Source organism: Phoxinus phoxinus (assembly GCF_949152265.1).
Source record: "Phoxinus phoxinus genome assembly, chromosome: 3".
Lineage (NCBI taxonomy): Eukaryota > Metazoa > Chordata > Actinopteri > Cypriniformes > Leuciscidae > Phoxinus > Phoxinus phoxinus.
In genome coordinates, this window is record NC_136878.1 from 33,418,690 (window position 1) to 33,707,047 (window position 288,358).

A 288,358-nucleotide genomic window follows, 5' to 3' on the forward strand; every position below is an offset into this window, starting at 1 on the left:
GTAATCCGTATGAAATGTGCATTTCTCTCCGGCACGTTCACTACTGTGAATATCACGAGTCAGCATCGTCAACTTCATCTTTGCAGCCGACACAGAAAACACTTTATAATTAATAAACAATTAAAATGTCTCCTTGCTATATTTGACATTTTCATAATCATTACTTTTGCCGGTTCTTTGTGACAGCTTTTACGTGCTTTATTGGCAGCACCGCCCTTACATGTTACATGAGCGTGTCACCACTGCATCAGCACCGAAAACATGGAGATTAATATATTTTTTTTATCCAAAAAAAAATCGTGAGATGAACCGAATCGTGGGTCAAAAATCGTGATACGAACCGAATCGTGGGTTTGGTGTATCTGTCAGATCTGCTTCTGTGTCTTGTGCTCTGTGGCACTTTTATGTTGTAGTTTCTTTGTGTCTAGTTTCTGTATTCTTTCCTGTGTCCTGTTTCCTGTGGCCAGGTTGTAGTTTTGTAGTCTTTTACATTTTCATTAGTCTGCTCCAGGTGTGTCATTTTCCCTCGTTAAGCTCGTTTACCCCTTTTGTTTAAATAGCCCTTGTTTTCTCTGGTTCTCTGTCGGTTGTTGTTTCATGTTATGCAGGTGTCTCCAGTTCCCCGTGGTTTCTTTGTTTTTCTCAGTGTTATTTAGTTCTTCAAGTAAGTTATGTTTGTTTATTTTCATTAAAATCTCCCTGCATTTGGATCCTTCAACTCTGCCTGCCGTCTTTGATTCCCCCGTCCCGTGACAGAACGACCGACCATAATGGATCCAGCAAGGAGAATTACGCGTCTCCGTCAAGGAGATCGCTGTGTTGAGGATTATGCTCTGGATTTTATTGAGTTGGCTAATTTGAGCAACATGAGCAAGGAATGCCTGATGATATTCTTTCGGGGAGGGCTGTCTGAACCGCTCAGCTCACTCATGCCATTTTGGGATCTTAACTGGACACTGGAGTATTACATCTATCTTGCACTGCAGTTGAGCGGCTCTGAACTCACTGTGGGAGTCACGAAGGAGGAACCCGACATTCCCACAGTAGCCCTCACCCCAGAATCTGTCATGGCAGCCAGGCCAGAGCTTCCAGCTGTCATGGCCACCAAGTCAGAGTTCCCAGTAGCCATAATTATGGATGACGAGGACATTAGGGTGGTCCATGGGTATTTGAGACTGGCGTCGAGCCTGGAAGACACGCCACTTTGTTCGGTGCGAGCAGCTGGCATCTCTGCGGTGGGGTCCAGTCTGAGGGTTTCAGACAGGGTGCCCGCCGCCGTTCCAGAGTCTGAGACCGTTCACGTCGTCACGGCTGCCGATCCAGAGCCCGTTCACGTCACGGCTGCCGATCCAGAGCCCGTTCACGTCACGTCTTCCGAGCCAGAGCCTTTGCCGTCACGTCTGCCGATCCAGAGCCCAGCTGATCCAGATCCAGAGACTGTGCCCGTCACGTCTGCCAATCCAGAGCCTGTGCACGTCACGTCTGCTGAGCCTGAGCTTCACTTCACGTCTGCTCCAGTTCCTGAGCCGGTGGTGTCTGTTCCAGTTCCTGAGCCGGTGGTGTCTGTTCCAGTTCCTGAGCCGGTGGAGTCTGTTCCAGTTCCTGAGCCGGTGGTGTCTGTTCCAGTTCCTGAGCCGGTGGAGTCTGTTCCAGTTCCTGAGCCGGTGGAGTCTGTTCCAGTTCCTGAGCCGGTGGAGTCTGTTCCAGTTCCTGAGCCGGTGGAGTCTGTTCCAGTTCCTGAGCCGGTGGAGTCTGTTCCAGTTCCTGAGCCGGTGGAGTCTGTTCCAGTTCCTGAGCCGGTGGTGTCTGCTGCTGTTCCTGAGCCGGTGTCTGCTGCTGTTCCTGAGCCGGTGTCTGCTGCTGTTCCTGAGCCGGTGTCTGCTGCTGTTCCTGAGCCGGTGTCTGCTGCTGTTCCTGAGCCGGTGTCTGCTGCTGTTCCTGAGCCGGTGTCTGCTGCTGTTCCTGAGCCGGTGTCTGCTGCTGTTCCTGAGCCGGTGTCTGCTGCTGTTCCTGAGCCGGTGTCTGCTGCTGTTCCTGAGCCGGTGTCTGCTGCTGTTCCTGAGCCGGTGTCTGCTGCTGTTCCTGAGCCGGTGTCTGCTGCTGTTCCTGAGCCGTGGTCGCCCGAGTGGTCGTCTTCGCCCTGGTCGTCTCCGCCATGGCCGCCCGAAGGACCTGCCCCGTCCCGGTCGCCTGCACAGCCGGATCTGCCCTGGCCACCTGAGGGAGGATCTCCGCCGTGGACGCTTGAGTGGTCATCTCTGCCGTGGTCGCCCGACTGGCCGCCCGAGGGGTCTTCACCGCCCTGGCCGCCCGAGGGAGAGTCTCCGCCCTGGCCGCCCGAGGGAAAGTCTCCGCCCTGGCCGCCCGAGGGAAAGTCTCCGCCCTGGCCGCCCGAGGGAAAGTCTCCGCCCTGGCCGCCCGAGGGAAAGTCTCCGCCCTGGCCGCCCGAGGGAAAGTCTCCGCCCTGGCCGCCCGAGAGAAAGTCTCCGCCCTGGCCGACCGAAGGGCTGTCTCCATCCTGCTTCCACTCTGCGTTCCTGACCCGCCATCCCTCCCCCGGTTCCTCCTCCACTTCACCTCCCTCCAAGACTGGTTGTGGAGCGTCTGGAAGCCACTCCTTTGAGGGGGGATAATGTCAGATCTGCTTCTGTGTCTTGTGCTCTGTGGGACTTTTATGTTGTAGTTTCTTTGTGTCTAGTTTCTGTATTCTTTCATGTGTCCTGTTTCCTGTGGCCAGGTTGTAGTTTTGTAGTCTTTTACATTTTCATTAGTCTGCTCCAGGTGTGTCATTTTCCCTCGTTAAGCTCGTTTACCCCTTTTGTTTAAATAGCCCTTGTTTTCTCTGGTTCTCTGTCGGTCGTTGTTTCATGTCATGCAGGTGTCTCCAGTTCCCCGTGGTTTCTTTGTTTTTCTCAGTGTTATTTAGTTCTTCAAGTAAGTTATGTTTGTTTATTTTCATTAAAATCTCCCTGCATTTGGATCCTTCAACTCTGCCTGCCGTCTTTGATTCCCCCGTCCCGTGACAGTATCGTTACAGCCCTACTAGCAGTGTTGGGGAAGTTACTTTTAAAAAGTAGTGTTTGCTAGTTACTCGTTACTTCTTAAAAAAGTAATCCGTTACTTTACTTAGTTACCCCCTTTGGAAAGTAACTTTTTACTTTACTCGTTACTTTTATGTTACATTTATGTTGCTTGAGTTTGGGCAGAATCCAATATCTGTTCCTAAATGTGTAGGCCTACATAAAGTTCTACTATGAACTCTACCTATTGATAAACTAGAAGAATAGAAAAAAAGAGAGATTTTAAAATAGAAAAATAAATATTTTTATTTAAAAAAAACATTTGAAAAACCTGTATAAAGTGAACACCAAAGAATAATATTAACTATTGAGCGGTGGTGACGCGTTCATGAAAAATGTCATAAAGAACCGGCAAAAGTAATGATTATGAATATGTCAAATATAGCAAGGAGACATTTCAATTGTTTATTAATAAACAAGTGTTTTCTGTCGGTGTCGGCTGCAAAGATGGAGTTGGCGATGCTGACTCGCGATCTTCGCAGTAGTGAACGTGCCAGAGAGAAATGCACATTTCATACGGATTACATAAACAGAGAGTCTGTTTTCTTTCGTTTTTAATAGTTTTGTTTAAAGGTACACATTTCAAGCTTTCAATACATTTCTCAGGTATTTGAGGCAAAGTTTATACGCTGAGTTTGGGTTCATTTATTTTTCTCCCCTATTCACTTGAACATTTTTTTTTCTTGCACGCTTTTGGCCTGCTCACTTGGGACATTAAACTTGACTTGAATTGACATACTTATTATACTTATATTTAATTATATAACTTCTGTTGTGGGGCCTTGGGAATCTGTGATAGCAGCTCCTGTGGATAGAATATTTTATAAAGTACTCCAAATCCTTGTTGACACATCATAACATGTCAAAGTGAACTGCTGAACTCATGAGTTGATGTTCAGAGTGAGTACTGTGAGTTGTCCAGTTTATTTTGATCTATATGAAAGTGAACAGGCAGGGCTGGACTGCAGGCTGAGTCACAAGAGTTCAGTCATAGACTCGTCCTGCAGCAGTCATTGTATTAAGAGTCAGAATCTACTGTCTTGGGCTTCATCTTTGTGGCAGTAACCAGCTTTTTCCTGAGAAGTGTATCTTGTACAATCCGCTTTATAATTCATCTTTAGGCTGAAGTTTGAAAAAGTTTGATTTATGATTCAGTTCTGAATTAGCAATGAAATGATACCATCATGCCAACAATGTTGCCTGATTTGAGAACAAATAATGCATAAGCTCAGTTGAATTCCTGCCACAGCCTAATATGAGACCATCAAGCTTAAATGAAATTACAGTAATCGGATAGTCTTTGAAAATCATATATTCTTCTCATGCAGGCACATTTCTAAAGAGGATTACTGCTTAATGTCACTATGAGCCCATCACACACCTGATGAATAGCTGCAAGTGGTAAACAGTGAATCTCTCCTCACCACCTGAAAGACATGAGTTATAACAGAAGGCTTGTCTTTTGGATCATCAGAGTGAGATGAAAATGTCATGTTTTTGTGTTCTCAGGATTTTTCTAATATTGCTGGACTGATGCCTCAGCTGTCTTTGTGCCAGCACAGCATGAAGGATTCAGAATCCTGCATTGCATGCTTGTCACTCACTTTTTTGCAGTCCTAAATAACAACAGACTCATGCAGAGCTATTATGAGCAATTATGTGTACCCCAGAGCTAAGCCAGAAGCTACTGTTCCTCATCTGCAGAGTTAATCTCTGCACTTCTGGATCATGCCAAACAGAGTAGGAGTGAAGACTTAGACCTTGTCAGTTTCCAATCATACTTTCTTTCTGCTTCATCTTTGTGCTGCATGAAAGAAATAGTATTTTATTACAAAAGCGCTCCACTAAGATCTTACTAAAGATTTAGTGTTTGCTTTGAATTATGGTTTATTTTTCACTTTTGTTTTTAAATAATATAAGAATATAATTGACATGAAAACTCTATAAAATAATATTTCCATTCTATGTAACATTCATTGAAAATGGAGGATTCAAAATCTATTGTAAACCTGGAAATGAACATACGGTTGTTTTTTAATTTTTGTTAAAAGAAACATGACAAAATAAATACATTTAAACTACATTTCCTGGATCACTAATCAAATGATCAAATTTGTGATGGTAACTCATCCAACACTGTTTGTGCTATGTACACGAATGATAGATCAAATAGTATGGCTTGTTAAGGAAAGATTTACTTTAACTTTTACAAGTAATTAAATGATCGTTTTTTGACTAGTGGACAGTAAAACTGGCAAAAACGACAACAAAAATGACAAAAACCATTAACAACACCATTTGCATGGGCAAATAACTCTCTTTCTGTACGCTTAATCTTTGTGCTGCAGGCAGGAAAGCAATCCTGCTGATAACAGACGGATGGTGCTAGCTTTTGATGCGACCAACCCGAGTTTGAATCTGCCTTCTTCCAAAATCATTATTCTCCCTTTTCCCATCACATTATTAGCTTTGAGAGGCATTATTATAATACAATTTAAGAAAATAGTACCTGCCATTATTTGCACTAAGTATAGCATCTGTCACTATTTCTACTTAGTCTATCACTTATTTCTACAGCTACTGCCATACTGTATAATTAACATTAAAAAAAACAACTCTATAAAATACTATTTCCATTCTAAGCAACATATTTACAGCAGGGTCCAACTGTCTGAGACCACCGTAAACATCTGAGATTCAAGATCTATTTTAAGCCTGGAAATTAAGAAATCAGAAATGCTATGACCACTCAGAACTAAAAAAAAATGACTCTTTAAAATAACTTAATTCAATTATGGACAGTGGTTCCACACAAGTAAATTATTTTATATTAACATTAATGGATTTTTTAAAATCTATGTAAGCTCCTTGTGTTGTGACAACACAACTGAATGAGAAAGAATCTACATGAAATAGTAATGTCCAACCAAATCAATGGAATTGCTTCCCTGTAACTTAAACTGGTTAAGTTTAGTGAACATGCTCTAGTTTATTGGATACAGTTGGATTTACATTATCAATTTAACTTATAGATTATAGCTAGCTATTAACTAATAATAGCACTTATTAACATTTTTAAATGCTAAGATTTATATGCTCCTTCAGCCACTGGAGTTCAACTTAATTGAATCAGTCTACAGCCTAACCAAATACTCCACTCTTCTCCACAATGGTAACCCACTGTAATTTAAATGGTTTTAATAATTCCAATGTAATTGTACATTAAACACCATTACACACTATCAAGTCTTCCTCTTTTCTCATTTTCTCAAAAACACATAAAATAACACTTAATTTCAACATTTATTCTATCTTCATTCAGCTATTTGCAAAGCATGCTGGGAACTAACAAGCACCGCCCAGCTTCAGTTAATGCAACACAAATCATTCATGTAATCCAACACAAATGGATTAAGTAAACTTAAATTGTACATATATTTAAGCAGATTGAACACAATCAAATTAAGTTTGGACAAAATGTGTAGCAATTGTGTTGCTTAAGCTCGTTTGAATGAAGCAATTTGAACAAGCAGCCAAAATATTTTTTTTCTGTGCAATATATTAAAAGCTTCCCAGAACAGACTTTCAGAAATACTAACAGAAATGAAAGACTTTGCCTTTAGATTAACTTTATTTTTTCTATGGCTGATATTTCTAGCTCTGCCATGCACCTTTCGCACGCCGTCTTCATCCAATATGTTGGAAATCACCACATCAGGTTGTTTTTTTAATCGCAAAATTAAACCCTTTACATTAGTTTAACGATTGATAATTAAGTATCGTGGAAAATTATACAGGTTAAGTTAATTAAACGCAATATAATAGTGTCTTGGAGGTACAATAAATATATCTGTGTTACTTTAACAAAAAATAATTGGGTAAAAACAACAGTGCCACAAAACCATTTTTTTTAGCACAACCTTGCAATGCCCTGGAAACCACCTAAGAAACTGTAGCAATACAACAACACCCTGGTAACAAGAACTGTGGCAGGGAATTTCGCACAGGCAAATAACACTCATGTTTTCTTTAGAACATGTAAAAATCTTGTTTTACTATGTGATTGTGGTTTGGAAAAAGAGTAAATATAAAATGTGAATACATCTCCTTTAAGAGTAATGTGTAAATTAATGTGAATATTTATGTCATCCTTACCACTTCCCTAATTAGACCCGCTACACATCACACATGCCAGACACCTCTACTCTCTTGATCACGACAGCCAGCGTCATGAAGAGAAACTCTATTAAGAGAAGGAAGAGTGGCAGACGAAGAGAGAGAGACTTCTAACGTTAATGTCTGTATAGAGTATGAAAGTGTTCCAGGTCACCATCTAATCACTTCTGAAACTGATTGGACCCTTCAAAGCACAGCAAGCGCTTTTGATTTGCGTCTGTGTTTGTTCCAAAACCCACCCACTCCTTCATTAAACATCCCTTCTCGAGTGAGGATTTGCTTCTTAAATTTTCATTAAATGGAATATGGCCTGAAGACTCAGACACACTAATACCACACACATAAGAGCATCGAGACTGACTCTTCTGTCACAGTGAGAAACTGGGCGTGAAAGTGTTTATCTGGGGCTTTGGGATTATCATTGAGCAAATTACCACTGATCCAGCAGAGGGTCTCAGGCAGACTGTGTGTGTGCTTCTGGCAGGGACTGAAGACTCTCTCTCTCTAGGGTTTAAGAAGGATGGGAGAAGCGAGGGGCAAATGACTGTACTTCATTTCGATGTAACATATGTAGTCTATTCTTAATGGCTCATTATTGATTCTTCCTTTTTGATATTACACCCCTCCCCTTTTCCTGTGGAGTATCTTTTGTGTTTTGTTTGAGAGTGGTGGCTCATGCTGAAAGAGGCAGAGAGCATTACTCCCAGGAGGATTCATCTCACTTCCAGCCCTGAGTGACTTCTCCTCCAGCTGCACCAATGACTCTCCATACACGCCTGCTGCACGGATATGGACTGTATTATTTCTTGGCATTGCTGACACTTTTCATGTCACAAGGTAGGTGTGTGTGTATGTTTGTGTCAGTCACATTGAAAACAACAAAACTATATATATATATATATATATATATATATATATATATATATATATATATATATATATATATATATATATATATATGTATATATATATAGTTTTGTATATAGTTTTGTTGAATATATATATAAAATATACATACATATGCCATTATATATGTATATACTTAATGTTCTTTATTTATTCTTTATTTTTCTTTGTTAAATTGTTTTGTCAATCATTTAAAAAAAAGAGGTTTGTGATTAAAACAAGGGGAAAAAACTATTGGATCCTGTTTTCGGCATATTTCGATATTTTTATTGGAAAACATGGCAATTTTTTTAGTCTTTGAACAGTATTTGTCTTTTCTCTACGTGTTTATTTAAGCTCAAATTGCGTGTATACTAAGTTGTTGTGTTATAGCAAAAATGTGGATGCCCTTGTTCTTTGAACAATCCACCTGACCAATGAACTTGATTGGTGACCTCTTTGCAACATGAAAAATGTCCTTTGTGTTCATTGTAACATAAAAATCAATCAAACACACATTTTGTATTTCACACGTATTACACTTATAATAGCCTACACTAGAATTCTGACTCAAATGTATCTAAACTATATTCTGATGCCAAATGTATCTGAGCTATATAGCAGTAATTAATTCAGATATCTTTGTTTGCTTGCAGTGTTGCATCCTAAAGCTCACTAGGTCTAATCTTACATGCAAATACAACATTTCTGTCTAAACGGATTCCAGTGAGGGGGTTATATAAAGTGAGCCACCGCCACCAGATGAACTTTGCCTTTTGAAAAGGACATGGAGATCACATTACCAGAAATCATAAATTACCATACACGAGAAAAGCCAATAACCTGTCAGAAACTGCACACATTATGCAGATTTCTACTGGATAGTCTCAAAGCACTATGTCAGACAGATCGCTGCAAATCATTCAAAGATTAGTGGGACTCAATTGCATCAATAATGCATGAAAGCGAATGCTTTTCCTTTTTGGTGTAAATGATTTACTTTTTTCGAAACATTTCATTAATAACATGTAATGTACTGCCTTTCCCACATAACATTATCAAAGTGGAACAGTACATTAGCCTAACAACCACCTGTCATAGTGTAGCCAGAGGCACCATGCAGCTAAACCCATGTGTATCACGAACAGGGTTCTGAGCACATGGCTGAGTGACTTAAAACCTCGGGGCTAAATTCAATCTCAGTCGCTATAACCTCATCCATGTTTGATCTGAAGCCACAGTGGAGGCGAAATCATTGAGAAACTCATGGTGAACGAAGATATTGCTGTACATTTACTTTGAATTCGGCTCAATTTGGAATACAGCAGGCTGCTTTTTTTTATTTTTTTTTTATTAGTATTCTCCACAGCTCTGATAAAAACAAATATCTGCTTTCTGCTTTATAGTTGATGGGCTGCAGTGTTATGCCTGTAACATTGTGCATAACCAGAGGTATGTGGATGTAGGCTGCTCCAGCCCCGAAGTCATCACCTGCTCCCACTCTCACAAGGGCTTTAAGCATCGCTTCTGCATCAGGACAGAAAGTGGTAAGAATATCGCCCTTGACTACAACCACCCACCAGCAACAATCAGAAATGGCTGCCTGGTTTTCTATGGCTGAGGCAGTCATTTCATGAGCATCATTTGCTTTGGAGAATAATGCATCATGATTTGGAATCACGTTTTTGGTGACAATTTGGTTCGTCAAATTCATGGTGAGGATTTCTGAAATCCTTTGAGCAACAGAACTCCAGCAGAGACACCTTAATCCTCCTTGTGAGACTCTCTGCGTGTAATTGTCATCACACTTTGGCAGCGTAAGGAGCATTAGAGGCGGATGATCACTCCTCAGAAAAGATTAACTGAAGTTAGTGATCACAGTGTTCCCTGCCCCCCGTCTAATTAACCTGCTTTAACCCGTACAACACCCTCATCTCAAAATCAAACATAAAAACCTTCATTTGTTTTGAATGTATGTAATGCATAGACTGTCTGTGAATTATTACACTCTTGAAAATAAAGGTTCCTTATTTGGCATATAACCTTTAGCATCCTTGGCACCCTTCCATAATTCAAAAGGTTCTTTGTAGTGAAAAAAAGCTTCTTAAGATCATTAAAATATTCTTCACACTGAGGAAAAAAAGGGTTATTTTTAAGAACTGAAAGGTTAATTCTTTGGGGAACCAAAAATAGTTATTATAGTACCGCAGCGAAAACCGCATTTTGGAGCCTCTATTTTTAAGAGTGATGCTTGGGGCTTCCAGCACAACTTTCAGATATCATTGCTTGAGCGGAATTCTTTGTAACATGAAAACCCGGCCGCATTTATGACCCAAATGGCATTGACAGAACACAGCCAGACTCTCATACAGTCCTCCAGATAGGTGACAGACCTGCACAGTCGAATTGATAAGGCTGATAAGAGCATTTAGACAGCGATCATCAGGGATTTCTCTCTCTCTCGTGTTGGATCATCAGCCAGCCGTAATCCTCCAGAGTTATCCACTTTCACAAGTTGAGCCAGCTCTGCCTCCCTCCACGGCTCAGCATGCCTCACAGACTTGTCACATGACAGCACTGAGCAAGTGCTCATGGCACTTGTTTTACTGTAGTGTAGGGCCAGATATTTTTATTTTAGTTAAAGGTATGCTCTAGCTTCAAAATAAGATAGACTCTAACAACAGTGTCTGTGTCATGTAGTTGATTATAATTACGACTCCTCAGTGGTAAAAAAATACACTTACAATGGAAGTCTTTGTAGAGTCTGCTTGTATTTTTTGTTGTAACAAATAGGCTACTAATTCCTGACTATGAAGCTCTCTTAATGATCATCTTAGCAGTGAGACTACTGTAGGTGGATGAACCTATTGTTATGCATTACTGACATAACTCCTGTGGGTAGATTTGTTTCTATGTAAACTGTCCCAGAGAGAGAGAGAGAGAGAGAGAGAGAGATGTTTTCTTATGTCTCATTAGAACTACAGAAACGCGACCCGATCTGGCAATCTTACATAGTGTGGTTATAACAGATAAAGGACCGCAAAGCGGAGGTGCCTTTCACCCTGTTACGACTTGATGAACCACTGAAACGATTTTGGAAACATTATTTTAAGGTAAAAAAATCTTCCTTAGTGTTGCTTTAATATAAGTAACTTACATTTGAGACATTTCGTTTCTGACGACAATGAATCAGTCCTTTTGAACGAAACAGCTGACTTAAAGATTCAATGACTCAAGTAAGACAGTCACCCTCAAGCACCCCCGTAGAACCGGGATAGAGGAACCGAAACATTTAATATTGTGGACAAATTTTCTTTAACCATATTCAAAAAATAAACAACCCCAGGGCATTCCCAGATCATGTGATAAAAAGTATAAATTTCCCCTGTATGGCACAGCATACAATTAGGGTCAGGTTTAAGCTTCATACTTCATACATCAGGCATCAATTTTATTGTCAAAGGGGGATATATGACTACAATTTAGAGACAAATCCTCTTGTTCCATGAATCTCACAGTAAATAATTATTTTTAAGGGAACCATTCTAAGGAACCCAGGCTTTCTTGGCTGCCCTCAACTATAAGTAAAAAAAAAAAAGAAGAAGAAAAAAGGTGGAGCTTTGCAGGTTAAACTGAATGGAAAGTTCTTCAAAAGATATAAAGACCCTTTATACCCCCATTCCAGACAAATTTGGTAATTATGCTCTGTAACCTACAATATCCCAAAAGGGAGACAGGGGAGGCAAGAGCAGCATAGAGCTCATGAAGTAATAATACGGGGGAGCACATTTATTTTGATTATGGAAACATAAGTAAGAGAAGTAAGTATTTGTGAGTGATGTCCAGTTATCCAGGTTACACAACATTTTGGTCAAGATGCCCTCGTAGTTAGGTCTAATTATTCAAAAGCACCAATCATAATACCCAGACATTTCAATTGTTTAACCACTGGTATACCTGTGGGTAGTACTGTGTTTCTCATTGTGTCATTAAGCGGAAGGAGTGCCCAGTTTATTCTATATCCCGAAATCTTGCCAAAGCTGGCAAAAATGGTTAAAATATCAGGTATGGACTGCAACGCGTTACCTAAATAAAGGGGACATCATCTGCATTCAACGGAATATGATGACTGGTCCCACATAGTGTGATCAGAGTGATGCCCTTATCTATGCGTATTGTCTATGCCAACGGTATAGAAAGTGCAAAGAGAAAGAGCTTATGGGGCATCCCTGTTGAGAGCCTCTATATCAAGCAGGGAAGAACAAGTCCTACTGTACCTGTCAGAACCATGGTTGTGGGGTTCGCATAAAGCACCATGATTATTCGAATGTAAGAGGACCCCGGAGCAATGATCTTCACTACAGACCACAAATATGGGCATTCTAAATGATCAAAAGAAAAAGCCTTCATAGCATCTAGGGAAAGGACAGCAACAGGAAGAGTCGAAGAAGATACCGTCTATTACATCAAGCAATCTTCTTACATTATCTGATGCCAGCCTAGTTCTAATGAAGCCTGTCTGGTCACAGTTAATAAGCTTCTGCATAACAGTCTGAAGCCTCTGCGCAAGTAATTTAGCATATATTTTCAGTTCGGCATTTAAAAGAGAAAAAGGCATATAGTTGGCACAATCATTAGGGTCCTTGTTCTTTTAGAGCAAAAGTGAAATAAAGGCAATATTAATATCCCTGTAAAAAGACCCTCTCTCAACAGCGTTTTGAGTTATATAAAAAAATAAAGGTCCCAAAAAGTTTTGTAAAATTCTGGGGGATCCCATTCAACCCACAGGGGATTTACCGCTACACATTTCCAAAGCGGCCTCCTTAAGCTCGTTCAAAGTAATGGGAGTATCTAATCTTAGAGACTCCTCCTGAGAAAGCTTGGGAAGTGGTATGTTATTTAGAAAATTGTCACAAGCCTCTTGGTTATGCAATTCATCTGAACAGAAATGTTCATTGAACCTCAATCCAAGGGCAAGTAGACGGCTGGGTCTAGCTCCATTTAAATAATACAATTGACACGTTCTATAAAATAAAAATTCAGCATGCCGTTTCATAATGGCATTTATAATGGCTTTTTTCACAAGGTCGAATTAAAGCATGACATCCTCATCAAAACTTTGTTGTAATAAACCATTTAATACCGAAAGTTTAGACTCTAAATCATGTAATCTAGATGGAAGCATAGCATACAGCAAAATTTATAAAAACAGCATCCCAGTGTATCCTTGGATCATCAACTGAAACCTTATTTATTTCAACAAAGTTAGTTGACTTGAGAACATAGTTTTAAATTCTTCGTCGCAAAGAAGCGTTGTGTTAAAATGCCATCTAGGGCCCCGAGGTGGTTTAGAATGTATCAAAGCAAGAGCAATCACCTTATGGTCTGAAAGCCCCATTGGTAATAAGCTGACATCTATGATAACATGGAACAAGCCTCTGGAAGCAAAAATAAAGTCAATTTGGGAAAAAAGATTTGTGTCTAGATGATAAGTGAGTGAAGTCTTTAGCATTAGGATTTAATATACAGTACACCACAGATCCACCACTCCCCATATCATTCATCCAGGAAGGTAAAGCCTCAGAAGCATTTATTTTTATCTAAGTGTTCTGTGTGTCCTGACCCATCATCTGAATACTCGACAACATCATTAATTTCAGCACCTATGATATATTTAAAACCAGAAAGCTCCAAAAGTACCTTAGTGACCTGTTAAAAACATTAGGAGCGTAAATTGAAACCAGGGTGATATCTCTATTTTCTATGTGAACTTTCGCATAGGTTTTCTGCATTTGCTATTTGCCCAAGAATACAACAACTTAAAGCGCAAGCTACGCCTGCATACAATCGCCACCGCTTTAGATTTCTTTGAAGCTAAGGAGAAAGCAACAACATGGAAAAAATTATTAGACATGCAATTTGTATCCCGCTTGAACAAATGAGTCTCTTGTAAGAAGGCTATATTTATTCTTTGTTTCCGCAAGAAGTTCAAAATAGCAACTCGTTTCACTGGATTATTCTGGCCCCTCACATTGAGACTGAGAATTTTCAACTAACATTAGCCTATCAGCCAATTATAAAATGAAAACGTTTGTATGGTAAAGTTAAAGCATCTTGAAAAAAAAAAAAAAAAAAAAACTTTACAGAGGAGGTTAAAACATGGGATGGGGAAGGGGACTTTAAACTCCAGTACAAGCTAAAGTGAACCAGTTTTGACAAAAACAAACAAGGAAAAAATTGGGTACACCAATGACTACTGTGTCAGGGATCAATCAGGTTCTTTCACACCCACTGCACAGAGATCACAATCACCTGAGTATTAACCACCTGCACCTGTCATCTAATCCAGCACCACTGAGCACTACAAAAGAGCACACTTCTCATCCAGTCTTCGTCGAACCTTGAACTAGGAACCGACCTACTAACATTCTCTCTGTGATTCCCAGATTCTGATACTCATCTGTTCCAGTGTGATTCCACAGTATTCCAGCATAAAGACTTACCTACTGCTTCTCTCCCAAGACCCTGTGTTTCCTCCTGGATACTCCCCGATTCTCCTGTGATCCTTCCCTGTGTTTCCCGGTTTGCACATCCAAGCATATCTCTGCAAGATATCATCACACTATCATTCCTCTGCATATTATATCCTGCATCTGCCCATTTCATCTGACGCTCACCTGCCATTCTCATATTAAAGGGGGGGGTAAAATACTTAGTTTCAGTCAATCTCATGTTAATCTTGAGTACCTATAGAGTAATAGTGCGTCCTTCATATCTCCAAAAAGTCTTTAGTTTCATCATATTTATAAAATAAAAATACAGCTTTCCGATTCTATCCGGAAAAAGCCGAGGTCCTTGATTCTGGGCGTGGGCGGAGCTATAGAGTCAAGCGGGAGCATCCACAACATACAAACAAACTGCATCCACTGTTCCAGTAACACTGGGTTCTTTGGGAAGCTGAACAAGGTAAACTTTCCCTCACATCCCAAAACACACTTTTTTGGAGACATTCTTGACATCAACCATTCCTATTTAGCGCTGCTGATGATGATTTCCGGTAGTAGCGCGTCGATGAGCGCGGTCTTTCTCTCCTCTGGTCGACGTGTGTGTGAACGCGCTTTTCCGAGAGCAATGCTCATATAAGGAGTTCCACTCTGGTCTACGTCATTAGATCTACGATAGAAAAAAACCAGCCGAAACGTGTTGCAATCCGGAAGTATGATTTTCAGCACAGAAATTATCTGTTATTCGTTCAAAATAACTTTTCAAACTTTGGCCATTATTAGCATGAGAATCCATCTCTTTAACACTGTAAACAACTCTGAATATATGAAACACCATTGTAGCCCCCCTTTAAAGCTTTCTGAATCCAACTTACCTTGTTGTACTCGTGTATATCCTGACAGAAGGTTCGACCAAAACCGCCATGGATTCAGAAAATCCCGCTCCAGAGAGAAATCCAGCCGAAATTCCTCTGCCTGTGTTCGACGAGCGTGGAGCGGCAGCCAATCCCGCTTCCGCATCTGCTGCTTCGTTTCCGTGGTGTGTGGCAAGCCCCATGGTAAAACCAACGCCCTTCTCAGGCAAGGAGGAGGATTGCAACGGGTTTCTCCTTCAATGTTCCCTAGCGCTAGAGGTACAGCCATATCATTTTCCTACTGAACGCTCAAAAATCTCCTTTGTTATTTCATTACTCACTGGCAGAGCACTGCAATGGGCCGAAACCATCTGGAATCAGGCCGGTCCAGCCACCAATACCCTCCAGACTTTCATATCCCATTTCAAAGAGGTGTTTGGCTGTCCTCTAGGCGATTCATCCACCTGTGAACAGCTCTATCATCTGCGACAAGGTACAAGTTCAATCACTGAATATTCCTTGAAATTTAGAACCTTGGTTGCAGCAAGCGGATGGAATGAGAAAGCACTCATCACTACCTACCGGCAAGGTTTAAATCCCGCTCTTCGATTACACCTTGCAGTATATGATGATATTGTTGGTTTAGAGAAATTCATCCAGTTATCCATCCGAGTGGCCCGACGTGTTCAGAACTGTTATCCTGAGAATCGACAACCAGTACATCCTGTTTCTGTTCAATCATTGGAAAGTCCTGTGGCAAATGATACAGAACCCATGCAGATTGACAATACCCGTTTGACTGTCTCTGAAAGAGCCCGACGGATGTCAAATCATCTCTGCCTGTATTGTGGAGACAACACCCATTATATCAGCGTCTGTCCTGTCCGACCACTGCGTCTCCTGGTGAGTTTGTTATCCACCAGTACCCTTAGTGTTGCTCCATTATCTGCTACAGTGTCATTGATTACTGCTGACACAAGTATTTCAGTTACAGCCCTCATCGACTCTGGGTCAGCGGGTAATTTCATCTCGAGCGACCTCTGCAGGCAACTTCAACTCTCGAAGACCCACTCTCCAACCCCGTTCACCGCAAAATCAGTGACTGGAAAAGCCCTGAATCCCGGGTATGTTAAATATCAAATCAAACCCATCACATTACAAGTCGGGTGTTTGCACGAAGAATCATTCACTCCTCTGATACTTGAAAACTCCACGGCAGCAATAATTCTGGGCAGACCCTGGCTCATACAACACAATCCCGTAGTTTGTTGGAGGAAGGGATAAATTCTGCAATGGGGGTCAACATGTTTTCCTGAACTTCCCAAGCCGGTTTCCCCCTCTCCAGTGAATATTCCCATCGCTGTGACATCCATTAAAAAAGCCCTCTGGAAAAACAGTCTACAGACATTCCTTTCTGTTACTCCACGTTCGCCGATGTCTTCAGTCCCGAAAAAGCCTCTCATCTTCCACCACATCAACCCTGGGATTGTGCGATTGACTTGGAGCCAGGTGAATCGGTACCCCGAGGTCACATTTACTCACTTTCCATCCCTGAACAGCGAGCCATGGAGGAGTACATACAGGAAGCCTTGAAACAGGGATACATTCGCCCATCCACCTCTCCAGCAGCCTCCAGTTTCTTCTTTGTCTCCAAGAAAGACGGAGGATTGAGGCCCTGTATCGATTACCGCGCACTGAACAAAATAACCATCAAGTTCCAATATCCCCTTCCTCTGGTTCCCACCTCTCTTGAACAACTGAGAGGCGCACGCATCTTTACCAAGTTAGATCTCAGAAGTGCATATAACCTTATTCAAATCCGCGAAGGGGACGAATGGAAAACTGCGTTCATTACCCCATCTGGCCACTATGAGTACCTCGTTATGCCATATGGATTGGTCAACGCCCCTTCCGTGTTTCAAGATTTCATGAATGAGGTACTCCGTGACTTCCTGAACAAATTTGTGATTGTCTACATTGACGACATACTCATCTTTTCTCCCAACGAAACTGTCCATCGACACCATGTCTTTAAAGTACTCCAACGTTTACGAGATCATTCCCTTTTTCTCAAGGCAGAAAAGTGTACATTCCACCAAGAGGCTGTCCCGTTCCTCGGATATGTCGTCAGCAAACATGGAGTGAAGATGGATGATGGTAAAGTCACAGCAGTCACCTCATGGCCAACACCTCAATCCATAAAAGAACTTCAACGATTCCTGGGCTTCGCAAATTTTTATCGACGTTTCATCAATAACTACAGTACCATAACCTCTTCACTCACCTCTCTCTTAAAGGGAAAACCCAAGTCCTTAACCTGGACTCCCGAGGCAGACACAGCATTCAACATCTTGAAACAGGAATTCACCTCTGCACCCCTTCTGCGTCATCCTGATCCAAACCTCGCCTTCATTGTGGAAGTCGATGCCTCCACGACCGGAGTCGGTGCTATCCTGTCTCAACAGCAGGAAGATACCATCAAACCTCTCCCTTGTGCATTTTTCTCCATGAAGTTATCTCCAGCAGAACAAAACTATGATGTGGGAAACCGTGAGCTTCTCGCCATCAAGCTGGCTTTGGAGTGGAGACATTGGCTCGAGGGTGCTCAACATCCATTCACAGTCCTTACTGACCATAAAAATCTGCAGTACCTCAAAGAAGCCAAGAGGCTGAACCCGAGACAAGCCCGTTGGGCCCTTTTCTTCACCTGTTTCCATTTCCACATAACCAACCGCCCAGGATCCAAGAACATCCGTGCCGACGCTCTCTCTAGACTCCATGCTCCCCCAGATCTCATTGAAGAACCTGAATCGATCTTACCAACATCGGTATTCATCAGCCCGATCCTTTGGGATATTGACGACCAGATCCAAAGAGGTACACGACGAGAACCACCTCCACCTGAGTGCCCAGCCAACCTTACCTATGTCCCACAGGAGTTTCGTCTACCTCTTATTGAGTCTGCGCATTCCTCCGTAGGTACAGGACATCCCGGAGCCACGTAAACGTTTAATCTCCTTCAACCACGGTACTGGTGGCAAGAGATGAGGGGAGATGTAAAACGCTTCGTCCAAGGATGCCAAATCTGTGCTAAATCCAAGGTTCCACGCCACTTACCATCTGGGAAACTCTTACCACTCCCTGTCCCTCAGCGACCCTGGTCACATTTGGGGGTAGATTTCATCACCGATCTACCATCATCTGAAGGTAACACGTGCATCATTATCATCGTGGACAGATTCTCTAAGGCTTGTAAATTGATTTCATTACCAGGACTTAGGGCTGGGCGATAAAACGATAACGATAATTATCGCGATATAATTTTTCTCGATAAAACGATATCAAGAGTTCGATAAATGTTCGATAATGTTTTTGCGCCAAAAGCGGAACAAATCTCATTTGAACCGTGCGCGCCACACGGACCGTTTATCCGCTCGGCTCAAAGTCCAAACGGCAGCGCGAGCGCGAGTTCACTAGAGCAGACGCGTTTACTCTGATCGGCCTCGGTCACGAGATCCAGTGAGAAGCGCTTGAATTCAGCGAGGAACACTAATGTCTCAGTGATTTAAACCAGTTTAAAGGCAGATGAAACAGCGCTGACGAACATGAGAAACACTGTGCGCAACGATACAGTCAAAAGCTTTTCCGTCTACACATTCCCATCATTTACCACGGATTTACTGTAAAATTAGCCTATTAATATTAACTGCACCATGAAATGTGGGATATATATATTGAATTGTATAATATTATTAATGTAGACAATGTATTAAAGGACTAATGGAATATAACTAATTTTATGAAATAATACAGTTTTTAATAATGTATTTTAGGCTACTGGTTTTCATAAATACCATAAAGTTACATTTTATCTGTGATTATCATGATCTAAATGCATGATCTGGAATAATTTTAATAAAACTAAAGAATATTACATTTTACCAAATAAAAATAATGTTGTTACTTTTTTTTAACAGATGTTACTGTTTTTGTTAATGAACATAAATTGTATATAGTTAAATCTGCATCCTAACTCAAGCTAATACTATTGAAATAAATATATTTATTTTGTGAAGGAAAAATGTCAAATGTTTGAATGTTCTACCTCGGATTTGTGAATGTTCACCTGTTTGGCAAGTGTTTGTCATGATGTGTTCTGATAAAGAGTAGTTTAAAAACACAACACTCTGGTTTCTACAGCTTTCACTTAGAAGTAAAAATCTGTCTTTAAACTTGAAATAAATAAAGATTTGACATTTATCGATAATTATCGATATCGACTGATATAAAAAAAAATATCGTGATATTTTTTTTTGCCCATATCGCCCAGCCCTACCAGGACTCCCCACGGCCCTCGAAACCGCAGAGAATCTTTTCAATCAGGTGTTCCGTCATTTTGGCATCTCAGAGGATATTGTATCCGATCGTGGTCCCCAGTTTATATCTCGTGTCTGGAAGGCTTTCTTCTCTCTCCTTGGGGTCACGATCAGTCTAACATCTGGGTACCATCCTCAGGCGAATGGGCAAACGGAAAGAAAAGTGCAAGAAATAAACTGTTTCCTCCGCACTTTTTGTCAGAACCACCACGAGACATGGAGCCAGTTCCTCGCATGGGCCGAATACGCCCAGAATTCTTTACGTCAAGGTACTACTGGACTAACACCTTTTCAATGTTTCCTGGGTTTCCAGCCACCTTTGTTCCCATGGTCCGGTGAACCGTCCGAGGTTCTCTCAGTTAATTACTGGTTCCGAGAAAGTGAAAGGGTTTGGAACGAAGCACATTGTCATCTCCAACGGGCGGTCAACAGACATAAGATCTTCGCAGATGCCCGAAGAGGTGAAACGCCTACATATGAGCCTGGTCAACTTGTCTGGCTTTCCACACGGGACATTCGTCTACGCCAACCATGTCGAAAGTTAAGCCCACGATACATCGGACCTTTCAAAATTCGCCACCAAGTCAACCCGGTCACATACAAGCTTCAACTCCCTCCTCGCTTCAGAATTCACCCTGTGTTCCATGTATCACTGTTAAAACCTCACTATCCTGCTGTTCTCCCTCCTTCCACAGAACCTGATCCTGACATGCCCCCCATTGAAGAAGATCCCATCTATACTGTTCGTGACATCCTGGACTCCCGACTAGAGCCCTGCATTTCAGCCCGAGCCCGACGGGCCCCGACTTATTTACGCCCCTAGGGCCGGGCTTCGGGCCAATTTTCACGTCATAGTTCACACGCGGGCCGGGCCTCGGGCCTGTTTTAGGCGTATCCTTCTTTTTATAGCCTATTTCAGACATGTATTAAAATTAAATATGAGAAGTTGACGATGGAAAAACAAACATAGAAAGACGTTTTAAACCTATCACACTGACATATGACTGACACATGACAGTCTGCTCGCGCTCGCGCACACACACACGCACGCACACAGGTTTCCCGGCGGCACGACCCAAGATTTGCGCGACCGGCTCACTGTTTGTAGTGTCCCCGCCAGCAGCAGAAGTATAGCGAGCGTTACTTCAGCGCAGCTGGAATAGTTCAAGAAAAAAGTACGACTGGATTAAAACCTTCCACTGTGGATGCTCGATGCTGTGATTTTTCTTCACGATGCTCTGTAAGAGACTGTTCTTAGCCATGTTAGGGGGCTGTCTTGTTGGTTTTCGTTTGAAAACGACTTTATTTTCATCAGTCTGTTGGAAACAAACTATTGGATATAAGAATGGCCATGTTCTGTAGTGAAGACTTGATTTTTGAGGTAAGATAATCTGCATGTTTGTTTTTAATTTAATCATGCCATTTATTTGATTTGTTTATATTGAAGGCTATAGCTCATTTTCGTTTGCGAGCGCTGTTGCGACTGTGAGCAGCAGAGCAGTTTGCCTCAGCTTTTAAAAAATGATAATAAACGTTTAAACTTAAACTATAACTGTCTATGTGTGATATGCTTAAGGTGTTTTATGGATTTTATTGTAGCCAAGTAAAGTGTTGATTTGAGAGGCTAAATGGATCAAACATGTTTAACTCGCTGTCGGCTGCTTGGTCGTCAATAAAAAAACAAAAAGAAACCGAACATGTCTAAATTAACTTAATAAAGAAATGAAAATAAACATAACTAACAAAACGGACCTATTTTAATGGCTGCAAATAGCTAGTTTGCCCTAGGCCAGGCTAAAGCTGTGTATATTAAAAAAAAAAAAAAAACGGACTCGGGCTGATAATTATGATGAGCTGTCGGACACGGGCCGGGCTAGGGCCTGAGCGTCTCGGGCCAGGGCCGGGCTAGGGCCTAGATTTGAGGCCCGTGCAGGGCTCTACTCCCGACGTCGGGGTGGTCGCCTAGAATACCTGGTCGACTGGGAAGGATATGGACCAGAGGAAAGATCTTGGATTCCACGAGACGATATCCTTGACCCAACACTTCTCACTGAGTTCCACCAGCAGCATCCACAGCGACCGGCTCCACGACCTCGAGGCAGACCACCACGACTGCTGGCGCAGACCCTGGAGGAGGGGGTAATGTCAGGGATCAATCAGGTTCATTCACACCCACTGCACAGAGATCACAATCACCTGAGTATTAACCACCTGCACCTGTCATCTAATCCAGCACCACTGAGCACTACAAAAGAGCACACTTCTCATCCAGTCTTCGTCGAACCTTGAACTAGGAACCGACCTACTAACATTCTCTCTGTGATTCCCAGATTCTGATACTCATCCGTTCCAGTGTGATTCCACAGTATTCCAGCATAAAGACTTACCTACTGCTTCTCTCCCAAGACCCTGCGTTTCCTCCTGGATACTCCCCGATTCTCCTGTGATCCTTCCCTGTGTTTCCCGGTTTGCACATCCAAGCATATCTCTGCAAGATATCATCACACTATCATTCCTCTGCATATTATATCCTGCATCTGCCCGTTTCATCTGACGCTCACCTGCCATTCTCATATTAAAGCTTTCTGAATCCAACTTACCTTGTTGTCCTCGTGTATATCCTGACATACTGTCAGTCAAGTCAAGTCATCTTCATTTATATAGCGCTTTTAACAATGTAGATTGTTTCAAAGCTGCTTTACAGAGATAAACGTATAATTTAAGGTAACAGATTGTTTTGGCTTCATAGCAGTTCTTGAATAATGTTATTTTCCAGCTAAAGTTTGTTTTGATTAATTCACTTCCGTCGAAAGGATAATTTGTTATTAAATTAGGGGCCGCTAAGACAACACCTTTCTCTCTACACAGACTTTAAACACGAACCTGTGATAAACACTGATGGCGCTCCCGTGCGTATCAAGAATTAATTCTATAGTTATGTGCGTTTGAATATATGTGTGCATGTTTCTAATTCTCTACAAACCAAGCCTAAACAAACTAATTGTCCTGCCTATACATTTGATACAGAATTTTATTTTATCACTACGGGGTAGATACTGTGGAGCAAAAAAAGAAAAGCTAGGAAGTGTTATAAACAAACACGCACCAGCTCCCTATCCTGGCAAACATTAAAACGAACGGCTTCACAGCAAACAAAAGTCACATGAGAAAACTCTCCTAATTCTCTTCAATACCAAACTCCAAACGTTAAGTTAAACATAAATGAGTTCACATTCATAAAATGAAATGTCTTTGAGAAAGATACAAAACACTCATCGTTAAGCTCCCACTCCCACTTTCCTCCCTCACCTGCTCAGCCCCACACCACGGAACTCTCCAATCCAATCCCTACGACTTCTACTCCGCATTAACCACTCAAACATTGTCTTTTCCTCCCTCTATTTCTAATCCTCTTCTCTTTCCTTGGCTGTCTGCAACAGGGGTAGACCCTGGCTTGTGGTGTCCTTACCAATGGAATCAGTGTCCTTACTGGGGTGATTTGGACACCGACAGGGTTTTCCTGGGTTTCAGTAACATTTCTTGCATCGTCTGTAGATCAGTCAATCACTCGACCACATCCTGTCCGTAAATTAACCATCTAATCCTCTCATGCCTGAAACCAAATCAGGTCAAATCCACAAGGTATGTTCTGCACGTGCAGCTACCTGTTCGAAAGCTTCCATACATTTTGAGGCTAGTGTCAGAGTTGTTGGGTTTTTTTCATCCCGGACTAAGGTCTGCAACAATTTCAATAATGTGAAATATATTTTCACATTATTTCAGCATTGCCATTTATTACATGATCTGACTGTGATAATCTTCCATCCACTCTCATCCCACCTGACATAGTCAACAGTATGATTAAAAAAGAAGTTGAATCAGGCTTCATGACTGTGCTTACGAAAAATATGTTTACTCAAGTGTTCTATTATTATACTTCTTTTAAACTAAAAATAAGAAAGTATACTTTCAGTCTACTTGATATACTTCTCAGAAAGTATAGTCAAGTCACCTTCATTTATAGAGTGCTTTTAACAATATACTGTAGATTGTTTCAAAGCAGCTTTACAGTGAAAATAGGAAATTAAAGTAACAAAGACTGTGTTGGCTTTACAACAGCTCTAGAATAAAGTTATTGTCCAGCTGAAGTTGGTTTTGATTGATTCACTTCCATTCCAACGGTCATTAGTTATTAACTTAGGGGCCGCTAACAAGACACCATTCTAACAGAAAACCCTTAATGTGATCTGGTCTCTCATTTGCACAAAACAGTGCCTGGTGGCTCGCGAACGCAAACCATGAAATAGGTTCCAAGGTACAAGCCTTAAAAAATATAATACAGAATGTTTTATCGCTTCCACATAGCCACGTGAACTGGAATTATCCCGACAACGTTTTATCTGAACCGAGGTAAAGGGAAGGAAGGAGGCCTTCACAGGGGAGAGACTAGTTGACACTTCAGGACTGCGTTGCCGTCATGTCCAGGCACAGGTCCTTCATCAGATCTGTATACGGCCTGGATCCGGCGGACTGCAGTAAACCTCGGGGTAAACAGAAAGACTAATATTAGCGCAGACACTATCCTTCTCATGATGTAACAAGTACATCAGGATTTATGGGAAGGGTTTCCGGTTTCGGCTGACCTAATCTATGCAGCCTAACATTGAATTATAGAAGTCTATAATGTGTTATGTGTATGCTAGGTCAAAGAGATATGTTTTTATATCTCTTTGATTGATTTGAACTGACAGAGTGTGTCTGCTTCCCAGTCACAATGTTAGGAAGACCGTTCCAAAGTTTTGGTGCTAAATAGGAAAAGGATCTACCGCCAGCTAGTATTTTGATATTCTAGGTATTATCAACTGGCCGGAATTTTGAGATTGCAATAGACGTGACGGACTATAATGCGTTAAGAAGAGCTTGCTCAAGTACTGGGGAGCTAAACCATTTAGTGCTTTGTAAGTAATCAGCAATATTTAAAAATGTATACGATGTTTAATAGGGAGCCAATGCAGTGTTGACAGAACTGGGCTAATATGGTCATACTTCCTGGTTCTAGTAAGAACTCGAGCTGCTGCGTTATGGACCAGCTGCAGTTTGTTTATTAAGCGTGCAGGGCAACCACCCATAAGAGCATTACAATAATCTAGCCTTGATGTCATGAACGCATGAACTAACTGTTCCGCATTTTTCATTGAGAGCATATGACGTAATGTAGATATATTTTTAAGATGGAAAAATGCGGTTTTACAGATACTAGACTTTGAAATGAAAGATTGGTATCAAAGAGGACACCCAGGTTCCTAACCGACGACGAAGACTTGACAGAGTAGCCATCAAGTGTTAGACAGTATTCTAGGTTAGTACGTGAGGAAGTTTTTTGTCCAATAATAACAATCTCATTTTTTTCAGAAATAAGTAGTAGGAAATTACTAGTCATCCAGTTTTTTATATAAGCTATGCATTCCGTTACTTTTGTGAATTTGTAAGTTTCATTAGGGCGTAAAGAAATATAGAGCTAAGTATCATAATAAGCATAACAGTGAAAACTAATGCCATGCTTCCTAATGATATCTCCTAAGGTAAGGCTGGGCGATAAAATGATAACGATAATTTTTTCTCTTTAAAACGATATTAAGGCCCTGTCCCAAAAGGCACCCTAAGCACTCGCTCTCTTCCTCTGAGTCCGCACTTTCGTGACGTAACGCCGCTTTGTCTGTTGGAAAGAAGTATGCTGCGTATCCCGCATCAGTGCGCATCGAGGGCACACATCGACCACAGAGAGCACCTTTCTGAGACCTAAAATGACAAATGGGACACTCTACGGTCTCACGGACTTAACGGATACGCGCACGCGGCAGCCATTGTAAGTCCACAAGACCGAAAGTGCATGAAGTGTGCCATTTGGGACAGGGCCTAAGAGTTTGAAAAAAGGTTCGATAATGTTTATGCGGCAAAAGCGGAACGAAACTCATTTGAAACGCACACCACACGGACCATTTACGGCAGCGCAGTGCGAGCTCGCTAGAGCAGATCGTGCAGTTTACTGTGATTGGTCTCGGCCACGAGAAGCGCTTGAATTCAGCGAATAACACAAATGTCTCAGTGATTTAAACCAGTGTAAATGCAGATGAAACAGCGCTAACAAACAGGAGAAACACTGTGCGCAACGATACACAGTCAGAAGGCTTTTCTGTCTACAAATTCCCATCATTTACCATGGATTTACTGTAACGTTAGCCTAGTAATATTAACTGCACCATGACATGTGGGACAATGTATTAAAGTACTAATGGAATATAATTACAGTATTTAATAATGTATTTAGGCTTCTGTTTTTCATACAAATACCATAGAAACCCTAAAGTTACATTTTGCCATGATAGTGAGGTGCTATAGGCTATGCCTGGTTTTATCTGTGGTTATCATGATCTAAATGCATGATACTGGATGACCAATGGTTAATTTTAATAAAACGCAAACAGTCAGAATATTACATTTTACCAAATAAAAATTAGGTTGTTAATTTTTAACAAATGTTACTGTTTTTGTTAATGAACATAAATTTAACATAGTAAATCTGCATCCTAACTCAAGCTAACTACTACTGTCAACTCACTGTCAGATATGCATTTCGAGACAAAACATGTAATATTAATATTGCAGCCTGCACTGCAAACTGTGCTGAAGATACGTGCCATCAAAGCATGCTTTTTTTAAGACTTAAAACAATATCCCCCATTAGCACATGAAGTTGAAGTTGAAGTATCTTTAATGTCCCCAAGGGGCAATTTGTTTCACAACCAGTAGCCAACACAAAACATTCACACAAAACACATAAAACAATAAGATAATAAATAGATAAAAACATAGTACACGCGTACCTATAGTTTGTTGAGAAACCCAACACCTAATGGTACAAATGATCTCAGATATCTGTTGGACCTGGCACGTTTTCGATAAGTATACCTCCTTCCTGACGGTAGGAGGCAAAATTCTGAGTGTAATGGGTGAGTGATATTAGCCAAAATGGCCATTGCCCTCTGTATAGCTCTGGCCTCGTACATATGCTCAATGCTGTTGAGATCAGTGCCAATTATTTTCCGACACATGCTTACATTTTTTCCCAATCTGTTTTTGTTAATTACACTCAAATTGCCAAACCAACAGATCATAGCAAAGGTTAAAATTGATTCAACAAAGGATGAATAAAAAGCTTTCAGAAGTGATCTATCAACATTAAAGCCATTCAACTTTCTTAAGAAAAAAAGTTTCTGATTAACTTTTTTGCATATATAGTCTGTGTTGGAGTCAAAGTTCATTTTGTCATCTAAAATGACGCCCAAATACTTGTATTGGCTTACCACATCTACCGCTATGCCATTAATCAAAGATGAAGTTGTGGTTGATGGATTACGGCGAAAGTCAATACACATATCTTTGGTTTTAGAGACATTAAGATGGAGATATGAGTCCTTGCACCATGAAATAAAATTGTCCAAAACTGGTCCATGGCCCTCCTCGTGATCCTGCAGAAGACTAATTATCACAGTATCATCAGCATACTTAATGATATGCCTTGATTCAAACATACTCTGACAGTCATTGGTGTAGAGCACAAATAAAAGTGGTGACAAAACACATCCTTGAGGTGACCCATTTGAACACATGAGGACCTTCGATAAAGTATTATTTACCCGGGTCCTCTGTGGCCTCATAATTAAAAAATCAACCAGCCAGCATATTGTACCAAAATCAATATCAGGAAATTGCAAAAGTCTGTGAGCAAGAATATGAGGCTGCATACAGTTGAACGCTGATGAAAAATCAACAAAACACAAACGTGCATGTGTCTTCTTGCCCTCTAAATGTCCAGTAACAAAATCCAGCAGTGTTGCTGTGGCATCCTCAACCCCCTTACTCGGTAAATATGCGAATTGTAATGGGTCAATCATGCTCTGAGTCATGCAAAGTAACCTCCTCCTTACAATACGCTCAAAACCTTTCATCACTAGAGATGTCAGGGCCACAGGACGATAGTCATTCAATACCTTTGGAGAGGGAACTTTTGCCACTGGAACAACTACTGACTCTTTCCATATCCCTGGGACTTTTCCTTGTAATAGTGAGAGTTGGAAAATAAATGCAAAAATAATGTTCAGAAACAGTGCACAATTTTTAAGCAATCGGCCGTTGATGCGGTCAGGACCCTGGCTCTTCCTTATGCTCGTCTGCTCAAGAGTCTTCCAGACATCTATCTCATCAATCAAAATCTTACTTCCCTCAGACTCAATTCTGAATTCAGCCAGATCATCATTAAATTCATGGGTGTCAAATCTTAAATAAAACTGATTCAGCTCCTCCACCAAATCGGAGTCAGGTTTGTCAGATATAGCTACCCCTTTTTTCTTATCACTCATTCCCACCATTGTCTTAATCCCTTTCCAAGCACAGTAAGCATTGCCATTCTTCAGCTGATCTTCCACCTTGTCCTTAAACTGACTTTTGGCCGACTTTATTTCGTTCTTTACCAACCTTTGAGTCTCTTTTTTTTTGTGTATATCATTCTGTTGAAAAGCTATTTTTTTCTTATTAAGAAGTTGCTTAAGTGATCTGCTCACCCAGGGTTTATTATTGGGGTATAATGTAATCGTCTTTTTTGGAATAATCATTTGCTCACAAAATCTGACATAGCTTGTCACAGTGAGAGTTAATTCGTCTAGATCAATACATGAGTCCTTAAAAATGTCCCAATTAGTACTATGAAAGCAGCCATTCAATTCTTTAATTGCACCATCGGTCCATACAGAGACCTCTTTACGCTTAACTTTGCCTCTCTTAAGGGCTGATTGATAGATCGGAGCCAGAAAGACACAGCTATGGTCAGAAGACCCCAGGGGTGACATTGCATAAGATTTATAGGCATCTTTGACTGTACCATAGCACATATCTAGAATTTGACCATGTCTAGTAGGACATTTTACATATTGATAAAAGTGCCCAAGATGTTTCTTAAGACTACACGAATTAAAATCACCAAGTATGAAATGCGGAGCATCGGGGGAAATATTTTGTAAACATTGAACAAGTTTCAGCTACTGCATCTGTCAAATTAGCTCTTGGTGGATATAGACCAGTGTAAAGAAAATTTGAGGAATTTCTCGTGGCAGATAAAACGGACGCAGTGAGATAGATAAAAGTTCGATATGTGGGCTACAGATAGATTCCCTTACTATGATAGTTTTGCACCAGCGGGGGTTGACGTATAGACACACGCCCCCTCCTTGTGTTTTGCCCGTCAGCTGTGCGTCTCTATCTAACCGAATAGGCTGGCCAAAGCCATCAATTTCAAGATCCTGGTCCAAATCATGTTCTTTTAACCAAGTCTCAGTCAAAGCTATAACACAAGCATTCTTAAATTCCGGTATGAATTTAACATTTGCCTGCAGTTCGTCCACTTTGCTCCTTAATGATTGCACGTTTCCAAGGATGACCGAGGGAAGTGGCAGGCGGCGCAATCCAGCTCTGCGTAGCCTCCGTCGCACTCCTCCCCTCCGGCCACGCTTTCTCACCCGACCCGCTGCTATCACCCGCAATCTGGCGACAGGCCCACGCCATCTTCCGCATGCTCCACTGCCTCGTCCGCGGATCCTCACCCCCAGCTCCGTTTGTCGATCGAGGCAAGCAGATCCACATCTGCGAATCTCTGGTGGAATTTCATTGCAAAAAGTCCGTGGGGCTGAACCATTGCACTGGATTAGGAAATCCCGACTATACGGCAGTCTATGAGACGAGTTGGTTTGATGATGGTTCACAACAGTCCCAAGAGTAAGCAAGCTCATAAGCAATGTGTTGAACAAGTCCATGTTAATTACTAAATATTGGGATACTTTATATTCCCACAGCTATAACAGACGAGATACAAAAACAAACACGACAGATGCGGACACGCGGCTACTGCTGTATGTCGCCACCGAAGGGCAGCGCCAAGAAACTAAGAAATGCAGAAGAAATGCTCACATGCAGAAACTAAGAAATACATTTTCCAATAAAGATATTTATTTTGTTAAGGACAAATTACAAATGTTTGAATGTGCTACCTCAGATTTGTGAAATGTTCACCTGTTCGGCAAGAGATTGTCATTATATTTCTGACAATAAAGACTTGTTTAAAGGTGAACTATGCAGTTTTTTTTAGCTTAATTTTATGGAGACAGATCAGACTCATTAATAATTCACGCAGAAAACCTGATTCACACATGCGTAGACAATTTCACATGCATGAAACCTAATTCACATACACACAAAAAAAAAATCACGTGCGTGGAAAAATTTTTTTTCACAAAAAACAATTCACATGCGCAAAATACAATGATATATTCACAAATGCAAAACACAATTCGTAGATATACAACTGTGTGCAAAAACCTTTGAGTGTTTAAAATGTACGAGTTGATCCCTGAATGTGGATGTGCAATCGTCATTCACGTGTGAATCGCCTCGGATGTGTGTGTGTGTGTGTTTTTGAGACTTTCCTGGCAGAGCAGTTGACCCACGCAGGTCTGTCGCACTCTTTAGCCAATCAGATGCGAGCTTACCATTCAACCAATCATATATGGAATCCCCTGAGAGTGCATTCGATGAGCACGGTTCTGCGCACCATTTGCACAATACGGATTAATTAGAACGGAAATGAAGCCTCAATGAAGCTTTCAATCCAGCATGGCGAACAAAGAACGGGTACGAGTTTAGTTTATTTAATAAAAGTCTGAGTATACACGGTTTATCGTTTACAGGGCCTCTGGTCCACGGATCGATCTTTAGAAATTAATATGAAAATCGATTCAGAATTGGTGAATCGATTTTTTTCAACACAGCCCTATTGCTTTTAGTCTTTACACGTCTTTCTTTTTACTATCTTTATTGCAGTTTAATTTATAATTAGCGTTACTGTAACTGTCTTGTTGCAACCGTCTAGTTTTTTTTTTACTTTTAACTTAGGTTTTCTGACTAGAAAACTATAACATTCTTGATTGAATGTGTAAACCAGGGGTGCCCAATCCTGCTCCTGGCGATCGACTGTCCTGTAGGGATGGTTGACAGCTAGATTAATAGATACAGATAGATTATAGCCTACATATATAAATACATAGATAGATTATAGATACATATCTAGGTACATGGATAGATTATAGATACATATCTAGGTACATGGATAGATTATAGATACATATCTAGATACATAGATTCATAGATAGATACATAGATAGATAGATTTGGATAGATAGATGCGCAGAACTCATGATCCACTAACTTACTGGAAAGAGAGAGCAGTAATCTTTCCTCATTTGTATGTCCTAGCTAAAAAATGTCTTTGCATGCCAGCAACAAGTGTCCCTTGTGAGAGGATTTTTTCAAAGGCTGGAGAAATTATCTGTAAAAAAAAGAAGTAAGCTAAGTCCTTCCACAGCAGAGAAATTAATATTTTTGAATACAAATCTCTACAAAAGTGAGACATTGTGGCTTGATTTCTTTTATTAATATTCATTTTGCAGGACCAAAATAACATTATGCACAGTGATGAGCCTATAGGTTACAAGCGTCACATATTAGAAAAATACAATAATAAAAAAACAACAATTTTTTTTAATGGCTCGTCAAGGTTGTTTCAGATCAACACCTGCAAGTGACCACTAGGTGTCACCGTTGAGACGGGTGTCGGATTGATTCGAAGCCTCGACACAATATGGCACATTTGGTTCAACTGTTTCATTGCTTCACGAAGCCTCGATCTGCCCACCACTACTGTCCTGCACAGTTCATCTCCAACCCTAATCAAACACACCTGCCTTTAATTTACAAGTGATCCTGACGTGCTCTGAAGACCTTAATTGGTTGCTTCAGGTGTGTTTGATTAGGGTTGGAGATGAACTGTGCAGGACAGTCGATCGCCAGGAGCAGGATTGGGCACCCCTGGTGTAAACGATAAACCGTGTATACTCAGACTTTTATTAAATAAACTAAACTCGTACCCGTTCTTCATTCGCCATGCTGGATTGAAAGCTTCATTGAGGCTTCATTTCCGTTCTAATTAATCCGTATTACGCAAATGGTGCGCAGAACCGTGCTCATCGAATGCACTCTCAGGGGATTCCATATATGATTGGTTGAATGGTAAGCTCGCATCTGATTGGCTAAAGAGTACGACAGACCCGCGTGGGTCAAGAGCTCTGCCAGGAAAGTCTCAAACACACACACATCCGAGGCGATTCACACGTGAATGACGATTGCACATCCACATTCAGGGATCAACTCGTACATTTTAAACACTCAAAGGTTTTTGCACACAGTTGTATATCTACGAATTGTGTTTTGCATTTGTGAAATGTATTTTATGAATATATCATTGTATTTTGCGTATGTGAATTGTTTTTTGTGAAAAACATATTTTTCCACGCACGTGAATTTTTTTTGTGTGTATGTGAATTAGGTTTCATGCATGTGAAATTGTCTACACATGTGTGAATCAGGTTTTCTGCGTGAATTATTAATGAGTCTGATCTGTCTGTCTCCATATAATTTACCTTAACTGAACAGCTTCGGAGTCATTGGAATGGTTATATTACTTTTTTCGGGTTGAATGGTGGTTGTCTCGCTTCCCCCTGGTGCCTGTGAGCGGAAAAAACACCCTTGTAACTTTGAGCCGGCGGGCCGACATATCGCGTGATATCAGGTCTTGCGATGTAACGAATTGCTTTATGGCAAAAATAAATCTGCTAAAATTCTATCATTATTGCGCTTCCTCACGCTGTTCGAACCCGGATTAAGAAAACGTTTTAAAGAATGTACCATCTGCTTTGATGTCGTTGATCTACTAGCCTCTGGTATCTGAGAGTCGACAACGAGTCTTTACGACAGTGTTGTCAAATATATATTCTGAAGCTGTAGGGGGAGCTCTATAGAGAAACCTGTGAGCAAAAAGCGAGAATACAGCCAAGAAATTCCCGAAAATGCATAGCTCTGCTTTAAAACAACAATTAACGCTCTGGTTTCTACAACTTTCACTTAGGAGCAAAAATCTGCCTTTAAACTTGAAAGAAATAATGATTTGACATTTATCGTGATAATTATCGATATCGACTGATATAAAACAATTATCGTGATAATTGTTTTTGGATATATCGCCCAGCCCTATCCTAAGGGCAGCATGTACAGAGTGAACAGCAACGGTCCTAGTACTGAGCCTTGTGGTAAGCCATACTGCACTTTTAATCGATAAGACATCTCTTAATTTACTGCTACAAACTGATAACGGTCAGATAAGTATGATTTAAATCATGCTAATGCAATTCCACTAATGGAGAGAAAACAACTGTTTAGCTTTGGGGGTGTTGGACTCGATCTAAAATGAGTGTGAAGCTTTGGGGGTGTTGGACTCGATCTACTCCATCGGTGTTTTGATCATCGCTCTGAATCTGATAACTTTTTTGTTTAAAATGTTGCATTTCTTTATGAAACTTGCCGACATTCAAGTGTTGATAAAAAAGGATGCATAAAAGGTGTTTTTCAAGTAAAAAAATTATATCTAAATTTGAATATAGTAGTATACTGCAAGTGCAAAAATAATATATAAATAGTAAACCATAAGTATAATGTTATGTTCACTTAAAGAAAACTTACAAATATACTTGCAGTATAAACTACTAATCAAGTAGTTTACGGAGAGTACACTTCAGTGTGTACTTTCATAAACCAAGAAATGTACTTGTATTAAAATAGTAAACTACTAGTATACTTATAAGTTCACTTGTAGTACAGATGCATTACAAATGAGAAACATAGTTGTGTACTTAAAGTTTACTACTGTTACACTTATAGTACACTTAAACGTATACTTTTATATACTAAAATTGGGCCAATTTAGTCCCAAGCAGTATTGAAATAGTAGTACACATACTGTACAAGATTACTACAAGTACACATTGATATTAGTATACTTACTACATAAAGTATACTTAAAAATATACTATTACTTAAAGGGACACTAAGTATCTTTTTAGGTATTTTATTATCTAAAATCAATATTTTTATTCATAAATATGTCCTCAATGGGGTACAAATACCTTGGCCAATTATCTGACTTATCCTTATAAATGAAGAATTTATTATCTTTATATACATGGGACGGGTAGGTCCACGGAGGCTTCCATGTAGTTCCGCCATCTTGCAAAACTATAATAGCAGAGAGGGACAAAAAGTACTAAGCCAACGCGTTTCCACAACACTTTTTCGTTCAGAGCCAGCCGAAACCAGCAGAAACGCAGGTGCAGAGCAGTGAGAGGCGCTTGAAACTGCACCGGCAAGTTTAAAAGTCTGGATTGCATTGTTATTATGGACCATACATATGCCAAGCCACAGGAGAAGAAAACATCATCGCCAAAAAAGTCAAAAATAGAACGTAAAATGCGTGGGATTTCCCCCTTTCTGGTCAATGTATTTGCTTCAATTACAATTGCCTCTGCTTAATTAGGGCCCAAGCCTTGAAAAGGCGAATGCCCTATTGTTTTCCAAAGGATTATTAGGGCCCGAGCACCGATGGTGTGAGGACCCTCTTGGAATTGCTCTGTTTATTAGGGCCCAAGCCCTGAAAGGGCGCAGAGCCCTATTGTTCTTCTAAAGATTTTTTGTTATTATTCTTTATAATAATTTTTTTTTCAAGGTTTTTGCCACTTTTGGGGGCCTTAACGTGCTCAAAAACTCTTGAAACTTTGCACACGGGTCAGAAAGTGTGCAACTTTCTCCCATTAGAGCCGGACTGAAGCTGGTACCCGGGCGTGGCAGGGGGGCTCGGCAGCGCCCCCTGGAACGGGGTCCGAAAACTTGGTCCATAAATCAAACACGCTTGCATGAAATAATATGAAACTCGGTACACTTATAGATCTCACCGGTTCATATATCCTTCATGCTTTGACTTTTTACCCCAGCCCAACAGGAAGTCGGCTATTTGGGGAAGTTAGAAAAACGCATTCAATGGAATTTAAAATACTCCTCCTAGACGATTCAACCAATCGCCACGAAACTCGGTGTACATGAAGTCAAGACATTGAGGATGAAAAATTGCCAGGGGATTTTTGATATCTCGAACGGTTTGGCCGTGGCGAGGAAACGAATTTATGGCGAATATTGGAAACAGGAAGTGTGTTATAACATCTGCATACATTAATTGATCTTGATGAAACTTCAGCAGTGTGTTTGCTGTAAGAGGCCAATCACATGGATGTGACTATTGTGAGTCAAAGTTATAGCGCCACCAACTGGCAGCAGGAAGTGTGTCACTTTCAAAATGCTTTGAATTCACCCTCTTATTTTTACCCGATTTGCTTCAAACTTCATCTGTATAATGTAAACACACGACAGATGTAGACCTGTGAAAGGATTATTGATATCTTTAATACTGTCGCCATGGCAACGCTTTAAACTTTTATATTCTTTTTGGATGCATTTGAGGCTCTTAACATGCTTCAAATTGCATGAAACTCAACATGGATATCACATTTATTGTCTAGTACACTTGTGCGAAGTTTCAGAAACGGGCGTGGTAAGGGGCTCAGTAGCGCCACCTTTAGCCAAAAATGGGGTATTAGTTTTACCTACAGTAACCAAACTCTGTACGTATATTCTTCTCTTCGATCCGGACAACTTTCTAATTTACACTCATTAGCTCCGACCAACAGGAAGTCAAATATTTTGGTTTGAATGGAGAAAATCTCAGAAATTTGCCAGTCTCTCTCAGTGTCTGTGAGTGTGTGTGAGGAGGGGGGCTTTATTTTAACCCTTTCTCTGCTGTGTGCGACTTCTCAGGCACTTTTGGGGCCCTTAACGTGCTTGAAAACTCTTGAAACTTTGCACACAGGTCAGAACCCACGGCCATCAGGGCCGGGCTAAAGCTGGTACCCGGGCGTGGCGGGGGGGCTCAACAGTGCCCCCTTTAACGGAGTCCGAAAACTTGGTCCATATATCAAACACGCTTGCATGAATTAGTATGAAACTCGGTACACATATAGATCTCATCGGGCCGAACAACTTTCGTGCTCTAAGTTTTACGCCAGTCCAACAGGAAGTCGGCTATTATGGGTTGCCCCTGGAATTTTATATACTCCTCCTAGAAAAATTATCCTATCGCCACCAAACTCGGTCAACATGAAGTCAAGACATTGAGGATACTAAATTGCGGACGGATTTTTGATATCTCAAACGGTTTGGCCGTGGCGAGGAAACGAAATGATGGCGAGAAAAGAGAAACACGATGTGTTATAACGTCTTCATACATTAATTGATCTTGATGAAACTTCAGTAGCATGTTTGTTGTAAGAGGGCGATCACATGGATGTAACTAATGTGAGTCAAAGTTATAGCGCCACCAACTGGCAGCAGGAAGTGTGTTACTTTTGACAAAAGTGGGGGGGTTAGTTTTACCTACAGTCACAAAACTTGGTATGTATATTGTGCACATCGAGCCGGACAACTTTCTAATTTACAGTCATTAGCTCCGACCAACAGGAAGTCAGATATTTTGGTTTGAATGTGGTTTTGTCTCTCTCTGCCTCTCTCTGACAGCGTTCCCACTGCCAGTGTGTGTGTGTGTGTGTGTGTGTGTGTGTGTCTGTGTGTCTGTCTGTGTGGAGAGGGGAGGGAGGGCACACACACAGACAGCCCCCCCTGTCTGTGTGTGTGGGGAGGGGGGCAGAAAGACTCTATTAAAAATAGGTATATTGTGCCATCTAGTGTTTTATACTATGTATACATGTGTTTTTTCTTTTAAACAAGTGTTTTAAAGTACAGTAATTTCAATGAATATATATACCACACTTCATAGGAATTTCCGGTGTTGTGTACTTACAATGGCTGCTGATATCATGTGTCCGTTAAGTCCATGTCTAATTTTTCATTTTAGGTTTCAGAAGGGTGGTCACGCATACTTTGTGGTTGATATGTGCCCTCGATGCGCACTTTTGCAGAACCCACACTGATGCAAGCTCTAAAGCAGACTTCTTCTGGACAGTCAAAGCGGAGTTACGTTATTGCCCGTCGTGCACAGGAACCCTAAAGGCACCGGGGTGGTGGTTTATATATATATATATATATATATATATATATATATATATATATATATATATATATATATATAAATATAGCTGCAAGCAGCGATGGAGGGCCCAAGCCGGTGGCACCGCCACCTTGGTGCCTTTAGTGCAGCTATATTTATTTTTATATAAATTTATAAAAATTTATCCTCCCCTCAAAGTGATCATGCTACTAGCCTACATAGTGGCGAGATGGATCACAAAACTTATCACGGATCCGTGGTGATGATTACTCACTCTCTCTTGAGCGTCTGGCGCGAGTGATTTCAATGTAAAGACGCGTTTATGCGCATCTAGAGGTCCTGCGGCTCGGTGTTTAGCGCGGCGCGGTAGACACGAGCCTCATTCTACTCCAGTTTGCGCAAATGAGGCGAATTGCTATCACAGATAATGTATTTTCTATCATTTCACTGTAGCTCAGCATCGCGATGTAAAGTTAACGTTATTGCATGATCACAGTTCATATGTGTGGGGAAAGATAAGCTATTAGAGTAAAAATATTGCGTTAGGCTACTTCAGTTAATAAGAAAAAAGATTTTACAATTCCTGCAAATGCAGTGATGAAGTTCATGTTCTCATGATTTATTTTTATGAATAACAATGTTTCAAAACATCCCCCCCTCCCCTCTGTTTTTTTCACAAATCGCACCCTGGGCATAACTACAATATTTCATGTTTTTCACAGTCAGTAATTCATACTGTAACATTCGTTTGTTTGTTGTCATGTTGCAGTTTGTTTGAAATAACACACCTGTTCACCTGAAGAAAAACTCGACGAAGTGCTATTAGAAGGCATCCTGTCAAAGCTTTTTGGTACATATCGCCTACCGTAGATGCAATGCGCATTTGAAAAAGCGAGGCGCTGGAGAGCAAAATTAGTTTGAATGCAAAATACTAATTCACCACTAGATGGGAGTAATTCCTACTTAGTGTCCCTTTAAGTACACTTCATAAAATTAACTTGAAGTATACTTTTTTTCCGTAAGGGTGGCCCCTTTGGAAACACCCCATTTGAGTATTTCTGTGTCAGCCCTATTGGAGTGGCTACTAGGGTACTGTTCATTGGCATGATAGATTTTATTTCACCGTTCTTTAACTGGGGCTGCAAAAGCAGTCCCGCAATTTGACATGCTGACTGAAGCAATACTGAATTACCACTTGCATATTATCCAATACCTCCCATATCCACTTGCTCTACGATTTCTTAATCATTTTTCCACATGATGCTACTCCAGCCGCCTATCTTCTCACAGGTCAAAAAGTTTTTGCAGTCCTCCAGATTCCAATTGCCCAGGACAAAACAGCGGGTCCAGCCACATCCATTTCTGGCATTAACATAGACTTGGTTCATTTTCAAGGGTCATTGCCTCAGGAAAACATTGACAGAGTTATTTAATCGTGTTAAATCCTTAGACAGCCCAAATTGTTCTAAGCGCGGACAAATTCATCAGCAACTCTCAGACCTCCCTCCTCATAGGTACTATGTATCTCTATTCTCCACTTTCTGTCTATGTTACCACTCCATCAACACTGCCTGTACACTCAACACAATTTTCAGTTTAGCTTTCTTTGGTTTTCTCTTCTGCTCTGAACACACAATCACCTATTTCCAACCCAAAAGTTCATCATACAATTTCAGATTTGCTGGTATTAGACAATGAAACCATTTCCTTTTTCAAAGCAAGGCATACAAAGCAAGGCATACAAGGCCAAAAAAAGGCCACTTCATTTACATTTCTCTCCCAACCCAAATCGTTCAGCATCGGCCAACCCAGTTTTTGTGGTGTATCCAAATCAACCGTATCATTCCCTCTTATCTTACCTGCAATTCAAACACTCAGGTTAAATCAACCTTTGACTGGCTATTTGTGGATAACAGCAACAATCCAGCATCGATATTCTGGTTTCAAAAACATCTTAAAGAGGTGCATTTAACTGCATTATTTTATAATGTTTCCTGGGGTGCACTTATAATAATGTGAGTATGATTTTTACATAATTCAGAAATAAAAGGCATTTTTCCTTCCCTGTGTCTTCTGTAAGACTTAAAGGCTCACTGCTGTGATTGGCTAACATCGTTGCATGAAATAAGTATTACATGTGGAACTCTCTCGATTACAGCTCTAGTTAAAAGCTCTAGACAAGATACTAATCGTGAAAAGTGTTGATTATAGCATTATATTTAGATCTTTAAACATGATATTTATATTCTAAATATTTTATTATATTATATTTAAATTTGCCTAAAGCACATTGTTTGCATACCCTAGCATATAGATAGATCTATTGATTCCTGTAATGTGTCACAAAGCTGTTCAGTCATTACATCAATTTGTACACCATGCCAGAAAGCTAATTCGCTCACTGATTAAAATAATGTCTGTGGTTAACTTCCATGATTGTTCTGTAATATAATCTACACACAGTCATACATCAAACTAGCAAGATTTTATATATATATATATATATGTATGTTTTTTTGTATATAAGTCACTAATAAATTGCTACATACATACAGTTGTCAAACAGTTTTCAAGAATGTATATAGTTGTATAGTACCAGCAACATCTTAGTTACTAACAGTTAGGCCTACTTCATAATTAATGTCTGACTGTAGGTATTTTATGTTGCAGACGAAAACACAAATCACTTCTTGCAATGATAACCACAGCCACAGGCATTAATTCTACTCATAAATCCAAAACATGCCATTCTAAAAACACACTGGAAATTCTTAACCTATGAACCCATGGCTCAAAAATGCTGAATCTAGCAACTAGCAACTCGATTGTTCTATTGCGACCTGCATTACAATCATGTCTTTCAAATTAAATCCCTCTGAAGTTGATTCTGCATAAGCCAGCATGTGGTTTCTCAAAAACACTGTTTTGTTTATGTGTCTGCAGTTGCATTGGGAGTCATGCTGACCAGTGGCTGTGCAACAGCCCGACACTGCCACACGGAGGAGCTGCCGGGAGTCAACATACACTGCTGCGCCTCTAATCTGTGCAACAGCGCCACCCGCTGGCGAACAACCACACTGATGCCTATGTGCTCATTGACGTTTGCTCTGTTGCTTCAAAGTGGCATACTGTCTACAAAATAACTTTGAACGTAACGGAAAAATCACGGCAGCTACACTTGGATTCAAGACATGAAGGAGATAACCTGTGAACACAGACCCAGGAGTAATTGTATGTGTGGATACATCTCAAAATCTCAAAACAAGTGGGCACTGGGCAATGAAAATCATGCTGAACTTTTCTTGTTTATTTTATTTTTTGCCAGTGGGCTCAATGTGAATTTTAGTGGACGTATGACGTCAGTTCTCCTCACGTTCCCACGGGTTTTGTTCATTACATTAAAGGAGCTGTATTAACCTTTTCACTAAAGCATAAAAATAACATAATATGTTTGCATTTGAGGAAACATGCTAAGTTCACATACTCGTTTTTCGGAAAAACACTTCTACAGCTATTTTACTTTGAAATGTACGTTTCCAGGCTGGAATGTTTGTTTTTGTTTTGGTCTGTGATACTGCATGTTGCCAATATTCATTATCCATTGCCCTCGTTCCTGTTGCGTGTGCTCAAACTGGCAACCTGTGTGAGCGCCATCCAGTCTGAAGAGCAGGTGGCGGGAGAAACCACGATCTCTGATATTTTGAATTGGACTGCAGTACTTATTTTGACCACTTGTTGTCATTCTTACAGACTGCACCTTTACCATTACATGATGCACAAACGTTTGACAATCAAGTAAGTGCTGAATTTTGCAAAGTCTTAATTTTGAATATTTATAAGACATTGATTGCACTGCACTGCAAATTATTTTTGTTTAAAAATGTAAACAGCATTCCATAACTGAGCAGATACATTAAAAATGTTGTTGTCTTACCTTGATTCACGCCTGTAATATTAAGTCAATGTTTTTTTGTTTTTTTTTACGTCATGACTTCGTAATGACATCATATTCGTAAACAGAAATGAAAGTCTGGCCATATACATATGACAGCACGTATACTTCCTGAACCATATGAATTATTGGCAGAGAAGTGAACATCTATATCTAAAGGATGTCTTAAGAGGGCTCAAATCTACAGGAGATGGCAGTGTTTCACAATCTCTTGACACAGGCATAAATCTTCAACCTGACTAAATCTGACACAGCAGATATGTTGTGGTGCTCAGTCCACTGTGCTCATCGTAATTAGAGCCATGAAACATGCCTGACTAGAGCAATATTTTACTGGGATTCATTCTTTTCTAGAAATCATGTTTGTAATATGCACTGTGATTCATCATATTGGTCCTTTGAAGAGGCGACAGATTCAGAGAACAGTTTAAGAGCAATGGCCTGTCTTATGGAGAAAGCTCTTATGAAAATAAACGGGAAGAGATCCACAGAGGCTCATGGCTCTGTTTTGATTTGTTTAATCCAGCCTTTGAGAAAACACAGGCACTGAGAACCATCTCTCACGGAGTGGAGGAAGAAGTGTTTCATCTTTTAACTCTCCTCATGATTCATCCAGAAATTAGCAGAGAGAGAGAATACAGAGACAGGTTTGAGAGCTGGTGTATGAAATAAGGCAGTCTAGTATATGCTCCTCTCCTTCTAGATTCTCAAAGCTGTGCACTGCCTTTGAGTAACAGGGCTAATGAGAGCTGAAGCACATGCTGTAGCAGCACCCTCAACTCTCTCCTGTCTTTAACTTCTGCTGTCACATATCCCTGACACTGAAATGGCTTCTTTCACAATTGGTTGCACTGAATTTGGTGAAATTCTATAAATCGTGTGGTGCTTCTGAGTGATTTGTTTCAGTTTATTAGTTAATGTCAGACCACAAATGAGCCAAAGCAAGAATCAAGTTATGGAAAATGACAACTGAACTGAACTGAAATATAACTGAAATATATGTATCCAATTTAATATGCAAAATGCTTTACCAATCAGCATACTTCATTGATGCAGTGATCCATGTACAGTACAAACCCCACTGCTTTGATGGTACTGTGTTCTGGGCGGTTGGCAGGCCATTATTGTTTGGTTGCTAAGATGTTCTGAGTGGTTGAAAGGCAGAGGTATACCTGAAAACATACTTGAGTAAAAGTACAGATATCTTATAGTGAAACTGACATTACAAGTTACAAGTCACCAATTCCAATACGGCTTAAATTACAAACAAAAGTCTTGATGTTTTGAGGAGAATGTGAGGCTGTCAGTCACCGCACCGGTGTGGATACTGTCATTCGGAATCACAGATTCTACTTTTTGGAAGTATGACCAAAATAATACTTTTTTACCGAAAAATATCATCTAAACAAGTAAGTAACATCCACTTTTGTTCTGACCAACTAAGGGGGAAAAAAAGCATTGCAATAAATCGCGCTGATTAAATCTAACGATTACTTAACATATCACATCATCAAACCATGCAACTTATACTTTGTTCTCAAATTGTTCATGTTAACAACATCATTGTGTGACTACATTTAATGCCCTTCCAATATTTATCCTTGTTTTCGCATGAGCCCGGTTGCAGTCTCTTTTTTTCTGTAGCTACTCCAAAGTCTGAAGTCTTTCGCATTCTACAACAGGTGAATCTCCAGTTGTAACCTTTCTGAAGTGATAAAATTCCGATAAACTACCCCGAAGTGATAAAATTCTGTTTCAAAATTTTAAGGCCAGACAATTAGTTTAAGGCTTGGTTTGTTGGGAATTACAAACCTGCGCACATATTCAAATGCGCATAACTATAGAATTAATTATTAATGCACACGTGAGTGCCATCAGTGTTTCTCACAGGTTCGCATTTAAAGTCTGTGTAGAGAGAAAAAATTCGTTTTAGCGGCCTCTAATTTAATAACTAATAATCCTTGCGACGGAAGTGAATCAATCAAAACTAACTTTAGCTGGAAAATATATTTATTCAAGAACCTCTATAAAGACAAATCAATATGTTACCTTAAATTATCCGTTTACTGTAAATCCGCTTTGAAACAATCTGCATTGTTAAAAGCGCTATATAAATGAAGATGACTTGACTTGACTGTGAGAAAAGGCTATAAATCTCCATCTCCAACAAGCTCACACGCCATATACCCTACTAGCCGAGACACCTTCTTTATGTGTAGATGTGACGTAATGACACAAAGACATGCTTAAATTTCCAGTGGAAATCCACCAGTACCACTGGAATTAAAAACATTATTACAAGCTTACCAATTTAAATTGAGCTAAGGCAACCAGATCCTTTTGAACACTGGCTGGTTATGTACTTGCTCAAAAAATTATTTTGGATCATTTTTAACCCAAAAAAGTTACGCAAGTATTTTACTTAAAGGTGCTCTAAGCGATGTCACGCATTTTTTAGGCCAATTTTTTTTTTGTCACAAACAGCAAATATCTCCTCACTATATCCGCTAGCTGTCTGTCTCCTGAACACACTCTAAAAAAACGCGGTCTCTGTAGACACCCCAGGCTCCACAAACAGCAACAAAAACAAACTGAGCTAACCCGCACCACGAAACATAACAAACAGTATTCCAGCCAATAACCGACAAGAAGGATTTGGGGGTGGGGTTTGGGGGGTTAGTGCGCGGATGAGGAGGAGGGAGGGTCTAGCTAGACTCCGTTTTGTTTGACAATAGTTCGAACGTCAACAAGAAGTGACGTCACCCAGGATCCCTTAGAGAACCTTTAAGATTTGAAGTAGAGAAATCACTTTATCAATTTAAAACTGAACACCTCAAATTTGCAATAAATCAAGGTCAACATAACAGCCTCTTAATAGAGGCCCTTTCATATCATGCCCTTTTTTCATATTATTTTGTTTTTGAACGTTTTCATGCTTGATTGGTCAAAAAACACATTGTTTTTTACATATTTTACATCCTCTGTCTCGAACAGGTTGTCTTTAATGAAACCCGTACTTCCAAAATTTCTACGAAATGTGCTGTGGTTTGTTAGCTGGCCCAGTGTGTTGTAATTGACCCTTCGCAGGGAGCTTGATTGACAGGGGATCTGACCAATCATACTTCGCCATCCGCCATTTTGTCCGACAAAGCAGTCAGGAGAGTTAGTAGATTTACATAGGAGGATTTGAACTTGAAATACGGAGTGTAGCCTACTGACGCCTTTCCGCGGATAAAACTATTTGATGCTATAAATTAACTAGAAGGAAGAGATGATCGGTTCACGTGCAGCTTTAACTGATGCTAAGCAATCTGTCAGACACGTTAAAGAGCCACAAAACGGTATTTATTGTTTACATTTCTTAAAAAAAATTACCACATTTGAAAAGTAACCCGAAAAGTAACCGAAAAGTAACCTGGTCTGTCCTGTCTGTCAGCGCGTTGTCAGTGTCCTCTCTGCTCCGCGATGTATGTTTCACTGCGTGTGTGAGAGCAGCGTAGCTTGTCGGACATAGCGACAGTAACTAAGGGGGGCGGGTCTTTGCGAACGATCAGTTGGCAGTGCTACCCATAGACAGTATATAAACTGGACACAGCGACCCCATTGGTTTCAACGGAGAAAAGTGAAGTAAATTAGAAGCACTCACTTCCTGATGGCTGGGCGAACTGCGCAGGCCCAAACTGAGCTTGGCGACATAGATGTGACGTGAGCAACCTGTAGGTCTTCTAGTAGCTGTGCCGAGATAAATCTGAATAATTCCCTTCCGAATCTCGCAGAGACGGAGAGCGTGAGCATTAGCTGTCCATGAGCTAGCAGAGCAACTTTATCACTCTCTATGGGCTTCTCCCTTGACTTTATGCCTCCACGTCCACGTTGCTTGCGAGCTTCTCTGCATGACTACACCATGATGTCTATGGTCTACACGGTAATTTTCTCGACAGAGTCGCGTGGTTATGACGCAATCGTTAGCCTATTTTTACAAAAACGGCTTCTACGGGGCCATAACGTAAGATACAAGGTAATGGAGCCTTTTATACATTTTCGTGTTTCTTTAGAAATAAATAATGGACAAATGGAGTCTTTAAATGCCTCAGATGTAAAGTTATTCGCTGTCAAAGTGACGCCAAAATGAATGGGAGTCAATGGAATGCTAACAGCAGGCCGCTAATCAATGGTGGTGTCCGGGGAAGCTTCAGTTTCCGGGGGATGGATTATCCCCTTGGTGCTACCTCATCAAGGAGTACAGGCCATTGCACACTGAGTCCGACATTTTCGTATGCATTTTTTCGTGTTCGTGATTCGGTGGTTCTGAATTGTCAAAGCACCATTCGAACACCATTCAAACTGCTTGTTACGGATGTGAAAAACGCAGAATATCAAACCAGTTTCGATTTTTTTTATGACGGACAAAAGTTTTTGAGGCAGTGTGCAAGCGTGATTGACATAACGTGAGGTTGAATTTATTTTTTTAACATGCGAAAATTTCGGATGTGAATTTCGGACTCAGTGTGCAATGGCCTTACTTCTATACTCTTTGACCTTATGCGCCAGAGAAATGAGGGTGCCGCCATCTTTAGAATATGGTCTTTGAACTTCCGTTTTTGTGTTGCTCTGTAGCATCGCTGTCCAGGAGTAATTAGCTTTTGAAGTGGATTTAGGCTACTTAATGTAAAGTTAACGAAAATTATCTTGAGGATTGTAATGTGTAAGCTAGACCAGGAAAATTTTAAAACGGGCTGTTCATTCATAAATAAATACGCAAGATCGCTGTGAAAATACAGACCAAAAGACAACGAGCACAACGCTGAAAAGGGGCGAGGCTACATATGGTCTGTAGAGCGTGTTCGGGAAATATCACGCCCCTTTCATAACCGCGAGCTCTAGATGTAAATATTGACGATGGCGTCAATTTTAAACCAATTCGTGCAAGATTTGCATAAAGAAGTAGCCTACGGACTTTGCAAATGGATTTCACAGGACGTTTCAGAGTGGTATGTTGTTTTTGTAATTTTCTTATAGATAGCCTATAGCCTATATTATTCACAATTCAATCATATTTGTCGGAAAACTATGGTAGGCTACAAACAGTAGTCAATCACAAAATTATGGATAAGTGGCGGTGAACAGTCTCAGCCTACAAAAGCTACACACACTCACACTCAAGTCTCAGTTAAAGGGTTAGTTCACCCAAAAATGTCAGTAATTACTCACCCTCATGTTGTTCCAACACCGTAAGACTTTCGTCCATCTTTGGAATACAAATAATATTTTTGATGAAATCGAGAGTTGGTTCACTCCTTCATAGGCTGCTAGGCAATCAACTGCCCAGAAAAGTTATTATACATCGTTAAAATAGTCCAAGTAACTACAGTGGCTCAACCTTAAGTTTATCAATACTTTTTGTGCATAAAAAAAAAAAAATCAACTATTAATTTTCGTCCGTGTGGGCCTCTGATGCGAGTTCACGAGAGCACCACGACGCATGCGCGAGAATACGCCACTGGTGAAAGGTGATTTCTTACTGGCCTAAAGCTTAAGTTCACACTTGACTTTGAGCATGCAACATTTATATGGACAATGATGGCTTTTTAAAAAAACATAATTAAACATAACAAATAAAATAAATCTAAATGTACATATTTAGTTCACCTAAAATAAACATTATGTTTTTAATTACTGTGATATCAAAACCATAACACTTTCATTCATCTGTAAAACAAAAACAAAGATATTTTTTTATGAAACCTGAGAGATTTCTGTTCCTCCAAAAAAAGTCTATTCAACTACAATTATGAAGCTTCAAAATATTCATAAAAATTGTAAAAAAAAATATATGAATCGACGTTTAATCGAAGTCTTCTAAAACATTATCACTTTAAATTAACAGATTTATTTTAGTAATGTATATTTTAGTACATTTTATTTACATATAAGCACTGATCAATGCACATACATAAACATCATAAAATATGATAAACGGAAGCTAAATGTACAAAACAATTATGTCTCTTCAGAAGACTTAGCCTACATTATAACTTCTTCACATGAGCATGTGTTTCTGCCTGGTCTCCTGCATTTGTGTGTGTATGCATAGAAGTCTATGAAACAAAAAGTATTATGTCACCACCCCTTAAGTCACAACAGTCCATCGCCCTAGAGTCCAGTCCATATATGCTGTTGTTGTGTATGAATGTTTTAGAATCAGTTTATGATGAACAGCAAGTATTTATGCTGTAAATAATTATCCTGTTAGTCCTAATGCATTGAGCTTTACCTCATTTGTTACTGAGCATGAATCTCAGAACTATCACACGGGGGCTGTCAGAAAATAGACACTGCCGATTAATGGCAAATTAGGGCTGATTGAAAATGTCCCACAACCTAGAGGAGACAAGACCATGATGACTTATAAAATATATTTTCATTGATTTATTTTTTCCCAGAATGCCTTTTTTAAGCTGACAAGGCAAACCAATGTATAGAGCAGCCAAGAGTATACAGGTTTAATCCAATTGATAGGTGAACTATTGGCAGTTCTGAGAGATATCCCAGCTTTTAATGTGAAGTAGGAGAACACTTATCTTGTCGTTTGTTTTTATGTGAATAATACCGTAGCCTACAACACAGTCCACCTCACACAAACTCATATAATGTTGATTTAGTGTCTACCCTCACTATGACCACAATGTGTGACTAACCCAAGCTGCTTAATGTCCTGATGAAACTGGTATTTAAAAAAGATATTTTCTTCTGCATTATGACATACAGTACATCCAAGTGTAACAGATTATTGAAGAAGAAAAAATGAAGGGCAGAACCGGGGACTTAGTTTAATGCAATGGTTGTTGACTGGATTTTGAGATTTGGGCATTGCACTAAAAAATGTAGGCAGATAAACATTGGCTTGCATGTGTGGGGTTTAAGTAGACATAATGATTGGATAAGTCCTGCATACGTCACCAGAGAGAGGTCAGTCTTTTTCAGTGGAAGGGCCAGCAACCATGCAGAAAAATCCAGCATTGCTGGTCACCAGCATAAGGTATGTTTTGCAAGCTTGGACCAGCTTGAGATGCTGGTTGCTGGTTTGCTGGTTCCCAACATGGGATGCTGGTGTCCACAAATGAGTTACTAGGAGTGCTACTTGGGTGTTGAGAGGTGTGTTCCTTTGGTGTTCTTCAGCTTGGAGATCCAAAATGTTTCTCAAATAAACAGTAATTCTGAGGCACTCAAAAAGAATATAAGTTTAAAAAGCCTTTATTTAAACTTGGCTATCCATTAAAAAAACTTTTTAGCATAGCAAAGATTGGAAATAGGTATTATGGCAGGATGCACCATCTCACCTCTCGCCTTTACCATGGCTATGGAAGTTATCATCTGAGCCTCTCGGTGGGTAGTGGGAGGAGAGAAGATCAAGCCCGGGTTGCAGCTCCCTCCCATCATGGCATACATGGATGATATGACCACACTTACCACAACCATGGCCTGTACAGGCGGCTGTTGGAAAACTTGCAGGAAAACATTGAGTGGGCCCGGATGAAGATAAAGCCAAGTAAATCTAGGAGCATATCAATAATCAAGGGACGACAAACATAATTGATTCTTTATTGGGGAAGAACCCATACCAATGGTGATGGAGAAACCAGTCAAAAGCCTAGGGCGCTGGTATGATGTGACTCTCAAGGACACAGAACAAGTGGAGTACACTCTCCTCCGATGTCCTCTTCCGGTGTCCAGTCTTGCTGAAGTGTACAAATGCTGCAAAGTAAGGCTGGAAATGACACTGATGGAATCACGCAATCCATGCATAGCCCAAATAGTTACTGCCCTCAACTCTTCAGAGCTGTACAGCAGGTGAAGCCAGCCCTTAAGCACCGAGCAGCAAGGAAGAGGGGGCCTTGGTCTTGGAGACCATCCTGGCACATGGCAACTCCATCTCAGCATCAACAACTTGTGGTTAAAGAGGTGCACCGGCAAGAACAAGCAACTAGATGTTCAACGGTTATCTCCCAAGCAAGACAAGGGCTGATGGGAGGGAGTTGTGATGTGAAAGTTCTCTTTGAAGGAGCTGTGGGGCATGGAAGCATCTCAAATTAGCTTCCTGTTACGAGCCCCCAAGACGTCCTGCCATCTCCAATGAACTTGCATTTAATGAACATCCAATAGTACAGAGAAGATCGTATACGTGTCCCCTCTACTCATCTCCGGTGAACCTGAAGCACATATTTGTTGGCTGCAAGGTAAGCTTGACAGTAAATTAAAAGTTCCGTTCCAGTAAATTAAAAGTTCCAGTAAAGTAAAAGCTCCAGTAAAGGAGTTTGTCATGGAAGGGGCAAGGGAGGTCAATATAAAGACCCCAGGTGGAGCTCGCGAATGAAAGCTTTCAGCTGACCTGAATCAGAGGCATTGCTTCCCATCCGAAATTGTAGCTACCAATCTCAGACCAGACCTTGTGCTTTGGTCCTCCTCACATCACACTTTGTGTACACACACACACACACACACACACACACACACACACACACACACACACACACACACACACACACACACACACACACACACACACACACACACACACACACACACACACACACACACACACACACACACACACACACACACACACACACACACACAAACAAACACACACACACACACAGAGACGCAGTATTCCTAACACCAGGCATATTTAGTAAGCATTTGCAGCATTTCTCTATCCTTTTTTTTTTTTTTTTTTTTGCTCAGAATTCAGCTCAGGACATTAATGTGTTTAAGTATCAAGATGTTTCTTGTAAAATGTCGTAGAGGAAATGGGGGTGGATTCTACATACAGTAACATTAAAACAATAAAACAGACAGTAGGGATATAGAGCTATAAAGTTAATGTGGATAACATAACTCTGATAAGGATTTGATGAGAAAAGTTCTATAGAAAATCAGTTCATTGAAAACTTCAATATGAAAGTATGACTCTTCAGTACCTTGGCAAATATGATAGATTGAGCTAGTGACATTTATGTGATTTGATATGACAATCTAGAGGAGGAGGATAGCCTATGTGAGATGAACAGTTTTTCTCTGGAAAAGCAGGAGGTTTTTGTAAAACTCATAATTTGCTCTTTGTTTCTTCTTATTCCTGTCTGAGGGAAACAACTGATATATTAATGAACTCTCACAAATTTTTCACGTATTAAAAGATATTTCATACCTTCCCCATGTGTCCATTTCTATCTCTTATATTGATTTTCCACTCTGTTGTTTTTTAATTTCAAAGTCAGTATGCATTATTGATGAGACATTAATAACATTTAAAGTGCTGGATGAACTAAATTAATTGAATTTGGACAACATCATTAAATGACAAGAGGACAGTAATGCTTTACACGATAACTTATTCTCTTTTCTCTCTTTCTTCCCGCTTAAATTATTGTTATCACATAGCTTTTTTGATGGTCCACTACAAGCACTTTAAAAACACTGCGTTCTTCTTGAAAATGGTCCGTGCAAATTCAGTAAACAAGGCTTTCAGTAGAATAAATGGCATGGTTTATCACAAGTGAAATAGGAGTTATTGTAATGATTGAATGTTGAGCACAAGAAAGTATTGGTTAGCTTTCAATAGAGGCGTTTGGTTTTCTGTGCAAACGTGCAGTACAATTTTGAAATCTTTCTCTCAATAAACAAACACAAGAAAGTTAGACTTCCTCACCCCTACTGTTAACAATTACGCTGTATTTTTGAAACATATGCTGGATACAACAGTTGTTTTATTGTACATCATACTTGGCCCAATCAAACGTAGTCAGAGCAGCAGGGTTTTTTTTTAACCATAATGGGTAATTTTCTCCACTCTTCCCCTCCTACTTGTCCACCACATATCTCACAGTGCTTTACTGTTCTCAACCGCTAATTGCTGCATATGGTTTTATAGAATGTGGAACAGTGGAGCATTCAGCTTTACATGAGAGCACAACATGGCCATCAACTGATTGCGTTCCTTTTTTTAGTGCGCAAAGATCCAAACAGCAGGCCGTGTTTACACTGAGGCTGTTTATCATTGTCATTACTACATGAGTGCTCTGTTGTATGGTTAAGAGGCTATAGAAAACATGATTGTTTGATGTTGTAAGATTGGAGAAGTGTGGGAATAGTTATAGAAGTGTTTCTGTATGTCTGACACATTGTATGACAATTGTCTCCAGGGCATGATGCTGGATAATACCACACAACTGCAAAGTACACCAGTGTAGAGTTTCTGTTACATTATAGAGACTGTTAACGTGAAGGATCATGACGAAGTCAGGCATCTGTTCTCTGAGGTAATTTCTGTAGGGTTCATAATAGGTTCACTGAGCATTATGCAATTCTGTAGGCTGAGAGGGTCCGGCACACCACAGTCATATTACAGCTCTAGCACGACTGTGTATTGAAAAGTACAGTAACCAGTATGGCAATAATGTGATACTGTCACATACGTATGCATAATGAATGGTATAGCTATTTATTATCATATCATTATGTCATTTATAGATTAGTTTAATCTGTGCAGTCTTATTTCGAATTACATTTATCCATCCAACCATCCATCTATCCATCCAAAAGTGAACATGTGCTTTTGTTGCTTTAAGGATGTATTTCTACCTGATTGTACAGATAAAATAATTTTGTTGTTGTAACCTAATTCAATCATGTTTATGTAACATAAAACAATGGAATGCTGTTTTAACTTAATTGAGTTACATTGACAAATTCCAATGAAGCTCAGGATAGACACATTCCACACATTTGCACTAGGCTGCACCACACCTATAGAGGGCAGTATAGTCGTGGCTCGTGTCAGCTACAGGACATCTGCTCTGAATGAGAAAGAAAAAGAAAAATTTTGTGTTTGGCCGCTCCTTCTTGATCGGTGAATTTTGCGTCAATGAGAAATTGTGATTTGTGGTTTTACACATTTATGTTGCATCAAAGTGAAAATCACAATTGACATCATAAAACAAATATACACTCAAAAAAGTTTCTGCCTCTCTTTCAGTTTAATAAAATACAATTTAATTCAATTGAAATAAATAATATATTTTTTTATTTAATTATTATTATTTATAAAAAAAAATCATCAATTCAATAATTTTTGTTGACATAACTAATGGGCTGCGTTTCCCAAAAGCACCGCCTAAGTAGATCGTTGAGCCATTGCCACCAATGGTATTCAACTTAGCTCACAATGCTTTTGAGAAATGCAGCCCTGGGCAGTCTTGTTCCCAGCATACTTTAGGGACTGCATTGTGAGAGTAAAATTAGTGATTAAGTGTTATTTTATGTGTTTTTCAGTAAAGGGAAATGTGTTAGTGGTTTATTTTAATGTTTATGTTCAGTTATGTTGGACATTTTCTATGCTCAGTACTGACACCTATCTTAGTAGTTCCTTTCATTGTGTATTAATGATGTGTATAATGGCATTGCTTGATTGAAAATTAATTTTAAAAATAGGTTGTACCAACATAAATGAACTGAATTGTGTCAACCTAACTAAACTGATTCATTTTGAATTCACTAAATTAAAATATGTGCACAAATGTAAAACAGAGGCTGTTGACACAGGAAGAAATTATGAGGAACTTAATAATGAAATCGTCGTTAATGTCTGGTCTCTGTAATGTACACTTCTATGAGAGAGAAACCCACTCTGTGATGTTCAGAAATTCTGAATCAGAATGATAAAGAATTATATTTTAAAAGGGCTGAACACACTGAGTCTTGACAATTATGGCTTCAGTTCAAACAAGGAGACTATCTGTTTTTAACTTCACTAAAAGACAGCTTAGAAAACAGACTTAATGGCCAATTCTCAGTCCAAGAATACGCTTTAAGTAAACAATGTTTCTTTAATACGTTCTCTAATCAGTAAAATTGAAGTTGTAAGTATATCTGATCTGATTGTTTTAAATAGCTTGTGGCTGTACAGATGAAAAATTTGGAATGTAAGAATTTACAGTATATAATTCCTTATCTTAATCTTTATCTATGTTTTGTATAATCATGTACTCATTTATAACACATCCAGTTTTCAGTCCCTCTTTTCGTTTGTCCTCTATCGAGACTGTTCAGATGTCCACTTTGGGTCAGTAACATGAGCTGTGAAAATAAACCTTGAGGCTTTCCGTGCCAGAAATGGGAGAGGGGATTGGGAGGTTGTAGGTGCTGGCTAATGGCTTGTGTCATTGTAATTTAGTGGATTGTGTGGCAGGGTAGAATTAAGATCAGATGACAATGTCCTGTCAGCACTTCACAGCGACACTTTCAAAAGGCAGTTTTTCTTTTTTGTTTAAGCTTGAGGCAGAATTGTATGATCTATAATACTACCTGATGTTAGTTTAGTACGAATCACTTGAGAAGGCTGGATTTGTTGAGAAATTCAAGGGCAGCCGCAGAACACAAAGGGATAGAAAGAGATAGAAACCAACACATCCATAACCAATAAGTCCACTAACACTAACACACTGATTTAAAGGAATATTTTCCTTAAGTGAAAATTATTTTTTTATGTTTTTATAGAATAAATAATTATTTTTATTTTTATAAAAATCACTTACGTTTACTTGTGTTTAGAGCTGTAAAATTTTAATAATTACACAAAGGTTAGTAAACAATTTTGTATACTAAAATCCTGTTAACACACATATTGTTTACTCCTTATGGCTTTGAAAGTGAGTATTTTAACATTTACAAATTGTAAATGTATAATATAATTATTCACATATTTTATTTAAATGATTTTTGTGGTAATCAACCTTATGGCACAAATGCTGTTGACTGAGTGTATGTAATGAGCCTAGAATATTTCTGTTAGCTCAGAAATTACTAATGATCTGACAAATTTGTAACTGGCGCTGGTAAATAGATTACAGCCAATGCGATATGTTTTTGCTGATGGTTTCGAAGCCTGTGTACTGCTTCACGTAGATCATAGAGTTACTTATGACATGTGATTCTTCTCATCACGTTTAATTTTTCCAAGACATTTGAATCACACATATCAGACAGACACAAAAGGCATGTGATCAGAGTGCATGCCATCATATTTTTTGTTATTCCGAGCTGCTTTGACGTCTCTAGCCATACACAGTGATGTTTATGGGGGATAAAAGGGAAGCAGAAATGTCACCCTTAAGCAACACCAGCATGACATCTGAGTCTCCCACATAAAGGATGATCACAATGTTGCAAAGCTTAATTTGTACAGAGACACTTCCTTACACTCTCGAACATGGTCACAAGGAGCCAATTTTGACTCAGTCAGTTTCACTGAGCCTTTGTGCACTTCCTAAATTTCAAAAAGTGTGAAAGATCTACTCTATTTGACTGTTGTGCCATGATTAATGCAATGACTGGCCTCTATTCATATTATTTGTAAAGAATTAGATCAGTAATATTCCAGACAATACATGCGGTGATCCTTTAAACAAACAAACAACATTTCATTTGAGAAGTAAAACTGTGTAAGGTATATACAGTATATATACAGGCTACAATTTTGCTTCTCAAATAAAATTTTGTTTTAATGATCACAAAACATGTAGCGCACACACACACACACACACACACACATACACACACACACACACACACACACACACACACACACACACACACTGCATAAAATTGATCTATTAATGAACTAACTTTTATAAATGTGTGTTGATTTTCATTTTGCAAGAGCCTTTAAGCTTGATTGAGAAACAAGAACAAGAGCGATTTCTGCTCTCATTGTACAGTTTTTTGGATAGAGAGCGAAATTTCTTTAAAAACAACAACACACAAAAAAAGTAAAACATTTATATTCAAAAGAATAATTGTTGTTTCTATGTATTTACATTTACATTTAGGAGGGTTATAAGCATAAATAAAGCCCAAAGGCCAGGGGTGTTAATCATTTATCAGTGCTCCAACACAATTTTACACAAAACTCAAAACACAAAAGTCCTGCATCCTTCACCATAAAGCGTGCGTATCATCCACAAGTCATCAAACCACATCATATTTTTTTTTCTTGCTTTCCTTTTATTTTTGGCTTGAGGAGTCTCAACACTCTTGTTACATTTCACTCACAGCAGACAGCATGTAGTGAATATTACTATGTACAATACAATAGATTTAAAGCTAAGTAATACTGAAAAAAATCAGGGAGACAAAAGAGATATTTCAACAGCTCAGAAAAGTCACAAATTTTAAAGGAGCAAATTAATGAAAACCAATAGTATCTTGCAAATGACTAAATTTAAATATGATGTAACGAATTGCAATTCACATTCAGGTTTAGTTCATCCAGACAATTTAAAAAAATGTTCGGCCTCAGAAGAAACAGTTGCCCTTCTGTCTATAAAAGAAAGAGAAAAATAGTTTCATAAACCAAAAATACACCCATCCCATTTGAACATTTATTTTAATGTTTAAATTACAGTTGTTCTTCTCATTGTACTTGGGGTAACACCATCACTTAAGCAGCAGACAGCACCAATAGCCCACTGTTAGGGTCCAAATGGCTCCAATTTACTCTAAAGAGCATGTTGTTTGGAGGGGGCATGTGAGGGTGAGGGGTTACGCCAGACTATTGGCCTGATGATGGTAGAGAGCCTGTGAGTTGACCTGACTCTGACCCACTCTCTAGTGAAGTTCGCTTGACTGTGGCCTCACCACACCATTACAAAATGGCAGAATCTTAGTGTGAGGGGCCGCTTAGGGGAGACTGTGATGGCCAACATGTACAGTAAGCACAGTAAGCAACTGTAAATCAACAGTGAGTTTGGGAGCGCTTCAAATTATGAATATGAGATGATGGTAAACGAGGACAAAAAAGAAAAAGAAAAGCTTTCAAACGATGTTCCAATTTAAAATTAAGAAAAAATAAATAAAAATAAAATAATATATATATATATATATATATATATATATATATATATGTATATGAGAAAGTCAATATATATGAAGCAAAAAAAAAAACATATTTGGACACTTGTGGAACCTTAACCTTATAAAGCATACTGAATTGTGTTTGATTTGCAAAATTCAAAGGCCTCAAAATTATTAACATGATTAACTTTTCTGAAGAAGTTTTGATTAATGGTTCTGCGCTCTGATTAATAGTTCATACTTCTTTTAGCAAGTAAAAGGCCTTTTATTTGATTAAAAAAACATCCCCCTTCCAGCCATAGAACACACGTCTTTTTGCAGTGATATCTTTGATATAGAGTGACAATTGATACACAAGCATATGCATTTCAATTAGTCTGCAGTTATGTTATTAAGACCTCATTGAACAGAATTTCACATACATTTTTGCCACCAAATCACAGATTTGTTCTCAGATTGGTCCTCTGAATAAAACTGAGATGTTTTTCCTCCTCGAGTGTGAGCTCCAAATTCTCCTATATTTTACTATATGAGCCATGAAAGCCAGGATTATCAAATATGATACTCAAGTTTATAACCATTACTATTTTTTATGTTTTGAAAGAAATCTCTTACGCTCATCAAGCCTGCATTTGTTTGATCAAAATGTAAAAAAAACAAAAAAAACAGTAATATTATGAACTATTATTAAAATAATGGTTTTCTATTTTAATATACACACATATATATATAGATGACTATTATTTCATTTGTAAGGCTTTACAGGTTAAGAATAAGATACACATAAATTTCACTTTAATATAAAATATCAAAACTGTTTTTGCAATTACACTTTAAACCAACAGGTCCCATGGTTTTAAGTGGAATCAAAGTTAGATGTCCTCAAGTTCACACAGGTGTTATTCATCACATTAACTCTGAACGTGATCTACTAATGTTTGACAATTAGAAGCGTCACAATACATTTTATCTTATTTTTTTTTACAGAAATTTGATTGTATCCTTTTACTAATTGATCCTAATTGAAAAAAGATTGATCCTTTTAAACCTAACCAGCTAACATTTTGTTTTATAATACTTACACATCAAAATTCATGCATTTGTAAATACTTTTAAGAGCCCACTTTTTGCCCACTATTGTGTTTAGCACTTTTTTTATATTTATTATTTTTGTAGGCTCTTTACATTTAGTTAAGAGAGTTTAGGGTAAATTCCGCCCACTGGTCGCATCTGTACTTTAAGTATTTAAGGACAGGTCATTCACGTTACAGACTTGGCACTCATATTGTAAGAGCCAGGTGGTTTTCTAAGCACCCTCTCCATATGGTGCCCTTTTGTTTGCCTCTCTCCCTCTGTCTCTCTCCCTCCGACTGGCTCTCTCTGCCTTTTACGTCTTGAGAAAGTCCTAACTGTTGACAGCTCTTTGAGCAACAGCAGTCTGTTGTTGTGAATGTATATAGAGCGAGCGAGTGAGCGAGACACAGAGAGGGAGCGTGTGTGTGCTGGATGCTAATGAAAAGCAGATGTTGGGTCAGTGTCAGAGCCTGCGGTTGTGTGTGCGTGTGTGTGTGTGTGTGTGTGTGTGTGTGTGTGTGTGTGTGTGTGTGTGTGTGTGTGTGTGTGTGTGTGTGTGTGTGTGTGTGTGTGTGTGTGTGTGTGTGTGTGTGTGTGTGTGTGTGTGTGTGTGTGTGTGTGTGTGTGTGTGTGCACGTGTTTACATGTTTGCCCCCCTACTGTCTCCTAACCGCTGAGTGCTCTTGGTGTTCCAGCACCTGATAGGACGGCAGTTATTGATAAATAATATGCAGGCTGCATGGTGCAACTAACCCAGGGAGTTCATAGTGAGTTGACCATCTGGATACACTGGTGGAGATGCAAACAGGGAGAGAGTGTGCCAAGTATCTAGGGCGATGGAGAAGTCAGCCACACTTCACTTACTAATTATTCACAGCAGTAAATCCTTCCACTCATACTGAAGCTCATACAGCGGAACTGGGCCTCACGGCTTTGAACAATGTATTTCAGTATATGTATTTTTGTTTCATTTTTTGTTGTGCTCTGCTGGCAAATACTCACCGCTTGTAAATTTTGTACGTGCATTTTGCATAAAACATGAATCTTATAACATTGCAAGAAGAAAGAAAAAGACCTGATAATAATCTGATGCAGAGATGGTTAACCATAACTTTAAAGTCCAAAGCTTTTGAAATATAATGTAAAATGACATTTAAAATGTTATACATAATGTAATTATAATATTACATTGTAATATTTACCGTTCAAAGGGGGGTTGTGATACAATTTTTTTTTAGTTTTATTCAGTAATGATGCATTAAATCGATCAAAAATGACAGTAAAGACATTATAATGTTACTTAATGCTGTTCTTTTGAACGTTCAATTTTATGAAAGAATCCTGAAATCCTTTTCTTCCACAAAAATAGTTTTTTTACAAACTGTTTTTAACATTGATAATATTAATACATGTTTTATTTATTTATTTGTTTGTTTACTTATTTACATGACTGGAGTAAAATTCAGCTTTGCCATCAAAGGAATGAATCACATTGGAATACATAGTTATTTTACACTTATTTTAAATTATAAAAAATATTTCGCAATATTACTTTTTAAACATAAAAAACATATTACTTATTAAACATAAAAAAACATACATATTTTGAATGGTAGAGTGTGTTTTACATATATTATGTATGTTTGCATTCCATGGAAAAACTAACAGCATATGGGTTTGAAACAACATAAGAGTAAATACATAATTATGTTTCATTTTCCATGAGCCATTCCTTTAATTGCAGGCGTGTCTATAATTGTTCTATACATTCACCAGTCCAAACATTTAGTTCATGACACTTTTTTTTCCAGAACTCTCATGATGGATGCATTTAACAGACTTGAAATGACTGATTACTTGATGCTGTGTGTGTGTGTGTGTGTGTGTGTGTGTGTGTGTGTGTGTGTGTGTGTGTGTGTGTGTGTGTGTGTGTGTGTGTGTGTGTGTGTGTGTGTGTGTGTGTCCGGGGGCAAACAGGTTTAATGGGCTGTGTATGAGGGGGTTTGGGGGGGTATTTCTCTTGAACTGGTGATGGTGGGAGGAAGTGTAGAGATTTATGACGAGGCTGATTGCCCCTCTCTTTCCTCCACAGTGGCTGACCAGCAGAGAGAGTGAGACGCACTAAATCACTCCTGCCACTGAGCCCCTGCACTTGGCGTTGATCCTTAAGGGATCAGTCAGTGAGACACATCTCAATTTGTCTCCCTGAGAAAGTCACACGGCACAAGGATTCTGGTTCCCTATCACTAACCCCTGGTAATACCACAGTTTGATGGAGTTGCTCCTGTTCTGAGGGTTGTGGTGTTCTCATTTCAGTTGTGCACCATCACTGTTAGTAAATCTCTATAGGAAAACAGTTCCTGAGAGTATAGACGTATTCTGACAGAGTCATTACAAAACCTGTAACAGCCAAGTGATAAAGAGGCTAGCTAACTATTGTATTGATATATATTGGTATGGCTGTATATAAATAAATTCCGTAACAACAGTTCTGAATTAGGATATACACTGCAGTTCAAAAGTTTGGGGATCGGTAAGACTTTTAATGTTTTTAAAATAAGTCTCTTCTGCTCACCAAGACTGCATTTATTTGATAAAACAAAAAGCATATATTGTGAAATAGTATTACAATTTAAAATAACTGTTTCTGTTTGTTTAAATATATTTGAAAGTGTAATTTATTCCTGTGATCAAAGCTGAATTTTCAGCAAAATCAGTCTCACATGATCATTCAGAAATCATTCTAATATGCTAATATTTGCTGCTCAAGAAACATTTATTATTATTATCCATGTTGAAAACAGTTGTGTATTTTTTTTCAAGATTCTTTGACGAATAGAAAGTTCAAAAGAACAGCATTTATCTGAAATAGAAAGCGTTTGTAACATTATACACTATACCGTTGAAAGACATTAATGAAATGTATACTTTTATTCAGCAACGATGCATTGATCATACAATGTATCTGTAAATTTGAATTGAATTGTAAATTGCTCAAAAGTGACAGTAAAGACATTTATAATGTTGCTAAAGATTATATTTCAAATAAATGCTATTCTTTTTAACTTTCTATTCATCAAAGAATCCTGGAAAAATATTTACACGACTGTTTTCAACATTGATAATTATCAGAAATGTTTCTAATGGCTTGGATTGATGACCTCCAAATGGACGTTACAGAAAATGAATGGGAAAGAACTTGTGTCCAAGCACAAGCATTATCGTTCAACACTCGTTTTAAATTGATTCATTATAATTGGATAATGAGAACATACATAACACCTGAAAAGTTGAATAAATTCAATCCAAATATTCCAGATATCTGTGGGAAATGTACTACTCATAACATAAGGGAGCATTATTTCATTGCATCTGGCAATGTGAGCACTTACAGTACTTTTGGAAAGAAGTAATCGGTGTATTATCTAAAATTATTGCTAAACAAATCCCTGTTTGCCCCACAATCTGTATTCTTGGTCTACTTCCACCTGCCTTATCTTTGAAAATACATGAGCAGAAGCTTGTAAACCTGTGTCTGTTGCAAGCGCCTGATTGCCATACACTGGAAAAGCATTTATGGTCCATCTTTATCACTCTGGATCAAATAATTGTCTTCTTGTATAGCAATGGAAAGACTTACTTACTCAATCAAACAAACCAAAAAAAAAGCACATATTTTACAAGATCTGGCACTCCTTCCTTTGTTTTCTAGAACAGAATGGACTGACTCTTGAGTAATGTGATCTTGGGATTTTTTTTTTTTTTTTAAAGGTGAACTATGCAGGTTTTTTACCTTAACTGAACAGCTTCGGAGTCATTGGAATGGTTATATTACTTGTTTCAGGTTGAATGGTGGTCGTCTCGCACCCCCCTATCGCCTCTGAGCGGAAAAAAACACTCTTGCAACTTTGGGCCGCCGGCCGCAGCGTCGGGAAGTATCGCGTGATATCAGGTCTCGCGATGTAACGAATTGCTTTACGGCAAAAAAAATCTGCTAAAATTCTATCATTATTGCGCTCCCTCACGCTGTTCGAACCTGAATGAAGAAGACTTTGTAAAGAATGTCCCATCTGCTTTGATGTCGTTGATCTACTAGCCTCTGGTATCTGAGAGTCGAAAAACAAGGTTTTCGAACAGTGCTGTCAAATATCTATTCCGAAGCTGTAGGGGGAGCTCTATAGAGAAACCTGTGAGCAAAAAGCGAGAATACAGCGAAGAAATTCCCGAAACTGCATAGCCCTGCTTTAAATGGGTGTTAATATTCCTTTATGGCTCTCTTGTTGGGATAGGGAGTGTGTGTGGTTTTTTGTTGTTGTTAGTTTTTCTTTTCTTTTTTTAATGAAAATCCTGCATTGTACATAATAAAATGATATGTTCATAATAAATAATATAGAATTATAAAATAATAAAAAAGATGCTCACAAAAAAAAGAAGAAATGTTTCTTGAGCAGCAAATCAGCATGAATGATTTCTGAAGACTAATGCTGAAAATTCAGCACCACATCACAAGAAGAAATACAATTTTAAAACATATACAAATTAAAAAACACTTATTTCAAATTGTGATAATATTTCATTACTGTTTGTTTTGTATTTTTAATCAAATAAATGCAGACTTGGTAAGCAGAAGAGACTACTTTTAAAAACGTTAAAACACTTACAGATCCCAAACTTTTGAATGCCAGTGTGTGGATATATATATATATATATATATATATATATATATATATATATATATATATATATATATATATATATATATATATATATATATATATATATATATATATATATATATATATATATATATAATCACGATGTTGAAGTTTACAGGACAGTCCTCAGGGTTTGTTCAAACTCACTTCTACCGTCTGTCATCCACACAAGAATAAGAAAACACTGTGCTTTCATCCTGACTCAGGTTGACATTTCCTATCAATGTTTAAAGCACAACAATATATGGCATAAAGCAATATTTAAAATTCATGCAGTAAAATAATGTTTACTTTAGGTGTAAAAGAGCGGATTACAATTGTTAAAGTCAATTAGCCTATTTAAATACGTATTCAATCTAAATTATACATTAAAAATGAATTTGCTTGGACTGCATTCTAAAACGGCACTGATCCTTATATTACATTTTATTGGTGAAATAGATATCAGTGAAAAAGGTACATCATATTCTAAATGAATCGCATTTGGATGACTGGATGATACATTCTCTCTATAGAACTACGGAATAATTGCAATCTTTCTTGGAAAGCCTTTGGTCTCCTCAGAGAATGATACTATTTGAAAAGTGAGTATGCTCTCCCAATCTCACCAGCTGTTATTGTAACCTGTGACTCTCTCCTCATCCGTTTTTACAGCTATGAGTTGCAGTATAGAACTCAGATGTTGAACTGTGCCATTTGCTTTGAAAGGCTATTTGACCTCTAAACTTACCATTTAATTAGATCTGAGGCAGCATTTTCTTTGCTCAGACAAGCATTATTGGAGAGGTGTCAAGTTTGCACTGAATTAGTACAGTATAATGCAGACCAATAGGACAGAAAATTCAAGGCTGTAAATAGCCATTTAAACAAACATCTAATCAGATGACACAGCTAATAACAAATGAACCTCAAACTATCAAAACCCACATGATGCGCAATATTTTGTTCTCAGTTAAGACTTGTGCGAAAGCTCACTTACATCTTCTCCACAAAGGAAAGCTCATGACATTGACCTTCTTGAAGAGATTACATGAGTATTAGCAACATTTCAAAGATCCCAGTTACTCAGATTAAGCCAGAATTAGGCCTTAGTTCAATTAGGGCATTTAAATAGCTTTTATTAACAAGCATAAAAAAAATGCATTACTGGTGTGCATCTTGTGACAAAACAATGGCACTGACATATTTAAGATATGTCAGTGCACATTCGGTTAAAACAGCTTAAACATGCAGTCTGGGTCGGGACTAGCTTAAGCCTTGTTTGTGAAACCAGGGGAAAGAGTTGAACAAAGATAATACAATTATGTGATTGTACATAGACAGTCGTTTATATACATGTGGATGCATTTAGTTTTTATTGCAGAACTTGCTGTTATAAAATACTGTCTCTCTACTGCAATAAGTCTCTCATTTTGCAACCATTATATTTCTCTTTAAAGGCTTTTTATGTCAGGTTTTAATATACCATGCCCTAATATTTATATTAAACTGATAAAACTATTAGAATGCATCTCCACCTCAAATAATTAATTCCCCTTGGCATTGAGTAAAGCCATTCATTTAAATACACGTTTCATAATTCTGATGATGGTTTTGATCTTTAATATGCCATGTAGCCTACATTAATTAATGGTGAATTCCCTGGAGGATACAACACCAGTGTGATGTATCTACACAGTAACACATTTAGTTGTTCTATAGATAGACAACCCTGAAGTTGAAAGAGAAGAAAAAAATATTAGGAGGGGGGGGGGGGTAATTATTGTTAGCTCTTCAATGATAAACCAATTCAATGTTTGTTTGTTTTTTCATTTAGCTACATAACAAAAACAATTGTCATCCACGTATAAATATCACATAAATATACTAAATACACATATTTATTGTTTTATTTCCATTTATTTTATAGTCCGAAGGGGGATTTGGCATTGGCAACAGTACCACATTGTAAAAAGTAGAATTGACTTGTCGCTGCAAAAGTGCTGCTGATCAGAGTCCCCCCTGATAGGGTTCCTATAGTGAGGCAGTGCTTGATCGCTGAAGGAATACTGGGAGTGAGTGAGCGAGCGCTCTCGCGGAGTTACAAACTGGATGGAGCCGATTGAAGTAGATACTTTAGTTATATTAAGTGGATTTTGACAGCGGATCTCTGGCTTTGGTCTGACGGCGTTTCCCACTGGATCTTATAGCTTGCCCACAGGGGAAAATAAATCACTATCTTCAAGAAAGAAAGCTGGCATGCGCTAATATGGAAACCAAACCATTCTTGTCTCTAGGTGAGTTTGACTCAAGGGAAATATGGTCTCTATTATCTTAACGCTAATGTCATGCAGAGGTGCAGACATCTACCAGTTTCTGCACTGAAGTGCTGAACAAAACGAAACTATGCTGCATGTTTACGTTCATGTCTGAGTGACTTAAACCCGTTTTTTCTTAAAATAATAGCATTTCTTCATTTTTCGCGGGCAGGTAATGGGAATGAAATGGAATGAGCAAGCAAGCTACTAGAGTTCTTATAATGTTGATGAGCAAGATTGTCATCTTTATTATTAGTTTATATCTATGATGTTATCATCTTAATAAAATAATCAGTGTTACTAGAGCAATTAAGGTGTGTGACTGACTAATAATTCATGAAGTGCATACGCGATCACTCAAACAGTGAATGTTAGCCTAATAGTTTATTAAAGCGCGTTAGTATTCTGTTGTGCGCTGTCACATTTATTAAATGCTCATGGCAAGCCGTTTAAACAAATATTATTGTGAACTAAATGGTATCTATTTTATATCTCTTGTAGCCTACTTTTCTTATGAGTTTAATAATTTATTTGATTGTAGTTATTGTTATAGTCAGAACTAGTAGCCTAACTACTAACAACAAATATATATATATATATATATATATATATATATATATATATATATATATATATATATTGCCATAATAGGCTAGGCTAATTTAGTAGGAATCTGTGGTTCAGATTTCAACTACTTCAGACTGTGATTTCCAGTTGTTAGCTATTATTCCAGTTTTACTAGTTGATCTAGGCTACTATTCAAATAGCCTAATTGTTATCAATTCCAAATTTCTTACTAAGTTAATAGACACATATATTTATTAACTGTAGTTTGTATTCCTGTTGTATATTTCAGTCTCACTATAAACCCCCTCGACTAAAGTATCAATTCTGACTAGTCGTCGCAGCTTATAACAAGTAAAAAAGCAACCAGTGATAACAAATGTTATTGTAGCAAATGGTATATAAATTCCATTAAGTCTCATTAATAAGTTCTATTATCTGATAAAGAATTACTAAAGTTCTGTAAATACATGGGACTACAAGTCAGAAGTGAATAGTTGATATCTGAACCACAGATCCCATTACAATTCAATGGCAAAATGCCAATAGAATTGTTACTTGGCACTAGAGTAAAGGAAGAAGTATCATTGGGTTATGCTTTATTTTACAGTGTTACACATGTAGTTACTATAGTATCAACTTTAAATTATGCATGATTACAAGCAGCTAACCCTAAAACAAATCCTAACCCTAATTTTATAGTAAGTACCTGTTGTTAATTAATATTACTCAGTAGGCCTTATTTGTGTAATTACACTTTGACAAGGGCACCTCAAGATAAAGAGTAACCTACTATTGGATATAGCACTATTTGATTCATGACTATAGTAATTACAAAAGATGTAGTATAAAAGCCTGTTTAAATGAATAAATGTTCAAACGGCCTGCCATAAAAGCTTAACAAATCGATGTCAGCACACTTCATTCGTTATCTCAACCACTTCAAAGGGCGGTACACCGAGCCCTGAGGCCGCTGAGATTCGAAGACTTTATTAGATCTGTCGGAATTATCGAGATCTTTATTTTTTCTTTGGTTCGCTTGGTAATTATGTGCTGCGATCATTGCGAATGATAGAGTGTAAGAGTCTGTTCTTACCTGAGCTTCTCTTAAACCACATCAGCCTCTGCGTGTCTCTCAAATGAGAAAACGTGTGCTTGGTTGATAAATCATAGTTTGGCAGTAGTCATTGAGATTTAGAATGTAATCACTCATGACACATGTGATGGTACAGAGCTTGTTGTGTAAACTTGCACTGAAACCGTTTTGCAACAATATTCATTTTCCAAGCCACCTATTTATACATTTTTCCTGCATGTTGGAATTCCAGTGTAAACAGCAAGTTTTGCGGCTTAATGTGCCCAACTTTATTGGCATTTTTAGAGTTTGCTCTATATAGGTCTCTGGGGGCCACAACCTTTCCCTGGAGCGTCCCAAGTCCATGAGCGTTAATAAGAAATAGAGGGTCCCATTGTAAGAAGGCCCGTCTGTGGTAGTGAGGGGGGTGTATACGGGATGCCGGACCACCCCAATAAAAGACAACCAGTTTGGTTTACGGCAGCGCAGTTTTGTGTTTCTGAAGAGGTGATTGGTCCTTTGTGAATGTCTGCAGCTGTCAGTTTTATAAGAGCGGCTTTAAAGGGAAAGTTAATTGCTTAAAGTCACAGCGTCTCTCAGACACCCTCCAGCCACTGTCTGTCTCCAAATCAAAAGCGACTCGGGCTGTTTCCAGACAGGACTACACAGAGGGCCAAACTGCACTTGAGAAAGTTTGTCTGAAGTGTCAGGTGATACACACACATTGGAGGGGGAGTGTGTGTTTAGATCTCTTGTTTCACTGTTGTACAAACTGTTGCAATTTAAGCATCTGCTCTTCAGCTTTGAAAGTGATGAGTGATGTCAAATGGGGTATATTTGATCGGCTCAAAAAGCTGCCCTGTTAATCATTTGCTCTATGCAGTGTATGCATGACTCCTTGATAAAGGCAACTCTGCACCTTGTACTGTGGTCCTTGTTTGGTTGCATACATTTAGAGGAAGCTTTAGCATAAAGCAATGTCTGAAGGAAACGTTATGAAGTTGAATGAATATTTCAATTTCTAGGTCACTAATTTACCGGTAAGTGTATGTGAGATCTTGGTGTACTTCATGCAGCCTATGCAGCTGTCATTAAATCAAAAGAAAGATAAAACAAGTACTAAAAGGAATATTTTACATTTTCACATTCAGTTTTCAATGTTATGGTTTGATTATAAAATACAATATTGTCAGTATAGACTTTTGGACTCCACTGTTAACATGAATTCACCAAGTGGAAAATGTTCATATACATCACATCGTTGTTGATCCTGGAACAACATTTTCAATCAACCAATCAGATTTGAGGGATAGATTTTTTTTTGTTAATGTCTAGTTTAAGGTTAGGGGCTTCTACACCATTCTTATTCACCTATCAATTCCCTCTGATTTATCATGGGTAGGGTTAGGTTTAGGGCTAGGGTTAGGACTGTGTTTTTGGACAGGAATGTTGTTCCAGGATCAACAATAGATGTTGATACAGGCCGGACCATGTCTTACTTGGCAAAATCACAGCGACCACACTGTATGTGTGTGTATTTGTAAAAGGTGTATCCATGAAGGTGTTTGATGCCATCAACACCAAATTTTAGTAAAATTTAAAATAGCAGGCATTAACAACTTCTTTAACAGAGTGTTTTAGACCCTTTTTCTCTGGTGCAGTGTTAATGGGATTACACTTGACCTTATTTATGGTAATTCAGTTTAAGTTAATGGATTAGGAGAATCTAAAGAATGAACAATACCTTTCCCATCCCCACTTTCCATCTTTATGGCAGCGTAAGTACCATGTCATTTAGTGTGTGTGTGTTTGTGTGTGTGTGTGTGTGTGTGTGTGTGTGTGTGTGTGTGTGTGTGTGTGTGTGTGTGTGTGTGTGTGTGTGTGTGTGTGTGTGCGTGCGTGCGTGTGTGCGTGCTTGCGTGCGTGCGTGTGTGTGTGTGACTCCTCTGACTTTAATGTTGCACATTGTCTGGAGGCAAGTCACCGCCAGTGTAATTATCTAATATGTTTAGTTCTGTCTATCTTTGTTTTTGCATGCTGCAACAGACAAGTTAATGAGAGGTCCAGCTGTCTAATTACCAGTTGCAAATTTTTACGGTCAACTTCTTCACTGCACATGATGGACACTGATATTTGCAAACTGACCCCTGTCTGTGGCACCAGATTATAGTGTATGTAATGCCTTTTTCAGGCCACACAAGTGTAAGTAAAGCAGCTGTGGGACTGCAAAAGCAGGCACATGCCAAGCTTTCATACTATCCCAAAATTAAATAATAATAATAATTCATTACATTTGTATAGCGCTTTTCTCTGCACTCAAAGTGCTTTACATGGAAGGGGGGGATCTTCCATGATCTGTAATGAAATTAAATTATATGTATTCCGACTCTAGTATTATACACACTACCAATGAGAAGTTTGGTGTCAGTCTTTTTTTTAGGCCTAAGGAAATTAATACTTTTATTCAGCAAGGATGCATTACACTGATCAAAAGTGACATTATAAAATACTTTTACATGGTAACAAAATATTTCATAAATGCTGTTCTTTTGAACATTCTTATAAAAGAATTTTGAAACTAAAGTATCTTGTTTCCACAAAAAATATTAAGCTGTACCATTTTCAACTTTAGTAATAATAAGAAATGTTTCTTGAGCACAAATGGCGAAAAGTGCATTTCTATGTTTAATACAAATTTTCCCCAACTCTCAAAGTGTTAAGCAATACTTTTTGTTTAGATTATCTTTGTGTACATGATTCTTGAAGTCTGGAGGACTATATGTTTTAATGTTTTCATCTGTTTTATGTATTTTGTTCCAGACAGCACATTCTTCAAAGGTCAGAACATATTGTAACTTAAACCTCTACTGACTGTAAATATGGTCCATAAAAGCTACCATGTCTGATTGTGGTATCCTTTCCTCCCTTTTTTCCTTTCACTGCTCTTTTCGTCTCCTCATCATGTTCACACTCTAGCTCTTTTGAAGGATATGTTACAGGGTGAATGCAGAACAGTCAGCAATTTAGATAAGATCTGATGGAGATATGAATCTTGCATTTTTTCTCCCATGAGAGCATGCAGCACATTATACACACCAAAAAATTCCATTAAACTGTAACGTGGCCCCCAAACTACTGTTCATGTGATACTCAGACAGGTGTTATTTGCTGCACTTACACCCTACAGAACAGACGGATCCAATTTGCACCCTGGAGAAGACGGCAATTTGAAAGAAAGTTTAGTTCCTCTGAGTCACTGGCTTGTTTTAGAATGGCCCCCAGCGCGTTTATGTTATTTATTTGAGATATTTGATAATTAATTGATTCAGTGCTAATTTAGTGAAGATATGACCATCATGATAGCTTAACATAATGTAAAATGCTTTAATTTAAAGGGACAGTTCACCCAAAAATGACATTTCTGTCATGATTTACTCAAGTCAAGTCAAGTCACCTTCATTTATATAGCGCTTTTAACAATATAGATCGTTTCAAATCAGCTTTACAGAGATAATAGGAAATTAAAGTAACAGATTGTTTTGGCTTTACAGCAGCTCTAGAGTAAAGTTATTGTCCAGTTAAAGTTAGTTGTGATTGATTCACTTCCGTCGCAACGATCATTAGTTATTAACTTAGTTGCCAACACGACACCATTAACAGAAAACCCCTAATGCGATCCAGTGTTTTGCACACTGATTTTTTAAAGTAAATTTCACATGTGGAATTAAGTTATCTCTACTTAACTAAGTTAAGTAATACTAACAAATAAAATAAGTAACTTTAACTTTAACCAGTAAAAGGTTGTTGAGTAATTTCTATTTAGTTGAAGGCTACTTTGCAATACCTTTTACTCAAACAATATAACACTGAAATAAACCACGCTTTTAAAGTCTATCATGTACTTAGAAACATCTAAGCAAATAATACAGTAGATTTAGACACCACATCTACCTAACAAAGAGACCTCAATACTTGGTACACAATGAAGGTAACATTCGATGGATCGTTTTTGAGTATGAATGTGTCATTTGCACATACATTCCTACATATATTCTGAAAAATGTTTCAATAGTTGATGACAGAATAAAAATGTTTGGACGAACTGTCCCAATTGTGAACTGTGTTTAAATTTAAGCAAAAGTGCTTAGAGACTAAAGGTATAAAGAATGAAAAGCAGATTAGTTATGGTGACTCAGGTGTCACACAGATTATCGTTCCTGTTGGGCATGTTGGGGGAGTGTTATTGTGCATGCGGATTGTCCACGCAAGCGTGAGTCTCTGTCCCCTTTCATGCTCCGTGCATGAGCTCTGACACACTTGCGCCTTGTGTCTTTAGCTCTATTACAGTCACAGTAATGAGCTAAATCACTTTTCCTGACATTAAAGAATGTTGAAGGCTGTTCAAACCACTTTGGAAGCTCAGTACCGATGCGACTCATGTTTTTGAACATTTTGGTTGCCTTCCCTACATGTCCATACCTCACATAGACCAATTTCATGTTTAAAGCTTTTATGTGAGGTAGAACACAAAAGGGTACATTTTGAATAATACTGGACACTTTTAAATTACATTAAATTAAGACCGGAGCTTTCATGCTTAAAAAAGGACACATCATAAAAGTTGTCCATACTACTTCACTATATTCACCTTCTCAAGCCATAGCAGCGTTATTTTAGTATTTATATTTTCATATTAATTTTAGTTTATATTTTTATAATTTTTAGTATTTTTTTGGTCACGGATTGCCATGTAGTGTAATCCACAAAGATGCATGATGCAGTATGAACAATAACAATTTAATATTTAATGAACACAAAGATAACTCTAGGCACTACACTTGAAATAACATCACATAATATTAACAAGAGACAACGAACAGAGAAAAACGGAGAGCTTAAATACACTGATGATAGTAATCAAAGGAATGGGGAACAGATGTGTAACAATCAGAAATAGCAACTATTGAACAACTAGACCTGAAATGGTGACAATGAAAATTTTGGGTGTTTACGTGACCACATTGTACTAAAAACAGTTGACAAGTTGTCCAAAAGATCCACGTTCACGGATCTCAAAAATGACTAAAAAGGCTGTCATTTGCATGCCAGGCCAGTAGTTGGCGATGTCTCTTTGTCAAGAAACACCCCGCTCAACACATAATATTAATGCGCATTCACGTTTTTGTTGTTTACATGAATGTATGAATGAATGAATGAATGAGGCATTTATAGCGCTTCCATGTACTTCTATACACCCAAAGCACTTTACAATCATGCCAGGGTCTCTCCTCAACCACCACCAGTTTGCAGCATCCACTTGGATGATGCGACGGCAGCCACAGAGTGATAGCCAATTCAGGGGATGGGGATTATTAGGAGGCCATGATCGGTAAGGGCCAATGGGTGGAATGTGGCCAGGACACCGGGGTTATACTCTTTACGAGAAGTGCCATGGGATTTTTAATGACCACAGAGAGTCAGGACCTCTGTTTAACGTCTCATCCGAAGGTCGGAGACGGGAAAGGCATTGTTTTCAAAACCTTGCACTTTGAAACCGTTTTCAAAAACGTACATTTTCAGGCAACCAAAGCTCCAGTGTCGTGCAGCTGAACAGCCAAAACGCATAAAAAGTTGTCAGTTGAAAACGGTGTTGTGTAAACATAGGTCTACCCTAACTTTACTGTCAGTCCAAATCCGATTATTTGTTTTTCCGATTGGAATTTGATCTAGAATTATTGATTGTCCACATTGTGTTTCGCAACTGTTCAGATCTGATTTGTAAGTCCCATCATGCCCTCTTTCGTTTTCTGCAACATCTGCTTTGGTTTCTGACGTTGCATTGGTTGGTATAGACCAACAACAACAACAACAATATGGAAGGGTTAGCAAAAAAGATGTCTTATTTTCAACATGACAATATGTAGCCACTGTGCTGGTCTACTGAATCTTATGAGGCAGTGGCAGAAACATAGGAGGCTGGTATGCGTAGCTTTATTCAGTGCTGTCGTCTCCACCGGTTTTAAAATATGTCTCTGTTATATTGTCATTTTCAACACTGTTTCTGCAGGGACTTTCAGCATGTTTCCTATAACGACGTCTGACGTTTACATTTTGCGTGGCGTGAAAAAGTCGTATAAACCACGAGAAATCCGATGAGAGCGGTCAGACTGAAATGTATATCCAGAAATGCTTTTTTAGTTTTAATAATTTTAGTACTTAGTCAGGTTAAGCTTGTTTTATTTCATTTACTTGCAGAGGCAACATTAAAAAAAAACACATAAGTTTAAGTTTTTAATTTAATATTTCTATTTTATTTTAGCTATTATTTTTAATAGTTTTAGTTTAATAACACTCAGCCTTTATGTGATGACTGCTACAATAATTATACATTTAAGTGAGTAATATTAATTAAAGTAACACCAGGTTACTTTTAACTTTTAAGCTATCGGGGTCCCCCTAGAGTTGGGAAACAGTATTGTCCTCTACTACTGTCGTAAACCCTGTCATACATGCACGTGCATTTGTTGACAACCATGATAGCCCTGAACACTGTAGGAGGAGTTCACATGCAGGTGTTCTGCTTGCGTCGCGTGTGAAATGTCTTCATCCAGGTACAGTGGCATATATTTCAGCATGTCATGATATGAATATAATTTCATGGGTTTTATTTTTTTTTCAAACGACAAATGATCGCGATGCTCACGTTTACAAGCCAGCGTCATTATAGTAGCCTAGTCTATTGGTTACCGTTTTACTGAATCTATATGATACTTCAATGCAATGTTTGAGTGGTAGATAATAACCATATATCGTCAATATTATAATATCAAGCTACCATAGATGAATCTGCAAATTTTACAAATCGATTTGCATTATAGCTTGAGGCAAGACAAATAAACAAATATCACAGACATGTTAGGTATCCTAAAATATGATTTTGTACATCTTATATTTACTTGCAAGAATGTCTCTCCCCCCATTTCACACAATAGATGTAAATAGACAGTTTTTAAAAAGCTAGCTAGCAACTAAACTCACACTGTATCATCTTGGATGTGTGTTGATGCGCGCGCGCGACCGACCGACCGACCGACAGCTCAGGCAGTTGCTAGGCGATAAGTTGAGCTTCCAAACAAATAAAAGTAAACGCCTGGCATTGGCCAATCCACTGTTTTACCCGTTTTTACCATGGTTTTTACCCGTTTACGGACACAGGATTGAATGTACTGTACACAACTATGAAGAAAACACAGTAACAGTAGACGGAAACGGTTTAATTTGAAACCAGGAAATTCTTCTTTAGAAGTAGGCTACATTTTCACAAAAAAACGGGACAATTCGTGTCCCGGGAAAGAATATAAATTTTCCGGGACTGTCGCTCAAAAAAGAACAATTCCTGGAGAACCGGGACGGGTGGCATCGGGCACCCCTCCTCCCTCCTCCCTCCTCCTCCTTCAGCTCACGCCAGCGAGAAAACGCTAGCCCAATGTTGATCCTCGTTCTGCCTTTAATGCGATCACTTTCTCGTTTCCTCCGACAAAACCTTTGCTTTCTTGCTTTTCTGTGCTGCTTCGGCCATGACTATAACATTTGGCAAACAAACGCTAGTTTGGCTCGCACGTCAAGTCAAGTCAAGTCATCTTTATTTATATAGCGCTTTTTACAATACAGATTGTATCAAAGCAGCTTCACAGTGATAACATGAAAATAATACAAAAAAAAAAAAAAACACATTTTCATCATCATCCACCTTTAAGGCAGATCTATAATATTGTTGAATATTAAATGTCCCCAACTAAGCAAGCCAGAAGGTAAGGCAACAGCGGCAAGGAACCAAAACTCCATCAGGTGACAGAATGGAGAAAAAAACCTTGGGAGAACCCAGGCTCAGTCGGGGGCCAGTTCTCCTCTGGCCAATTAGTGAACAGTGTATGAAGTTCAGAATGAATCAGAGTATTTGTCCGATTTTAAGGAAGTGGGGGTGGTGGTGGAAGTGGCGTATATGCCGTAAAGCAGTCAAATTTTGTAGTTCTCTTTGTTCGCCGGTTACTACCCGAAACCCGAAGTTTAAAAGTACGATTAAAAACGCTACAGACCCCGTCAGGCTTTGGCAGACGTGTCATTCAACCTATTGTAAGTCGATGTACCATCACAAGAGACTTGGAAATATATTATTAAGGTTGAAAAGTAACCTAGTGCTGCTTTAACAACATGTACTTAATACAGGATTAATGTTTGGTTTAGGGTTAGTTGCATGTCTTACTATAGTAAGTAAATGTAACACGTGTAATAAGGACACTGTAAAATAGAGCTAACAAATATTGACATCTGCTCTAGCTCTCTTTGGTGTAAGAGACATAATGAGGTCTTATTCATGAAATAATTATTATTTTCATTTGTACTTTCTTATATTTATTCCAAAGAAAGTACTTTCTTATATTTGTTACATTTACACCGGTAGCTAAGTGCTAAGTTAAATAAATGCAATATCTTTTTGATGATTATTTTCCTTCTGAAACTGAGGTGTGGATTTATACTCGCTTATAAAGCGCATATTGTTATTATATACAGTATGCAACATTGTGTCAGGATTATGTTCTGTTCTGTTCGGTTTAGTTCTGTTTTTTTATTACCTAGCTTCCCAGTCTTTGTATGTTTTATTCTGTTCACCTGGTGTTTGTCAATTTTCTCATTAGTTCCCTCGTTTAGTCTGAGACTCCCTGTTTTCAGTTTTCAGTTCTTTGTCCTGTCTCGTCAGTGTTTTACGTGGTTGTAGTATTCTGTTACCCGAGTTTTCATTGCCTGTTGGATTTATTGGATTAACGACAGTTTTTGCTGATCTCCTTTTGTGCGCCTTTGTGCGCTTTGTACAGCCACAAGTGCGGGTAAGACTTTTTTGTCCTTTTTAACATTCCCAGATGCAACATGCTTTCATACATTTTCATTAAACTATATACTGTCAAAGCCCAGAGGAGACGGAGTCATTACAACAGCCCTGAACTTGTGTCAGCTGTACTATTTCTAGCCACGGCTGTGCTGCACTAGTAATTGCACCAAATGTTGACTGTGTAAATTTGCCAGCTCCATTTTGTACCTAATAACTTAATTGAGTCATGACTCATGTGACTATATTGTTCCAATGGCTTTTGCATAACCACTTAAAAAGAGAAAAACAATGTGTTTTTCCTCCATATGACTATAAGCACATAAAAAAATGCTGGATATTCTAAAATCTTGTGTATTTTTTTTTTCAATTAGCATGACAGTATTAAGTAAAGCACTTCCACGGCACTGTATACAATGGCTGCTGTAGCTGTCACTTCCCTTTAAAATGATGTGTGGCTTTGACATATGACACCTTGTCATGTACGTGTAATGGGTGTGTACTGTACGTGTTCATTTGTATGTACTGTTCTCCCTAAGGCTGACACTCTTTGGGTGATAGGGTGATAACTGACCGGGGACCAGTTACATTAACATTGTCTTTATGTTAAAGGGCACCTATTATGACATTTAAAATGTTCCTAATGTTGTTGTGGGAGTCCCCAACAACAGTTTTACATGAATGCAATGACAAAAAACACTTTTGTTTTCGTATAATATGCATTTATTTTTACCTGATTTGCTCACCGACTCCCAAATGATTCGTTCAACGACTCGTTTTTCAAACCCCTCCTTTGCGCCACACTAATCTGCGTTGATTGGTCAGATGACCCAGCAGTGTTTACAGAGATAATACTTATTTTTAACACGGAGTACAATGATGCTTTTATAAATTAAATTGTATTATAATAATGATTATAGTCCACTGCTTTATAGTTTGTAGTAAAAAACGAAAAATAAGATAAATAATTTAATGTGTTAGCGAGCATAGCCCAGAGTTCATATTGTAAAAGCACAATCAGTCTTTGTTTGCGTTAGCCCGATGCATAAACATAACGTTTTTACACACAAAAAAATGCAGTTACGTTACTACGAGGTATTAATCTATTCTTTAGACAACTCCGAAAACAACGACAAACACTTCACTTATCTCAATACAATTGACATTGAAGACCTAGCTAAACGGTGCTTACACAACAAACAAAATAATTATTAAGCATGCTACATAAAACATAAAAGCAAAAATGATTAATAACACTTACGGGTTGTGAATGATACGGAGGAGGAAGCTGATGCAAATACATTTAGAAATGAACCTTCCTTCAATATAGCTCGCGAATCCAAGTTTGATTGCATTTAAAAAGCAATCGTCTTCAAAATGGCGCGAACAAAGCAGAAGGCTCGGACTATACTTCTGTGGTATAGTGAATTGTAACCACTTAGTCTTCAAATGCTCCTCCTTGGGCAGATGAAAAAAGTTTGCTTTTGAGCCGCACTTCAGAACACAGCGTCTCGTCGCCATGATATTTTCCCTGCTGGCCTTGGAGCGCAATAAGTGGGCGTATCGTATTCAAATAACTTGACAAGTTGACGTCATCTAGTCAGAGAAAAAGCTTCGGTCTTCTAACGATTCATAAAAATGACTCAGAGTCGACTCTCACTTTTGAAAGACAATAACTTTATATACGGTGCACTTTCATATTTCAAACTTTGCAGGATGTTTTTGTTCACCTAGATCTATGTTACACACTACATGAAAGGTAAATTTCAAAATTCCATAATAGGTGCCCTTTAAGACTGTGTCTTAAGAACTAGTCAGATCAAGAACTAGTTCAATCAAAACAGTTTCTGGTTTGCCTAATTAATTAGCCAGCTCAAGTAAACTCATTAAAACAGATCCTGAAGGGCACTGCGAGCTGTCCATCTTTTCTCCAGTTGGTCATTAAAAACATTTTTACATTATGCATTCAGTACAATCTGTTTTTAGAGTGTGGTTAGGACGTGTGATTCCCAACATGGTTGTCCCTACAGCATTGTGTCTTTCATATGAAGTCATGTCATCTTTTTTTATTTAATTGTGTATAAAGCATGAGAGACGCTTTATCGTCCTTGTCCTTGCCCTTAAATGACAACTTATATCTGGTTGGTGTATGACTTCATTGTAGATTGCATACAGGTTTTTCTTTTTCCTTGGGCGTGAAAGATAAGACTGAATTGTGCTATGCATTTTGTTCAGCTCCTTTATGCGCGTATGTTTCCTTCCAGACTGATTTAGATGTCTCTGGGGCGAAGTTGCACTAGAGTTGCACTTTAAAGAATGTTTAGGAACGAATGAACCTTTCACCCTTTGCCCTCATCCAGTCAGATGATTTTGCAAGCCATCAGACACGTCTTATTTAATTGTTTTGTAACATGATACAGTATCATGACATAATGTTGATGGAATGATATGATATTCCATCGTTCTTGTTAACGCTTTCCGAGTGATGTAACTACAGGACAGGACATGAAGTGTTTACTGTCGCACACTTTTTTCCCCCGCCGTTCGCTGTTATTTTCTCTGAGGGTTGTTTACATTGGTGAGTGTGTGATTTGGTTCAGCAGGAAGTCATAAGAGAACAATGAGGAGACTAGGAACAGGATGCCAGAGCAATGCGTGTGTGTGTGTGTGTGTGTGTCTGTCTGGAAGGGGGGCTATTTACCTGCTTGAGACACATCTTGTCTCCTGAGATGAGATCACACGTAAATGCACGTTAATTAATAGCCATTTGCTATAGAGTAAATAGGGCTCTTGTGATTATGAAGGACTGTTTTACAGGAGATTAGAGGTAATTGTAAGAACAAAATTGAAACCTCCATTCACGGATTCACCTGCACATCCAGTCTTAATTGTTAATGTTAAACGAACTTGGCTCGCTGTCCTCGAAGGAGGCTTAAACCCGAGGCTCGGCTCGAGCTCCAAGCTCAACTACCCCCATTACAGTACTAGGAAGAATGAGAGAAACAGAGGAGGAGACGGGGAGGTGGAGGAATGCCGGAAGAATACTGCTACTTATATACGCTCATAATGTTGATTGACCGGACTGAATGAGGTTCCTCCCGAGCCTATGATTGGAATTTAAAGTCGACATGAAAAAGAAGTGGCGACTGATCTTTTTTTCTGTAATTGTTAAATGGACTGCATTTATATAGCGCTTTAACAGACCCATGGCCACCAAAGCGCTTTACATACTGACTCACATTCACCCATTCATACACCGACGGCGGTGTCAGCCATGCAAGGCGCCATCCAGCTCGTCAGGAGCAGCTGGGGTTAGGTGTCTTGCATATGGACACCTCGACACTTGGTCAGGTGGAACTGGGGATAGAACCACCACAGCCTACATGAACCACTGAGCCACTGCCGCCCCTGTATTGTGATGTACATCCAAATTCTATGTTCTATACATTTTTTGTTGATTGAATTTTGAGATGTGGTCATTGCACTCAAAAATTAATGCTAGCTTGTGGACAATTGACCCTTTGCAGGGAGCTTGATTGACAGGTGATCTGACCAATCATACTTCGCCATCCGCCATTTTGTCCGACAAAGCAGTCAGGAGAGTTAGTAGATTAACATGGAAGAATTTGAGTATACTGACACCTTTCCGCCTTTAAAACAACATACCTTCTTATGTTCATTCATGTTTATTTTATGCTTTAAATTAACTAGAAGGAAGAGATTATCGGTTCACGAGCAGCTTTAACTAAGGCTCTACAGCGATCTGACAGACACATTAAAGAGCCACAAAACGGTATTTATTGTTTAAATTTCTTTTAAAAAAATTACCAAATTTGAAAGGTGAGACTTTGTTTAATATGTTTAATATCAAAAGTAACCGAAAAGTAACCTGGTCTGTCCTGTCTGTCAGCGCGGTGTCAGTGTCCTCTCTGCTCCGCGATGTATTTTTCACTGCGTGAGAACATGGTGTGGCGTGAGAGCGGCGTAGCTTGTCGGACATAGCGACAGTAACTAAGGGGGGGCGGGTCTTTGCGAACTGTCATTTGTGGAGGGGCGGGTTTAAGTGGATAAATGATTGGACAAGGCCTGAATACGTCAACAGAGGGAATTCTGACTTTTCGAATGAATCATTTACATTAGATTACACTTACATTACCATGCCAAATGTAAAGTCTCCTGAGCTTTGAAAGAGCATTATCTGAGCAATTAAATTTGGTATGATTGAACGGGCAGAGTTGAATATCTTCAAGTCAATTCAAGTCACCTTTATTTATATAGAGCTTTTTACAATATTGTTTCAAAGCAGCTTTACAGTGATAACTGGACAATAACAAAGTTTGTTTCGGCTGTACAGCAGATCTAGAAGAAAATAGCGTCATAGTCCAGCTTAAGTAGGTTCAGTGATGGTTCACTTTCCTTTATTCTCACAGTCAGATCTGCTCTCATCTACAGTGGGGAGAACAAGTATTTGATACACTGCCGATTTTGCAGGTTTTCCTACTTACAAAGCATGTAGAGGTCTGTAATTTTTATCATAGGTACACTTCAACTGTGAGAGATGGATTTTTTTTTCCAAAAATCCAGAAAATCACATTGTATGATTTTTAAATAATTAATTTGCATTTTATTGCATGACATAAGTATTTGATCACCTACCAACCAGTAAGAATTCCGGCTCTCACAGACCTGTTAGTTTTTCTTTAACCTTTTTGCACATACGATCACACCGGTGTGATTAGAACGGTCAGTGCATCACGTGATCAACTGCTAAATTCAAACGTGCTTTGGCGCGTTGGCTGGCGCTGAGCCAGAGACGGACGCTCTCAGTGCTTGTCATATATCACAACTATTCAGTGTTTTCAACCCCATAATGTTTATTTTAGGTTTCAGACATTTAAAAATCACATAATTACTAAAAAACAATACATTTTGAGTTTGTAAAATACACACTAATGTCTATGAAAGCGGCAATAATAATCCTTTATGTTATAAAAGACGACACGTTTTATTCATATCAGATACACATTGTGTAATTAGCTTTACATTTTACCCTATTCTTCTCCCAGTTCACCAGCCAGTTTCATGTATTTCGGGAGAAGTGAAGGAAATTGATGTGTTGTAAATCCTACAGATCCGATTCTCTGAACTGTGACACAAACTAACTAAAAAAAAAATTTCAGACTTCAGTCTGACAATAAAGTATAAAGTAAAAGTAAAGTAAAAGTAACTTGGTGCCGCCCATCGCTCACACAGCTCAACTAATGCGATCGTTATAAAGGTGTTTATACAACAAAACACATCCACGCAGGCCCGGATTGGCTAATCGGGAGCACCGGGAGAATTCCCGGTGGGCCGGTCTGTTCTATTGGCCAGGAGGGCCGGTGTTGTCATGGCACTAGGGTTGAATGCTTGCTCCAGTCACGGCGCAGCCCCACTATTTATTTATTATTATTTTCTCGCAGCCCCACAAAAATAAGAGATACAAAACAAGGATAATAGGCGCAAAGGCGGCGCTGAAAAGGCCAGAATAATAAAAAATCTCTAGAAACTCAAGCGGCCAAAAAGCCTACGAGTCAGAGCCGTACCCACCATTGAGGTCTCCGAGGTCCGGACCTCGGTAATTTGTCTGAGTGTATAACGTTGTGAAATAATTGCCTGTTAACTCAAATTTGGTGCTGCAATGACTCGCATATCGCGACAATAACCGACCTCATCATCTGAGCTGCTTCAGCGCTCAAACACCGCTCGTCGGCAATGGCAAAATGTTTGAGATGACCGATCAAAGCAAGCGGGATTTATGTTCACAGAAGCGCGAGCCGCGGCCGCGCGCGAATCCCAACACGACGCTTCACGAGATAAGATGCAAGTGGTTAAACTAAACAGCTGTTTTACGATAGAAGTTTTAAACAACCGACATAAATAATCAGTTTGCAAAGACTGTGTCAATCAAAGCTCAGCTTCGGGAAGGGGAGATTTACAGGTAGCCTAAAGATAAAGAGACTGAGAGAAGAAGAATGAGAGAAGGAGATGAGAGAGGAGAGCAGAATAGCCTATTGCATAGGCTACTGTGCTCAGAATGAGAATAATTTTATTACAATGGATTCCTATGTAACACAGATATACAATGACAGTGGAAAAATAATATGCCCCCTAGCCAGATCACTTTTGGGACCTTTGTACAGTATTTATAAATCCCTGTATGGCTATTGCACTGAATAGAAAATAATATTAATTACAAGGCTATTATTATTAAATAATATTAAATAATTACAAGGCACAGAACAGTGCACTATTGCAGACTTATATACTGAGGGTTTAATTACATTATTTTAATATAGTCAGTCGGGAACTAAAGTGGGCCGGTCTAAGGCATGAAACTCCAGGGCTGAAAATGAGTCCCACTCCGGCCCTGCATCCACGTGCACATATTTGACAATCGTAATATCAGTGTTTCATACTACAGCTAATAAATGTGTCAATATTTTGAATAAAAAAGGAAAAATTACATAAAAGCAGCTTATCATTCATTCAGCGCTGTGTTGTGGTTGCGGTGTGTCAAGTTACAAGCAATGATGCTTCACCATGGAAACAATAAAGTGACAGATTCTAAATAACGGTCGCCTTGAAAAACTCATGCTGGGGGGTCAGTTACAATATTTTAAACTTTTAAACTCTTTTTGGTTCAAAATATTCAAAAATATGTTAGATGTAGCATGAAACACAGATATTCCGATTGTCAAATATGTGCATGTGGATGTGTTTGGTTGTTTAAACACTTTTATAACGATCGCGTTAGTTGAGCTGTATGCGCGATGGGCGGCGCCATGTTAGTTTGTGCCACAGGTCTGTTGGATTAACAACACGTCAATTCATCCACTTCTCACGAAATACATGAAAGTAAGTGGCAGGTTAACTGGGAGAAGAATAGGGTGACATGTAAAGCTACTTACACATTGTGTATCTGATATGAATAAAACGTGTCGTCTTATTATAATGGAAAGGATTATTATTGCCGCTTCCATAGACATCTGTGTGTATTTTATAAACTCAAATTCATTGGTTTGCTAGTACTTATGTGATTTTAAATGCCTGAAACCTAAAATAAACATTATGTGGTTGAAAACACTGAATAGTTGTGATATATGACAAGCGCGAGCACGTCCATCTCTGGCTCAGCGCCAGCCAACGCGCGAAAGCACATTTGAATTTAGCAGTTGATCACGTGATGCGCTGACTGTTCTAATCACACCGGTGTGATCGTACGCTCCAGGGACCAGCCAAGACTGATCACACCGGTGTGATCGTACGTGCGAAAGGGTTAACTGCCCATGTTTGAACTCGTTAAGTTTATAAAAGACACCTGTCCACACACTCAATCAAACAGACTCCAACCTCTCCACAATGGCCAAGACCAGAGAGCTGTGTAAGGACATCAGGGATCAAATTGTAGACCTGCACAAGGCTGGGATGGGATACAAGACAATAGCCAAGCAGCTTGGTGAGAAGGCAACAACTGTTGGCACAATTATTAGAAAATGGAAGGAGTTGACGGTCAATCTCCCTTGGTCTGGGGCACCATGCAAGATCTCACCTCGTGGGTCATCAATGATCATGAGGAAGGTGAGGGATCAGCCCAGAACTACACGGCAGGACCTGGTCAATGACCTGAAGAGAGCTGGGACAACAGTCTCAAAGAAAACCATTTGTAACACACTACGCCGTCATGGATTAAAATCCTGCAACGCACGCAAGGTCCCCTTGCTCAAGCTAGCGAATGTCCAGGCCCGTCTGAAGTTTCCCAATGAGCATCTGGATGATCCAGAGGAGGAATGGGAGAAGGTCATGTGGTCTGATGAGACAAAAATAGAGCTTTTTGGTCTAAACTCCACTTGCTGTGTTCAGGAAGAAGAAGGATGAGTACAACCCCAAGAACACCATCCTAACCGTGAAGCATGGAGGTGGAAACATCATTCTTTGGGGATGCTTTTCTGCAAGGGGGACAGGACGACGGCACCATATTAAGGGGAGGATGGATGGGGCCATGTATCGCGAGATCTTGGCCAACAACCTCCTTCCCTCAGTAAGAGCATTGAAGATGGGTCGTGGCTGGGTCTTCCAGCATGACAACGACCCGAAACACACAGCCAGGGCAACTAAGGAGTGGCTCCGTAATAAGCATCTCAAGGTCCTGGAGTGGCCTAGCCAGTCTCCAGACCTAAATCCAATAGAAAATCTTTGGAGGGAGCTGAAAGTTGTATTGCTGAGCGTCAGCCCCGAAACCTGAAGGATCTGGAGAAGGTCTGTATGGAGGAGTGGGCCAAAATTCTTGTGTGCAAACCTGGTCAAGAACTACAGGAAACGTATGATCTCTGTAATTGCAAACAAAGGTTTCTGTACCAAATATGAAGTTCTGCTTTTCTGATGTATCAAATACTTATGTCATGCAATAAAATGCAAATGAATTACTTAAAAATTATACAATGTGATTTTCTGGATTTTAGTTTTAGATTCCGTCACTCACAGTTGAAGAGTACATATGATAAAAATTACAGACTTCTACATGCTTTGTAAGTGGGAAAACCTGCAAAATTGGCAGTGTATCAAATACTTGTTCTCCCCGCTGTATATGAAAATATACCTCTATTTCTTATAAATAATTATAACATCTACTCAACCGATTATTTCCAAACTGTGATGTAATTTCCAAAACCTTAAGCGCTTCTCCCTCTCAATCCTGTGGATGCTTCCAGTATTCCAAATTGCCTTAAATAATTCTTCCCCACAACATAATTAATATTATAGTTGCAAGTGAGCCAAATATTTTCTAAAATTTATTCTTGGTATAGCAAACATTCTTTCCAGATGAACTCAACTTGTAGGCCCTCATGTGTCATACACCAGGGATATATGGACCTCATATTTTACACATCACTGTGAAGGAGACATACTGAAAAAAAAAACAAGAGGATGGCACATCCTGTAGCCGGCCCATCACATATCTAAAAGAAAAACAACACATTTAACATTAATGTGTGCAAGTGTGTGTTTACGCATGTGCATGCTTTTTTTGCAGGCGGTCCGATGTTCTAATCTAAGAGACTGAATGTTTTGTTCTGTATTGATGACGTCAATCATTAAAAGCCTCTCCGTAGGATTTTTCCTCATACTTTCATTGAACCACTGTTGTTGAGAAGCAGATTGGTGTATCTACAGAGAGATTAATGGACAGGACACTCCAACAACCACAAACACTCAATGCTGTTCCTTCCATAGGAAATAGAAGAAGAAAAAAAGGGCTGATGAAATATTGAAGTAGATTTCAAAAAGCTAGATGTTTTTGCCATTGCTCTGAATGTTTGTCTCTCATTAACCTCCTTATACGTTTTCTCCCTTCTTTTCCAGTTCCTCGCTGATAATTGTATTTGAGTGATCGAGTTTTTAGGGAATTTCTTTTGACCAATAAATTGGAAAGGTTTAAAAACAATATTTCCAGACTTCCCATAAGCCTTCCCATGAATTCACTTTACTGGCACATATCGAAGGACTTGTCCCTTATTTTAATTGCCAATAGCCATTAGATACATCACAATCTTAAACCATGATTTGCTACTTGCTAATCTATTGCAGGTGGTATTAGATACATTATTCTAGAGAGCATTTGATTGCACTAAGGTCTGTGTTGTGTAACATGATGTCATTAATATTTTTGCTACGGTTTCACAAATTCCGTGTCGTGCCTAACAACACCCCTTAGCTGTTCTAAATTCACTGTAAAACACGGCATCGCGGGGCTTATTGCTTTATTAACATATATATTCACATAGTAAGCAGCTGATTTACATTACAATTTAAAACAGCTGTTTTCTATGTGAATATATAAAGTGAAATTCATTTCTGTGATCAAAGCTGAATTTTCAGCATCATTACTCCAGTCTTCAGTGTCACATGATCCTTCAGAAATCATTATAGTATGATGATTTGATGCTCAAGAAATATTTATGATTATTATCAATGTTGAAAACAGTTATTTACATTTTTATTTCAGGATTCTTTGATGAATAGAAAGTTCAAAAGAACAGCATTTATCTGAAATAGAAATAGTAACATTAAACACTATACCATTCAAAAGTTTGGGGTCAGTAAGAATTGTTTAAATAAAATAAATCAATACGAATTCATCAAGGAAGAATTCAATTGATCCAGTTGTATAAAGACATGTTTAATGTTACAAAAGATTATATTTCAGAATATGCTGTTATTTTGAACTTTCTATTCATCAAAGAATCCTGAAAAAAAATAATGTTTTTTGAGCATCAAATCCGCATATTAGAATGATTTCTGAAGGATCATGTGACACTGAAGACTGGAGTAATGATGCTGAAAATCCAGCTTTAATCACATGAATAAATTACATTTTAAAATATATTAAAATAGAAAAGTTATTTTAAATTGTAATAATATTTCACAATATTACTGTTTTTACTGTATTCAAATAACAAATAATCAAATAAATGCAACCTTGGTGAGCAGAAGAGATTCATTTAAAAAAAGATTGATCCAAAACTTTTGACTGGTAGTCTATATGTATAATCAGGGCTTGACATTAACTTTTTGCTCACCAGCCACTGTTGCTAGTGGTTTTACAAAGTTACCACTAAGCATTTTCACTGGCCAAAATTTTTAAATCGATGCCATGGGGAAAAACTTCCATATATATATTTGTAATATCATCTCATAATTTGGCAGCAGGCATACTAGGCTCCTGTCACTTTAAGACCTGACGCACAGATCCATCATACTGTTATACACCACAACATAACTGACTGGCACAAATACTTGCCAAGACCAGCATTTTGTCATTATTTCGTGTGTGTTCAAGCACAATGTATAAGCACCGACAAACTCAATTTAGTACGAGGCGGCTTATTTGCGTGCACTTTGGGTGTAAGCACAAAAAGTAATTCCACGCTGAAATTCAAGCCCTGTAACACCAACAATATTAATCCGGAGCAGATGAAACGAGTGAGGGAGTGAGTGAGTGGAGGCGGGTTTGTGTGTCAAATCACTGTCGAAGAGATGAGAGAGTGAGAAAGTGCAGCTGGTATCATCATGTATCTATTCTGTGGAAAATGAGTATTGAAAGTGATATTTCAGTTTCAATATGTATTGAAACATTTATATTTTTGACAACACTATTGCACTTAGTTTATTATTTCAGATGCCTTTTTAAAAAATGTATAGCCTATATTATGTTTAAAATTCAACCCACTAAAGTGGCTAGTAGTAGTGACTGTTACACGCCACTGCTGAAATCCGCTGGCGTGTGTTAATGTCAAGCCCTGTGTATAATGATCAAAATGTACACTCAAATGTATTCAATGTGTAAGGAAAAGTATGTTATTAGGTTTTACCTGATGGTCACAACACATGACGTTTCATTCAGTCATTAAATTTAAACTTTTCAAAGCCAACATAAATACATTTGTTGGCACGTGTGTTTCGTGGACACCAGTGCCCACGTGTGTCATTGACCCATTTTCTTATGGGTCTGCTTTTCCTGACTGTCTCGTAAAGATTGCGTCTATGTTTATGTGTGCAGCTATAAGGAGAAAGGCTGGAATTTGGCAGCTATTTTAAAAGCCTTTCTTAGTTTAGACTGCTTCTCTCTCCATCCATCCTAACATCTACGGTACATGTCTCTTCCTGGCAGCGTCTCATGAAAGGTTATGGATCAGACCTTTTGTTCCTGCACACTATCTTGACTATTTCAACTTAGCATTGCCAAAGCAGTTATTATTGTTCCCATCTACTAACAGGAAATGACACAGCAAACCTACTGTAAAAACAGGCTCAGGCAGTCATTACTACATCTTATCCTGGTGTTAGTCTACATTTTTGGTTGCCTCAATGTGAATATCAGTATAAGTGGCAGATCTTCATTATCCTGACAGTCAAATCCATTGATCTTTAGCATGACTTATTAGTATCCAGAACACATTGTAAAGGCTGTCATCAAATCACACACTCTAATCAATCACAAAGACGATAAAGAGGTATTAAACTGAAACCCCTCAATCTCTATACATCACTAATGCAACTGTCAAGGCTACTAAAAAAGGATTTGAAGGATCTCTAATGATCGCATGGTCAAGGCAACAACTTCTGCCAGTACTGTGGTCCATCCTTCAAGCCCGTTTCTAAAGAGCTAATCAAGAACCCTTGAAAGAGAAATTTTTATGACGTTCATGATGAATTGAATTGCAGGTTTGATCTTTGACCTTGAGCTTGATTGTCTTAGTGATGAGATGGAAACCTTGAAAAAAGGAATCTGCTCTGCGTGGCACGACCTCTCATCAAGGTCTCGTAAATGAGGGCTTTGAAAGGAGCAAATATCCCGGGTCTCATAAAGTGAGCCTGCAAATTTTGCCTTTAGTCTGTGTTTGTGTGTGTGTGGCTAGGTGTCCTTTGTTGCTCAAGGTAATAGGGAGTCAGAATATTGGGTGGTCTGAAAGTTCATATTCAGAGACAGATGAAAATGAGGCACTTGCAATTTTACTAGCGAACAAATAAAACATCTGGAGGTCAAGTTATTTCCATATCAATCAGAGATATGTTGCATGGGCCACACACATTCAGTCACAAACATTCTCACATGGGTCTTTCTCATAAAAATGACTTACGGTTTTACATGCTACACAACTGACACTACACAACTGTTGAAATGTTTGTAACATGTACAAAAGGACACTCATTAATTACAAATGTTTTAATTAATTATGTACAAGTATGGAAGCCCATTTTATGCCTTAAAGGGATAGTTCACCCACAAATGAACAATTTTTTTCAAAATTCACAATTTACTCACCCTCATTTTGTTAGTTGTTACAAACCCATAAAACATATTTTTGAAATACAAATGAAGATATTTCTGAAAATATGAGAGATTTCTGTGCCACCCATCAAAAGTCCATTTAACCATAACTTTGACACTTCAAAAAGTTAATAAAAAGTTAAAGTAATTCATATAAATCATTAAGCATGTGTCACGGAACACACACAGGGGAGAGAGGATCCAAGTGCAGTATTTATTATTAAGGGGTAATCCGTACTCACAATCCAGTCCAGGCAGAGGTCAAAACCATGTAAGCAATCCACAGACACAAGACAGGGACAAGAAACGGGTAGTAACAGGAACGGAAGTGTGGGGACATTAAACAAGGACTCCGTGACAAACACTGAAACTGACAGGGTATATATACACAAGGGCTAATTAAGGTGACAAGAAACAGCTGAACATAATGAACACTAAGTGACAGACAGGATCATGGGAAATGTAGTGAGAATGTGGATGACACCGTGGGGAAGAGGACATCTAGTGGACACCAGGAATACACAAACCAGACACTGTGACATAATCCCCCCTCTACGGAGCGGCTACCAGACGCTCCAAGACCCACAAAAAAACAAAAACAAAACAAGAGTCCAGGCGGGAGGTAGAATGGTGGAGGATCAGGGGGAGGGATGGAGGGCCAGGACCATGAAGGGGAACAGGAACAGGGGATGACAATCTAACCGGCGGCCGTGACGAAGCAGACAGTCCATCGGGCGGCCAGGGCGGAGACGACAGTCCATCTGGCGGCCAGGGCGGAGACGACAGTCCATCTGGCGGCCAGGGCGGAGACGACAGTCCATCTGGCGGCCAGGGCGGAGACGACAGTCCATCTGGCGGCCAGGGCGGAGACGACAGTCCATCTGGCGGCCAGGGCGGAGACGACAGTCCATCTGGCGGCCAGGGCGGAGACGACAGTCCATCTGGCGGCCAGGGCGGAGACGACAGTCCATCTGGCGGCCAGGGCGGAGACGACAGTCCATCTGGCGGCCAGGGCGGAGACGACAGTCCATCTGGCGGCCAGGGCGGAGAAGACCCCTCGGGCGGCCAGGGCGGTGAAGACCCCTCGGGCGGCCACGGCAGTGAAGACCCCTCGGGCGGCCAGGGCGGTGAAGACCCCTCGGGCGGCCAGGGCGGTGAAGACCCCTCGGGCGGCCACGGCGGAGACGACCACTCGGGCGGCCACGGCGGTGAAGACCAAGGCGGAACAGAGACAGACCCTGGCTCAGGAACTGGAACAGGCACCACCGGCTCAGGAACTGCAACAGACACCACCGGCTCAGGAACTGCAACAGACACCACCGGCTCAGGAACTGCAACAGACACCACCGGCTCAGGAACTGCAACAGACACCACCGGCTCAGGAACTGCAACAGACACCGGCTCCACCGGCTCAGGAACCAGGGCGAGCAGCTCGGGCGGGGCCGGCAGGGCGAGCAGCCCGGGCGGGGCCGGCAGGGCGAGCAGCTCGGGCGGGGCGGCAGGGATGGCAGTTACCTCCGGGCTGGTCTCTGGGTTAGCACCCACCAGACGACCCGATGAAGAGGCTCCTCTCCTTCTCCTCCTCCGTCTCCGGACCACCGAAATCCGAACAGCAGACACTGGCTCCGACTCAGGAACAGCAGACACTGGCTCCGACTCAGGAACAGCAGACACTGGCTCCGACTCAGGAACAGCAGACACTGGCTCCGACTCAGGAACAGCAGACACTGGCTCCGACTCAGGAACAGCAGACACTGGCTCCGACTCAGGAACAGCAGACACTGGCTCCGACTCAGGAACAGCAGACACTGGCTCCGACTCAGGAACAGCAGACACTGGCTCCGACTCAGGAACAGCAGACACTGGCTCCGACTCAGGAACAGCAGACACTGGCTCCGACTCAGGAACAGCAGACACTGGCTCCGACTCAGGAACAGCAGACACTGGCTCCGACTCAGGAACAGCAGACACTGGCTCCGACTCAGGAACAGCAGACACTGGCTCCGACTCAGGAACAGCAGACACTGGCTCCGACTCAGGAACAGCAGACACTGGCTCCGACTCAGGAACAGCAGACACTGGCTCCGACTCAGGAACAGCAGACACTGGCTCCGACTCAGGAACAGCAGACACTGGCTCCGACTCAGGAACAGCAGACACTGGCTCCGACTCAGGAACAGCAGACACTGGCTCCGACTCAGGAACAGCAGACACTGGCTCCGACTCAGGAACAGCAGACACTGGCTCCGACTCAGGAACAGCAGACACTGGCTCCGACTCAGGAACAGCAGACACTGGCTCCGACTCAGGAACAGCAGACACTGGCTCCGACTCAGGAACAGCAGACACTGGCTCCGACTCAGGAACAGCAGACACTGGCTCCGACTCAGGAACAGCAGACACTGGCTCCGACTCAGGAACAGCAGACACTGGCTCCGACTCAGGAACAGCAGACACTGGCTCCGACTCAGGAACAGCAGACACTGGCTCCGACTCAGGAACAGCAGACACTGGCTCCGACTCAGGAACAGCAGACACTGGCTCCGACTCAGGAACAGCAGACACTGGCTCCGACTCAGGAACAGCAGACACTGGCTCCGACTCAGGAACAGCAGACACTGGCTCCGACTCAGGAACAGCAGACACTGGCTCCGACTCAGGAACAGCAGACACTGGCATGTCCAGGATCCGAGCCAGACGCTCCAAATAGTCCAACATACCCTTGGCGGCCCCACAAATGGGCATCTCTAGACCAGTCTCAAACTGGGCAGACGGGACGTGAACAGTCTCCGACTGGGCAGTCGTGACGTGAACAGTCTCTGACTGGGCAGACGTGACGTGAACAAACTCTGGCTGGGCAGACGGGACGTGAACAAACTCTGGCTGGGCAGACGTGCGTTTTCCCCTTCTCCGCCCGCGATGGCGAGATGGTGGCTCTAATCCGTCCCTCACCAGTCCAGGGACGAAGGGGGGCCAAGGTGGAGGGTGGTGTTGGCCTTGATCTCGACCACCTCCTCCTCTGTGACCTCCCCGGGTCCCACGAAAAATGGCTAGGCGGGTCCCCTCAAAACAATCCCTCCTCTCCCGCTCGATGGCTGGGGAAGAGAAGTCGGAACACATACCGCTGGATCCTTGCATTGTGACGGAGTCCTTCTGTCACGGAACACACACAGGGGAGAGAGGATCCAAGTGCAGTATTTATTATTAAGGGGTAATCCGTACTCACAATCCAGTCCAGGCAGAGGTCAAAACCATGTAAGCAATCCACAGACACAAGACAGGGACAAGAAACGGGTAGTAACAGGAACGGAAGTGTGGGGACATTAAACAAGGACTCCGTGACAAACACTGAAACTGACAGGGTATATATACACAAGGGCTAATTAAGGTGACAAGAAACAGCTGAACATAATGAACACTAAGTGACAGACAGGATCATGGGAAATGTAGTGAGAATGTGGATGACACCGTGGGGAAGAGGACATCTAGTGGACACCAGGAATACACAAACCAGACACTGTGACAGCATGTTTCTAACATTAGAAACTTATGCGCGAGAAACTTTCTTACTTGATGCGCGAGACAAACCTTACTGGTTCTCGTGAGTCAAGCAAGCATGGTTTAGCTTGCATTTAACATAATATTTGATTAGCTCTATGTACGTGCTTTGATTAATGTTTATATGTGAATAAAAGCCTATGTAATCATAAATTAAATTTGATTAATATGGATTACTTTTACAATGTCTTCATGAGCATTTTTAAGCATCAAAGTTTTGGGGGAAATGACTTTATCCTTAAGGTTTAATTTAAGGTTTTATCTTAAGGTTTAAGAGTAATCTTTAAGGTTTCATTAAAAATATCTTAAGTTGTGTTTCAAAGATGAACGAAAGTCTTAAAGGGGTGGCTGAGTATGATTTCACTTTTCTAACTTTAGTTAGTGTGAAATGTTGCTGTTTGAGCATAAACAACATCTGCAAAGTTACGACGCTCAAAGTTCAAAGCAAAGAAAGATATTTGTTTTTAAAGAAAATGACTACAACAAACTGCTGGTAGGGACTACACGACATTCCTCTCGGGTTAGTGACATCACCAACCCTAAAATGTAAATAAATCCCACCCCCGGGAACCATGTTGAGAAGAGGAAAAGTTGTTGTATACATTTGTTAGTCAGCTCAAACTTTAGCATCCGTTTTTTCACATGCAATAGAAAGTTCTATCTCACAACAGTTCCTATACGAGCGATTTATAGATTATCATGACAGAATATGATAATTGAAGATAGTTAACTCCACATCAGCAACATAAAATTCATCAACTAACCATTCAGAAACGTCCTGTTGCATTCTACATGTTGTCACTTCTTCTTGAGTCTCTCCACCTTTGTCTGACTCCGTTTTAACAATAAAGGCAGAACAGTTTCTGTCATTTTAGTGTGTCTGCATGAGGTAATCGCAGCTGCTTAACACACATGAGCTCTTGAAACCCCGCCTTCTGCAGCAGCTCATTTGCATTTAAAGGGCCAGACACAAAACGGTGCGTTTTTGCAAACCCTCAAAAAGTGACAACTTTAACATGCTATATAAAAATATCTGTGGCGTATTTTGTGCTAAAACTTCACACAAACACTCTGGGGACATCAGAGATTTATTTTACATCTTGTGAAAAAGGCATTTTACCACCCCTTTAAAGATTTGTAACGCATGAGGGACATTAGTACGAGTATGATTTTTGACCTTTAGGTCTTCATCAGGCACATGTGCAGAAGACCACCACAGCAGGACTGACAACCCCCATGGAGGAGCAGAAGACCACCACAGCAGAGCAGACGAGACTGAAGATCCCCATGGCGGACAAGGACCAAGGCAGATCAAGGCGGACCAATAGGGAAGGCCGAGCCCGACGGAGCCGAAGGGGTGGAGGGATAAAGTGCAGCTGGTGTCCCGGAAGTTTGTGGCGCAGGCAGGATGAGGTCTAACAAAAGTTGAGCCGGAGGGACAAGGGAGTCCAGTGAAGCCAGTGAAGCTGGTGAGCAGAAGATTCGTGGCAGATTCAACTCGAAGGGTTGAACCACTAAAGGAGGAGACGAGAGACTGGAGGGAGCCAGTGGAGGTGGACCGAAGGACTGACTGGCTTTGGCAGAGGAGGTGGGAGGGGAAGGCTGGGTGGGCGTATCATCAGTGGCGATGCAGACTTTGAGCTGGATGTCAAAACAGATTTGGGGATGCATGGGATAAGCGGAGTCAGATTGTACTCTACTAGCTCCACTGAAAGTCCTTCTTGTTCGGAAGTTACAGCCGGCTCACACACCTAGTCAGACTGGATGGCGGGCTTCCATTCCGGCATGGACAGGGTCAGGGTCAGGATCCGTAGCGAGCATCGGCTCTGACTCTTTGTCCATGGCACACGGTCTGCATTGGGCTCGGGTTCTGTCTCCATGGTGGCAGTGGGCTTTGAGATATGCGCCCTGCAGACACCTGGGGATGGCTTCTCTTCATGTTCCACTTCCCAAATCAGGTAAATTAAGAGGGCTGTAATAGTTCACTCCAATCCAGTTGAGCGATTTCAGCATCTCGTCATCAAAGTGATAGCATTGGGCGAGCTGGCAAAAGCGAGCAGAATAATCCAATATCGAGAGCCCTTTACAGGCTAGTGCGATGAGTTCTGCTACATAATCCATCTTTCTTTGGTCTGGTGTTCTGTAATGGTTTAGGTCTGATGACTGGTCTGTCTATGATGATCAAGAATGTAATACAAACGCAGGCAATCCACGGGACAGAAGGCAACGTAACAGTGTGTAACATACGACAAAACCAGACAGCGAACTGAGGGAAATTAGGAACTTAAATACACAATGATGATTAAATCAAAGACTATCGGGTGTGATTGTTAAATGGGTGCTCATGGAAATTAATGACTGGCCAGAACAAAGAAACACAGGAAATGGGAGAAAGTCCAATCTGAAAACGAAACCAAAACAATGGCAAATGTGACATCCTGCTATTTCCTGCATGTTACCTTTTTGAAATTTTTATAAAAGACTGTTTTTGTTTCTTTACTCCTTCATGCGTTACAACCTATGTTCAGATTTGCAAATAAAAATCAATGTGAACTCAAGCTTTCTCATCAGTTTCTTCTGAAACCAAATCATCTGAGTCATCAACATCCATTGTGTATACCTGTGTACTTTTATTGAATGTCAACTTTTGTTTTATTGGTTTCTAAATTAATTTATCTTAAAGACTTTTACAGGAGACATATTGAGACTGACTGATGCCTACATAAACTATCATTACGTTTCAAGAGAGCAACATTTCCCCCTATACTGTCATATAAGCTTATATAAATAGTTTATTGAAGACTGTGAGATCCATCCATAACATTTGAGTAAAGTGTAATGTGTACTTTCACATATTGGTCTGAAATCCTCACCTGATTAAATAGTAAGTGAGTGACTCTCACCCACTTCTCTTGTGTCACACACACAGGGCTCCTGAAAAACCCCTGCACAGTAGCGCGGAGCTGGTCGGGCGACGCTGGCAGTTCGCCCAATGGCTGCTCTGGCTTCACGGGTGCGTACCCGCTACAACAGCGCAGGACATCCACAGGTATAAAACACATTCACATGCACATCAGAGCACCTGCGCTTGCCACAAACACATCAGATCAGAATTTTAATTCTGAAAGCCATCTGGTCTGTGTTAGCACAGTTGCGTTGAACTGATATTGCCCTACAGTGCTGGATCATCCATGCATATCGTCAGCGATTCAACGCTGTAGGGCAAAATCAGTCTTTATTCCAAGTGTAGGATGTCTTGTCCTGTCATTCCCGAGTAGAACTCAAGATACAGTTTCACTCATGAGAAATAGTTTCTGCTTCAAACATGTTACAACAAAGCCCATATAGTGAGTGTCTCCCCTGGCCCCTACAGTAATGGACATGTTTCACCGGTCTTATTCCCAGTATTCACATGTTGTAGATCTCTTTGTTCTCAGTTGGTTTTCAGCTAGTGTACAGCATGTTTGTTTTTCCCCAGGCTTGTTGCTTATTTAAAGTCAATTATCACTTCCAAGGAATATATTTTTCAAGTGTCAAGATAATTGATTAACTAACAATGAGCATTACATTTGTTACAGTGTTTATCAATCTGTGTTAATGTTCAGTTCCATTCAATAATCTCAGATATGAATTTATTAGTATCTATTATTATAATAAAATAAAATAAAATAGGTTTAATAAAAGATGCAAGTTTTGATTTTAATAATGTATTAGTAAATGTTGAAATTAACCTCAGCTAAGATGAACAATGCTTTAGATGCATATATTTTTCATGTCATCTGATGTAGTAAACTAATATCAACAAATTGACATTTATTATAAAGTGTTACCAGTTAGTATGTAGCACATTAAAGCTAGTCTTTAGCGCGATCACTCAACAGTATGTTTTGACGAGGATGTGTATCTCAGGCGTTTAACATGAGGACTTATGTAAATATTGTGATTCAGAATGCATGAGATATGTGGGTTGCATCAAAACGACCATTCCAGAAGTTCACAGCAGCTGTCATTCCACAGCTGGCATAAATCAAAACGGGTTCCTGTAACTTCTAGCGAGCATGCATATTTGAAGTGTGAGAGAATGCTATAATATCGCTCTTTCTCTCTGGTTTGTGCCCACCATAATTACAGCCTTTTGTTGGAAGTTCAGAGAGAGCGAGCAGAACAAAGAATGGGATGCTGGGAAAAGTGGGCGAAGCTCCAGAAGCAAACATAGCTCAGCTACTCTCCAGAAGCTTTGTGATGTGGTGATGGCCCTAATTCAGAGGCTTCATATTACTAGCTTGCTATATAAAATAACTTACTGGAAGGTGCAGGGAAAGCTTGGAACGAAGGCAGATATGTATTTCAGCTCCACACGGTTCACTTAAAACACACTGACTGAGTGAGAAAGAAGAGGCAACACAAAGCCAGCCTTGTGCTGAAGTTGCTCTTTGAGGAAAACAGACTGAGTGTGTGAGAGAGAGAGAAAGACAAGAGAGTGGAGGGATGGAAAAGATTATCCATTGGAATGTCTGGGCTGACCTCAAATGGAGCGGACGGGCCCGGCAGCCAATAAGATTGAGTTGCTTAGTGCTCCGCTAATTTCTTCCTGATGATCGAGGCAGTTGTCTCCATAAAGCAGACTGAGGTGCCACAGCAGGCTGAGCTACATCACATGTGTAATGTGTTGGGTGAATAAAGTGACTAAATATGCCTGTGAGAGAAAACTTAATATTTTGCTGGCATTTGGATTTGGATTTACTTTCTTTTTTTTTTAAGAAGAAAAAAACCTGATTGTTGAGCTGACATTAAATTGAAAATGTAAAAAGTTTAACACAGCGATGATAATTTATAATTGGGTGTTTCTTCAGCTTTGGGCACTTTTGTCCTTGTAACGTTTTGGGTCTGACTGAGATGGTCAAGATGCAAAAAGACTCAAAAACAAAAGTATTAATGTAAAACAAACTCAGGTAATCCACAAGAAAGCAACATAACAGCGTGTAGTCAAAGACTAACAGGTGTGATCTTTAAATGAGTATCCATGGCAACTAATGACTTGTGGGAACAAAGGGACACAGGAAACAGTTACTTTTGAACTTTGGAAACAAAGAAAACAAAACTTCTTGAAGCACAAGTCATGGTCATTTCCACCACTTTCATTTCCTATGTGTTTCAATTATGTTTAATAACATGTTTTTTTTTTGTTTTTTTTTCAAATAACATGTCTCCCTTGTCTTGCTAATGGTCATTTAATAGCTAGCATTTTGTGTATGCTAAATACACATAACATTTTCACATGTTTTAGCATAATTTGACAAAAATTACAGCTTTATTGGAAACAATACACAATACAAATATTATTCTGAATGATATTAACCTTGTTCATGTGGCGCTTCATTGACACTGTTGTTATTTTTGTAAACGAAGTATCAACTTTTGATAAAACTAAATTTCCCCTAAAAGAATAGGGGTTATGCAGAGCGCCCAGCGTTCGAACCGGAAAACAGGTATAAGCATTTCCGCTTTTCACTTCCGCAGCGGTATTTGATCTCTGAGGTAATTGTTAATTTTCTGTTAATTTTTGCTTATTATAATAACATTCTTATTTCTGATCAAACTTTAGAGTAAAAAAAAAAAAAAAAAAAAAAAAAGCCGCACAACTTAAATCCTTTGTCTAATAGAGTACTCGGGGCTCTGGTCGTCCGTTTGGCAATACGGTGTACATCGGAAATTGTTAGTATGGGTAGCTCCTAAACACAGGCTATAAAAGGTCGCTATTACTACGCTGTGTTTACCTCAGTATCTGACAGCCGGAAGTAGTTATACCCGTTTTGTAGAATGTTGCGCATAACCCGTATTGTTGATACTGATGGAAATGAAGCCTCGTCTGAGGGCAGCGTTATTTTAGCATCATTGATGTACTATTCTAGTTTTTGTTAATATTTATAATCAGATTTTATTTTTGCATTTTAATGTTGATTTTATTTAGTTTTAGTAATTTTGTTGTGTTATTTGTTTGTTATTTTCATTATTTTTTATATCAAGTTTTAGTCTTCGCTATTTTAGTACTGCAACTAAAACTAAACAAAAATGATAAATGTTGCCTTGCACACAATCCATTGTATAGCTGAAATAAATTGTAAGTTTTTGGATTTAGTTAATGATAATAGCCCTGCCTGACTGACAAAATTTCTCACAGTACATCATTTTCACAAAATAAATATTTAAACATTTTATGTTAATTTCACTCTAAATTTAGATCATGATGATTTTAAATATCGGAAGCCTTGTATCTCCAAAACGCTACTTTTCAGGAAATGGAAAAAACACTATTTTTAAAATGATTAAACAAAGTTGATACTGTGGCTTTATATATGGTCAGACACTTGCACGAGTCATTACATTATTAATATTTTACCAAAACCAAGCTCAAATGGAGTTACAAGGTATTTGACAAGCGCATTTCTGAGAATTTAATACATAGGCCTATGTTTCGTCCACCATTAGAACGGCCGCATCTGAGGTGTATGTGCATTGTGTTCAATTTTTATCAACTTATGGGTTATTAAGATTACTGTGGCTATGTGGGCGCTCAGTTTTTTCTGTCATTTGGAGAAAATATCACGTCATTAAAGATAAAGTTCTACGCACAGGCTATTTAAGGCAGTATTGGCAATGACTCGTCAACAAATGCAACACTAAGACATAAAAAATTTCCGCTCCTTAAATACATAACACATTATATATATAGTTTCCTGAGTAAAGAAAAGAAAAAAAAACGCTGTAGGCTACTTAGGCCTATTCAAAGAACCAGTTCTTTATTTACCTTTGCACTGCACACAAGCAGAGATGGTCCAAACTGCGTGCGTCACATCATTCACGATAGAGGCGGGGTGGATTTATCAGATTTTCCCGACAGATTAAGGATCCAATGGAGATGCAAGGTTTTAGTCATAAGCTCTTTTTAATACTTTTCATTGGTTAAATATTTGTAAAACCCATGATAGACGTAAAGGGTAACCAACAGTAATGATCTCTGAAAAAAAAAATGTAATAAGAGGTTTCCTCTTGACAATGACGATATGTAATAATTCATATTTCTATAGGCTAGTGGATTCTCTATTTAACGATTGAAAGTGATTGAAAGACGAGAATAAAACAAAATCCAAACATAAAATGCAATTTTTATTTAAAAAAATTCAAGGCAACAAATGACAAATGAACAAATTCTGTTTCTATGAAAAATAAAGTATTTAGTTTGTTAAAACCAACAACAACAACAACAACATGAACCTGCTCAAAAGCAGCAATTTAGTGCAAATCTAAGTATCCAATCTATTCCATAATTTTGACTCTCTGGATATGGTGCACACACACACACACACACACACACACACACACATGGCATTGAGAGGAGCGGCTAACAACACAGAAGCTGGAGGGAAGCTATCAGTCCTGGAGCTGTATCAGCTTTAATCAGCTCCTGAGGTCTCGCTGAGCTCTTTATCTCTCTGGCACAGTCACAATGAAATATTATCTCATTTCTGACGTCCCACTGTTAAACTGCACATATCAGTTTTTTAACTTCAGTCAAAAGGAAGAGATAGAGGAAAATGAACACACATCACTCATCTGTATCAAAAACAGTATCATTTTTCATTTTGAATTCTTGCTCTTTTTGCTTTGAGAATCTGGGAATAGTTCCTCTCCTCTTGATCTTTTAACAAGAGCAATGTGACAAAGGCTTTTTCAGAAGGCTCTTTAGTGACTGAGGTTTATATTGGCCTTTTTGCAGGACATTGATGGTCTGTGAGAATGAAATTAAATGCACATGCCTCCCCCCCAAAAACAGCTTGTTGGGCTCAGATTGGCAGACGCACAGTATAAGCTCCAGTTCTCAGGGCACCAGGCCAGCCATCCAGTCCCACCGGTGATTGTGCAAGAATGTGTGTGTGCATCTTTGTGTTTTTGCAACCTAAAAAGTGGGGCATCCTGCAATCTTACTGCAGGGATAGACTGAGAGAGAATGACAGGATATCTACTGTCCCGATTTAAAGCAGAAAGAGGGAATAAAGGGGGCTGAAGAGATGATGGTTTATTGCCAGGCAGTGCAGGGAGAAGCTTGTAATGTACAGCACACATCAAAACAGCAGACATCAATCTTTGGTTTGTTGCTGATGGAAGTGATTCTTCGTTATACTCAAACCATAGGCTGTGTTTCTATTATTCATTTGTTCATCTGACGTTTGATATACGCCAAGCATCACTATTATTATTGCAAATACTTAGAGTTATTTACATTTCAGGCTTCTAGAGATAAATAAAATGTAATGTAAAATGTAATCATTTAATTTAATGTCATTTAATTCAATTTTGCACACATCAGTGTTATTTTATTATCATTGATATAATTTTTTTTAGATGTTTAGATGTTATTCTTTAATTTTAACTTTAATAGTTTTAGTTCTTCCACTTAAACTAAACGAAAAGGAGAAATGTTTTTCTAATATTTTATTTATTTCATTTTATTTCAAGTAATGACAACCCTTAGACATGTATAACGTTTTCTTTATATGAAAATAAACTGAAAAAAAAAACATTAGTCATGATTAGTCATTTTAATATTTTTCTATTTTCTGTAACAAAGCCAAATCTAAAATCTTTCCAGATACCCCTAGAAGACATACCAAAGTTTAGGAATTTCTCTTTAAGACTTATCTGAGTCTTATCTTATTAAAAGGTTCACTCAATCATACTAGACCATATTTAAAAACTTTCATTCATTAGTCAATCAATCAATTCTTTAAGATTCAAAGCATGTCAGGTCTGTGATCTTTTCAGACATGTTGCCACTGTATGTTCACTGTGTCATTTAGACTAATGCATGTGCTCTTTCCCTGGCCCCTGGACGCTGGGCAGTTCTCTCCGTACCAGCAGTTCATATCTGTCCATCTCTGTGCAAACACGTGTAGCCGAGTGTGTCAGATAGCACTGGCTTAATCTCACAGGTGGCTTATAGAAAGCTCGCTTTCTCTCTGCGCTATAGAGACGCTTATCTGATTGTCTCATTCACTCTAGTCTTGTAGTGGAAACTGATAACATTTTGGTTTTAGGGACCAGCTTCCCATGCCCTGAAATCAGACAGACACTGTGCCTTTAGCCTTTACATTAGCATGGTTAGTAGCATGGTTCTGACAAATAAAGCAAATAATATAAGCAAATGTTTACTTTAACATGCCAATGACATAAGGAGAGCAGATGCTTGGCCTAATATCTGACACGGTCAGCAAGACCTTTAAACAGGTGCATCACCTTGAGCTCTGATGCTTTTATTAGCTCAGCTTAAACAATCTGCTCCGCGGAAATGTTCAGCGACTTCTTGGATCAACATCCTTTTGCTACTGGTTTCCACTTTTCAATCAGATTTTAGGGTTTGGTGTTGGCGTTTAAACCCGTCCTACACAGTTTGTACTATGGACGTGAATTGTGTGGCTTGTTGAGATGAGGTGCGATATTACCAGCGCTATATTTCTATAGGTCAATTCTGTAATTTCTAGGCATTTTCTTGATAAATAAACTTATAGTTGAGAATTATATGAGAATAGGCTTTCTATCAGACTAACATGAGAATCCTATCATCATTTGCAACCTGTATGACTTACTTTCTTCTGTTGAACATAAAATATATTTTTTTGAAGAAGAAGATTGGGTACCAAACACTTTTGGTGACCCTTGACTTCCATTATATGGACAAAAACACTCAGACAATTCTAAACATATCTTATTTTATGTTTGACAGAAAAGGAAGTCATAGGTGGAACGGCAGGACATTATGACAGAATATTTTGGGTGAATTATCCCTTTAAGTCATCTAAAAGAAAGTTTCAGATTTTTTTACTTAAATCAATAGATCATCTTTACGGCCATGCACATCAAAATAGTCAATTTATCTACAAAAAAAGACGAATGGCACTGAACTAATATAACATTAAAATTTATAATTTGATACAATTCACTTACCGCCGGTATTATGTACACAGTACATATATGTTTTACATTGTACTTATAATATTATAATTACCTGTATGGAATTACATCTGTAATTAATTTATCTAAATACAGCTATAATTACTTGATTACCCTTCCCTTACATTTTAACCCACCCTTAAACCTACCCATACCCCTAAACCTGTCCCTAACCTTACCCGTATTCCACCTCAGTACTAACATCAACACAATAAGTACATTGTACTTTTTTTTTTATGCAAGTACATAATAGTTAAGACACCTTAAAGGAGAACTCTGGTCAATTTTAACATTGAGCTCAATTTTTAGTAAATTTGGAGTGCTGTCAATACAGAGAACAACGACAAAAATCGGTGTTGCCTACACCGTGTTATCCTATTTTTAAAATTTGCACCCTATTGACTTGAATGGGGTCTAATTTTAAACCTGCTTTTATTTGTCTTATCACCCTTGATGTGTCATACAAGTGCCCAGCCATGTTGAGTGATTCCTTCAGAGTGAACACGAGTGAATCTGACTGCAGTAGATGTGAAAGATATTAATAAAAATGATGTTATATCAGCCAGCGCACATACCTGTATTTAGTTCCTGTTTTCGGTCGAAGTCCAAAGTAGTCGATTGTCGAGTTCACGGACGTGATCATAGGTAACTAAACCTATGCGCGTGAACTCGACAATCGACTACTTTGGACTTCGACCGAAATAGAGCTTGACTAATTGAGCTCAATGTTAAAATTGACCAGAGTTCTCCTTTAATACAAAGTATGAGATTTACTCAATACGAAAATATTTCTCTTTGTAAACCTATGCTTTTTTCACATCCAGAAGTTTTTAATTTGAGGTCCAGTTGAAGGCTCATGTCAATTGTTTATGAGTTTAAGTCAAGCTTACAATCATTCTATTCTTACTTGAGCGTGTCTCAAACTGTGCCTCAGACTCAAGTCACCATCTCTGCCAGCAAAAGTCGGGAATCACCGTGGGAACATGCTGACTGCTATGGTTATTCTCATATGAAATTTCTCAGTGATACTAAATCAGATGAAAGCAGTAAGATTTATATCATGCGTCCAGTTGAACTTGTTCAGAACACTTTTTACGCTGACCACTTTGTCATACGTGATGTACAGTCTCTGTCTGTCGGTTTGAGATAAAAGGTTGTTTAAAATAAAATCTCTTTGGAACTGCGATTGAAATATTATGGCCGTCATTTCAAAAGAAAACCCAGAGGGGGTATAGGAATCATGAATATTTCAGATATCTCAGTGGCGGCTGCCTGTTTTTTTTTTTTTTTGTACCACTAGACAAAAAATGCTAATGCATTGAGATCATCAGATCATTTTTTTTATATTCTTCTCTGAACAGGATGAGAATTGTTGTAAAATGTACGTCCTGTTTATCTGTTTTTAATTTCAAAACAAGTCATCGCATTGTTGTAATTTGTCATGAAATAATTTGCGAAGATTTTGTGTCTAAACTGGGATTAATCCTGTAAAGGAAATCCCGGACATCCAGTTTCAAAATATTTATCCTGTCTTTGTTCAAAGTTTTCATTAAAAGTGACAGCCGGAGATGAATCATATATAGATTAGTCATTGTGCTTTCCATTATTCACCCAACTGCTTATTTTGCATTATTCACCATGACTAACTGTTTAAACAACTGCATATTTTCTATAGTGCTGATTATCTGAAATAGCCGGATGTGTGAAACTGTAGTGGGCTCAAACCCTGAATGATTCTTTAGTCCAAACTGCTATGTGACCAAATTGGCAGTGTAATTAAATCTCAGCGGGCTGGATAGTCTTGAGTTTTGTCTGCAGCATATGTATGTGTATGTGCGCACGAATATATGAGTGTTTGAGAGTGTTTATGTGTGTGTGAGAGTGAGAAATGAAGAGAGACGGTGAGTGAGAGAGCATGTAATGCGTATTATGTCGACTAAATGTCCTTCCTGGACCCGATGGCCACACGCACTGCGTGATACAAACCCGTGTTTGTGTAGATCTGCAAAGATCAGACCAGTGTTGAAGAAAAGTAGGATGAAACAGAGAGGAGAAATAAGGTGCTCAGGAAGTGTCAGACTAAACACATTAGCGAAGGTTTGATTTAAACACTCTGTGCTGATTGAATGTAGGAAGCCGCGAAACCACTCTCTTCCTCTATATTCAAATGACTCTGCAGCACTGCTGAGCTAGAGCGAATTGAAAACAGACTCATCTGTGTTGTTTATGACTGATTCACCCCTCTTTTAGCTCAAGTGTCTTGTTTTGTACCCGTTTAAAGAGTTCAGTTCGTAATAATCTTGGGAGTCATCGAGTGCTAACCTCATCAATAATACTGAGGTAATGATTACTCAATGATGACCATGCTTTTTTTTTTTTATATATGAATGGTGCTAAGGTAAGCATCCTTATTAATAGGTCTCATATGTAGGGATTTAAATGAATGCATAAGCCTAGTATTACACTGACAGACGCAGAGAAAATGATAAAACCAGTGGATAAATACTATAATATCATAGAGAAAATGACTTTTTTGACTTAGGCCAACAGAGACTAAGCAACCGTATATAGGACAACCATCCATAACACCCTACCACATAGCAACACATTAAAACCCACTCAAAATGCATAGCAAAAACGGCAGAGCAACAACCTGGCGGTGAAAAACACAACAAAGAAAATATTTTAAATGTTATCACTCTTACTCTTTGCAGCATATGTGGTCAAAATGAAATACTACAGTAAAATAATCGTAGAGATATTATGCAATATATTAATTATTATTCATACTTATTTATTTAACTTTATTTAATAATCAGTTCATTAGCATTAAGTAAATTCAAAGTGCTTTACATAAAACTGACTACAAATAATAATAAAAGGTCCATGAGAAATAAAAAATAACAATAAAGAGTAAGTAATAATAGATTTAATGTATTAACACGAGCAAAGAAAAGAAAATGGAAATATAATTAAAGTGCTCAGTCAGTACATACTGTACACATTTATACGTGTTTTTATTCTGGATTAAAATAAAATAAAATAATTACAAATGAATAAATAAATAAAAAATACATTTGAATGTTTCCACTCTTTCTTTGGATCAAACTCAGTAGCATTGCGAGTTCTGATCTTGTCATGTGTGTGTCCATGCGGTTCAGCAGTGTGTTGTGTTGTGATGAAGTCAACCCTCTGCTCTGCCTTCCCATCATCCCTCATCCTCCGACTAATCAGGCCTCTGCTCTGCTTCTCGCTGCCTCATTAGCGAACTGTAACGATGTTTTGCTCAAATACATTTTGCTGAGGCTTGGCGGTATATCCTTATCCCCTAGTCTGTTTATCTCCCACCCTTGATTTACATTTCAGTGAGTAGGTGTTTGTGGCAATTGAGTAAACACTTTGTGTGGCAGTGTTTATATAGCGGTCGAGTCAAGATTGTTGTGTTTACGCGATAAGGCCAAATCATATTCTTAATTGACACAGAGACTCTACTGGTTGTCTATATTAAAATAAAACCGAGCCAAAACTCACAGTGTTGAGATATTAATGACATTGTTTTTGTATTCCAGGGGTTTAGCTTTGAAACTGGACATAAACTTGTATGTGAACCAGGAGACTTCTGTGAGCTTGACTGTAGACTATAACAAATTATTTTTCAAAGTTGTGAAGATAACTGGAGTACGTTTTACAATTTTTCATGTTTAATTCAGTGTGTTACTTGCCATTTCTTTGTGGCTATTTGTGAAATTCACTTGTAATTTCGGAGTTGTTTCAAAGTCAATCCAACCCGACATATTCTTCAGTGTAGGCCAGTTTTATGCTTAGTTATGCTGTAGTTCTCAGAGGAATGATTTGAGCTGCAAATCTTGCTGTCAGCATGTGGGCATCTTTGGGAGAAAACCACAATTTTCTTTTGCCTAGAATAGCCCTGATTCATTCAAATTAGTTGTGTGGTGTATAAATGTGTGTGTGTGTGTGTGTGTGTGTGTGTGTGTGTGTGTGTGTGTGTGTGTGTGTGTGTGTGTGTGTGTGTGTGTGTGTGTGTGTGTGTGTGTGTGTGTGTGTGTGTGTGTGTGTGTGTGTGTGTGTGTGTGTGTGTGTGTGTGTGTGTGTGTGTGTGTGTGTGTGTGTGTGTGTGTGTGTGTGTGTGTGTGTGTGTGTGTGTGTGTGTGTGTGTGTGTGTGTGTGTGTGTGTGTGAGAGTGTGTGAGTGGGGGGTGAAAAGTCACTTTGAGCCTTCTAATGATCTTCCTACACACCTTGTTTATGATCTGAAATGTTCGTTCAGTGCTCTGGTAATGTGTGTATAGGTGTGTATTGATGTTTATAGTCTGTTTATGAATGTACATGCCTATATGTACCTGTGCCCAAAAAAAGTTGTGCAATATGTTGGCAGGGGAGAAGGTGTGTGTGGTGTGTCAGAGACACATATCGCCGACCGTCATTTGTTGCCGACTCATAATCTGTTATGCAGATAGGATGAGAAACCAGATCACAATCAATTTAAACTGTACAGCTAGGGCTTTCAGACATATTTTTAAAAGAAAACACGAGTGTGCATGAGCTTTCCGCTTTTTTAAGATACTTTTTGGAGAAATGCTAGTGACATTGTACAGGGCTGGTTTGGGTTGGCGGAAAGAATCCCTGGCGTAAATCCAACCTTACAAATCTTAAACTTACATAGCTCCTCATAATCTTCAGTGGTTTGGTTTCACATTGGTATTTGCATTAAAGGGGTAGTTCACCCCAAAATGAAAATTCATAATTTAAATGTAAATAGCATGTAAATAACTGCCCACTGATAACACCACATGTATTTACTATGGTATAACCCAGTCTAATAGTGTCTTACTATACCAGCAATACTCAGTCATAATATGCATATTCTATAAACTTAAACTCACTGTACAATTGTTTTGCCATCTAAAAAGAATACATTATGTGGTAACATCTAAATGGACTGCTTCAAGTCAAACAAATTATTTAATATTTTTCAACAAACTTGACAATATTGGGATAAACCAATGAAAGTGATTTTTATTTATCAAATCAAGTAGAAATATCTCTTAAAGTAACTGCTGATGTCACGACTGTTTAGGTTTTGTTCATGTTTTCATGGTCTCAGTTTATATTTTCATGTCTTTTATTTTGAAGTTCATGTTGACTGAGTCACCTGTTCATGTCATGTGATTCCATGTCATGTGGCATGTTCTGATTTGTTCCTTAGACTTGTTTTCATTGGTTACTTTGTTCCATGTGTCGTGTTTAGGGATGTCCCGATCAGGTTTTTTTGCCCTCGAGTCCGAGTCCGAGTCATTTGATTTTGAGTATCTACCGATACCGAGTCCCGATCCGATACTTCTATAATACGTACATAAAAAAAGAATAAAGAAGAGCGAAAAAACAGATCCAGGATGTTCCTTATTTTTTATTTAATTCACCTTATTTTAACATTCAACAACTCTGTTAACAAACAGAGCACTTCTGTGAGGTAGCTTGAACAATCAAGTAATAAATAACATAAATTCTTCACTTTTGGTGATGTCAACAAAGTGATGTCATGCCGCACGCGTTGCTGTTTCTGTGTGGAGTCAAAAGGGTCTAACTCTGTGCCATCGCATAACTATAGATGTGTTAAAATATAATGAGAATATATATACATTACATATATATCCGAGTCCTGATCGGGAGGTAACGTCCGATTCCAATCGAGTCTGAAACCACGTAATCGGGCCCGATTTCCGATCATGTGATCGGATCTGGACATCCCTAGTCGTGTTCTCATTGGTTCTTGTTTCATTAGTTATGTCTGTTCATGTTTGCCATGTTACTTTGTCATGTATTGAAGAATAGAATGCTGTTCCATGTTCCATGTCATTGTTTATTGTTAAATTCATAGTTTATGATTTGTTTCAAGTCAAGATTGAGTTTTTTTTTTTTTCACAGTTTTGGATCTTCACTATTGTGAATAAACTGTTCTCATCACCATCATTTTCGTCTTCTCCATGTAAGCTAGCATTAGAGGTGACATGATAAAATCATAGAAACGACATAATTTTTTTGTTTTTGTCCCAATTAACAGTGCAGCCCATGATGAGTAACAGGGCATTTTGTCAGTTACCATGTAGCTCCGCCCACAGTGAAAAATCCCTATTTTGTATATTAAACATAATTTTCTAATAAGCAGTGATTTTGTTTTGTCACTCAGTAGTTTTCATTTCAGTGGAAATATGTTACTTGTCCCTGGACGTAAGACATGTGATATAAAAGAACCTTGCTGATTTTAATAGAATAACATGCTTTTCAATAGACAGAAATAAAAAATATATTACAAACTTTCTTTTCCCAGAGAAACACACTGAATGACTAATGGCCTTCGGAATGTTTCACAATAGTCAGAGTGGGAAAATAAGCCGAAGCTGAAGCTGGTGTTTCAATACAATATTTGCTATGACACTTGAACTGTTACCTTTTCCTGAGATGTGTTGCTGCATGTATAGGAAGATTAATATTGTTTTCATTTCAGTCAAGGTCTTGTAGCTGTGGGGGGGAAACAAGGATGAGTAATTAAGCCCTCTGTGTTTTCTCAGCATGTGTTTACTCTCTCTGTAAAGAGAAGGCAAGTTGTGGCTGAAGTCCACTGTGTTATCAGAGTAGACAATGTCAACAAATCAACTGACAGTACGGTAAATATGTAGGATACGTATAGAAGAGCAAACACAACACACACTCACACATTTTCATGTTTTATGGGGACTTTCCATAGACATAATGATTTTTATACTGTACAAATGTATATTCAATCCCTATAACCCTAAACACAATCGTCACAGAAAACATTCTGCATTTTTATATTTTCAAAATGCTAAAATTTTTCAAGCTGTTTTCCTCATGGGGACCAAAAATGTCCCCACAAGGACAAGGATGTCTGATATTGCAATAATTTTATCGCCATAACGTAAGGTTTACTAGGACCACACACACAAACAAATGTCAAACACAGTGTGTATGTACACAGTGTCTGTGCAAGGACACACATATAATTAGCATGATTTGCAGGATACATTAGTGTTTGGGTCAGTAAAAAATCGTCTTGTGCTCGTCAAATCTGTATTAACTTAATCAAAAATACAGTAAAAACATTAATATTGTAAATAATATATATATATATATATATATATATATATATATATATATATATATATATATATATATATTTTAGAATAGATAACTGTTGTATGTATATATATATATATATATATATATATATATATATTAAAATGCAAGTTATTCCTGTGATGGCAAAGCTGAATTTTCAGCATAATTACTTCTACATATATACTATATACAGTCTTCAGTATCACACAATCCTTAAGAAATCATTCTGATATGCTGATTTTATGCTCAAGAATAATTTCTTATTATTATCAATGTTGAAAATTTTGTTTTGCTCAATAGTTTTGTTAGCCTGGGAAAACCCAGACCACTCTCAGTTGTAGCTGAGTTAGGGTCTGGCAAAGCTCCATAGACAATTCATTTCCACAGGGGCGTCACCAACGGACGTCGGATAGATCTAAAACCAATCAGAGCGATGAATGACATGACGTATGCAGAGCGACGGAGAAACATCTCGAGACTCTCAGCAATTCTCTGTAACGAAAATGACCATTTTAAATCGCTTGAAACAGACGCGATAGCTGATTCAAACGAGTGATGTTGTGATGTTCCACGGCGGCATCCATCTTTGTAATGTACAAAATCTGCGTCACCGTCTCTGTTCTGTCGTCATCGTGTAAAGCCCGCCCCAACGTTTCTGATTGGTGCCGCGATTTCGACGGATTGGAAATGGGTTTCAATGGGCTCTTTGCCAGACCCACTTGCAGAGCAAATCTAAATTTGCCGGAAGTGGTCTGGGTTTTCCCAGGCTATAGTTTTGTGGGAACCATGATAAAAAAATCCTGGATTGTGCATGTGCGTGCGTGAGTGTGTTTTTGATGACATCATCCACTTATAATGTCTTATTATGTACCGAAATCGACTGTTAATGTATTTATTATATCAGTATATTTAATTTATTTGTTATACTAATTATTTTAATAATTAAAGTTATCCGGTATGTTATTTGTCATAGTTGTTATGATAGTTTAGCACTTTCTCTGTGACTTCTTGAATTAGAAAGTTTTTGTTGCTGGACATTTTTTTTTGTGTGTAAATGTTTACATTGTGCATTAAACACTTTAATTTTAAAAGTTTAAGGAAAACCTTAAAATATTGGTCATTAGTAAAAAAAAAATGAATTGAATGGATATTTGCACTCTATTTTCACATTCTTAAACACAACAGCAGCTGTGTAAGATATCATAACGTAGACACAATGGCATTATTTACCCCACAATGCAAAATATTCCTGAAATTTTCTTTGTGTGTAACTCTTTTTCCCTCTGGCCGTCCTGCAGACTCCTCCGGTCAGCTCTCGTCGCCTCCTTTGAGCTCCTCCATGGGTCACCGAGGCATCAGTAACCATCCTCTGCACCAGCCCCTGCTCAGCCCGTCTGCCATGAGCTCCAGCCCGGGTCAGCTGCACTCGCCCATCAACGGCCTGTCCTCGCCGTTCCCCGTCATCAGCTCGCCCATGGGCCATCACTCCATGAGCGGCCCGTCCTCCACCAGCATGACCTTCAGACCCAGTCTAAGCCCACAGGTAAGACATCACTGCATTTACTGTGGACTTATTTAACAGCTTCAGCATAAATTGCTGTGAATTGCCTAGTGCTATTGCAGATTCTTTCAGAGGTATGCAGCCAATCAATATTTTTTTTCAACATGTTCTCAGGCTCAGCTTGAACTGAATTGTCCTGCTCAATTGGCTAATCTGGACCTGAACTCTGCTTGAAATTAAAGATCTATTTTAAAGAGTCTGATTGCTCAAGTGGGTTTGATTGCATGATAAGATGGAGCATAAAAATCACACACAGGGTCACAAACATTTATTCGAATCTTTACCTCGTGTATTGAGCCAATCAGCCAATTTAGTAAGGTTTTGAAAAATTGCTTTACTTGCTACAATGAGACATGGTCATCTGCTTGTTCAAAGCATATGTGTTTAATTGATTTGGCAATAGTGGCGAAGGCTGTCTAAATAACTCATGAAAATGCTAGTAATTATACAGTTTGGACATTCAAGGTATTTATTAGAACTACGTAAATAGTTTCATTGTATTTTCCATATGGCATACATGCATAGACACTTGCATTTTATACACAGTGTAGCTCATTCATTTGATCAATCAGAGTTTAGTGACCTCAACTGCGCTTTTCTTTTGTAGTGCAGTCTTCTGCTTACTCACAGAAAATCTAATAAATTCGGCATCAGTGCTATCAGCTTTATGATTGGGTTTTATTTAATAACACATAGCTTAAAAAGTTCTGCTGAAGCAGCGTTTTATTGGTGGAAAATGCAGCTTCTTGTAAAAATGTTGTGGTGTTATTGGATTTCTGTTTAATCCCTCTGACTATGAGCGGGGTTTTATGAGACATCAAGTGATGTAATTCCACTTTTGTATTATAATTGTCTATGTTTGTTTTCCAGGAAAGTAGCTTGGATTAATATTTTATATTTAAGCATACATGCAGGTTGTTTACTTGAGCCTTTTTTTAAAGGTACCTAGATAAGAAATAAACCGATAAACAATTAAAATCGGCATTTGTGCTCAGGCATTTAGAGCAGAACATGTTGTTCACCGTGTATGTAGTAAATGAAAAAAAAAAAAAAAAGATTAGAGTGAATGCAGGTGGAACTTTTTCTGTTTTTTTTTAATCTGATTGCCTGTATCAGTGTTATTAATCAATGCTAGTTTTAAGTAATTGAAGAATATACACATAGACATAAATATGATTAAACTTAAATGTTCACGTTATCAGTATCGGCATATTCAGGGCTGTTGTCAGGGCTTCATAACATTCATAAGATAAAATAAAATGACATTAAATCATATGATGGGACTGAATTTTGAATACACAGAAAAGTAAATTAGTGACATAGGTTGTATTTAATATAAGAAACATTAAATAAAACCAACATTTACATTTGATTAAAACTACTGTCTTTTTCAGCATGAAACGGGTATCATTAAAGGTGTTAGTTATTTAAGAAATAAAAATATATAGAATAAAGATAAAGTAAATGGATGAGAACAATAAAGCAAAAGCTATATTCAAAGTGCAAGTGGCTATATATTTCAGTGATTGTGTCACCATTAGTCAGAATATGGTTTAATTATAATTTTGTAAATTTGTTAGAATTAATAAATCATTATGAGACACGACATTGTCACAGTTATCTGGACTCATTAATATTTAGTTTCACTTTTCTTTCAGTTTTGTTTAAACATGTGTTCCATTGTTTGAGTTTTCCCCCAATCATCAGTTCCCATGGACACTCATCAGTTTCTCACCTTCATTCTGTGTTTGTCGGTTGTTGTTTGTGCGTGCGTTGCACATGCTGTTACGTTGCCTTCCTCTTCATGGATTACCTGAGTTTGTTTTCATTAAAATACCCTTTCATTCAGTGAAAAACCTTTCATCATCTTCATCTTGTGACAGAACAACCGACCAAATGGAACTTGCAGTATGATTTTCTGTTTTGGCTCGTGAGAGCCAGGATTTTTTTAACCTTCAATGGACAATTCTGCCTTCTTGCCGTCACCAGCCCCTTTGACGACGAGACCCTGCAGTCACAGTTCTGGATCGGGGTGAATTACAATCACCCTGTAGACCTGCCAGACACCTCTGGATTCTGGAGACTGTTTATCCCCTGTCCAGAACACAGCCGGACCCAGAGTCCGTTCCACCACCATCAACCACGGATGAAACGTGTGAGCCCCCGCAGGCGGAGAGCTGCCATTCGCTGCGATGCGTCAGCCAGTTCCTAAAGATTAAAGGTCAGCGTGGACCTTCATCCCGGAAGAGGAGCCCTCCAGTGAGCCTGACCAGGGGTGTGAGCCCACGACATCAGTGGCCGAGGGTATTTTGGTGGATTTTGAGATTGAGGACTGGCTGATTGTCTTAAGCGCGGAGGTATCGTCTCCCACCCTATCCCACCCCATTTCAGAATTTTCAACACTGTTCCTAGACGGTCCCACTGACTGTATGAACTTTCTTCCTGTTTCCTCTGAACCTTCATCGCTGTTTCTGGACAGCACAGACACCTTCATGGACAATGTATTGTTACCTTCGACCCTGTATAGCCTTCATCTGCCTCCGTCACCGCTCTGCCAGTCCCCCAGCCCGGCTCTGCTGGAGGTTGTCAGCCCTTCTACATCTCCTGCAATGCCAAGCAGTTATGTCAAGCCTCAGGTCCTGCAACTATCATCAGTACCTGAGCAGATAGAACCAGTGGCTCCGCCTCCGGCTTCAGATCGTCTCGCTCCGTCTCTGCCCATCGACCTATAAGCTCCTTGCGACTCCATCCTTTCTCCCCCTTGGTCATGTTCCTCCACCCCTACGGCTGCAGAAGGCTCCTCTTTCCCTTCGGGTACGCCTCGGTCCTCCATCACACCTGCATCTCCTCAGCCCTTGGGCAGTCCTCCTCAGACGATCGTCGCAGCGGCATCGCCTAGGCTCCTCTCTGCCTGAGCCCTGGGATCCATCGGCTCCGCCTCCATCGGTCGTCCCCCAGTTGGCGTTAGTCTCCACGTCACATTGGCTCCTCCCTCCCTCGACTCCACCGTGGGCTCACGTTACTGGGCAGACGCCCTTCATCATCACCACCGGGATCTTGTCGTCTGAATAACACCATCATCTGTCTCCTTCGCTGTCATCGCATCGGCCACCTCCTAAGCCCTCTCCATATCTCCCTCACTTCTGCTACTGCGGTACGAGGTTGTGCCTACTGGGAGGGGGCGTTCTGTCACGGTTATCTGGACTCATTCATCTTTAGTTTCACTTTCATGGACTTTCAGTTTTGTTTTCAATCACATGTTCCTTTGTTTGAGTTTTCCCGCCATTCATCAGTTCCCATGGACACTCATCAGATCATTACACCTGTTTGTCATCTCCTCATTATCACTGTCTATTTAAATTTCTCACTTTCATTCTGTGTTCGTCAGTTGTTGTTTGTGTGCGTGTTACACATGTTGTTATGTTGCCTTCCTCTTCACGGATTATCTGAGTTTGTTTTCATTAAAATACCCTTTTGTTCATTGAAACCTTTTTGAACTCTCCCTCATCATGTGACATCTATAGTGTTAGTGTGTCTGTTTTGTTGTCTGATAAACTATTTACAGCACTAAACTAATACTGATGTGTATAGGTTTGATTTATAATGTCGAAAATTATTTCTGTTTTTCTTTTAAGTAGAATACAGGATATAGAATGTTGAATATATTAGAATACAGAATGTCACATCTTATTGCTTTTATTGTTGCTTGTCTTATTAAATTAAATGCTTTTCATAGTAGCCAATTGTCATTTGATTTAAAATATTGTGTCCGTGTAAAGTGAAGAACGTAAGCGCATGTTGTAGACTAGAGCAACATAATATAATTGACTGAACAAATGTTTTGATCCCAGCTGAATTTTTTTCATTGCACTGGAGTTTGTGGAACCGCTCTGTATGAGTGTTTGGATTACAAATGAAATCATTAATGTATAACTTTAAATCTGTAGAGATAAGTAAGATGGAGTTAAGTCAGACTTTGGCTTAGTGAGATCATTGAGTGCCTGCCAGAGTCATTTGAGAATCAGTAAAGCCATTTAGTGTAACTAGTCATATCAAATAACAGCCTTTTATAAACTCAATTGAAGACCGTGGGGTGTTATCAGACACCAGATGGTATATGAGAACTGGAATCCCTGCAATACAGTTTAAGATAAACCACACACTCGTTGGGGACGAGTTATTTTAAAGGGTTTCGTCTGATCGTTTATTTCCCCCTTATATCACCTCCCTTCCACTACCAGAAGTAAAGTGTTCAGTCATTACTGTTGTACCCCAAAATGGAAACAAGTTCCTATTAAAAACAAGTTTGGGTTGGCATAGAAATCATAATTATTTTTTTCTTCTTTCCACCACCTCATGTCAGACAGCTTTAATTTGGCTGCTAAATGGAGTGGGGGCGTTTCACATTAACGGTGTTGCCTTAAGTAATGGCGGTTGGGCTTAAGGAGAGGCGTCTTGGAGGTGCCCTGGCCCCCATTCATCCTCATTAGCCCCGTCAGAGTGCTTGATCTCTGACCGCATGGTGTCAAACACGGCCTTAGTGTGCCACATGGGCTTTCTACTTTTTATTGGCACGCTAAATGGGTTCAGAAGAGGCCCGGTTGGGGCCTGGTCAGGGCCCAATCGCACGGGAAATGAGCTGGCTTGTTAAAATCTGCAGTTTAGCCATGTGGTGTGTGTCAGAAAGAAACTCTTTTAACACCCTGCCAATTCAATCTCCATATACACACAGACAGATACACATTTATACATTTGTACATGTAACACTACTGTTCAAAAGTTTGGGATCAGTAAGATTTTTAAATGTTCACCAAAGCTGCATTTATTGGTATATAGTCAAAAATGGTAGTATTGTATTGTTTTTTATGGTAATATTCACTACCATACTAATGCTCAGTAATATTGTGAAATATTATCATAATCGTATGATTATCAAATATATATATATAATATATTATATAATATTGTTATATATTGTATACATAATATTTTTTGTTTTAATGTTTTTTTTATGTAATTTATTTTTCAAATAAAACTATTTTGTAACATTATTAAAGTCTTTACTGTGGTGGACCATGGATTTAAATGACATTTAAAGAAGCAGTCTGTAAGAATGACAGCTTGTGGTCGAATAGGTACTGCAGTCCAAATTCAAAATATCGGAGATCGTTTCCCCCGCACCCTCCTCCTCAGATTCGACGCTCACCCGGGTTGTCAGTTTGAGGACAGGCAACAGGAACGAGCGCAATTGACAATGAAAGCCGAGGAGACTTACTTGAGACAAGTAAGTTGATGACTTGAGTTATCCACGTTTTAATATGCTCTCGTTCATACAGAATTTTATTTGGATGTTAAGGCTTTTTAGGTTGCGTGGAATCTGCAATCTCTGACCCAGTTTGTTTTCTGTCTTCAATACACTGTATTTCCTGCTAACTGGCTAGCCTGGTAATACCAAACTCTGCTACTTCGCTTTGGTTCATAGACAGAGTCTGGCATGGCATCATTGAAAAGTGTTTTCTTTATCGCGGGGGGGCGCTCGTCTGAAGTATAAAATCATTGGTTACCCGTAAGCCAATAACATAACGTTTGGTTATTCAAAATGTTTACCAAACACTCTTCTTGTTCGTCCTTCAGTTTGGAAATACCGGGAATATTCTCCACAACAGAGCGAATTTCATCCCTTGTCTCCATATCCGCGGTCGTTTTCGATTTCCCCAATCTCAAACTCGGCGCTTAGCGTCTACGTCACGGCTCTCAGCCCGCCCTCTGTTCGTTGATTGGCCGGCTGTTTTCAGGCCGGAGGAAAACTGAGAGACATGTCGATGTCTCAGACTAAGTACAGAAGCGAAATTAAATTGAGCGGAAGTACGAAGTCTGACGTAGTCAGGCTACTAACTGGCATCCCGGGGTGTCGAAATACAATTGGATGAACTGGCAGTGGGCGAGATCACACAGACCTAAACAAAAACTGACAGACAACAGGGAACGTGTAAAATAATAAGTAAAATAACTGGCGGTAGAAGTGTTTTTCAGAGAAACGAGTATGTGAACTTGGCATGTTTCCTAAATATTTGCAAACATATTATGGTATTTTTATGCTTTAGTAGTGAAACATTTACTACAGCACCTTTAAGTACATTTTGTTTTGTGAAATTTCTATCACTCGTATAAGGTTAAGGGTTTAATAAAGGGACTTCAGTCAATATCATAGGGCTCTTTTGTCTTGGGCCAGTAAGAACAAAATAGCAACCACCCAGAACACCCTCGCAAGCACATAGCAATTGCCCTTGCAACTACGCACATAGCATCATGACGGCTAGTTCCCTTTCGTAGGGAACTCGCACTGCGTCGTTGAAAACGACTCTTTGGGGACGCTCCCTAAGCGTGCGCCTCTGAAGTATGAATGAAACTAATCCAATCCTGATTGGTGTTGCGTCGTGACGTAACATGTGACGGCATAACCGGATGCATAAAAGTGTCGCCGGCGCACACACACATTAGCTTTCGCTCTTCAGCAAGCGCTCTCTGTTTTTGTCTGTCTTATTTGGTGTTGTCTGTCTGATCCAGTCACTGTATTATGGCGAGTGAGCAATTCATTAGATGTGTGCACCCCTGCCCAAAGTATATTACGAGTGGGGACACGCATCAGTTGTGTGTGAATTGTTTTGGAGTGTAACACACTCACGGGCAGCTCTCGAGGGGGCTGTCTGTGATCTCTGTGAAACACTCCCTATCAGTACTGCGCTCGCGTTCCCCGTGGTTCAGGTCCCGCGTCCGTTGAGGCGGCGCGGTGACTCAGATCGCGGGGTTCGCAAAGGGATCTTGCAGATGAGGATGAGACTGCTGCGGCACTTTCTCATTCTTCATCTGAAGGTTCTAAGGCTCTCGTTCATGGTGCAGAAGCCCGCGCTGCGGCTTCTTCTGCCCGTGACGAGACCTCGATGTTTGAACTATCTGCTTCCGAGGGAGTGGATGTGTTCAGCATCGAGGCGGCCGGAGGAGCGTGAGTTAAATTCACCAGCTCGCGTTCCCCGCGGTTCGGGTCCCGCGTCCGTTGAGGCGGCGCGTCGACTCAGATCGCGGGGTTCACGGGGATCTTGCAGATGAGAATGAGACTGCTGCGGCACATTCTCATTCCCTATTTGAAGGTTCTGTGGCTCCCTTTCATGGTGCAGAAGCCCGCGCTGCGGCTTCTTCTGCCCGTGATGAGAACATGATGTTTGAACTATACACTTCTGAGGGAGTGGATGTGTTCAGCATTAAGGCGGGTGAGCGTGAGTTAAATTCACACAGCTCGCGCGCGGCGAATCAGATCGCGGGGTTCGCGATAGGATCTTGCAGATGAGAATGAGACTGCTGCGGCACTTTCTCATTCCCTATTTAAAGGTTCTGGGGCTCCCGTTCATGGTGCAGAAGCCCGCGCTGCGGCTTCTTCTGCCCGTGATGAGAACCTGATGTTTGAACTATCTGCTTCTGAGGGAGTGGGTGTGTTCAGCATCGAGGCGGATGAACGTGAATTAGACTCGCCAGCTCACGTTCTCCGTTGTTCAGGTCCGCGACTCAGATCGTGGGGTTCGTAAATAAAATAAATAATAAAATATGAATTTTGCTGATGAGAGTGAGACTGCTGCGGCACTTTCTCATTCGAATGGTTCTAAGCCCGCGATGCGGCTTCTTCTGCCCATGACAAGCACCCGATGTTAAAATAAAAAATCTTCAACATCGAGGCTTAATAGCGTGTTGTGATCCGTGCTGTGGCCAGATGAAAATTAACTGGCCACATGTTAGACAGGAAGCGCTTAATAAATAACTAAGAAAGGAAATAAGTGAACACTTCCTGCTGCAACAATCACAACATCAGCGCCGGAGCTTACCATTTTTATTGATTTATTTATTTTTCCTGACTTGTATAATGAGTTATCTAAGTCATGGGATAAACCCCACTCCTTCCTCTAGAGCCCCTCCCTCTGGAGTTTGGCAACAGATAAATTTATCTCGCTCTTTTGATCAGAAGGATGACCTGAGGGCCGTCCTTCAGGCAAGAGGGCTTCAGGAAAGAGGTTCTACCTGAAATAAAAATTAGACCCTTTCCCTCCCCCCCGTTGTAGAGCAACTGAGGTTGTTCTTACAGCGGAGCCCTCAGGAAAACTATGTGGTTGCCCGCCGTCCAAGACGCTTCGGGCCACATCAGTTTCCAGCGAACGCATACTGTTGTGTTCGCTCCAAAAAGCTTGAAAAAGGGCATTGACTATGGTTACAAAATCGGTCTCGACTAATCCCTGCCGGTCATCTGCTTCAGGGGGTCGAGAACAATGCTCAAAGAATACCCGAAACCAGCCTCAAGGGGCTGGTTCCCGTAATAGATTTTGTTGAAGCGTGTCAAACGCTTACCCAACATATCTGCATGGGTCCTGCGTATAAGCAGGATTGGGTGATGGAACAAAAAGTATACTCTTTACTGGTCAGAGAGGCCATATGATGGGTTCCTCCTCCAGACAGGGAGTCCGGATTTCTCAGCCGGTACTTTATAGTTCCAAAGAAGGATGGAGGGTTCCTGCCGATTTTAGATCTGAGTCACTTAAATCGTTCTCTGAGGAGCTTCAGGTTCAAGATGCTCATCGTGAATCAAATCAGGTCCGAGGACTGGTTTATCACGATAGGTCTAAAAGACGCATACTTCCGTGCTCCATCCTTCCAATATACAGGAGGTTCCTGAGGTTCGCTTTCGGGGGCGAAGCGTACCAAATTCGGGTTCTTCCGTTTGGCCTAGCACTCTCCCCTCACAAAAGCTCCAAGTGTATGGATGCAGCTCTGGTCCTACTGAGACTTCAGGACATCCTCACACTTAATTGAATCGACGACTGGCCCATTCTGGCTCAGTCTCGAGCAATGGCAGTTCGGCATTGAGATGTCGTCCTTGGCCGTATTCCCGAGCTTGGGGGTGAGACTCAACACGAAGAAAAGCGTGTTGGTACCAGCTCAGAAAACTACGTTTCTGGGCACATATGTCTTCCGCGTGTATCGAGTCCATCAGGGCCATGGCATCCGGGATAAAGCTAGGCCAGGCCATCACTGTAAAGCAATTTCTAAGACTGCTGGGCCTCATGGCAGCTGTGTCCAACATAATACCTTTTGGACCTTCTACACATGAGGCTCCTTCAGTGGTGGCTGATAGCCAAGGGGATTTCCCCAAGGGGGAATCCGTTCCGAACAATCAGGGTTACGCGCCGATGCCTTCGTTTCCCTAATTAATATGGAAGAAACCTTGGTTCCTGTCCCAAGGGCCAGTGTTAGCAGCGTCATGTCGCCGGAAAACCGTTTCGACAGGCGCCTCCTTCACTGGCGTGGGCGCGGTCATGGATGGCCGCTTTGCCAGGGGTCTGTGGCAGAACCATCAACATGTTTGGCATATATTTTGCCTAGAGATGTTGGCTGTGTTCAGGGCTCCGAGGAGCTCCCTCCCAGACATCAATTTATCTGAACCGACAAGGGGGACTCAGATCGCGCCCTCTATCCAGACTGGCGCATCAGATTAATCTATGGTCCCAGGGGAAATTATTATCTATTAGAGCAATATATGTCCCGAGGGTTCAGAATCAGGGAGCAGACATCCTGTCGAGGCAGGGGCTGAGGCCCGGGGAATGGAGACTTCACCCAGAGGTGGTGAAGTTGATATGGCAGAGGTTGGACCAATGGAAGTGGATCTGTTTGCGTCTCGAGAGACGTCCCACTGTCCACTTTGGTTTTCCCTCACTCATCCAGCCCCACTGGGGTTGGATGCCATGGTACAGGCTTGGCTGAGGCTTCGCCTGTATGCTTTTCCCCCGATCGCTCTGCTCCCGGGAGTCCTGGAGAGGGTCCGTCAGGAGGGCATCAGTCTTCTTCTGATAGCCCCGTTGTGGCCGGCCCAAGTATGGTTTTCAGACATATTTTCACTTCTGATAGCTCCGCCGTGGCAGATTCCTCTGAGGAGGGATCTGTTGTCTCAGGCGGAGGGCACAATATTCCACCCTCGCCCGGAGCTGTAGAAATTGTGGGTCTGGCCCCTGAGGGGGTCCAGTACCTAGATGCCGGTCTATCAGCTGGGATGGTCAAAACCATACTTTGCTCTAGGGCTCCGTCTACTATGAGATTATATGGCCTCAAGTGGTAGGTTTTTCCACTTGGAGTAGAGAACATGAGTTAGATCCAGTTAACTGCCCAGTGGCTTCAGTTCTGGAGTTTCTTCAAGATCGTTTCTCTGCGGGTCTCTCCCCGTCCACACTTAAGGTGTACGTGGCTGCCAGTTCGGCGGTCCATGCACCACTGAGTGATGGGCCTTTGGGGAGGCACCAACGGGTCATACTATTTCTCCATGGTACATGGAGGTCAGGTCCTTCCTGGGACCTGGTGGTGGTTCTCGAAGGGCTATCCCTGGCTCCCTTCGAATCCCTCCAGTCAGCTTCGCCTAGGACCTCACGTTCAAGATAGCCTTTCTCTTAGCTGTTTCTTAAAATTATTAAGAGAGTGGGAGATCTCCAAGCCCTGGCACTAACGCCAGCTTGCTTGGGGTTTTGCCCCCGGCAGAGTTAAGGCCATCTTGCACCCGAGACCCGGCTATGTGCCTTAAGTGCATTCTAACATGGCTAGGTCCATGGTCCTGCGAGCATTTCATCCTCCACCTCATGTGTCGGCAGAAGAAGAGAGGTTCCTTTGCTCTGCCAGTCAGGGTTCCGAGTATTTACCTTGAGGGGTCCTCTTCTTCGAGGAGGTCGGACCTACTGTTAGTGTGTTTTGGGTCACCTAATAAGGGGCTCCCGGCATCCAAACAAACCATAAGTAGGCCTACAAGGTGCGCAATTTGCCTTCACCTTTGGCCGTAAGGGCTCATTTTAACAGAGGCATGGCGTCCTCTAGGGCCCTCCGTTCGGGAGTGCCCCTCCAGGAGATCTGTGAGGCAGCCGGTTGGGCTACCCTGCACACTTTCATCAGGTTTTATTGTCTTCACCTCCTTAGTGCGTCTGGCGCACGAGTGCTCTCGTCCTAGCTTAAGTGCCTGAGATCAACTTCACTCTAGGACAGGCTTTTTCGGTGCGTGGCCTAGTGGGTATTCGTTCCCCAAAGAGTCGTTTTCAACGACGCAGTGCGAGTTCCCTACGAAAGGGAACGTCTCGGGTTACGACTGTAACCCTTGTTCCCTGAGGAGGGAACGAGACACTGCGTCGTCTTGCCACGCCCCTTAACGCCTGGGAGCGGCTTGCTTCATCGCGAGGCTAATGTGTGTGTGCGCCGGCGACACTTTTATGCATCCGGTTATGCCGTCACATGTTACGTCACGACGCAACACCAATCAGGATTGGATTAGTTTCATTCATACTTCAGAGGCGCACGCTTAGGGAGCGTCCCCAAAGAGTCGTTTTCAACGACGCAGTGTCTCGTTCCCTCCTCAGGGAACAAGGGTTACAGTCGTAACCCGAGACGTTTTCACCAAGCAAGCACCACTCACATTTTCTTTCAGAAATATAAAATCCTTTGTTTAAAATTCCAATCTTGAATGCAAATATAAAGGGAGTAGAACCTTAGAACCTTAGAACCTTCAATGCATTTGTGGTAAATCCCCCATTGCTCAATATAAATGTTTATGCATTATACAAAAAAAGGTTTATAGCATAATTCAGAGCACAGATGATATTTTGGGCATGTTTATGGTCAGTGACTGATGTGCGCAGCATCTCATGACTGTGCAATGCAGCAACACAAGTTTGTGGACAGATTTAACCATTCTAAAAGCTCTACACACAAAGAGCAGCATGAGATGGTCACATGGCACACGTGATCTGTCTTCTAATAGCTGCTGTGGGCTCTACAGTGTAAGATGCGATAATAAAATGTATTTTCTCCCTGTTCATTATGTCTTGTCTCCATTTCTCTGGACATGATACTTAATTTGGTTGTCATAGACGGTTCTCAGGGTTATGAAAATGCCAGTCATTCACTCTTTCCACAGGACTATAAGAGTGTTTTTTTGCTTCATGGAAAGTCTTGATCTTACCAATTATTTCTATCAGAAGCTTCATGCCCACATTTTTTACATAACTCATAAAGGAGTTATCAAGATGTCAAAGTTGCTCTTTTCCGTGTATTCTTTTCCATGAAGTTCAGTTGTCTGAAAAATAAAATAGAATATTAACCTAAACCTAATCTTTTCTTTTCTCGTTTCTTTTCTTGTTTCTGTTCTCTTCTTTTCTTGTTTCTGTTCTCTTCTTTTCTTGTTTCTGTTCTCTTCTTTTCTTGTTTCTGTTCTCTTCTTTTCTTTTCTTGTTTCTGTTCTCTTCTTTTCTTTTCTTGTTTCTGTTCTCTTCTTTTCTTGTTTCTGTTCTCTTCTTTTCTTGTTTCTGTTCTCTTCTTTTCTTTTCTTGTTTCTGTTCTCTTCTTTTCTTTTCTTGTTTCTGTTCTCTTCTTTTCTTGTTTCTGTTCTCTTCTTTTCTTGTTTCTGTTCTCTTCTTTTCTTTTCTTGTTTCTGTTCTCTTCTTTTCTTGTTTCTGTTCTCTTCTTTTCTTTTCTTGTTTCTGTTCTCTTCTTTTCATTTCTTGTTTCTGTCCTCTTCTTTTCTCTTTTCTCGCTTCTTTTCTCGTTTAGTTTCTTTTCTTTTCTCGTTTCCTTTCTTTTCTCGTTTCCTTTCTTTTCTTGTTTCGTTTAATTGCTTTTTGTCGTGTTTCGTTTCTCATTTCGTTTAGTTTCTCGTTTCATTTCTCGTTTCTCTTCTCGTTTTTCGCTTCTTTTCTCGTTTTTCTTCTCATTTCTCGCTTATTTTCTCATTTGTTCTGTTTACCGTGTGAGCCAGGACCATCACTGGTGCCACCTCAAATTAAACATGGTTGTGTGACGCAGACTCAGATTCCTACATTTCCACATTTGACAGATGCTTTTATCCAAACTTACAGTGCATCCAATCTCTACCTTGGTGTTGCTAGCACCGTGTTCTATTTTTTTAGGATGCTTTCACATTTGGTTCAATTGCCTGGTCCAAACTCGATTACTAGTAGATTAGTACAATTTAGCAGCGAACTGTACAGGAGTTCACATGAACTTTACCACTGATCACCCTTTTTATGCAGTATGGTTCACAGGTGCGCAACGGAAAACAGCGTTCACATCATCCAACTCTGACATCAATTGAACCCCGGTGCTCACCAACAGTAGTGTGAAAGGTTTTTCATGTTTATCTGGCTGTTAGATTTTTGTGCATTTTTAGGGATTGCTGTTGATTACCGATCCTAGAGTGCATGAATGTGGGGATCTGATACTTTAAGGGCTTAAAGTTAAGACTGTTAGTCTGTCTCCTGGTCTAAATCTAGAGGCTACCAGTCCCATGGCACTGAACATATTGAATTACAGTTTGTGTGTGTGTGTGTGTTTGACTGTCAAAACTGCCATGCCTGCATCCGAATAGAAGCAGGCAGCAGGTAGATATTTTGTGTGTGTGTGTGTGTGTGTGTGTGTGTGTGTGTGTGTGTGTGTGTGTGTGTGTGTGTGTGTGTGTGTGTGTGTGTGTGTGTGTGTGTGTGTGTGTGTGTGTGTGTGTGTGTGTGTGTGTGTGTGTGTGTGTGTGTGTGTGTGTGTGTGTGTGTGTGTGTGTGTGTGTGTGTGTAAACGTAAGTGCAGGTGTGTGCTTAGTGGTATATATCTGGGTTCCTGCCACTCTTTTTTATTTTATTTTTTTACTATCACAATCATGTTGCAAGTTCTTTTGTTTTCAGTATGTATGCACATGGCGCAGTTTTACATGTACATTGGGCTGCATTTGCATTTAGATTTGTTGTATTTCTTTACTCAAGAGGTAAGCTGTTTGGATCTTATTTAACCAATTTAGGTCACATTTATGTTTTCCCTACCTGTAGAAGTAATAATTCAGGATTAAAGCTTCATGCTTAAAGGAGCTTCATGTTAAAGCATCCCATTGTGTAATGCTAACCATGATCGTCAGTAACCCCTTTAAAGCTGGACGACTGTCAAAAACTGCCTGACGGCTGACCGTCGGCTTGGTGTCCCGGGCTTAAGAGTCTGTATGCAGGACTATTACGTCATATCTACATTGTAGTCCTGACCTCAGGTGTGGGGATGTCGTAAACCAGAAACATTTGTCATGAGTCAGACTGTCTTTGATTGGGCAAACAAAATAATGCTGACACAATTTAAGGTGTGGAAATGCCAGGAGAGGGTTTTTGTTAAATGAACACAATAGTCTGCTGTCTGCCTCAAAATATTTTGACATTACAACACTATTGTGGATTTAAATACTTGACTCATATATATTAGACTTTGCTTCTTTTTTTGTTAGAAAGAGTTTAGCACTTTCATTGGTGAATGACTTTAATGTTTTCCTCTCTTCATGAAGCTGTATAGTTTCATGTATCAGTCCCTCACGAATTACCGAAGAAAAACATAGTGAACATTCTTTCGTCGTAATGTTTCCTGTAGGTGTGTCTGTTGTGTCTTTCACAGGTCGGCTCATCAATCATCACATTTTGCGTGACTTTAGTTCTGGGTAGTTAAGAACAAACTCCACGTGTAATTGATTCCGTTCCAACAGACACTTTTTTTTATGTGGAATTTTGCTCTACCATTCATAAGTTAGTGGTTAGTAAGGTTTATTTTTAATTTTGAATGAAATAAATACTTTTATTCAGCAAAGATGCATTAAATTGATCAACAAAGGAGGGTAAATACATTTATAATGTATATTTCAACTAAATTCTGGTACTTTCTATTTATCAGAATAATCCTGAAATGTATCATGGTTTCCACAAAAATATTAGACATAAAAATATGAAAATTAACAATATTACCGTTTTTACTGTATTTTTGATCAGTGGATTCAATGTGTTGATTCAGTTATTATCAGCTTGTAATGGTTTGATATCTAATATATTTTTTATATATATATTTTTTTATTTAGCTCAGTTCGCCCATGAATGCAGTCAGTAGTTTGGAGGACATTAAACCCCCTCTGGGTCTGAACGGGATGATGAAGGTCCCGGCACAGCCCACAGGCACATCCCTCTCCCTCACAAAACACATCTGTGCCATTTGCGGAGACCGTTCATCAGGTGACACACACACACACACACACACACACACACACACACACACACACACACACACACACACACACACACACACACACACACACACACACACACTCCTAGATGATTTAAAAAAATTATTCATGCACTGTGTAATTTGTCTCTGTTAGAATGGAACGAAATAGCTAAACCGGCATAATAATCTATGAACAATACATTTATTAGATAAATTATTTTTAAAAAATGATTTCACGGCTACTTACTGAAATAATAAATAATGCACGTAAAAAAAATTTTTTATTGAAAATAGTGATTGTTTTATTATGTAAGACAAAAGAGCCCACAGACGTATAAGAGAGACTGGCATTTCTAGTTGCCATAATAACATATACAGTTCAATAGTCATTATCCACCTTTTTCCTACATCCCATAATTCTTTGTGTGAATTATGGGAGTAACTTCCGTTAAACTGTAAACAATCAGCGAAAGGTTCGGTCTATGAACGCAAAAATAAGCATTTTCAAAATCTGGTTACTATAAGATGACATTATTCTATACTCACCCTTCAATCATCGAAAATTAAAAGGACATTTAAAAGTGTAAAATCATTAACAAATTACCACCACAGACTATGAATAACCCTGATTATTTCCGCAGCAATATTACGGACATGTTAAATATCTCTGTAGTAATATTCTTAGTGCATTCCAGTGAATTATTAATGGGATATATCGTCAATTAATTTGGGAGAACAGGCTACAAACCCACAGTATATGTTGTCCTTTTTCATATTTACAGTAGAACACAATAAAAAAAGAAGATCATCAGGAGGAAAAGAATGCAGTGGCGGAAAAAAGCTTTAATAATGTGCTTTATTGTGCTTGTTAAACTGCAGTCATGATATTGGTCACTCAATATATTCTGTCTTTCAGAGTAATGTGTGACAACACAGATGCGTGGCTGTTGAATTATTGAAATCAAATGCCAATTAAAGATAACCCTGCTGGGAAGAATACTAAAGCATATGTCTGCCGGCAGGTAAACACTACGGGGTGTACAGCTGTGAGGGCTGTAAGGGCTTCTTCAAGAGAACGGTGAGAAAGGATTTGACGTACACCTGCCGAGACAACAAGGACTGTTTAATCGACAAACGCCAACGCAACCGCTGTCAGTACTGCCGCTATCAGAAGTGCTTAGCCATGGGAATGAAGAGAGAAGGTGCGTTGCTTCTTTCTTCTAACACATGACAATTCTGAATAATATCAGAATTTAGTCATATTCTGACTATGGATGGCTCATATAATCATTAAAGGAATGGTTCACCCAAAAATTACTCACCCTCAACACATCCTAGGTGTATATAACTTTCTTCTTTCAGCCGAACACAGTCGGAGTTATATGAAATAATATCTTGGCTCTTCCCAGCTTAGTAATGGCATTGAATAGTGCCCGAGTTTTGAAGCTCCAAAATGCGCATCCATCATAAAAGTAACCCATACGACTCCAGTGAGTTGGTTGTAGTGAATCGATGGGTTTTTGTGAGAAAAATATCCATATTTAAAACTTTATGAACAAAATTATACGAACGAGACTTGACGAACACGAAAGCGCAGAGGATAGGGCAAAACAAAATGACGGTCACGAATCTAAAACAAGAACTTTTAAAGAAAAATGTCAGAGGATTTCGATATAGTTTAAATATGGGTTTACAAAAACCCATCGCTTTGCTTCAGAAAGCCTGAAACCCACTGGAGTCGAATGGATTACTTTTTATGATGGATGGATGCGCTTTTTGGAGCTTGAAAAACACAGGCTCTACTCACTCCCCTCCGATTGTGTTCGGCTGAAAGAAGAAAGTCAGACACACCTAGGATGGCTTGAGGGTGAGTAAATTATAGGATAATTATTCCTTTAACCCGGTCAAACAGAGCAAATATTCCAGAAATCACCTTATTCTGAAGTTCTAATGTTCATTTTTTATGTCCACGGTCAGTTTGAAACTTTTGTTGGAGGAGATATTTTTACAGACTTAAACAATCAACATGGTGGTTGAAAGCACCGATGACCAACAATTTGCAGTTCATTGAACTGCTATGCTGTTGTCAAGGATATGAATGAGATTCATTAATGTGTTGATTAAATTATGCATTTTAAGTCTAGAATCATTAAAAGGAATTGAATTAAATGGCAAGAGATTGTATGCAGCATTTCCACTAGAGGATAGTGGGAAAATAATATAGGCTTACATTTAATTTATTCAGAGTGTATTCAGAATGTTATTGTAAATGTATGAGAACATTCCAATAGCTGAGAAGCATGTCATTTATTTATTTTTCATATAAGCACTATCCCTTATGTTCTTTTTTTTTTTTTTTTTTAAGGTTGGGGTCCTAATCAATGATGCGTGTATGAAAATAGAAATAATACATTTAAAAATAATGATTTTAAAATGAACCTTTTATTGTTCCTTCTAACGCTTTTTAACATGTTTTTCTGATCTAGTTAAAGGCCAGTAGCCAGATATTATTGAAGCTTTATCCTTTTGTTTTTTTTGCCACCGAGTGGGGATGCATTTTTCAGAAATATGACTAATATACATTCTAGTAACGTTCCTTCTGTCACAGCGAAGAAAAGTACAATAAAAGAAGTCACAGTAAACAACCAGCAGTGTCATACAAAGTAAAACCGGTTTAGCATGTGAAAACTGATTGAATTTATCCATTGCCAAGTTGCATTGTGACATTTTTTCATGGAAGACAGTTGAAGTATGTTATAAAGCCCGTCATGTTGTGCTATCAATTTTGTTTACAATCTGCTCTCAAAAGAGCAGGAAAAGTCATAAAGAATAAATCTGACACTAAAACGTTAGGTAATGGTATTGGACGTGAGGCCTGGACCCCCTATACTGAGGCCTCTGAGAGAGAGGTAACCTGACACACTTCTCCCCCACAAGCCACTCTCTCCACAAGTCTTTCTGTTTCTGAGGACAATAAAGCTAAAATAATTTCCTTGTGCCTCTCTCCTCACCTCTCAGTGACTCCTGGAGTAAAGCTTTATCCTTCAGCTGACCTCCACGGCTCTCTGCTGCTCCTACTCAAGAATTCCCCTCATGATCTGCTAGCGGTTTCTCAAACAGAGAGAAAGAGAGAGAGAGAGAGTCATAAAACAGGGCTTTTACAGACAGAAGGGAAAGCTGAAATGTTCCACAGCCTGACGGCGAGGCAGACGGGGCTCATTTCCACCAGGTCCAGACCACAGTAGACCGACTGTGTGGTTTAGACCTGGCTCCCCCTCTAAACCAGGCCAAACAAACGTGTGGGCTGTGTACACAACACGCAGATGCTCGCCCAAATGTGGCACACACACACCAATACATTGTCAACCTGCATAACTAATCGTTTGACCGAAAGTTTTAGAAGGACGGTTTTATGGCCCATGACTTTGTCCATAGACTGAATAGGAGCACAGAATCATGTTTGCACTGGATCGTACCCAAATAAAATATACATATTTTAAAAAGCAGAATATATAAAGTCCCTCCATACGTAGAATGACCTCCTCAACTTTTAGCCTCTGAAGTTGATGGATAATGGGCTGGATGCATTTGCAGCTCGATGAAAAACAGCCTGGGCTGTTTTTGTGGAAATGTGTAGATTACGAGCAAACCAAAAGCAGCTGCGTGTTATTGTGCACAAGGTCACGGTTTTGTTTGTGTATGTAACCGTACATGTCGCGCATGCAAGCCGTTCTAATTTTGTATGTGCACGTGTGCAGCCGTTCAGGAGGAGCGGCAGCGGGCGAAGGAGCGGAGCGAGGCTGAATTCGGCAGCTGTGCCAACGAGGACATGCCCGTGGAGAAGATTCTGGATGCCGAACTGGCAGTGGAACCAAAGACGGAGACCTACGTGGAGGCCAACCTGAGTCCGCCTGCCAACTCTGTAAGCCAATCTCTCCCTCTAAATCACACTCAGTGACATTCAACTTATGGAGAACATTTGGCTCGTCTGAAATGTGCCATTTCAGAGTTACACTTCACAATTGCTCCTCAGTGAACCGGCCGGGCTCCATCATTTTCTGAATGCCAAGACTAAGGAAAGGTTCCAGCCTGCCTGCAGGTATACGAAAAGACAGTTTTAAGAGTTTTGCAGATGTCCAAGAAAGAGTCAGATGCAGATGCATTTCTGTTTGTGAATAGGAAGGGCTATTTTTACGATCCCACTCCCAGCGGATGGATTCGGCTACATAGCAATGCTCTTTGGCTTTGAAGGCCTCTGCACAGACCCCTCGAGAGGGGACATACTGCAGAAGAAGCACATTGTCATGTCACTAGATAAGAGCTTCAGCCATTAACCATGTCAGTTTGACACACCGAGGCTAGAGCTGTGTATATTTATGCCGTGTGCGCATTTGTCCTCTGTTTTGTGCAGCTGTAAGCTCTAAATCAGGTAGAGGTCAGGCAAAAAGAGGCATATGCTTTGTCTTCCCTACTTTGTATTTTCAGATTGTTTGTTTCCCCCACGGTCGTTTTTTTTTTTTTTTTAAATGGCTGTTTGTGTGTTTGTCCTTGAGCCCTGGGGAAGGTCCTCTCACATGAATAGGGCTCTAATGAATTTGGGTTGATTGGAAAACTGTTAAGACGTGATGATCTCAAATGAAAGCCGCATAGAATAGGAGACTTGTAAGCAAGATGTATATCTTATTGTTGTTATGATATTTGACTATGGTGGTGATATGAACTGAGCAATCATGAATACACTTATGAAAAAGAAGTGAGCGGGATGTGCACTTGTAGTGTACTTCAAATCTTAAAAGTATAATTTAAAAAAAACTATACTTGCAGATATAATATTAGTTCAAGTTCAAGGAGTCTTTATTATCCCGGGGGGTAATTCATTGTGCAGCAGCATGAGACATAAGTAACACACAAATTATACAAAACAACAACCATACAATCAGTAAAAAAAACTAAATAAATACTACACAGAAGTCCACAACTCACATTGACTTATTAAAACAACCTATAGCAGCAGGGACAAAATCGTTTTTGTGTCTGGTCCTGCATTTAGGCAGACTAAATCTGCGGCCCGACGGCAACAAAATGAAGCAGCTGTTCAGGGGGTGACTTGGGTCAGCCAAGACTGATTGTGCCTTCTTGAGGGTCCTTGTCTCATATACAGAATTTAAGAATGTATTAATTCAATAAAAGGCCACTTAAGTGAGAGTACACTTTCACAATTTTCATAATTTGAAAGGGGTGGTTGATCATGATTTCACTTTTCTTACTTTAGTTAGTGTGTAATGTTGCTGTTTGAGCATAAACAACATCTGCAAAGTTACAACGCTCAAATTTCGAAGCAAAGGAAGATATTTTCTTTTACAGAAATCCCTTTTTAAGGACTACAACAAACGGCTGGTAAGGACTACACGACATTCCTCCAGGGTTAGTGACATCACTAACCCTGAAATTTACATAAACCACTCCTCCGGGAACGCAATTTATAGATTATCATGACAGGATATGCTAATCAATAACTAGACGATAACTACACATAAACTACTACATAAATTCATCAACTAACCATTTAGAAATGTCCTGTTGCTTCTACATGTTGTCACTTCTTCTTGAGTCTGTCCATCATTGTCCGACTCCAGTTTGAACATAAAAAACTATTTTTTTTTGTTGAAATTTTCAGTGCATGTCTGTGTGAGGTAAAAAGACATGAGCTCTTGAAGCTCCGCCCCCTGTGCCGGGAGCCGCTCATTTGCATTTAAAGGGACAGACACAAAAACTGCGTTTTTGTTCACCCTCAAAAAGTGTCAACTTTAACATGCTATATAAAAAATATCTGTGAAGTATTTTGAGCTAAATCTTCACATACACACTCTGGGGACATCAGTGACTTATTTTACATCTTGTGAAAAGGGCATTATACCACCCCTTTAAAAAGAGAACAGTAATATATTTTTTTTTTTTTTAAAGTACATTGTCATGCTTTAAATAATTTATTTTGATGACTAACATACTAAAGCACATGTAAAGTACTTGATTACAATTTCCACTGTAGTGTGTTTTTCAATATTAAGTAAAAAAAAAAACATATATAGATGTACTAAAGTCCTACTTACAGTAAGTGGGTAAAAACTTTGTTGAAGTTTCAGCTATTGCATTTAATATAGATTTATATTATAATACATTTTCATTTAATTGCAGGTAACAAGTTAAGTGTCTAAATTAAAACACAATATTTTCAAACTAGTTGGCTATATTTTAAAGTAAATTATTTTCAGTACTCTTTGTAAAAGAATGCTAAAGAGTTGTTCTTTTTCTCAAGGGTATGTTACCACTAAAATGGAAGAGCATTTCGCTCTGGGTAGATGATGATGATGCTTCAGTGATAATGTGATTTGGTGATCCTATAGGGACAGAATTTGCTCCATGACAACAGCAGAACATGCACAGAGTGCTCGGACATGCCAGGCTGTTGGTTCATGAGTGCTTATTCTGATTGATTCTGGGCTGGAGAGCTTGGGTTATTCAAGCAGAAGGAAAGGCTTTTAGAGAGCAAAAGTTAAACAGGGAATAAAAATATTCCATCTGGGAAAATGATAGGAATGATTTCCACAAGACTTCCCACAAGATATCTGCTCATTTTCCACTCGCATCACCGAGTTTGATAGTTGAGTTTCTCTTGGTGATATCTTTGCAGAATGCAGATAAGGCAAGTAACATGTCACACAGTGAAGTCAATAACACTCGAAAGCTATTTCAGAGTTTGCAAAAAAAAAAATGTCCTTATTCCTGCATTGTTTATTGCATTCTCGTTAAAAGTCTGATATGTCCAAAAGCACATTTGTGTAGAAATACTCTATGCGTTCAAAAGTTCGTGGTCTTTTAAAAATGTTTAAGCTTTCATGCTCACCATGTCAGGTTTGGGTGAAGGGATGAGGCGAGGACTCAAAGATGCAGAGAAATAGGCTTTTGCTGTTATAAAGAATGACACTGAAGCTTCAAAGTGTGTATCGAGTTCACAGCGCAAGTTCTCATGAAGCTTCGTGCCGGAACGCGAATTGTTTTCAGAGAAACACGTGATCAACGAAAAACGAAGCCTCACTTTCTTTCAAGTTACATCGTGTCGGAATGTTTGAACCCAGACCACTTCTAAACCACTACTAACCACTACTGCGTTTTTGGACGTTTAAGTCCATTTACTAACTTTTTTTAACCATAAAATAATTAGACCATCTAATGCAATGATGCATTGATGCAATGATGCATTCTTTGAATCAAGCAAATATTATTGGTATTTGTATAATTAGTATTAATATAGCCTAATTGTTACATTTAATTTATTGCCACACTTTATGTGTGTGTGTGTGTGTGTGTGTGTGTGTGTGTGTGTGTGTGTGTACATTTTAATGAAAAATTCTTCAAAAAAAGAAAAATCCTTCAGATTATTGTATAATAAAATACATATCACCTTTGTCTCTGATGTTTCTCCTAAAATTCCATAGGACAAATTAAAATAGAAACAAAGAAGACATGTATAGAGCTATATAATTGATGTGGATAACATCTCTGAAATAATTTGGTCTAATTTAGTGTGATTTGTTAAGAAATGTTTGTTCCTCGGTTTATATTGAGACTGACTGTCATTTCCTGGAATCTTGGCATTGTCTTTTCTGAAGCTAGGAGTTCACTAGGGTATTTTCCCCAGAGAGTCAGAACACCAAAGTAAAAGTTTCCTCTCAATTGCTGTCAGTAGGAGCAATGTAGCAATGTAGAAGAAACAACTGAGAACTCATTTAGATTTTTCTTTGTGTTGCAAGGAAAGCTACTGACATCGAGTTATCTCTCTCTCTCTCTCTCTCACTCTCACTCTCTCTCTCTCTCTTTCCCTCTCTAGCCTAACGACCCTGTAACAAACATCTGCCAAGCAGCTGACAAGCAACTCTTTACCTTAGTGGAGTGGGCCAAGCGGATACCTCACTTTTCTGATCTCCCGTTGGACGATCAAGTCATCCTCCTTCGAGCAGGTGCGTCAGTAAATAAACACAGACCGAGTCATGCAGACATCGACCTAAAATTACCCATTTGCTGTACTTCTATTCATCCAGATATGAAGTTACCGCTGAAAAACAAAAACATGTTTTCCTTTTTTTGAAATTATAGTCTATTCTAGAAGCATTTATATAGATTTGCAAATACATTTGATCCAGCCTTGGGCCATAGCATCGATTAAAGAAGGAATTCCATCTCATTATCTCGGAGTTAGAGTCCTTATTCAGTAAAGGATGATGGCTTTTACACAGAGCGAGGGAGAATAAGAGGCTGGATTGTTCTCGCCATTCACATGTTGCATTTATTTTATTAGGCTGTAGGTTGCCTGAGGACAACTAAACTCTCAGTGTATTTCTGTCCAGTGTGTTTTTTTTAGAGCCTCAGAAATAGGATTGTAGCATATGAAACAGTGACATTGTATTAAACATGTATAGAAATGTCCACATTGAAACGAAACAATTTTGGTTTAGAACATACAACTTAAGTTGATATTGAGCTATATGAGGAAACAAATAGAGCAGAAAAATCCACCACACACACACACACACACACACACATACAGATACAAAGTAGATGTTTTGCACCCTTTCTTGCTACCTTTGTTTGTTTTTTCGCTTATCAATGTGTTTTTGTGCTCCTGTCCTCTGTTGCTAGGGTGGAATGAACTCCTGATTGCCTCTTTTTCGCATCGTTCCATAGCTGTGAAAGATGGGATATTATTAGCCACAGGCCTTCACGTCCATAGAAACAGCGCACATACTGCCGGTGTGGGAGCCATCTTTGACAGGTTAGTCCAAGCTTTCAGAGACGAAAAAAAAAAAGCCTGAGCTTGTATGATTTTCTATCTTCAGTGGAACACAAAAGGTGAATTTCTGAAGAATATTTTAGATGTTCTTTTAAATGTAACGAAAGTGAATGGGGATTGGGGATGTAAAGCTTACAAAATACAAAAATGTATTTAATGTAACTCCAATAAAAGTATACGGCTAATTTAATATAGAGTGCAATAGTCCGGTTCCGGAAGTAAACAATCCCAATTCATTTTCTCCATATGAGAATTGATTTTTAACAATAACTTATAAAACATAAAGTCAGATCTACAGTAGTGGCCAAAAGTGATTTCCGGCCTAGGAAAATTGAAATCCTTACCCTTTATTCAAATATTATTAAAAATGTATTAACGATTTTGTTAGCATATTGCGTAGTTGTGATTGGAGTCAATTGTTTTATTTGTGATAACACAATGAAACATGCCAAATTGCTGTCATACAAAGGAATTATGAACACATGCAAAAGACGAGAGAGAACTTACAAAATATGAATTATACTAATAGTCAATGTATGCTTTTTTTACTGTGAGCTTTTTGTTTTTAAAATAAAAAGTAAAATAAAAAAAATATGTAGCAATTTTTGCTAAATATTTTTGTCAGATAAAATTTACCTTTACGAAGTTTAATGTTTTATCCTTTACTCATATTTAAAATAAATATAAAACAAATATTGTCCTCATGTTTCGATGGTTTAATCAAACTTTTAGTGTCATTATGAACAAATATCCTCTCCGGAAATCACTTTTAGCCACTGCTATACTGTGAGCTTCAAGGTTGTTAGTCAATGGTATATGCTTTTGTTCAAGCCATCAACCTGCATTATTTCAACTTATTTTTAAATTATCATGTTTAACTGCAGAATACCTGATGTAAGCCTACATTCCCTATCTGTCAGTCACTTCGAAGTCATGTCGAATGATGACACTAAGCCAAGGGTTTCACTTGGGAGCCACAAACACCTCTGATCCATCAGAAAAGAAGAATAGAAGAATCATCCTATTCTATTCTATTCTATTCTACGTCAGAAAAGGCCAATGACAATTGGCAAGTGAAAGTCGCTTGCCATTCCCCCGCATACGTGTATATAAGGAGCAGCGTGCATTCACTTATTCCGATTTGTCCCGGCCATTTCAGCGGTCAGTTCATTGTTGTGGCAGGAGGGACAGAACGTCTTGTTCCCTCCGTCAGGGAATGATTCTCATGATTCCGCAGAGAAATCTGATCTCCACCAATCAAAGAATCGAAACAAGCAAATCACACCAAAAGAAGCCACTGATTTCCATGAAGCACTATGAATGGCGTAAAAGTCAGTTTGCGAGTGAATGCAAAGTTTCTCTGTGTAACGCGATACGTTTGCAAGAAAAAAAAAGCATTGAAATACAATTTTTCCTCCCATCTCATATTTTCCCGTCCCCTTAGGGGCTCCTATATATGCATATTTTCAGTGTCGGCGCCACAAGCGGGCCCTGGGGGGCGTGGACCGGACACTTGAGTCACTTCAATTCCATTTCATCCGTTTCTTCGAATCAAAGTTTGTAATGTTGTCATTCTCTTCATAGCTGTGGTTGGTTTAGTTCATGCATTTGAACTCTTTAACAATTTTTTTTTTTTTAAATCCCCATAGGAAAAATAAATAGGAAATATACTTTCAGAACCAAGGCCACTGAAAAAGTGGATGGACACCGTTGCACTGTACCAAATCGCCTGAAGCCTTATGATAGTTTCGTGAAGGACAGACCAAAGTTGTTATTCACTGAAACCTCAAATCTCAAATCACATTTTCCACACACAAAACTATCATAGAGCCTTTTAAGTCGTGGAACATAGTTGTATTCAATGTGTGCTACTTTTATGATACTTTCGGGTTAATCCAGTCCCCATTGACTTTATTCATTGAATTCATTGATTAATTTTTTCATTGAAATTACATGGAAAAGAGCAGCTACAAAATTATCCTAAATATTTTGTGTTCCACAAAAAAGAGAAAGTAACACATGTTGTTAGCAATGTGAGGGTGAGTTAATATCCTATATACCCGGTGCAACAGCCAGTTATGATGACCGAATTTCCATTTTGGGTGAACTATCGTTTTAAATTCAGTGTCAGTGTTCAGTTTATAGAGAGTAGGGTCTTGCTCTTGCGATCTACTAAGAAACCTTTCTGCGTCCTGATAGTACACCCTGTGGAAGATTTGTGACAGCCGTAGGTCATGCACACATGAATTTTTGAAAATAACCCCTATAATGATATTAGACGCTGCATCATGAAAGTGTCCTGCACATCTTACTCTTGATTGATGCCGTTTTTACATTAAGCCGTATGGCAGTTTTATGTAGCGCTGTGATAATGTTTCACTGGCTGCGTGAGATATGCCCGTGTCCTCACTAATGAAATATATGCTGCCCGGTCTGTCTGCAGTCGAGATGAATGTGTCTTATAAGACATAATGACTTTGATTTTCAAGGCAATATGAAAACTAAATATAAAGCGGAGCGATGACTCACTGAGCCTGTTTAATATGTTACAGAACATTTACCGGCATTTTTAAGGGTATGATGGAGAAAAATGAACTTGCTATAATTTAGATTGGCTGAGTTGCCTGTGAGCGTAAAGATTTGTTCACTGTTTTTTTTTTTTTCAGAGTGCTGACAGAGCTTGTGTCAAAGATGAGAGACATGCAAATGGACAAGACTGAACTTGGATGCCTGCGGGCCATTGTTCTGTTCAATCCAGGTACAGTAATGTATACTTCAACTGAAGAGGCATTTTAAATGCACTTGAATAAGAGTGCTGTGTGTTTGTCTGAGCTAACTTGCTATTTGTTTTGGTCCATTTAACATTAAAAATTGGTTGAAATAAAGCCAGAAAGGGTAAATGAGATTCGTAACCCTCAGTAAAGCAGGCTTATAGCTAGCAGTATATACTGTGTACTGCAACATTGTTCTCACGTGTCCTCTGTTTTCTTTGTTTCCTCATCTTCAAACAATAAAAATTGTCATTTTGGTGTGTAAAAATGTCTTAAATATTGACAGTCCAGTCAAATAATGAGTCAAGAAAGAGATCACTTTTGACCATTTGTCATAGTGGCTCCTGCAGCTGTATGGATGTACGCACTTTGTGTACCGTGAGCACTCCGAATGATTAGGCTATTACTCTGACAGTTATTACGCGTGTCCTGTATTTCTGTCGACAATCTATGACAACCGTTTTGTTCTCAGCATTGGATGAAATGGATATTCCCCTAAACAACAACTCAAACAAAAGCTACTTTTCGAAAGAAATCAGTGTGTCATGTGAATAAGCGGACATCTACACCGAAACGTGTTTCTATGGAAGCTTGTTTCTGCCAATAGAAAAAATCATTTAAGATAATTGCGAAATGGAATTGTGAGATATAAACTAAACAAAAAAAAAAACTATGCGTTATGTCAAAATGATATATGCTGGGGATAATCAGGAACTAAATAAGATAAAGCTGATTAGAATTAATCACAGGAATAAACTGGGACATAACCGAAACTAAACAGAGCAGTAATCCATGAACTAAAGTCACCTTTATTTATACAGCGTTTTTTTTACAATACAGATTGTTTCAAAGCAGCTTTACAGTGATAACAAATAATGCAGCAAAGAAGTTTTTGCTATACAGCAGATCTAGAAGAAAGTCATTGTCCAGTTTAAGTAAGTTCAGTATAAACGGTAAGTTAAGTATAAACAATACCGTTTTCAACTCTGTGTAAACTTCAAAAACGTGAATCTGTGAAAACGGTGGCGGCGTACATGTGCGTATTACGTGTTTGGTCTATAGGTATGCGCGTTGGAATGCGTATGTGCGCAGGCGCGTAGTTTTTCCTCTACAAAGTGACACTGCCATCTACTTGTCTGGCAAGCATAATACATACAATGTTGTCAAAACAGCCAGATCAAAAATATTAAGAATAATAAGTGTCCCCAACAAAGTGAGCAAGAGGTGACAGTGGCAAGGAACCCAAACTCCATCAGGTGACAGAATGGAGGGGAAAAAAACAGAATAGAATGGAAATTTCAAAACCGTGACAATATCTCGCAATTCTGACTTCAATTCTCAGAATTGTGAGATATAAAGTCCGATTCTGAGGGGAAAAAAGACTGACTTTATTTCTCAGAATTGCGAGTTTATATCTCACAATTCTGACTTTATAACTCACAATTTCGACTTTATATCACTCAATTCTGACTTTCTAACTTACAATTACGACTTTATATCACTCAATTCTGACTTTCTAACTTACAATTACGACTTTATATCACTCAATTCTGACTTTATTACTCCCAAGCCCACAGTGTAAAATGAAACCATGTCCGTACTGAGCCGGATCGGCACAGAATGGAACGCTTAAGCAACGAGAATGGTTTGGCCCAACAGTGGAAAAGTGCCTATACTCAAGAAAATTTAAACTTCTCTCAGAGTTGAATTTTTAACATCAGCATATATTGAACTTTTTAGTGTTGGTGTTTGCAAAAATAAATAGATACATAAATAAATCTCCTCTGAAATCCTGCATGCGCCCCTAACAAAAGGTCAATTCAAGCACATTGCATTGTGGGGTATGGTATCCGACGCTGAGGGCTTTGGCAAAAATAGTATGCTCAGCATCCTCTCTTTATATGTACAGTATGTGAAGAACGTTCTTAGAAGGCGATGCAGTTTGTTTCAAATGTTGTGACTATTAAGGACTGTAAAATCATATGTGGAAAGAGGATTGCTCCTTCTGAAATAGCTGAAATCTACAGCCTAAAGTTATTTGATTAAACTAGCATTACCCATCACCCACAACAAGACAAGATACACACAAATATACACCACCATTCAAAATGTTGGGGTTGGTAAGATTTTGTAATATTTTTGAAAGAATTTTCAGCATCATTACCCCAGTCTTTACTCTTCAGTGTCACAGGGATCTTCAGAAATCATTCTAATATGCTGATTTGCTGCTCAAGAAACATTTCTTATTATTATCAATTTTGAAAACAGTCGTGCTGCTTACTATTTTTGTAAAAACCATGAAACATATTTTTTTCAGGATTCTTTGATGAATAGGAAGTTCAAAAGAACAGCATTTATTTGAAATGGAAATCTGTTGTTACACTATAAATGTCTTTACTGTAATTGTTAATCAATTTGACACATCCTTGCTCAAAAAAAGTATTTCTTTTTTTTTTTAACAAAAATTCACTGCCCCACACTTTTGAACAGTAGTGAAGCTTCTAATAAAATGACACCTTAAAGGAATAGTTTACTTAAAAATGAAAATAATCTCATCATTTATTCACCCTCAAGTTGTTTCAAACCTGTGTTCATTTCTTTCTTCTGCTGAACGCAAAAGTAGATATTTTGAAAAAACATACTGTTGAATGGACCCCATTGACTTCCATAATAGGAAAAATATATGGAAGTCAATGGGGTCCATCAACTGTTTGGTTTCCGACATTCTTCAATATCTTCTTTTGTGAACAGCAGAAGAAAGAAATTCATACAGGTTTGAAACAACTTGAGGGTGAATAAATTATGACAGAATTTTCATTTTTAAGTGAACTATTCCTTTAACATGCTTTATTTGTTTTGCTGTGTATCAGGCGAGGTTTATCCCTACATGCCATTTCTTATGAAAGCAGTGTGTAAATATGACTTTATCTTAGGCACTTCACAATAAATTGTGGATTTTGTGTTTTTATCAACTCTTAGATTCAAAAGGACTGTCTAATCCATCAGAGGTGGAGGCATTAAGGGAAAGAGTGTATGCATCTCTAGAGGCCTACTGTAAACACAAATACCCTGATCAGCCTGGGAGGTACACACACATGCACACATGCACACACACACACACACACACACACACACACACACACACACACACACACACACACACACACACACACACGCGCACACACACACACACACACACACACACACACACACACACACACACACACGCACACAGGGGACTCTCCACAGACATAATGGTTTTTATACTGTACAAACTGTATATTATATCCCCTTATACTAACATAAAAATAGAAAAACATGTACACACACACACACACACACATCTTTCATCTCACGTGTTTATGTACGCTTTATTATTTCACTTGTATATAAAAATGACAGTAATAGCACAAAACAAAAAGAGTGCTATAGAGATTTAGCAAAGGTCTAATCGGAGTGCATGTGCATGTTCATTTCATTTTCGCAACCAATTTTACTTAAAAGTCCATTTTGCATATTTTATATTTAAAACATATATTTTACAATACTGTTAAGAAGTTTTTGAGTGGTAAGATTTTGTCATGTTTAAAAAAACTGTTATGCTAATTAAGGCTGCATTTATTTAAATACAATAAAAACATTCATATTGCAAAATAGTATTACATTATTTAAAATAACGGTTTACCATTATTTATCATAAATGGATTCTAATATTTGAAGATTCGTGGTTACATCTGAAATTGGTTGTTTGTCATGTATTTTAATGCATACTTTCTAAAGGCAGTAGTTACAATTAGTCATGAGATCATAAAAATGCAGGTACATTACAAAGCATAATTATAGATAAAGGATTTAGGTGAAGTGTTACCAATCATTCTATTAAGTGGGTCATGACATGGGTTTTTTTATTTTATTATTATGTTCCCTTAGGTGCAATTATAGTATTACTATAGTTTTTTTTTTACAAAAAACTTTTAAAATGTAGTGATTTATGACCTTTTCCCACCCTGTTTCTCATCCTCTGATTCAAACAGTCTGTTTTGGGGGTGTTTCCCCTTTAAGAGTTCAGTGTTAACGCCCACTGTTATGATTGGCTAACGTCAGTGCCTATGCATCAATTATTAACGCCCCCAGCCAGAACATTTGCGGATTCGGCGTATTTAAAAGTTTAAAGTTTTAAATACATTACTTACAGTTTGCGTCGTCGTTGTTGAGCCCAGAATAGTCGGCACGGACTTATCTTTGAGCAACAGTTTTCTGGCAAAGGCAGCATCATTTTGGGATTTCTTAAACTAACACTGCCGTGACTGAGACGTCCGCAAAAAATAAAGTGCATCCATTTTTCCCTGACGAATGGATCTTGCAGCGTATTCAAAGATGTTGTTTGTCCACAGCCAGGAACAGCACATCTGCGTGGCATCGTAATTTCCCTGTACACAGACCCACTCGCTGTCCGTTGACCGAACACTTGTGAGGCGCGCGGGCGCGACAATGATACGAAATGAGCGTAGCTGTCTTGCGCTTAAAGCGTAGTTGTCTTGTGCTGGAGGCGGTCTATATGCAAACGCTGGTACGTCACTTCGTACCGTGACGTCACTTCTTACCATGGATCCAGAACGAGCTGTATTTAGAGCTTGATTAAATAAATGATTCGTTTATAATGGGGAGGAAGTCTTAAGCTGTGAAACTTGCAGGACGTTTTAATGGTACAAAGACCTCTTATATACCAAAAGATCAAGGCAAATTTGGTTTCTCATGTCATGACCCCTTTAACATTTCTTATTATTATCAGCATTGAAAACAGTTGTGCTGCTTCATTTTTGGGGGTAAACATGATACATTCAGGATTTTTTGATGAATAGAAATTGTTTAAAAGAATAGCATTTATGTTTTGTTACATTGTAAATGTCTTTACAGTCACATTTGATAAATTTAATGTGTCCTTGATGAATAAAAAATTAAATAAAAACACTGACCCTGAACTTTTGAACGATAGTTTCTTTAATTTACAAAAAACATTTTTTTTAATGATTTACCTTAACTTACCTTTTTAAGAAAACAGCTTAAAGGTTCACCCCAAAATGAAAATTCTGTCATCAATTACTCACCCTCGTGTCATTCCAAACCCATAAGACTTTCATTCCTCTTCGGGAACACAAATGAAGATCTTTTTGATGAAATCTGAGAGCTTACTTATCCCTCCATTTATAGTTAAGTCAAGTTTTATTTAAAGAGCACAAGTTTAACACAACCGTAGTTGATCCAAAGTGCTTTACAATACAATATAAATATAAATCAGGATTTCAGAGAGAAAAGGAACAGAAAAAAAAGTCAGAAATGGAGATAAAAATCCAAATCAATCAAAATGTACATACATGACAGCATCACTCGAACGCTAGAGAGTAAAAAATAAGACTTTAAACTTTAGAGGCCCTAATGTTCAAAGGTAGACTGTTACAGAGCTTTGGGGCGACTACAGAGAAAGCTCGATCACCTTCTGTTTTACAACAAGAACTTGGGACCGGTAAAAGGAACTGATTAGTGACCTAGAGGCTGTGTATGGCCTAATACGGTCGCAAAAATAATCTGGGGCCGAATTGTGAAGTGCCTTGTATGCGAAAAGAAGGATCTTAAAGTCGACTCTAAATTTGATTGGTATAGCCAATGCAATGAGGCAAGTACAGGGGAGGCATGATCCCTTTTCTTAGTTCCTGTTAACAACCTGGCTGCTGAATTTTGAACCATCTGTGCTACGCAACCACCACTGACGTTTCAAAAAGTTGATCGTAAAACGAATCCATGTGAGTTGAGTGGTTTAGTCCACATTTTCTAAAAAAGACTTTCGCTTTATGTGATGAACAGATTTAATTTAGGCTTTTATTCACATCATATCAAGCGAACATTGATCAGCGAACATAAACAGAAGCTCAACTGAACCTGCTTGACGTACGAGAACAAACCTAATTGGTTCTTGCAGAAGCTCAAATGTGCTGCGTAACACAAAAAAGGTACGAAAGCTGTCACTGGGGCTGTACCTTTTCAAAAGGTACACTTTTGTCTCTTTTAGGTACTAATATGTACCATTAAGGTAATAATAATAATAATAATAATTTGTTACATTTATATAGCGCTTTTTCTGAGACCTCAAAGTGCTTTACATAGAAGGATCTCCTCAACCACCACCAATGTGCAGCATCCACTTGGATGATGCGACGGCAGCCATATTGCGCCAGAACGCTCACCACACACCAGCTTATTGGTGGAGAGGAGACAGGGTGATGAAGCCAATCAGTATATGGGGATGATTAGGAGGCCATGATGGACAGAGCCCACTGGGCATATTTTTGGCCAGGATGCCAGGCTTACACCCCTACTCTTTTTCGAAGGACATCCTGGGATTTTTTAATGACCACAGAGAGTCAGGACCTCGGTTTAACGTCTCATCCGAAGGACGGCGCTCTTTGGCAGTATAGTGTCCCCGTCACTATACTGGGGTGTTAGGACCCACACAGACCACAGGGTGAGCGCCCCCTGCTGGCCTCACTAACACCTCTACCAGCAGCAACCTGGATTTCTCAGGAGTCTCCCATCCAGGTACTAACCAGGCTCAGCCCTGCTTAGCTTCAGTGGGCAACCGGTCTTGGGCTAAAGGGTGATATGGCTGCTGGCTTTAAGGTATCAATATGCACCCCAAAAGTATCTTTTGAAAAGGTACAGCCCTAGTGACAGCTTTCGTACCTTTTTTTCTGAGTGAATAAACGTCAAGCGAACAAGCTTGAGCTTCCGTTTACCACAGCTGATGTGTGAGTTGATGGATGTTTATATGTGAATAAAAGCTTTAATTCAATCTGTTCATCATATAGAGCGATCGTGTCTCTTCAGAAAATGTGGACTAAACAACTTAATTCAATCTTTGCATCATATAGAGCGATCGTGTCTATAGAAAATATAGACTAAACCGCTTAATTCATATGGATAAGTTTTACGATCTCTTTATGAACTTTTTGAAGCATCAAAGTGGCAGTTGACTAGCTGTCAATGGAGGGACAGAAAGCTCTCAGATTTCATCAAAAAGATCTTCATTGGTGTTTAGAAGGTAAACAAAAGTCTTACAGGTTTGGAACGACATGAGAGTGAGCAATTAATGGCAGAATTTTCATTTTTGGGTGAACTAATCCTTTAAGTATTACACTGTGCTAATCCAAACATTGACATCCATTGTTTCGTGAACAGATTTGCCAAGCTGTTACTGCGTCTGCCTGCCCTGCGCTCCATCGGCCTGAAGTGTCTTGAACATCTCTTCTTTTTCAAGTTAATCGGGGACACCCCCATCGACACTTTTCTAATGGAAATGCTCGAGGCGCCACACCAAATGACATGAGGCAAAGATTTCTTTTCATCTCCGCCCCTCTGACAGAGGGTGCAGCTTATGTATAGAACACTACAGGAGGCCGGACAGGACACATCTCTGATCTCACAGGAGAGGAACCAAGAGTAATTCTACCTTGGCGTTTCTTCAGAAAACATTGCGCAATCCACAAAATACTGAGTAACTGTTCATTGCGGCATACCATACAGGATGGATTAAGTGAGTTTTTCCTGGTTTGCATGCACGTTTGGGAAGTCTCGCAAAGTTCTGGAGTTTTTATTTTATTTTTATGGTTTCTCATTTCTTCTGCCTTACGGAGGTCTACCTCTGCTTTCCATTGAGTACACAGCCAAACCGCCTCATCTATGAACTCACGATCATTTTGCTGTGAATTTTCAGATTTCACGAGAGGATTAAAAAAAATACCTCGGATGCACTTCTTCATGCAGCTGTCCTTAAGGAACACATCACTGTATCTGCCATTAGAAGCTCTTGCTCGAACTGTAGCACGGAGTTCAGTGTTAACAGTGTTAAAAGGACCACATTTGTTTGTTTGTTTGTTTTTCAGGCACTTATAAATTGCTTCTTTCAAGTGGTATTGTCATACGTCAGGAGGCTGAAAGTCCATCTTCATGAGGAAGAAACTGCACGCAATTTGGCTTTAAGTACTTTTCTTTTTTGGGAGATATATGGGCCTATGAATAACAGAATGGTCTAAAAAAGAATGAAAAGCAGGTGTACTCCTGGCTGAACTCACGCTGGATGAAAATGCAATGATTCATTGTTAGAATTGTGTAAAAAAAAGAAACAAGTCTTTTTTCATGATGTTTTGCCTCTATAATTCAGCATAAATACGTATTAAGTATTTCCAAAGATTTTCAATAATGTTTATATATCATCTGATAATTCCCAGCAAGTGGGTGTTTGTGATTTGAAAATATGCAACGAGTTAAAGGAATCCAGATGATAGTCTGGGCCTCAGGGAATCACAAGGTTTTAGAAGTGCTACGTCTGTCCCCTATTGGATGAGTTGTGACATTGCAGCTGCACTCATTTGCCATTACAGTTTAAGAGTTGGGTTTTCATAAAATGCTTGGCAAACATTGCAAAATAACCATTTCTGTGCCTCAGGTTGATGCAAAATCACACATTGTCTTGTGTTTTGGGTTCTGTTGTGCAGTGTCTTATCTGTATCAAACTGTAATTGTTGATAATCACAGATTCATACCATTTGTACAGAGTCTGACCCATCAAACCTCAGTTGCGGATTGAGCCAATCTGAACCAGTGTTTTCATGATGACGATGAATTTAAAATACAGTAGTCAACATTTGAGGTGGATCAAAACCTTTCGTCAAAGTTATACATGAATTTTGAACAAAAACGTTCTTGTCTTAGGACAACTTTGATTCACTTTTTTGATCGACTACTATAATTATTATTGGAATTCGGGAAGTATGTGAGCGGTGTAGCAGCAATTTAAGGATTTCCATTAGCAGACATATGCAGAAGACCTGCTGATTTAGACTACACATTCTGCCAAAAGTCTATTACGCCAGGCCTCACAGCAAAATGACCACAGAGTATTCAGTCTAATATGCATACAAACAGCATAGATTGTCTATGATTGCTATACAAAACCTAAAATTATAGCCGTCATGTTTTTTTTTTCATGCTTTTTATCAGCCGTCAGGGAAGATCAGTGAACTTTTGTTTGTTCTGTCATTGGTCTCTGGCCTTTCATTTCTCCAAAACCAGCATATTTCGAATGTGCAAACAAGAACTAAAAGCCCCCTTGCTGTGGTAAATACATGTAAAGCGCTTGGGTTTACACTGTGTTGGACTAGTCGTCAAACAGGGTTTGTTAGATCATCAGGAGCCAGCCACATCTGATCTGATATCAGCTGCAATCTGACATCTTTCTCTGAATCTGTTCCCTGTGACTGATCGAGACACCAGTCCATCACAGGACAAGTTAGCAAAACACAAAAGAGATGCATTTTAAGAGAATTATCTATTTTTGTACAAAGTGTAATTTTGTTCTCTGTATTATTCTATCAGTTCCATGTTGTACACATTGTTGGTGTAAATATTCGTTTTTAATTGGAGCCATGCCCTTAAACCTGGACTGAGGGAAAGGTTTATGTGCAAAGGCTTCTGTTCTGTTGTTTTCGTGGTACCCTCACCTGAGAGCTGAGGATGGCTCCCTCGTTCTTTTTTACAAGACAAATTGAGGTTGTGTTGTGTATTGACCTGTTATATAATGTCTGCTCAAAGGACTATTAAATTTCAGATTGTAAAAAAAGGCTGATGTCATCTTCAGAAAACAGAATTATTTGATAGTTATGAATAAATCATGATATACAAGATAAGATATTTGTAGACAAGGTATTTCGGTAACACTTTACAATATAGGTTTATTAGTTAATGTATAAACTAACATGAAGTAACCCTGAGCAATACATTTGTTACTGTATTTGTTAATCTTTGTTAACATTAGTTAATAAAAATAAAGCTGTTCATTGTTTGTTCATGTTAGTTCACAGTGAATTAACTAATGTTTTAGTTAAGATTTGTATAATGTATTCGTACATGTTGAAATTAACATTAACAAAGAATAATAAATGCTGTATGTGCAGTTCATTATTAGTTCATGTTAACTAATGTAGTTAACTAATGAACCTTATTGTAAAGTGTTGTCTCCGATATTTCTATATAATCCTATAGCAAAGCGTGCAGAAGATTATACACTTTATGGAGATTAACCTACTGCTCAAATGAGAATGAGAATAAAACTGAGACTAAGACAAATGAATACCTTCAAATTCAAAGCTAAAATGTTGGAAAATTATATTTAGAAACAATTGAAGGTTCCAACAGACATTGCTAATTCACAATTAAAAAAAAGGCAAACACGTGAAGGCAAAAATTTACATCGAGACATTTTCTAATTTAACAAAACCGTTTATATATACATTTTTGGTATGTCTACCAGAAGTACATCTTTACCCAAATAGAACCATAAAACAATAGAATTCATGATCTGATAGAAAACATTTGCTCTTCTGTAATAAATTAAAATGAACTGAGAACATTACAGTAGATTATACAGTGTATTAAGGGGAGAAAATCTTACTGATAAGTGAGATGTCACTATTCTAAGCAGATAGGACCTGCCCATCTCTCAGATAAGCCTGAACCCTGTGCTATCAAACCATTGTAAAAGACAGATCCTATTTAAAGTCATCGGTCTGAATCTTTCTACTAAAGCCATCTGAAGTATTTGCTTTAACTTAACAATCACTCTTCCACAGTTTGATGGTCTTGTCGTTCTCCAGGGATGCTGATGCAATGATGTTTTCTGTAGGGTGACAAGCTGTCGAGATCACCACATCTAAGGACAAAAATACATCATTATTTACAACCTCATAGGTTAACAAAATGAAAGAGACTGCAGTGTCTGGGAGGTCAATCAAATGTCATATACCCGTGTGCCCTTGTAATTTCTGCACGATTTCTTTGGTCTGCAAGTTCCAGATATACACCATATTGTCTTCAGAGCCTGAGACGATCCACTGAACGGAACCCAGACAGATTCAGGTTATTCAAAAAACTTGCTCTTAACAGGAACTGGCCTAAAATAACTATATAAATATGTATTAAAACAAATACTTTGGCAAAGTTAAACAGAACCAACCTTTCCTCCAGTCACAGAAAAATTGGCAAACACGCAATACTTTTCATTCTTATGTCCAGCATATGTCTTGAGACACTAAAAAAATATTAAAAGATACAATAGATCATTTAAAAGCATGAAACATTACCCACACAAATTTACGGAGCTAAATGTGGACATTCTATTGTTTTTATATAGGCCTACAGCTAATTAGAAATACTATAACTTAACAGAAAACATTCTGCATTTCTATAAAATAAAAAAGCAATTTACTTTTTACTTATTTTTAGTTTTTTACAAATGAGGATGTCCCCAAAAGGAGGTTTTGCCAGATTTAATACTTTTTGGGGGATCAATGTATACCCAGAAATTATATAAGTAGGCATAAACACATCTGTTTGACTATATTAGCGAGGACATCTCATGGACATCCACTGTTTATATATATATATATATATATATATATATATATATATATATATAAGGTTAATGGTATTTGTTATCACCTAACCCGACCTACACCTAAACATAACCGTCACAGAAACCTCTGCAAAACACTAGATTTATATATAAATTGGACCTCACAAGTATAGTCAACCCTGTACACATGAATACAAATTAGCATTATCAAATGATAAGTATGCAAGTAAAATTAATAGTATGTATCTATATACACTATTATTTGAATGCAATAAAAATCAGTAGTAGTACAAATTCATTAGTTAAATTACATACCTTTCCTTTGCTGTAGTCCCAGAGCTTTAAGGTACTGTTAGGAAAATGAAAGAATATTGTATATATTTACCCTTAGTAAATGCACTGTGACTAACATGAACATGAGCACATTTATTAACTAACATTAACAAAGGTTAATAAATGCTGTAAAAATATACATACATTTTATATATATATATATATAATATATATATATATATATATATAAAACACTTGTTGTATGCAAGTTAATGCACTGACTAATGTTAAAGTGCACCTATTGTGCTATTTTAAAGTTTTCTAATTTTTTCAGAGGTCTCCTACAACAGGTTTACATGCATCAAAGGTAAAAAAAAAACTTAATTTTCTCATTTACATTGCACATCACCACATTTTCAATGAACATCAAACGACTCGTCAGATTATTCAGTCTCTCCTTTACGAGAGCCTACTCTGCTCTGATTGTCCAGATGGCCCAGTCTGTTGAGATTGGTCAACCACGTACAGCGTGTCAGAAATGAAACGCTCATTACCATAACTGAACTTCAGATCCAGAGGCTTCCTTAGTCCTCAGCTTTGTGCACATAGTAAACCGTAACGATGGCGTCGATTTTATCATATCAAACCGAGCACGAGTCCAATGATGAGACATTGGAAGAACTAGTTATTCAACCCGAACCTCCATCGCAAGAGCGACTTAAGGACGTTTCTCAGTGACAAGATACTCAGTTTGAGGTACATTATGAGATGTTGCAACTGTAATTCCTCACCATCAGCATTAACAAGTGTGTGTCCATCAACAAACCGTTGTGCATATTTCTAATTTATTAAACTGCATCATTAACTGCGTCAATATCCGTGCATTTGTTAGCCGAGCACTAACGTGAATGACTTATGTAACATTAAAGTTTGTAAAACAAATGTTGTTCAATTCTTCATCATTACTCAAAGTACTAACGACAGACAATCTGCATTAATAGACACAGCTGATTACCTATTTCAGTAAGACAGTTATAACGTGAGTTAGCCAGAGACCGACATGATATAAAACACAAAACTACGTATTTTGAACACCCAGTAGAAAATATATACATTAATAATTAATCATACATACTAGGGGTGTAACGGTACATGTATTCGTACCGGACCGTTTCGGTACAGGACTTTCGGTACGGTTCACATGTGCACCGAATGCAATCTTAGGCTAGTTTTGTGTGCGGAACATGCGTCAATTCCGAGTTTCCACACGAACATATTAAGTGTCGGAAGTCTCCGCGTTGCACTGATTAAATCTGATTAATCGTTTTTTTTTTTGTGATTCAAATACATGTAAAATATTACCATAACATCGGTCTTCCTGTGTGCGGAAATTTGTTTATGTTGCTGTGACAACGAAACGCGTGCATGCGCGCCTGTGTTAAGAGCGCTTGTTGCTCCATGCGCGCTGATGTGCTCATCTGTTGACATTTCCTAATAAAAGCGGGCTTTCCACACAAACAAACGTACATGTGTCATTAGTATGAGAAAAAAAATGGGATTTTAACTCTCGGGTCGGGCTCGGACATAAATATCTTTATGCCTGTCGGGCTTGGGTCGGGTTTGGTTACTGCTGTCTAAAATCTACTGCCTAAAATTCGGCCCGATCACCACATATACGGCACGCTCGCTTTAGCCCAGCCTCTCGCTAGCTAGCGTCATGGCCAATATTGGTTTAAGAGTATTTTATTTAGTGGAGAACTTTGCAGCAGCATTTTATTTCTTATTCTTTTTTTTTTTATATATATATTTTTTTTTATTAATTATATTTTATTAAAAAGTGTGTTTAAAAAAAGTGTAAACTAATTGTTAAAAAAAGTTTATAGTAAACAACCAGCAGTTTAATGTTTTGCATTTCTTTCCCTTACTGTACCGAAAATGAACCGAACCGTGACTTTAAAACTGAGGTACGTACCGAACCGTGATTTTTGCGTACCGTTACACCCCTAATACATACAGGTTGTGATTCTGAGGAGCAAGCTGATCCAAATAAACTGGGTACTGACCCATCTTTCAAGAGCAAGCGGTTTGCGAATCCCGAGGATCAAGTTGTTTGTGAACGGACAACGTAGAACATAGGCGGGCATTATGCAAATGTGTTGACTAGTGACGTGTAGCCGTAACTGATTGGGATTCGAATTCCTGACTTCTCATTTACGCGGTTCAGAGTCGATTATTTCTTTTGGGAGACAAATTTATTTATCATACAATTTCGACTACAACTTTGCAGACAGCTATATTACACACTGCATAATAATCAAAAAACCATTAGGGGCACTATAACAAATGAGACCTTATTGTATAGTGTTACCGGCATTATAATATTTATATTTTACATTTGTTACAACTGTTTGAAATTGACAGTTTTTACTTTAGTCTCAGACACTGCATTGAATGGAATAAATAAAGAGTCACTAGGGGGATGAGTTCACTTACTTGTCCAGTGTTGCAGCTAGAATGTATTTTCCATTTGGAGAAAACTTTACAAAGGAGACAGGAGGGTTGTCATCATCTTGAAATAAAAAAAGGATCAGTTCTCGATCAACAGACTCTCCTTATTTGCATTTAGAGAGGCCCCATTTATCCAAATTATGCACCACACAAAATCCTGCCATCTGGCACCACAACAACAGTCAACATCTAAAATAAAGTCCAACTATAAATGGAAAACTTGATAACATGCTCACCAGCTTCATCAGAACATATGGTACATACTTCAAAGAAAACGGTCACATACCTATAAGAGTTCTCAGACATTGTCCTGAAGCAGTGTCCCACAATCGACTGAAATACAGTAAGTAAAATGAATGGATAAATATTGACATCACATTGGGCTTAAAGAATCAAATGCAAGGATAGTGGCTTACTTGGAGGTGCTGCAAGTAAATGTTTATAATGTCTGCTCTACATGACAGAGAATGTGCTATGCCACTCTGCCTTTTACGTGTTTGGATTTGTTGACATGCCTTTGGAGGGCAGGGTTTTGGACAGAGGGTGTGTGGTTGAACACATGGGGGTGGTCTTGAGTAAGTTACCAAAAACACTCAATTGACTTTCAGCACTTTAAAAGTGCCTCTGTTATACTATTTTAAAGGTTCCTTCCTAATTGTGTTGACTCATACAATTATGGTTTGCCATAACACAGTTTAATCATAATATACATTGCATATCACCTAATTTTACAAAGAGTCTGAAAACAGTTTGTTTGAAGATTCAGTCTCTCTAAACCTCTCATTACTGCCAGCCTACTCTGTTCTGATTGGTTAGAAGGCCCAGTCTGTTGGTCTACAGCTTGCAGTGCATGTCAGAAAATGAAACGCCTATTACCATATATGAATTTCAGCTCTGGAGGCTTGATGATGGCATCATTTTTTTCATATCAATTCCAGCGCAAGTTCTTATCCTTTTGAAGAGCAAGCAAAGTTGATTCGCAGTCCTAAAACAGCATCATCTCGACATGTCACCAACACGAACCAAACTCTTCCAGGCCTCAGCTACAACTACATTGACCTGCCCTGTGCCCTCAAACAAAGTAGACGTAGTTTACGGGCAGCCAATGACGACCATAGGCTGGAATTTTGCTAGTTTGTTACATTGTTACGTAGTTATGTAACATGAAGAGAGACTCGAATAGATGATGACACGTTTTGGCAGTTCAGAATCTATTCTTTCTTTTAGGAGACAATATATTTTTTGTTGTGCACTTTGATCTTTAAAACCTTGCAGACATGTTACATTCACAAACAGCTATGTAAAACACTGCATTTGAATAATGATCAAAATAGTATAATAGAGGCACTTTAATAGAAGGCGCTGCTCAACTTACCATAAACCATCATAGCTACTGGATACTATCAGAGATCCGTCTCTGTTGAAGTGAACCTGGAAACATTAGATAAAAACGACTTCATCAAAATCTGCATGAAAGCTAACAAAACGATTTTTTAGGAATTTATTTTTTACCGCTGAGACCGGGTCCGAGTGAGCCGGCAGGGTCTTCAGACACTTCCCAGTTTTGACATCCCAAATCCGTACACTCTCATCAAACTGTCAACATGAACCACACCACTCGATCACTAAATGACATATCATTGTAATCGTTTCTGCATTTAAAAAACAATCCATCTTTCTGTTTACTTACAGATCCAGAAACAACAAGATTCGACTGTGGGTTGAAGTTACAACAGAATACGTAGTTGCTGTGGCCTTTTAGTGTCTTTAGACATTTTCCCTTTAAAAACATGAACGAGAATTTGGGGACAAAACTCAGAAACTGATATGGGTGACACCTACAGCATCAGAAAAAATAAATAAAAATAATTATATATATATAAATATATGTATGAAAAGATTTACCGAACTCATATCCCAGATCTTCAGTGTCTTGTCATCCGATGCAGACACCAAAAGATTTGAGTCTGAAGACCAGGCCACATCTGATATTCCCTGCCAAATACAACACAGGGTTGTAAAACACATCACAATATGATCTCTAAGGCTACGTTTACACGTGGACGGCTATTTTCATAAACGGACATTTCACCCCTCTCCGTTTTCAAAAACAACATCGTGCACACCTGTCAGTTTTCAGAAAAGTGTTAGTTTACACAAACCCGTGTATATGCCGTCAAGAGCATGCTAAACCTGTAGGTGGCAGTGTAACGAGAAGCTCAAGCCCACGTTAGCCAATCAGAATGCCGAAAATAGTCACATACTGTGACGTCGGCTGCCTAAAACTCAGTTTTTCTCAGTTTACATGCAAAAATGCAAACAAAGTTTTCCAAAATCTCCACTCTGGCTGGAGTTTTTAGAAATAATCGTTTTCAGAGGTGAATTCTCCGTTTGCGTGTAAACGAAAGGCACAAACAAAGGGAAATGTCTCCGTTTCTCAAAATAACCATATACATGTAAACGGGGCCTAAATGTTGGAACAGGAATATTCTTAAAGGGATAGTTCACCCAAAAATGTTAATTACCCCATGATTTACTTACCCTCAAGCCATCCTAGGTGTGTATGACATTCTTCTTTCAGACGAATACAATCGGAGTTATATAAAAAAAATGTCCTGGCTCTTCCAAGCTTTATAATGGCAGTGAATGGGCATTTCTGTTTTGAAGTCCATCAAAGTGCATCCATCCATCATACAAGTGCTCAACCGGCTATGGGGGGTTAATAAAGACCTTATGAAGCGAAGTGATGCGTTCGTGTAAGAAAAATATCCATATTTAAAACTTTATTGACTAAAATAACTAGCTTCCGGCAGACGGCCGGAACACTTGACCTGACGCACAACGTAATGACGAACGTGGAAGCGCAGAGGATAGAGCAAAACAAAACACCAGTCACAATGTCAGAGGACCTTAAGTTTGTTGCCCAGCCCTGTTTGTTTGAACTGCGAGGCGTTTAAGCTTACGCTACTCCTACATCCTATGTCATACATCATCAAGTGTTACTCTTTTGGCGTAAGTCGACTTGCGTAGGCCATCTGTCGGAAGCTAGTTATTTTAGTCTATAAAGTTTTAAATATGGATATTTTTCTTACACGAGCACATCGCTTCACTTCAGAAGGCCTTTATCAACCCCCCAGAGCACTTTTATCATGGATGCACTTTGATGGACTTCAAAACAGAAACGGCCATTCACTGTCATTATAAAGCTTGGAAGAACTAGAATTTTTTATTTTATTTTTATAACTCCGATTGTATTCGTCTGAAAGAAGAATTTCATATACACCTAGGATGGCCTGAGGGTGAGTAAATCATGGGGTAATTTTCATTTTTGGGTGAACTATACCTTTAAAGTCTCCCAAGACACACAATTGCTTTATATGATGAACAGATACACATTGATCAAAGGACATACATAGAGCTCCTGAAATACGGTCAACGACAGCTCAACCGTACTTGTGATGACTCTAAGCACTTTTTGAGGAGTGAAAGTCTTAGTGGAATGGACTTTCAATGAAGGGAAGAAATTTATCAGGTTTCATTAAAAATATATTGTGTTTTGAAGACGATCGAAAGTCTAAGGGGTTTGAAACATGAGGGACACGAGTAAATGATGACAGAATTTTCCTTTTGGGTGAACTATCATTTTAACTTTCATTAAACTCACAAGTTTATGTCCGGCAAGACTCTTCTCAAATTTCCCGTCAAAAGTGCACCATATTTTGATGAGCTTGTCTGCCGCTGAAAAAGAGAATGTCATTTTTAAAATCTTCAGACAATGGTTTGCTGTTTTATAGATTACAATTGAATGTTACAACAAAAAAAAAGCACTGCTTACATGAACTGGCCAACCATTCACCACTAGGGCTAAATTTCACTGATGATATAGCTTTTGTGTGGCCTGCGAGGGTGAACTTCAATGAGTAGTTTGGCTTCACAGGGGCAGACTTGAGGAAAAAAAGTATACAGATTACCGGTACATCAACAGAGAAACACCTTCAATTCTGGCTGAAACTGCATTTAAAGTTGGCATGAAACGGAAGTTGCAAAAATGTCGGACGGGACTTTATTTGTCCATTGGGAAATGTTTGGATTGTTGTGGTTTGCTATTTCTGTGAGTGACAGGTTGTCCCGCCCTCACGGCAGTTATCAAAGAAGAGAAGAGATTTCATTGCAAGAGGGAGGGGAAATTAATTTGAATAAGATTACAAGGACACATGCTTTTTTTACATGATGTGCACAGATAAATAACTTATAATAAATACTGCAATATTCCATACAAAAATAAGAACGGTTAAATTTGATTTCACAGTGACTTTAAAAAAAGCAAAGCAACCAAAAGGCAACTTCTCCTTTTTTTACCTTCGAGGATGATGATGCTGCATGTGTCTTATGTGTCTCTGTGTCCAGCTTCTTCTCTGATGCCATCACTGCATCTCATGTGGTCAAATAGTTACTCTAAATAACAGAGAAAGAGATCATCAAGTAATTAAAGAGACTAGGAAGGTGTACAAGATTCAAATGCCATTTGTATATCAACAAAGACAACTTGACAGCGTTGAGCTGCTTCAAAATACACATGGCCTAAAAGGAAAGTCTCGCTACAATAGCATGGCAGCCAAGCCAGTTACTTCCTCTGACTAATTCATATGTTTATTTACTATATGATGCGGCGTATATTTTGACAGTCAGACACACATGAATCAGTTAGAACAGTAAACAACTATGTAGTTAACGCCCTATCACGCACACACTGCCCACTCACACACCTAGCACGGCTAACAACCGAACCAGAGTACTTGCATTCAGCTCAGGTTTCCAAATCATATAAGCGACGAAACACGAACAAAAAAACTAATAACTTACTAGAAGGTTCTCAGCCAAAGTTTCGGCTTCAAACGAGCCACTCTAAACGACAATAGTCGTTTACAAACCAACTAGTAGAAAAGACACGTCGGGACACTTGCTGAGCCAAATAGAAATTACACGCGCGCCACCGCGCATGTGCAATGTGTAATGACTACTTGAGTTTCTTATGAAGGCTGTCTTCTTTACTTTATGCGACCAATACAAATTTTTACAAAGCTTTAGTGTCTGAATAAATTGTGAACGAAATCATGTATTTTTATTTAAGTAGGCTACTTTGCGAGCTTTCCCCTAATAGAAGGAAAAAGTGGTAATTTCGCTCCATACAGATCTAGGATCAGTCTTCCTGTTTTGTGTTTTATATTGTTTTAGTGCTGATTGTTTGGTGACATCATTAGATGTGGATCAAAGGGAACTGTTTATTTATATATATTTTTTATTTACTGGACATTTATAAATATTATATTATTTTGATATATTTGCAGGATAAAACAAGTGCGGCACACTTGTTTCACAGCATCAAATGTTTGGCTCTAGAAGTAATCTAATAAAAGTTAATTTCAACTAATCAATATTTCACGTCCACGCATTTATTTATTTTGTAAGTAACGTTAACGTTAGCTGTGTTGTTAATCACAACCCATTCACGCTACGGACAAATCAGCGTTTCGTGGTCCTGATCAAGAAGACCTAACGTTACTGACTTTTCACTGTAAATATTCCACTTTTATATTTATAATAAAGAAAACAAAAGAATACTGGACGTTTGTAACGAAAATGTTGAAGGCTGATCGGCGCCGAGAGCGTTCATTTACACAACAACAACAACCACAATACCGTGCGATGCAGCGCGCATGCGCACAACACTACCCAACCAGTGTCGACCCCAGCCATCTATTATGCTTCTTCGCAATAAAAGCTACCCGAAAATCTGCAAGGAAAACGCTACCGGAGCTGCTTGGAGTGAAAGTAATAAAGTATAACATATATATTTACGATTAGTGCATTCCGATCGAAGTTTATATTCAGTTTAGGTGATGTATATTGGTGTTTTGGGGGGAAAACACAGCTGAATGTGGCTAGCAGGATCTCCTCTGACAGAGTGAAGCTGATGAGCGGCGCTTTGCAACAATGTAACAAAACCCTCTTTCACGCGCAGCCGTTTCGATCTGTAAACGTAGAGCTCGCTGTAATTGTTTGCGCTGTTTTTTTTTGTTGTATCAAGTGTATAAATAGGACTGGTGGATGAATTGTGGAATGATTTCAAATTAGCCCGCTGAGTAGCTAGCTGGCTGAACGGCATGCACACACAATGGTTGTGTTAAAGACATGGTGGGGCTCGATCCTCGGCATTCCTCACTCGATGCCCTGTCTCTCCCGTGCCCGCCATCTTTTCAAGAACTTATACACACACGCCTGATGCAGTTACTTTAACGCGCGATTGCAAAATGTATTTCCAGTCAAGTTTACAGCTCGAGCTCCGTTTAAGGGCGCGCAGGGGCGCAATTTGCTAGCTGATGTTTTGGTTTAATTCTGACTAAACCTGCGATTTTTCATGGCCTCTCATGGGCACGCGAAATTTTGATAATTTTGTTGGTGTTTAAAACTATTTAAGTGGTTCAAATGAAATGCACAAGTTCACAAAAAAATCAGCTTTTTCCTGGTTTTCTAGTCATTCATTCATGTGAAACCCCCGATACTGAAATTCAGACTTTTAACTAATTTACTGGTGAAGATGCATACATCAAATAACCTGAAAATGATTAGTATAAAATCAATGTGGTGTACATGAATTATTATATTAATCCAGCTATAGAAAATTACTGTTATTAAAAATACTGTTTGTTTACAACATGCATGTCCACATCCACCATGATGTTGGTCTTTATAAAGTTAAATTGGATTATTTGTTTATTTATTTTTGGCTCTGTGCTACACATTGAAATACATATGTGCAAATATCATAGTGAAAAAAATCATAGTGTAAACTGGTATGATTTCTGCACTTATATTTATAATGGTACTATACACACACCATATAGATAAACAGGTAATTTATTTTCATAGCTGTATTTTATTCAATTAGTTATTTCTCTACGTTTACTGGCAGCGTGCTGACACTCAGGTCCTGAGATGGGATGTGTGTGTGGAGGTGGGACTAAGGAGCAGCAAGAGGATCATTGAAGCTGAATTAAGAGACGTACAGACGTCATTCAAGCAACTTCTTTCCCTTAACTGACCAGTATGTCGGTAGTCACATCCCCTGCCCAGGTGCCTCCAGCCATTGTAAACCCTCCCCCACCTGAGGTCACGAACCCTGGGAAGCCTGGCCGAAAAACCAACCAGCTACAGTATATGCAGAATGTGGTTGTGAAGACTCTGTGGAAGCATCAGTTTGCATGGCCCTTTTACACACCTGTGGATGCTATCAAGTTGAATCTGCCAGTGAGTAATTTTGTTGCTTTTTTATTTTATATATATATATATATATATATATATATATATATATATATGTAATTTACACACATACACATTAGTGCTGTCAAATGGAATAATCGATTCTAAAATAAAAGTTTGTTTATATAATATATATATATGTGTGTGTGTGTGTGTGTGTTTTTATATTTATTTGTATATTTATATATATATATATATGTGTGTGTGTGTGTGTGTGTGTGTGTGTGTGTGTGTGTGCTATGTCTGTGTATATATATATATATATATATATACAAACTTTTATTTTAGTGTGTGTATATATATATATATATATAATTACTAATTAATAATTGTTCTTATTTTCAGTGTTGAAAATGTTTTTGTGGAAACAGATCTTTTTCTCAGATTTTTTTTTTCAGAATGCTTTGAAGAATAGAATGTTCTATGAACACACTTTATTTGACAAATAAATCACAGAAATGTATTTCATTTTAAAATATATTAAAATGGAAAAGTTGTTTTTTTTATATTTGACAATGTTTTAGTTTTTCCCCAAAAAATAACTGCAGCCATGGTGATACTTCTTTTAAAAACAAATATTATAATAAATCATATTTTAATAATAAACATTAATAATAATAATGTTTATTATTCCAAACTTTTGACCTGTAGTGTAGTGTGTTATAAGTTTAATTAGAGGTGACCAGTGTAATTTTTGCACCTCTAGTGTTACCAAACGGCATTGCAAAAATAGTGACAATCTGCTATTGGTCAAGCAAGCAGAGAGTCTCAAACTCATGCAGTTGATTGAGTCAGCATTTTTGTGTTGGGATTATCAAACAATGTGTAGAGTGGGAAATAAACTATAAATGACTTGCTTATGGCTATAGACAGTGTTTTAAAATCCATTTTCACCTTTAAATGTTTTTTTTTTCTCTACCTAGTGCATTAAACCTTGTCTAATTTATTATTTCGGTCAAATAGGACTACCATAAAGTTATTAAGAATCCAATGGACATGGGAACCATAAAGAAGCGACTTGAGAATAATTACTATTGGACTGCTGGCGAATGCATGCAGGACTTTAACACTATGTTCACAAACTGTTACATCTATAACAAGGTAGATCCAAGTCCTTAATATTTATTTATATTTTATAATATAAAAAAAATATATATTATTATATATTTTATAATAATATACTTTATACCAATACCAATGTGTGATTTAAATGAATGTCCCTTGAATTATTGTCCCAGCCCACAGATGACATTGTTCTCATGGCTCAAGCCTTGGAAAAGATTTTCCTCCAAAAGGTAGCTCAGATGCCCCAGGAGGAGGTGGAACTTTTACCCCCACCACCGAAGGGTAAAGCACGGAAACCTGGAGCACCCCCTGGTTCAGGTAACCGACTGGGTGCCACAAATGATGAACCTTTGAAGTTACCAATGACACATGGCTTGGAGGAGGTTTTTCAGCTGACCTTGTCATTATTACATCCAAACAGAAAACCAACCATCAATAGCACTGACTACTGGTTCTCCATCCTCGTCATGTCCGAGCTCCCCTCCCCAGCTGGCTCAAACTCCTGTAATAGCTGCGACTCCAGTCTCGACCATCACCTCCAATGTTCAAGCTGTGCCCCCTGCGACGCCCCCTCCCATGATTCCAACCGCACAGCCTGTTCTCAAAGTAAGACCATCTAAAATTATGTTCTTTTCATTGTCATTTCTGCCCAGGGAAAAAAAAATTAATAGCTTTTGTTGTAGGGATGGATCAGTATAGTTGACTAACTAAGCCAACTAACTACTGCCATTTATCTATCCATCTACATCTATCCATCTATCATCTATCTATCTATCTGTCAGTGTCTATTTATCTGAATTTTTTCTTTATTATATTTTGTTCAGATGTTTTTTTTTTAGCTTTCCATATTTTTAGCAGCAGGGCTTTAAAGGGGATGAATTTAGAGATGCAACTTCTCTGAGAGGTCTTTAGTTTTTTTGACAGCATGCATGCTATGCTTTAGTTTGTTAACAGTCTAAAAGTAGCTGGAAGATTGTCAACACACTAAAACGTTTTCTGAGATTCATCTCCTAAAGCACCACTGTTTCAGCCATCAAAACCGCTTTTGTAACAGATTTACTGCTTTCAGCAATACATTTCAAATCACCTGCTGTGAGTAATGTTCCCATTATGCATAATCGGTTGTTTGTGAGGGCTATAATTGTTGGCGCAATAAAATGATTTGTAGTCTATTTATTTGTTATCTCTCATTTATCCTATTGAAGGATTCATTTAGTGTCTGTATATCTCTAAAAAAAAACTAGCCTGATTGTTGTCTGATGAACTTGAGCTTAAACAAGCTTAATTATTAAAGGCTTCCTTAAGAATAGTCCGTTACACACGCCACTGATCAGTCATTTTGCACATTAGGGATGTAGCCAAATACGTTATTTGGAAAGGCACGGAAAATTAATTACCCATTCTACGGAGTCTCTAAAGGGACATTGTTAGGTTTGCTTGGGTTAGTCGGTGTTACACCGTGTTCGTATATCGTACATATGACAAATATCTTAACCGCCATTTGGCTGTGAAACGATTAATTGCATCCAAAATAAAAGTTTATGTTTACATAATATATGTGTGTGTACTGTGTATAATTATTTTGTATAAATATTTGCATTTATATACTGTATACCGGTACATATATTTATATATCATTTATATTAGGCTATATATAAATACAAATATTTTATATATAACTAAATTTCTTAAATATATACATGCATGTTTGTGTATTTATATATTCAAAATAATTGTACACCGTACACACACATATTATGTAAACACAAACTTTTATTTTAGATGCGATTTATCGTTTGACATCCCTTCCGCCATTCCCTATACACGGAGTACGCATGATTGCGAATTTTAAAGTGAGAAGTGAGCACCCATTCAAAAGCGGTTTCAATACCCTTCACATTGATAGCAGCTTCCTGATTCCTGCAAATTATATACAATATAATTACCCAACTGTATAATTGCAAGAGAACGCAAAAGATATATTGGAGATATATTTTTTCCTTCCATCTCATATTTGTTCCAACACCATGTCCCTATTAGGGGCTTCATATAATGTGTCTTTTTCTTTCTGAATAAGGTATTTGGCATCGGGCATATTCGTGTTTTAGTAGTGTTCTAACACACATGCTGATCTAATTTTCCTCAGAAGAAAGGGGTGAAGCGGAAAGCGGACACGACCACACCCACAACCTGCGCGATCACTGCCAGCAGAAGTGAGTCGCCCACTGCAATGTTAGAGTCCAAACTCAGTAAAGTCATTTCCAGACGAGAGAGCACGGGTCGACCCATCAAACCTCCCAAAAAAGACCTGGAGGATGGGGACATCCAACAGCAAGGCAACAAGAAAAGCAAACTCAACGATCATCTCAAATACTGTGACACTATTCTTAAAGAGATGCTTTCCAAGAAACATGCGGCCTACGCCTGGCCCTTCTACAAGCCTGTAGATGCAGAGGCCCTGGAGCTGCATGACTATCATGAAATCATCAAGCAACCAATGGACCTCAGCTCTGTCAAAGTATGGCCTAAAATTACACCTTGCAAAGTTATTAAAGGATAGCACAGTAAATATTCAAAAGAAATAGATTTTTTTATATATAAATCGTTCAAATAAGCGTGGGTGTGTGGGTGTGTATATACAGACATACAGGACTGTGCAAAAGTCTTAGACACGCTTGTATTTTTGCCCCAAAGAAATGGTTTTAAGCCAGTTATTTATATATTTTGCTGTAGTGTTTCTGGAAATGTACATTTACATCAGTTTACATTTCCAAACATAAATTTTTCCATTAATTGTAATAATCCAGTGAGATTTTTGTACGCACAAGGAGTCTGACAACAGCCGGTGCTCCACACGGAGATCTGATCTCACCATCATCAAGAAACAGAAAAAACTGAGACAGACTAAATCCAGAAGAACTGTGGCAACGTATCCACATCCCTGTTAACATTTATGCAATAGAAATGCAATAGGTGTGCATTTCTTCTTCTTTTCAAGAAACCGACCTGCAAAGCTACCTGAAAAACTATGTGTAAATGTACAGACAAAAGCTGTTTTAAAATGCAACGGGTGGTCACACCAAATATTTATTTATTTTAGTAAATAGAAGTTAATTGATAAATAACATCTATTTATGACATTATTTTGGAAAGCATCCTCACTTTACAGCAGTTTTACACAAGTGCCTAAAACTTTTGACAGTACTGTAGTTTTGGATGTAGGTTTCTGTAAGCGTCTTCGAGATGTCACAGTTCTTCTGGATTTAGTCTGTCTCATTTTTTTCTGTTTCTTCATGTAATCCCAGACAGACTCGATGATGGTGAGATCAGATCTCCTTGTGGCTGTTGTCAGACTCCTTAAGCATACAAAAATGTCATTGGATTATTACAATTAATGGCAAAATGAATGCTTGGAAATGTAAACTGACATTTCCCACTGACACACTACAGTAAAAGACACAAATACATGGCTTAAACCCATTTTTTGGGGGTGAAAATTCTAGTGTGCCTAAGACTTTAGCACAGTACTGTATAAAACTTCAGTTTTTATTCCCTTTTTTTACATTTTTAAAGCCAAACTTTATCTCATGCAACGTGTCTTTTCCAGAAAAAGATGGACAGTCGAGAATACCAAGACGCCCAAAGTTTTGCAGCAGATATTCGGTTAATGTTCTCAAATTGTTACAAATACAACCCGCCTGACCACGAGGTCGTTGCCATGGCAAGAAAACTCCAGGTGCGGCGGTAAAACAAAAAAGAGCCATTGTAACTGATATTGTGCTTTCGGATCTCACCAATCATATTTGTTCATGACCTACAGGATGTGTTTGAGATGAAATTCGCCAAGATGCCCGATGAACCGGCAGAGCCGTCCTCGCCCAGTGCGGTGTCGGCCACGGCAGTGGTGAGCAAGAGCACCGGCAGCAGCGAGAGCAGCGCAGACTCTTCCAGCTCCAGCTCCGACTCGGAGGAGGAACGGGCCACTCGGCTGGCTGAGCTGCAGGAACAGGTGAGTGGCAAACAGGTGGGTGTCACCACTTGAGGACCAAGATCCAAACCAAGGGTGGAGAGACAGGCAGAGGCCACAGCCACTCCCCCTCACATTCACCACCTCCTCCTCCTCCTCAGTCTGACTGCTTGTGTTAGTCATTTGGATTTTTTTCATTGTTTTTTTTTTTTTCCTTAATGTCTCTTGTTTTCATAATGTTTTGGAAACGAGTGCCCATTCTCACCCTGGACTGAACGTTTAACCCTCTACCGCCTCTGCAGTTTGTGTTGGCATCTTGGTATACATTGGCTTGCATGCAGTAAAACTTCAGATGACAGTTTTTAATTTGGCTGTCTCTCAGTGTTAAACATATTGGTGTCGATTATAGTTACTCTGCTCTCATCATGACACAGTCTGTTGTTAAAATACATTTTTGAGAATGACTATTTTGTCCCTTGATTTCACTTTGGCTTTTTTACCAGCGATTCACTGTGGAGCACCCCAATGGTAACAGGTCGGGGACAAAAAACGGGTGTGCCAAACGTTTTCAGGTGAATGATATTTTTACTTCCCGGTCCCCCACCCCACTAACTCCTCCATTTTTCGTAGCTTCTTCTTATGTGAGCGGTAGAGGGTTAAGGTGGTGCTTTATGGGGTGTATTTGAGCTGGGCATCTTTAAGTGAGCTTGCTTTGACACTCTCAGCTAGTCTTTTGGCTCTGTTTCCCTCTCTGCTCTGCGAATAACATTGATTGGCATGTTTATCAGTGAGAATCCAAATTCTTTGCTGGGATGTGGTCTCCGGTGCTTCCAAATCATCGTGGTAAAGTCTTTTTGATTCTTTAATTGTGGTTTAAAGTCATGATGAAACTGTAGAGAGAGAGAGATTGAAGAAAAATGTAGGACGGGTACTTGATTCTATCACTCAGTTGTTTATTGGATGGAGGCAGACCTGAATGCGAGCTTGCAGTCGGTTGTAAGAAAGGGGCGGGGATTAAATGTTTGGTGAAGTCCGGCATATGCGTCAGAGACATTCACAAGCCTGTCGTTTCACCGGAAAATCGAGTTCTAATATTTGAATTAAGAATTATGAGATTAAGAAATTAAACCTATAAACAGATGAATAACATCAATAACAGGCAATTAGAAAATGGGTTGAAATTTCATTTCATACCTATTTAAAACTGGACAACTAAATGATGATGGGTAGTGTCTTTTGTAAAAATGTTCGATTAGTGTGCTGTAGCATTTGGAATATAAAGTAGTTAAAAGTGTTTATGTCCATTTTGTTTGCAAAGAATTCCGAAGTAAATGGGCATGGCATTTGTTTCAAAATAAGAGTCCTCCGCAAACAAGCTATTTTCTGGGGAGAGCGTTTCCATGAAAATGGGAGATATGTAGGTGACAAATGTCATTCATTATCCTTCAAACTCTTCCCTTCATCACCAGTCCCATCATCTGTCCCGCACAGCTAAGATCCTAGTTAGCGTCGATGCAGCATGCCCCATCCCCCTGCTTGCTAACCATTCCCTCCACCTTCCTCCTCAGCTGAAGGCTGTTCATGAACAGCTAGCCGCTCTGTCACAGGGTCCTGTGAGCAAACCAAAGAAAAAGAAAGAGAAGAAGGAAAAAGAGAAGAAGAAGAAAGACAAAGAGAAGGATAAAGAGAAAAACAAGGTCAAGGTGGAAGATGACAAAAAGGCCAAGTCCACACAACCGAATAAGCAAACTCAGCAGAAAAAGACCTCTGCACGGAAACCCAACAGCACATCCACTACAAGGTTAGCTGGTTTTGTTGGGATCTTTGGATTTGATCAAAATGTATGACCTTATGTTAATATTTGGTCCTAGTTATGGATTTTGTGCGATAACTAGAAAGAATGCCGACAAATGGTTAAATATAATGCCTATGTTATAATAGCAAATAATTAGCCATATAATTGTAGTACATTACAGGGAAATGTAATACAACACACTATATTTTATTATACATGTTTTATTTCAATTTGCAAATGGACAAATGCATTTTATTTTACATAATATCCCTTTTAAAATATCTAAAAACTATGGAAACCTGTTCCACCTTAGATTTTTTTTTTTTTTAATGGTGACTTTATTTTTCATAAGGGGGACAATATTTTTTCTCATGCTCATCTGGGCTGCATTTATTTATTAACAATACAGTAAAAACTATAATATTGTGAAATACTACTACAATTTTAAATAGCCGTTTTCAGCATCATTACACCAGTCTTCAGTGTCACGTGATCCTTCAGAAATCATTCTAATAGGATTGTTTGGTGCTCAAGAAACATTTCTTGGCACATAAATGTGGAAAAAAAGTTACTTAATACTTTTGTGGAAACTTTGATAACTTTTTTCACTATTCTTTAATGAATAGAAAGTGTGACTTTAGTGTGACTTTATTTCTTCTTTAAAGTTCCTCTCACGCTTACATTTATTGTGTTGAGGCAGAAACAGGGTTCCATAAAAAAACTGAAGATCCACAATACCTTTGGCAAACACTTGTTAATAGGCTAAGCAAGCAGTCATGATTATCAATATCAACTGATGATATCGGCTGATTATTTGGCCTGCATTTATATGTGGATAAATACCCATTTTAAATTGTTTAAAGTTATATTACGATAATACTTCAGTGTAAATCAACACAATGTGCCATTTATTGGTCGTAGTGGTAAAGTGAGCTAACTTTCATGTAATTTGTTAAATCTCAATATGCCAGTTCAGTCTTGTGCATTCGTGCAAACTACACCTCCAATCCACAGGCAACCGAAAAAGGGGGGCAAACCTGGTGCGGCAAACTACGAGTCTGACGAGGAGGAGTCTCTTCCCATGTCTTATGACGAGAAGCGACAACTTAGCCTGGATATCAACCGGTTGCCGGGTGAGAAACTGGGCCGCGTGGTCCACATCATCCAGTCACGTGAGCCGTCACTGCGAGACTCCAACCCAGACGAGATCGAGATCGACTTCGAAACGCTCAAGCCTTCCACGTTGCGTGAGCTCGAACGATACGTCAAGTCCTGTTTACAGAAAAAGCAGCGCAAACCTTTACGTAAGTGCAGCCTCTTTTCTTCCTCGGCAGATTTGTTGCTACGTATAGGCTTACTTGACTGTTTTATAGACAAGCAGCTCTCTTTTCTTGCCTGGTCCGTCTGCTCTAAAAGCTGAAATGGGCTGTGCTATTTCCTCCTTTGAGCTGGGAGCACTCACCTTCTCCAATGTGTTGCATGACTTTTGGTGGATTACCTTACATGTGCTTTCCCTGGTATTAATACCTTCAAGTGAAGCTTCAAGGGTTTAAATAGTACATCAGTGTACAGTAGAGAACATTTGATCAGACCATGAATTTCCTAATTGTACACAGTGTACATGTAATTATTGTGCACACTGCAGCACTCATACTTCACAATGGAATATTCTGGGTTTGTTACAAGTTAAGCTCAATCCTCAGCATTTGTGGCGTAACATTGATTACCATAATAAGTCACTTCCACTTTTCCCTTTTTTTCCTTTAAAAAAAAGGCACATACAATGGAAGTGAATTGGGTCAATCCATAACCTTTAAAATACTCACTGTTTCAATGGAGTGCAACAGTACCTGCTCACATTTTTAGCGCTCTTGGTTCCGGAAGTATTTTTTTCTATTTATATTTCATATAGGGTCTTTTGTTAAAGACTTACCGGTAAGCCAAACCAACCAGCTATGAGGTGAACTGCAACGTTACAAACTTTGATTTGAACCAAAAAAGTATTTGAAAATCAGACAAGAAGTTTCAGGTAAAAACTACAATAAAAAATTCTAAATACCATTGCTAAAACCACGTTAATCGGCCACACTTATTACACTTATTGCAAAACTTGTACGTAGTTTTGATGCATGTACGTATATAAAATAAAAAGTACCGTAGTTGGAAAGTGAAAAAATATTTTAGCGTGATTTTCTTATTGTGGTTCTCTGATTGGTGGTGATTTCTTTTGCTGTTAGACTATTATTTAAAAAGTACGTTGAAATAATGCTTTAAAATGCAACTAAGGTGTATAATATCGTGATATACCAGTAGACATGATTAGTAGATCAGTGAACAACCAGTTGAAATTTGTTAACGGTATATGCGCACGCTGTCTGAGATGTGCGCACATTAAGCCGCTGCTCATAGAGCATGTGAGTACTTTCTTTTGTACTTGTGTCAAAATGCCTGTCATTTATGTCTTAAGTGAAATGTAAACAGTTAAGAAACAGTTTTTGCATGTGTAGTACAGGTGAAACTCGAAACATTTGAATATCGTTCAAAAGTTCATTTATTTCAGTAATTCAACTTAAAAGGTGAAACTAATATATTATATAGACTCATTACATGCAAAATGAGATATTTCAAGCCTTTTTTGTTATATTTTTATATTTTTTTATAAGCTTATGAAAATTCAAATTCAAAATCTCAGAAAATTTGAAAATTACATGAAATCAATAAAAAAAAAAAGGATTTTAAATACAGAAATGTCGGCCCTTTGAAAAGTGTAATCATGCATATGTTCTCAGTACTTGGTTCGGGCCCCTTTTGCATGAATTACTGCCTCAATGCGACGTGGCATGGATGCTATCAGCCTGTGGCACTGCTGAGGTGTTATGGAAGACCAGGATGCTTCAATAGCGGCATTCAGCTCTTCTGCATTTGTCGGCCTCATCATGTCTCTCATCTCTCTCTTGGCAATGTCCAATAGATTCTCTATGGGGTTCAGGTCAGGCGAGTTTGCTGTCCTATCAAGCACAGTAATCCCATGGTCATTGAACCCGGTTTTGGTTATTTTGGCAGTGTGGGCAGGTGCCAAGTCCTGCTGGAAAATGAAGTCAGCATCTCCATAAAGCTTGTCTGCTGAAGGAAGCATGAAGTGCTCTAAAATGTCCTGGTAGGCGGCAGCGTTGACTAAAGTGGACCAAAGTCCTTTTTTCTGATGAGATCAAATTTTGAATCTCATTTGGAAACCAAGGTCCCAGAGTCTGCAGAAAGAATGGAGAGGCACACAATCCAAGATGCTTGAAGTCCTGTGTGAAGTTTCCACAGTCTGTGTTGGTTTGGGGAGCCATGTGATCTGCTGGTGTTGGTCCACTGTGCTTTATTAAGTCCAGTCAACGCAGCCGTCTACCAGGACATTTTAGAGCACTTCATGCTTCCTTCAGCAGACAAGCTTTATGGAGATGCTGACTTCATTTTCCAGCAGGACTTGGCACCTGCCCACACGGTTCAATGACCATGGGATTGCTGTGCTTGATTGGCCAGCAAACTCGCCTGACCTGAACCCCATAGAGAATCTATTGGGCATTGCCAAGAGAGAGATGAGAGACATGAGGCCGAAAAATGCAGAAGAGCTGAATGCCGCTATTGAAGCATCCTGGTCTTCCATAACACCTCAGCAGTGCCACAGGCTGATAGCATCCATGCCACGCCGCATTGAGGCAGTAATTCATGCAAAAGGGGCCCGAACCAAGTACTGAGAACATATGCATGATTATACTTTTCAAAGGGCCGACATTTCTGTATTTAAAATCTTTTTTTAATTATTTGAATTGATGTAATATTCAAACTTTATGAGATTTTGAATTTGGGGTTTTCATAAGCTGTAAGCCATAATCATCAAAATTATAACAAATAAAGGCTTGAAATATCTCACTTTGCATGTAGTGAGTCTGTATAATATATTAGTTTCACCTTTTAAGTTGAATTACTGAAATAAATGAACTTTTCAATTCAAATTTATTTGTATAGCGCTTTTCACAATACATATTGTATCAAAGCAGCTTTACAGAAAATGCATTTCAGAAATGTACATACAAAAATACAGTTAGTTAATCATGTATAAATTTAGAGCATAACATATCGCCGGCGTTGGGTCGTCTCTTCATAGGCGTCGAGTCGTCTCTCCACAGGCATTGGGGCATCTGAAGTCTGACGTACTCTATTTGAGTTATTTCGGGACAGGCGTCCCGAGATAACAACAAAAAAGGCGGATGGGAAATAATTAGCGTAGCTGCTGTTCATAATATGAATGCATTTGATCTGATTTAACTGTAGTATAAAAGGTATGAGATGCATTATGTGAATGCTTGGCTAAAGAGATGCGTCTTTAATCTAGTTTTAAACTAGGAGAGCGAGTCTGAGCCTCGGACAATATCAGGAAGGCTATTCCAGAGTTTAGGAGCTAGATGTGAAAATGCCCTCCCTCCTTTAGTGGACTTAGTTATCCTAGGTACGACCAGAAGCCTTTTGAACGATATTCAAATGTTTCGAGTTTCACCTGTACTACACATGCGTCACCTGTAGTATATTAGATCCGTGCATATACTCTTAAAGTGACAGTAGCATAATAAACCTGTCTTCTGTCATTAATGTTAATCAAACAACAAAAAAGAGAATCTTAATGCTCTTGACTGAATCACTTTTGTCTCACTTTAATAAGATAAATGTATATTTCATTTACACACAGTGAAGATATGCAGTGTTTTTTTATACATTTGATTACGTTATACAATTGAAATAGGCTAGTATTTCTTATTTCTTGTGCTTGAAGTTTTTCAGGTATGTCTATTTATTTGTTCTATTGTAGTTTGTTGTCCTATTGCTTGTAATTATTTTCTTTGTTCTTATTTTATCACTGACTCTTTACTTGTCTTCAGTAAGCTTTTTTTTAAGTAGGCTAGTATTAGTTTTGAGTGAGTGAGTAAGAGAGATTGAAATTGGTAAGAAGAATTATGAAATTATGAAAGTGTTGCACTCTAGGCTATATTACATCCACAAGACATAAATTGCGCGTGTTAGCATGATTTTAATGTTTTTAAAAAAGTGCTTACTAACCTTTTCTGTGTAAAGTTGCATTAAATTTTACAACTCTGTTACCATGATACAAATAAAATAAACAAAAAATTACGAGAACAACTTTTCTTTTAAATCCACTAAAAATTGTCCCTATTCACTTCTGTTGTTTCTGTTGTGTTTCAACATAACCTTGATTTTTGTTTATTTTAAATTCCCCCTGTGGTGAAAATCTAGCAATTGCGTGAACCAAAGACAGTTTCAAAAACGCGGTTTGAAATAGCTGGCGTTTCTGACGTCACAAACTACCTTGTAACCAATCATGTCAACGTGTGATCGTCAACGAGTGGATCTCTGAGCTGGTGTGAATGAGTGCAGGCAGGGCTAATTTGCATATTCATTGAACCGCATATATCCTAAATGAGGCAAGGGTGTAGAGTTACATTCAAGCTATTTTAAGGCATGAAGATGTAAATATGTCATTTTGGTGATCAAAGATAGGTTTTAAGGGATAAAATGATTGACCACGGGGGGACTTTAAGGAAAATGAGGGATGAGTCTAAGTCATTTTTATGGTAGTAACCAAATGCTGCTGTTTGGTCTTAACTTGAACCTGATAAGATTCCTTGAACACAAATCTGACATCATGGAGTTTAAAACCAGTGTAGCAGAGTGCTTTTTGCTGCTTGTTGCCACGGCGGTGGGCTACGAGGGCAACCCGTTACTCACCGGTCACCGCTGTGTGTCTCCTGCAGCGGGCACTGGGAAAAAGAGTGCCAAGTCTAAAGAGGAACTGGTTCAGGAAAAGAAGAAAGAGTTAGAAAAGAGGCTACAGGACGTGAGCGGACAACTGAACAACAACAAGAAACCACCCAAAAAAGGTACCTGTGTGGTAGTGTGCAGATGTGAGCAGACAGGTGACCAAACTGGGTTAGCTGGATTAAGGATGGTAGGATAAGAAAACGGAGATAAGGATAGGCTTTTTGCTTCACTAATTTGACTAACTTGATCGAAGGGCTTCTGTCAGACCTTCATATGTAATGCTATTCACACACTGAAAAGGGTTCGCAGGGCTCAACAACAAGGATTGACTGCTGGCCCGTTTTGAACCAATTGACGGGACTGTCTATTGCCCTACTGGGCCGGTGCTATCTTTCTATTTCTTTTGTGAAATTTGCTAGCGAATTCTGCTGGTAACTAACGTAAATGTAACGTTATGGAACATATTGTATACAAGCTGTTTTATTGATGTCTTTCCGCAGTTGAAACACTGATTGAGAGATGACATTATACATTTCAGTCGTACTGTATCTTTCAACATACCTTCTGATGTTCATTCATGTTTATTTAGTGCTGTAACTAGTGATAAAGAAAGAGGAAGAGATTATCAGTTCATTTGCGCTTGATCCGTCCTGCTTCAAAAACTGATGTGGCTACAGTGAGTGATCTGTCCTTTATTCTTTGAATTTCATGATAAAATCAACAAAATGTAAAAGTTGAGACTTCGTTTCATATTAAAAGTAATGAAACGCAAAGCTTATTTTGTGATTATTGGATGGCAGGTGCGCTACAAATCTATGGTGGAGTTTTGTTCATCAACAGAAAGAAGATTAATCGAGTCCTCATAGCTGACATGTTTAACTTTTGTAGTTTATCCACATTTTGTGCATGAAATAGACGCTTAACAGTCAAAATGCACCATTGGAAAAGCACTAATTAAACATCACTTTGTCTTTGTTTACAGCCCTTCAAAACCATTTTTGGTAGCCAAAATTTTGGTGCATCTATAGTTTTTGACTTAATATTCTTGGTAGATTCAGTTACATTGTGTTTTAGTCTTTTTGACCCACAAATGCCATCATTTTCCTTTCTTGGAACTCATGTCTGGTTATAACTGTTTATACATTACCGTTCGAAATTTTGAGGTCAGAAAGTTTTGAGCTAAGAAGTTTTGTTCAGCAAAGGTGGATTAAATTGATCAACAGTGACAAAGACTTTTTTTTTATGTTCATTTGAACTTTCTATTCATAAAAAAATATATTGAGGTTTCCAAAAAATATTAACTGTTTTCAACATTGATAATAAGTCTTGGGCAAATCAGCATATTAGAATGATTTCTTAAAGATCATGTGACACTAAAGAATGGAGTAATGATGCTGAAAATTCAGCTTTGCCATCACAGGAATATATTACATTTTAAAATAGAGTAGTTAACATTTGGAGTGGATCAAAACCTTTTCCTTTGTCTTAGGACAACTTTGATGAAAAGTTTTTGATCCATTTCAAATGTTGACTACTGTATATTAAAATAGAAAACTCTTCTTCTTTTTTTAAGTATAGCTAAATTTCACTTTTACTGTTTTACTGTGTTTTTGATTAATGCAGCCTTGGTGTACATAAAAGACTTTCAAAAACATTAAAAAAAAAACCCACCCGAAAAACACTCACTATCTGTCTATATATTAGTTTTAAGATAGTTTTTGTACTTTATTACATCTTTATTAAAAATACAGCAATAAATATAAAGTTATAAATGAATGTGTAAGTGCCAGTCAACGTCTTGACAGGGCAATTAGAAATGTTGATCTTCTGACAGAAAAAAAAAATCCTTGCTGTTGAGCCCTGATATGGACAAAGAGCAAAACATGGTTACATCTGCTTAGAGAATCTAATAACTGATGAATATGGTTGTGTATGTGCTGCAACTAACTGACTTCACTTGATATCAGCTGCTTTGGTGGGCACGCAATATATTCTGTCCTTTCGAAATCAGATCTTTGCTTTCTTTGTGCATGTCTCTGCTTTATCGTAATACACAGCTGCAGGTGTGGGTAAGGGCGTGCAAGAAAACAATATAGGGTCTTAAAGGGATAGTTCACCCAAAAATGAAAATTAGCCCATGTTTTACTCGCCCTTAAGCCGTCATAGATGTATATGACATTTTTCTTTCAGACGAATACAATCAGTTATATAAAAAACTGTTCTGGCTCTTCCAAGCTTTATAATGGGAGTATAATGGCCGTTTCTGTTTTGAAGTCCATCAAAGTGCATCCAACCATCATAAAAGTGCTCCACACAGCTCTGGTGGGTTAATAAAGGCATTATGAAGCAAAGCGATGGATTCGTGTAAGAAAAATATACATATTTACAACATTATTGACTAAAATAACTAGCTTCAGGCAGACGGCCGTACGCATCGATTTACCAGTTTGTTGCCCAGCCATGTTTGTTTGAACTGCGAGAGGCGTTAAAGCTTACGCTACTCCTACATCCTACGTCATACATCATCAATGGTACTCTTTTGGTCTAACTCGACTTGCGTAGGCCGTCTGCCGGAAGCTAGATATTTTAGTCGATACAATTTTAAATATGGATATTTTTCTTACACGAGCACATCGCTTTGCTTCATAAGGCCTTTGTTAACCCCCCAGAGCAGTGTGGTGCAGTTTTATGATGGATGGATGCACTTTCCCGGCCATTCACTGCCATTATAAAGTTTGGAAGAGCCAGGACATTTTTTTATATAACTCCGATTGTATTCGTCTGAAAGAAGAATGTCATACACACCTAGGATGGCTTGGCTATGGTGTAATTGGGGTAATCATGGGGTAATTTTCATTTTTGGGTGAACTATCCCTTTAACCGAAATGATTTGTTTTCATTCAGTGTTTGTTTTTCTCACGCATATTGAACATGCAATCACTTTTCTTCCCTGTTCCCAGCAGAGAAGGCGGGGTCAGCGCAGGGGGGCGGGCCATCTCGGCTGAGTGGCAGCAGCAGTTCTTCGGATTCGGGAAGCAGCAGCTCCAGCGGCTCCAGCTCCGAGAGCAGTGACTCAGACTGAACTCCAATTCGACACGTCGCATACTTCAACCTCCTCTATTTTCTAATGAGTAGTGTGTGTTGTCATGATAGTATCTCTCTGAAGGCCCATTTTATAAAGAGCTAGATGCTTTGCAGATGGCAGAGGATATTTTAAAAATAGTTTGTAGGATGCTCTTGGCTCAGACAAAGAGGAGAGTTGGAATAGTTCAAGCAGTTTTAAGGTTCTCGCTGGCCCTCAAAGGGAAATGCCTGGTATCACCAGAGGAAAAAAAAGACAAAAAAAAAAAAGATATTTTTTTGAAAATATGTCAGTTGTGGAGGTGAAACGGTTGTGCGTGTCCGTTGTTTTTTTTTAGGTTGCTGCTCATTAGATCCATACTGAAAACGTGCGTTAGTGGAAAAACTGACAAATGCCTGGCTGCATTTTACTGATCGAGTAGCTACACAATGTCTCAAAATCTGAAGGAAAAATTAATTTTATCTGCTCTCTCACTCTGGTGTGGTTCTGTCATGTTGGCGTGACATTTCAACTCATTCCGCATTTATTTTACTGACTATGATAATGCTCTTCATTGTTAACATTTTTAAGAGACTATTTATTTTTTTTATCCAAAAAGGCACAAAGTTATGCGTGTTTTCGACATTCGGTCTTCACAGAAATGTTTCCAGTTGACCAGAATTTGGCTCAACATAACTCACTAGAACTCTAGACAGCATCCCGCAACTCTGGTGTCAGTATCGTTATTAAACCTTCATTTTCAGAGGCTTCGCAGTCACTTTGGCTATTTCAACACTGTACATTTTCTCTTCGGGTGCTCTCAGCTCAATATTTGATGTAGAATTATGTGTCTGAATTTTTTGTTTGTTTGTTTTTAATCTATATCATACGCTCATTTGTTTGTTTGTTTTATATTTGGATTGTCTTCTGTACCTTTTTTTATACTATTGATATGTAGGTGCTCTGAGTATCTCTTATCCTACTTTCTATCTGATATGCCTCATCTTTACCAAGTCCACTCATAGGACAATCAAAGTTGTGATGAAGTTCAGTATATTTGAAATTGAGGTAATGGCAAAATGCATTCAGATGTTAAAAAAACACCCACCCGCAAGGCTGCAGATTGGAATGAGTCAGCCTCTATGAAACCAAGTGAGTTCTAGCTCTCTTGGACAAGTAGACACTTAGAGACTTAGACTTGTAAAGAAAAACAGGAAAGCATTTAAAGACAAAGTTGGACGGTTATCTTTGAGAAGACTTCAAGCAGCAGTGCTAGGTTTAATTTCAGAAGGATGTGTGTTTGACATAGTTATTATTAGTTGAAAGTATTACAACTAATGTATGTTCTAAATTTTAATAACTTTATTATTTTACCTTTTGTTTTCTCAAATGGTGTATTGAATGCTTTCAATGGTACCTAGACACTTGTTGCCATGTATCTAGGATCGTTTGGAAATGGACCATGACTGATAATCTTTATAAAAGAAAATATGAATGTATTTAGAGGTTATTTTCTCGTTTTCTTTTTGTGGCTGCAGTGATGCCACTCATTCACTGGGTGTGTGGCATTGACAATGATTCATTTCATTTAACAGCCTTGAATTGAACTCTGAACCCCTTAAAATCATTGGATGTGCTCTTTTTGCCTTAAGTTTAGTTGGCACACTAAAATAAAGTAAAATGGGTCCGATATAACCGATTAAGTTGAAGCCAATGTGTATAGTGTTTTTTTTTTTCTTTTTCTTTTTAAATCATCAGCATCAAAAAATTGTGATGTAAAGTGACTTCCTGGGTTTCCTTCTTATATGTAGGATGCTTTTAATTATGTTTTGATTTTATTCATTATACCACTGTAATGCATTACATGTTCCTTGTGACTATAACCTACCTTGTCTCTAAAATAATTTCTGTTACAGCTCCTCTTTCTCAATTCCTCCAGCAGAGCCCAGTAAATACAACTGGGGTTCATGTTACTGAAAATGATGCAGACAGAGATATAAAGATACATAGGATATATAATTACAGATATAAATGTATATTCACTACTTATTCGTCAACTCTGTCTTGGGTCTAAGTATTTTAGTTCTTTTTTTATGAGAGAAAGAGAGAGAACATTTGTGTATTGCATGCCAATTTACAGTATATTTCTTAAATTTTTTGAGCAGTTTATAACATGTAAATGTCATTCTTTCGAGTGAAATTTTAAAATTGGTAGCGCTGCATATGTTAAGTTCAGCAAGTGAAAGCAAGTTGACAAGTATGTTTTGGCACAGACTTACCATGGTAATATCTGATGTATAAGCTAATCGGAGATTTGGACACTGAGCCCCTCGTTTTTTGTAAATAAATCACAAAAACCCATAGGAGTGTCTTTTTACTATATAGATATATTTATTTGAGCACACTTAATGTTTTTTTTTTTTTTAAGACATTAAAATGCAATAAGATTAGAGTAAGATACTGTTTAGCATCGTAATGAGGTTAAGTTGTCAAAAATGTACCAGCAAATCTTTTTTGGGAGACATCAAAGCTTCATAAAAAGCATATAATGCAGGTAAAGCTAGAATATTTGGTAAATATAGGCCTGGTTACACAGACAGGGTTTATATTAAGTCAGGATTTGGCATGAGTTTAATTAGGACATAGTACCCAGATTCACAAAGCTTAAACGCAGACTTAAAATGCATGTATGAGCTGTTTTAACTGAAAGCAACTTGCACTGACACGTCTTAAAATGTCGTGCCATTGTTTTTTCTCAACATGCACACCAGTAATGTTTATAAAAGTTACTTACATGTCCTAATTGAACTAAGAACTAATTCTGGCTTAATCTAAGCACTGCCTGAAACCAGGCCAAAGTATATTTTGTAAACATTCCTTAGAAAAAACATTACTGGTGTGCAAAACAATAGACATATTTTAAGAAATGCCAGTGCAAGTTGCTTTCAGTTAAAACAGTTCAAACATGCTTTTTAGTCTGGGACTAGCTTAAGCCTTGTCTGTGAAACCAGGAGTAAATCCTTAGTCTATTATTAGTGTGCTGTTAAGATTCCTCTGTCACATATAAATCTTAATACATGTACCAATATAGGTAATCAAGAAAATAGTTGCTAGTAACAAGTCACATTTCTTCAATGAATGAAACCAAGTAAAGGTACAGTAGTCAACATTTGAAGTGGATCAAAAAGGTTAATCAAAGACAAGAATGGGTATTGTTAAAAATTAATGTAGCCTATAACTTTGATGAAAGAGTTTGATGCAGTTCAAGTGCTGACTAACGTTACTGTATAATCTAGTTGGGTCTTGAGGAACAGCAATTTCTGAATTGCTGATTTTCCCACAGAATATCACTGCTACCATAAAACGTATAACAGTTAATTTTAAAAAAATAAAGGCATGCGCACTTTAAATTAGGATATCCCAAGAGATAAAATACATGTGGTCCCTTTTCTGAGAATAACATGGTATTAAATTGAGATTTGGTACTCGTTCGTCTGTAACTAAGCAGGAAATGTTCCTCAAGCTATACTGCTGTTGAACTTTAAAAATACTGATGCTTTGTTCATGAAGCACGCGGTGTAGACTTGCCCACCAGACTGTCTGAATAATGACATATACGGACAAATTACAGTATTTTTGACTGGACAGAAACACTCAAATGTGTGTTGTAGTCACAACAAGAATAACACCATCACATAACAGCACAAATCCGGGACTGTCCAGTGCTGTCAGAGTCTTTCAGTCTTGTTTTGTCTTGGACCACAACTGCCTGGTTGCCATACTGGCTGTACCACGAGCTCTGACTGCGGCTCAGGTAACTGGTCGGAGGCGCTTTCTCCAGATCCAGCTGTTGCTGTTGCCAAATCAGCAGAGACGTGTCCCTGAACCGGAGCCGAGCGTAGCCCTCCGACATCGCCTTCTCGGCTAAAGGATAGCGCTCCGTCATTGCGAGGAACGATGAGGTGCGGGAAGACGTCTTGTTAAATCTCGCACGAAGAAGGTGATCATCTCAAGTGTCGTCTTAGTTTTGATCACGCCGTTAAAAAAATGCTCCAAAGTTCCGTAGCGAAAAGTTTGATGTAGGGAGAAAAGCCACTTGTTTTCACCAGTTGCGCATGATCAAAATGACACTTAAACGGTGCTAATCCCCTCTGCATTTTGTTGACTTATGCAGTTAGCAGTGATAATAGGTGAATTATATTACAAATTAGCTTCATGAGTGGTCTTCAGTAGTAACGTTATTATTCATATTTGTTCAACATTTCACAGCTTCCTTGTAGAGCAATTCGAGAGAGAGAGGGAGAAAAATAGCAGACAACGCCAGCGGCTGCTTGTGGCAACAACGTCCGCTTGAATGCGAGTCCGACTTGCAACCATGAGATGTTTCATGGTTCCGTGTGCTGGTTCATTGAGGCTGCTCACTGCAGAGCCATGGGTGGAGCGTAAGGTCCAGCTCCCCCTCTAGATGTAATTTGGGCGTGATGAGTGGAGCTAGAAGGTCCAACCCATAGCACTATCCCACCTCCACCCATTAGATCCACAGAGGTGGAGCTGGATTAGGTCAAGCTCAACCCAAAACATCTACAGAGGTGGAGATGGACTAGGTCAAGCTCAACCCAAGACGTCCAGAGAGGTGGAGCTGGACGTCATTTGGCTAATGAGTTATGAGTAATGAATTTGGGTTAATTTACAAAGTACAAGCTATTTTTTATATTATAAACAACCAAGTATTAAACTGGCCATTTTAACAAATCAAATTCCCAATACTCTAAAAATAATAAGTTTCATGAATTCCATCACCTGAAAAAAAGAATGCAGCATCAGTTAGAAGACAACTTAGTCAGACATAGAAATATGTTTTTATTTCAAAGCAGTGAGCAAGCTAAAAATAAAATAAAAATAAAATCAAAGTCTTCATCATCTGACATAAAACGTTAGATAATAAGCCTTTTGTGTAGCCGTCAATATGAGCATGTATAGTCCACCAATTGAATTGAGAAAATATGAAGTGATGCAGCAATTAATAAAGACCGGCTGAAAAGATCATATAACTACTGGGATGTTTCAGTAGATGGTGGATCTTTCGAGGATTTTGTACTCATTTCTTCTTAGGGCCGGCATCAAGAGGCAGCCCAATTTCTCTTCCACGCAACTTAAGACCTAAAAGTGAAAGAGTGAATGTGTTAAAAATGAGGAAAACAATCGACAAAAGAGTTGAACAATGTTTGTTCTCTTTTAAATGATTGCAACTTAAAATTAAATGCTGTAATTACTTTGTTTTGCACCAAAATTATTGCTAGTCATTTTGGCAAATGTTAAAAATGATCTACAGTACTGTATAAAGTTTGGGGTCAGTACGTTTTTATTTATTTTTTGAGGAGGAGGAGTAGTTTCTTGAACACCAAATCAGCGTTTTAAAATGATTTCTGAAGTATCATGTGACACTGAAGTCTGGAATAAAGGCTACTGGAAATTCAGCTTTGCCATCAAATGAATAAATTACATCTTTGCATATATTAAAATGTAAAACAGTTGTAATATTTCACAATATAACGGCTTTTACTGTATTTTTTTAAATCAAATAAATGCAGCCTTTGTGAGCATAAGATACTTATTTTAAAAACCTTTGACAAAAACCATTTAACAAAATAGGGCTGCCCCGACTAAAGATTTTTCTAATCGACTAGTCGTCACTCATTTAAGCCAACAGTCGACTAATCGCACGTTTATTATATGAATTTAATTACTTAAATATATACTGGGTGATGGCATCAAAAAAATGTTTGAGTTTCAGTGCTGAGAAATAATATTACCTGTATATTTATAATATTACATGTAATAATGCTAACATTGTTCTACATTACAAAGAAATACCCAATCATAATATTGAGTTTTTTTAAATAGGCCTATAAACTAAGCACTCAAGCGCACACATAAAGCTTTTAATAATTTATCAATAAACTAGTGTTTTCTGAGTCAGTGTCAGCTGCAAAGATGTTTTTGGCGGTCCTGACTCTCCATCTCTATGGTATACAGAGAAATGGATGTTTTATACAAATGATTAAATAAGATTTTTTTTTTTTTTTTTTTGAATTGGTTCATTTAAAAGTCACTTAAATATATCTATATAGACATATTTCTCATGTTTGTGAGGCAAGAATACGCTGAGTTTCGGTCCATTTTTGTGATGCGCTCCGAGACAGATGGCAGAAAGCGTATTTTGTATGAAAGCGATGGCAGAAAGCGCAGCCTGTTTGTATTCTTTATTTTACAAAATTACAAAGTTGAACACAAATAAAAGACATTTTACAGTTTTGAATGTTGTCTTTTATCTGCATGAACAAAAATTGAGTATTTTAAGTTATGTCCTCTGTTATTAGGAAAATAAAATGCAAGTCATAGTTAGGTCGACGAATTGATAAGGTGAACATTTGGATTTCCGCCCTGACATACTGTAATTACCACATGGACCAGCCGTGTTATGTTCTGTCCATCACTGACTGTGTGACTTCACCACTTCCTCTGGGTTTTTTTCTTCTGCAACTAACCGACTAGTTAAAATTTGGTCGACTAAACCTCTTCTCGTAGACTATTGAGGAGTAGGCCTATTTAAAAAAAAAAGAAAAAACGACATCTAATCGATTGGTTTTCCCATTGTCAGACACTTTAAGTTGCAGAATATATTACAAATCACAAATACGGCACCTACAGTGTCACTGGTATTTAAAAAAATATGCATGATACAGTATATATATATATATACACAATTTGCACGATGCTGCACCCACATGATAGGCCAGTATAAAGTCAAGAGTCTATGAGACCATGATGCAAGCAGTTTTTTTATTTTGCTGAATTATACAAGCACAAATAAATGTCATATTTGAATGCATAAACACAGCCAGGAAGCAAATAAGCTATTGTGTAATAATGAATGATAAAATGACAAAATCCTACCAATGGCTCGCTCAATCTTCCCCATGACTTGGTTATTGGGGATGGCCTTTCCACATTCATACTCCGCGATGATCTGTGGCTTCTCATTTATTTTCTGCAAGAAACACAATTATAAGTTTAAGTCGCATGAAACCAAATGGAAGTGTTTCTTCCATATTGTGACACAGCTTCTGGAACAAGAAAAAAGTGAGGCGGGACTTGGTTTTGTCCATCTGGAATTGATTGGGACATTAGATCAAGGTTGTCCTGCTCTCCCATCAGTAAACACATCATCAGAAGAGTTGCCGTTGCAAGTGGGGATCTTTCATTAAAGATTACAAAGGCACATGAATTCTTAAAAAAATTATGTACACAGACAAATCGTTTTTTCTATAAAAATTCTATTTTGAATTCATGGTGACTTTAAAAGATGAATCATACAGTAAGTTTGGTTATAGGCCGGACTTTAAAGGGTCATGAAAGAAATGTTTTGAGATGTGAACATATGTACAGGCTGCACATCGCTGAAAACACTAAACGTACTCAAAAACTTTTTTGCATTTTTTTTTTATCAATTTCATACTTTCAGTTTTAAAAGCAATGATCCGGAGTGGTGATTGGCTGCCAGGGCTCCAGTACGAACAAAGTGACGTAATCCGCTTCTGAGCATTTTCTCTGCATTTATTCATGACAAAGAGCTCATTCAATCCAATTACTGCACTGTAGTGCAGAAATATAATATTAGGCCTATATAAGATAATTGAGACAGCAGCACTTCTGTCGCATTTGTCTTTCCTCATTGATTAGAAACATGGGTCATAAATGCTGGTTTCCAATGCATTTTCCCCGAGATGCGTTAAGACCTGGAGTTTGACTACAAACACATGGACAACATGACTGTAACAATATTTAATATGTAATAACTGCGCATGAGAGCTGTTTCAGCACGGAATGATGCGATGAGTTTAACACTCGCCACGTCTGTTTTTTGTTTTGTTTTTGTAGCTGTCTCCTCTCCCCCTTACACACAGTTTTCCACACCTTTACGCATTTCTTGAGACTTTTTCAGCTCTGAAGTGAGTCTCTCACGACAGCAAATACTCACAGTAGCCAGATCTTTCTGGGTGAGGCCCTTATTCTGGCGGCCCAGCTGGATCACTTTCCCCACTTCAAGAGGTACTCTCTGGTGGCTCAGCTCCTCTGTCTCTCTGTCCAGCTTGGCTGTGTTCTTGGTTATAACATGCTGTTTATTTTGCCCAGCAGCCCCTTGAAAAAAATAGATTATTCATTGAATCCCATTGGGAATATAAATTGATTATATACAAAAGGTTTATAAGCTCTTACATTTCTTAGAAGTTTCGACTTCCTCTCCCTTCCTCTGAGCAGTAATTATAGCCTGAAACAAAAGCACTATTAGTGTTATGTAAACCAAAACTACATTGTACAGCTTTGAGCTGCTGTTGTTTTTATGACAAGTAGCCTATTATTATAGCGTCCATCACGTTTCGTACACTGGCTAATCCAACAAGAAATAGCACGATAGTATTTCTGTTGCGTTTGTTGTCAGACCGATATTTTAAGCTTTGGGACATATTTTGCGCATTATTTGAAACGAAATATTTACAAATAACGTTAGGCCACAGCAACAATGTGTTGGTCAAACGTGAACTAATAACGTCAGCAAACTAACGTTATAACGTTACCGTTATTATAACAGACGTATATGAGATAACGTTAACGTTACCTGCTTAGACTTTGACTGCGCAGCCGATCCCTTCTTCCTCAAAACGGTCACTGTATCCCAATCACTCTCTGCCATGTTGTCGATAATTATTTGCAGAAATATTTGATGATAGACAACAACAGCACGTCGAGCACGTCTCTGCAGGTCTTTATCGGTCTTTATGCTAGCTAGTGAACTAAACCGGATATACGTCACTATGAGATATGTCAACAAGTCCCTTTAACATGTATGTATTAACGTGTATCGTTTTTTTTTTTTACAGTCTATGGTATTAACTTGTATCATTTTGCTAGCAAGTGTATTATAAAAAGGTTTGGAGAGTAAGCATTCAATTGTATATTAATCTATGTCTTATATTTCACAAACCGAGTGTATTATGGATGATCAAAGCTTTTAATTTGCCCTGCATGCCATCTGACGCAACAACAATGGAATAGCAAGTTTTTTTCGCCTTCGTTACAAATTATATTAGCAGCATAACAATTTCGAATGAAATATGTACTTACTCATTTACTTAAATAGCACATTCTGCTTCAATGGAACCAAGAATCTTTTTTTTTTTTTGGATGGATCTTTTTTTCTTTTCTTTTTTTTTTACAAAAGATCCATGATCAAAAAACTCATGTTACCAATTTATTTTTTCTATAAAGTTTTTTTTTTTTTTACTTTTAAAACTCGCTGTTTTCACTAATATGTATATGCTTAGTCAATGCTTTTGTCTTTTTATATTTTAATCTAAAGATAAATTGATTCAATTATTATAAGTGATTGTAAATGTTGTTCCAGAGAAATTTTACATTCTGATAAAGGTCTAATACATTTTTATGATAATTATATTTATACTTGTCAATTCATTGGCTACTCAAAGTTTACACCAAGTGGGAGGGTTTAATTATGGCCATTGCCCTCTCTGTAAATACTAAGTGACAACAAAATGTCTAAATGTCTAATAATACAATAAATATAAGCATTTCTGCTATATGCCTATTAATTGAGTTGTTGAATCTCTTTCAATTAATTAATAAATACATTTATTTATTCATTTATTTTATTTACACACAAACACACACTCACACACACACACACTCACACACACACACACACACACACACACACACACACACACACACACACACACACACACACACACACACACACACACACACACACACACACACAATGGCACTGGCAAATCTGTAGGGGAACCTGAAAATGCTTATGAAATACAATAAATGTTTTCTGTTCCCTTTGGTTCCTGTGTTCCTTCTCTGTTTAGTTCCTGTATCTTCGTTTCCAATTATGTCATTTGTTTCTATGGTTACTGATTACATTACTCACCTGTGTCTTGTTTATTTGTCAGTTTGGTCAGCCTTCTAGTTCATTTATGTTTTGTCTGTTCTTGCGGCATTATAGGGTGCTTCTCAGTACTCAAATACATGCTTCCTTGTTTTCTCACTCCTCTTTCCTCCAGCCCACGGGAACTGATAAAAGAAAGCCATCTTGAAGGAAATCTCAATCCTCTAATTGCACCGTTAGGAGGCGAGGAACGAGGAGTGAGGAAGCTTCCAGGGGAGCTATGAGCGAGAATGCACAGGTTTCTTGTCAAAAAACCTGACGCAAGTAGCCTATTAATTATCCTCCCCCTTCACATCTGTCACAATAATTTTAATTTACGCCTTACCTTGCAGTTTAAATAAACCATACATCTCACATATTTCAACAGGGCATCTTGTTGTATTATTATTATTATTTAATTTAATAAATAACCAAACTTCAACAACGTAAGGGCAGATCCTTGATGCTCAAGTGAGCAAGAATATTCCAAAAAGCTTTCCTTCGATTTCTCCGTCCTCATTTACTTTCCTTGCAGCCTTCCCTCGCATCCTAAGGGGGGTGAAGCCGAGACTCGAAAACAAGAATGCTCTAATTAGAAATGAGAAGCATTGTAAGTGTGGTTTTCTCTTCCCTACTGTGATTTACCGGTGCTTATAAGAGTTTTGTTTCATTTTCTTTTATTAAAAGTATTGCTGCAACTACCCTCTCTTCGCCTCCTTAACCACGCTACCACGACAGATAGACTCCTGTCCAAACAAACGGAGTGCTGTAATAATATCAAAGGGTGCTAAGGTGTTTGAGCCGTTTTGTGTAACTGTTTTTGTAATCTTAAAGAACAATAGTATGTTTGACAGAATTAAACTTTAATACCTTTAAACCATACAAAGAATTTTGCCTAATCTGCAATGGAATTTTGCTAAAAAAAAAAAAAAAAAAAAAAATGTAGACAAACGAGTCGTTTCATCTTCCACTATAGCTATACTTTTATTACACTTCATGTGATTTTTCAATAGTGAATGAAATGTAATATAAAATCAACTCTGTCAGTAGTGAGCAGTATTTACACGTGTGTAGGTCACAGGAGCAGTGGGGTTCTAATAGTCAGTAGCAAGAACATGGACTCAGAGACTGACCCCTGCTGGTATTTATAGACTGCTGAGTCAGGGTCATGCACTGGCAGATCACTGCTATAAGGAAAAAGTGGGTGGGGAGACTGACAAAAACAGCTGCAGAGATATCAAGCAACCATTTCAATATACATTGTATATCTTTGATCTCTTTTGTCGAACATTAACGCAAAACAAGCAGTCCAAACATAGGCGGTGTTTTATGTTTCTGCCAGTGAAATACATCCAAATACATCCATAGCTACATTACCAACATAGTCCCCTGGCCGCGGACTTGAGACTGCTGGTCTAGGATCAGTTTTCTGCATAATAATAGCAAGTGACCAAAAAGGCCAAGCACCCATGGAATTGTGTGTATTTACGACCCGATGTGAGATCCACCAATCAGAGAGGTCCCCGAACTCTCAATTGGTTTTCTGATTGGATAAAATGAATGGAGAACATCTCGTGTTTTTCCCTGGGTGCTTGGCTATTTCCATTTGTCTGCAGATGTTTACTTGTCATAACAGCTTTTAAGATAATCTTGAGATTTTATAGGCCTAATCTTATTTTACAAAGTGATTCGAGACATGAGGTAATTTAACACCGTCTTGTAACGCTGAATCTGCTCTGGCTGTGCACGTTCATGTGTTTTGAAGGAGGCGTGGCTTTGGAGATGCTCTGAAGGGAGGGTGGGATCCAATGCTTTCAAAGCCAGCTTGCGAGTGGGAGCTGCTCCGAAATTGCCTACCCTACCTTAAGCATCATGACTTCTTTTTTTTATTTTTTATTCTTCATGCCAAAAAATGCAGAGATGAATATCTAAAACTGCTGGGCTACCTATAATGATATGATAACAAATGTATGATTTTATTTGGGCAAAATAAGAAAATGACTGTCCCTTTAAATATGGAACATGATGCCATTTTGTTTTCTTATTTTGCCCAAATAAAATCATGCATTTGTTACTACTTCTATTATTGATTGATATTAGGATGCGAAAAGAGCTTCAATCAGAATAACATAAAACAAATTGCCTACCCTACCTTTAAAAGGGTGGTTGCTTATAATTTCACTTTTCTAACTTTCATTAGTGTGTAATGTTCCCTGTTTGAGCCAAAACAACATCTGCAAAGTTACGACGCTCAAAGTTCAAAGCAAAGGGAGCTATTTTCTTTCACAGAAATTGCTTTTTAAGGACTGCAACAAACGGCTGGTAGGGACTACACAACATTCTATCTGGGTTAGTGACATCACTAACCCTAAGATTTACATAAACCCACCCCCGGGAACACGCAAGCAGTGTTAAGAAGAGGAAAGGCTTGTTCGACTTGAACCGGAGCTGCACAGACCGATCGGTTTATGACATCAAAGTACCGCTGGACTGTTTCAAAAGCATAAGGAGCCGTCTGCTCTCTAATCACTCTCGCGGTACTTTGATGTCATAAACCGATCGGTCTGTGCAGCGCCGGTTCAAGTCGAACAAGCCTAAAGAGTTGCTGTAGTAGAGCACATTTGGGAGTCTGCTCAAGCTGTCACATCCATATTGCAATACAGTGCATTACACAAATGCAATAGCATGTCACTCTGTAGGCATCTTACAACAGTTCCCACAATAGCGATTTATAGAGTATCATGACAGAATATGCTAATCAATGACTTGAAGATAGTTAACTCCACATCAGCTACATAAATTCATTAACTAACCATTCAGAAACGTACTGTTCCATTCTACATGTTGTCACTTCTTCTCGAGTCTCTCCATCATTGTCCGACTTCGGTTTGAACAAAAGTCAGAACAGTTTCTGACATTTTAGTGTGTGTCTGCGAGCTGATAACAGTAACACACAAGCTCTTAAAACTCCGCCCTTTTTGCTGGGAGCAGCAGCTCATTTGCATTTAAAGGGACACACACAAAACCATGCGTTTGTGCTTACCCTCAAAAAGGGGCAATTTTAACATGCTATACAAAATTATCTGTGGGGTATTTTGAGTTAAAACTTCACATACACACTCTGGGGACATCAGAGACTTATTTTACATCATGTAAAAAGGGGCATTATACCACCCCTTTAATGAAATCACACTTGCATTTACACACAGTAACCTATACTCATGACCAATAAATACTGTTGATAAAGGAAGATGATAAAAGAAGTACAACTTGTTTGATTTATGTATCATTTATATTTTTAATCAATCTGTACAGCAATAAAAGACTTTTGATTTACAACAATCAGGTATCAAATTCATTGAAGGGATTCTTTTATTTATGGTAGGCCCACACACCTATAACACTGCGGTGAAAATCATATAAAATGGCACATCTGGGGCTTGCAACGATTGAAAACATACATGAAAACATAAATTTCATATAAACAACATTGCGAGTTTTGGTAAAAGTGAAAAAATGTGCTTGAAAGGTTCAGTAATTTCATTCATATAAATGTGATGCATTCAGAGTATCGTGAAATGTCAGGACAACCGAATTTAAACTCTTGACAACCAAAACAGTCCAAAAAGTCCATGATATAATGTAAAACAGTCCATGGTGGTTTCATTTACAACATTTCTCAAATACATTGTCAATATTCAGAAAATCACATACAATTCCAAGAAAATAGAAATCTGAAATGACTCATTATGCTGCTTGATAAAGTCCCTGAGCAAATGTTTCGCTCACTTACTGTGATCAATAAAATCCATTAGCCAATTGATATAAATCACACATAGTGATTTGGCCTTTAATCAACGTTGACAGTAAAAAAAAAAAATACTTGCATCAACATCCTTTCTCTTAAAACGAAAGGGAACTGTGCACCTGATGCGTTTCTCCAAACTTTATATTGCTTTGGCAGAAATGGTACAAGAAATGGTCAAATCAAGCTAATAGATGTGTGCTACTTATAGGGTACGTTTTTTTAGTACATGTTTCAGTCATGCACTTTTCAGTATAGGCGGAAGTCACTTAACCTGAAAAAAGAAGAAAAGAAAAAACATGCAGCGGCTTTTGAAATCCCGCAATGATCAGTAGAGGGGGCTCCAGTTGAACGTTCCTATGGATATTAGAGTCTGGCAAGTGTTGGAAGACAGCCACACCATCTCCACTAAACTGTAATGAAGGAATCCCAAGGCAAAGCCACATCCGACATCTGTCAGATGGTGGTGACCCAGAAACACACGGGATGTGCCAGCTAGGAAGGCCCATAACACAAGCAAAATACGCAGAGGAACTGCAAGCACCAAGTGTGCTAACAGGAATTTAGATACCATGGCTGCTCGGCTTGCATGTGCTGCTGGGAAAGAATAAATATCCATGGCCAGGTAGTCGAGGAAACCGTGTGCCATTTCCCAAGGCCCTTTACGCTTCACCAACTTCTGCATGCCTGCTACAGTCATCACATCCAGAAAGAGAGCTGTAAAACAATGATGTTAAATGAACGTTATTAAAGCATTATCAGACTCGCAAGAATGTTTTTGGCTATATATTAGCATGGGTGTTATTTGGCCTCAGAAATCAAAGCCCCTCTTGTGTGTGGAACTACTTTCTTACACCTCAGATTCAAATCTCTTAGTTCAAAAGATGTTTCCAATGTGTCTCCATTACTAATTCGAAAACATCATGTTAGAACTAGCAAAGGAGGCTTAAGCCAAGTAGCTTTCTGTTGGCCCACGCAGCAAATCTGAGAAATCTTGAACCTGTTGGAGTGTGTGCGTGGATAAATATTTCACACTCCGGCTAAATTCCAGATCACATGGATTCCTATTGAAATTACGTGATTTCACCCATTTGCTGAACATCGTACAGATGTGCACATCTTAACACTGTGGTACACTGGGGAGGAGATAGAGGATGTCAATGGAGGAGAGGCTTACATGTGATGAATAAACTGGAGGCAGAGCCATGGAGGCTGGTATCTCCACATAATAATAATAACATCTCAGGCAAAATTGATCATTAAAGCTGTATTAGCCTATGCTAACCAAGTTTAAAATCAGGAATTCGCCAAGAAGACTGCAATAAAGATTTACAGTGAACTGACTCAATTCACTTCAGAGACAGATTAAACCAGTCGTTCGGATTAACTTTACAATATTCATGAGTTTCTTGGAGCTTTACAGTTTTGGTCATTGTTTACTTGCATTGTATGAACTTATACAGTCCTGAAATATTTTACTTCAAATCTTCATATGTGTTCCGCAGAAGAAATAATGTCATTCACATCTGTGATGGCATGAGGGTGAAATAAATGATGACAGAATATTAATTTTGGGGTTTTGGAACCCAACGTAAAATAAAAGGAGTATAGCCTATAGTAAAAATAACTAGAACGTACATTTCCAGAAGAAAATGTGAATGGTGCTTGCAGTGGCAAAACTCGACACTCGGATGCTAGAGTGTGGTACATGATTGCATACGAGCCAACAACCATATCTGTACGATGTTCTGCTGCTGAGATATGGCTTATTCATGTTGTTCAGGTGGTTGCTAGGGTGTTCTAGGTGGTTGCTAGGGTGTTCTGGGTGGTTGCAAGGCAGTTGCTAGGGTGTTCTGGGTGGTTGCTAGGGTGTTGCTAGGCGGTTGCTAGGGTGTTCTGGGTGGTTGCTAGGCGGTTGCTAGGTGGTTGCTAGGGTTTTCTGGGTGGTTTCTAGGCTGTTGCTAGGGTGTTCTGGGTGATTGCTAGGCGGTTGCTAGGGTGTTCTGGGTGGTTGCTAGGTGGTTGCTAGGGTGTTCTGGGTGGTTGCTAGGCGGTTGCTAGGGTGTTCTGGGTGGTTGCTAGGCGGTTGCTAGGCGGTTGCTAGGGTGTTCTGGTTGGTTGCTAGGCAGTTGCTAGGGTGTTCTGGGTGGTTGCTAGGTGGTTGCTATGCGGTTGCTAGGGTGTTCTGGGTGGTTGCTAGGCGGTTGCTAGGGTGTTCTGGGTGGTTGCTAGGCAGTTGCTAGGGTATTCTGGGTAGTTGCTATGGTGTTACTAGGTGGTTGGTAGTTGTCACAGATGGTTATTATGGTGTTTGTAGCATTTTATTGGCGTGATTTAGCACTTAGCTAATCAATATTAGCATGTAGCTATTAACTGCTAGCATGTGTAGCATGTAGCAAGTCCTGTTTGCTAGCATGAGTCAAAAGAGCCAAACCCCATCTCTATACGATGTTCTGATGCAGAGATATACGCCTTGCAAAACGGTTGCTAGGGTAATCTGTTTGGTTGCTAGGGAGTGTCTTGGCATTTGCCAATCATGAAGCTCCAAAGTCAGTGTGAATGTATAAACTAACCCCCATCTCTATACGATGTTTTAATGCAGAGATATAGGTCTTGCAAAATGGTTGCTAGGGTACTCTCTTTTGTTGCTAGGGAGTGGCTTGGCAGCTGCCAATCATGAAACTCCAAAGGCTGCTTGTCAGTATGAATGATATAAACCAACTCCCACGTCTCTGTGACATTCAGAATGGAATATATCCCTGTCTGGATTTTGGTTGCTAAGGTCCTCGACAATGGTTGCTAGGGAGGGGCTAGGAAGTGTTGAGGTGATTCGGGATTGGCTGTTTGCTGCCCCGATTCAAACGAGCCCACCCTCATGTTTCTATGACACTTATATCCTGAGATATCCCTTTGATGTCTTTCAATGGAAGTCTATGGAGCTTGTTGCTAAGGAGCTCTAAATGGTTGCTAGGGCGTGGCTTGAAAGCTTCATAATGATCCTGAGAGACTGATTGGTCGTCTGAGTAAAATGAGCCCGCCCCCTTGTCTCTATGACACTGTGATCCAGAGTTATGTTCAATACAAATGCGGTTTCTATGGTGTAGGACAGCCCATTTCATGGGCTGTCCTGCACCATAGTACGTGAATGGGGCAGCTTTGGGCCGGTCCTGCCCCCCAGGGGTGCAACTTTTACCCCATTGTGTGGTATGTTGTTACAGAGCCTACCAGCCTCATCAAATGTGATCCTGAGTTATGTTCAATAGAATATCGCTTACTATGGTGTAGGACAGCCCATTTCATGGGCTGTCCTACACCATAGTACTTCATTGGGGCAACTTTGGGCCCCTCCTGCCCCCCAGGGGTGCAACTTTTACCCCATTGTGTGGTATGTTGTTACAGAGCCTACCAGCCTCATCAAATGTGATCCTGAGTTATGTTCAATAGAATATCGCTTACTATGGTGTAGGACAGCCCATTTCATGGGCTGTCCTACACCATAGTACTTAATTGGGGCAACTTTGGGCCCCTCCTGCCCCCCAGGGGTGCAACTTTTACCCCATTGTGTGGTATGTTCTTACAGAGCCTGCCAGTCTCTTTAAATGTGCCAAATTACACATTTCTGCGACATCCTTGCTCTGAGCTATGAGTCTGTGAATTTTGGTTGCTAAGGGGCTCGACAATGGTTGCTAGGGAGGGGCTAGGAAGTGTTGATGTGATTCATGATTGGCTGTTTGCTGCCCTGAGTCAAACGAGACCACCCTCATGTTTCTATGACTCTTCTATCCAGAGATATCCATTTGATCTCTTTCAATGGAAGTCTATGGAACTTGTTGCTAAGGTGCTCTAAATGGTTGCTAGGGGCGTGGCCTGATAGCTTCACAATGATCCTGAGAGACTGATTGGTCGTCTGAGTAAAATGAGCCCGCCCCCTTGTCTCTATGACACTGTGATCCAGAGTTGTGTTCAATACAAAATCGCTTACTATGGTGTAGGACGGCCCATTTCATGGGCCGTCCTATGCCATAGACAATGAATGGGAAAACTTTGGGCCGCTCCTGCCCCCCAGGGGTGCAACTTTTACCCCATTGTGAGGTATATTCTTAAAGAGCCTGCCAGCCTCTTCAAATGTCGTAAATTTCACATTTCTACGAAATCCTCGCTCTGAGCTATGAGGCGTTTTACGTTTTTTTCAATGTAAGTCTATGCGTTTTTTTTCGCCGCTATTTCGCCCGTGGGGCGAACACCGCACCCCCGATCGCTTGTAAACGTCATAGCACACCATTCCCAAATAGGCCGCACGTTTTGACACCTCATTCATGGGTCTGTGACAAAAACTGCGGGAGGAGTAGCGAGACGAAAAAAAAGTGGAAGAAGAAGAAGAAGAAGAATAATAATAAGTATGAGCAATAACACTAATGTTGCTTTGCCTATAGGCAAGCACCATTAATAAATTATAGCATTGAAATGAAAAGCTTTTCTTTATGCCAGCGTGCAATGAACTGTCACATCAGTCAGAACACATTTCCTTGTATTCCCTTATCCACTGACCTACAAACCCAACAGCATCCCCACAAGTCGCTAAAAACCCTCCGTGTGAGCACAATGTGGTTTCAAATTCACTCCAAAAACAAATGCTCTTCACAGGATTCTCAATTATACATAATTATTTTGAATGTCATTTTAATCCCAGAAATCGTTTACATCACATTTAAATATCTTTCAGACAGAGCTTCAAAAATACAAATACATTTAACATTACATACACTGGAATTATCCAAAAATGTATTTATTTAAATTGTCCTAAATTAGTAGACAATAAATTATCCTTAGCCTAAGTAATTGTAAGGATTTAACAATAATATCAACTGTTTTACTAGACATTCGACAAGAAGGTCTGCGGTTGGTTTACTTTAGAGGAAGACATTTTTCAATCCAAGTAGCATGTGTTTGACCAAAATAGTAGCCTAATGTTTATATAGCCGCCCACATTTTTAGACTGTGACACATCCGGACGTTCTTCAAGAGCTTCAGTATATTACTCCTTATCAGAAAAGCGTTACAACTCACCTAGCAGCAAATTGACCAATACCTCTTGACCTGCCAACGTGTTGCTTCTTGTAAGACACAAAATTGTACCGAAGATCCACGGGATGCCATGGCCAGTGAGCGCGAGCAGCTTGACCATAGAGCGCACGCTTCCCCACGACGATGTGGGGTACGCGCACACACCGAGCCGCTTAGACAAACAAATATCAATGGCCAGAAGAGAGTTCATAGCGATGCCTTTAAATGAGGGGTTAAGCTGCATGCAGTCTTCTTCTGGTAATTCCTTCTTTTCTTTATTGTTCTCGGGCGACTCGTTCTGCGCATTTTCGCCTGGCTGGTGTTGATTTTGCTGCTGTCTCTGCGACGGCCTCCGCGCAGTGCCGCGAGCTTCCGCGCCACCGCTCTTTAACGGCTGATTTAGAGACATAAACTCGGGTCTGTTCAGCACATTGTTTCGGTCCCTCGCCCTGGATCGAGTCTGGTTTACAGGCATCTTGATTTTCCACTGTCCTTCCAGCCTTAAATGTGTTTTACTGCCCTGTTCTTCACACTGAGAGACAGTGAACGGTCTACCATGTCCATTCCCAGATCATGTCTTGCTCTGTTCTAAGAGTTGCGACTTCTATTCCAGTTACACTATAAATAGACATTCCAGCCGCCTGGATACATGAGACGCATCCACATGCTGCCTTATTACAGCTGAAAATCAAGACAAACAAATGACACACTAAGAAAATCGCTTTAAACATGCAAACAAACAAACAAACAAACAAAAAACAGATGATAGATAGATAGATAGATAGATAGATAGATAGATAGATAGATAGATAGATAGATAGATAGATAGATAGATAGATATAATAAAAAAATGTTTTTTCTATTGCAAATAATGAATAATTGCAACGCGCCAATGCCGCACTAGAATAATTCCCTTTTTGTATAGGCAAATGTTATTTTCTTATTAATTTCCCCAAAAGTGTAAGCTGGAACTAATTAGGCTATATTATTTATTTAACTAAATAATATATATATATATATATATATATATATATATATATATATATATATATATATATATATATATATATATATATATATATATATATATAGGTCTATATAATAAAAAACCCATACAATGCAGTGCCTTAACTGAGTTCAAAGTCTATCATTATCATAAATAAATGTGTTATACATAAGCCTATACAGTCAGTGTCGTGGCATCAAAAAGGCCCTTTAAAGTTAAAAGCCTTTATTAGAACTCCATTACAATTTCACCAAAAACTTTATACCCCTCCCATATCATCCATTTTATTTGCTGTTTTATTGTTGTCTTCATGAGTTTTGCTTTTATCTTTTTGAATAATTTGTAGGCTATACGTAGAAAAGCGCCAGGGAAACTGTAAACAAGAAAGCTTTATTTGTTTCACTGAGTGGGCTATAAATAACTGAAACCTGTTGACTCTTCAGCCCCCTGCCTCTAAACTACACTACCCAGGATGCAAAACGTCGTCAAGAAGGGAAGTCTAATTCTAAGCCGCTTGGATAAAAAAAGCTAACAGCTGAAGTATTGTATTACACCAGAGGAACCTGAATACCCTTTAATAGGACATGGGCGACACAAAGTAACCCGACTGGTCACGCTCTTTAAATCTCTCAGATATGACGCGCAAATTAAGGGCACCGATATTTGATTTGACACTAGAAATTCTGCTCTCAAGTTATGCCAGAAGACGCAGCGTGGAGCGCGAGCTGTAAGGAGCCTCTATGGATTTAAACTTAAAGTAATGTTTCGTGTTCTTTTTGCAATCCTGATCGACCTTTTGAATTATGGATCGACTGCACGGCATACGACTGTTGACTGGAGCGCAGCGTAACAGGTCGTAATGCCGCACTATTGGACTGTGCCTAACAGGTGCTTAGACATTTCTGGGTTTAAATCAAATGCACGTATGAGCTGATATCATATATTTTATGGCAAACAATACGAAATAGCTACAGTTCCATAAATAATAAGTATAATTGAGATTTATTAGAATTAATATGTAGCCTAAAGTTTAGTTATTTTTGCTCGACTGAAGGAGGGGAAAGATCTGGGATTTATTAATGCTGTGGCAAGAAATTACAAGAAATATGTAGTGATCCATTATGTTGACATGTCAGGAATCATGTCATGGATCATGTCATAGCACTGTGACCACAGACTTGGGCCCTTTTACTCTCATTATGAATAATACTGCTTCATTTGGATACTGATGGGTGTTAGTGCTGCCAGTCTGAAGAGCCTCCACCATGGGATGTGTACAGAGTGTAAAACTCAAGCCAAGTTTTCATGAGAACATCACAGTCCTGGAACTGCAAGCCTCCATTGATCCTAGTCCAACTGTCATCGATGAGTCATCTAAAGTGGTTTTGCGTTACCGCACACCTTACTTCAGGGCATCAGCTCAGGTGCAAGTGCCACCCATGCTTTGCAAAGAAATATGGACTGTTGGCTGGATCCAGGCTTGCAATCAAATGGATTTCTTCAATGTATATGGAAATGAAGGAGTGTAAGTGTGTTCAATAATATAAATAGATATGCTGAATACTATTGCCTTTTTAGTGCCTTTATTGTTTTGGGCCCCTGTACCTTTAAAAAAAATAAAATGTGGAAATTGTTGTGCATGAAAGGTTCATCATTGTCATCAATGGTTCCATGAAGAACCTTTAACATCCAAGTACCCTTTCCACTGCACTAAAGTTTTGTTATAGTGAAAAGGGTTCTTACGATTATTTAAATATTCTTCACACTGAGAAAAAAGAGGTTATTTTTACAGAAAGCTTTTCAAATTGTCTTTTTATTGCATCCCGAAAACCCCCTTTTGGATCTTTTATTTTTTTTTACAGTTCATTCGCAAGTGAAAAAAATAAGACATCACGAAACAAAAATGAGAATAAATTTGCGACCACAAATTTGCAAAACAATTTTGCATAACAGTCAATGCATGTTATGTTTTATTGTTGTAGGCCTATATAAATACCATTTAGTCACATTATTGTGTCAAAAACATAGAAATACTTGAAAATAGTAGAAAGGGTTGATCTCTATAAAATCATTCCTTTGCCCCATACACTGTGGTGGTTTAGAGTGCAGTAAAATACCATTAAAGTATTGTAAAAATGAACTGAGTTAAATTATCTCAGATACTTTCTTCATGGGTGGCATGATGCTGCTGCAAAACTATGTAAAACTATTTCTCAGGATGTTAGTGATGTGTAAGGTCCAACTTCCTGGGATTGTTTCCTCAACAGCAGAAAAGTTGAACACACCCCTAGAAGGACAATGGCTTGTTCTTAACCAGCGTCTGTCAGTCAGGTTTTATTTCTATAAGATTACGTATTCACATCTTTATAACATTAACAATTACAGGGTTGTTAATTGTAAGAATATCTTGTAGATCTTAAACCTTTTTGTTTTGAAACTCTTACACACAAATACTCATTACTGTTTTTAAAAAAAAATTATTCTATAGATTGGGTGGAAAACAATTGGTTGAAATACTTACAGTACATCACTGATTCAAGAGTGTATCAGTCACCGTATCATAAAAACAACTTAAATAAGTGTCATCTTCCCACTTTAGATCCAGCTGGGAGCTCCCAGAGTTGAGATGTGGGCAGATCCAGGCCATCAGTGATTCAGACGGTGTGAATTACCCCTGGTACGGCTGCACCACTGAGATGTACACAATAGTGGGCCCAACTAAGAAGAGCACCAAACTCACTGTCAGCATGAATGACAACTTCTGTCCAAGTGTGACGTGGAGTGTCCCAGTGGGCACCACTAGCAGTCCCCCTCTCCTGAGCTCCATCCAGAGGGACCAACGCTTCACCACCTGGCTGGTGGCCATGAATGAAACCACAGCTGAAATGGTGCTACTCCGAACCATCCGCTGGAGGATGCAGCTCCGCATTAAAGTGGATCCAAAGAAGCCTCTTGGTCAAAGAGCCACAGTTATGGAGCCAGTGATCCAAGAGCAGCCTCAAGTCCTATTTAGGAACGAACCCATCCCAACAAACGCCTTGCTTAAGCCTAATGCCAATGATGCCCAGATTCTAATGTGGCGGCCTAGAAATGGGGAGCCCATTGTGGTCATCCCCCCAAAATACCATGAAGGATATTTCCTTCCATCTTAACTTGAAATGATTCAATATTGCTCAGTTAAATGAAGTATATGGCATGGAGTGAGTGAGAATGATATTAAACAGGGCTACTGATTTAAAGTTTGAAAGAAACAAAGGTATTATTTGTGTATTTACTAATTGTTAATGTGCTGTTTAAGGACAGACATTTTTAGATAATTCAATATTTGTCATTTGTAAGACAAAACTGCATGTGGCCTTTGCATACTTTGCTACATGGACTAAAATGTGGCCTTATAAAACCAATTATTATGAACTAAACTAAAATCATTTGTTCACACAGTATGAGCTGATTATTAAATGTATAATGGAGGTGGTATATTTATTTTTAGTCCGGTGTGGCCAAAGTTTTGTTGCCTTTTATTTTGTGCAATTACAAGAAACACATTTGCAAATGTCACTTGTGTGCATGGCCTCTTACAGAATGTTCTCTGGACTAGAACTGTGAATAATTTAATTGTCTTCTCATGTTTTAAGAGGCAGCTTTTCAGGAGCACAATCTGTACTTCAGGTACATCATCTCTATTTCTTTGTTTTCTTTTTTTTTTAGATGTGAATAATATTTAGGTGCTAGATAAGGTGGAAACTACAATAAAATCATTGTGCCACTGTTTTTTTCACAGTCTGTGTTTTGTCATTATATAGCTATATATATATATATATCACTGTTTTGAAAATGTAAACTTCAGACAGCTTAATTCTAGCTTTGCTTGTCAGTTTAAACAATTTAAATAATTTATTATTTAACATCTAAAACAACTTATTATACAAGATTTATTATACAAGAAAAATTGCTTCAGAATAGCATTTGAACTTCATATTACTGATACTATTAGTTGATTACTATGACCAATAATTGTATCTCAAAGCTTTGTTCTTTGTTTGAGAGCTTCCTCTCAATAGGGACCATATGACCTGATTCTAAAATACTCCAAGTTGCCCTAATTTTTACTCTTATGTATTCATTAAAATCTCAAAAGCCTTGTATCTACAGAGACTATCTGGACATCCTTATTTGTCACACTGATTCGAACTATCACTGTAAATATGAACCAACGAGTGAGAGCAGGGGTTCTAAATACAAATATTCCGATTATCTAGTTTTAGGGTTCTGAACTCTAGCCATCGAGTTCCACTTTCCAGAGTTTAGTGCCGAACTTTGGCACGTACCAGTAACTTTCTAGTTATCCTGAAGACCTTCATTTGCTTGTTCAGGTGTGTTTGATTAAGGTTGAGGGTCAGAGTTGAGAACCCCTATAGACTAGAATATCAAAATATTTGTATTAATGAGAACGGTATTATAAATTTGTGATGAAACAGAAGTAGTGATATTAAGTGCCTGACAGAACCCTTTAAAGGTTCAGAACCTTTTCTTCTAAAGGCCAATTCACACTGCACTGACAGACACAGATCGTGTTGGCCAGAAAGCAACAGACATGTTGTCGTGTTTTGTCAGATCAGAGTGTTATTCCTGTCGGCTGTGTGTGTGTTGGTCTGCGTTTGACGGTGCATTGTGCATTGGCCTTTAGGAAGCCAATTCACTGTAACTTTAATATTGCAGCCATGTGCTTACTTTCGACAGTCTTGCTAAAAAGAAAAGATACCTCAAATAAGAAAGATCATGATGTACATCTCTGAATTATACATGGGTTTAGTGATTGTTTGTGCTCTTGCACTGTGACTGCCCCTTCCTTTCCTATATTCTATTGTTATGAGGCACACACACACACACACACACACACACACACACACACACACACACACACACACACACACACACACACACACACACACACACACACACACACACACACACACACACACACACACACACACACACACACACACACACACACACACACACACACACACACACACACACACACACACACACACACACACACACTGGATCTCACTCAGTGCTGTTAACCAAGTCAAAATGACATTGTCTGACCACCCGGATTTACAAATGATTCCTGAATGGAAGAAGCAATATATTAGCTATGAGGTGAGTTTTGTGTTCATCTTGGACATATTCTTCACACTTTCAACCTTTCAGAGATGTAGTACAATTGTAACTTAGCATGGTTAATGAACCAAATAATGGAAAGCATTTTGTTTTTCAGACCCTGAAGTCTATGCTGAAACAGAAAGACAGGCTTGACCTCAGTTGTTATGGTAAGAGCATCAACATTTTGGTTGTTTTAGATGATACATTCTAGTTATGTGAGAGTACTCCACTATCTCCAATATTCTTAGTCATTTGCATATTTGCATTAATTTTAAAATGAGTTTTAAAAATGAATGATGGCATATTTATGACCATAATTTACAACAGTATAACCTCATAAATTATTCCCATTGGAATTAAATGCATGATAGATTTCGACTTTCTATGGCAGGTATCCTCACAATATCAAAGGTGAAGCAGGTCAAATTAATCATTAATAACTTTGCAAAGGTGAATGCTTAATGAGGGAAAGGATTGAGATGTTGTGAATGGCTGTACGCAGGGTGTTAGTCAATAATATTACAATTTTATTATTTGCTTTGTTTCTATTTTCACAACAAGTAAGGTGTACATTTTCAAAACTCTTAGTACAAATATCTAAACTGATCACACGTGTAACACAGCTAGTCATTCTTTCAAAACCCGATCCCATGCTTTCAGTAGTTATACACATTTCAGTCCACACAATCATTGTTTCAAACTAGATTATTGTAATATGTGATGCTAACATTTGGTTTAATCACTGAAACACAAGAGTATGATCTTATTTCAATTCAGTACTTTTAACAGTCAGTTCATCAGCAAACAATGCAACGAACATGTTTCAAATGTTTGTAATAGTATCTATAATTGTGATTATGAAACAGATTGCTGGCAATATAGTACATGTTTTTACTGTATATCATATGACTTTATCTATACTGTAGTGGACCTTAACAGCTGAAGGGTGAGTTACAGTAATGTGTCAGTCTCTACCATGGTAATCTGTTTACGGTATCACATGGCATACATACTGATATGTAAATGCCGTGTTTGATGCCATCTGTCTCCCTTCTACTGATGCATCTCTGATCAATCTGATGTTACAGTATATAGTCAGTGACTGCGCGCGCACGCACGCACGCACGCACGCACGCACGCACGCACGCACGCACGCACGCACACACACACACACACACACACACACACACACACACACACATACACACACACACACACACACACACACACTTTGAACATAGTGGTGGTTATTATCTATAAATCACTTATGTAAAAAGAATGAATTACAGTTGGTTATCCATATCGGAAATTGCAAACAAGTTAGAAACTGTCTCTTGGCTTGTTCCTTCCACAGCCAGGAATACGGGGGGAGTACTCTGGGTTCGGGCCAAATACCGAGCCCGGAGCCCTCTCCTCAGACAGCACGCCAAATATGCATACCATTTGTTCTATATGACTTATTTGTAAGTGTGAACTCATGAATAGACACATGTATTAATCTGAACGAGAAGAGATGCAAATCAAAAGTTTAGCTTTATGAATGGCAGTTACTGTGAATGAAACATTTATAGATGAAACACATAGGGCCCGATTTTAACAATCTAAGCGCATGGTCTAAAGCGCACGGAACAAGTGCACTTAGGGCGTGTCCGAATCCACTTTTGCTAACGACGGGGAAAATGGTTGATGCGCATGGCTTAAAAGGGTTTTCCCGATTCTCTTAATGAGAAATGGGTGTGTTTTGGGCGTAACTTTCAATAAACCAATCAGAGTCTCATCTCCCATTTTACAGTAAAAGCCAGTTGTGCTATTGTGCTATTTACATGGCGGAATTTGCAAGTGGAAAAACTCAATGCTTCTCTAGCGGGGAAATGGATCTGCTTGTGCACAAGGTTAAAGCGTGCAAGCAGACCATCTACAGGACAAAAGTACACGTGCATTGTGGACCTGCCTATACGCGCATATTACTTACGCACTCTTTAAATAACAAAAAGAGACTTTGACTTTGACTTTAGAGCATTGACATTAGACCAGGTTTCAGTTGGTCAATGGCGCAGTCTATTTCTGTTGCCTCAAAATAGCAACGTGCCAACAATGCGCCGGAACACACCTCGTTTTTTTTTTTTAGACCAGCACGCATGGGTGCACAAATGGGCGCACATGTATTTGCTATTTAAACAACATGGTGCAGGATGTGAAAATGATAACTGCGTTTGGGTGAAGCTAGCAAGTAACACTTGCGTCGCACCTGGTGCTGCATTGCGCCAGGTTTATGATAGTGCCCTTATTTTGTGTAGTGAAAAGAATGAACACAATTGAAAATATGCTGAAATGTTTGAAAAAAGTGCACTTTTTATGATCTGTTGTGATATTTGAAGAGTTTTGAGAATGTACGCCATACTTGTGAAAATAGTATCAAAACATACAAAAAAACGTTAAAAAGCAGATAAAAAAGATATCTGTAATAATGCGGCCACTTTATAGGAAACAGTCAAAGGTCTGTGACAGGGGAATTCTTCACAAGCTGTGAGGAAGAGCTGAACAAGGTTAACCTCTTCTATTCAGGTAGACAACTCTAAAGTACTTAGAGCAGATAATTTACAATAAATGTATATATATATATATTACCTACAGCATTTCTTTATTACAGATAAACTATCAGAAGCTCACAACAGACTGGAAACATTTGGGATCGTAGCTCAGGATGTTTCTGGATCCAAAGTTCAAGGAGACAATTGTGTCATCAGAACTTCCTCACCTATCAAAAGAAAAAACACCAATATAAAACAAATCAAAATGGCAGTTTGTGAGCTCTACCTGAGCCTGGCCTTTCTGCAAAAATACCAGGTGGTCTTTAGAAAGCTTGAAGATTTACATTAAGCAACACACACACACACACACACACGCACGCACGCACGCACGCACGCACGCACGCACGCACACACACACACACACACACACACACACACACACACACACACGTACTCAATCTATAGGGTTAGGGTTGGATTAGAATTTAATTGAGGGTTAGTTGCATGTAATTATGCATATATTTACTGTTATTACTATGTGGTAAGTAGGCCTACATGTAGCATATGTAACAAGGACACTAAAATAAAGTGTTACCGAAATCTTTAATGACATTATAAATGTCTTCACTGTCATTTACTTTACTGTCATAAAAAAATAAATCGTATTGACCACAAACTTTTGAAAGGTAGTATCAGTTCTTAATGACTCTCTCACCTAAATGACTGGAGTGGTATAAAACAATACAAATGATTTTCAATATACATTGTGCTGGATTGTTTCCTAGGAATTTAATTACAGATGTTTCTGCAAGATCACCATAATGTACGATTCAAAGTTTGCTTCTGAACATGGCCAAAAATGGAGAAATGAAAGGCTTGACACATCTCCGCTCAACACAGACAGAGGCAAATGTGAACATCTCAGGTCTAAACTGGAGGTGAGAATGCAGGACTGCAAATGTTCCTTTAGTTAATTTCATTCATTACAGAACATCCAGTCTCTAGATCAGTAAACTGAATGTCATTCTACAGACGTTTATGATTCAGCTGGAGGGGGGTGACAAACTGAGAGCAATGAAAAGACTTGAAGTCCCAGCAATGGACAAAACACTGGTAAGACATGTGTCACCTGTGAATATGCTCCTGAATGAAACAAGTGCCTCTGAATCAGCAGGTATTCTGAAAAATGCAAACAGAAATGAAAAGCAGACATTAAAATAAAATAACTGGCTTTAAAGGTTGTATTATTACCAAGTATTGGTTTAAGTTTAATTTAAGTTTAAGTTTAAGTTTAAGTTTAGTTTAAGTTTAAGTTTAAGTTTAAGTTTAAGTTCTGTGGTTAAGTTTTTTACTGTACTGTTACACCAACAAAACACACACACAATAAAATGCTATAGTAAAAAAGCGGTAAATTCAGTAAAGTTCTCTTATTTATCTAAAATCAGATTTTCTATTGCTAAATTACATAATTTGATTTATCAATTAACATGTTTCACAATGTTTTTCTCATCCTGATATCATATCATCCATATGCTTTTAGTTGAATAGCACCTAAATGTTTTTCTTACTTAGACACAATAATGGAGAATACAGAGGTATGAAACAATCTGCATCCTCCATCATGATATTTTCATGATGTTGAAGTCCTTTTGGATAACTGAGGTCAATTTAGTCAACATTTAAGATAGAAAGAAATGGAAGACACTATAGGCACACAGTGCATTATTTGAAGCCTCTTACACATTATAGTCTTTTTGTTCTGTACAAAGAAAGTCGGAGTGTGGATAATGTTTCGGACTGGCTTTGTTTGCGGCCTCCTCCTGGCCCTCCTTACCATTTTAACGTTCAGAGGTTAGTAAACGTACAACCTCTATCCTACCATTTCCCTTAACAATTAACCAATTAATCACGTAACCAATCTATAACAATGGCATGTCATTTCCAATATCTAGCTATGAGGGTCTCCATTATATTATTAACCATTAATATGTGTGCAAAAAAATAATTATGATAGAATTGATTTCAAGTCATATCTATTTGCCAGTGTACGTACTAACGTCCAATTGTAAACTTGTCTTGACAGTGTTCAATGAAACAGACCTGGAGCTTCTGAAGCCTCAGCTGAAGCTTTACAAGGGAAGTTTCCTGCTGATTGAATTTTTGTTCCTGATCGGACTGAACCTGTACTGCTTTAATACTTCAGCTATAAATCACAAGCTCATCTTTGGACTGGATCCCAGAGACCACCTCTCGTGCTACCATATTTTTGAGGTGAGTTGTGAAATCATTTATTTGAGTTTGTTTAGTACTCTTATGATTACTGTGCTGAGGCCTCATATATTTGACTGTGTAATGCAGATTGCCGGGGTTCTGACTGTGTGCTGGTGCGCTAGTGTACTGGCTAGTCTTCATCCTCCTGTGCTGTCAATCCCACAGCAGCTTCACCCACTACTTTTTCACAGCTTGCTCCTGTTCCTGCTACTAAACCCCTTCTCCATATTTCATGCTCCGGCTCGTCGTTGGCTCATGGTCACAATGGTAAGATATGACTAAGATAAGATTAATGCAGGGCATTAAGACTTGACTTTTAATTTTATTCACTCCACTTGTTTGTTTGTGTAGCGAGTCCCAGACAGACTGTTAGTCTGTGTTTTAGTGGTGGAAAACTTTCAGTGACTCTCTCTGCAGGTTGCATCGATAGTTCGGTTAGCCAGTAGGTGCTGACAAATGTCTTTATGACTCGAGTGAGTCACTGAACAATTAATTCAACCGATTTGTTCAAAACAATTCAACAAGGAATGAAACAAGTGACTTTGGGTGCTTCTCATTTCTAATTTGTGCATCCTTGTTTCCTCTCCTCACTTCCTTTCCTTGAGAGTCAGCTCCGCTCCCCTCAGTATGCAAGGGAAGGCTGCAAGGGAAGAAAATGAGGACAGAGGAATCGAAGCAATGCTTATTATATTGGAATATTCTTGATCATTCGAGCGTCACTTCAAAGTGTCATTGCTGTGCTCATGTTGTTGAAGTTTGGTTATTTAAAGTTTATTTAAACTGCAAAGAAAAGCATAAATTACAATTATTGTGACAGATGTGAAGGGGGACGAGAATTTATATGTGCATCAGGTTTCTCAAAAAGAAAGACTTCTGCATTGGATACGTCTGTGCATCTCCTCTGGAAGCTTCCTCACTCCTCGTGCCTCGCCTCCTCGTAATGCGGTTAGAGGATTTAAATGTCCTTCAAGATGGCTTTCTTTGATCGGTCACAGGAAACAAGGAAGCATCAATTTGAGTATTGAGAAGCACCCTTTCTTTACGAGTGAGTCATTGAATCATTTATCCAACTGATTCGTTCAAAAACATGAATTTATTCAGGAAAAAAACACCCTAACTGTGTTCTAATTATAAATGACTAATTACCTTCTAATTACACATTACAATAAATAATATGTTCTAACCATATATTGTTATTAATTTACATAATTAATATGTTACATAGAAATATGTAAGCAAAATAATTGCTTGTCCCAAAAACACTGCTTGTTGAACCAGCTTCACCAGCTCTGGTTTGCTTGAGAACAGCATGATTATGCTGGTCCACCAGCTAAACCAGCACTAACCAGCATAAACTAGCCTGGACCAGCATGGAATTCATGCTGGTTTGCTGTATTTCTCAGCAGGGTAGACATTTGTTATCATAGTATTTTAAGTTATTATAGTAATCATGAACACAGTTTGTAGCACAAATAGTTTTACCATTAACTGCACTTTGCTATTCTTATAGTTATTTAGCGGCTGATTAATCTGCATGCGTTCATAGAAAACATCCTTATTTTGCAAAGCAGAAGAAGCCAACCTTGGCAGACATTTTAATGTTTGTATTGAAAGTTTGTCTGTAATAACTAGGGTAGATATGTTGTCAACTATGGTGCCTTGCTATCTTTTCTGTAAAATGTTTTGCAATAGCACATATTTTATCAGCAGTGGTCTCTAGAGAATGCATCTTCATACACAATGTCCTCATTTATACATTAAAATACCCATATCACAGTGTAAGGTCTTGGCAGCCCCCTTCCAGCCTGTGGGCTTTTCAGAATGCTGGCTAGCTGATCAATTCAACAGTCTAAGCCCTCTGTTCCTTGGCTTGAGGGATCTGCTGTGCTTCTATCAGATCAACTGGAGAGAAATGTGGTCTGACAGCCCTCCATCGGCAGGTAAGAGGGGCCTAATCCTAAACCTCTAATTGCAACTGAATTTTATATTATATTATATTATTACATTACATTATTTAACATTGTCAATAGATTAAAAAAAACTAATTAATTACACCTAACATTTTTTAAGATTTTAATATATTTTTATATTGTAATAATGTCACATTTCATCTCCAAATTAATGTAGAAACAACATAAAGACAATAGCCTATATTTAATGGCATCTTTTTTATGAAAGAATCACCAAGAATCACCCTGGTGGCCTGTATACAGTAGCCAGCACAAATCTCAAACATGATTTATCATTGACACTAGATATTGTTATATTAAGCACCAACACTTCAAAATAATTATATTTTAAACTAGACTTCTTAGTAATTCTGAAAATATTACTATAAATTACAGCAACACCTCCCCTTTGCCTTTCAGACGAGGTTCATGTTTATAATCGTAATCTTGGGGGGTGGACTCATTTAAAGTAATGTAATTGTTTGGTTTTAGCCAGGTTTCTGTCAAACACAGCACATCTAGGTTATGGTCTGTAATCATATCATTAACAATGAGTGCTTTTGATGTGAGAGATCGAATATTCAGCAACCGAGCTTTATCATTTGTTCATCAGCAGTTTTTTATTTGTTGAACATCAATAAAAATTTTACCCTTAGATTGGTTTAGACGTTTTTTTTGTATTTCCTAATTCGAGGAACAGACACTGTCTCTATATGATGATATCTAGGTGAAAGAGTCTCTATGTCCTTGGTGGCTTAAGCCAGTCTGTCTGCTTCCTGACCTGAGCCCCAGATTGTCATGGTTGAGCTCTAAGACTTTATGCCATATTACTAGAGAGAAGCGCAGTACCATCCCATAGTGAACAGGAAGGACCTCAAACCTTTTTATATAATTCTGTGATGTTTTTTAGTTGAGATTTTCTTCTGTTTGTTACAGTGAGTCTGGACTGTCTGGACTGTGGACAGTATAGTATGGCTGTAACCTGTCTGATCCAGTGTTTTCCACCGTGGCTTAGATTTGCACAATGCCTAAGGTGCTTCTGGGACACTGGCCACTCGCTACATCTCCTAAATGCAGGAAAATACTTCACTGTGTTTCTTATGGTAACATTCGCCGGCCTCTATAACATGGCCAGAGGTACACAACTAAATAAATAGGTAGCTTTTAGGATTCTTGAAAATGTTATGATGCTCAGTCTTTTTGTGTGTATATGTGTAATAGAGAGATCTGCCCTGCTTGTGGAAGGGAGGATATACCTGTACATATGGGCCGTGGCTACCTGTACGGGTGTTCTAGTTACAGTGAGTTGGGATTTAAGGATGGACTGGGGATTACTTCAGGGAAACGGCCTGCTAAAAGATGAGTTGGTGTACTCTCAACAGGTAAGTTGGTATACAAATTATAACATAATTAGAACTGGCCCCCTGACTGAGCCCGGTTTCTCCCAAGGTATATTTCTTTATTCTGTCACCTGATGGAGTTTGGATTCCTTGCCACTCAGGTTTACTTAGTTGGGGACACTTAATGGAACAGCTGGACTAAGACTTTCTTTTTTTTTACAGAACTGCTTTATAGATGAAATGTACTTATTTAATAATTGATGATCTTTACAATGGAACTGAATCAACACTAAACAGACTTCAGCTGAACAACAGCTGAAATATTTTACTCTTTCATATTTAGATTCTAACAATGATAAATCTGTGGTAGATGATGAGACAGAGTTAGGAGAATTTTGTGAGGGAGGGGCACTGCTACGCCTTTGTGCGGGATGTTTTGTTTCCATGGTGACAGATTGGCAAATCTCTCCAGGATTGTGACTATAGTTAACACGAACAAAACAAAGTATCAAGCATTTTCCATCGATTGAAAACCTATTAGGAGTATATTGAAATGTTTATTTTAGATTGTAAACTGTAAATAGTCATTTTCAGATAGGTAAAAAATATAGGATCACCACCCCAGTGAAGGATTTTGTTCATCAACTGTCATTCTTAAGGTAAAAGTGTAATTTTACTACTGTAAAACTTAACAGTTTAAAATAATTAAATGATTAGTTCATTAGCTCATTTCACTAAAATATTATTTAAAGTTACGTGAACCTTTCTAGTAGTGCTTGCTTTGCGTCAGACTGGATAAGGATAATAAATGTTGAAATTAAGGGTTATTTTGTGGTTTTGCACAAGATTAATATGGGAGGAGATGTGTTAGTGTTTAATGTTCTGTTATGTTGGGATTTACAGTTATGTTGAAGTTTGTAGGTTTACCATTGTGCTGAAGAGTAAAGCCTTTGGGTGTGGTGAAGAGTTGGCTGCAAAACTTCAAACTTATACATATACTGCATGTTGATTGTACATGCAATTGATATTCTCTTTGATAGTTAAATTAGCACATGATAGTTAACATGATATTAATGCAAACAAACTGTGAGTTAGTTTGTTAGATATTTCAATTAAAATGTAATTAACATGTTTGTTTATAGTACAAAATAAAAATGTAAAGTTCTGATAACTTAATCTTTGAGTTATTTAACTTAAAAACTTGAGTTAGTTAAGGCTACTTAAATGTTGGGTTAATCAGCATCCACAAATGTTTTGAGTATTCTGAATTTATCAGGTGTACTAAAGTGTTTTTCAAGTATAACAGTGACTGTAAAGTATATTTGAAGTATAGGAGTGGCATATTTTGAGTTTTGGTATTAATGTTTTGGGCTAGTTTAATTGGGCTATTTTTGATTGGCTAAAGGGCTGATTTTGTTAAACAGATCTGGCAACCCTGTTAACCCTGTTCTGGCAACCCCTCGTCCGGAACCCTGTTCTGGCAACCCCTCGTCCGGAATGCAGATTCCCTAACTACATTCAAAAGACAACTGAAAACTCATCTCTTCCGTGAGCACTTGACATAAAAAATTAAATAAAATAAAAATAAACACTCTTCCTTGAATCCTCCCTTGTTTGGCTTATGCTACTCTGAGCAATGCCTGAACTTTGTATTTTGAGCACTTCTTGCGTTATTTTTGCCTCTTCACGATGACTCGCTTGCTGTAGTCCTCAGTTAGTCGCTTTGGATAAAAGCGTCTGCTAAATGACTAAATGTAAATGTTAAGACAGCAGTCATTATTGACTTGCACTATATTGAAAATAGTGACAATGATATTATTTAAAAATTCACCTTTTAGTTAGTAAATAATGAAGAAAATAATTTTTTGGTAAATATTTCCCTTAATATATGCACATGCCTGAAAATGAGAGTTTATCTGATCCACATTAAACAGGTTTTTGAAGGTAATTATCAACAGTAACAGTCCATATCCTAAGTTACAAAAAAAATTAGCAGTAGTGATACTAGTTTACTAAATCCTTCTACTATCACTATTTAAGATCAAGCATTACTCTGTCAAATTGACCATATTACAGCTCAAAGTCAATTTTTTTTGCATGATTTAGTCTGTTTGGTGACAGTGAAAGCCTTTATCACTGGCATCTCATGAAGTTTCAGGTTGAAAAGGTGTGACTAAATGAATCTCTGTTAGAGGGTAAGGGGTCAAACTGTCCTGCAACTGCTCTTATTGAGAGATGTGCTCTTGCAGTTGTACTACTATGCAGCCATGCTGGCGGATGTGCTGTTGCGGGTCTCCTGGGCTATAAATATCCTCCTGGCTCAGATGAAGGATTCATCTGCAGCTGCCACTGCAAGTGCCCTGCTGGCACCACTGGAAGTCCTCAGGTTCGATTTCAGTCACACGCTCTAAGCAACTTGTAATCCAGGATGATCAGCGCAAATTACATTTTGCTATAAATTAATTTTACGGTGGCTGCTGACTCATAGTCATAGGGAAAATATTCAGGTATTTTTCAGGCTCATTGTACTTTGAGCGATCTCATTTTATGAAAGTTTATCTGATTATTTAGCAGAATATTTCTTATTTGGTGTAAGTCTTTTTCTTAATTCTTTCTTTCTGTTCAACCAGACGTTGTATTTGGAATCTCTTTCGGCTAGAGAACGAGCAGCTGAAGAACTGTGAGAAATGTTGTGCTGTTCGTGATTTCTGGAACATCTGGAGGGATCTGGAAAAAGATCAGAATATGATGTATAAAGACCATCACAAAATCACCACGCATGGCTCAATATGCTGTTTACCTTTCACAAATCAGAGGTTATTGTCTGGGACAGCTGCTGAATCTGTTCCATCTTAGCAGTTTTTGTTTGTTTGTTTTTAATAATTCAAAGAACATAGTCAATGATATATGAAAATGAACAATGTTGTTCTTTTGCAGGCTAAAGGAGACAAAACTGCCTGCTGGGGGAACAGATGCAGAGATTCATCCATGTATTTAAGGAAGAAAATATGTCTGTATGGAAATTAACAAAATTAATTTGAGATAGTTGTGCACTGCAGGTATAGGCAAATGAGATGTTAGATAAGAAAATGATAATCCTCTCAACCATAATTAATTCTGTAATTATCTATGTATATCTAGAACTCTTTGAGACATTTCACATGTATTGTATTTTCTGCATTCAAGTAAAACTGAGCTAATGTTTTTATGTTTTATCTATTAAATCAATTTCACTGTAATGAAGCAAAAGCCCTTTTTATCAAACAATAATGGTGACCAAATAGGCATAACCTAATTATCCCTCAAAATAATCCTTTCCTTTATTTCACTTCCAAAAACAATCATACAATCGTGTTTCAAATGTCCAGACCAGCTGATATGCAGAAAAAAAAACCAGGCAAGCATTTACTATACAGCAGCTTGAGAACAAGAGAGATTAAAAAGCTTGAGAGGGAAAACTGAGAGTCCAGGCTACTCTCTAGAGAACTGTTGTTCTCTGTTCAGCTTCCCTTACTGTACTGAACTCAGCAGTCCCATAGTCAGCTTTGTACATAGCAACCCCACTGTCCGACTGGAGTTAAAGCACTATAGTTGATTTCTGAAGCATGTAAGTTGTGTTATATTAAGGAGAGCCTTTGTCCTTCACTTGTTTTTGCCATGCAGAAGTCCATAATCCATTTGTTTCTGTAATTGGCAAGAGTATTTAGTCAGAAATGCCAGAGCTTGTGCATCACATGCATTCATAAAAAAACGCACTGCCGATTGCCTTAATGTACTGAGCTTGAATATGTGCCTGCATTTACGTATGCCATGAAAGAACCTTACAATTTCTTATACAGTCATGCTCAGATGTTTGCAAACCCCTTGGGGAATCAGACATTTATATATTTTTTGAAAAATAAGATATAAAATCCTATTTTTTTTTTATTTACTGCTCTGAAGAAGCTGCATAACACATATTTATATTGTTATAAGAACAAATAATAACTTAAATTACACAAAATATCCTATTCAGACGGTCACATACCTTTGATTCTTGATATTGTGTGTTGCCTCAAGCATCACAGTTTTGCACAAGTCCCTATTTGTCCATAGTGGCAAAACTGGATCTCAAAATTATATTTCCACTGTAGGGAAAAACTCAAATGTGCAGAGCATGCTGGGAAACCAAATAACTTACAGGACCTGGAGGCTTTGTCAAAGAACAGTTTAACTGCTCAGGACAAACCGTAAACTCATGCACAACTATCACAAAAGTCTACAAACACTCATTGATGCTTGAGGCAATATATGATATTAAAAACCAAGGGTATGTAAATTTTTGAAAAAGATCAGTTATTGTTTTTCAGTTTATTTAGTTAATCTGTCTTGTGGAATATGTGTAAACATATGTCAAACAGCTTCATAAGGACAGTAAAAAATTTAAAACATTTTGTAGACTCTGCAAGGGGAAGGGAAAATTGTGAGCACAACTGTATTTAATGCAGACGTTCTTCAATATATCCTGGAAAAAAAATGTATATGTCCAGATTTCATGATCATGCAGCTTTAATTTAATGTTCGGTGGCATGGGAGATTTGCCTTTATTGATAGTGATCCTTTTTGGTGTGAGAAGCTGCAGACCAGTTTTTAAATCGAATGAAGTAGAAGAAGTCACTGATCCTCTTTAAGTGGTCTCTGTCTGTTCTGTTCCTCTTTCTGTGATCTGGGGCTGCTGGATGCCCGCTCTTTTTCACCTTTCTTGCTGGCTGGGTTCAGAGCGAGCACACTGGCTGCTCTCTCGGGACTCTCCGGAAGCCTTTCATCTTCCTGCGTGTTGTCGGACTCTTTGGCTCGGCCTGGCTCAGTCTTAGCTGCTTCACCTTTTTGGGACCTCTCTTCCGTATTGAAGTGAGAGCCATTCCTCAGTGTCTCTCTGCAGTCTCCATAGAGATGCTGCTCCAGAGTCAGATTTGACGCTGCCAGGTGTTTGAACTCTGACTCAAAGGGAAAGCCACCGCCTGGATGGGTGGCTCCTTCCACTTGGCTGAGGACCGCAGTCCCCCTGTACACCTCGATCGCCTCTGGAAGCATGGACTTGATCTTGGGGAGCCAGCGCTTGCGAACTCTCCGGGCATTGGTGCACATGTCTGCGGCAATCACATTCATCTCACTTTCTTTGAAGTTAGGGGCAAAGTTCTGACAGTAGACTAATGACAAAACGGAGAGAGAGAAAAAACAGGAATATTAATGCTTCAAGTCAGCATTAAACCTATTTCAATGCTATATTATGACATTTCCAAATGAAACCGTAGAAAAGTTTGTGAGGTGTATCTGATTGGTTGTGGAAAAGTGGAAATTGGAGGCAAGGAAAGATTTGATGAAAGATGAAAACAAAGCTTTTTTTGGAGCAAAGTAAACCATGGAATCATGCACACTAAGACCAGGCACAAATACTAAATATGGTCAATTTTGTTTGCTTTAACATCACTCACGTTTCACTGTGTTGAGTATGCGGCTGTCCAGTGGTTTGCGATTTGGATCACAGTTGGAGGAACGTATTCCAGTCCCACAGCTGTCAGCAAGTGTATTCCTGCAGTCAAAATACCATAGTCAACCACTGGAGGGCACACACACAAAAATTTTCCAAAACACCATGCGGCCCCTTCAGTTATCAAACACAATATACTGAAACATTTGAATATGAGGACATCTCTGCTTGGTTATTTTTACTGCAGAACTGAGCTCTTAGTATTTCAGACATTCTACAGATACACAAACATGCTTGTTACACATTTGTAATGTTTCAGACCTGTCAAAAAAAGCAGCTAGAAGGCGTCTCAGCAGGACTTTGTGCTTGACCCCAGCACAGAGGTGACAGTTCATCAGCTGTCCACGAGTCATGAAGACACCAGATCCTTTCACAACACCAACAACAGAGAAACAAGGAGACCTTAGCTCTGAATCAGTGAATCAAATGACTCTGTCTGAACTGATAAATAATTCAGATGGACATGGAGTTTCAGACAGGCTGGTATTATTCAGGCCTCACCTCCAATCAGCTCTAGTCTCTCTCCAGGGTCGCCCTCTGTGTAGAGAGCAGGATGGCAACGGTAGCCGATCTGGCTGATGAGTCCGGCAGGCAGAGCCTCTCTGTCTCCTCCCAACAGCACACAGAAACGGTTCTCCAAGGACAGAGGCAGGGAGGACACCTCCATCTTCTCTTGCACTGGGAAGAGACACAAAAGATCACACTCACAGGAATGAATCTTGAGCTGCAACGGAGCGAAAGAGAAGTCCATTAAACGACATTTACTGCTATAGATCCCAGACGAGCCCCCAAAGATCTTTCCGTTTGTCAGGCTTTCGTACGAGTCTTCTTCAAAGTCCTCCTCCTCGTTTTGGTGTGAAGTTGGGCTGTCTGTGGTCGGGAGGCTAGAGGCACCGGGGCTGGCGTGATCTCTAGTCGAGTGCTCGTAAGCATGCATCACGGGTATGATCCCGTTCACACCTCCACTGGTGTAGAAAAGAGTCCCATTCCTTAAAGATCTGCCCCTAGGTCCCCTATCCTCATCTGAGTGCTTTAGCTCTCCATTCCGAGCACACACCGGGGTCTCCAACTTTTCTTCCTTGATCTTGCAGAGAGTTGTGGGCTGGTCGCCTAGCAACAGGGAGGAGTTGTTGTTGTTTGGGCTAGGGGGATCGTCTGGGGCAGATGTCTGTGAGTCGCAGTATGGAGCGCTGGCCTTGAACATGAGGTCCATTCCCCGCTCCACGATGTTCTGGATTTGAAGGTAGCCTGCGGTGTACATGACCATCAGCTGATCGCTGGCACTCACCGTCATCCGGCCCGTGTAGCAGAACGACAGAATCTGCTGGAAGCAGGATGGGGCCACAGATGAGGGCAACTCAAAGAGTGTCTGGGCACTACCGCTGAACAGATCACGGAAGTATAGGCTGCTGGCTGCTAAAACGGCGCGATGGGCCTTGAAGGCCTGTCCATTTACCATAATGGCCACATCGCAGTGCTGGCCCAGCAGCCGCTGTTCGTTCAGGCTGTCCAGAACAGTGCTGCCAAAGTTTGGAATCTCCATGTGCAAGAGTTGAGACATCATGCCCGTTTCAGATCTCTGGAAAAGACAGGATGTTCTCACCAGACATCTAAGACAGAAAAAAGTCAAAATGAAGGTGGACTGACTTGATGAGGTAACAAACAGAAAATTACTACATTCAAAAGTCACACAATGTTTATCTGGTGCAGACACAGCAGAAAAATGCGACAGAAATGCTGCACAGCAACTCCCTTGGTAAACAGCTCTCTTCACCCCAACATTACTAGAGACTCCATGTTTGGCAACTCAGCATAAGCTTGCCTGGAGTATTCAAAAGAAGCTGAAAAGTGACCCACAAACCCACCCGCCCACCCTCCCTCTCCACCCCGCCACTACCTGACCTCTATAGCAGAATCTTCCGAGATGAGAGAGAGAGAATGCGGGCAGGCTCCTCACAGCAGCTTAGCATGAGGAAATGTAGCTTGAGAAGCACAGAGATACGTCTCAATCCGTCCTCTTCCTCCTCGCACAGGACTGAATCAGAGAGAGGGAAAGCAAGCGTCTGTGTGCAATCGATGCACCATCTACTGTATGTCACAGAAAGGGGGAGAGAGGCTATAGGCACAGACACAGAGACTAGGGAGAGGGGGAGGGAGTGAGACTGGAGGAAAGTCATTTAAGGACACGGAGTGAGAGAGAGAGATCGAGCGAGAGACAGAGAAAGAGAGAGCCTGATGCGGATAACTGCCCTGCAGAGAGTAAACGTGTTCATGTGCGATGGAGACAAAAGACAGGCAAGGCAGAATGAGAGAGAGAGAGAGAGAGAGAGAGAGAGAGAGAGAGAGAGAGAGAGAGAGAGAGAAGAGAGAGAGAGAGAAGAGAGAGAGAGAGAGAGAGAGAGAGAGAGAGAGAGAGAGAGAGAGAGAGAGAATTTGAAAGAGCAATGGCTCACTTTTATTTGAACATCACCACACGAAGAAAAGACAAGAACGGGAGCGTTTACCCCCGCATGCACCAACCCGAACGTGTGCAGACACATAATCCATCAGAAGCCGTCTCTGCCATTGAGCGGCTCCGTGCTCAGGATTATTTACATTAAGGGCAGACAAATGGTGTGTGCCAGGAGAGCAGCTCTGCATTGCAGTCCCTGTCACAGGCTGGCATGCTCAGTACAGAGTCTGCATACCCAATCAGATGTGCCAACACGACATCAGACAGATACTCAACCGATAAGAGAAAGAAAAGAGATAGACTCAGCCTCAAAGCTGCCCTGAATGTCAGATCAGTACATCAAACCGAGAAGCATTTTAAGGTGGCACATATTAAACGGATGGCTCAAAGACTGTATTGTGCGAGTAAGAGTTGAGTACAGAGCAGTGGGGCAGTAAAGCAGCGTCTCTCAGCAAAGTGGGGAAGAAGGCGCTGTGCTTCCGTCTCTGATTTGCTGGCTTTTAACGACGGGCTACGCCGTGAGTCAGCGCTATCAGAGATAAACTGCCGTGTTCCAGTCTTCTGTCTAATATCAACAGTAAAAAAATTATAATAAATCAATAAAGTGTGGCAGACACACACACTGCGAACGCTGCAAAACTTGATTCTAGATGTCCGTCTAGTCTTTTTAAAAGCAGTGAAACTGTCAGCCTGGAAAAAAGCAAAACGTGACACATTAACTTGTCTCTTGAAGAAACAGCCCTCAAACTTTGTTTCCAGTTTGAAATGCACATAGTCTTTGAGGAAAATGTCCCCTTCCAGTCTGAAGAGATGGACATAGTAAGATAGTTTACATTTGGAAACAAGAGTGCCTGTGCAGACATCTGTTAAGTTGACAGCTGGAGCTCTAGTAATGGACAGTGTTAGTATGGTCACATGTACGATGTCCCTGGGGAGAACAGACTGCAGTCTGAGCTGGTGGGGAAAGGGAGACTCCATACTGCCTACTAGAGGGTAGACACAGACTTACAGCAATAGAAAACTTGAATGACCTATCAATGTGCTTAGACTTTAAGTTGCAGTTACACTGTGTTCTCAGAATGGCACATTCAACTGTTCTCCTGAAAAATGATAATTTAAGAATTGCTTCTCAGAAAATGTCTCAAAATGAAACATTTACACCCTGTTTTACACCCCATGTAACAGAAAATGATAATGGTGCTATATAAAATATTGATGCCTAAAAAAACAAACATAAAATGCGTACAAGTTTGTGTTGCATTGTTTGCAGTTATGAACTCAGGAATTACACCATTTTGTTTGAAAGACAACTTCTTTATACAACTCCCCTGTAAGGACAAACTACATATATACAGAGTACCCCCGCCCCACCCCACCCCCCAAAAACAACAACAATTCTTTACATAAAAATATAAATTTTAAAATTACAGGAAGTAATAAAAAAAACCTGTAATGAAATAATGGTAAAACACAATGTAATTAATAGCCATTCATTTGGAGCAGCTTAGAAGGCAATGTGCACATACTGTCACAACACATTTATTTTAATAATAAGCTTCATAAATATTTAGTCTCCATTAACACTGCTTGGATAGATAGTGAAATCATGAGCTGAACACAATACCTCAAATCAGTCCACAAATCAAATGCTGATTAAACGATAAAAAAAGTTCACAATATCAACACATTTTAATTCTGAACTTTGAATCCAGATACCGGTACTGCTGTAGTGATATACATGTTGAACAATGAATGGTATGAATACATTATAATAATCTTTTCCCTTAGGGTTCAACATATTCTAGGAGCTCTACAACAAAATGCATTAATTGTTACAGTGTCTTGGACCAGTTTTTTCTTTAAATGCAAATTCGAGTTCAAAGGTATCCCTGCAATCTACAGAAAGTTGTAACTGTTTCAATTGATACTATAAATCCCTTGCTGCAGAGTAACACCAATAAACCACTTTTGAAGCTTTTCAACCAGATTTAAAAATATTTGTAAAAATATTGGAATTAAGCCACCTTTTCAAGGCAATAATAATAATAATGTGCCACTGTAGCTCTTCTTGTGATTTCACATGCAGAGTAAAAAAAAAAAAAAAAACAGTTCAAGCAGCCTATATAACAGATTTCAATGGACCATGAGAGTAACAAAACCGAGGGTTTTTCCACTGGTCATTGAAAGGCAGTGTTATGTTTCACTGGCTTCTCAGCTAGCGACCTTGAGAGACAGAATAAATCAAGTTTCTCAAGTGTTTTTGGACCATCAATTAGAAATATGGGGACAGAGTGACATTCAAAGAGAGCAACATATACCCTATGAGAAACTAACTTAGGATATATTATTTCAATAAAAATCTAGATAAATAATGTAGAATATTCCATAAAAATATATTTTGACCTAGGTTGTTCCTTTTTACTGTAATAAAATAGTTTCTCATGTTAAATAATCCTCTCTGTTTAGGGTTGAGAAATCCTCGCTAACGCGTGCTTGTTAACACAACCAGGCCTGAGCAGAGCTTTCATCAATCATTAGACAAGTTCTTCATTACAAAATACGTCATAAAAACATCAACAACCCCCAAAAATTAAAATAATCAAATAAATTAAAAGTCTCCTTCAACACTTGGCACCTTATTCACAGTTTTCCATCTTTTTCCATATTCTCGCCACTATACGTACGGCCGGTAGTTTCTGCCTTTCCATCTCTTTGAGCGAAAGCGGAAAAAGAAGAACATGAACATGAGAAAGACGCAGGAGAGGGCGTAGAGCAGCACGCAGAGACTCATGTCCACGCTGGAGAATCCCAGACCCAGGAACGTCATCCCTGGTCTGGCTTCTATCTGGACACCAGAGTGCTTCTCTTCCGGACCATTGATGCCAGTCCTTTTCTGATGTTTAGGAACATTCTCAGGAGAAGGTTTAGGGTTCTGGTTGAGGTGAACGTTGCTTTTAGGTTTGGTAATGGCTTTGGGTTTGTCAAGAGCCGGAGGGCCTGGCTCTGGTTGACTGCTGCTGGAGTATTTTGGCGAGATGTTGGAAGCACCGTAGTGTTGTTTGAGGAAAGCCAGGACCATCTGTTCATCCCAGACATGAAGGCCTTCTTGCTCCTCATGGCATGTGGGACAGAGATCAGGAGTAGGCCACTGAGTCTTAGGAAACATGGGGTCCTCGCTCATTGAGCCTGCATAAAGAGTGCAATCAACTATGAGGGTGACGTGGTTTCATGCGTCATTCTTTGTTTTCTTTCCTTCCTTTTTATTCATCCCCTCTGGTACTGTCATTTGTGATTTTTCTTCTTTTGCCTTTCTTCCTATCTTTTTCCTTCCTTTCTTTTTTCTTTCTTTACTTTTCCTTTCTTTCTTTCTTTCTTTCTTTCTTTCTTTCTTTCTTTCTTTCTTTCTCATCCAGTCCCCAAAAACACAAAGAAAAAAATAAGTACTGTGATGAAGGAATGAAAAATGGAAAGGAAGAAAGAAAGAATAAAATTATTCTTTCTTTCTTCCTTTCCATTTTTCATTCCTTCATCACAGTACTTATTTTTTTCTTTGTGTTTTTTGTTCTTTACCTTTCTTTCTTCCCGTCTTTTCTCTTTTCTGTCTCTTTTCTTTCTTCGCCTCTCCTTCTTTCTTCCATCCTTTCTATTCCCTTTGGCTTTTCTTCCTTCACGCCATTGCTCTTTTTCTTGCTTCCAGTCATGCTTTCTCTCTTCGTCTTTTTTCCTTCCTTACTTTTTGTTCTTTTTCCTTCCAGTCCTAATCATTCTTTCTTCATTTCCTTCTTTCTGTGCTTCTTTTTCATCCTTCCTTCCTGTCTTTATTATCTACGTATATTTGATTTCCCTTCTTCCTGTTCTTTTCTATCAAATCCTGATTTCATTCTGTATTCCCCTTCCCTTTCCTGTATGACTTTCTTTCACTTCCAGTCCTCATTTCTTTCTCTTTTCATGTATTATCTTGTTCCTTTCTTTCTGCCCATCTTTTTATCCATTCTTCTTTATTGCCCCGTTTCTTCTTTCTTATTTTTCTTGTTCTCTTTATTGTCTTTTCTTTAATCCTACCCATTTCCCTCTTTTTCCTTCTGTACATTTATTTATGCAGAAATATTTTGTAACATTATGTCTTTACTGTCACTTTTATTAAATTTAATGCAGCCTTGCTGAACAAAAGTATTAATTTCTTTAAAAAAAAATAAAAAAAATTGTAAAGTAACTTTAATCAGTAGTGTATATACGGTATATACCCATGAGATGGACCTAAATGCACCTTGTAATGCAGTCATTTTACTTTAAATACCTTTCTGTCTTACCTGTCAGTCTTGCATTAACCTGGTTGTGTTTTCTCCACAGCCACAGTAATGACTCATCAACAGACTTGACCTGGTTCAGAGACTCCTGAGCCATCTCCTCAAAATGCTTCCCGCACTCCTGGCAACCAAAGAAGGTCCCAATGTAGCGCCGCATGGTTTGAAGCACTGCCAAGGGATCATCCTCAAACCCTGAGAGGAAGGTAGGTTTAAATTAATTGTAGCAATGTAGAAACATGAACTAATAGAAAACATTTACCAGATGATTGTTCAGCTTGCCACAGGCCCAAACAGTGACATAATATATATATATATATATATATATATATATATATATATATATATATATATATATATATATATATATATATATATATATATATATATATATATATATATATGCTTATATTGCTTATATCGCTTATACAGCAAAATGTATACTTAAAATTTAGCTTCAATTTATTAATCTACAATCACAATTACAACTGATGAGATCTCAAATATGTTTCTGGTTGATTAAAATGAAGGGATTTCCTTGCTCATACCAGTGTTGGCTAGAGCGTCAGGTCGGTTGGCAGCTTGCACAGTCAAAACGTGAAACAGTGTCCAGAGGGAGCAGGGATATCCTCTTAGTGCCACACTACTACCCTGGCATCCAACCCACTGCACTTGCTCACTCAGGTACAGGCCCGATATCTGAGAATAATACAAACAGAGCACTTTAAAACCACCAACAAACTGATTCATGCTCCTGTCACATACAAAAAAAAGACGAAAAACTTACATGTCATCAGGTAAAGAGACTTCATGAGGTTTTTAGTTTTAGCTGAGATTTTAATAGCAGGAGCAGCAGCGGTCTGATCATGGACAAGTTGTTTAATGGGTAACACTCTTACCCTCATTCTGTTGTTAACTAGGTCCAGAATAGCATCATAGGGGATCTTCTCCAAAGGTAAACTGACTAGCCATTCTAACAGCGTCTCAAGAAGTTTCACCACAGACTGGCGACCTGGAAATAGCTAAAATCAAAGGGGCCAAGTAAGATACAACGCTGTAAATTTTAAAGCTCTAATGAAAACAATTTCAGTGTGAGAAGACAGCTCAAGCGAAAAGAAAAAGTTGTGTTTGTGTTAAAACACTACCTTGGCAACAACTGTTATAAAGTCCTTGAAGATTTTTAGTTCTTCTCCTTCTAAGGTCTTGTGGGTGGCCAGTTCAACCCTCAGTAGATAATGTAAGCCAGACTCCAGATCTGCCATGTATACCTTAGACCTGAAGAAACATTAATACTGGTTACCTCGTCTTACTTGAAATTAAATCTACAGCTAGTAAAAAGTTTGTGGGCATTCATTTAAACTGTTAAACTTCAGAAACTTTTGGACTACTTAACATTTTACAGCAAATATACACTTCTGTGCAAAAGTTAGGGGTCGGTAAGATTTCAAAATGTTTTTGAAGGAAGTCTCTCAGGCTCACCTACTCTGCAGTTACTTAAATACAGTAAAAACAGTAATATTGTGAAATATTATTAACATTTAAAATAACTGTTTTCTATTTGAATATATTTTAAAATGTAATTTATTCCTGTGAATTTATTTATTTCAGCAGCAATTTCTCTAGTCTTTACTGTCACATGATCCTTCAAAAATCATTCTAATTTGATTTGGTGCACAAGAAACATTTCTTATTATCAGTGATGAGAATGTGCCGTTTCATATTTTTGTGGAAACAGTGATATGTTTTTAAGGATTCTCTGATAAACAGAAAGTTCAAAACAGCATTGATTTAAAATAGAAATATTGTGTGACGTTATACATGTCTTTACTGTTACTTTTGATTAATTTAATGCAAAAAAAACGTACTGACCCACAATTTTTTTTAACCGTAGTATCTCGTAGTAAAAAAACCCCCTCACTTTTCAAACTCTTTCCACTCCACCTGGGTTCCCTGCCCATTATTTGCAGGCTGAGGACGCTGTAGGGATGAGGTGGACTGCTTCCTGTGGACTCCAGGGAGGAGTTTTAGGAAGGAGGAGAAGAAAAAGCGTAGCCTCTTCTGACTGTTAACACAAACAAAAATGTATCAACTGTGCATATACAGGGCTTCTATTAGGTAGACAACAGTGAATTTAGCAGAGGTCGTTAACGTACACATTCATCACAGTGTGTGTGCCGTTGGGATGGAAGAGGTATGCTGAGGGAACTGAACTAATCCCTAGCTTCTCCATTAGAAGTTTGTCTGAGCTCAGAGCTCTCTTCACTGCTATACCCTCATATGGCATTAGGTCCAAAATTACCTAGTTAAAAAAAAGATAAAACATCAAATTAGAGCATTACAATTCTAGCTGCATCACTAATTATGCCTAAAGGGATCATTTAGATCATCATCTACTCACCCACTCATCGTTCAAAACCTATGTTATTTTCCTTTTTCCATGGTACACAAAAGAAGTTTGGTTTATTGAATTGTCTAAAGGCATGGGTATAATTCATTTTCTGCATTCCACTCAGCATCTCTCTCACGCACAGCATAGTTTTAGTGTTTTGTTGTTGTTGTAGAAGGTGAAATATATCATACAAATTAAACTTGGTAACACTTTAAACTTAATGTTAATCTCAACATTTACTACTAGATTTTTAAGTTCATGTTTGTTGATAGTTCATGTTAGATAATGCATTAACTAATGTTAACAAATGAGACATTGTAAAGTGTTAACCAAAATGTAGATTAAGACTCATACAGCAAAATTAGACTACAACAATCAAGCTCCAAAAAGGACAAAATTTTACCTTAAAAGTGGTGTGCATATTTTCTAAAATGATACAATAGCTTTGTGTAAAAAAAACTCTCGGTTACCAAAGTAACCCTCGTTCCTTTGATGGAGTGAATGGAGATACTGACATTAGGGATCTATCTTGGGAGCCCCTATTACCTCTGTGTTTTACAAAAAATGACCAATGAAATTGGCAAGTGGAATTTGCATGCCTAGCTACTCCCCTGGACATATGTGTAAATAAGATGGCAGCCTGCAACCAGAGATGGTGATCTGGCCATTCAGCGGGTAGTTCAAGGTTGTGGCAGGAGGGACATAATGCCTTGTTACTCCATCGGGGAATGAGGGTTACGACAGTAACCGAGATGTTCCCTTTCTATCAGTCACGTTCGACATTATGTCGATGCTGACATTAGAGGTCCCTATATAAAGTGACAACTACTGAACTGCGTTACACATGACAGCAAAGCAGATGCTGGCAAGCTGTAGCGTGCCAGTAACAAAATGGCCTCGCCCAATCGTAACATTATCAATGCCCCATGTAAGCCGAACAGTCCTTCTTGATAGAAAAGAGTGCTTCAGCTCATTTTAAACTTTTTTCACACTGGGGAAGCGTGCCTAGTCCGGGTGAAAAGAGAGGCCGCCACATCCTACCCATAGGGGGTACCGTACATGTGGAATATACACATATGGACAGACCCACAGGGCAGTGCTACATATGGACGAATCTCTGCGGTAGGTCCTACCTGGAAAGGTTTGTAGCTACAGAGTGGCCAAAACCGGCGCAGGGCGAGCAGCACTGCAAGCAACTTCAAGCAATTGATATGCCACTGCAGTCGAGGTCCTGTCCAGGAGTCCAGGGTCCTGTCCGCTGCATACAGCCCCCCAGCCAATTCTGGAGGCATTCGTTGCGACAACAACGTGCCTGGACACTTGTTCTAAGGGCACTTTCGCGTGTAGAAAAGCAAGGTCCGACACCAAGGGCTGAAAGTTCATCGACAGATTGGTGTGAAGGTCACACGATGTGTGCAAACCAATCTTGGGGGCGAACGCATATGAGCATGCGCTTCTGTGTTAGCATCTTGAACGGGAGCTTGTGAAGGGCACAATTCAAGACTCACAGATCCAAAACCGGCTTTAACCCACCAGCTTTCTTGGGTATGATGAAGTAAGGGCGGTAAATCTCTGACTTCAAGCTTGGCTGAATGGACCACATTGGCTCTATGTGTCATTTGCCAACAGGACCGCAATCTTCGCTCACAGGACAAGGGCATCTTTGCCTTTGATCTTGTAACATAATAATGATTTTTTTTTTTTTTTAACAACTGTAATATCTCTTCCTTTAGTGATGTTTTACTCTACATTTTTGCAGTGTTGTATTTGCAGATGGAAAATTTAAGGTTTTTTTATTTATTTATTTAAATATATATATATTTTTAAATAGGATAAATGGAAAAATATATATAAATACTTGTTTATATTTGTCAAATAAAAAAAAAAAAATCAGCCACAACACAGAACAAAAATACATAGAAGTGAAGTGGCAATGCTACTTCAGTACAAATAAAAGCTTATTAAGTAATGCTTTGAAGCCATCTACTGGCTGAAGTTGAAATTCCATGTTATTTTAATTTTAAAAGTGTTTGTTCTCCAGTTGATGGCAGCAATCTTCAATTAAACCATCTCATATTGTCCATGTTATCTCCATGAATGACAATGAGAAATGTGGATCTTTTTTAAAGTGAATTTTACAAAAAAATATATATTTTATATAAAAACCAACTTTTAAAAATATGTATTTATTTATTTATATAAATGTAAAAAAATATATACTTTTAATCCCCAAAACACTGCACAAATGTAGAGGAAAAACAAAGTGAGTGATATTACATTTGTAAAAAAAAAAAAAAAAAAACATGTTACAAAATCACATTTTATTGCCTGGGGACCCCAACATCCTGAGTTTACATTAAAAAATGAATAGTGCAGATGTAACCTCCCGGCCCTCATCTGGGGGAAGGACTGGTGCGATCACCACCGCTACACTTAATGCCGTAGGAGGGTTTCCAGCAAGAGAGATTCTCCGCTTTTTAAGCTCTTTGAGCGATTGGAAGAATTAATCGCTGTCAGCAAACCCTTCAGCTCTGAAGCAAAACTCTAATGAGTGTCTGCAGGCCATCATCTTATATACCCGTATGTCCGTGGGAGTGGCTAAGCATGAAAATTCCACTTGCCAAATTTGTAAAACTCAAGAGGTGATTGGGGCTCCGACGTAAGACCCCTAATTTCAGTAATGACCTACTGTCGAACATGACTGACAGAAAGAAAACAATCTACATTTCTGTGATTTTCCACTAGGTCTGATCTAGTCCATTCATGTTAGGATAACTTTTTTCCTTGAACATTAATCTGGGAATTTGATAGTGGCATGCTCTACCATTTGAGCTACACAAGTTGTGTATCATTAATGTGCCACTTTCAATAATATGGAAGAAATCGACAGGACGAAAGGCAAAATAAATCTTTCTATTTGTTTCTATCACAAAATCATACCGATTTGAAATAATGGTGCACAGATCATGGAAACTGGGGGCTAACAACAATCACCATATTCGTATTTATTTTTCAAATTGCCCATTGCCTCATTTGTATCAGTTTTAAACCCTATTGCACCACACTGTAAAATTACAAATAAGAATGTAAATTGTTTTCCAGTAACTACCTAGACTCTGTATACCCAGTAAAGTCTTCTCTGTGCCGCCACATTTCACAAAATATTTAAAAACTTCTCATAATACCATAAAAACTCCATATCTGCATGTTCTGTGAGTTTAGCTTGCATTTGGAATTGTAGCGGGTACAAGTTACGCATTATTTTTAATATTTGCAAAATTTCCAACATTTTTGTGGACAGTTTATTACAGCATTTCACTAGATTTATAATGAGACGCGTTTGTAAACCTGTTTTCACCGATTTTATAATATATAGGCCATTACTGTCATAAGAATACTAATAATTACTATTATATTCTAATTTTTGGCTTCCTAAAACATCAGTGTGACTGAGACACAGTATCACAACTAAAAAGAAGATCGAGTCCCCGTTAAAGTTCAGGTACACGTCAATGCACAGACTTTTTTCTTCATTCAATTTGCACACTGAACATGGGTCGGAGCTGAACTCTCAAAGTGCACCAGATTGAGGAATTTAACTTTAAAATGTACAAAATTTTCTTTTTATGTGAGCCCCCAAAGTCTCACAAAATCCTATGGGAAACACTGGATCATAATTTATTAGAACCTACAAAAGAAAGGCATAAAGAGTTCTTTTGTCACAAAAAAACAAACAAACAGTCACACAACCAGTAAACAGAATGAGGGTTCAATGTTTCAAAGACTCAGTTCATGCATTCCCTGAGAAACGAACCCATGATTTTTCCTTCCGGTCTATAGCTGTACAGCGATTCAGCTGAAACACAATACTTACCATGGAATGGGCACATTACAGTTCATAAACATTTAGTATCAATAAAACAAAATGGCATACACATCTGAATTAAGGCATGTGTCATCTGAAGCTGTGAATGCTTACAACAACAATTTGCCCGCAGTATAATTCTTATGTATGATTTTATTCCTGCTACAAAAAAAAAAAAATTATATATATATCATGCTTGAAATATATCAGCCAATAACAATTACATTAGTGTGGAATGACATATGGGTGAGTAAATGATGACATCTGATCTTATACTGCTTTCCTACAAAAACCTTTTATTTTATGTTTTTCATACCTCTCTCCCTATATAAGAGTCTCCGTCCTCAACTATAACTGCAGTATAGAGCTCCGTTTTCTTCTCCATTAAGGACAGGATGTCCTCAGACCTGCAACAGATGACAAACTCAATGTTTTTAAATAGGAAACTGAAGCACATTCCATTTATGTCTGGAAACTAAACAAACATCTCTAAATGTCCCTCTTGAATCTGGAGGCAGAACATGTTAAATATTAAACACAGATGGAATTGAACATGTAAAAAATAGGAGGTAATATTGTAGATTTGGGCACCTGAAAGGGTCAAGGGGAGGGCAGCCCACAGGCCAGTTTTGTCTAGTGTGGTTTTGGATGAAGTTCACCATCAACTGCCTCACTGTCTGCAGCTCTCTGTCAGCCCCTAACAGTACACAAATCAAACAAAACCAGAAATACAAGTTAAATCCACAATAATAATAATCACTGAAACTATTTAAAATAGAATCAGAGCAAAAATGATAAAACGCACCTCGATACGTCTTCCCCAAATCATTTGTGGAATCACGAGCCTTAAAATACTAAAAAAGAAAAAGACATTATTCCTAAATGAAAAGTACAAAAACAACATGTCCTATGTGTGTCCATTTCAAAACCAGGCATGTTTCTGGCAATTTGGAAATTTGATAAGGGTGTAATAATACATTTCATTTGTCTACAGTATGGTTACCCTGGTTTCAGGTTTACCTGACCTCGATCAGACATAGATAAGACGTGTTATAGTGTTCAAAAACAGCTAGAAAAGAGCACAACAAAATAGAACAGAAAGCAAGAATCTTGTTTCATCAAGTTAACTTGACACATCATTTTAAAATGCAGAGATTGCAACAGGACATTGAATAAAAAGTATAAGAAACATGCTACATTTAATAAACAAATATAAAGATGAAACAGTTCTGAAAGGTTTTGTACTCTGCTAACTGTCTGTCAGCACACTTATAAAATTACCATCTCATTTCAAATTAAAAATAAATAAATAATCTAAATTAAAATAATTTAGTCACCCTATCTAATTTACTAGTATGTTGTTAGAAAACTAGTTGACTAGGAGACTATTGTAACATCCTTAATTTATGAGCTGCTTATGTTGAATGTATAGCTATGTATAGCAGAAGTTTGAGCCAATGAGATTTCACAATGGGCGGAGCTACCCAGCATAATGCCACAAAATAAAAACCAAGCTTTGTTAGGACAAGGTTTGTGCTATCGTCTACAACAGTGTTATTCAAATGGCTGACCTTGGTTCCACCCGGACCTTAGTTCACCAGATTAAAGTGAGCAGCGCGTAAAAACAACGGAGCAGTTCACACCACAAGCACTCATGGTTGTTTTTGGTAATGATCTTTAGGAGCTGTATCTATAATATTTTTTTATTTATTTTAACAAAAGTAGTAGAAAACGAGAATACAATTATTTGTATCTGCCATACAGATGACTCTGACCGTTTAACTAAACCAGGTTTGAGACAAGTTAATGTGTGGCGTCTTTTTTTCATACATTTAGCATTATTAATCAGCATATAAAGAACATTTCATAATAAACTGTTAGAATTTGGCAAATTATTTAGAGATGGCAAGACAAACAAAATAAAAACTTTTAAATGACTAGTTAACTTTGTTTTGTCCTCATGATGACAGTTTCGATTATTAGATTATGTACATTGTTTGTTATAGTATATTGTTTGTTTATTGCTTTGAGCAAAATATAAAAATGGTCTATTCTTTTCTTAAGAGGTAAACCCAGCGTGTTTTCTCAGTCCCATGGCCTTCGTAGCATACACAAGGTGTCTAAATGTAAAATAAAAATAATAGCCTGTTAAAACATCTAATAATAATAATTCATTACGTTTATATAGCACTTTTCTCGGCACTCAAAGTGCTTTACATAGAAGGGGGAATCTCCTCCTCCACCACCAATGTGCAGCCCCCTACTCTTTTTCGAAGGACATCCATGGGATTTTTTGTGACCACAGAGATTCAGGACCTCGGTTTAACGTCTGATCTAACCTTTTTATATTCATGTCCAGTTGGGTGAAATATTTACTTTTTTGGGGTAAATTGTTGGTAAAAATTCTTAGACATCACTGTTTTGGCTCTCTGGGTCCAAGATTCTCATCTTTAATGACTATGTTGAGTGTTTAGGCTTTTTTTTTTACAAAGTACTACGACTGCCTTGATGGAAAAGTACAACTGTTCCAAAAAAGTATTATCCGGATCTACACTGGTAAGGAAATATAGAGACCGATCCTCTTGGAACTTTAATTGAATACCCCTGGTCTACAATAATATCACAATTGTTGTTTTAATATTGTGAGTTACATTTCTGACACAACATTGTCAGTGTCGTCTATTTTTGCTCTATTTCGCCAATGAAATCACAGCAGAACTGCTGTTAATCTTTGACCAACACACAACTGAATGAGTCAGTGTTTTTAAACAAATCAGCTTTGTATGATGTGTTGATGTAATTTCCATTGAAACAGGAAGCTATGGCAGGACATTGAATGGCCTTTTCAAATAGCCAATAGCGTTTAGTTTACCTCACAGACTGAACGTCGTACTTGACAGCACCAAAGAACTGAATCCAAGCGCTGATGATACGTTAGATTCTAGAGAGCATTTGATTGGACAGAAGATGTGATGAGCAGATGAAGTCCGCTGTGATGTCATAAAAATCTGTGATCCATTTTAGCGGAATCCATTTAAGATTTGAATGCTTAGATCTCCTAAATGCGAATTTTGTCATTGTTTTGGAACACACCAGCTTGTTCATTACCCTAAGGCTAAGATATTCATACTAAAAGCAAAAAAAAATAAAAAATCCTTTAAAATGATTTTGTCAATATTCCAAGCCCCTAGTTAAAGGTAGGGTAGGTAGGATTTATATAAAAACTTTTTACCAAATTTGATTAAACTTTCTATATATATCAATGCATAATTAAAATGTAAGTACTCTGATAAAAAGAGTATAAAAATCGAGTGACTCTAGACCGTTTAATCTTCATTAAACACAGCTCATTATTTCCATTCGGGACGAATCACAGGATTGGCTTGCGCGACTGTCACTCGACGTCGCCATGACTACCGCAGTTATTACTGGCTCTGCCCACGTGCGCGCAGTCGCGCACCCGTTTTTAGGTGGGAGTGAATGGAATTAATGAGCTGTGTTTAATGAAGATTAAACGGTCTAGAGTCACTCGATTTTTATACTCTTTTTATCAGAGTACTTACATTTTAATTATGCATTGGTATATAAAGACAGTTTCAACAAATTTGAATACAAGTTTTTTTTAGACAATTCTGACCTACCCTACCTTTAAGACTCAGATTTATTGTATAGGTTTAACCTGTTGAACGAATAAATAGCACAATTTGCACAAACATACTCTGAAGGTGGGGTAGAAGTGGATTCCGAACTCCTTACAGATGTCGAAGTTCTTCTCATGAGCACAATCCAGAACTCCAACACGAATGGCCTGTGCCCAGTCTATGAAAGTAGAGAGACATGTCACATATTTCAAAAACACAACCTAAACTTAAAGGTATAATTAACCCAAACATTTTGTCGTCAATTACCAGCTCACCCTCATGTTGTTCCAAACCCATAAGACTGTCCCTCCACCAAAACTGACTACAAGAAGTTCATGAAGAGATCATAAAAGTAATCCATATGAATCTAGCGGTTTAATCCAAATCTTCTAAAGATACCCAATCACTTTATATGATGAACAAATTTAATGTATGCTTTTATTCACAAATAAACTCATCACAAAGTTCACCTTCTGAACTATTTTGAAGCGTCAAAGTTTTGGTTAAAACGACTTTCAATGGAGGGAATCTCTCTGGCATTACAAAATATCTTCAATTGTGTTTCAGGATGAACAAATGATTTAGGGAGCTGGAAAGACATGAGAGTAAGTACACAATGACAGAATTTTCATTTTTGGGTGAACTATCACCAAAATCAAATTCCTATTTTATATTACTGGTAAGTGTCTTTAATATTTACTAACATTTAAATTAACCATTTGATACAATGCACTTATTGTGTACATGTTTTACATTGTACTTATATTTAAAAAAAAAAAAAAAAACCCTGCAAGGAATTACAGCTATAAATTAATTTCAGTAATTAGGCTACATCTAGAATTACACTGTTGATGCTTCCCTTACATTTTAACCCACCCTTAAACTTAACCATACCATGAAACCTGCCCCTAACCTTACCCGTATCCCACCTCAATAGCATCAAAAGAGTTTTGCAATACCACATGAACACAATATGAAAATGTTTTATGCAAGTATGTATAGTTAAAGATACAATATAAAGTGTGTGACCAATTAATATGAGTGATAAAGCACCAAATGATATCAATACTTGAATGAAATGTCTAAAAAGAACATTATTAAACAGAAATACAGGCATACAGCCACAATGCAAATAGGTAAATGAGCGTTTGTAGAGACTTGAGCCTAGTTATATTAGGTTTGTGTTGTATAACATGCTGACGTCCACGCTAATATGTCTTATCGGTATTGGCACCCAGAACAGCTGCCAGATAGCCTAAGTGGACAGGAACTCTGGCAGGAAGCCTAAAGTCATTTGATGCATAACGTGGTTTGGAAATTTGACATCAGAAACGTAGATATTAAGTCTCTCACTGAAACTTTGTGAGACGAAATATAGTCTTACTCCCCCAAAAAGCATGATTTTATACACTGCATACAGAGTTTCTGGAGCCAGGTGGTTTGTTTTCAATGCAAACTCATAAAATCTGTGAACAGCTGTAAAACCTGTCTCCGAAAGATGAAACAGATGGGGTGTGATGAAAGCAGCTTTTTAAAAAATGTTTGGATGAGAGAGAGGAGGGACAGCCGGGGGGCACTTTATCCCTCTATTCTTCACCTGAGGGTGGGACACTGTGGGTTTTAGGATGTGTGGGGGAATGCACAGCGGGGTTGCGTCCTCACAATAGGGACATCTGACCCTCATTGTGAAGGTAACAGCTGGTAGGCGGCCACTCGCGAGCCACCCAGCCGACAGCTTGTGCCAACAAAGGCAGACTGAAAGCATTCAACAGAAGACTTGTCCTCGCAACGTTAGTCATCCAAAGGCCACAATCATCTAGTCCTTTTTCCCAGTCCACTGAAGAAGAAAAGCAAGGCATGGCATTCCAGAACATATATTATACCGTATGACATGATAATAATGACACATACATGTGTGAGTCAACAGTACTCTGGTAATTCTTAAAATAACAAAAAACACCACATAAATACGTTATTTTAGTACAAGAATATGGTAATCATTCAATTCCATAGTCCAAAAAAATCTGCATGCCCATTGCCAATTGAAAATCTGGGATCTAAAATCCCATTCAAACATTCAAAATAAAAGCTTTGAGGATTTAATAATAATAATAATGATAAAACAAAGGAAAGTTATGTAAAATGAAGACATATTTCAAGGATAGTTCACCCAAAAATAAATATTCGGTCCTTATTTTAAGTATTTTGAGAAATGTCTTTTGTCCAAACTTGTGAAAAAAATTATAAAATAAAATAAAATAAAAAAAAGTTACCAACATTCTTCAAAATATCTTATTTTGTGTTCCACAGAAAAACACTCATAGTCACACAAGTTCGGAAATGAATTGAGAGTGGGTAGAATACATTTTAGCAGAATATTCATTTTTTGGGTGAACAATTCCTTTAGGATTAATATTTTAGCTTCCCTTGACTAATATATATTAACTAAATATAATTAGTAGCAACAAATTGTTGTTGAAATAAACTAAAAATGGAACCAACTAAAAACTCACTACTGATCTCAGACTGAATGTCACTGTACTGTAGGTCACAATCACTTTACCATGGTGCCGCCTCATTTTTGTAAGGATCGTAAAGCAGCAAACACCAGTGAGAGAGACCGCTGAAGCTGTGAGAGAGAACTGACCCTCTCCAATTTCACAACTCTACCACTTTTAGCATCTTTGCGACAAGGTGCTAAATTAATTTGCCCTTATTTATATTGAATGAAACAACCTTTCCATTGCCGTCATCCTTCACGAAACCCAACACAAGTGGCTTCCTGCAAACACCATCAGTCCTTTAGCTGAGAGCACGGCAGACACGTAGCGCTACTGTCTAAGCATTTTTATTAGCAATTAGGCCGGTCTTGTAGCTCTGAGAAGGTCTTAAGAGAGTTAATGCTAATCTCATTATTTATTCAGAATGGCTTTGAAAACCACAGCTTGATAGAGGTGGGCTCTCCCCATCCACAATCCTTGATATTATTGTAAATTGCTTTGGGTGTACAGTATGAAAGCGCTATATGAATGCCTCATTCATTCATCCAACCAGAGCTGCTAAGAGAAAGCACTCAAATATTTGGGTCTGTGTGGTCTTAACCTCTAAAAATCAAATTCAGGAAACTTCTGGTAGGGTTACAAGTGTTGAGTTCTTGTTTTTAGATCAAGCAAATTATCAGAACCTTAAAACCACTAATGTTATTTGTGTATCAGGGTTGTTGACATTTTGCGCTTGAAGTCTTTGAAGTACCCCACATCACATTCATGTTCTCTGATGTTGGTTACTGGTCACATCATGACATGCATGTAAACAAAATATTGGTAGATGTTGTATTTATAAAAAAAAATTCTGATTTAACTTATGATTAGCTTAGCTTTTGATAAACTCATAAACAAACTTTGTGGTTTGACTTTTTAAACATGTTTCTAATTATTGCTGATTTAGTTTGAATTATTGTATAATTATCATGCAGTTGTATGATCTCATATTGAGAGAATGTGTACTTATTACATCTGTTGCACTGCAAGATTAATTAAAAGATTAGTTCACCTGAAATTGAAAATTCTGTCATCATTTAGCCTACTCAACCTCATGTCATAACAAACCTGTATAGCTTTGCAATTGTGTTTTCTTCTCTATTGTGACGTATAGCCGAGTGAAACGACTTCTCTGAAGAGAAAAATTGTAGGGCGAGAAGTTCCTTGGATTAAATATTAGGAGGGCACATTCATTTTTTTATATGATGTGCATTGTGATTTGTGACACATAATTTATAATAAATTCTGCAATATTCCTTAAAAACTAAGAATGGTCACATGATTTTATGGTGACTTTAAGTCAAGTCACCTGTATTTATATAGCGCTTTTTACAATACAGATTGTTTCAAAGCAGCTTTACAGTGATAACAGGAAAATAACACAACACATTTTGTTTCTCCTGTACAGCAGATCTAGAAGAAAATATAGTCCAGCTTAAGTAAAGTTCAGTGATGATTCATTTTTGTTGTAAAAAAGTTAATTCATATCTAGAGAAGACAGTGATGTCATCGTAAAACTCAAGGTCAATTCTCATATAATGGTGTCAATGCATTGCAGGCAGATCAATAATATTGTTCAATATTAAAACATCACTTAAAGTAAATATATTGTACACTACCTGAAGACATGTATCTAATAAGAGTGTGTGTTGTGGGTTAAAACGAAGGCCTTGGTCGCAGTGATAAATACAGATAACAGTCAGCAACACCCGTGTATTTACATGCAGGTGTATCAACAACAAACCAGGGATTATCGACTTTCCATTGGTGTACTTGGCCAAATGCACAAAAACACTATAAGCCTCATTAAAATACACGTGGCAATGTACAAGGAAATAGTATCATCATGGGATAGTTATGGTAGAACAAGACAAACAGCTCTATCAGGAGAAAAACAAAATAACCTAACAAGTAGCCTACTATGTCAATGAGCATTCTGATTCTGGACATTAATCGTGGCAGTTCCATGTTTGGACATCCATCATGGCAATACCACGTCTACTGACAGTAACTTACCTTGATAGTATACCATGGTATTCTTGGAGAATTCAATATGGTTATCAAATCACAGTGCCATGGAATATATAAAAAGTACCATGGTATTACTACCATATGGTACCACCTCCACTCCATATAAGGGTGATCATCCCAAATTACCTCTGTCAATACTATTCTTTGGAAACACGATGTGTGTCTGAAGTGAATGCCTCGATGTTGTGTTCTTCCTCAAAAGAAGAGGGCATAAACAGGAAGAGGATCAAAATCCACCTACCCTTTACATCGCCGGCCAGTGCTTTCCATGTAGGCGAATACTGGATACAGTGGCCACACCACGACGAGTAGAACTGAAGCAGCCAGGCGCTGGAGGAGTTGAACACGGACTGCTTCAGGCTGTCGCTGCTCAGTATAACCACTGGATCCTCTTCAGTGTACAATCGAGCTGGCTGACCCTGTCCGAACAGCAGCCCCATCAGAATACTGATCTTAACGCAAAACGCAACAGCCATTTGAGGCGATGGAGGAAACGCCGTTCAATTGGAAGCCACACACATAAATGAATCCTCTACATTCGGAGTGATTCTGCTCGCTCCCCTGGATGACTACATTTAGTGGAGACGTGAGTCTTCTAGAGCGTTGTCACTGCGCCACGAGAACGCAGACGCTTATCTTGCGCATCCTATCTGCGTATGGTCGACGCATAAAATGTTGACTGAATTACAGTATGATGGTAGCAATGGTCTAATGCAAAAAAAACAAAAAAAAAGCTATTTATATTATTATTGTTTAAAAAACATTCACCACAAATGTTGATAAGATTGAATGAAATACATTTCACCTTGATTGTATAAGGTACACAAACACAGATTTATTTTGTAAATCAATAAAAGAAGAAGGTTTAGAAAGTAAAAGTCCTCCTCAGTATTTTGTTCCAATCACCTGGATTTGCTAATTAGCACAGTTTTTCAGCCAGGAGATAGACATATAGGGAAATCAGCAGGCTGAGTTCATGGGTGGAATCATGGGCGTAGATTACGCAGGATTATAAAATGTAAATTCGTCCCCCGCACTTTTATAGGGCAAATTTGTGTTCACGACAAGTTGAGGTTTTCGCAGGCCAAAGTGATCCAGATATTAGCATGGGCGTGTCGTGATGCACACGTGAATGATTGTCATGGAAAACAGATATACTATCTCTTTGAATTTTACATTTAAAATTCAAAGATAGTGTATCTGTTTCCATTGCAATCAGTCATCACGACACGCCCATGCTAATATCTGGATCACTTTGGCCCATGCTCGCACCTAGCTGTATTCAGCATTTTCATAGAGATCGCAATGAGTTCAAAACTCTTCACTCCTTTTTTACTAAAAAAGTCAAGCACTGTTGTCATGTGGTATCCGAAATGTGTTGCACGATGATGAATAACTCTGCCTATTTCTCATGTTGAGTACAACACGTTTTGTTAGAAATTAAAAATATTCATTAGGCTAGTATTATGCACTAATTTTAGTTTTTTTCTTGTGTGGTCAAGATTGATCAAGAAACAGACAGCCCGGTTGTCAGGTCAAAAAGAGGATGACACACAAACAAAAGAAACTTCACAGGTGAAAAGTGACTATGCTATTGCATTATTATTTTTTTTTTTTATACTGTATAAAATCTACAACAGGTGTTTTTTTGTCCAATAAATGTAGCAGCAGATGTTGAATATGTCTTCTGTCTTCTTGGTGGGGGGAGGGTCTAACTGTGCATGTGCAGTATGAGTGTCATCACTCTAGCATGTTTCTGATTGGAGGAATAAGACTTTTTGCAACTGTCCCCAGCAACGGCTCTGGTCCCCAGTCTCCCCTACCATATATAGACCAATCATAAAATTACCATTGAGGAAAATGACTGATGACTGGAATAAATTAAAGTCCCTGTAAAGGCAATTAAAAAAAAATTATAATAATCTAAACACATTATAAATGTTAGAAATGTATTGCTAAAACATATTACAAAGACTGTTGAAGTAACTGAATTGTGGAGTTAGACCGTTAAACAGTTTTTCACCATTGCTGTGTTCCGGATTTTTTGGGCGGGGCTAAAACAGGGGCCTGATGAGTGATGACGCACTGGAGCCCCTGAGCTCCTGGACACACCTCTACTTGATGACACACTGGAGCCACTGACGTTGGCCCCTCCCCTAACAATAGAGCACATTCACATCAGTTCGACCGTCGCCGCTCAATCTCGAGTTACTGTCAGTACTATTAGTTAGGCTACTACAGCCTACAGTTTGCTAGCTAGCTATGCCGGTGTAACCCAGGTCAAAATTGAGCTGATCTGAAAAATAAATATAATTTATAATAATTATATTCTCACTCAAAATGCTGAAACAAGTAACCTAATGTGTTGCCAAAGTCGTTCTGCTGTGTCATGAACATTAAAATAATTAATTTAACTATAATATTTAAAGCGTGACGTTTGTCATAAGACGGGCGCTGTGTATGACGTCACTGTAATGAGACGCATAATTGGAGAGAGAGCACGAGTTTCAGAGATCGCGAGTGAAATCAAGTGAGATCAAAAGGCAAATATAACAATTATTCTTGCTTAATATACATAAATTATATATTGTATGATGTTTTAACCCTTATATTAATCTTATTTGGGTTACTTTAGTGTGATAAATGATCGATTTTGGAGTGGATGATAGCCGATTGCGAGCCCTGTAAAATCCAATGTGACTGATTAATTGTGTATTGAAATCCCCCGGATTTGGTGAGTTTCATGAAAATATAATATTCAATTATCTGAAATGAAGTGTTAATGAGTTATATTCATGTTCTGAAGTGTTTCATATGGGTTTATATTGCATTTATTGTTCAGATGGTATTTGTAATGCATTGTAACTGTATTGCTGAAGACCTCACAAATGCTAAATAAGCAGAGTAATATCATTTATGAAAATGATTTGTTATGCTTTGAGTAACTAAAGTGCTCAAATAGTATTTTCCACTTAGTTGAGTTAATATATAAAATATATATTGAGTTTAAAAGTCATACTAATTGTATATGGTGTTTATGGCGCTGTTTGTATAAACAGGTCAGGTTTTTTTGAGATTCTGGAATAAGCTGTGATCCTGAGATGGCGAGCCTCCCAGTTGAAAAGTCCTAATAGAGACAAGAAATCCTGTGATTCGTTGAGTGATCAGTGTCTTATCTGACGTCACAAGTGGAAGTCATCCTAAGTGGTATTTCTCACCAATTACCTCAACACTGAGTATTGTACAGAGCTGATTGTTGCACTACAGACATTTTTGCATTACACCATACCAAGAGACTTTCATATTTGTTGGATTCATCGTTTGGATTCAATGGACTTCTTGTTTTGCACACAAACCCACGATTGTTCCATTGACTGAGAACTGTTTATCTACAGTGAATTACTGTCAAGTTTTGTATTATTTTCATTTAAATTGTTATTTTTCTTGAAGTAAGCTGTTATTTGAATTGTATTTTATTTTATTTTTGGGTTAAAGGTTCTAAGTCAACCAAACTATTAAGAAACAAAGCTCCAAAAAATACTATAATAAATTAGAATACGAGAAGTTACATAAAACTAAAATTTAATCTAAGCCTATTAGAAACAAATTGATATACAAAAACACGATTTAAATACCAAAGTAAATAAATATAATATGAATAGATATAATTAGATCAAGTAACCACAAAGGAGCTCAAAATCTACATTTCTTAAAGGGAAAGAGAAAGAGACAATTCCATTGTTTTATTCAATTGTATTGTTTATTGTTATTTAATTTCATATTACATTCATTTTCAATTTTCCTGCAAAGTAAAAGGAAACCATCTTGTTAAAAGTAATTTTCCTGGTCTGTCTGGTTTTTGTGTTTATGTGTTTTATCTAATTTTTGCCCTCTGTAGCGAACCTAACATTCTGGTCCATAGCGTGTATCCTGACATACTGTTGATACACACAGAAAGAGAGTAGCTACGGTGCACTACATAGCGCTACCTGTTACAGTAAGTGGCGAGCCAGCCAGGAGGGCATTGTAGTATATTTTTTTTCCCTTTTCAAAAACCTTTAAAGACACAAGAGACCAGGAGAATAACTTTAAAATTTGAAGTACTTAAAAAAAGTGTCAATATGGAAGTAGTTGAGCTTGAAAACATCATAATTGAAAATTCAGTGATAATTAGTGGACTCACAAACACAGAACTTGATGAAGATCTGACTGATTTTCTAAACCAGTATGGTCATGTCCATAGACACATTTCCATAGACGATCCCAAATCGCCTTATCATAGGGAAGTCATAGTAGAGTACAGCAGTTGTTCTGCATTAGTGGCTCTTAAACCCTTGTTGCCTTACACTTTCAAGAGCCCGCACAACGTTGCTTACATCATAAGGCTTCTGTCAAGTGTCTATACGTCAGCAGTAACTGAGAATGCAACAAACCATTACTTTGCTGAACTGAAGAGAATAGCAAAGCTCAGTGGCAGATCTTTTGACGATCTCTTGAAAGAGCAGCTTCACTCAAGTGCTGCCTCCGTTGCTGACAATCTGACTAATGCAAACAATCTTGAGTCGCCCCAAACGACTGATTCTTCATCTGACTTTCCTTTTCCACCCAAGCAAACTGAAAATTCAGAAGGAAGACGAAACTCTGATACAGTTCACAGAGTGGTTACAGGAATCCTTTCACCCACACTTGAGGCAAGGGATGTGAACCCACCTGAAGTCCAAAGAATGGTCGTTGAGCACATTGTGAAAAGTGATGGAGGTTCATCCTCTAGTGCATCGTTCAGGCTAAGAGTGTTCTCAGACAAAGTTCCTCGTCCTACTGGCGAAGTTGATTATGACACCTGGCGGAACAGTGTAGAGTTAATTCTTCAAGACCCTTCACTGTCTGACTTACACCGGTCTAGGAGGATCTTAGACAGCCTACTGCCGCCAGCATCTGAAATTGTCAAGCAGTTAGGTCCAAAATCCTTACCTGTTGCTTACCTCGATATCTTGAACTCCGCTTTCGATACCGTAGAGGATGGTGATGACCTTTTCGCAAAGTTTCTGAATACGCTGCAAAACGCAGGTGAAAAGCCTTCCTTGTACTTGCAACGGTTGCACACTAACCTTCTCAAGGTGATGAAAAGAGGCGATATTCCTGCTGATGAAGCTGACCGGCAACTTCTGAAACAATTCTGTCGGGGTTGTTGGGATGACACACTAATAGCATACCTTCAGCTTGAGCATAAAAGGAACAGACCACCCCCATTCCCTGAGCTACTCTTACAGTTGCGCAGTGAGGAGAACAAACACTTTTCTAAAGAAAGCCGCATGAGACAGCACCTAGGCGCACAGAGACAAAGAGCCAGTTCCCATATTGTCACCGCTAATCCTCTTGATCTAGGTCAAAACTAAATGTCAGAAGGAACTGAGGTCGCTGAATTAAAAAGACAAGTTGCCAAGCTCCAGAGCCAGCTTGCCAAGCAAAAGAGTAAACAGACTGGAAGAGGCGTGTTGCATTCTACCGACGCTGTTCTTGAGTTAAAGCAACAAGTCACAGAGCTCCAGAGTCAGATGACAAAGCTCAGAGTCCAAAAGAACCCAGAGCCAAAGAACAATCCAGGCAAAATGAAGCAGACAAGCATACAATTTAGAATATAGCAAACTTTAGACAAATTAGACATTGTCTTTCTTTTGATGTAGCTAAGGCTCTTATGCATGCTACAATCTTTTCTCACATGTCTTATTGTTTGACATGTTGGGGTCAAGCCGGTGAAACGGTTATTAAACCTTTGAAATCGCTATATAAACAGACGTTCAAAATTTTAGATAAAAAACCTAACCATTTTCACTCTTGTAAGATCATAGAGAAATATAATTTTTTAAACTTTGACAATTTTAGACTTTATTCTAGCTTGTGTATGGTTCATAAAATCTTAAACGGTCTGGCTCCTTCTGTGCTACGTGACTTTATTCAACTTCGCTGTGAAACAGCTGTGAGATCAACCAGACTATCGCTTAAGACTAATTGTCTGGTTCCCTTTCGTCGTTCTGCATTTGGACTATCCTCTTTCACAGTGAAAGCCACTAATCAGTGGAATGCCCTTCCAGAGGACATAAAAGAGTGTACAATTCATGGTCTTTTTAAATTGAAGTTAAAATCTTTTTTAAAATTGAACCAATTCTGTAACCATTAAGATTGTTGTAGTTAAAATGATTGACTGATTTATTTATTTATAGTCTTCTATGGCCCTGACAGTATGTGTATGTATTTATTGTATGTAATCATATATGTATTTTCTGTGATGTGTAAGTGTTGACCTGCCTGGGGACTACGGACGAAAAATAGCCTTTGGCTAAATCCGGTGCAATGCATGAAATGCAAATTTTATGTTAAAAATTGTACATTGTCCCTTTATAAATAAAAAAATAAAAAAAAATTTCCCAGGGAGAACCCTCCCACAGCTGACCACAAGCCGCATCACCGGCCCAGGCCAGGCTATTGTTTTCAATGTGGTGAGGATGGGCATGTTGTTTCAATCTGCAAAAATGATCCAAACCCGTCCCTAGTGAACGATAAGAGGAAGCAATTGAAAGAGCGCCAAGCCCTATGGAACAGTCAATTTGGTCAGAGTGCCTCAGGAGCTTTAAACGCCATCCAGTCCTTGTAGAGAGACGTACAAGGACTGTCACTTGTCAAACCAGTCTCAAGAAGTCAGCGAATATGAGCAATTTGAAGTCCCATGGAAAATGTCGTCCAGTTGGCCTACTCAAAGGATTAATCAGCACGAAGTGCACTGCTCAAGTGAACATCGAGGGAAACCCTTGTCCTTCTCTACTTGACACAGGGTCTCAAGTGACAACCATTTCCCAGTCTTTTTATGAGCAAAATCTGCCTGGATTAAGCATTACTTCCTTGGATAACCTGCTGGAAATAGAAGCAGAAAATGGCCAAACAGTACCTTACCTGGGTTATTGTGAGGTGAAAATTGCATTCCCCAGAGACTTCCTTGGGTCTGACGTTGAAGTTTCAACTCTTGCTTTGGTGATCCCAGAAACTGGTAGCACTGCCCAGCCAAAGGTGTTAATAGGCACGAACACCTTGGATCTTGCATATGACAAGTACCTTGAAACCAACGATTCAGTGTGTCAAGCTGTTCCATTTGGCTACAGAGCCGTGATTCAGACTATCGAACACAGGCGCCAGCAGAAAGTAAACAGTAGCATAGGAATCGTTAGGCTCCCTGTTACTCCTACTGTTGTTCCTGCGGGTCAAAATGTCGTTCTGGAAGGAGTGGTGAGTGTAAGAGGACAAGTAGCAGAAAAATGGGCTGTGATGGAGCCTCCTTCATGTTCACCCTTTCCTGGAGGACTGTTAGTTGCCAGTTGCTTGCTAAACTTACCTCAGCATCCATCACGCAAGGTTCCAGTGGTGTTAAAGAACGAAACCGAACATGACATTATCATCCCTGGCAGGAGTGTGATTGCAGACATTCATGCTCTGCAAAAAGTTATGTCACACAACATTGTGCAATCTGATTGTTCCGTGTCAAGTGTCCCTGAAAAGTCTGTCAAAGAACTCTGCTTTGACTTCGGTGATTCCTGTCTGCCAGAGGAGTGGAGAAAGAGAATCACTCAGAAACTGCCCGCCATGCCTGAAGTCTTTGCGTCGCACGACATGGATGTTGGTCAAACAGACAAAGTGAAACACAATATCAAGTTAAACGACAACTCCCTTCAAGCATAAAGCAAGACCAATTCATCCTAACGACCTTGAAGCTGTCCGTCGGAATCTAGAGGAATTGCTTGAAGCAGGTATCATTCGTGAGTCAGAATCCTCTTTCTCTTCTCCTATCGTGGTAGTAAGGAAGAAGAATGGCGATACAAGACTTTGCATTGATTACCGCAAGTTGAATATTCAAACTATCAAGGATGCATATGCCTTACCCAACTTGGAGGAAACCTTTTCAGCACTTCGAGGTTCAAAATGGTTCTCAGTGCTCGACCTCAAATCTGGGTATTACCAGATCGAAGTAGAAGAGAAGGACAAACCCAAGACCGCCTTCGTATGTCCATTGGGCTTTTGGGAGTTTAATAGGATGCCTCAGGGCATCACTAACGCTCCCAGCACATTCCAAAGGCTGATAGAGAAGTGCATGGGTGATATCAACCTTTCAGAAGTCCTAGTGTTCTTGGACGATTTGATTGTCTTCTCGGATACTTTAGAAGAGCATGAGAGACGTCTTCTTCATGTTTTGGGACGCTTGAAGGACTATGGGTTAAAGCTTTCTTTGGAGAAATGCAAGTTTTTCCAGACGTCAGTGAAATATCTCGGTCACATCGTCTCAGAAAATGGTGTGGAGACAGATCCCCAAAAGATAGAAGCCATTAAGACCTGGCCAAGTCGAAGGAACCTGAAAGAGTTGCGTTCCTTTCTGGGTTTCTCCGGTTATTACCGGCGCTTCATTAAAGACTATGCAAAAATAGTGAAGCCATTGAATGAACTAACAATAGGATATCCTCCTCTTCAGAAAAGTTTCAAGATGAAAAGTAAGGAGAAAACCCACCTTGATCCCAAAGTACCTTTTGGAGGGCGATGGACCTGTAACTGTCAGCAAGTATTCGAAACACTCATCGCAAAACTCACTGAAGCACCAGTATTAGGATTTGCAGACCCTGGGTTGCCGTATGTGCTCCATACAGATGCAAGCACTACCGGACTAGGTGCAGCGCTCTATCAGGAGCAAGAGGGCATGCTACGAGTAATTGCGTATGCCAGTCGAGGATTGTCAAAGAGCGAGGCCCGGTATCCTGCCCACAAGCTGGAATTCCTAGCCCTGAAATGGGCAGTTACAGAAAAGTTTTGCGATTATCTGTATGGGAGTAGTTTCAAGGTGATCACAGACAGCAACCCCCTCACTTATGTTTTAACCTCAGCGAAATTGGATGCAACTAGCTATAGGTGGTTGTCTGCCTTGTCCACTTTCTCCTTTACCCTCCAGTATCGTCCTGGGAAGAGTAATCTCGACGCAGATGCACTGTCAAGACGGCCTCATGGTGATCTGGTGAATGATTTAACATCTCAGAAAGAACAAGATTGAATACGCCAGTTTACCTTGTATCACTCACCTGAAGCGGCCAATTCCACCCTTGTTCCCACTGATGTAATACAAGCAATCTGTGACAGGCATTCATTATGTCAAGCTGGTGAGAACAGTTGTATTACTCTTGTTGAGTCACTATCTATGTGCCCGGAAGCGATTCCAGAAGACTCCGAGCAGATGGAAGGATCTTCAGTTGTCCCCTGTATGTCACGACAGGAGTTAAAAGAAAAACAGAGAAATGACCCAGCCATGCGAGAAGTGATTCTTCAATTAGAATCAGGAGACACTATCTTACCTGCACTGAGACGTGAGCTTCCAGAACTTCCTTTCCTGTTAAGAGAATGGAGAAAACTTGAGATAAGGGATGGTGTTCTCTATCGCAAAAGAACTGTTGGAGACTGCATAACTTACCAACTCGTCCTTCCACCTGACTTAAGGGCCATGACCATGGAGAGTCTGCACGACGACATGGGTCACATGGGAATAGAACAGACTCTTGATCTCATCCGGTCCTGATTCTATTGGCCCAGGATGGCTACTGATGTTGAAAACAAAGTCAAGACCTGCAGCCGCTGTGTGTGTAGAAAGACCTTGCCACAGAGAGCAGCACCTCTAGTGAACATTCAAGTCACCCGGCCACTAGAGTTAGTGTGCATGGACTTTTTGTCATTGGAACCCGACCGTATCAACACCAAATATATCTTGGTGATAACAGACTTCTTCACTAAGTATGCGGTCGCAGTTCCCACCCCAAACCAAAAAGCCAGAACAGTCGCCAAGAGTCTGTGGGAGAATTTTATTGTTCATTATGGTGTTCCTGAAAAGCTCCACAGTGACCAAGGACCTGATTTTGAGTCCAGGACAATAAAAGAACAAAAAGGTCATAACTACACCTTACCATCCTAGAGGGAACCCGGTCGAGCGTTTCAACTGCACACTGTTAGGAATGCTTGGTACTTTGAAAGCTCAGGAGAAGGCACGTTGGAAAGACTTTGTGAAACCACTGGTACATGCGTACAATTGTACAAAACACAAGACTACAGGATTCACGCCGTACGAACTTATGTTCGGACGACAACCAAGATTGCCAGTAGACTTGGTTTATAACACCTCAGTGAATCATGAAAGCCCCAAGTTTCATTCACAGTATGTGCAGTCATTGAAAACTCACCTTCAGGAAGGCTACAAGCTAGCTCAGAAGAATGCAGCCAAAACTGCAGAAAGGAACAAAGTCCGTTTCGACCGCAGAGTGACAGAGTCGTCTCTTGAGGAAGGTGACCGTGTGCTGGTCAGAAACGTCAGGTTACGTGGGAAACATAAACTGGCCGACAGGTGGGATCCTGTGGTACACGTTGTAGTGGGACGTGCTGGCGAACTACCTGTCTACACAGTGAAACCTGAGAGACAAGAAGGTCGCTTACGAACACTGCATAGAGATTTATTGCTACCTTGTGGGTTTTTGTCTTCACTTGCTGAGGATGAGGTTGATGTGGCAAAACCACCGAAAAAACGGGCAACCAGACAAAGCAGGGATGAGGAAGCTCCTGGGAACTACCAAAGTTCTGATGAGGATGACTATGTACCCCAGATCTCTGAAGTGCCAGCCATTACCTCAGAAAGGTTCATCCGGGAATACAATGTCATAAGGAAGCCTGTAGAGGTTCCTCTTAACTCTAATCCTGCAAACAAAATCTCACCTGACATACCATCAGTCCCAAATGATGATTCAGAGATGATTTCGCCTGAAGCAGAATACTTACTTGGTACTGAAAACTCACCTGATACACAGTACTTACCTGAAGCTGAATCACCTCAAATAGAACAGCAGACACTGGATGTACCTGGTGGAAACAAAAAGGGAAAAGACAATGAAATGCATTCAGTGCAGATTGAAGAAACCGTACCTGATGTTCCGTTGCAGAAAAGCAGGCTGGAGCCAGCTGAATCTGATGAACCTGAGGAAGAAACAGATCAAGATGAAAGTGAGGATGAAAGTTATCTAAGAAAGTCTAAAAGAGTGAAGCAGAAGTCAAAAAGATTGACGTACCCAGAGTTGGGAAACCCAATGATATCCATAATTCAATCCTTGCTTCAGGGTTTGAACAATGCCTTTGTCGAGTCACTTGCAGAACAACCCAGATCAATTAGACACTCTAAACCCTAATACCTTAGGTTACAGCCATGCAAAGGGACTTGCATAGACTTAAGAGGGGAGGGTGTAACCCAGGTCAAAATTGAGCTGATCTGAAAAACAAATATAATTTATAATAATTATATTCTCACTCAAAAAGCTGAAACAAGTAACTTAATGTGTTGCCAAAGTCGTTCTGCTGTGTCATGAACATTAAAATAATTAATTTAACTATAATAATTAAAGCGTGACGTTTGTCATAAGACGGCCGCTGTGTATGACGTCACTGTAATGAGACGCATAATTGGAGAGAGAGCACGAGTTTCAGAGATCGCGAGTGAAATCAAGTGAGATCAAAAGGCAAATATAACAATTATTCTTGCTTAATATACATAAATTATATATTGTATGATTTTTTTTCTAGCTAACTAACATGGTATAGTCATTATATGACTTTCCTTAGGGATTTTGGTTAAAGGGCTGAAATAAGGTCTGTGATGAAGACAAGCTTAAGTCACTTTCACATATTATTCTATGACAAAACACATTACCCCACTTGAGATTTTATGAAGCTGTTACGTGTCTTGACAAAAGTGGTTGCTAACAAGTGGCTAAATGGGATTACATAGGCTGCCGGAGACATTAAACGTCTTCATGGCAAACAGGTAAACTCAGTCCACTTTTACCACCTCGTTAAGCTTATAATAATTGTCCTCTTATAAACTGTTCTAACTCAAACTTTCTGGGTAAATATGTTTAAATAAAAACTGAAAGAGTTTAGTATGCTTAGTATGCTCAATATGCTTAGTGATGCTAATGTTGAAATCGTGGGACCGTGGTGTAGTTTATTTATAGCCTACCTTTAGCTTCTTACTTCTGGCAACTATATATAGGCTTCAAAATTTATAAAAGTTGTGTTCTGTGAAAATTATCTTGATGGACAAAACATGCAAAGTATCATAAACTGTTGTTGATCGCAGAGCTTGTTTTTGCAATAATCCAAAAGCCTATCCCTTTTTGTTGAGGGAACAAGTGTTATGCTAACTGCCTGTTGGCCTACAAATTGACGTCATACCTGCACCAAAGCGTCAGTCATTGCCTTGATAACACAAGAGTTTACAGAGGATATGAGATGTAAATAGCGACCACATTATGGAAGATGATCAGATATTTATTTTAATTTTATTATTTATTTGTGTTTACATCGCAATAGCGTCGGCACTGCAGAGAAACTGGTAGCCAGGCAAGAGACAAGTTACTAATTCTGAGTTGCAACGCCACTTCACTGATTCTACCAGCACGGCTCAGCATGGTCAGCTAACCATGCCGAGAATTCCAGGCTGAGAATATTTTGTAATTGTGCCGTGCTATACCAGGCTCAAGTGGAAACACAACTGGAACCGTTCCTTATCATTATCAGAACCGTTTGGCCCGACGGTGGAAAAGTTAAGCTGTTCTGTTTCATTCCTCCTATGAGCTAAAGCACAAGTGGATTATCGCAGCTCCAGCCAAATAGGTCGAGAGAGTATAACGACAAAGTCACATCATGATGTAGAATGTAGGTAACTCAGAAGTGATGACACATTGTCCGTTCTACAGATGGGCCTTGATAAATCACCAGCTCAGCCTATTCAGACCAACGTGTTTTTCAGACAAGCTTCTGAGGCTAATGTGTTTACGAAGTCAACGTGTAAAGACTTCGTGACATTCTCCAGTTCACTTACAGGTTTGAATGTGCCTAGAAGGAGCTCAAAGACAGCCTGTACTCTAGCTTCAATGGTCTAGGCTGATTCCATTGGAGTGGGTCAGGCACCCTAAATCAAACAGCCAGGTGGTATCACCTGATAAAGAACTAAGAGGCAACGTACGCTGCCCAAGTGCACAATGTGGATGTACTGGAGATGATGTTTTATAAACAAAGTTCGGGAGGAGCACGTTCAAATAATTGATCCAATTATCACATCATTCCAACCAGCTGTCAACAATCAGTAATCAACATTTCTATCCAATCAGCATGAGTGGAGACCTATATACATACTCATTTGACTCACCAACGTTCCTCGACAGTTTTTCAGCATCCCTCCACCACCCCGTCTCCTCACACTCGCCTGGTTACTTCCTAAACCAGCAATACGGGGGGAGTACTCTGGGTTCGGGCTGAATACCGAGCCCGGAGCCCTCTCCTCGGACAGCACGCGAAATATGCATACCATTTATTCCATCTGACTTATTTGTAAGTGTGAACTCGTGAAACACTATTTAAGAAGGCATTTGAGTCAGTAGCTTATATAACTAGAGCAGAGAATACCATCTGACAGCTGCTTCTTGCCAACAATACCACATTAGGTCCCTCAAATGTAAACCCTTCTGTGCCTCAGTTCCTACAAACTGCTCTATTGGCTATGGATCAAATGACTCATAAGCTTGGGACACTATCAGCGACCCTCCTAACAGCCCGGTGTCAGGTATAGCTTGATCAACCACGGTTACCTGAAGAATGTAAAAAGACCTTGAGGGAACAACCAATTGCATCTTGCATCTTTTTGGGCCTAATATTACTGAGGTATTAGAGAAAATAATTAAACTGTCAGAAGCCATGCGACAGCCAACTCAGACCCCAAAGGCACCTTTGTTACGCACAGTCAACGTTCTTCAGTCTGTGATGGAAGGAGACTGGTTTGTGAGAGTCGACTTAAAGAACGTGTTTTTTTTTTTCATATTCCCATTGCTCCCTGACACAGGAAGTTTCTCAGATTCAGCTTTCAGGGTCAAACCTATCAGTTCATGAGGCTTCTGCCCTATTTAGATGACTGGTTGCTTTGTGCCTCAATGAAACAACATGTTCTCCAAAACACCATAATTTAGCTGAAGCATATTCAGAGACTGTGCCTCACTATGAACAGCACAAGGAGCAATTTGGTTCCAGTACAGTCCATAACGTACAGCCACTGGGGCAGGATGCATTAGCCCATGAGTGGCCATGTTGCCTGTTGTATGTGTTTTCTCCTTTTCCACTGCTATGGGAGACATTACACCAAATATTCCTGTTCAAACACAGGGTACTCTTAGTGGGACCTTGATGGTCGGTCAGGTCATGTTTTCCTCTTCTTCTGAAGCTTTTGCAGGGCCAGCCGTGGCAGCTTACCATCAGAAGGGATCTCTTCTCTCAGCTGAACCGGTTGTGAACCAGCAGTACCTTCTTGGTGTGAGGATCGAGGAATTGATCCAGTTCACTGTAATGTACCGAAAGTACTGAGTTTCCTACAACATCTATTGGAAGACAACAAAGTGCCTCCTACCTTAAAGTGTATGTTGCCACCATATCTGCTTATCATGCTCCAGTTGATTAGCTTGGCAAGACAGACCCACATCAAGATGTTAGGTCTGGCAACTCACCATTGGGATTGCTCAATCCGAGGGGCGGGATAAACGGTTGTCTTTAAAATTCCCTCTGCACACAATAGGATAGCGCCTCAACCAACCAGAGCAACGAAGAAGGTGACGTAGTCAGAGCGGCAAAGATCCGGTCGGCAAAACTACAAACACATCTTTTTTAAGAATGACTTAAATTGTTCTTTGTTCTATTCTCAAAGAAAAGCTTAACTCCAAGTCCTCCAGCCAAAGCCGATTCGAAAGACAGCTGTTCGCCAGCAGCAGCAGCCATTCTTTGTTTTCAAGTAGCAGGGATTCGTCGCAACTCTGTTATAACTCGTCATTATGTTAAGCCCGCCCGCCGACCGTATACACAATGTGATTGGTCTGACTAGAGTTTGGTTTTTCCAGCTCGCAAGCCAACGGAGAGTTGCTAGACTGCCCTGGCTGCAAAATAAATTTTGCTGCCGCTAGGGTGCGTCTAGATTTCTAGGCTACCAGTTGATAGTTCTTCTTTGGAATCTCATAACCTTGAGTTTTCGAAGTAAGCAAGGTGTTTAAAGCCTGTTCATTTTACGCCTTTTCCTGTGTGGGACTTACCGTTTGTACTCAAATTCCTTTGTGCACCACCATTTGAACCATTGGATGTATATTAAGTGGTTGTCCTTTTTAGTGACATTTCTTCTGGCTGTTGCTTCCACTAATGCTTACCAGAGAATTCAGGGGTCACTCTTTGACCAAATACGGCTTTTCTTCCCAAGGTTTTATTACCAGCATTTGTGAATCAGTCCATTCTGCTTTTCAACTCCCCTCTTCCCACTTTAATATCAATGGGAGGGCTAATCCTCTCTGCCCTGTACGTGCCTTAAAGTCCTACGTAGAATTTACAGCTTTTTTAGACAGACGGATTAGTTATTTGTCTGTTATGGTGATGTGCGTTAAAGAGGGGCTTTCGCACCGGAGGAACCTTTTTATAGTTCCTAGAACTAATGAAAACAGTGATAGATGGACCTCTCAACCTTTACACTAAGGAATTTGAGGGGACCAAGCAAAACATGATTATGTATTTCTGCTCAGCTAGCGACATTGGACATCAACCACATGGCAAACACTAATACTTTTTCATATACTGTCTACTTTCTTTGTAGAATAGTTCTATGTAAATACCAAATTAGACAGGACTGTTAAACAGATTGTAAACTAATGAAGACGGAGTCTGGGACCGGTCTGTGCTCATGCTCTGGCACTCTCCGCACCATCAAAATAAATGTCCGCCGCACCATAAAACAAATATTTGTAACATACCTTCTAATGTTCATTCATGTTTATTAACTACTGACTTGTAGTAAAGAGGAAGAGATTATCATCAGTTCACGTGCCGATTGAACTAAGGCGCTACAGAGATCTGTCACCGTATAAATACTGGGAAATACATTCTCTGAAGGCGAAGCACTGCTACTTGGGCGGAGTGATAACCGCAGCACCAGAGACGTGCTCTGAACAAACTCTCTGCTCCTCACCACGGTGCGTCTCAGGTGCTGCAGTTATCACTCCGCCCAAGTAGCAGTGCTTCGCCTTCAGAGAATATAGTTCCCAGTATTTATTCGGTTAAAATATGTCTGTCTCATGTGACTTTGTTTTTTGTACACTCTGTGACTATACAAATCACAACATGTAAATACTGTAGGAAAATGTTTGCGTTATTTTGTCACTTATTTGGATTAGTATGCTAGCTGCAACCATTTACATCCAGTCTTTGTGCTAAGCTAGGCTAGCTGTGGGTGCGTCAAACAGACTTATAGCACGCACGGAGATGAAAAAGGTATGTATGGACTTATCTAACTCTGGGGGATAAGTTGAATAGGCTAAAGTCCCAAAAAGTCGGAGTGTTCCTTTAAGAAACAACATTTATGGGACAATTCATGTCAGATTTTGTATTTTGACGTGCATAATGGTCTCATTGTATGACCATCATGGTTATTGATTTGCATTAGATAATCTTTACTGTATAGAAGTATTATGCTAATGCATTCGTAAATAAATGACTATGGTACATTATATTTTTACTTAAATCAGCAGATATGAAAGACAGTGCAACCAATAATAATATGATGTAAATACTTTACAATTTATAATATATCATTATTTATTTTGAATTTCAGTAATGAGAATTATGTTTTATTGTCATTACAGTAATTGCAAAAAGTGGACATTAGGGGAAAATGTGCTTAATTGTCATAATAATGTATTAATACTGCAAGAGCTTAATGGTCCTAAAACAGATTGTATGTTCTTCAAGCTAAAATTATTCATGAAAAATGTGCAATATGACTTGGGAATGTTCTTGACAGGATTTGTGAGATTCACATAAAAAGAAAATAACAACATATCAAAGATGCAGTATATGAAAATGCCATCAAGTTTAAAAAAAAATATTTTAGGCTGAAATGTGCATATGATTTAGGGCTAATATTGTGTCATCCAAAAGAAGGCTGAAAATCTCTTCAGTCAGATGCATTTTCACAGTGTTCTGGTCAGCTCTGTAGTCTAGCCAAGTTCTCTCCTCATTATGAAGTTCTTGAATCTAGAAGTATAGAACAAAAAAATTGCCATTTTCAGTTGAAATTCAAATCAACACTAATTTCATAAGCAAGCATATTACTATATGAGTGCCTTTACACACACCAGTATAAAGTCCACTCTGTCTCTCTTGGCATACCAGTATTTGCACAGTTTTTGGAGCATCTCTGTCATCTGTTGTTCACTTCGCTCTAAATTCAGAATTTTCTGTATCTCTTTTCTCACTGCAGCCTGTAAATAACACAATTAACACAATGCAAATGTTCAAATATACTGTGCTTAAAAGCAAATATATATATATTAGGCCTGTTAAACATCCAAAATAAAAGTTTGTGTTTACATAATAAATGTGTGTGTAGCCTACTGTGTATAATTATTATATATATATATATATCTATATCTATATATATATATAAATACACACACATGCTTGTATATATTTAAGAAATATTTGCATGTATATACTGTATGTAGATGTATATATAATTTATATTATATATAAATATATTATATATAAATAAATAAAAAATCTTAAATATATACATGCATGTGTGTGTATTTATACAAAATAATTATACACAGTACACACACATTTATTATGTAAACACAAACTTTTATTTTAGATGCGATTAATCGTTTAACAGCCCTAATATATATATATATATATATATATATATACATAGATACTTCATTAACAGCTGTTTCTATGGACCGCTATACGTCAGCCATATTGGAATGGTCAAAGCTGGTCCGTGAACACTCGAGAGGCTGTGCAATTTTTTTGGCATCTTGGAAACCTCATTGATTTTTACTGTAAGTGACAACAGCATCTTGTTGTCAGCAAGTGTTGGCTGTTCCAAGATGGCGGACGCGTCAACGTGTCTGGAGTGGTCGAATGTGGCATCGATGTATACATTTGTTTAGAGGTACCTTCAAATAACTCAACTGGAATATTATTGAGTAGTTCATACAGCTGATTGCAAATCATTTTACCTTTAAAAATGTGACTGAAATTTTACTTGATTGAAGAGTTGATATGGCAGATTCTTGCAGATCTATATTCTGGGCAGGTTTTTTCCTTAACAGATCACCCAAAATCTTATGCAGTACATCAGATGTCAACTGAAAGATCACCTACAGTGTAAAATGAATAAGGTTTAGATGAGAGTTGCTTCTCTCATTCATTTAGCATTTGTATAGTTGTTTGTTATACATATATAGACTAACCTTTCGATAATGTTTGTGGCTGTCATTTAATAGATAGCTTGGTGTTTCACAAAGGTCAAGAGCATCTTCATTTGCTTGGCTGCACAGAATTTCCACTGCAGCATCTACTAATCTGTACACGATACTGTCTTCATGGGGCGACACCTTTATCTTTGATGGCGTATTGGGTTGGGCCTGATGCCACTGCTCCAAGACACATGGCATAAAATAACCATCCTCATTTTTTCTGATATCCTTAATGTCAAAGAGTGAGAAGTTCAGAAATTTGTAAGATTTTTTTTTTCATGCAAATTCCATGCATATACAGATATTTTATCCGTTGTTAAAACATGTCAAGGCTGTTTTGGCAACTTACAGTGTCTGTAGATTGACTGTCACACAATGATTTAATTATTTTACTCTTTCTGGTATCCTGGGTATCTTTATCCAGCTTTGGTGTCACTTTAGCATCCACATGATGCCTGTTTTGCCCATTATGATGGAGCTCAAACTCAGGCTGCAAAACACAGGTGTTTAGTGAACAACTGCCATTCTGCTATGATAAACAGGAATAAGCTTGTGAAAGCAATAGTTTGCGTCCATTATTAGATCTTTGAGGCTTGAACCGTTCCGTCAGAACGCTCAAGTTCAAGATGCTAACTATCAAGAAGATCGTGTTGCAAATTCAACATCGCGATTGTTTCTTCACGGTCTATCTTAAAGACGCATATTTTCACATAGAAATATTGCCACAACACAGGAAGTTCCCGAGGTTTGCTTTTGGGGGCGAAGCTTCCCAATATTCCTTCCATTCAACCTAGCCATGCTACTGTACATAGACGATTGGCTGATACTGGCCTAGTCTCAAGAGCTTGCGCTTCGACATCGAGATCGATCCACGCTCATCTTCTCTCTATGGGGCTGAGTTGCAACGCAAAGAAGAGCGTTTACTCTCCTCCCCAAAGGGTAATGTGCTTGGGGGTGAAATGTAACTCTGTAACCATCGGCGGCACAACTGTCCCCCGTTTGTGTCAAGACCATTTTAAACACCCCAAAGAAACATCTGGCTAGGTCAGGACATTACATAGGTCTCACGGCAGCTGCGTCCACAGTGATCCCTCTGGGCCTTTTGCACATGAGACCACTTCAGTTGTGGCTCAAAATCGCCAAACAATCCCCAAGGGCAAATAAAGGCAAGAGTACGCGCTGAGTGCTTCGTGTCCTTTCTAAAAATCCATGTTTATGGTAAGGGTTGCTCGCTGTGGCTTCGTTCCCTTTCTACGTGGTTCAGACCCCGGTTCCTCACCTTGGGTCCCACTCTAGGTGCGTTTTGCTGCTGCAAAATACTAACGACAGATTCCTCCTTGTCGGGCTGGGTATCAGTCTTAAGTGGTCATCAAGCCCAAGGGCTCCGGGGAGACATTATCTCGGTTGGCAAATCAATTGCCTCAAGTTGATGGAATATGTATTTCTGGCACTGAAATACTTTTTCCCTCAGTTGAGATGCTGTCATGTTCTAGTGCGGGGGAACAACACAGCGGCAGTCTCTTACATAAATAACCAGGGAGGTCTGCGCTCACGCAATCTGAACAGAATAGCGAGGCAGATTTTCCAGGCCCAGGAGAAGTTCCTGTCACTCAGGGCAGTGTACATTCCAGGGCATCTGAATGTGGGAGCGGATTTAATGTCCAGACAGAAATTACCGATGGGGGAATGGAAATTCCACCCAGAAGTAGTGAAACCGATCTGAACCAGTTTTTATGAAGCGGAGGGGGACCTCTTCACCCTCCATCAGCGCAATAACCCCTCTACTTCTCTCTGAGTCACCCAGCCCCCCTGGGTCTACACATGGCCAAAATGCGCCTGTATGTGTTTCCTCCAGTTTCTCTTCTCCCAGGAGTTATAGCCAGAGTGCGCCAACAAGGGTCTTGCCTCTTACTGATAGCGCCGCGTTGGCCGAACAGAGTATGTTTCTCGGAGATAATATCTCTCCTCGACGGCTCGCCATGGACGATTCCGGAGAGGAGGGACCTTCTGTCTCAGGTGGAGGGCACAATATTACATCCCAGGCCCGACCTGTGGAACCTTAATGTTTGGCCCCTGATGGGTACCAACTGAGGAACACTGGGCTTTCGCCTGACGTTATTGAGACCATTCTAAGTGCTGGGGCTTCCTCCACTAGAAAGAGTTATGCCAAAAAATGAGGTGTCTTTGAAAGGTGGTGTGCTATACATAATGCAGATCCGGTCAACTGCTAGATATCTTCAGTTCTGGACTTCCTGCAGGAAAAATTATCAACAGGCACATGCCCCGCCACTCTCAGGGTTTATGTGGCTATGCTTTCGGCTTGCCACGCCTTGGTTGACGGGGTGCCACTCGGGAGACATCCTCTGCTCACTCGCTTCATTCGTGGGGCCAGACGACTGAGGTATCCCATAAGAACCAAGATCCCTTCATGGGACTTAGCTATAGTCCTCGAGGGTCTGGTTGAGACCCTTTTTGAACCTCTAGAGTTAGCGTCTGACAAACTTCTGACCCTAAAGATGGTTTTCTTAAGGCTATAACCTCTCTAAAAAGAATCAGGGACATGCAGTCTCTGTCAATATTGCCATCCTGCTTAGACTTTGCCCCAGGAATGGTGAAAGTTATTTTGCTTCCTCATCCTGATTACCTGCCTAAGGTACCTTTCTCGGCTGTACACCCGGTAAATCTTGAGGCCTTCTGCCCTCCGCCGTTCATAACGCCGGAACAGGAGAGATCTCACAGACTGTGTCAAGTTCGTGCTCTTCAGACCTACATCCACCGCACCAGCTAGTGGCGTAAGTCAGAGCAACTGTTCCTTTGTTATGGGGGCAGCAACAGGGGTGCTGCCGCCGCCAAACAGACTATGTCACATTGGGTTAGGGATGCTATTGCTCTTGCCCATGAGGCGCGCGGCTAAGCTTCGCCAACGGGTTTAAGGGCTTACTCCTCTGCTGCCTTGGCAAGGGGTGCCCCGTTGCAATTTGTTTGTGATGAGGCAGACTGGTCCTCTCCGTACACATTCATAAGATTTTATAGCTTGGATGTTCATGCCACTCCGGGCTCTCACTTCCTTGAGTTGACATCACAAGCTAATGTCTATGGCTTTCTGGAGTTCTTGTGAGCACACCTACACAACCGTAAGGAGTCCAGACACCTTCAAGCACGGCGGCGTGGGCATTCTCGTTCCCAATGCGCTAAGCAGCGCAGCATCGATTGTAGCTTTTGAAAGGGAACGTTCCAGGTTACTTGACTGTAACCCTGTTCCCTGAAAAAGCGGAACGAGATGCTGTGCTGCATTGCCGTGCTGATGATGACCGAGGACTGCTCTTCAAACTAAATATCCTGACATTGCACCTGTGGCTCATCTAATTATAGTCGCGGGCGCGCGCCGATGACGTCACCAACCGAGGCTATTGTACATATGGGTCGATTCCATCGACGTGTTTACACACTGTATTCACCGCAGGTCACGGTTAAAGACGTTCCCAATGCGCTAAGCAGCGCAGCATCTCGTTCTGCTTTTGCAGGGAACAGGGTTACAGTCAAGTAACCCGGAACATTTTTTTTATAGAAAATTCTAAATAACAGCATCTATTTGAAATATTAATTGTAATGTTATAAATGACTTTACTGTCATTTGCGATCAATTAAATCCACACTTTCTGAATTAAAAGTATGAACTTTTAAAAAAATCTTATTGACCACAAATTTTTTAACAATAGTATAAAAGAGCTGCACAAACTATCATCTTAACATCATCTCTTGTGTTCCACAGAAGAAAGATAAGTAACCTTTTATTTTAATGTGTCCTTGTTACACGTTATATGTATTTATAATGTATTTATAATAACTTTAAATTAGGCATAATTACATGCAACTAACCCTAAACCAACCCCTAATCCTATCCAAACCCTACAGTAAAAACATGTACTTAATTAATATTACTCAGTACTTAAATGTATAATTACACTGTAAAAGGGACACATTAAAATAAAGTGTAACCGAGAGAAATTCATATGGGTTTGGAATGAGATGAGGGTAAGTTAATGTTGCCAGAATTTTCATTTTTGAGTAAACTGTCCTTTTAAATTTGTGGTGTTACTTACTCTTGGTAAGGGCATTTCAGAGGGATGTGAAAGATTTCTCGTGCCTTCAGACATGTCTTCCTGAGGTTCTTTTTGTTGTGTGCATGTGGTGATTGTAAGTATGGTTTCATTTCTTGAAGGACACTGTCTATAAGTATGTCCTCTTTGTCTATCTGCCCATGATGTGGCTATCTGTTGTTTATCTCTCTTTGCGCTAGGCGGTTCCTCATCTGAGAAGGGATCTTCATCCACCCCAGTCTCTACATCACTACTATGTTCCCTGTGTATATGAGCAATGTCCTCAGCTCTGACCAGGACACCGTGACTTTTGTCACAGCTAAAGTACTTCACACCTCTAAAAGTTCCATTGTGGTTTCCATTCGGGTTGTCCAAAGACACACCAGCCCAAAAACCATTTGCAAATGCTGTGAGGCCCTTATATTTCAGCACACCTGGTCTGGAGTTACACACAATAACTCTGTCTCCAATCTTAAAGTAGGACAATGGATCTGAGATTTCATTTCTCACATCTTCAGGAAGTGAACTAGTGTATTCCGAACAGTCATTTCCCTCAGCATCCTCATATAGAACTCCATTACTATCATCGTTTACCTCCTTTTCCCTAAGACTGTTAGAGCCTAGACTTAGAGACTCTCTTCTTTTCAGAGAAAGGTCCACAGGGAGAGGAGGGATGTTATCGCTGTTAATGGAGAGATCTTCAACAGAATCAGGTGGAGCTGGAAGTTCCTCCTCACTGGTCCATGTAATAATCTCAAAGGCAGGAGGGGGAGGAGGACAACCATAGCTGTCAAGATCTGATGTGGCTCCTCCTTTAGCAGACGAAAGAAGTTCTGCACTTCCGTAAGACAAAACCTCATCTACAGGAGAGAGAATTTCTGACAAGGTAGACTCTACAGTCATTTGTCTTTCGTAATGTGGCAGTGTACAGCGTCCTTCCCGTTTATTGTTCACATAAAGCTGAGAATCTTCTGGTACCATAGTGCTCTTTTCTAAAAAAAACAAAGAGCAACTACTTGCTTGGACTGCCTCAGTCTTCTCCTCATCGAGACAGTCCCTCTCTTCCTCAGACCAAGCGAGTGCTTCACTATGAAATGAAATTGCCTCTGACTTCTCATCTATCTCAGACAGACTGACATCACAAGATGGACTATCCTCAGCCTTTCTTATTTCCGCACTTGCTGCTTCCAGAATCAAGCTTTCAATAAGTGGATTGTCTGTGACAGTCTCATTTGTACACACATGTGTTTTTTGTTCAGGAAGCTCATGGTCTGCGTTGGTTTTATTCGTTTTGGAGTATGAAAGAGATGACTTCCATTGGCCCCCTGCATCCTGGTCACATATATTGTGGTTATTGTTAAACACCAGCACACTGTGCAGTCTCTGATTGTTCTGTACATTTAGAGCTGTGGTATCTGGTGTTGCACAGCCATGGACCATGCTTGTCATCTTTATGTCCTCTTGCTTACTGGGCTTAAGATGGCTCTTCTCTAATTGGAAATCACCTTTTTTGTCTGGATGGGGCTCACGGTTGACTGTGAAATGTTGAATTTTTAATACTGGCTTCATTGGCACTACAGCTGGATGTTGTGGTCTTTCTCTCTTGGGTGTGCAGGTGTCCTCATAAAACCCTTGTGCCTTCTTCTGTGTGTCTTGTTCTGAAAGCAACTATAAATGGTTATAATTCAAATGATTTTCCATAAATTTATCTAATGAATTTTCTTTTTTTTAAATCTTTAAATACATCTGGAGATATTGATCACAACAATGGCAACACATGCAATATTACTGCAAAATGTAAACCTTCAATCAACTATAAATACCCCACTAAAAACGTTTCACAGTCCTAGCAATTAAATTCGTTCTGAGTTGAGCCCAGCCACAAAACACGCTGGATAACCAGCAGTGCCATAATAAGGCTGCATCCAAAATCGCATATTCTCTTGAGAAGGTAATTGTTTTGAATTTGGCTTCACTGCCATTCACAAATCCTCTCCCGTGGCCTCATGGGATAATAAAATGTCCATCATATGCACACTTCAGAATCTTGCCATCCGGGTTCTTTTCGCCTACTCTTTTATGAGTACTGTGAATTCGGACATGCTTCTTTTGTCACATACTGTTTTTCGCCTACTATATAGTAGTGATGCAATTTCAGATGCAGCCTTTCACTTTATTGTGTCATTAGTAACTAAAGTGTTCACAGTTCCAACACAAATGTTCACTAACGCTAAAGTTTTTACTTTTAAATTCGACTTTTCTCTTTGCATTTGACTGTGAATAGCATTATAAAATCTCTGATTCAAAATCTTTTTCTAGTTCCCATGGGATGCTCTGTAAAGTTGAGTTAGCAACAGTAACCAACGAAGGCTTACATTTTTCTGAGAATTTTTGTTCATGTAATCAGATAAACATAGCCATTATGTTAAGACAGTGGACCCTATCTTACACCCGGCGCAATGCAGCGCCAAGCGCGACGCAAGTGTTTTTTGCTAGTTTCAGCCCAACGCAGTTATCATTTTCACGTCCTGCGCCATTTTGTTTAAATAGCAAATGCATTTGCGCCCATTTGTGTGCCCATGGACGTGCTGGTCTGAAAAGAAGGTGTGTTCAGGCACATTGTTGCAGCGTTTCTATTTTGAGGCAACAGAAATAGACTGCGCCATTGACCAACTGAAACTTGGTCTAAAGGCAATATTTTTGTATTTATTTAAAGAGCGCGTTAGTAATTTGCGTGGGTCCACAAAGCGCTTACACTCTGCTTATTAAACTCACAGGGACGCACAACAACACACAAACATGCCAAATATTAAAATTAAAATGATTACAATGTAAAAGATTATTATGGTGTACATAAAGATATGGTGGAATCCGGCTTGTCCTGTAGATGGTCGGCTTGGGCACTTTTACCTTGCGCACAAGCAATTCCGTTTGCGCTCTGGAGAAGCGGTCAGTCTTTCCACTATCAAATTCCGTCATGTAAATAGCAAATCTGCCATGACGCGAGCGCAACTGGCATTTAAAGGGAATGGGAGATGAGACTCTGATTGGTTTAACGCACGTAAATCCCAAAACACACCCATTACTCATTAAGAGAATAGGGACAACCCTTTTGCGCCACCTATTTCTCTCGTAGTTAAACTAGCAAAAGTGGATTCGGACACGCCCTAAGTGAACTTGCGCTTTAGACTATGTGCTTTAGATCGTTAAAATAGGGCCCAGTGTCTTAAGATCTAGTATGACCCACTGGCGGTTAGTTAAGGGGCAATCAATCTTTCTTTTTGGTATTAAATAAAGGCAATCTATGTTTTTATGTAACTGACTGAAAGGGAAAAAAATTTGATGACTGACACTTTTTTGACAGTATAACTGTTTTCCATTTTTGCATTGTTTATGTGCAGTCATATGATATAAAAGCCACCGTAAAACTGAATGGGTATTGAGTCACTCTGCTAACAGTATGAGTCAGCAGAAACTAAACATACTGTAAATCAGCACACAACGAAACTGCAGTCCACTCAATAACAACAGAAAGGCATATATCAATGAGATAGACTGTGAAATGGTCAAATCAAACTGTATGAAGTCTGACTGCTTTGTTTGACTGCCTGAAATCAAGACAACGCCTGATGATTAAATGTTCCCTTCTAGGAGTGGCCATAACGGTCACTTTGTGTTCATGAAAGCTTCAAAGTCCGAAAAACACAGAACCCTACCCACCATTGACTTCAGATCCTGATTTCAAAGCCTTCACGGATTCACACAGACATGAAGTGCTTCCACCTTCCGTCTTGCCAACTCTTTCAGGACTGATAAGGTGAAGAGGTGCCTGGTTCTGTCGGCTGTACCTGTGAGAGGGACTGGCAGGAGGATTGTTTGATTCTGCAACTTGCAGAATATCCTGCTCGGCTGGGACAAATTCTACTTGGTTCCTCTTCCTACCTAAAGTCCACACTTCATCTGATGACAACAGCCTCCTCAAACCTGCCTTACTCAACAAGCTGAAAAAAAAAAAAAGCAAAGCACTCACATTTTGTCTCAAATCTAAGGCCTCATCATTTAACATTTTGCTATAATTTTACAATAGATATTATGAACTAACAATATTGAACAATGATCATTTGTTTAATCATTTATTAATTTAGATTCATGTTAATTTATACAACTTGAAATATTAGTATTAGTATATAATAAATCAATGTGAACCTAGATTAATAAATACTAAAATGTATTGTTAGTTCACGATACACTGTAAATAAAACAAAGCTTACTGGAGTTGGTTTTACAAGAAAATACTATTTCTACTTCAAAATGTCATGTTTAATTGTGTGTTACTTGCCATGTCTTTGTATTTAATTGTGAAATTTCTGAAAATTGTTTCTACACCAATTTAATCTGTTTTACCTAATTTACTAATGTTAATTAATTGAACTTTATTGCATGTTTAATAACTTTTACTCTTCTAATTATAATAACACATTTTTCCTTATCCCATGTAAAAGAAAACATGTCTTCCGAAATATAATTATATCGAATTTTATATTTTTTTTGCAATTTTTCTAAATTAAATTTAGCATAGTGTGAAGCTTTCAAGCATCAAACAGAAGACTTAGTCTCTTTTCATAGTAATTGCTTGGAAAAAGTAAATAATGTACTTAAATAAGTACTACTGCTTTAAGTCCATCTTATATATCTTACGCACAACTAATGCCTACTCATGCAAACAGAAGCAAAGTGAAAGAGTGAGAATCAGAAAGAGAGACAAATGCCATCCACTTACCCTGACCTGTTCATGACTGGCATACTGCCATCACAAAGGGGCTCAGTCGCGAACAAGCAGCCAGAGGAACAGTAGCCTGTCCTCCTTCAGGTCCCCCGAGAGACGCTTCTGCCACTCCCCAAATATCGTGTCTACTTGCAGTTGCAGTCGAGCCACGGGCTGAGAGAGCAGTCATCCTGCATCTCTAGTCTGCAGCTATGTCCTCTTTTTATTCTCTTTAACTTCCTCCTGCTTGCCTCACTCTCTCTCTCATCCAATAACTCTCTCCTCCCATCCAGCCTCCCCCTCCTCAATCTTTCGCTCAGTCTGTCTCCACTCTATCTCGGCGACTTCCTTCCATCTCTCTTTCTTCAAGGGTAATTACGTTGAGTAGTGCATGTAACCAAGACAGACACAGCAAATGCTGTAGATAACAAGCTTATGATATGCACACACTTCTGCCATGTCTCCTCCTCTGCTGTGTGTCATGCAGGATTTGCTAGACAGTAAGTGGTGCACTGCAGCATTTCCTCTCGAGCTGGAGCCCTACATAAATGTGTTGGCACTGCATGCCTCTGCTTACTGTATATGGAACTAAAATCCCACTGCTTCTCTGTGTAGGTTTATGATAATAAATGATGGAATAATAGTGATCACACTTGCCTCCCTTCCTCTCTGTGCTTTATGTGCTTCTAGCATCTGGCTTAATCCCGACAGCATAACACTCTCTTCCTCCTGCAAAACATCAGCATAAAAATCAGTACCTCTAAATGTAACATCTGAGCATTATGGGTAAAATGGGTTTGCACTCCTGTTTAATCCATCACATTATTGCTATAACAGCACTGGGAACGGTTGCATTTTTAGACTTTGTTAAGGTCAACATGAAATCTATGTTTTTTTTTCTATCATGAACATTTCATTGGTGCAAGGAAATACTACTACTAATAATAATAATAAATAAAAACATGAAATGTATGATTTTTTTTTTTTTTTTTACCATGAACATTTAATTGGTACAAGGAAATAATAATAATAAATAAAAACATGAAATGTATGATTTTTTATTTTTTTTTACCATGAACATTTAATTGGTGCAAGGAAATAATAATAATAATGATAAAAAAAAAAAACATTTATTTCCAGTCAGCAATCTCTCCTGTTTGTCCATTCCCTTCCCTCCAAACACCTGTCATATTTAATCCTTACATAGTCCATTCTTGTATGGAATGCTCATTTTTTTACAATAAATTCAATCCACGATCATTGAAATATTTCTGAATATCTCATAAGCTCTCCGTCTGCCCATCTTCATAGTCAACACCTACATTTCCCAGCATCCCTCCTGTTCATCACTTGCACTCATTTGGCCATCACCCGCACGCACCTGTTTACCATCAGAACTCCAATGGTCACCAGGATAAGAGGACACACCTGCAATGCAAAACTAATGGCACCATTTGAGTTTGTAGTTGTGTTAATCTAATCTTCGCCTCTGAGTCTGGTATTCAGTTACACCTGCTGCATTCGTAATTCCCTCAAATTTCAAATGTAAATGGCTTGCAAATGCTGTTTCACTGACAGTATCACTGAAGAAAACGAGTAGATTTCTGATTCGTTGAATACTACTGGCAGTGTTCTCATTTGATCAATTTAATGCATCTTTACTAAACAAAAAAATTATATTTTTCAAATTTAAAACGACCTCAAAAGTCACCTGCTCTTGTTGGAGTTTGTAGATTACTTTGTCCTGCTTCTGCTTGAGTTCAGCTAAAGCAAGTGCATCATCTTGTGCTGTTCCATGACGAAAACAGATGTGTCATATGACAATATGGAAGGTTACATACAATGGCTGCAACAATAAAACCAAACTTGTTGTATATGATTTAATTAATTCTCTCATATAAAAAAGTGGTAATAAAAATAGTTGCATAAACAAATTGCATCAGTCATGAAATTGTGGATCTATAATGATAGAAAGTAAAATGCTGTCATGCAGTAATGGGAGGGTGATTGAAAAATTACTAACAAACAAATGACAAATTAAAAGGCATCAAATTGAGTTGGGTTGGAAAATTATTCAAAGGTTGAACATGCTTGACTCGAGAATGGAGGGATGTTGTGAGTTGCGAATTTGATATAGTAGTGATATATAGGCGTCCACTGCTAACACAATTATGCTTTCCTTATACATCCTGATTATACAGTATATCCTTTTCTAAGTAATCCCCATTTTCACTAAATGCATTTGTAATCTGAATACATCCTTTTATAACGTAACTGTAACAGAATATTTTTTTTGTATTGTGATTATGTAACATCATTACAAGTTTTCTGTTATTCGCCTTCTGCAATGCAGTCAAGCTCAGCTTAGGTCTTCTCCCAGATCACATTCTCTCTAAGCCTGAAGACTCCTCTTCCCTCAGGAACTGCTGGCACTTGGCCAGAGAAAGGTGGCCGTGGAGCCGCTGGCATTACAACTCACTCAGCTCACTCCACTACAAATTGCATTAATAGGAGCCAGACATAAATGTGCATTCAATACTTTGACATACACTTGCCATGCTCGGCCTTTAGTACAAATTTGCAATTTGTAACTCTGCAAGTCTACTCTATAAAAAGTACTGTGGTACAGTGATGGTATAGTATGGTAATAGTATGGTAATATGGTATTATAATAAACACTGTGGTACTAAACCTGCTTGGTACTCCAAGATATTATTTATTTTATACTCAAAAGGTTCAACTATTCTATTTGAAATTGTGTTTTGACAATTTAATTGGAAAATGTAATAACCAATGAATGATGAAAAACAAAGCTAAATTCTAGTAAAAGAGATTCATCGGAAAGGTAAATGTATTCTATGACTTATATACAGACACATATCTCACATATGTCAATAGCAACACTGTAAATTCAAATTGGATGATTGCACTCAATTAGCCTATATATTTAAAGTCCCCCTGTGATGAAAATATTTTAATGTTGTATATATGTCAATGTGGTGTTTTTAATATATGCTTAAGAGAAACTATGTGCAAATTCATGTCAACACCATTGGCATTTTCTCCATAAAACTGCAGTACCAAAGACAGTCTCAAAAACACGTTTTAAAATCGCAGTTTCATAGAATGGCATATACTAAATGAGGCAGTTACATTCAAGCTATTTTAAGTCATTACAAAAAAAAAACTGAAAGTAAAAAACCTTTAAATATATAATTTTGGTAATCAAAGGTGAGTTTTAAAGGATAAAATTGACAACAGGGGGACTTTAATGAATAGCAAAGAACTCATGGAATAATTAAATAATTACGCCTACCATTAATTTTTATGAAGTATTAATGAAAAGATTTGAGCCGATCTTACCCGAAGGGTCTAATTTTATATTTTCACTTCAAGGGGTCTAATCTTATCTTTTCACTTCAAACTAAAAACAATCTAAAAACATGATTGTGTCTACAAATCCTTAATTATCAAATGGACACAAAAAATATTGAATGTATTAAAAAAATATAAAATGTTTGATATTCAACTTTTTACAGTGTCATAGATCACTATTTTCCAGAGACACGAAAATAGATTGGTTTTGACTGAGTCATTTCACAAATGTAAATATTTAGATGGGAGGATAAAAAAAATAAGAAGAGCATATCAATTTATTGAAAGTATTGAGATGAGATTTGGTGCCATCTACTGTATGTACAAATCTACAGTAAAAAATTAAGGTTGAGGTCATCTTACCCTGTCCTCAAAGAAAAATATTATATTGATAAACAGTTCCTTCAATGTGTATCACCTTGCTGGTTGAGTCAGTGCTCTCACTGCTCTCACTTTGCTCATCTTGTCCTGTTTCTTTCTGGTCAGTCTGCGGTCAAAATGTTTTCACTGCAGCACACAATCCCATATCTAAATATAGTAAAATAATAAAACATATTTTTTCTTCCAAAGATTTGAAATGCTTTAATGAGGGTCAACTGTTTCTGTAAACTGTGGCACATACCCACTTCATCTTTAATTGGATCTCTTTAATCTCTAATGGACAGTCCTTTTTTATCTGTGGTTTATCTCCGTATCTCTATCCAGAGATACACAATCAGTCAAAGTTTCCCTTGATTCGGCTCCACAGATGCCCTGTCCAGAGGATCGTGACTGTCTCAGAGCCCATTTGTGGTCTGTGATTCGCAGCCAGGCTACCTCATCGTCCATGTGTGTATCCAGAGCACCAATTGTCTTCCTGAGAGCTCCTACTCTGTCTGTGAGTTGCCAAACTGTTTTGGACCCAGCTCACATCAGCTGCACTCACAGGACTGCCAGCTTCACTCAGTGTGCCTGAGCTCTGAGTCTGGTCCACCTGTTCAGCCCTGCTGGTTCAAAGATGGCAGATGTGTAATCAAAGTGTGATCAGAATGAGAAAGAGCGATGCTGACATGCATAAATCACACATTAAAAAATTGCATAACAGTGTGGTTAACTAAAACTATCTAAAATTGCTTTCAATAAAATAAAATAAAAGTGTTGCCTTGGCAACTAACTGAAATAAAAAATAGGTGTAAGTTGAAGTATACTTAAATTACTAAAACTGAAATTAAAATAAATTTGAAGACAAATATAAATAAAAATGAAGAAAAAAAGCACATAACAAAATGTCATCATTTATTGACAAAATTAAAACTTAAGCTAAAATAAAAATATTAAAATAAAAGCTAATTCAAATTAATAATAAATATATAAATAATACTAAATTAACACTGTTGCATAAATCCAGTATACGGCCATGTGACCCCCAGAGCTGAGCAATTGACTCTATGTCTATCTACACTATAACAAAAATATGTTAATTAAAACAGTTTTCAACACTACAAATAATACGAAATTCTTTGAAATGCTTTGCCATCACGTGAGTAAAATAAATTTAAATTAAAACAGTTATTTCAAATTGTAATGATATTTCTCTGGATTTACAAATCCTTGGGAACTTTTGGGATAATGCAAATACACAACTGCATGAAATATAATACACTGTGAAAGTGGTTTTTGAATATTGTATTACAAAAATCTTACATAGGCTACCTTTAAGGAACTGAATTGGAATTAAAAAAGTCATTATCAAATCATTTCTGAATTGGACACAACCCAGCAAATCTCCACAGCATATTCCAACATCTATTGAAATGTTAAATGAAAGTCAAATGAAATGTTCAACAGGCTTATTTGGGTGTTGGATCTCCACGTGCATTTGACCATGTGTGTAGTGTCTATTTCTGTGATTTTACCACTTGCTGACTCAACACTGCCCTCTTGAGGCTGAGAAAGGCAGCAATGGGCTCTGCAGTAGACTCACACTGTCACACTTTGGTTCTTTCTAGGAAAGGCAGGCAATTGTTCTTCAGTTGTGTCAGCTACATGAGCACACCTCTTCTTCTTCTCGGAACCGCCTCTGTTCTGTGTAAGTGCACATTTATATCCCATTATTGTAACAGCATGAAAGTGGTAACCCTTGAGTTCGTAAATAGTCTAGATAAGAACATTTGGTTATGGCTTTTTTCAGACAACATTAATTTACATACCTTGTACTCCTGTTGCTGTTCTTTCTTGGCCCTGTGGAGCACTTGCCTTTGTTTCCTTACCACTTCATGCATATTCCTTATACCTCTCATCCTCTCGCTCTGCTTCTTTCCTCATTTGCAGCCCGTTTTTCCTTCTCTCAATGGCCTTGTTATGCATGTATTCACGCACTTCTTGAATATTATGTCTTGGTTGCCTGTTTGATTTAATTTGACCTTCATTTTCTTTACCTGCCAGTGGTCTTGTTGTCTTTTTAATGTCACAGTTTTTAACAAAGACTTTTGAGGTGGGATTTTGTGATGCCCTAGTATAGTCTAGTAATGATTTCTGTGTGCCAGCGGAAATGCTTTTACCGGGCATCAAGAAACTGCACGGCTGATGCACAAGACTTGAGCTTGAGCTCTCAAGGGGTTGGCATGCTTCTAAGATGATCTCTTCCTTTTTAATTTGGTTTGAACACTGGTCTCCATGTGGTTGAGCGTTTAAAACAAGCTGTTGAGGAGCAACTTTTGTTCTACCACTCATTCTGATCTGTAAAGACAAATTTAAAATAATGCAAAGGTGCATGTAATTGCAGATACATATGATATAAGCATGCATAAGATGCAGAGTCTGATTCTTTGTGCCCACTCAATGCAAGTGAATTAATGCCTGCCCGTAATGCTGACTCTTTCAGCCTGTGAAAAAGCAGTGCATGGTGAGTTCAAAATTAGTTTCAAAAGCCCCTGGGCATCCCTCCTGGCGGATATGTACGTATAGAATGCTCTGCTGCATTGTAGGAGTATAACAGCTTGTCACTGGGGCAGTTCCCTGAAAGGGATAACTTTGTGCCTTATCTACCCTGAAAGGTGTATATTAGTTACTTCAAATCCTAAAAGTGTATTTTAAAAAAATGTACTTGCAGATATAATAATAACTAAACAAAAGGCCGCTTCAAATAAATCATTATGATTTAATGGGGTCATATGATGCGATTTCTTGTTTTTCCTTTGTGCATGTATTAGATCTGCAGAGTTACAAAGCTCAAAGTCTCAAAGCCAAAGAGATATTCTTTGTAAAAGTAAAGGCTCAGCCACGCCTTCCTAAAACGCTTCATTCAAACACGCGCCCACAAATCTACGTCAGTCTGTGGGGGCAGAGTTTCAGAACACCGCCCAAATGCAAAGAAAGGAGGCGTAACTTATATTCTGAGTGGTTGCGTCCAAAATTGCATACTCTCTTGAGTAGGTAGGTACTTATTTTGAATTTGAGTAATTACTTCAGGGCTGCTACTGTAAGTTCTATGTTCTATTTAGTTTCATATGCACACCAGAATCTCACTGGAAGTAGAAGGCCATCCAGGTACTTTTTTTGCCTACTCTTGTATTAGTACCATAGACAGTATATAAGATGGACACAGCGACCCCATAGATTTCAACGGAGAAAAGTGAAGCCCATTTGAAGCACTCACTTCCTGATTGCCAGGCGTTCTGCGCAGGCTCAAACTGAGCTTGGTGACGTGAGAAACGTGTCTGACAGTTGTCAGTGTTCTAGTAGCTGTGCCAGGGGAATCTGAATCATTCCCTTCCGAATCTCGCAGAGACGGAGAGCGTGAGTATTAGCTGCCATGAGCTAGCAGCAGGATCAACTTTATCACTCTCTACTCCCAACTCCCTTGACTTTATCAGACTTTATGCCTCCACGTCCCCCGATTGCTTGCGAGCTTCTCCGCCGGTCTATACGGTAATTTCTCTACAGTGCAACAGAGAGTCGCGTGGTTATGACGCAATCGTTAGCCTATTTTTACAAAAAAACGGCTTCTACGGGGCCATAACGTAAGATACAATGTAATGGAGCCTTTTATACAATGTCGAGTTTCTTTAGAAATAAATAATGGACAAATGGAGTCTTTGGACGCCTCAGATGTAAACTTATTCGCTGTCAAAGTGACGCCAAAATGAATGGGAGTCAATGGAATGCTAACAGCATGTGAAGTTCTGCTACAATGGCGGCTCCCGGGGAGGCTTCAGTTTCCGGCGGATGGATTACCCCCTTGATTAGTCATGTGAATTTGGACATACTGTTTTCGTCTACTATAGTAGGGAAGTATACGATTTTGAACGCAGCTTTTGTATTATTGTTGCCGCCGGCGCCGCCATGTCGTGGAGACGCTGTGTTTTTCGTTGCGAAAGCAAACTACTTTGTTTGGCCTTCCAAAAGAGGACACAATTATAAAACAGTGGTTAAGCTTAATTTACAACAGTGTTCCAGAATAGTAGCTACAACCAAAATATTTGACTGTGTGCTGCGCATTTTTCGGAGGACTGATTCCAGAACCTGGCAGAGTACAAGGCCAGCTGTGTACAAAGGCTGATTTTAAAAAGTGGGGCAATTCCATCTTTGCAAGTACATTGTGATTCTAACTCACAGACACGTGAGCATGTTTTCATATTTTAAGAATTTACAACTGACTATTCAAACGAGAATTTTGAGCAGTATAGGTTTACACTTGTTTGCCGTTTCTACATCCACAAATGCAGACATGGTTTTATGTTTACATAGTGTTCTCACACCTGTGGCGCGGCGTGGTGTGTAAAAAGACAGTATAAGTCATTATAATCAGTAATTATGTCCACAATGAAATAAAACCTTACCAATCTGATACGTTCTGGTCCAGTCGCACTGGCAAAGTTGATCGATCAGCTTGGTCATCTCCATTTTCCGGATCAGATTCAGGCTCGAATTGATAAGGTAGTACCGACATTATCACCTGTCATTATTGCTCTGGGAGTCTATGTTCCAAATATGGTAAGGGATGTGACACACTTAAGGTATTTCGGGCCAATCACAATGCACTGGATCGCAGGCCAATCAAAGCACACCGCACTTTTCAGAATGATGAGTTATCGATGCATTTCAGAAAGGCGGGGCATTGCGGAGCAACAAAAATGTATGGTATGTGTAAAATAATTACTTTTTTTTAAACCTAAAATCACGTAAACACATTGCATTAAACCAAATACACAAAATAATGTTATTTTTAGAACCATCATATGATCCCTTTAATGATCTTTTGTCATGCTTTGAAGAAGTACTCTTATTTTGATGTGTAAAAGTACTTGATTATTTATGTTATTTGACATCACATATTTCAAATATACCAAATTGTAACTTTGTCATTAATGTGTAATTACAAATATATTTAACAACATGACATACAAACACATGTTTCAATAGAAGTATATTTTATATAAATGCTTGTCCGTACATTCGACAGCACACTTTAACCATATTTCAAACAATATAAGTAGGCATAATTATATTACAAAATATATATATATTTTTCACAAGGGTTAGAGTAGTAATCTGTAACTTTAGGATACTATGAACCTTTTAGGGGTATATATTCTGATTGATCCAATCCAATCTAACTTCTGACCTATAATGCTGCCTGAATCATAATCATGTTTGTTCGTTGGCCAGAGGAGAACTGGCCCCCCGACTGAGTCTGGTTTCTCCCAAGGTTTATTTTCTCCATTCTGTCACCTGATAGAGTTTTGGTTCCTTGCCACTGTCGCCTTTTTCACCTTTGTTGCCATTAGCTTTTGGCTTGCTTAGTTGGGGACATTAAATTTAATATTTAATTTAATATTCAACAATAATATTGATCTGCCTGCATTGACACCATTATATGAGAACTGAACTGAGCTGAACGATGACATCACGGTTTCCCCCAGAGCGGCTATATATAAATTAATTATATATAAATTATTCTAGGGTTGGTAAATATCTTGCTTTGCTTTGAACTTTGAACATTGTAACAGATGTAACAGAATGTTGCCCTTTCTTTCAACATTACACACTAACTTAGGTTAGAAAAGTGAACCACCCCTTTAACTAAATGAATAACTTTTTTACAACAAAAATGAAACATCACTGAACCCTTGTGCATTGTTCAAATTCCCATCCTTTCGTTATGTTCGTGGCTGAAAACAGCCACTACTTTAAACTGCTATAAAAATTGATCAGATAAATATTTTTTTGCCATTTTTTTTGCATAAATCTATTAATCAACATCAGTCCTGTTCAAAACTACTAAATGTTTTTAAAAAAATCAAGATTTTAACTCTTTAATTGCCAAATTCATAAATTATGTCACTGATTTGGGAGGGGAAAAAACACAAAATTACTTATTTTCAATATAAAATGTGATTGTGGACTGGATTTTTTTTTACCTTTTATCACAGTCTTGGACATGTCAAAGATTAGAAACAACATTGGTTTTGATGCATTGTTAGTTTTTGTGCAGCATCAGATTTTTACTTTTTCTCCCTCATTTACTGTTCGTGGCTGTTTTTGCCCCATTGACTTCCATTATAACCACATTTTTTGATTGCAAAGCCATGACACCATAAAATCATGCATTTTTGATTGTTGGTGGTTTTCCCTGTTGGGAAGAGGTAAAATTTGTAATTTTTACTGTTGATAACCAGGTGGCACCATTAACCCTTTAGATAGGCCTGTGCAAAAAAAAGCTTAGTTTCTGGCTTTTACATGGAGTTATATGGAGTATAATAGCATAATAAAGTGTGTGTGTGTGTGTGTGTGTGTGTGTGTGTGTGTGTGTGTGTGTGTGTGTGTGTGTGTGTGTGTGTGTGTGTGTGTGTGTGTGTGTGTGTGTGTGTGTGTGAGAGAGAGAGAGAGAACTCACCTTGATGCGTCTGAGAAAATCAAAATATGCACCTCAGCTCTCAGAACTACATGGAGTAAACAAAAACAAAGTAAGTGTATTTATGCATCTGCTGCCTTTTGATGGTGAGAAATGCAGACTAAACAAAAACAAAGCAAGTGGATTTGAACACTTGCATGCAAGCCTGCTGGTCATTTGATGGTGAGAAGAGCAGGCAACATGAGAAAGCGCTTGACTTGTAGTGAAGTTTTAGAGATGATCATGCAGCCCGACCCCTCCAGCGAGCTGCAGGATGTATTGTCTTCTCCCTCTGACACCACAGACTCAGGAGAGGCAGATCCTGATTTGGATGTGGCACCCTCATCATCCTCTCTAGCTTCCACTGAAGGCGAGGAGGATTCGGAGGATCCTGGGTCTGGGTGGATTGGGAGAAACGGCGAAGTGTGGTTTTCCACCAACGCGGAGACAACTCCCTTTCTTCAGCCTGCCAGAGGCGTGACTTCATGGCCGACGCGCTATGCCATCGCAAGGGTCCATAACATCGATTCTGTGTTCAATCTGTTTTTTACGGGCGCCGCACAATGAGAAACTGGACCGGGGTGGACTCCACAGATCTCTGTGCATACATGGGGCTACTGATTTTGGCCGGCGTCTACAGGTCCAGAGGGGAGTCCACACGTTGCCTGTGGGATGATCGCAGTGGTCGTGCGATTTTTAGAGCCACCATGTCCCTCTCAAGATTCAAGAAATCACCAGAGCTCTGCGTTTTGGAGGTTGGTCATGCTGACAATGAGGTCAATCATCTCGTCGGCCATGAAGTCATGCCTCTGGCAGGCTGAAGAAAGGGAGTTGTCTCCGCGTTGGTGGAAAACCACACTTCGCCGTTTCTCCCAATCCACCCAGACCCAGGATCCTCCGAATCCTCCTCGCCTTCAGTGGAAGCTAGAGAGGATGATGAGGGTGCCACATCCAAATAATGGTCTGACTCTCCTGAGTCTGTGGTGTCAGAGGGAGAAGACAATACATCCTGCCGCTCGCTGGAGGGGTCGGGCTGCATGATCATCTCTAAAACTTCACTACAAGTCAAGCCCTTTCTCATGTTGCCTGCTCTTCTCACCATCAAATGACCAGCAGGCTTGCATGCAAGTGTTCAAATCCACTTGCTTTGTTTTTGTTTAGTCTGCATTTCTCATTATCAAAAGGCAGATGCATAAATACACTTACTTTGTTTTTGTTTACTCCATGTAGTTCTGAGGTGCATATTTTGATTTTCTCAGACGCATCAAGGTGAGTTCTCTCTCTCTCACACACACACACACACACACACACACACACACACACACACACACACACACACACACACACACACACACACACACACACACACACACACTTTATTATGCTATTATACTCCATATAACTCCATGTAAAAGCCAGAAACTAAGCTTTTTTTTTGCACAGGCCTATCTAAAGGGTTAATGGTGCCACCTGGTTATCAACAGTAAAAATTACAAATTTTACCTCTTCCCAACAGGGAAAACCACCAACAATCAAAAATGCATGATTTTATGGTGTCATGGCTTTGCAATCAAAAAATGTGGTTATAATGGAAGTCAATGGGGCAAAAACAGCCACGAACAGTAAATGAGGGAGAAAAAGTAAAAATCTGATGCTGCACAAAAACTAACAATGCATCAAAACCAATGTTGTTTCTAATCTTTGACATGTCCAAGACTGTGATAAAAGGTAAAAAAAAATCCAGTCCACAATCACATTTTATATTGAAAATAAGTAATTTTGTGTTTTTTCCCCTCCCAAATCAGTGTCATAATTTATGAATTTGGCAATTAAAGAGTTAAAATCTTGATTTTTTTAAAAACATTTAGTAGTTTTGAACAGGACTGATGTTGATTAATAGATTTATGAAAAAAAAATGGCAAAAAAATATTTATCTGATCAATTTTTACAGCAGTTTAAAGTAGTGGCTGTTTTCAGCCACGAACATAACGAAAGGGTAGTGAATTTGCCCAGAGTGTACTGTTAAGTTTTTGAAAATTTTCAAAGCATTTTCCTAAAATATGTGTAAAAATAAGCTTTGTCACCAAAAATCATTCCATTTGCTGAAACACGGAAAAAGTTATGGCCAAAATAAGACTCAAAAATACCCCATAGTGGCTGAAAACAGCCCCAACAGCACATAAGGGTTAAGCTGGACTGTGACTCTATTTTTTTCTGGAAACACATTTTGTTGCATTATTTTCCTGTGTTTTCCTTTATCTCTGTAAAGCTGCTTTGAAACAATCTGTATTGTAAAAGCGCTATATAAACAAATGTGTCTTGACTTGACTTAAATAAGGGACAAAGATGTCGTTTTGAGGGTACTTGTGTATATGTGACAAGCTGTTGTGCAGTTTTTAAATTTTACAAATTTGTTTTTCTGAGATTGTAGTTTTAATGCTTAATTGAATTGCTATATTCTGTTATGTAAGGCAGTTAGTAGGCCAAGGTGCTTTGAAACCTCTGAGACATTTTTATATTATATTCTGGGTCAGAAAGCATTGTATTAAATAGTCTCACCCTGGAGATCAGATCGGTGGTCGGCATTGGGTGAAAAACAGCTTACAGGGTTTCTCTACTTGTACCTGGTGATGCTTCTAAAAGAGATTACCTCAAATTACATTACATATTAATTTAACACAGACTTTAACACAGAAGTTCTAAGTCATCTAATTGACATATTTTACTCTATATATGTTTGTCAGTGCAGACAATGCAGTGCAGACCTTTGTTCGTCACCCTGCAAACTTTTCTGGAAAGATGTTGACTATCTTTCTCCACAGATGCTGGAGTTCGAGTCTCTATCCTCAGTGTCTGTTGCTGGATCTTCGTAGACTGTGTAAGGCTTTGGATGTAGGTAAATTCTTCTTCAAAAGCTCTGCACAAAACTAAGTCTAATTTCTGAGAAAGAGTGTCATCTTGTGGAAACTTCTGGGAATGACTCATAGTCTGCGGAAATTGAGGTGTCTTTGATGCTTTGGTTTTGGATTTGTCTGATAAATGCTCTTTGCAAAATCCCTTTTTGCACAAATTTCACCAAACTCATAGGTTTTGAATATCCACATTATTCAGATCCTCTGTATGCCAGAATTTATTGGTAAATAAATAATTTGTTCAATCCAGTAACATTCAAATTAAAACATATCTGTCTACGAAGTTATTAGACCAAGTTGTTCAACCATGAAAATCCCCAAAACACCATCTTAAATATAGTTAAATACAGTTGAATATATAGATTAATAATTATTAAATCTTTTGTTTTGTTGTTTGATTATCATTACAATAGACAGCCAATAGTAGACAGTAGCAGGTTTTAAAGGCTGCTGTCATTAAGACATAATGGACAGAGAAAATATGCAGTTACACATGCTGTTCAAATTCACATAACCCACGTGAATATTCGCCAAGATGGGCATTTTGACATAACTGTGTGTGTATTTAAATGTTTAGTGTAATAAGCCACGAAAATCTGATAACAGAGGTGGCTATGTGTGTGCGCTTTGGTTGAGCGTGCACTGACTGAAAACGGTCTCAGAGAGCACCCAAGTAGGCTACTTTATAGTTTAAAATTGCTTGAATTCATAAATTGGCATGATATAAAACAATGAACACTAAAGTATTGTATTGCACCGTGCAGCTCGCTTGCAGAGCAAAATCAATGTGGATACTGTGGATGTGTGAAGCCATTTGCGCATTTTGAGAGAGAGAGAGAGAGAGAGAGAGAGAGAGAGAGAGAGAGAGAGAGAGAGAGAGAGAGAGAGAGACTTTTAGGGGTCTATTTATTTACAAAAAGTTAAAAAACTGTCACACTTTCATTGTTTCCAGGTAGGGAAAAAATTAAAGAAAAAAGAAAAGAAAAAAAAATATTTTTTAAAACCCAGATACACTTAAATATACATTTCCAAACAACCATCATTGTCAACATTACAAATACATTGATTTATTCCCCATTTATATTTAAACATTTCCATGTCTCTGACCAATTTATAGAAAGTGAATTCAATTTTAATGCGAGCTTTTAGTAAATTCAAAAAAATGGACACCACATCAGTTGATGCATCACCACTCAACAATTTTTTCCGTGACAACCATATGGCCAATTTTGCCTGCCCAAATAGAAAATTTATTAAAACATGAACTTCCTTCCTTTTACTTTTATATTTTGGTCCATAAATGAACAATATCGGTGTAAAAACTTCCCCCAGAGTATTACACCACTCTTCCAATCTATAAAAAAGTGGTTGAAGCCTTTCACATTCTAAAAACAAATGAAAAACGGTTTCCTGCTCTCCACATAAAGGACAACCCACCCCTGCCTGTGGATCAAGGTGTGCTCTGTATCTGTTTGTAGCTATAATCCCGTGTACAATTCTCCACTGAAGATCTCCAGATCTCTTCTCCAGGGGTGGTTTGTACACGGACCGCCAGCTACCTTTAGGGGAAGCGCCCAGCCCAAACATCTCCTGCCATTTTGACTCTTTGACACTCTCTAGTGTTTTAAGGTGCCATGTTTTAACACACAGAGTATACAAGCCTTTCTTTCCGGCATCTTGAAACAAAACCAGCTGTGGTGTCTTAAAAGATAACAAGCAACCCTCCTTTTCTTGCCATGTCCCAGTCTCAGCGGAGACACTCAGCTCTGGAAACACACATTTGTCCACCTCCTCTTCAAACGTTTCCAGTGCCAGTCTATATTCCTGTGGCAGAGACTCTAAAATCTGATTCAACACTTTTTGTGCCAATCTGATTGATCTTAGTCCCAATTTAAGAGCCAAACTTTCAGCAGTTATCCATTGTTTTGTTTCCATTAAATGTCCAATCTTTACAATTTTTGCTTTCCACATGGCTTTTCTGAGGGTGTCTGATTTAGAAATATCCAAATCAAATTCAAGATTAAACAGTAGCGGTTCCTCTTTCAGCCATGATGTCTGTGTCCCATTTCCACTCCTTGAAAACTTAAAAAGTGTCCATGATCTCAAAATGGATCTATAAAAAGAGCTCAGTCCAGAAAGATCCAGTTTATTAATTTCCATAAGGAAGAGATGCCGGTCTAGTCCCATGTTTCCCGCTCTCCTCAGGAGGGCACAGGCAACTCCCGCCCAGCTCACCTCTTCTCCATACAGCAGTCTCTGTGCCGTCTGGATTCTGAAAGCCTTTACTCTTGACATGACGTCGATCAGCCCCTGGCCTCCTTCATGTGTCGGCAGATAAAGAACCGTCGCCTTCAACCAATGATGTCCTGTCCAGAAAAAATCCACCAGTCGCTGCTGGATTTCTCTGACCAGCTCTTCCGGAGGTTCAAGTATTGCCATTTTGTGCCATAATGAAGATGCAACCAAGTTATTACAAACCAGTACCCTCCCCCTGTAGGATAACTGGGGTAGCAACCATTTCCACTTAGACAACCGAGCACACACTTTCTCCACAAGGCCCTCCCAGTTTTTCCTTTTGTACTCTTCTGTCCCTATAAATACCCCTAAGTATTTAAAACCTACTCTTCCCCACTGTAAACCACCGGGAAGTACTGGGCCTTTAAAATCTTTTCCACACCACAAAGCATCACATTTACCCCAATTAACAGCCGCTGAGGAGGCTTTGCCATAACACTCTAAGGCCCCCTTAAGCATCTGAATGTCATTTTGTTCTCGTATTATGACTGTGACATCATCAGCGTATGCAGAAAGTTTAATATTAGAAGATATATTGTTAACCTTTAGACCCATTAACTCTTTCCTCAACTTACACAGAAAAGGTTCAATTACAATACTATACAGTTGACCCGAGAGAGGACAGCCCTGTCTGATACCTCTGTTTACACTTATCGGGATACTCAATCCACCAGCCATTTTAATCATACATTTTGCCTCAGTATATAAAAGTTTCATTTTTGAAATAAAAATATCTCCAAAACCAAAAGCCTTCAAAGTATCAAAAAGGAAACCATGGTCAACCCTGTCGAAAGCCTTTTCTTGGTCTAAAGATAGCAACCCCAAATTAACATCATTACAATGAGTAAAATCAAAGACATCTCTTATTAGATGAAGATTATCTGTAATGGATCTATTCTTTATACAGTAAGATTGATCCGTATGAACAATTTCTTGTAACACCAAGTTCAGTCTATTGGCCAAACATTTAGAAAAAATCTTATATTCAGTGCATAAAATCGCTACTGGCCTCCAGTTCTTTAAAAGTGTCAAATCACCCTTTTTTGGGAGCAACGATAGGACAGCACGTTGACAACTTGTTGGGAGAATTCCATCAAGAAAGCATTTTTTAAGTATTTCAAAATAGTCCTCACCAATAGTTTCCCAAAAAAACTTATAGAATTCACCAGGAAGTCCATCGAGTCCTGGAGTACGACCTGAAGAGAGACCCTTTACGGCCAAGGTAACTTCATCGAAAGTCAGCTCAGTCTCTAAAGAAGCCTTCTGTTCTTCAGTTAGAACCGGAAGATCCTTAAGCAGCTCATTCCTGCAGTGTTCATCTGAGCTTTCAGCAGAGTACAATCTTGAATAAAAAGCCACAGCAAGTCTACGCATCTCCATCGGATCTGAAGTGACATGTCCCTTGTCATCCTTCAACGAGTACATCTGCTTTTGTTGGCCCTTTTTACGCTCCAGATTAAAGAAGTAGGTAGTAGGAGCATCCATGTCTTTTACAGTCAGAAAACGGCTTCTTATGAGAGCTCCTTTAACTCTTTCATTTAAAAATTAGCTTAGTTGATTTTTTTCTCAGTCCATAGATCTTTTAGATTATCATCATCATTATCAGTCATTTTTTTTTCAATGTCACAAATCTCTCTTTCCAGCCATTCCAAAGTTTTTCTTAATTGAGAAGAGGAATGAGATGCATATTTTTGGCACAAATCTCTTATATGCAATTTCCCAACTTCCCACCACTGTGTAATATTATCAAATAGACTCTTTTCTGCTTTCCAGGTATCCCAAAACAGTTTAAAAGTGTCACAAAATTGCTTATCTTCCAAGAGTTTTGTATTAAAATGCCAGTAACAACTTTTATGAGTGTTTATAGCCAAAGTAACTGCAACAGTAATGAATTTATGATCAGAAATAGCATTGGGAATAATATTTACATTAACAACTCTATTTCTCATATTGTATGACAAATAAAATCGATCCAAACGAGCAGCAGAAATATGTTCATTACAAACTTTCACCCACGTATATTGCTTTGTAAGGGGATTATGTTCTCTCCACACATCTGATAAACTTAGCTTTTTTACAACACCAGCTAAAACGGTGGCTGACATTGCATGAGGCTCCTCTCCATTTCTATCTAGTGTAAAATCAGTAGTGCAATTCCAGTCTCCTCCCAGCACACAAAAAACATCATCTTTTTCTTCCTTTATTATATTTTCTAACCTGTTGAAAAGTGTTAAACGTTCCGCTCCAACATTAGGAGCATAGATATTCACAAACAAAAAAATAAAATTACACATTTCAGCCTTTACTATTAAACACCTTCCTGGCTCCACTTCATTTTTTGATAGAATTTTGGCTTTAACAGAAGGGGAAAAAAGGACAGCTACACCGGCACTTAAATTAGTCCCATGACTCAACACATAGTCTCCTTTCCACCATAATCCCCAATCAACTTCATTGCTACAAGTACTATGGGTCTCTTGCAGGAAAGTTACACTTAAATCCTTCAAATTAATCATTTCTGATAATATCCCATTCTTCCTCCCATCTCTCATCCCATTAATATTAAGGGATCCCACCCGCAAGAAATCCATGAAAGAGAGGAGGAGAAAAAGACAGAAAAGAGAAACAAAGTTAAAAGCCATCATAAAAGTTTTGCTGTTCCCCTCGTTAATCTTTCTCTTCCCAATTTTTTACTCTGTCTTATAACAGTTAGATGTTTTTTAAGACGGAACCTCTTTTGTTGTGAGATTTCTTGATAACTACTCATTTTTCTTGCCTTCATCACAGAATTAACAAACTTTTCAATGTCAGGAAAATAATCATCAACTTCAACCCCAGATTTTCCTTTTGTCTCATCTAAGAAAGCATTAATCTCTTCCACAGTGTATAGATCATTATCAGCCTCTCCACCTGCCCACTGCTCACCTTCTCTCATCCCATCATCAGTAGACTGTGAATACTCATCTACCTCATCAGCAATACTCTCCTTTGAGCCTCCTGCCTGAGCTCCATCATCCACTATCTCCTCTAAAACTCCTTTTCTTCCATCATTCATCTCAGTAACATCAGAAACAGCAGCAGTCTGCGAGCCAATCTGTACAATAGCATCAATGTCATCCACACCTTCAGCATTAACACTCACCTCCTCTTGTCTTTTCACCTCCTCTGTCACTCCATCTCGTTCCACACTCCTCTGCTCTGCTACAGCATTATGATGTTCCACAATAACTCCAGTATCAGCTCTAGATGTGGACGGCCTTTGCTCATCTCGATGTGGACACGCGAAGCGTTTATGTCCCAAATCACCGCACTCGAAACACTTCAAGCTCTCAGTGCTCGCATAAACCATAAACGAGTTTTCTCCGTGATTCACACGGAAGGAAACTTCAAGAGTGCGCGTAGGTGAAGTAAGAAACATATAGATCTGACGTCTAAAGGATAGTACATGTTTGAGCGCCGCATTTTTACACCCGAGGGGAATCATTTTTACGGGGCTCGCAATCTTGCCGAACCTCTGTAACTCTTTCGTAATCGCGTCATTCGACACAAACGGAGGCACATTTGATATAGTAATTTTAGTTGCCGGAGCGGATAATGGGCTAACAGCAACAAACGTTTCCTTAACCCATAACCCGCTCACAGTCAACTGATTTACCAGCGGTTCAGATTTCAAAAATACCACAATCGCTTTATTCATTCGAGATGCCGACAATATTTTATCAAAACCGATCTGCTCCCCAATAACCACGAGCAGATCTTCCACTGTCACTCCAGGCTCTGGCACACACCTGCAACCATGCCGGAGTGACAGAGCTGACCCGGGAACAGACTCCATACCGGCGTCTGTCTGACGCACGCGGTTAGAAAACCGCGCGCCTTTCCCTTCTCTGTCCTCTACCTAAACTAGAAAAAGAACTACCGAGGGGAAAAACATATAAAACAAACAAAAGTACGAAAAAGAGAAAACCACTCGCTCCCAACAAACACTCAAGCTCCTCACACACACTCCCAGCATGCACCAGAGAGAGAGTGAGAGAGAGAGAGAGAGAGAGAGAGAGACAGAACGGTACTAATAATCGGTTTGGGTTCAACCTACATGCTATAGTGCATAAATATTCGGTACCATCGGTACTATAGAAAAACAAGTACCGTCAGGATTTTAAAGTGTTGATACCGACTTGGTTCTGAAGTATCGGTTCTCATGACATCCCTAGTTTGCTTTAGGTTCTCCTGACTGTCCATGCATATAGCTACAGTACTGTGCAGTGGCCTTACCAATTCTATCCATGTCCTGTACTCATTGCCAGTTGGTACATCTACAGCTGCTACTCCACAGAATGCAGATTTTTGCTATGTTCTCTCAGATGCCATTGTAAGGCAGAGGAAGCACAGCGGGGGCTGCAGGTTGTCCCGAATGGCAGACCTTGCCATTCATAGACAGAAGTGGTCTTTCTTCTGGAAAAAGGCAGACCTGATGAAATGCCACTGCATGCTCATGGAATCTGAGTAAGACCCCAAGAAGTGATGAAGCCAAGGTGGGGCCAGCGATGGGCGAATCATTTTGATTGAGGCCATTGAACTTAAAGGAGCAATCAAACACAACACAATTATTTTCATTGTGGTGCACCATGTGGTGTGGAATGAACCAGTATTCACCATCTCTTTTCCTTTCTTTTGGAATTAGCTTTCTGATAGCTTGTTTGGCAAGTTTTCTAACAGTACTTCGTAGGCGTGACATGACAGCTTCCTGATCTTCATGCAAGATAGTTGCATGAAGATTGGCCCTTCAATTTTCACACTTACTGATCAAGGGTGTTGCATAGCAGTGTATTCTATCCACCTCTACACAAACTGTCTTGGTTTACAGTAGCTTGATGAACTTTTTGTCCTGCTTGGATCTTGTGCACTCATTTTCATTCTGAAATAGCAAAATATCCACTTGCCTCAGCCTTTCAACATTCTTGAACAGTTCTGTGGTGCTGAGGGGAATGGATATGTGGAGATACTGTTTTGGCTTAAGTCTCTTCTCCATTGATCTGCACCAACAAGGACAAGATGTTTTGCCTTTTTAAAGTACTGCAGTGATAGTCCAACCAAGTGTTTGTATTGCTTCTGCCGCTTGGGATTTGGGTAAGAATGATCAACGAGTTAAGCTGTAGGGCAGTGAAGGCTCTGGATATAAGATACCGCTTCTTCGAATTGGAGTATGGAGACATGTAGAATGAGACTGAAGCTCAAACAAGGGTTTGCACATCATGACAGATTGTTCTCAGAGCTAAGCTTTTTTGAGTCGAAGCAGTAGGAGCACTCTAATTACTTTGAGTAAGACTTTATTACTGCTGACTGGTTTGTTTAGGTACAATGTCTGTGTCGGTGAGCTGAGGCAAGCCTCTGTTTTGGATGCCTCTATAGCAGGCCTCTCATTTACCTCATGGAGGATTTGTAGATGCTTTTTTTCTGACAAAGCAGACATGGTTTCTTTAGACCAAAGTGGGGAGCCTGATGAGCAAGGCCATAACGCCAGCATCTCCTATTGGTGCCTATCCACTCTAAGAGCTGATCTTTAGTGAATCCCCTCAGGATTTTGTAACACGTCACAGAGAAATTCAGCCCGTCTTTCAGGTGGCAGCTTACTGAGGAGGCGTGCAACATGCAACCCACACTGAAACTCAATGCTACTCGCCTGGCCTAATGTCTTTAGCAGATCAACTAGAGACTGCACTTGAAGGGAGAACTTCTTAAATGCTAATGGATCATTACGGCTTATATCAGGAGAATCAATAATAGTAGCAATTCTTCTTAATGGTGAGGCTGACCGAACCGTTCATTGAGGGTCATTATGGTGTCTCTGTAAGGAGTAGTGCAAGAAGGAGTCTGCTATTAGACAAGCATCGTCCAATTTCAGATAGTCAACCAGGACTTGGTATTTCAAGATTTCAGTCCTATCAGGTGGCAAGAGGTTGTCTAAGGCCATTTTTAATCGGGCAAACTAACTTGGATCTTTGTTGTGGAAAAAAGGAATGGTGGGGCATAGTCCTTTGTAATATTTCTCACTCAGATCCATAGATGCCATGGGAGGTGACATTATATGGGTGCCATTCTGTGATGTCCAGGATTAGGACGTGTGGATGAATCCCATGGGTGGTCTTAAACGTACTGAGGACTTATCGGTTCTGGCCATACCTCAGCTAGTCATCACACTGACTTGGATGGCGGTAGTCCATAGTCTTCTCCAGTGAAGTGAGCCAGGGGGTGAATGTTGGTGTGGCCCTTGTACTTGCTGTAAAACCTTTGCTTGTCATTATGATGATTAATAATTGCTGGCTCATCATATGCGATTGGTGCAGGAGGCTCTGGCCAGTCTTCATCACTCACATGTGCTGCTTGGTGGAATTTAACTGATGGATTATTAGACTGGGTGTTAGAAGTGGCTAGATAAAGCCATTTGCAGACTACACGATCTGTCTAAAAGCTGAATCAACTTGTCTTTGGCTGACCTTAATGTCCTACTGTGTTTCAGTCTGGAATTCTCCTCTGAGATCCTTTGCAACTTTATAGAGCTAGCATCTGACCGATCGCTCTGGTATCCATCCCCTTCATCACCAAGGGTCACCCTTGGTTATGAAGGGGATGGAGGGGACTCTGCATTGGATTCTGACCATAGCTGTCGATTCGGACATTGTGGTTATGACTGGCGGGAAGAGTTGGAAATGCGCTGCTGTAGAAGGTTTTGGAGGGCATGATGTTCATCCCTGACAGTCAACCTCGAAGCAGGAGAAAAAACAGGTAAACTGTGTGCTCTTCTAGATTTTTTAGCGGATACTCCCATGTGTGATGAAGAGTAATCATCATCAGATGACTCCACTGCTTGTTCTCTCGTACTAACTGGTGACAATGATTTATGAAGGCACGGGAAATCCACCTCATAATCTTGTAAATAGGCTGGACGGCGCTTTGGACGAACCGAAGGGTTGACTGGTGCAGAAGTGTCTGACATCTTAATCCAGCGAAGTGAACTCCGGCTCGAAGGTCCATTTGTGGGACTTGGAATTGGAAATTATAATTTATCTTTTAAGGACTGTTGGATAAGAAATACTCGCCCTGCTGGGCCTGTCAGAACCCAGGAACTCAGTCAACCACGGTTCTTTCCTTGGTTGACTTTACTAATGCATGAAATATGTTTGTGTGGTCTGTACAAAAGATCCCACTTATACTTGCAATGTACTACAATGTACAATGTAAAACAATTAAAGGGGTCATGACATGGGTTTTTTCATTTTATTATTATGTTCCCTTAGGTGCAATTACAGTATTACTATAGTTTTTTTACAAAAAACTTTTAAAATGTAGTGATTTATGACCTTTTCATCCTCTGATTCAAACAGTCTGTTTTGGGGGTGTTTCCCCTATAAGAGTTCAGTGTTAACGCCCACTGTTATGATTGGCTAACGTCAGTGCCTATGCATCAATTATTAACGCCCCCAGCCAGAACATTTGCGGATTCAGCGTATTTAAAAAGTAGTTTAAAGTTTTAAATACATTACTTACAGTTTGCGTCGTCGTTGTTGAGCCCAGGATAGTCGGCACGGACTTATCTTTGAGCAACAGTTTTCTGGCAAAGCCAGCATCATTTTGGGATATGTTCTCAAAACAGTCATCCTTCAAATGTATAGAACAAACGCTTAAACTAACACTGCCGTGACTGGGACGTCCGCAAAAAATAAAGTGCATCCATTTTTCCCTGACGACTGGATCTTTCGCAGCGTATTCAAAGATGTTGTTTGTCCACAGCCAGGAACAGCACATCTGCGTGGCATCGTAATTTCCCTGTACACAGACCCACTCGCTGTCCGTTGACTGAACACTTGTGAGGCGCGCAGCGCGACAATGATACGAAATGAGCGTAGTTGCCTTGCGCTTAAAGCGTAGTTGTCTTGTGCTGGAGGCGGTCTATATGCAAACGCTGGTACGTCACTTCGTACCGTGACGTCACTTCTTACCATGGATCCAGAACGAGCTGTATTTAGAGCTTGATTAAATAAATGATTCGTTTATAATGGGGAGGAAGTCTTAAGCTGTGAAACTTGCAGGACGTTTTAATGGTACAAAGATCTCTTATATACCAAAAGATCAAGGCAAATTTGGTTTCTCATGTCATGACCCCTTTAACAACAATCTATCGCAACATAAAATATGACAGCAGTTCAGTATAATCAAATTGATCGCATAATCTGACGGCAGATGAGTATTGGCACTTTTCCACTGCATGGTACGGCTCGGTATGGCTCGCTTTAAATGGTACCGCCTCTGTTTAGGTTTCAAGCGTACCGTACTGATTCTAAAAGATGACGTGAAAAATCTCCAGATCACTGATTGGTCAGACCAGCATCATTGAATTTGCAACACGAGACACCAAACCTGCTAGATTTAAATAGTCAGCAACAGCCACCGCAGTATTATTTGTTTGCACAATTTTTATTAAACGACTTGCTTGAGAAAATAATAAATAAATAAAAAACCTGAAAAAAGAAATGGCTGAATCGTGGTGACTGGTCAGTAAACGAGGTGAAGACGTTCCTCTCATTGGTACCCAAGGATTCCTGGTCGTATATTGCGACCAGGAATGAAAATATTTTTCAGTAACTTTAACTAGCAGTCTTAATCCCACCCATTTTGAAGTGGTGCTAAACTGCAGTGGAAAAGCAAAGCCAGCCGCGCCGCGCCGTGCCGTGCCATACCATGCAGTGGAAAATCGCCATATATGAACGTGCATGCAACGAGCGCTAGTTAAACACGATCACACATTTGAATTTAGTTACAATATCCGAGTGTGTGATCATGTTTAAAGGGTTAGTTCACCCAAAAATGAAAATTATGTCAGTAATTATTCACCCTAATGTTGTTCCAAGCCTGTAAGACTTTCGTTCATCTTCGGAACACAAATAGATATTGTTGATTAAATCTGAGAGCTGGATCACTCCTCCATAGGCTTCTATGGGATTGAAACTTACAGGCCCATAAAGTTATTAAATAACTCGTTAAAATAGTCCAAGGAACTACAGTGGCTCAACCATAAGTTTATCAAGCGACGAGTATACTTTTTGTTCGAAAAAACAAACAAAAATAATAACTTTATTCAACAATTAATTTTCTTCTCTGTGGGCTTCTTCTTCTCTGAGTGAGTTAACGTAGTGTAACAGCGCAGTGCTTCTGTGTTGTGCGTCAGAACGTAGGCTCACCCATCACACACGTGACCAGCGTCGGCCAATAGTGAACTGGTGAGCTTTTTTGTTACTGGTGTTATTTTATGAATAAAATAAATATTAAAATGAATATTTTTATGGAGTAACCGTTTTATAAAAGCAATAAGCCCCTTGAAGCCATGTTTTACAGTGAATTTAGAACAGCTAGGGTTTTAGACACTCCGGTCCGCGTCGTGCCAACACTGTTCTAAATTCACTGTAAATTTACGTCTTCAAGGGGCTTATTGCTTTAGTAACGATAAGGATCTCCATGAATGCTTTAGCATAAAGTTCTGCCGGGAAGACTTAATTCACCTTTGGCTAAGCCCCGCCCCCCTTAGTTACTGTTGCTACCTCCGACAACTTCATCTGGGCCCTGGTTTGGTATCAACATGGCTTATGCTGTGACAGCTCTTCCTGCTGAAATTTTATCAAACTTTTATAAAGCAGCAAATAAAGTGTCCGATAGAAGTAGGCAAAAGTGTCTGCAGTGTGCGTTTGAAGGCTTTATTCAAGACAAACGGTGAAACGCAAGCAACAACAAGGCATCCAAATAGAGGCAAAAGCATAACGGTCACAGTCAAACAATGAACCACAGCATATCCTAATCGAGACGGAGGCTGTGTCTAACAATATCAGGAGAAACACTGTCATGCAAAGCTGGGTAGGTCTCTATTCACTTCTATAATCGTTATTATTTACAAAGCAAACGGACTACGTGAGTATAAAGTTGTATTTATTAGCAGCGTGTGCTAGCGTATCAACAATTAGGGCAGAGAACCGAAATCATAACCTAAACCAGCATAAAACTGTCTAACTAGTATAACTTCACAGTAAGGTTAAAAGCTAAATGTATATAGAGCAAAAGTGTGCTTGTTGATCCTTGAGGGGTTTCGCTGACTGAGAGGACGTCCACACAGTTTAATTAAAATAAAATATGAGCCTCCTGCATTGAACTCAATGGAGCACCGTGAAAAAGTGTCGGACCCTCTGTGGGAGCTCCTTCTTGGCTGCGCTGTGATTGGTCAATCTACATTCTAGGGCGTGGCTTAGCCAAAGGCGAATTGTTACATCACTTTACCTTTATCTATCCAATCACATTCCATCACTCAATCACATTCCATCACTCGTGGAATAAAAGATCGGTCACTTACTCATGTCTGAGTTCGCAGATGCTGACGCTCCAATTCACCACCATCCTCCCCACCACCTCCAAGTCGAATCCTCCCCACCACCTCCAAGTCGAATCCTCCCCTCCATCCTCCCCACCACCACCAGGATGGTCCCTTCCATACCTCACGGCTGCGCCCCTGCCTTGATCTTCAGGCAGGATATGCAGAGTCCGGACCCTCAGATTGCGAGGGTCAATCTACGCCAAATAACTTTATTGCTTGCTGGGTTGTTAGTAAATGGATAATTGTCACCGTATTTACTCTCCTGAGTCTTTCTGGTAGAAATAGCATTCTTCAAAACTGGCACCAGCCTGTGTAAAAAAAAAAATAACAACAGCGAAACCAATTTTCAAACTAAATAAACAAAATCTAGTCATTTTATTTAGCATGCTATGGCCATTTTGATTAGGCCATATGCATAAAAAATATTTTATCTGGGCTTTTTGCACATAATATAATGTTTTAAATCTTGAATTGTGTTAAATTAACAAACAAATCAATAAACACAAAATATAAAATTGTGTTTTGTGGAGCAAAGTAGGGGTGAAGGAGGGTGAATGTGATTGGGATGCTTCTGATTAGAATTTTTCCTAACCCGGCTGATTAATTTAGGTTGAGATGACATAAAACTAATACTAAAACAACATGATTTGTCTGGCAGAACTTCAGTGATATAAAAGGCATCTGATTAGAGAGAACCCAGGTGCACGAGTGCAGGCATCCTGCTTGCAGTCATGCTGGGTGCTTCAACAAACCCAGGGCAAAGTGTGTTCTTGCCCTTACAGCCCATTCAATATTAGCACAGAATCTATTTTCATAGTAAGCCAAGTCATTTTGCCTTTCTAATTTTTGATACACTAACTGAGCATGCCCTCAAATAGATTGTGTGAGGCACTTATTTGCACAATGCTGTAACACATATGCTGTATAACATATTTTGTGCAAACAGGAAATTTTATCTATGATACTTTTATGTATGAATGGAGAGTGACAGCTGAATGGACAGGTGTGACTTAATGGCTTTGACAAAAGCTGATGGATTTTCCTATTTGGCAGAGCACTTACCTAATGGAGGGTTGAAAAGCTTCCTTATGGCAGTGCATTTACAAAGAAGGGTGATGTTTGCTCTCACTCCAGCAGTGCATCTAAAGACCGTAAAGACCTTGTTGGCTTAAAAGCAACATGAGGTTTCACAAATATTCATTTTATGAGAGCCAAACCACAGGAAGAGCGTTTTTTTTAATGTGCAGGTCTCACTTAACCCATACAGAACATCTACATCAAAAATGTTGTAATAAAAACGTATAACAGACACACACACACACACACACACACACACACACACACACACACACACAACACACACACACACACACACACACACACACATATATATATATATTAGTCAAACGATTTTAGGTTTTTAGATTTACAGGTATACGTCTAACAGTAGATATATGTAATACAGAAATTGAACATGAATGAACATAATATAGGTTCCCTTTCTGTCGGTCACTTCAACATGTGTCGAAACCTACATATGGGATTAGCTCTTGGGAGCCCCAATCACGTCTGAGAATATCAGAAATGGACAATGAAATTGGCGTGCAGAATTTGCATGCCAGGCCACACCCGTACACACAGGTATTTAAGGTCGGCAGCATGCAGGCTGCACTTCAGTTTTGTTCTATGGAGCCTAAACAGCGTGTCTCTTTGTCCTTCTACCTCTGGGTACGAGGC

At 39.0% G+C, this 288,358-nt stretch overlaps 12 protein-coding genes across 35 annotated transcripts; 5 read left to right on the forward strand and 7 right to left on the reverse strand.

Annotated features, from left to right (window-relative positions):
• The first annotated feature begins 7,566 nt into the window (after nucleotides 1-7,566).
• Nucleotides 7,567-59,033, forward strand: LOC306996031 (uncharacterized protein). Of its 2 annotated transcripts, XR_013796982.1 has the most exons (4): nucleotides 7,736-8,093; nucleotides 9,548-9,688; nucleotides 39,925-40,776; nucleotides 59,010-59,033. XR_013796982.1 is itself a non-coding variant. In XM_079608118.1 (3 exons), the coding sequence occupies exons 1-3, from the start codon at nucleotides 8,015-8,017 to the stop codon at nucleotides 40,122-40,124; spliced, it is 420 nt and encodes a 139-aa protein (XP_079464244.1). In that variant the 5' UTR covers nucleotides 7,567-8,014; the 3' UTR covers nucleotides 40,125-41,426. The 2 variants fall into 2 exon arrangements, 1 of the variants encoding a protein (XP_079464244.1); XM_079608118.1 differs by lacking the exon at nucleotides 59,010-59,033 and having other exon boundaries at nucleotides 7,567-8,093; nucleotides 39,925-41,426.
• A 4,627-nt stretch (nucleotides 59,034-63,660) lies between these two features.
• Nucleotides 63,661-146,249, forward strand: rxrab (retinoid x receptor, alpha b). The gene is made up of 11 exons (XM_079606633.1): nucleotides 63,661-63,908; nucleotides 93,811-93,930; nucleotides 109,345-109,589; nucleotides 124,546-124,696; nucleotides 125,711-125,890; nucleotides 128,447-128,610; nucleotides 132,577-132,706; nucleotides 133,386-133,518; nucleotides 136,203-136,294; nucleotides 139,287-139,392; nucleotides 143,541-146,249. The coding sequence occupies exons 1-11, from the start codon at nucleotides 63,881-63,883 to the stop codon at nucleotides 143,686-143,688; spliced, it is 1,497 nt and encodes a 498-aa protein (XP_079462759.1). The 5' UTR covers nucleotides 63,661-63,880; the 3' UTR covers nucleotides 143,689-146,249.
• LOC306995231 (WD repeat-containing protein 5-like) lies at nucleotides 146,207-155,748 on the reverse strand. The gene is made up of 14 exons (XM_079606634.1): nucleotides 155,416-155,748; nucleotides 154,912-155,007; nucleotides 154,388-154,496; nucleotides 154,217-154,290; nucleotides 152,458-152,547; nucleotides 152,243-152,332; nucleotides 152,065-152,148; nucleotides 151,928-151,983; nucleotides 150,839-150,885; nucleotides 150,538-150,613; nucleotides 148,087-148,120; nucleotides 147,373-147,447; nucleotides 147,163-147,250; nucleotides 146,207-147,069 (listed from the first exon to the last, which is right to left on the reverse strand). Exons 2-14 carry the CDS (start codon nucleotides 154,975-154,977, stop codon nucleotides 146,969-146,971), a joined length of 990 nt encoding a protein of 329 aa, XP_079462760.1. The 5' UTR covers nucleotides 154,978-155,007; nucleotides 155,416-155,748; the 3' UTR covers nucleotides 146,207-146,968.
• Nucleotides 155,749-156,228: 480 nt separating this feature from the next.
• Nucleotides 156,229-175,941, forward strand: brd3b (bromodomain containing 3b). 21 transcript variants are annotated; one of them, XM_079606610.1, is made up of 13 exons: nucleotides 156,229-156,384; nucleotides 157,526-157,860; nucleotides 158,836-158,973; nucleotides 159,111-159,255; nucleotides 159,359-159,543; nucleotides 161,084-161,455; nucleotides 162,545-162,673; nucleotides 162,758-162,961; nucleotides 163,408-163,476; nucleotides 164,473-164,705; nucleotides 165,714-166,003; nucleotides 170,513-170,638; nucleotides 173,480-175,940. In XM_079606610.1, the coding sequence occupies exons 2-13, from the start codon at nucleotides 157,660-157,662 to the stop codon at nucleotides 173,599-173,601; spliced, it is 2,214 nt and encodes a 737-aa protein (XP_079462736.1). In that variant the 5' UTR covers nucleotides 156,229-156,384; nucleotides 157,526-157,659; the 3' UTR covers nucleotides 173,602-175,940. The 21 variants fall into 21 exon arrangements, with proteins under 21 accessions (XP_079462736.1, XP_079462752.1, XP_079462750.1 ...); XM_079606626.1 differs by having other exon boundaries at nucleotides 162,758-162,946; XM_079606624.1 differs by having other exon boundaries at nucleotides 173,483-175,934.
• Nucleotides 175,942-177,128: 1,187 nt separating this feature from the next.
• On the reverse strand, nucleotides 177,129-177,660 carry brd3os (BRD3 opposite strand). The gene has a single exon (XM_079606636.1). It carries the CDS (start codon nucleotides 177,524-177,526, stop codon nucleotides 177,272-177,274), a length of 255 nt encoding a protein of 84 aa, XP_079462762.1. The 5' UTR covers nucleotides 177,527-177,660; the 3' UTR covers nucleotides 177,129-177,271.
• Nucleotides 177,661-178,427: 767 nt separating this feature from the next.
• edf1 (endothelial differentiation-related factor 1) lies at nucleotides 178,428-182,451 on the reverse strand. The gene is made up of 5 exons (XM_079606635.1): nucleotides 182,261-182,451; nucleotides 181,861-181,912; nucleotides 181,622-181,782; nucleotides 180,538-180,631; nucleotides 178,428-178,740 (listed from the first exon to the last, which is right to left on the reverse strand). The coding sequence occupies exons 1-5, from the start codon at nucleotides 182,333-182,335 to the stop codon at nucleotides 178,679-178,681; spliced, it is 444 nt and encodes a 147-aa protein (XP_079462761.1). The 5' UTR covers nucleotides 182,336-182,451; the 3' UTR covers nucleotides 178,428-178,678.
• A 4,419-nt stretch (nucleotides 182,452-186,870) lies between these two features.
• On the reverse strand, nucleotides 186,871-193,113 carry plpp7a (phospholipid phosphatase 7a (inactive)). The gene is made up of 2 exons (XM_079607856.1): nucleotides 192,468-193,113; nucleotides 186,871-188,117 (listed from the first exon to the last, which is right to left on the reverse strand). Exons 1-2 carry the CDS (start codon nucleotides 192,937-192,939, stop codon nucleotides 187,729-187,731), a joined length of 861 nt encoding a protein of 286 aa, XP_079463982.1. The 5' UTR covers nucleotides 192,940-193,113; the 3' UTR covers nucleotides 186,871-187,728.
• Nucleotides 193,114-193,759: 646 nt separating this feature from the next.
• fam78aa (family with sequence similarity 78 member Aa) lies at nucleotides 193,760-197,242 on the forward strand. The gene is made up of 2 exons (XM_079607329.1): nucleotides 193,760-194,995; nucleotides 196,070-197,242. Exons 1-2 carry the CDS (start codon nucleotides 194,736-194,738, stop codon nucleotides 196,620-196,622), a joined length of 813 nt encoding a protein of 270 aa, XP_079463455.1. The 5' UTR covers nucleotides 193,760-194,735; the 3' UTR covers nucleotides 196,623-197,242.
• Nucleotides 197,243-198,567: 1,325 nt separating this feature from the next.
• On the forward strand, nucleotides 198,568-209,728 carry LOC306994763 (solute carrier family 53 member 1; the record flags this gene model as incomplete). Its single annotated transcript, XM_079605556.1, has 14 exons — nucleotides 198,568-198,636; nucleotides 198,755-198,806; nucleotides 201,124-201,204; nucleotides 201,290-201,486; nucleotides 201,956-202,108; nucleotides 202,203-202,344; nucleotides 203,254-203,441; nucleotides 203,529-203,708; nucleotides 205,219-205,381; nucleotides 206,327-206,527; nucleotides 206,612-206,772; nucleotides 208,980-209,116; nucleotides 209,361-209,480; nucleotides 209,668-209,728. The coding sequence occupies 14 exons, from the start codon at nucleotides 198,568-198,570 to the stop codon at nucleotides 209,726-209,728; spliced, it is 1,905 nt and encodes a 634-aa protein (XP_079461682.1).
• Nucleotides 209,729-210,019: 291 nt separating this feature from the next.
• nacc2l (NACC family member 2-like) lies at nucleotides 210,020-214,357 on the reverse strand. Of its 2 annotated transcripts, XM_079607166.1 has the most exons (6): nucleotides 214,163-214,357; nucleotides 213,026-213,870; nucleotides 212,762-212,938; nucleotides 212,522-212,627; nucleotides 212,205-212,302; nucleotides 210,030-211,919 (listed from the first exon to the last, which is right to left on the reverse strand). In XM_079607166.1, the coding sequence occupies exons 2-6, from the start codon at nucleotides 213,822-213,824 to the stop codon at nucleotides 211,384-211,386; spliced, it is 1,716 nt and encodes a 571-aa protein (XP_079463292.1). In that variant the 5' UTR covers nucleotides 213,825-213,870; nucleotides 214,163-214,357; the 3' UTR covers nucleotides 210,030-211,383. The 2 variants fall into 2 exon arrangements, with proteins under 2 accessions (XP_079463291.1, XP_079463292.1); XM_079607165.1 differs by having other exon boundaries at nucleotides 210,020-211,919; nucleotides 212,762-213,870; nucleotides 214,163-214,354.
• A 1,652-nt stretch (nucleotides 214,358-216,009) lies between these two features.
• On the reverse strand, nucleotides 216,010-234,067 carry qsox2 (quiescin Q6 sulfhydryl oxidase 2). The gene is made up of 12 exons (XM_079607164.1): nucleotides 233,724-234,067; nucleotides 228,989-229,089; nucleotides 226,076-226,124; nucleotides 225,862-225,967; nucleotides 225,587-225,677; nucleotides 221,170-221,315; nucleotides 220,935-221,078; nucleotides 220,162-220,291; nucleotides 219,916-220,038; nucleotides 219,565-219,715; nucleotides 219,023-219,211; nucleotides 216,010-217,898 (listed from the first exon to the last, which is right to left on the reverse strand). Exons 1-12 carry the CDS (start codon nucleotides 233,956-233,958, stop codon nucleotides 217,387-217,389), a joined length of 1,977 nt encoding a protein of 658 aa, XP_079463290.1. The 5' UTR covers nucleotides 233,959-234,067; the 3' UTR covers nucleotides 216,010-217,386.
• A 16,110-nt stretch (nucleotides 234,068-250,177) lies between these two features.
• Nucleotides 250,178-260,956, reverse strand: LOC306995162 (uncharacterized protein). Of its 2 annotated transcripts, none has more exons than XM_079606495.1 (8): nucleotides 260,764-260,956; nucleotides 259,704-259,984; nucleotides 255,987-257,641; nucleotides 252,233-252,373; nucleotides 251,878-252,111; nucleotides 251,644-251,784; nucleotides 250,756-250,881; nucleotides 250,178-250,654 (listed from the first exon to the last, which is right to left on the reverse strand). In XM_079606495.1, the coding sequence occupies exons 1-8, from the start codon at nucleotides 260,784-260,786 to the stop codon at nucleotides 250,508-250,510; spliced, it is 2,748 nt and encodes a 915-aa protein (XP_079462621.1). In that variant the 5' UTR covers nucleotides 260,787-260,956; the 3' UTR covers nucleotides 250,178-250,507. The 2 variants fall into 2 exon arrangements, with proteins under 2 accessions (XP_079462621.1, XP_079462622.1); XM_079606496.1 differs by having other exon boundaries at nucleotides 250,581-250,654; nucleotides 250,790-250,881; nucleotides 260,764-260,867.
• Between the last annotated feature and the right edge of the window lie 27,402 nt (nucleotides 260,957-288,358).

Excerpts from the sequence above, each read along its gene's own strand:
- nacc2l (XM_079607165.1), bottom strand. The coding sequence starts at position 213,824 with ATGATGTCTCAACTCTTGCACATGGAGATTCCAAACTTTGGCAGCACT. Across the intron at positions 212,628-212,761 it reads GAGACTAGAGCTGATTGGAG|GATCTGGTGTCTTCATGACT; the intron begins GTGAGGCCTGAA and ends GTGTTGTGAAAG. Across the intron at positions 211,920-212,204 it reads CATACTCAACACAGTGAAAC|TCTACTGTCAGAACTTTGCC; the intron begins GTGAGTGATGTT and ends TTTTGTCATTAG.
- plpp7a (XM_079607856.1), bottom strand. The coding sequence starts at position 192,939 with ATGCCTGTAAACCAGACTCGATCCAGGGCGAGGGACCGAAACAATGTG. Across the intron at positions 188,118-192,467 it reads ATTGGTCAATTTGCTGCTAG|CTCTCTTTCTGGATGTGATG; the intron begins GTGAGTTGTAAC and ends ATTGTTTTACAG.
- brd3b (XM_079606610.1), top strand. The coding sequence starts at position 157,660 with ATGTCGGTAGTCACATCCCCTGCCCAGGTGCCTCCAGCCATTGTAAAC. Across the intron at positions 161,456-162,544 it reads TGGACCTCAGCTCTGTCAAA|AAAAAGATGGACAGTCGAGA; the intron begins GTATGGCCTAAA and ends TGTCTTTTCCAG. Across the intron at positions 166,004-170,512 it reads AAAGCAGCGCAAACCTTTAC|CGGGCACTGGGAAAAAGAGT; the intron begins GTAAGTGCAGCC and ends TGTCTCCTGCAG.
- LOC306995231 (XM_079606634.1), bottom strand. The coding sequence starts at position 154,977 with ATGGCATCAGAGAAGAAGCTGGACACAGAGACACATAAGACACATGCA. Across the intron at positions 150,886-151,927 it reads AGTAGCTATGATGGTTTATG|TCGATTGTGGGACACTGCTT; the intron begins GTAAGTTGAGCA and ends ACTGTATTTCAG. Across the intron at positions 147,448-148,086 it reads GGGACTACAGCAAAGGAAAG|TGTCTCAAGACATATGCTGG; the intron begins GTATGTAATTTA and ends ATATTTTTTTAG.
- LOC306996031 (XM_079608118.1), top strand. The coding sequence starts at position 8,015 with ATGACTCTCCATACACGCCTGCTGCACGGATATGGACTGTATTATTTC. Across the intron at positions 8,094-9,547 it reads GACACTTTTCATGTCACAAG|TTGATGGGCTGCAGTGTTAT; the intron begins GTAGGTGTGTGT and ends TCTGCTTTATAG. Across the intron at positions 9,689-39,924 it reads CTGCATCAGGACAGAAAGTG|TTGCATTGGGAGTCATGCTG; the intron begins GTAAGAATATCG and ends ATGTGTCTGCAG.
- rxrab (XM_079606633.1), top strand. The coding sequence starts at position 63,881 with ATGGAAACCAAACCATTCTTGTCTCTAG. Across the intron at positions 93,931-109,344 it reads ACAGCGCAGGACATCCACAG|ACTCCTCCGGTCAGCTCTCG; the intron begins GTATAAAACACA and ends GCCGTCCTGCAG. Across the intron at positions 109,590-124,545 it reads GACCCAGTCTAAGCCCACAG|CTCAGTTCGCCCATGAATGC; the intron begins GTAAGACATCAC and ends TTTTTTATTTAG.
- brd3os (XM_079606636.1), bottom strand. The coding sequence starts at position 177,526 with ATGACGGAGCGCTATCCTTTAGCCGAGAAGGCGATGTCGGAGGGCTAC.
- qsox2 (XM_079607164.1), bottom strand. The coding sequence starts at position 233,958 with ATGGCTGTTGCGTTTTGCGTTAAGATCAGTATTCTGATGGGGCTGCTG. Across the intron at positions 225,968-226,075 it reads TTTGGGGAAGACGTATCGAG|GGGCTGACAGAGAGCTGCAG; the intron begins GTGCGTTTTATC and ends GTGTACTGTTAG. Across the intron at positions 219,212-219,564 it reads TGACGCTCTAGCCAACACTG|GGTTTGAGGATGATCCCTTG; the intron begins GTATGAGCAAGG and ends CCTTCCTCTCAG.
- edf1 (XM_079606635.1), bottom strand. The coding sequence starts at position 182,335 with ATGGCAGAGAGTGATTGGGATACAGTGACCGTTTTGAGGAAGAAGGGA. Across the intron at positions 181,783-181,860 it reads AGTCGAAACTTCTAAGAAAT|GGGCTGCTGGGCAAAATAAA; the intron begins GTAAGAGCTTAT and ends ATTTTTTTCAAG. Across the intron at positions 180,632-181,621 it reads CCCAGAAAGATCTGGCTACT|AAAATAAATGAGAAGCCACA; the intron begins GTGAGTATTTGC and ends TGTTTCTTGCAG.
- LOC306995162 (XM_079606495.1), bottom strand. The coding sequence starts at position 260,786 with ATGCCAGTCATGAACAGGTCAGG. Across the intron at positions 251,785-251,877 it reads GCCACAAACATTATCGAAAG|GTGATCTTTCAGTTGACATC; the intron begins GTTAGTCTATAT and ends TTTACACTGTAG. Across the intron at positions 250,655-250,755 it reads ACAGAGTGGACTTTATACTG|ATTCAAGAACTTCATAATGA; the intron begins GTGTGTGTAAAG and ends CTATACTTCTAG.
- fam78aa (XM_079607329.1), top strand. The coding sequence starts at position 194,736 with ATGGGATGTGTACAGAGTGTAAAACTCAAGCCAAGTTTTCATGAGAAC. Across the intron at positions 194,996-196,069 it reads GTATATGGAAATGAAGGAGT|ATCCAGCTGGGAGCTCCCAG; the intron begins GTAAGTGTGTTC and ends TTCCCACTTTAG.